We start from the raw sequence: 278170 nt of genomic DNA, 5'->3' as shown, positions 1-278170 counted from the left end.
TCTTTTTAATCCAAACTTGCTCTGAGAGCAAGCATCTCGTCCTGTTTACTAAACATGTTTTTAGTTTATTAATCTAGAAACCCTGTCTTCAGCAATACGGGTTGTCCAGAGTGTTCAAGAAACAGTATACTCATCCAGCCTTTTTCAAGCTTCTTTCTGCACTCAAACAAAGAACAAAAAAGTTTGTTTAAAGTATATCGGGGCCTTAAAAGATGTGGGCAATATAGTAATAAAACTAGCAACCAGTTAAAATTGAAAAAGTTGACTCATGGCAACTGCGTAAAGAAAGTGTAAAAAGAGTTGTATCTCAAGGCTACAAGTCCATCTCCAGAGATCTTAATGTTCCTGTGTCACTGTGCACAATATGAGAAATGAGAAATTACAGCAAAGCTGATCTGCAGAGACTTTTGGGACTTAGAGGCCAGTGTCAGAAAGCTGTGTCTCCACCAGTGGTAATGGACTTCAAACAGGACAATGGCCGCAAAACACACTTAAAAACACTCACAAATGCTTACAAACAAAGAGCTGGAGAGTTCTGAAATGGCCAGCAGTCAGTTCAGATCTAAATCCCCATAGAACATGTGGAGAGATCTCAAAACATTTGGGAGAAGGTGTCCTTCAAATCTGAATGACCTGGAGCAGTTTGCAAAAGAAGAAGAGATGTAAGAAACTCATTCATGGTTACAGGAAGCTATTGATTTCAGTTATTTTTTCAGCTACTGGGTACTTGTGTGTGTGTGTGTGTTTGTGTGTGTGTGTGTGTGTGTGTGTGTGTGTTGTTCCAATGCAAACAAAATAAATAAATAAACATATATGTACCAAACATTTGCAACTACAACACTTTTCTGTAAGAGAAGAATTGTCTTTTCTAAATTGCAATGGTGCCATGAGCCATGACTGTATGTGTGTATATATACATACTCATTTTTTAGTAATCAAATACAGATTTAGTTTTGATGAGGGCACCAGCATCTGTCAAAAATTTTGCCAGTTCAGTCACTTTCTTTCTATTCTTTTTTATTCACGCAGCATCGTCAGCCTTAATCAATCGTCTATATTAGCAAATGCTTACAAACTTAGATAATCCTGAACCCCTAATGCTCGTTCCTGACTAAACATCACCTCAACATTGTAGTGCCGTCCCTTGCCAGTACTCGCCACGTGAAGCGTCTCCCTGCAGATGAGACTCAGTGTGGGAGGCGCTCTGTCATGCTGATGTGATGCGCTTTTAATTCACTGTAAAAGATTCGTTTCACGCATGCAGCCTTATCCTCTCTCCACAGACGCAAAAGCTTCACTGCTTTCATCAAAACACCTTTTTAATGTTTCTCTACATTCTTTCATTTATGACTTCGTTATGTTCCATTTCTAAGGGCTTGATATGATTCGTCTTTTTGGTGCAGCAGGTGAACAAGAGATGAACTTCTGTTTGTTATGCAAAGATGTAAATGAATTAACAAGGGAGCGGGCAGCTAGAAATAAGATACTATAGAAGAGGAGTTTGACAGATGACAGCTTTCAGTTTGTGAGCATTGCATTTTATGGAATTCATAAAAGAAGAGAAGAAAGCTTTGCAGTTGGTAGACGTGTAACCCTTCCTAGTCTTTTGATGAAAGCTTAAACGCAACTCTTTCTATATTCCTCACAGTCCCTCAAAGCAAGTCCCCAAACATCAGCTGAACAAGGCTGTGCAAACAAGACACAGGAGAGGTTAGGTTTATGTAATCAGTGATCACAGCAGAGATACATTAATCTCCACCTTCAAAACCTTCCGATATATCAAAGCAACCCCCTTTTTGCTCCAACCCAGCAAACCTATGAGTGGCAACCAGCATTTTTGCAGACATAAATGGATAAGACCACATTCACTTTCACAATTACTATGTAATATTAATGACATTCACATACTATATGGTTAGAGGCTACGATTAGTGTTTGGCATGGGTTACTTGCATGTAATTATACATGATTAATTGTTATTACAGTGGTAAGTACACATAATGTGTGTGCAGCATTTAGCTAGGACGGAATGAGAAGTCGAGAACCTTCAAATAACAGTGGTTATTAATCCAAACACACACAGGAAGCAGGAAACATGGGTGACATTTAACAACAGACAGGAAACAAAGGGACAGAACAAAAATAAATGCACAAGATAATAAAGGGGAAGACAAGACACACCTTTGCCACTTATTTGATGTACTAAATAGTATTTGATCTACCAAATTACTTTCATCATAACAAATGTGCAATTACACATTATTGCACATTCATTTATTTTGAGTATATTCTGCACAATACTTTAAATTATGAATAGGATGTTATTATGAAGTTACACAAAGATGTACCCACAATTCCTACTTCTTTAAGTGGGTCCAAGGAATATTATTTACAGAATATGTACTCTTAAAAAAAGCTTAATTCATTTTCTCATTGACTCACATCTTCATCATCATTTTCAAGATTGAAAAACACATTTTCGATTAAGCCTTGTTTGTGTGAATAAAAACCAGACCGGACAACAATATTCCTGCCATGGCATACAGCGCGAAGAGTAGCTCTGAGGTACTGCGTATGTGCGTCAGATGTGAGCTGTGTGTGTCATCTGAGAGAGAGTTTTTAGATCTTTTCATGCACCAGAGCTGCTCACGTCAGCTGTGTGAAACTGAATAAGCATGATCAAAGTTCCACTCTTTACTTAGTCATAAATGCTGCTTTCATTTCACATGAGCTGACCTTTGCTAAATCTGCTGAGAGTGAGGATTCTTGATAAATCATTTTAAGCTGTCCCTGCAGAAAGCTGTGTGGAGAGTCTCAGAATCCACTCCACCTCCCCAGCTCCAATTGTCTAGAGCTGCTAGGGGGATTTATGCATGCCGATCCATGCGCTTGTACATCTTATCTTACATCATGTCTGTGATTCTGTACCTTCCTTACGGCAGTGTGCAAATAGATATACCCCCACCATAAGACCAAATACATTAACACTGTCATGTCAATAACATGCTAAAAACTATTTGATAGTTTGTTAGCACAAAATAAAAATGTCTTCCAGCCACGCTACACAAGATATTATGATGCACATTTGATGAGTAATGCAATTATTATTTTTTTCTCATTTCTTTATTCCTTTAACTCAGAATCCAGCTGCAAAAGAAGCTCCAGGATTCTATGTTTTCTGTAGGACAAAGTAAACAGCAGGTGATGAATGTGATAAGGAGGTCTGTAAGTATTGATTTGTGTGGTCTGCCCAGTTTTTAGAATGCATTAGTCTTGAAGAACCTGGTAATCATCTTGTTTTTTGATGTGGTATTTCACTTTTGAAATATTTTGAGACATACATATATGATTATGTGCCATTGATCAGTGAGCTGAATCTAAGAGTCCTTCTAGCTATAGATTAATACTTTTTGCTTTCCATTTCCATTTTAGTGACTAATTCTGGCCCTTTTCTATAACTTCCCCACCTCTTTGCTCAACCCCTCTCATTTCTGGGCATTGCTTTCCCACTCCCATACTAACAAGCGCAAGCTATGTTATGATACAGTACACTCAAAACTGTTTGAGCAGTGGAGACAACAAAGCTCACGGAGTTGTAGTATGTCACCCGATTGCATCAGGACGGAGACTGAAAGACCACCCCCTTCAGCCCATCGTGGTTCTCAATATACCAGAAGTATTGAAAAAAGAAATAAATCTTCAAAATCAGCAGTCCTCGATGTAACGGCCTGGTAGGGACATATTTTTAAAGGAGAGGAAATTACTAGTAGCAATCACTTTGTTTTTTGCAGAATAAAGTTATTTAACTTGCATGATAAGTTTAATTTTTTTTTTTGATCAGCATTTCACAATAACACTCGTTTTACTATATTTGGATCAATGGAGATTTAACCTTGTTGAGTAATATGATTAAACCTGATTGGTTTAAAAAAAAAACTGTGACTACGCTTGAGTTGTATATTTCTGCGGAGATGTATGAGCAGCTCAGTGCTGAATAGCAGCACATGAAACACACTTTGGGCCAAATCTATCATCAGCTCGCGCCCATGTAACCTTTTTCTTTGAGTATCCAATATAGTAGTGCAGACGCTGTGGTGAAGAATTAGACTGAAATGCCGTAGAATTTTTGCACCTGATCTTATTTCTTTATTATTTCTATGTTGGCTACTACAGTAATTTGCGCTTGTGTTGGGTATGTGCATGCTGGTCGGAGTGTGTAACAAGATATTGTGTCTGTGAAAATTCCATGTTAATCTCTGCTGTTTTGAATTGGCCCTAAGAGTGTTTATTATTTAATAAAACAATTATTTCCAGTCAGTTAAACCTAATAATTGTTCAAGGCCCATTCCAGACAAGATTCTAGTAATGTATTAATAAAAATGATGAAATAAAAAGGAAAACACAAATAATGGAAAGAAGAGGAACAAGTGAATAAAACCAATGAAGAAGAGCAGGAGAGAACTACAACCAATTCTGCCTGAGAATCTCTGCACACCTACAAAATGAGTCTGAGACCACAGCAAAAGTCAAATGGATATATTAAGAAGAGAGTTTTATTCAGCAGGCTGACTGTGAACAGTTGAATATAGTCTGCAGACCCAGAGCGCCACTGGAAAATTCATATAATGACTGTAAGTAATTACCATAAACTCTTGGCAAATCTCTTGTATGTGGTCTCACCAAGTGCTTGATGGATGCTCACGATGATTTCGGTTTATTGAACACTACTTTTCATGGAAAGAATTATAAAAAAAAAAATGTTTATGATTTGTGATGCTGTGGTCCTTAACAAGCATTGCGGTGTTTTTAATAATGAGGCAACAATATGCAGGATGCAGGTTCATGCCTGTGGTTGCAACACTCATGTTGAGATGCAATTAAATACAGCCAGGCTAATTTAAATATTTTTCAAGGTGAAGGAATACAATATTTCTCTCGGTTGCTATCAAACAACGTGCCTTTTTGAAAGTTTAAAAAGGTCCCACTTAAATTCAAGAGTGACTAGGTTCATATGGTCTGTTTACTTTAAATTAAACTTCTCTCAGTTTTACTGTAATTCTTCAGGCAGAGTGAATTTTCGGAAATGAAAACAAATGGACACACATAACTTCTGATGCAATTTTACGTGCGCGCCTGCCAATGTAGACGCAGATACACACACATCAAAGAGCCGGGAGTTATGGCAGAACTAGAACAAAGCCTCTAATGATAAGCTGCACGTTCATTAACACAATGAAAACTCCATATCATTTTTTGATAGTTCTGGCTCAACAGCCTCAGGGACATGGTGGCAAAACAGCATTTCCATCTACAAACTTTTTAGCAGTACAAAACGCGTGACGCTCACACAGCACAGCAGCTGATGCTTATGGCAGTGAGTTTATGAAAAAGGAAAACCTAGCATTCATGCAGAAGATGGCAAAGTCAGAAATGTGAGTTATTGTGCACTTTTCAACAAGAACTGTAAAATGCAACATGGATAGACAGAAAAAATAATCAAGGGCGAAGTGTAATAAAGCGGTAAAACAGCTGAGGATACTAAAACAGTAAATTACATAAAAGCATCGGATGGGAGAGGAAATAGATTTAAAAATGAATATATAAAGCTGCAGGCACAGAAAGAAGGTAATTTCAAGTTGATGCACTGTACAGTAACATGGAATCTGTTTTAGCCTCCATAGACTCTGCAATACATGAATGGAGGCATCTGAACTACATTTAAAATATATTTTTTAGAAAATGAAAACAAAAGTTTCATATTTTTTCTATTCAAATTATGAAAACATACAGATTATGAATAATACAGGGTATCACAGCAGTGTCACATTTAACTTCCACAATGCGCTAAAACAATCTAAATGCAAATATCAATCAATCCAGTATGGCAGAAAAAAATCAAGACACAAAATTAATTAAAAAATTTATATTTTGTATTGGGAAAAGAGACAACACTAAGCACACTATACGATTAATAGAATTACATTTTACAAGAAAATATTTAAGTTTTTCTTCTTCAAAAATGCCATGTTTCATTCAATGAGTCAGATTCCTGTTTTCTTTGTACTTAGTTGTGACCTTGCCTAGCAATTTGTAAAAGTAAAATGATTTTTTTGCCTGTGTACTAGGATTACCTCTTGACACAGTTTGGCTGAGTCACAAGGTATATTTAAAGTTTCTGGCAACAAGCTTCTTGAGAGATGTAATAAACACAGTCTTGTCAGAATGTAGAATTGCACATGAATCATGCGTGGTTGGTCTTTAGAAAATCTTGACAAATAACTTATACTGTATGTTCAGCCTGAGAATGTTTCATAAGATAGTAAACTCCCTTCTTGGTCATTAGGAGAAAGGCTTACAACCTAAAAACATCAGCTAGTTCCAGAGATCTTAAGAGATGCAAATTTGTCAACATTTCATTCCAAGATGTAGGTCCCTGTTGCTTTTTTCCTTTAGCTAAAGTGGGATGTAAAACGAAATTTAAATGCCCAGAAGCTGCATCTGAGGCTTTCAAAAGCTTTCAAAAGATTTACAAGTGCTTCAATTTCTTAAGAATCCAGACCCTTCATTACCATATGTTGAACAGAAATAGGCTATGAGTCAAGTATTGAAAGAATGTAATCCCAAAATTCTGAAAATCCAGTTAAAGCCCTCTAGCTTTTTATTGAGAAACACTAACCTCCTACCTGAAAGAACTATAAGCTGTTGCTGATAAATGTGGTTCTGCAGATATGGAAGCACAATGCCAATTTCTAAGACCTGGGAGAAAACAAAAACATGACATCAAGCCACTTAAATGAAGGAACACTTTAACCAAAATGCCTTTACTCTTCATGTTATTCCAAACCTGTATCACTTTCCTTCTTGTGAGTATAAATGGTTGTTTCTTTGAAGCAAATGAAATTGAATGAGAACCAAGTTTCAAAACCAGCCTTCACTTTCTAATAAGTTCAACTCAATCTTCTAGACTGCCACTGGGACAAGATCATGGAAACTAATTAGTCCTCTGCACAAATCTGATTCAGCTGCAGCTCAGATTTAAGCCAGCTGAGAGAAGAGAAAGAAACACTATTTTGATACACTATTTGCCCATTTTATACTAAAAAGCTGCTTGCTGACACAATCTCCCATTGTAAAAAGTGGTATATAAATTGACGGTGACTTGGCTTAACTTGACATTGAACCTATTCAAAATACTATTGTTTGTGTTGCATATGTAATTCTACCCAACTCTTGCAGTTTGCAGTTTGTCTGAGTATTTTGAACTACATGCTATTACAGAGGTCAGTAAATGATACAAATCACAAGTGTTGAATAAAAGACTGATGTAAGCAAAAATAAAAACATGTCAATTTCCCTTGTTGCTTCAAGTTGTAGGCCCGCATTTCTTTCAGAAATCTCAAAAGCCAAGCCACTAAATCAGAATACATACTGACACATGCTGCCTCCAGGTATATATATTTATCATTCATAGCCATAGTAAACTTATTCCGTGAAATTGAATTTCATCCAATATTTCTTTGTGCAAACTATACATCACTGCTTCCTTTAATCCAATAAGGCAAGTATTACAATGCTTACACACACTCTCCTTATTAATAGATTGTTGTAGTGCTTTGTGTAAACCAATTTACCAACAAAACCCATATAAGAGACACTGCTCTCAGTACTGCATTAAAATAATGAGGATGGTTTAGGCATTCTAGAGTGAGGCTTGAGCTACTGCAGATAAATGAAAATCCATTTCGAATAGAATAATGAGTATATTATATTTTATATATCAAATATATATATATATATATATATATATATATTATATGTATATATATATATATATATATATATATATATATATATATATATATATAATTTTTTATAATTTTTTTTTCTTTCTCCAAAAGCACATTGCACACATAACAAACTGTCAGTTGTTAAAGAAAGTTTGTCACTGTTATTATATTAGTTCAAAGGGTGATTTAAAAAAAGAAAAGAACAGAAGGACACAGTCAGACAATCAAAGGAAACTGCTAATTTAAGTCAGAGTAGCATTACAACCGCACTTTCAAACAAATAATAATCAAATGTGGAATTATTCAAAATGGCAGATATGTAAAAGCATTGAAATTACATACATAATTGATTTTTTTTAAACATGTTTATGCTTTTTAAATGAAATGGTTACAAGTCACAGTGTTTTGATCAAGAAAATGAACAAGTTTTATTAATGAATGCTTTCCAAGAAGTAATTAAACACTTTTAAATCTGAAATTATTCATTTCACTATTTTTATTATTTATTTATTTTTAAATGACTGCAATTGCTTTAACTTTAATTATTCTTTTGATTCGAACGAGAGAAATAATTTAGCTTAGTCGAAGCTTTAAAAGTTTTTTTTTTTTTTTGAAAGAGAAAATCTCTTGCACGCTTTTTAATTGTATCTTGACTAATTTTACCGAAGACGCTAATGCAAATGATGCATCAAAAAAATGTGTACTAATTCGTTCTAATTAGCAACGCTTAATTGACGAGGTTGAGTTGAATTTTGCCCGGCTGATATCATTTTTATGCTCGGCTTTCATGAAGAAACGCTGTGAATACAAGCGCGGGTTCCGTGAGAGAGCTTCACACATGTTTCCTAAAGCTCAAAGCTACAAAGCTACTTTGCCATTCCACTGTGTTTAATTTGCCTTTTCAGTATGCCAGTCAGTGGGTGGCTGAGCCTTAGAAAAGAGAGTAAATTCACTGCTTCCTGTGAAGTTTCCCAATACATATTATAAATTCTGGATTCATGCTTGCTAATTAACTGATTTAGAGTTCACATGTTCATGTGATCTATATGGGAATGTGAGAAAACATAGACCCATTTGTCTTAATGAAAGCACCTCGGTGCCGTTAAGTTTTCAAGGGAACTTAACGCTTGAACGAAGCCAAGGAAACCTTTGCTACTTCCCTCTCGGGAATACACAAATTTGGTGTGTTGGAGGATATTGTAAAGAAGTATCAGAAGTTAATGTAGGTCCATAGCAGTGGTAACTTAGCACATGTTCTTTTGGACGCGGTTGTGTTAACAATTCTGCAAAAACTGATATTATGTACCATACTGCAGCATTTTGTATGTTCACAGTTTCCACTGAACCCAGGCTTTCTGCATTCACGATTCTAGCAATTCCAATATCATGGGCTTGACTCTCAGTGCTTGAGCCAAATACTTTCTGCAACGCTGTCTTCATTTGTCTCGACATAGAGGTCCAACTCAACTCACAGCAGAGTTGAAGTCCATCCTCTCATACTTTGATGCTGAACACAGGAATCTATGCTTGATCTAAACTTTGAGCTCTTCAAAAGATGTCTAAAAATTTGTCAATTCATTTTAAAATCAAATATGTAAAATAAGGGCAAGGTACACAGAATGTTTGGTAAGTCTTGACAGGATTATGACAAAGATGGGGTGCTTTTCTTTAAAATGGCCCTTTAATTTGGTTCATCTGACAGCATTGTGATTAATATTTAATATTTAATGGCTGTGACACACCCTGCGGAGAAAATCTGAAACTGAAACCTCACACTTTCACTTTGGAAAACAAAAGCCTCTCATTGACTCTGCTGCGCCGATTTGTGCTAGTAATTAATCTGTAGAAATCTCACCGCACTCGTGAACTTTTATTTATTGGTGTTACGATGTTCACCAAAAATAGAACTGGATGAATTGCTCTAATATTTTGGATTAGAGAAATATTTAATGAAGTTTCATTTGTTTAAAGTTAATGTAAAAGACACGCTGGCTTCATACACACTGCTAAATACTGCTGGCATTCCTCTAATGAGCTCTTTTTCACATTCAGTTTTGTACGTAGAGTTTATTGTTTATGTGACAAACCACAGTTCTGAAAAAAAAAACATAGGTAGCAAAAACACAATTCTCATTACATCCACGTATTGTGTACAGAATCGAACTGAACATCTAGTTGTTAATGCAGTGATGCCACTCTTTAGAGCACTGACAGTTCATCTGAGATGCTGGGTAGAAAATCACAGAAACAGAGGTGCGTGTCTTGACTGTGTAGCAATGGTGCTTCCATCAGCCGTCTGATTTAAGGGCTGGCAATCTATCCATTACCATGGAAAAGTGCAAGCAGTTTTAAATATAGTATCTAACAAGCACATAGTTCGTTTTTTTAAGGAAGGTCTGCGCAAACACACAATATCATAAGATATGGTAAAATATATGATGATAGCAATGACAAGTTCTGTATATTTTTGTTCTATATGGATTGCATTTGCAGGTTTATGCCTGCACATATCTTAATACGTGCCCATTTCTTAACACAAAGTCTGAGTTAAAGAAAGAAAGCTCAAGAAAAAGTGAAAAATGAGGAAAAGAAAGGGAAAGCAAACTTTTGAACTTTCAAAGCTGAGCAAATTGTTTAGAAATGGGAACACAACATCAGTTACAGTATATTTCTTAAAAGTTCCTTAAAAGCAACAAAAATACAGTTAAATGCGGTCTGCCCTGGGTTTTTGCTCAGGTGGAACCAAACCATTGCAGAAAGATTATATGGAGGGGGAATATCTGTAATTATCATTTGAAAAGGGCAGGGACACTTTTAGTAAAATGCCTATAACTCTTGAATGGAATGAGATATAGAAAATGCCTCAAGTTTTTCAGAAAGCATGGCCGTAATTGGCCAACAAATTATGAGCACCTGTTAGATAAGGTAAAGGAGGTCATTCTGAACAATTTCATCTCATTTCAAAAGCATCATATTTCTTTAATGAATAACTATATGGCAAAAAAAAGGTTTTTTGATTAATGATTAAGTCAATTTAGGCTTGCTAAATAATATGTCATGTCTTTTTCTGGTCCCACTTAATTTTAAGTAGCCCTAATACTGGTATACTTACTTAGCTGTTCGTTCAGGGCAGGGCCGAAGGAGATCAGTCGCTGATCTGTGAGTGCGCACCAGACCCGAGCGCCATACTTGATTGAGCTTTTCTGCATCTTGTGTTTGAATGCTTTAAACTCTTTTGAATGTTTAAATTTGCAAGGCTTAAAAATTATAAGCAGTGGCCCATCAACTGTAAAGTATATGAGTGACTTTTAGACTGGCCTCAGCCAGTTGGTTGAAATCAGCAGGACCCCTGTAATCGACACCACCTTTCACCCCACTAGCGACCATTCAGTGGGTTGTTACATATCTGAAGTCCTCGCAAACATTAGATCCTATACTTAGACTGCGGTTACATACTACATACATATACAGTTACTATGTAAGTACCCAGATATTAAAAGACGATTGATATAAAGTGATAGCTTTTTCCTTACACACTTAAAATCCTGAACTGCTTGAACCCCGGTAATGCAGCTTGCGGCTATATTGTATTTCAGTTTCTTCAACAGTCTAATAACAGGTTTTTTGAAGCGAAATGTTAAATGTGTGAAGTTGTCCATTATTTTTACCAACAAGTGGTTCTTGCTCAAACCAGGCAAATGCAGCAATTGTTTTGTTGCTCTGCTGGGCGCTTTCTCCAGAGGCAGATGGGACAAATGTGCACGGTTAATTGCAAAGAGAAACACTTGTTCCTGCTTCAGAACGTATCGTCATTGTCATCGATCGCGGCTGATTTTTTGGCTGGCAGCGGTGCCGTTAAATTTCCAGTGCACGTTTTCGCTCTCACTTTCACACTCACTCATGTTCGTGATCTTTAACCAAAAACCAAAGACCAAAAAGCGAAACAAATTAGCTCAGTGCTTGAGAACAGAACTCTTTTTGGTCGGCTCGCTGTCAGTGCAGCTAGTCCCAGAAAAAAGAAACTGACATGAAGGCAACAACATTTTATCATATTCCTATCCATTTTAAATGTTTAAAAGTAGAAGATTGCTTCACACTTGAAGTGGCTGGCTGAGGGTAATGGCATATGACAGGCTTCAGCAGCTGCCTGATTCTTATCTTTAGCTGAAGACACTGTAAGCAAATTAGTTTTAATGCAATCTACATTCTTTGCCTCTCTGCTTTCTTTCCTAGTTCCATCCATTTTTTTCTGCGTAGTTAGATGGCAGATCATAATAACCTCATAGGGGTTTCTTTCATCTGTGCTACAGAACTGCAAAGGCCTCTGAATGAGAAACTTTGCGTCTTTGACATATAATAAGCCTTATCATCTAATCTCCTCCACCCTTTTATCCTTTTTTAGAACTTTATGTATTTATAATATAGCTAGTGTGATCACGTCTCCGCAGATGATCTAGAACATGGAAAAAATCTTGTTTTTAATCAGCCAATGATGGTCTATGCAATGACTATCTTGGTCTCACTCTTCTGCTGTCTATCTGCGCTCCAAAATTAAGTCAGATTTTGGAGAGTTGGCATTCCAGAGCTGCCGCTGGATCGGAGTCTCTGCTTTTTAACACCCTCCTATAGGTTATTCGTGTGAGTCAGTGAGGCCAGAGCAGCACCTGGTGTGGTTTCATCACAAGGCAGAAAATTGCTACCTTAGAGGCTTGCAGGGGGTGGTACATGCTGTACTCATCACATCCCAGTGCTCGAAAACGTTAATTTAATTTAGTAACAACAAAATATGCACACTTTAAATACATCATTATTGACCTCTGTTTGTTTGTTTGTTTTTAATGCTGGTGCTCAGCCTTCAATGGGTTTCTGTAAATGTAATGTAAATTTTTAATAATAAGGAAATAGAGCATTTTTCTGCACTTCAGTGCACAACCTCAACCAGTGGAAAATCAACCAGCCGTAGAAAGCAGTAAAGTAAAAACTTTTTGGGATTAAATCCCCTGTCTATTTATTGCAAGCATTACAACAAAGGCAGACTGTAGCAGTTTTATCAAGCTTTGATATATGTGTATACTCTAAAAAACTTAAAACTATGATGTGATGTTTAGGTGGAAGATTTTTACACTTACATCGTGTAAAAAAATAAAACTATTGAAAATCAATGTACCACTGTCCTGCTAATAATAATACTGCTAATAGCTTTATAATAATAATATTAATAATATGAAGATCTGATTAATCTATATTTAGCACTGTGACAAATACAATCGAGTAATGGTTTCTCAAATATGTGAACCAGCTAAAAATGTAATGAGTATTTATTTTATTTGTTTTATTTATTTTTAAGCAATAATAGCTTATGTTATTTTATGGTGTCCTTGTTACAAATGTGTGCTAACTATTATAATAACAATAGAATTAAGCTTATATATCTTTGCATGCAAGTAACTTTAACTCCAAATCCATATTGTCCATATGATGCAGGTGCATAAAGTTACTTAATTTTACCATTACATTACTTAGTACTCAATGTCTAATTTCACTGTAATAAGGAAACTTGAAAATAAAAGTGTAAACTAAGTTATACAACTTATTATTACATTTGATTACTTTTCCAGATTTGTAATGTTTTCAACAATTGAATCACTTTCGAACATGTAAGGCAAGCAGGCTTAACTCTTACAGTGATAGTCTTCCAAGACTTGATTAATGTCCAGACTTTTCATATTTTTTAAACATTATACTTCATCTCTGACAACACAATAATCACAAATCTGACTTACTCTGTAGAGATCATTCTGAGGTTTAGCCACAGCTTTAAAACCATAACAAGACATAGGTTTAGCTGCTATGTTGTTTTTGGCTGTCTTGTTACACTTTCATCTTGTTGCTTAGGAACGAGGAAGCACCAAGTATGAACTTTAACGGGGTCTTCTAATAAACTCCAACAGACTACAGCATAGCTTTCAAACTCTCGAACACAGGGATATGAAGACATCTAGACAAGTGGCAGCGGACATACAGGACGCTGGAAACATACAGGGTTTTTTATAGGCAAAAAAATGAGGGGCTTAACTGGACAATTAATACACACCTGGAACTTCCCATCTAACCACGAATGATAAAACATGAATAGGAAACCAAATATGGTACAAAGCATGTGGGAAGGCTAAAACACAGGACTTCAAGGAGTCACAAGTCCGAAAAGTCATGGAGAGAAAACAAAAAATAAATAAATGAAAAAATAAAAGTGCAATAGGAAAGAAGAATAATTAAATAAGGTGTAGCACAATGTCAGCAAAAGCTTCTGGTTCAAAATCATTGTTGTGTGAGCAAGACGCTTCTGTGTAAAATAGTTTTAGTTCGCTTAGATAGTGCCAGATTGTACATGCTATTCTTGGGATGTTGGTGTTTTGTTTTTGTTGCTCAATTACTGATTAATACAATCAGGTGTCTGACAGGGTGGAAATCTGATGTGTCATGTCCAAGTTGCAAAGCTGACTAAGGTTCATATCTAAAGCTGGTAGATGTTCCTGCGTGTATCTGGATCAGGATTTCTGCTCCAAAGCTGGATCACTCACTCTCGAGCTTTCAGCCTGGAGCACAATTCCCTATCAAAGTAAGAACCAGAGTCCCACCTAAAAATCTCAATAATGATCAAGGCTTGGCTGTTTATCTGTCAAGATCCTGAAACGTGAAAACATCAGTCAAAAAGCTTTAGTCAGGTATTATTTGCCCAAAAAGGAGAAGCTGCCTGTGATATGTTTTAGAAATTAGATTTGATTTACAATTTTTGTCAAATGATGGTTTATCCACAGTGTCAAATTTAATCTTCTTTAACCCACACTGAAGCCAAGGTTACATAATGGAGAGGAAGTGAAGAAATCGTAGAGCCATTTTTATTTTTTTTGGCTTTGTCATAATTATGTGACAATTCATATTCGGTCATGCATCAGGTGATGACGGTGTCTTTTTACACTGATAATAGCATTACCAGCTAATGATTCTAATCTTCTGAATGGCAACGTGTACAGTATGTATTCTTACCATTCTTGAAATTTATAATGGCGGAATGCAGCTGCCAGATGGATTTTGTAATGATGTTGAGATTAGTTGGTTAAAAAGTAATAAAAAGGTTAAAATATTGTGCGGCCAATGTAATACATATAGCTATAGGCTTTATAAGCAAGATAGTGAGATTAATTCCTTTCCACAACTCACTGCCAAGCAGTTCTGCAGTGAGACACAAATAAAGCCATACTAAAAGACACATGAACAAATGAGTAATTATTTCGGTATTGGGACCTTCATTCATTGAATCATTTGAAGAGTTACTCATTTAAACAAAAATATCTAATTCTAGTGATATAGAATACCAAACACTGAAGAAATGTAGTTAAATAGAATATGCTTTATTTGTGGCATTATTAAAATCCACAGAAAAAAAATATTGTTGCCAGATATTGTGTAACTATGTGACTTACTGCCCAAGCCAAGCCTAGCAAAATGATCAGTCTGTACAAAATTATTACCTGTAAGCATATTCAAGCTTATTTATTTATAAAGCACATTAAAAACAGGCCACCAGATTGACTACATGCTACACTGCCAGATTTCAAAAATCAATCATAAACACATACAGCTAAAATAAATATAAACATTCTAAAGACAGAGTAACAATCAAGACCACAATACTCAGGGTAATAGAAATGGAATATTAGAAGGCCAGATCAAACAGGTGAATGTTTAAAAGTGACTTAAAAATGGATAAAGAAGGTGCCACGCTGATCTCAAGCTGGCAGGGAAACCCATAACTGAGGTTTAACCATCCAAAAAAGCTCAATCCCTCTGCGAATAATCAGGACTGGAGAGGAACTAAAGGAGATTCTTATCACTGGATCTTAGGCTTCTAGCGAGGAGTATAGAAATGCAACAGCTCAGAGAGAGATACAGGAACTAGGGGGGGCTAGTTATGAAAGATTTATACACTCCAGTAAAATAACTTTAAAATTGATTCTAAATTACAAATAGGGAGCCAATGGAGGGCCTTCAATTTAGAGGTGATGTGGTCACATTTGTGACTATTGAAGAGTAATTTCTCTTAATAGGTAAATAATTCTGGGTATCGCCAGCATAGAAATGAAAGACACCCCACATGCCTTCTTAGAATGGAACCCAGGAAAGCATATATAGGGTAAGATGAGGATAGGAAGTTACAACATCTGACAAAAAAAATTTGTCAGATAAAAATGACTGAAACAACTTAAGAACCTACCTTTTAAGCCCATGTCTGACTCCTAATCTAGGGATGTCAAAATAGAGTGCTCCACAGTCTCTCGTTATGCTAACTGGCAAATCTAAAAGAACCAGGTCCACAGAATCGCCAGAGTCAGTAGCTAAACAGATATTTAACACTCTGTGAAGGGGCCGTTTCAGTACTATTTATTATTTTATTAGTAGTAGTAGTAGTATTATTGCATTTTAGAAATCACCATGACCATGATTTAGCTAAAAAGAAAGAAAGAAAGAAAAATAAATAAATCATATGTAGAATAGACTGAGAGTAAGTGAATTAACAGCAATCTTCTCAAAGCAACGATAATCCTCTCAATGTTTATCTGTTATGATATCTCAGCCAGTTAAACGTCACAATAATGAAATAATTGGTGGAAAAAATCAGGCTCAGGAAATATATGCTTATTTTTTCTCTCCATTTAATATTACTATCCTTCTAGAATTTGAAATCGATTTAGTCCATGTTTACTTCTTTTGTGCTCTGCAGTCAAGTCTAGAATGACCACGAGGACGAGTGAATTAGGATATGATTATTTTATTTTAGTGAACTAATCCTCAAATAGTTCAGGAAGACTGTGGTCTTTGTGACCTGCAATGTGCACCAATGCTGTATTTATTAGATAAAATGCAGTATCAGCAATGCAATCGGAAGACTAGTCTGCACCAGAAAAATATTTCACTTGTTCTGGCTTTATAGGTGTTCTCTTCCATCTTGCTGCTGCAACAAATTACTAAGCTTATTGAATATTTTCTGCTGCTTTTTCCTCGCCATTACCACAATTTCAGTGGGCAGAACTCAGTAGGGAAGATGTTTTGCATGTTTGAAGAATAAAAATTAGAGTTCTAAGAGATCGAGAAAAAAACAGAAAGTGAGAAAATAAAACTCTGTGTTCTTTCCACAAAGTGGAAAAAACGGACTAGGTTTTCTAGTGAATGTTCTGAGCATTCTATCTGGGAAAGCGCCACACGGGCTATTTGTAATCCGGCCTGAGGTTAGAAAATGGAAGGGCTTTCAAACATTCACGTTCTTCTCCCATCATGCTGATGCATAAATAAAAGATATTGTTTTTATGTTTATACAGAACTACCATAAGATAAGTCTCCAGAAGGACTTTTCAGCAAACTTATGGGCTAGCTTTGAGGTCTGTTCGGTGGTCTCTTGACAAGATGAGAGCAGAAACATGTAAGGAAAACAGAAAGAAACAAAGAGGCAAAAACATAAAGAAGTAGTGTCTTTGGATGTATAATTTATTGAATATACCTGTTCCTTTGCCTAGATGTGCTTTAAGAATTAATATCAAAGCCACGTAACCTATGGAAGATGACAGGTGATGCTCTATCGTGGCGAGAAGAGGCCTTTCCATTTATTAAAAGACCCTTACCAGCAAAGGTGCAACGTCAGACTTTCATCCTAAGTAAAAAGCATGGCAAAAATTTAGAATCTCAGTGAAATACAAATGCTGAAGGTTCAGAGATCTCATCCATTTAAAAGCTCACTGAGACAATATCAGAGTTATTGCCTTATCTGAAACTATGTTTACAAAAATAATAAATGTATAGGAACAGGATATTGATGAATATAGAGACATTTTCAATGGAAGTAAAATAGAGCCTGTCCTCCAACGACAAAAAAAAAAAAAGTACCTATAGGTCTATTTTATGTTATTTTATGTAAAAAATAATGACAGCGTGATCATGTATCTGTCAAATGCATGTTTATTTAAACGCATTGTGAAGGCTTTCTACATCGATCTCATGGTAATTAGGTACATACAATAGATGTAATTAATACTAATGATCAAATCTATTCTAATTCCTAAACCTACCCATTAGTGCAAATAATTCTTTATAGTACATATACATTTTATGAGCATGTTCAAAAGTACAGCGAGCATTTGACAGCTGATCCTTATAATCACTCCTCTAATACTTTGATGTGCAGCTCTGCTTAAAGTTGAACACAACTATAGATCATACCCGATCACAACCCTCTCACCTTCTTGTGTCGAATGTACAACTATAATCAACACCTCATCGTTGGGCTTTGATTGGTCGAGATTACAACCTTGAGATTTGGCACAAGAAAGAGCAGGATAATGTGGCGACAATGTACTTTCTAGAGTCTAACAAGCGGGTAGAGTTTTGTTTGTTTTTATCGTTCTCTTTTCCAGTGTGCAAACATTGTAATGTTTGTTTTAAAAGGTGAGGGTGTTACGTGACAAATGTTTGATGCAGTTTCAAGAGGGTTTTTCTTTAACAGCCAGTATGTGCATTTATGTTTTACTCTAATCAGCCAAATCACTAGGGGATGTATATATACTGTATATTACCATGCTACCAACTGAGCTACACGAAGCCTGAATTACAGATATTACGTATTTCAAAATAAAAAGGGTTTAGACAAACAATGGAGTCCTATACAGGAGTATTTGTTGGAGGACAGGTTGTTTAAAAATATTTAATGTCAAACATTATAGTAATAGATGGAAGTTAAACGGGTAAAGCATGGAAGCTGATTGTATTGCAGCATATGGCATATGCATACTTCATGAGCTTTTATTGGGACATTTTAGCATTGCTTTACATTGTATAATGTCAACGGATTTGACATCATTTGTAGACAGTAACAACATATAAGTTTAAAGGGATAGCCCGCATTATTACAATTCTGGTAAAATTCCAGTCACCTGTAAAATTCCACCCCAAGTTCAAAACCTGCATTTGCTTCTTCTTCTTCAGAATATTTTTTGAAGGATGTCAAACAGCTTCTGGTCCTCATTGACTTATTTTATCTCCCCATATGAAAGTCAATGGGGACCAGCAACTGCTTGGTCAGCTACATTCTTGACCATATATTATGTTCCACAGAAGAAAGAAACAAATCTTAAAGGTGAGTTAATGATAAGTGACTGAATTTTCACTCTCATCTCTTTAAATGTCTTACTAGTAATCAAAATTTTGCTACAGATTCTGTTAATTCAGCTCTCTATTGACCACAATACATCCTTCAAACCCCTGACTCCTCTAAGGTATCTGTCTGTGTAATAAGTGAATTTGTAACTCACTTCATTAAAATGTATTAACTAACGTTAAAAGAGCCTGCATTTTAAGAATCTAACAACTAACAACAGCAAATATATATATATATATATATATATATATATATATATATATATATATATATATATATATATATATATATATATATATGCATGAATGTATGCATTCAACAAAGTGACAGTAAATAAGGAAATAGTGAAGATAAAAATTTTTCATAAAATAATGAGCAGCACAACTGTTTTCAACATTAACAATTAACAACATTAACAGACACATTTCTTAAGAACCAAATCAGAATAGTAGATTTATAAACAGATAATTTCACAACATACATTATTTATACTGCATTTTATCAAATAAATACAGCATTGGTGTTTAGCACATTGCCAATCGAAGAAAACCTTTGAACGGTGGGAGTATTTAAAGTAGGTCTCACAAGAAGTATGCAGGTCTGCCTACTCACACGCATTTATCGTCGCTGGGCAATTGACAAAATCCTTGCGCTCTCACACATCCATTACCTAACGCAGTAAATGTCCCTGCCAAATTCAATATTTACTTTCTGCTGTGTTTGTTGTTAGGGTAATAAAACAACAGCAGTAATAACCCTTACAGCGTTCGCCTATGTCCGAATGTTATAGATGGCCAATCAAATCAAAGAAGGGCGGGCTTTACTGTTTCAGCGCCACACACATGTGAATCTGTACTAGACCAGATCCGTCGCGACCCGATCCGGCAAAACACCCGCAATAAATCTAGCCTATTACATCAGGTAGGCAAAATTATTTTACTTCTCATGTAGCACAAACAATCAAACCAACATTAGGCATTCTAGGTTTTTGCTTTGCAGAAAAACACACACATGAGATTATAATTAACAACATGATAATTAACAGAAAACAAAATTATGAGAAAGTGCATCTTTTCTGTAAACAATACAAAACCTTTGCCTCCAATTTGGCTTTCGGTTAAAAAGAGCATCGGTTAAATCACATCACACACATTCTTATGTTTTTTAAAATAAATAATAAACATTCAAAAATGAGCCTTTACCGTTAAATGCGATTGACTTTATCATTCATTCCAGTTGTGATTTATGCGCTGTACTTCACGGAAAAGTGATCAAGACAGCACAGTTAAGGCAATATCATGATTACGGTTTAAAGTCATCTAACCATCATAAAATATAGGCTATATTTTATAGCTTCCTAGAAAACTCCTATAAATGGCTGTATTTAGTTAATGTTAAAAAAAAAAAAAAAAACCTCACTCAAGCTGAAATCAAAAGTTGGCAGCCCTGAGTATATCATACTTAGAGAAAGATGTCCACAGCAGTTTCACGCATATCAACAATAGTTCCAGCAGACAGGGAAAATATGAAATCTATTCACGCACAGGAGCTCTCCAAAACATGGTCAGGTACTGATAAGCCACCTACCAGGGGTTAGCAACCCGCCATTGACATGCACAGCAAGTAATTGTGAGAGGGAAAAGAAAACTGTATACTTTTTATTTAGCTGTTCAGTATAGAATTGATTTACCCCACACCTGTCTTCCTATTTCAGTAATCCTTCTACATAGCTACAAGCGTCTTGTTTCATTTAGTTATGATATCAACATGAATCCAAACACTGTAAATGTTATATATATATATATTTTTTTTGACAGTGTCAGAAAGGGGGAAAAAATATGGCGTGACCCACTGTGCAGTGCAAATCAATTTGGCCAGCTCTGTACTTTCAGTGGGTCCACTTTGTGACAATTCCAGGGGTTGAACGCTTGATAGCTCACAGTTCGCTCTATTTTATTTGTTGCTTTTAGCTTTTCACAACAGCACTTGTTTCAATTACCACTATCAATAATGTTTTCAAAAACAGCATACACTGTCCCTCTTTTCTGGGAAATTGAGGTATTAATGGTCTTTGGACACTAAACTGTTATAGAAGGTGTTCTAATATCGCCTACACAGTGTTCTTTGTCATTACTTTGGTTGTGTAGTTTCTTCTGTTACCCCTTAATCCAAATGTATGCTGCTTTTTGTTATGTATCATATATCAAGCAGCGTGGAGTTTTGTATTGTAATGGGCTGCCAAATAATTTGTATGGATTTTGTATTGTGTTATATGATGCATTGTTTCACCACCCTCATTTGTCTGTGTGCTGCTTTTGTCTCTGCATCCACAATCTAACCTGGACCACAGTAATGCACTATAACACAGCAGGTGTTCCAGCTCCATTAACTGTCATTAACACTTGTTTAAATGCTCAACGTGCGTGAAGCAAGCATTTGTTGTTGTGTGAGTTGATGAGGATGTGGTTTAAATCAAATGTTTACGGTGTTTCGAAAGGTGTGTCAGCATCCTAAAAGAATCAACGTGCGCCACAGTGTTTAGCAAAACACACACGCCACAAACCAATCACTGTTTTCTCTCTGGTGTTTGGTCGAACTCCTCTCTCAGTGGTTGATCTAATTGCCAAGATGAAATGCATCAATTTCCAGCAGGAATTGAAAAAGCAGCTTTAAATCTTTTCATGCATTCTCCAATCCCGCCTCCCTCTAAAAGCTTCTAAAGTCTGTGTGTTTGGGAAATATTAAGGATGCGTTTCAATGTAATACAAAAGTTCAAGGCTTTGTGGAGATTAGTTTCTTTGAGGATTAATTGAGAACTCAATCTAAAAAAGAAAAAAAGCATCATTGGGTTAGAGTTGTTTAATTCAGCTGTGTCTATATACGAGTATATATACTTTTTATATATAAATATATATTTTTTGAAGCGGCAAAAAGCAGTTTCTTATGAGGTACAAAAGGAGTATTTCTTAAATGAGTACATCTTCCAGTTTCTAAGGAAATTATTTGAAACATTTAATTCTTTTTATTCTCCTGAAGCAGTTTTATTAGCATCTATCATCAACAGAGAAAAACAAAATGGCTACTACATTATTTTTTCTTTTCATTCAAGATTTTGTGTCCCAGTGATATATCATAATCCTTAAATGTGACTCTTGCATATGCACATAATTGGACACTGGATGAGATTAGTGAATCAGGCCCAGTTTACAGAGCATTTTAGAGGTCAGAAATTGAGACGTTTGAAAAAGCTACATGTCTACCGTATGAAAATGAATCTACTTTATATCTGCATGAATGGTCATGTGACATACGTTTTCGATTGTGTATTGCAAATGGATATCGTTTCTGAAATGCATCTGAATTGTAAACAGGGATTGTTTAAAATGCTGTTTTAAAAAAATGTGTTTCAAGTTCATGGATCTTCTGTAAAATTGGGCTATTTTAACACTGCTTCGTAGGATATTTTTCATGTCTGTGGGATGAAGCAACCCCTGGAATATGACTTTTTATCAAGTGAAACCCTAGTTTCGAACCTCCCTAGCAACCCTGGGCCAATCCCTTCTAAGTGAGCCGTCATCAATAAGTAACCAACTGAACAAATTTTCTCTAGAAGTATTTGTTATAACAAATGTACTTTAGAAACACGTGACAGCAGACGAAGAAAACTAATGTTAAAAAGTCAAGTGTTAGAGTTATCTCCACAATCGTGACTCAAACTTTGTTAATTGCAGTAAAACATCAACAACTAAACCTCTGTTAATTAGCGGTAAGAAGTTTTATATGTGAGAAATAAAGTCAGACTGGTTTGTAATAAACGAAGATGCCGAGATCTAAAGAGATCTGTTTTAAGTTCTTCTGTTGTCGTGGGTTACCACTGTGTTACCACTGTGCTTCATCTTTTTTCCTGCCTGTTGTTCTTTCCCCAAAACATTTAAGAAAAAAAAAGAGAATGAATTAATTGTGCAGTTTTTGTTTTGCAGCCTCTCCTGCCAGTCAATGAGCTAATCTTTAAGTAATCGTTCATCACTTTTTTCTGTCTGTAAAATATTCTTTTATAGGAACATTTGTTATTACACAATTTATATGCAAGTCAAGGGGCAACAACTTTTATCATGCTATTTTTTGCATAATTCACTGTTTTCTATAAAATATTATTGTAGAATTCATAATCAGGAAAAACAATTATCCTGTGTTGAAATTGAGCCAGTATATATTAATTAGCATTAAAATCTGTGTTTACAAAATTAATGGTCATAAATAACTTTCCTTTTTTTATAATTGTGAACCCTGGAGTAACAGAGTCAATCCATTTGCATTCAAAATACTTAGTGAAAGATTTATGTTGGTGAATTGCTATTTAGACAATTTGTGACAATGTCTGCAAGCATATTACAACCCAACACCCATCTATATAGATAGATAGATAGATAGATAGATAGATAGATATCAGGATACTGTATATGCTTTAGTGCATGAAATAATTTAAGTTACAGATTAAAATGATATTTAGTGAGGGACTACTATTGACTATAATAACAGCTTAGCAAAAATATTATTCTGGGTATTGAACAGATAGTAGAGTAGTCTACGTGTTGAGAGAGTCGTTTTAATTTCAACTTAATTCACTGTATAACTTATATGCTGCGATATGAAAAATAGGGTAGGAACTGTAGTGAGCTATATTACAAGTATATCTGTAATGAAGGGTTCTTTAGCAGGTACCCCTTTGTTTCACTAACCTAAAGCAACTTTATATTTAAATAATTAAAATTACTGTGCCATTTAAGATTAATTCAGGTTCCATGGTACAGGATATTCTGTGATGAACAAAGGTTTTGTGGTCCTGACAGTAGTGTGTCCAAATTGGTCCACATACTGTTGAAACTGGTCCACAGTGTGCTATCAAAATGGCTGCGAGAGTCAAACTCACAGTGTGTTATCCAGTGGCTCATGCAGTGCTTTACAGCAGGACATAGATAATTGGTCCATGTTACATGGTTCACTTGTGTAGTACAGTCTGACAGTTTGTCTCCCCTTATTTAAGTGCAGAATGGGAAACGTCGACACAATCATGCACATCCTGATTTGGGTGAGTGTTCGGCATATTTGGAATAACATAATCCAAAAATCTAGCCTTGACCATATCCCTACAGCTAAACCTAACCTTAACCTTGCGTAATCCCTAAAATCAGAGGCAATTATTAGCACGATCTCATGGCGAGTCGTACATATTTTATAATTCATAAGTATTGGTACCCTAACATGAAAAAAAAAGTATAACTGGTATCTAATTTGGCTGTTTATTTAAATAAATGAAAAAGCATATGATATTGTATTTGATCATTTTTTTCTCAAATATACAGTAAAACAGTAATATTGTGCAATACGTTTTGAGTTTATAATTGATAAAATGTGACAGCAAAGCCACATTTTCAGCAGCCATTACTTCACTCTTTAGTGTCATAAGAACTTCAGAAATCATTTTAATATGCATATACGGACATTTAATAGGCTAAGAAAATTTAAGGCACACAAAGCAAAGGGATTTGCACTGTATATCAATCTTGCATGAAAAATTCCAAACAAGCACTGAGTGATTATAAAAACAAGATATCATCTCTGCTCTGTGCTTTAATGCATAAAACAGTCTTAAACCTCTGACAGTTTAAAGAGACACGAGGCAGTAATATTGTATGAACACTATAATTCTGTCTGAGAAGAAAAATAAGAACTACGAGAAGAAAGGAACATAATTATAAAAAAAGTTTTTATTGCCCTATCCTCACATTGCCTGCTGCAGCTTGCTACAGTCAAATAGCTATGAATAGCCGCGAGGCCTAAAAGCACTCAAAGCTATTCCCATAAGCAATTCTCCATCAAAAAGTTTTGTTCCAAATCTCCTTTCAACGCATGTACAAAATCACACCATTTTGCCACTGATTGGCTATTGTAAATAAGTAAACAACATTTGAAATGAACCTCAGGTTCTCTTTTTTACTGTATTATTCCTTTTTTTTTTTACGTATCTTTCAGTCTCATAGGAAACAGTCGCTGCGGCAAGGACAGAATTGGGACAAATAGCAAACTACAAACACCTGCATCTGCACAATGCGCCTCTCTCTCTTTCTCTCTCCCGAGCGCCTGAAATGTTTCGACATGCACCTGACGGCACACGCTTCTGTGAAGTGCCCGTTCTCCAAATCCAACATCTTGCGCGTCCTCTGTTGACACCTTTTAGTGGCCGCCGTACATCAGCGAAGGTGCTGCGATAGCCGTGGCAGCGAGGATGCTAAGGGAGGTGGATTTGCATATGAAACGGCAGGATGCAGATGATCGCTTTCTGGGAGCCCAGACCTCGCTGCCAAAGGAGCAAAAGAAGGGTTGTTGGGAGGGCTGCTGAGCCGCACGCCAGGCGAGTTGGGTATTTACACTTCAAACAGCATCATCTCAAAGAGGAGAGAGGCGAGGAAGAAAAATAGAGAGAGACATGAGTTGAAAGAGAGTTAGGGAAAGCCTTTCTTTTGGATCGTATTCAGGCAGTTGGTCCTAACAAAACACTCGCTATGTGCAAAACTTTCCCTTTGTTTTACTTGGCAGCGACGATGACTCTATTTTCCTCCCGTCTGCTGTCTCTGAGCTTGCGGAGCTTGTCACCACTTGTTAGACTAAATACCTCCATTACGGTTGTCAGCGGAGCTTTTTGAATGGTGTGGGAGATGTGTAGCAGTGGCGCATCACATCTTGACATAGTCTTTGGACGGCTGGGCTTGCATTACGATCTTCTAGAATCGGAGACCTCTGTCCTGTTTAACCGCTGCAAAAATAAACTCCACGCGCACGCCGCGTTTCAGTTCTGCGCATGAATGGATTTTGCTGTGCATGGAATTGGCAGACCTCTCTTAGGTAGTGTTTGCCTCCTGTTTAGTTCCTAAGCTGTGCTGATGAATGCGAAGCTCTGGCTTTCTTCCCAGACTGCGAAAGTCAGGGTCATTTCAGCCCATCGGCGCTACGCATGGGCGGCTCTGCATCAGCAGTGAGGGGTCAGCTCCGACAGATGCTAAATGGAGAGCTGAGGAACAGAGTCACAAGGCCAGGAACAAACAAAATCCCATGAAATATGGCAGAGCCAGGCGAAGCTGTTAGCGCTTTACCAAATATGTAATTAATCTGCGTGTGTCCTTGATTGTGTAGCTTTAAATGCTGGATGCACCCAATTAAACACACTTCCTTATTTAGTAGTAGGCAAAAAACAATAGAATGTCTGAATTCAATGTGTTCATAAAATATTGGATAAAAAGTAACTACAGTCCTGCAAGACATTTTGGTGCAGAGGACATTTTACTTATACAACTGAAGTTGGTGAATAATGAGAAAAATCTAACTAGGTCTAAACATTCATGTTTGAAATTATTCAACTCCAAAAAATTAAAAACTGGTCTTTTTTTATTGTTTTAACCACCAAAACACTCTGCTGGGGTTGATTAGAAGATTGTGTGACATCGCTAATGTAATATTGGCCCATTCCTCGCATGAAAAAGCTTTCAGATCGCTGCTAGTCATTGGGTTTTCATATTGCGAATGCTTTCTTCAAATTCTTTTTTTTTTCAATGAAAATTAAATCTGGAGAATTGAATGTGCTGCACGATACATTTTGACTCTTGTTTGTAGATATTTAGGAAACATGTCAGGCCTCAGAGAAAAAAAAAAATGAGTAGAAGCCTTGTCTCCTATGAGAAAAAAATATTATAATAGGTGTCACAGAATAAAAATGTTTGATTAATTTATTATTTTGTTTAACCTTTGTGTTATACCATTGTGTTTGTCTAATATTTGCTTGACTTTATCAGCATTTTAATCCATCGTGTCATTGAACCAAGGTTCACTTAAAGTGGGAACTAAATGTCTTCTCAGGCTTAAAATATACAGTCACAAAGAATTGTCCAGTACACAGAATCTGTGTAAGCAACACTTGGTCAGTGAGTGTAGTTTGGCTCCTCCTCAATGCATTCTAATATAAATGTTGTCATATGTCTTCCACACATTCCACACAGTTTTTCTACATAATGCTGTTTTATAGGAGCTGAATCATAGACAACGGGTTAAGTAAAAATATCAATATGCAATAGCCCATAAATATAGCAAAATGCTCCTCTTTATATTTTTTTCTACCTGACTGTTGAGCTTATGGACACTGAATGGTTATTCTGAGGTAGCTGTATTATTACATTGCAGTGTTTACAAGCTTGGCCTACACATTTTCCGCAGTTTGTAACACTAAACGAGCTTTTACATGAGACATTTCAGTAAGTCGTATGTAGTATCTCTTAAAAATAATAGTTGATCTTTTGATGTTCATTATGTACTATGGTAAGAGAAACATATTATGGGTTTACTTGAACTGAGGTCCCATTAAAGAGTGCCAGTTTATTGTTCGAATTTTATTATGAATTTGATATTTTAAAGCTGATACTTTGTTTATTAAGAAGTGACAAAGCACGAAGCTTTTCGCAATTACTGGACGGCAAGTGCATTTCAAATAATATGAAGTTCAAGACAAGCCATATTAGTAATAATTAAACAAGTATTCTTAACAATACTGCCAATATCCAAAGAGCAGTCGACATTATCCGTTGAAGTTTGTCCAAGTTGTGCTGCTTTTGTGCACATTTGCTCGCACTTCTCTTCTTGCACTGCACAAATAAGCTGCATTTAGCAGGTGTGCTTCAGCGCTGCTGTGCGGGCCGAGATGAGGGCTCTTTGAAACGTTCTTTCCCCACTAAATCTTTGATGTGCATCGCCTCCGTTTAATACGTGATCATAATAAAAGATGTGATCACAAAACATTCAAGGAAAAAGACCGGAATTTAATCATACTACACCTTTAATCTGTATGATACTGCCCCCTTTTAAGTTGATGGAATACACAGTGTATTGCTGTCAAGGAGTCATGTTATATTTACATAGCTGTTTCTCTGAAAATGGGATTCTACTGTAAAACATGTGTTCGGGTCAGTACCCATTTCAACTGCTAGCTGTCAATCTACTGCACCTTTAACAGACCACTCAAGTATTAATTAATGACCAATCCATAAACCAAGCATATGGATTTGTACTTTGGGATGATTGTCTTCAGTCTTTGCACCAAAGTCATCACCATTCTTAGCTAAAATTGCCTGATACTTCAAAGAATCCATGATGTCCTTCATACGGTTGTGATTCTCTCTTCCTGTAAAACAGCCCCATAACAAGACTGGTTCACCTCCATGTTTGCCCTGGACATGGTGTTCTTCTGCTCATAGCGTAGCCTTTTCTAAACTAGACGTTCCGCTTATTCATGGGTCAAAATCTTCCTAGTTGTGTCACATCACTTCATGTTCACGTTTTAACATGTTCAAGTCAGGATTTTATGTTTTTCTTCCCTCTTTTTATCTGGTAATCTTTCAAGTCTTTGGCAGTGCATTGTAGATCGGTCCTCGGTTGCTGTCATAAAACATTTTATGATATTGTGCTCTAAGGTTTTTTGGTACAGCACATTTTAAGCTAGGGAAAAAGGCTACCTGCTGTGTTTCTAGGAATTTTAAATTACTTGGAAATATTCATGTAGACTTTCTAAAGTAATAAAACGATTTGGCCGCACTCCATATTAGGTGGCATTTACTACTATGTACTTACATAAAATATAAGTAAAATGTAGTTATTGTGTTCATATTGGTTTTACAAAACCCTTTGGCTGCTTTTGAGGTGGGATATGTCAATCAATCAATCACTTTATACTACTAACTATACAGATTGTATCAAAGAACTAAACATTATCAAATACAAGAATAGAGTTATATTGTTGTATAATGATGAGATGGTGTAAGGTTAGAGACCGGTCTGGTGCTATGGGTAGGTTTAAGAGTGTGCATAAGGGATGGTCCAACAATGTATTTTTTTTAATATATAAGTACACTGTAAAAACATGTGTGTACACAATACGTGCATCGTGTCAAATTATAAATTTAAATTTAAGCACTCTAGCTTCTCTATAACTTTTAGCCTGTTGACTTGTTATATTTGCTATTACAGTTCAGTAGCTCAAGATAATTCTGTTTTCTAATAGAGTTTCTAAAGGTTTAATAGTGTTTTAAGACTTTTGCATTAACTATACCATTCAGTGACTAAAAACAGCAATGTTGAATAGGGGTTTTAAAATTATGACAGCAATATCATTAAGCATGTTCAATCATGTCTTATAACTCTTATAAGCTTGACATTATAAACTTAAAAAATGACATTATCATATTTAATATGTCAGTAATATTCTGTATTGTATTGCAGTAAAGCAACACAACTGGTGCTAGAAAGTCACAAAACAATAACAACATGATAAATGCAGTATTTTTAACCATCATCATGACCTATGTATGTGGTTTCGGACACAGCAACAGTTTATTAGTATGGGGCAATACGTTAGGTACTTTAGGGTTAAATAAGGAGCAAAGGTTTACATTTTGAAAGTTTTTTTTGTAATAAGAGAGATAATACAATCAAATGATGATACTAGAATTATGCTAGACAATAATTTATAAAATTAATGTTGTTTTTCACAATAATTTTAAATGTAAAACATTTTTTGTATCATCCAAAAGCTTGTTTTGTGGCAATTTTCAGGACTGTGTCCATTATTAGTATCACCTATTATTTCAATCAAATGTTGTTGTTGTTGTTGTTTTGTATGAATAGCTATTCAAATGACCTCGTCAAGAGTGCCCATCTCTCATTTCCGTAAGTAGTCAGATTTTCATTAAATTAGTAAAACACATAAAATGAAACTAAATAATCATAAGGCAAACATTTCTACAGTGTATAAATGATTTATAAAGCCTCAGTGAGGACTGTACGCATAAGGCCTTGCACTGCAGCTCCGTCCTGTACGCCGGCACAGAAAACATAAACGGATAGGTTAACAAACAAAAATAATTGAATAAATACATGACTGTGTGTGATTTATGTCTATGAAACGAAGCGGAGCAGCTGTAAATGTTTCATTGCAATGACAGCACGTTCCTTAGTGGATGACAAGCATTTATCGATTTTCATGTTTGCCACTAAAGTATTTATGCCTCTTGTACTCTCCAGTTAATGGAAACCGCCTGACGCCTCTAGTCCTTGGAGACTACCACAGAGAGAGGAGCGGGGGGACAGCGAAGGGTTCGGAGGAGTTCTACAAGCCTGAGCGAATGACCCCCTCTGTGCGGAGGTTGTAGGAAAGGTGGAGGCTATTGGCTGTGGTGTGTAGAAACACAATAGAGGAATGAGTCACCATTAGGGTCTCCGGCCTCCTTCGCGATGACTGCTACTCAAGTAATGAAAAGTGACTTGGGAGGTAATGCATTGTGTCAGCAGTGAAGGGTTCAGCTCCCAGTGGCAATGGTGTTGTTGGTGGGATTTGACTGCTTGGCTAACCTCCCTAGTACCAGCGAAATCTTCCTCCAAACTCAGCTCAACAAACTTTTTTAAGATTGGAGGAAGAAATGAGATGGCTTTTAAAGTAAAAGCCCTAAGGAAAATTGTATTATCCAGACATAGCAAACCTGCGAGCCAGCAATTTCGGCTAAGAAGAACCTCATGAACACACTTTTGTTTCTTGATGGACCGATAAAAAACTTGACTTCCAGATGTTGTATAGCAGTTTGGCATTACTGTTATTTAGTCTTATGATTTTAGCAAGCATTTGGAAGTGTCTGTATTGCACAATTGTTGGCATACAGTAAGAAGAGTAACAGGTTTAACACTTTTTGATTTAATGTATGAAATTCAGTGGCTAGGTGGAAAATTTGATATGATTTTAAAACATTTATCCACTACAAATGAATGCTGTAGCATATATTTCTAACACTCTCGATGTAATTAATTCAACTAATTTACAATGTGCTGAATTGATAACTTATTAATGCAGTCTCATTTTTTTGTCAATCATTTCTGTACAAATTATATAGCATGAATTCATGAGCAGACAATGTGATACCACATGATACATACATTACATTTTCAATCATTAAGGCACTATTTTAATTTAAAATTGGTGTGTGTGTGTGTGTATAAGGCCACCTAATATAAAGTGTATGGAATGATCATTATTTTGATCAAGAGCTTTATAAATGTAAGTTCATACATTGGAACAGGAAGCTCAACGTGTTGGTGCGTCTCCAGAAACTAATTTGGAAAGCACTGAGCTAAGTGGTTAAAATGCCATGTGCAACAACTCTCTTACAACCATCTGCCTACTTTAGAGACCTAAAAATGAACGTGGATAGGTTGGACAGCAACTTCTATGTCCATACCATAAGCGCAGTCTGGTTGAAAAAAAAAGGATTTGAGCTGTTCATGCTGTCATAAGAAAATCAGATATGAGTCACATTTGGAAAAAATGTTAGCCTGCAGCGTGAATTAGAAATACTATGCAAAATTTCGGAACAAAAAGCTTTAGAAATGTTAAACAATACATTTCAGTTTGGCAACATTTTCATGCAAATCAAAATGAATAAAATCCATACAGCTTTGTGTAAAAATAACACATTAACTACCTATAAAAACAGGTAGTGATCTCCTCCATGTTAAATTACACTGTTATTCTAAAGGCAGATTTATTCTTTCAAAAACAATGAAAATTAGATTAATCTTGATTTTTAAAATTAGTTGTTTTTTTATCTAATTTTTGTATGTGAGGTTATTTGCGTACAGGTGACAGATTTTTGATTTGAATTTGTTTATTTAAAAGTAGACACAGATAGGCTACGTGAAAGACTGAACCTCACTTTCATTGGGGATACATAATCAGTTAACATTAGTTTTTGATTTGAATTTGTTTAATTAAAAGTAGACACTAAACTTTCAAATACGAGAAAGACTGTACCTTGCTTTCATATGGATTTCATAATCAGAAAACATTAAATGTTTAATTAGAATTATTTAATTTAAAGTAGACACCTAAAGCTTTCTATATACGTATTTATCATGTCTATAAACCAATTTTTAGATTTGTATGATTTTAGTCTTATTTGTATGGTTTCTCTGTGAATCAGGAATAACTGAAAGTGACCGCCCCGGCGCACAAAGGGTTAAAGACGTTGCATTAAATTTTATCTTTAGACTTTAAATTTAGATTTCAAATTCAGTATCGGTTTTAGAAGTGTTTAAATAATTTGCGGTATGTATGTAATTAAATGACATAAAAATCAACAGTAATCCCTTACTTAAATTTTTCAGTGAACGAATAATTTAATCACAGTAGTGCGTTACTTAGTAAAGCATTACACCCAACACTTCCTGTGCTTACAGTTTTAACACATTTCTATGCAACAAACCTCTAATCAAACCCTCTTACAGTGTTATATTGGCTGACCAGTATATCAGCAGTCTCTAATTGATTGAAACAAGTGTTGATCCTCAGAAAATGCGATAGTCCAGAGCCCAACAGATACGCACTACAATACAAATGAGACCAATTAGCAAAACAGATTGCAATCCATGATTAGATATTGTGCTCTTAAACACCTAGACAACGCTAGAAAAGTACAGGCAGCTCAAACCACTTAAGTAGTAACACCCTCGTGGAATCTCAGTAACATGAAAAAGCTCACATCTGGGCTGGGGCTAATCTTAGCGAAGGAAAAATAAACTTTCGCACGGCTACAGTAAAATGTAATAGATATCCTGTTATTTTTTGTCAGGAACGAGTGATGCGAGGTAATACTGTTACACATTATTATTGTTAATAATTAATCTACCTTATATTACATGATACACTTACTAAAGCGTGTACCACGACATGTTCTTCCGACAAGCTGATTGTAAAAGATTTAAATGTTTTATATAACGCAATTTCAACTGCTTATGCATAATGCAAGCCTCTAGAGTGGATTCTTTGCATAGCATGACTTTGGAGCTGTTACGGAATTATGGCTAAAACCAGTTTTGGAATCAGTTTTTAGACCAAATTCAACTTTTTGTTGGACGCAATAACTCCAGCGGATCAGTACATTTATGCAGTGCAGACGGATAAACAGGTGTTTAGGAAAGTGCTGTGGTGGCGTTTGTTCTTATTTATCTTTTTGACAGAAAAGAAAAGTGTCAGGGATATCAGTTAGGCTTGGAAACCACTGAAGGGTTTTGACTTTTAATGGAAAAAAATAAAAACGTGTTATTCCACAGTTGTGATCTTTGACAGATCCTCTTTCTATGTTTCAGTAACTCCTTCTAAAACTACTGGGGTGTTTGTCTGATAACTGCAGGAATGGCTAATGAACAGAAAGCTAATCTTGTGACACAACGTTCATTTTGTTTTGTAGCAGTGAACAGCAGGCTGTCTTAGCCACTGAGGTGCCCTGCCTTTTCTAGAGCACGTAATCCCTGAGGCGAAAAGAGCCTTTGGGGTATTTGAATGTTTTAATTTCCATATATATTTAATTTTGCCGTCTGACACACTTTTCCTTTCTCTGTTTCGTGACTCACCAATAAGCATTCCACAAAGAAATTCCAAATATAAGTTAGCTACATACAGAAGTCACTCTGTGGCATTCTGGCCTTACAAGAACTCTGTAACCTAGTTTTTGCGAATGCAAATACAATCGTGGTCTGTATATAGTTCAAGACTTAAATGAGGACTTAGACGATCAAAAGACAGGCCTAATGCCTCTGTTCTGGTATACTGTATGGCTTTGAGAAGAAGCAAAGCAAATGATTTAGTAAAAAGCCACTGAAAAGACACTGAATTGCATTGAACAGCAGCTGGACAGAGAGCTATTTTTTCATTTTTTTTAATGTTTTGAACACCGTGAACTCTGAGTTTGCATGTGTACTAAGCCTAATGATGAAAATAAAAATAGCACAGATACAACGCCTAAACGTGTTCTGCATTTTTTCTTTCGCTGTTGTGTGAAATGATTTCACGAATAGTACCACGCTGGTTTTGCAATGCGCAGGGTGTCCTGGTCATTTTGGCTTTAGGAATTTATTGAATACACCGGACAAGAGCTGACCTCAGGCGAGGGCAGAACTGCATACAGATATGTGGGTTGGTTGGCTGATCAAAAATAATGACCTCAAGAGGAACGCTATAATGAGAAGGAACACTTTTCCCTATCGGAACATGCCACGCATGGCTGAACTCATTCATATGCCGCCCAGTCTTGTAAGACACAGAGTTCCTCTGCAGAAGCAAATCCAACAAACAGGAAGTTACACGAGACTAGAAGAGAATCTCAAGGACACCTCAGCGCAAGTACTGGAGGTGTTGCTAATCTCTGTCTGTTTTATACTACAGAGGATGAAATAAAATATATATGTTCCGATGATACCGTTCACCTTACAACATGAATACAAAATGGAAGGGATAAATACAAATCTAAATTCAGTAGCTAAAATGCAACTAAATATACAATAGATCGCAGGGAAAATACATACTGATAAAATCAATACACTTTGTCACTCTGGATGGAAGTGTCTACTAAATGAATAAATGTATGAAATGCAAAATTTGCTTTCCCTGAAGGAAATACCAGTGCTTGTAAAAGAATATTGCCATGAAACCAGACCTATTTACCTACTACACTGAGCATGGTACACAATACAAAGGTTTTGTTTACATAATAAATGTGTGCACTGTATATATTTTATATAAATACACATACAGTACACATTTGGAAAGTATATACATTAATATACATATTATGTAAACTAAAAAGTATACATACATATATATATATATATATATATATATATATATATATATATATATATATATATATATATATGTATAATATTGTACTGAATGCACATTAAGGGACTCAAGCTGAATTATTTGGATAAACTTGCAGAAAAAAAAGAATAATTTTGGCTTGTTAGCACTGTAGCAACAAATTACTGCCAAGATTCAATAGTTAAGCTTTAACCTGCGCATTAACTGCACTCAAAGCAAAAGGTCTTTGCTGCATAGTGTTGTGTAGATCAGATTCAGTGTCACAAGGTTCAAGAGTTGAGTAACATCTTCTCTGAATATGAGAATGTTGCCTTTGGCAAACTCACCCAACGACATGAGGGTGCTCGGTGGTGAGGAGAGCAAGCGGTGGCTTGTCCCTCTCGATGAGCCAGACAGTGTACCGTCCACTCTGCCCGGGGTGCAAAAGCACTGTGATATCCAGACCACAGGGCCGATGGGTGGTACGTGAGCCAAGGGCTCAGAACCCATGGCCCCGTCAGAGCTGAGCCATTCACTGTGAGAAATCGCCCTGGAGAAACAAACAAAGAGAAAGATACATTTATGCCAAAGAGCAAAAGACTTCAAAATCTGCACTGTTCCAACACATATTCTTCAGATTTTTTTTGTTTTTGAAACTGAGTTCTCAGCTATGTTGAAGTATATATTTTGATGACTTTCTTAGAATTAGACTTCTACTTAACATGAACATTTTTAACTAATGCGATAATCTATTTTTCTAAGTAATGCACTTATTGTATAACGTAAAAAGTAAGTTTAACATTTTTTTACTCATTTTACCTTTTCATGTTTTAAAAGTACAACTTCTAAAATAAAGTTTAAAAGAAAGTAGAAGTTAAAAGTACCTAAAATCGAGTCAGACACATGAAATTCATTAGGATAAAGAATATAGACGCAACATGCTGATGCAATACATGGTTTGAGTCTTTTTAAAATCGGAGCAATCTGAGACATTAAGATTTCTGAAATTCTAACGACACTGCTGGGGACATTTTTCTCAGGAGAAAAATCTGAGATGCATTTAATGAATTAGATATGTAGCTCAAACTTATTTGGCTAAAGGCATTTTTTTATTATTATTATTTATGTATTATTTTATTTTATTTTTTCTGGTTGGTCTAGCAACGATTAGGCAATGAAGTGACAAGCTTCTTAAAGAGGCTTCTTAAAGAGGCAAGGCTTTCTTTTATACGGATGTCCTCTTTGCGATTTCTCCCATGCATTTTTAACAAGTGGCCTGTTTCCTCTTCATGCCATCTCTGTACATGTCTCAAAGTCTGCGGGTATCTGGATTGTAAGAGTATGTGTGAAAGTGAAATTCGCAGATCCGTGGCCCAGGCAGCCGACAGTGAGCCCATGTAGAGCCAAAATAGATGAGTGAGGGGGGAAAATGACAACACACCAGAGGAAAACGAAATAAATAATGAAAGAGAGGAGAGAAATCAAAGCTCTGTCTGTGGGCTTTGATTTAGAGTCCTCCCTCTCAACAGCCTCATTCAGCTCCCTCAATCAGGAAATTTTCCACAGGGCCAGAGCACGGAAAAAGACAAAAGAGACCTTCTTTTGATAGAAAAGGAATGAAAACAACATCAGGAAAAAAATACAATAAAATATGAGGAAAAATGTCCCGGAATGTAGCATTTTCATTATTCACAGAGTTATCTGTATCCAGCAAAGATTGGTTATAGCATCATATTTTTGGGTGTTGCAGCTTTCCAGAGAAACTAAGAGAAATTTCTAGACGTCACTTAAGGGATGAAAAAATAAAAATAAATAGTGCTCTAAATATTAAAGATTAATTAATACATGAAAAGCATTCCATATACATTCAGATTTTTTTATAAATTATACATAAATGCACAAAACTGTTGCATAATTTTCTGTAATTATTTTTTTAAAATAAATTTTACATTAATTAAATATTTCATTAAAGTCTAGGCTAAATGGCTTTCACAAGCCCTTGATTGTTCAGATTTCTTTAGGCATATCTTAAACATGTTGTGCATTTGCAAAGAGGTAAGTAATAATAGAGAGCCTGTTTCTATAACTGACTACAGCACACTTGAGGCTTTGATTTCTGTTAAAAAGTGTATTATTAAACAGATTTGTTCTCTCTTTTTTAACAGTTTTTTAAAATTCAATGAAGTGTATCAAGTTTAAATATGGTCACAGCAGGGGTTGTGCTAACTTCTTCTCACTTAGAAAATCAACTAAGCATGTAATTTGACTAAGGCTTCCTTAACTTTTGAATACCACTTTAGCCCTCGCTGAAAGCAGAACAAAACCAAACACTTGCTGCTCACTGACTGACAGCGATTTTCAATGCCTCACTTGAAATTCTTAGTGTTTTGTGCTTTGAAGAAGTTTATGGATCAAATTTTGGCCTGTAGGCATGTATTTTGGCCAGCAGTTGTGGCTGGTGTAGAAAATAAAACTGCATTTTCCTAAAACACATTCAACTGTTCTTATGTAGCATACAAAAGTCATGTTTTAAAATCCCCAGCTACAATGAATCAACATGAAATATTATACGGTAGGTGGTGTTCTGAGTTTCAGGACACAGTATCAATTGACCTATTGACACATAAAATAACATTTTGGTGGTTTCTAGTGTAGAGCATCAAAGCGCATCAGAATTTAAAATACTATCAGAACGCTGAAACACAAGGAGCCGCAATTTCACGAAGAGGCCCAGGACAAAACAACAGGATGTTGTAAATAAGACCGTAGGGTCAGGCAGCCTGAAGCAAGCATATCCAACCAACTCTTTCACAGACCTTCTTGCAAAATTAACACAAAGGATTGCTTATTGATAATCCCAATTTAGGAAGGAGATGCATGACCATCATATGTACACCCATGATAGAACTCACAAGCTAATGGCTTCACTGGGTGGTTCCCAATCAATACTTAGTCAAATGTACCACATTCTTGATAGGGTTGTAATGATAAATTGATGAATCTAATGCAATTCTCCATTGAATCGATTCTGAGCTTCATTTTAATAGCAGATGGCATCACATATTTTAAAAACAGTTTCAGTTCCTTATACGCACAGCACTTAAACTAATCATTCATAAAGTTAAAAAAGGTTTAAAACAATGTTGGGTTGTGTTTACATTAATCCTGCATCATAAAAGCATAAAAGTCAAGTCAGTCATACGCACAAGCGGTCTTCTTCATAAGCATGTGAGTGTGCAGTTAAAATCACTTTTTATGTTCTTTGAAAGCCATTCCAGCATTCTTCGGCCTGCATTCTCACTTCTACAACCACAGTGAGAAGAAAACCCACCTAGTGTCGTTACTTTTATTTCTTTGCTTTAGTTTTCTTTTCTTTCTGTGGGTGTTTCATGTAAGTTAAGTTTTGCCTGCCTGAGTCTCTGACTGCACTCGCATCAAAACTTTAATCGGTCCACAACTTCAGCCAACACCCAACCATTAACTTCCAAGACTTCAATGGCTGCTGACCTTCAGGCCAAGCAGCAACATCGGAAAACCCCTTTCTGCAATGAGGACAACAAAGGGAATCCCGTAACACAAATGCAACACAAGTAAAAACCTCCAGATTCATGCTGAACTGGTGAATTTAATATAAATTTTAACCTCATTGAATAACCCAGTCCAAGGCTTAAATAAGTGAGTGATGGTTGTTCAGGTCTATATTGCAATAATCTTAGGATTTCTCTTGAATCTTTTTCCTCCTTTTCTATCTTCATGCAACTTGTATAAATGTCTGAGTGTGCGTGTTTATGTGTTAGATTAATTTATATGTCTTCGATTTATCCAATAAAGTCGTATTTATCTTGAAAAGTCAAGTATCTTGTGTTTTGTGCTTAATGTAATGTCTTAAACTGCTGATGCAAATGTGCAAATAGTGTTTTACATTTTAATCCAGTGCAGAGTATGTGGCTCATTCTCTGTGAATCGCTGACCGACTCAGTGATCAGCCATAAAACTGATTCTGTTCAAATTCCCTATATAATCTTAAATGATATGTTTTACGCTCATTTGTTACACTAAAAAGTTTCATATTCTTACACTTTTATATTCTCTCAATTTTATTTTCAAAATGCCGCTGTTATGGGTTATGAAAGGTTTATATTTTGGTGTTTACATTTATACAATGTCAGAAAAAACAAAAAGACATTTTAACTGTCTTATAATTATGTCATTTATTTTTAAATGACTCTCAAACAATACCCCTCCTTTGCTTGATGCTAATCCATGGTAATTGGTCTCATTGGTCTCTTTTCATGCCTGTAATGCCTCATAACACAGCATTTATGAAGAGTACGTTTATGAAGTTTCAATCTAATCACTAAACACAGTTTGTCAAAAACAAACAAAAAAACTATATTATCCATTTTCAAGGCATCACGCTCACATTTAATTGCAGAAGCTGTCAATCACTTTTTAGTAGCGGCGCTGCCTGGAGGAACCGATAGTTGTATTACTATCAAAATACCATGAGAGCAATTATAAAGACAATTATGGAACGAACGTTATGATTGTAACTGACCACCAGAGGCAGTGCTTCACACTGGATGTTATCTCATTGCAAATCTACAGATCAAGTCTAACATAAACAAAGTCCCTCGTAACCAGGTTATGTCAGGGTCCTCCCCTATTTACTCCTTGACTTCTTGCAGACTGTCCCAGTGGAATCTTCTCACCCCGACTGTGAGTGACAGAAAGCTCTGTCTCATAGAACCACTGTTACATTCATAACTCACATTTTATTTCATTCTTTCTGACCACCAGAGGCAGTGCTGACTTATAACCACAAGGTCCTGTTTACCTCTTAGAAGTTGAAGTCCATTTCCTTCTTGTGAATAGAACTTGGAGGATTGAATACTGCCAGCTGAATTGCCTAATTTGTAAACAGGGCAGAAAGCCTCTTGGGGATAAATGCTGGGTTCGGCCACAACTTTACTACCAAACCATCTGCATTCCAGTGCCACAGGTTGAAATAACTGATAATGTGTCGAGCTTACTCACATGTTTAGCTGACGTAATGACTAAGATAAAAGCTTCAAGTTAAAAGCCTCTTCAAGTCACTGTGCTCCAAAGGTTCAGATGGAGGTAATGTAAGAGACTTCAAGACAAGGCTCAAGTCCCATGAGGGTATGTCAATGTTTAGAGGAGTCACTGCACACCTCTAAGGAATTGAGTAACCAAGTCATGAGATTCCAATGGCTGCCCATCTATTTGTACATGATGTGCTGAAATTGCAGCTACATAAACTTTGACGGTAGAAGCTGCCTGATTATCCTCCAGCAGAGATTGTGAATACCATAACACCAAGGGGACCGGACATACTTCCAGGGAATCTCTTTGCATTCTACACCAGTCAAAGAAGAATTTACCTACCTGTAAGCATAAGCACATGTGGAGGTAGGGGTCCTAGAATTCATTATAGCCTACTGAACATCATGATCACAAACTTTCATAATCTTTTTTAAGAGGCCAAACACAGAGCTGCAAACTGTGACCTCCCAACTGGTGGAGGAGATCCTTCCTCCTGGGAAGGCTCCACGGCAATAGTCTGTGATGTCCCTGAAGGACCCTGTGAACAGTTGATAAAATTAGTGGAACTGGGGGAAAGGCATACAGTAACTGATCTGGCCAGTCGTGGACTAGAGCTTAGAGCTTCCTGACCCAGAGGACTGGATTCATTTTCAAGTGAAAACCAGAGGAGCCACTGGGTCGACATTGCTCTGCCAAATGGCTGCCATATAATTTACACCACCTCTAAGTTGAGACTGCGGTATGACAAAAATCTGCCGCACATTTTTTTTTTACGCCCGGGATGTGCATGCCATTGATACTTACAAACCAAAGAAAAGTCCATGTCAACAGTTCCTGTGATTTTGAAAAGACTGGCCGGATCTTGTACCCCTGGATGTGTTTCGCTGGCAGTAACACCACTCGCAGATCCAAGGTGTTTATATGCTGCCCTTTTTTGCTGGGAATCCCATTGTCCGAGTGTGAGTCCCGAATCACACATATGAACTTCACCAACTGAGTTGGAGCTAACTGGCTCTTGCTTAAAAGCATAGCCAGGCCCAGCCGGGCAATATGGGAGAGCAGCTGTGTGATTTCCACCACTGCCTGCTTCCCGGAGTGAGAGCAAAGTAGCCAGTCATGCAGGTACAGAAATACCTGAACACTGCTGCCACACACCTGGTGAAGACTTGTGGCGATAGAGACAGACTACATGGGAGTATTCTGAACTGATTGTGTCTTGATTCTGGAAAGCGGAGAAATGGCCTGTGCTGTGGTGTCTGTACTTGTTTAAGTTATTACTTAATCAAAACAACCCAACTGTAGTTTGATCAATATTACTTGGAACAAAAAAAAAAAAAAAAAAAAAAAAAAAAATATATATATATATATATATATATATATATATATATATATATATAATTATTTTAGGAATTTCTTAAATGTTTCAGTACTGTGGAATAAAGGAAGGAAGGAAGGCTTCAGTGACTACAGAACAGATTAAAGCTTTTGGTGGCTCTTCAATTTTTCAATTAAAGTGTGACTCTTAAATGTAATATTAGGAACTTTCAAAGTGTGATATGTATTGTGTGATAATGAAACACTTTTTTACAAATGTGACGGTCATTAGCTAAATACAAGGATATATATATATATATATATATATATATATATATATATATATATATATATATATATATATATATATATATATATATATATATATATATTTAAACTGTTCTTTCTTTCCACAGGATTTTCTTTAGGACTCAATGGCTCAGCTCACACACCCGCAGCAGTGAATCAGTCTCAGTTCAGTGCACACATCTGGAGTATGGAGGGCATGTATGACGCAGTTGAATGCTTTTCAATTTTTTTATTGAACGTGCACCCATCGCCGCCTTGCAGATCAAGTTAAAAACAGCAGTGAAGAGACATGTAGCTATATGATTCATTATATGAAGACATGCCATTTTAATAACTTAATGGCATGCAGTACATTTTCATAAGAGTTAATTTAATATCAGAGGTACACTGTGTTAAAACTGCGTAATGCATCCTAGGTCTCTGCGTTACAAATCATTAATTGCACCATTTGATTTACTGAAAACAAATTAATGAATTTGTTTGTTCCATCTTGTTCCATTCATTCATTCAACATGTATTTTTAAAACAATTGTTTGTTTATGAACCTTTAAGTCATAAACAAACAATTGAAATACATTTCAAGTCATAATCATTCTAAATAATATTACAAATTCTTAACTTTAGATTTTGATGTTTTCTTGAACAATAAATAAATACATAAGTGACAAATCGTGAAATTGTCAACAAATGTCAAAAGATACTGTTAAAAATATACACCTGATATCACAGTAGTGTGATTTTAGTGGTAGAAAAATGTACAAAGACATTTCAATAAAAAGTGGAATTAGATTAAACATTATTCATGCATAGCTAATCAAAATACATTCCTATAAATTCTTTGCATATCATAGTTTCTTACTGTAAACTTGCACATAATGAACTTACAAGGCTCTGAGACATGCACAATGTACAAGTATTTTGTACTTCCTACATAATAGTGCTTTTGGGAAACATACCAGAGAGAAACCTGGTACAACTTTAGCCTTATCAAAGATTTTACTAAGTGCTTTGGGAAACTCTGCCCACGTCTTTAAACCAGTAACTAGTTTAAATCCACAAAAGTGGAAGTTTTATGGTTCTGGAATACAGAGCAGTGCTTAGACCTACATTTACTTTTCACTGACTTCTGGGAGGTTAACCAAACCAAGAGCAAGATGTGAAAAACATACAAAATCCAAAGATGGAGATGAACTGAAACACTGTCAGTGAAGTGAAGCCGCTGGATATAGAGCGCATGGTCAAAGCCCGTAACCCAGGTCCATTTGCATGATTCAAAATACTCTCAAGACGGTCTGCTACTCAGAACAGCGGTAATTCTAGCACATTTCTGCAGCCTACACACACTTTGAGCCACTGGGTTAAACATGAAAGAGCTCTAAAACTGATGAGGACAGACCATTAATGTATTTGAGGGGGGAAAAAATGCAAAGTGTTTGAAAAAGCTATTCACTCTGAGCTTCAAATGATGATGGTTATAGAACTCGGTCTGTGACGTTACTTTTCAACACACTTGGACGCACCTTAGTGACAAATTCATATTTATCACAGGTTAGAGACAAAACAATTTACTATTGCTCTCAACAACATCACAGAGAGAACTAGCTTCTTAAATGTTGGCTACACAGCAGGGAAAAACATTCTGCGTTCTTAGAAATTCAAACAACAGAAACGTTTATTTCACTGAATACCAACCCGAGTCACTTTTCTTCAATCCTGGTGAACAGCAGGGAAACCAGTAAACAATTTTAATATATTATGTCTCCCAAAATCTTTACAAAAACAATTTGTTTCTCTTTATTTATTTATCTTTTGCAATTTTACCTTTTTAGTTGGCAGATTACAATATAATAATGATGTTAAATAGCAATTGTTTATATTATTATAATTTTCAACTACCGACGTCATTTAAATATAATAGTGTCAGTACACTGTGGCCACGTACACACTGTAAAGTTTCAAAAATGATAATCACATTTTAATATGGGAGTTAATCCTATAAAATTACAATTTTGCCTGCGTACTCTTGAAAGCGTAATGACTGACATGATGCTAGCCGTAGCAGCATTCTGGCAACCGACATTCTTGTTATCTGCTATTTTTACCCAAAGTAATTGTACAGCAACCAAAGAGTCATTATGTTCAGTGATAAACTAAACCACCATCAACAGAGTTTATGTTCAGAAGGCTACTTCCCAGCTCAGAAACTTGAAGTGTTGCTATGACTTTAGGTTTGTTGATTGGTCCTGGCTTGGCTCACAACTATTAAAGTACAGCTATGAGTTAATAAAGCAATCAGGTGCAGGTCACAGTATTCGTGTATTTGACTTGTGTTTATTTATTTAAAGATCTGGCAACGCAAATGAGTCAAAATACACACTGCATAAAACAGGTTTTGGGAAAATCTTCGCACTTGTCATTCCCATAAAATACTAAATGGTAAATACTAAACTGCATTTAGCTGCGTTATGTACGTGGCCTGTTGGTTTTAGTGTAATACATTGATAAATATAATAGTCAGTGATTTGCAGGACTCATGACTGCCGTCAGAAAAAATAAACATGATGTAACAAACAAATCAATGATCAACTAACATAGGCTTCTGAAGATCTTATCAACCAGCAGTAAGTGAACATGACGACGGTAAAGGCAACGATCTGGCGTTGCTCATTGCTTAATAAGACAACACGGTGCTCTCTCAGCAACATGAGCACCTGTTTGTTTGATTCATTCTTTCTTTTCTTTGTTTTGACATTTCCTCAACCGACACCAGAACTTTGATCTCCTCTCAGCTCTCTGATGCCACAAAAAGGCCATACGGAGAAGAACAAAGTGCAGCAGAGATGTTACAAAAACACAAGCCGCCCTAAAAATCCTCAAAAAAGTTCTGTCGAAAGACTACACACTCTCATATATCTTCTCTTTAAAACCAACAAGGTGCATGCATATAATAGTATGACCTTATGTTTGGAAAATAAATAAATCAAGAATAATACAGCTTAAAAAAATAGGTTTGCATCTGTTAACCTGACTAAAAATAGTTTCATATAAGGTGCTCAATTTATATCGAAGTTCATTTTGCTTATAAAGTATTGTATTGAATAGTTTATATAGCATGGAATTGTATCACACATACTGTGATGATAGTATGAAATGAATTAAAAATACAAAAATAAGGCACCCAAGTTGAGATTGATTGATTGGTAGGTTGAACGTTTCTTATGAGAGAGGAAAATGTTACCTTTGTTGTTCAGATCTCTAGGATGCCATCAAAGACATATTCATTTCTAAAAATTAAAAGACAGCTATTGTTGACAGATACTGCTGCTTGAAGCGTTTCTGTTTTTACCACATCAAAGATGAGGTCTCAAATTCAATTAGCTGTATTAATGCATTCTGTCTTTAGATAATTTGTGGAAACGCGACACCAAAAAAGAAAAAACAAATAAAATCATAATTAAGTCAGATGCCAATCTGTTTCCATTGTCTACAGCAGATTAATACAAATTAATACAATTATTTCTGGGGATTTTTAATGTAGCATCTGTTTCAAGTCCATAGCAACATTGTGAGTACATCACATCAATCAATTTCAAATTTCTAAAAAAATAAAATAAAATAATAATAATAAAATATATATTTGAAGCCCATACGAATCCAGATCTCGCCCCACTGGGTGTGATTGACAGCGACCAGAACTGTTGTCAGCGATTTGATGTTTCACAGCAGGACTACCCAGAATCCACTGCAACACTAGTGTTGATCAATGAAAAGTGTTTTATTTATTTGCTTTATGATCACAGCCTCCTTGCAATTCTCCTCTCACTCAAACAAACAAACAAACAAACAAACAAACAAAACACACACACACACACATAAACGCATATAAACTAAATCAGACGCATGGCAAGAAAATATAGTGAAGTGATATACTGAACAACAGAGCTTTGATGATTTAATGTCTATAGAATTGCAGCTTACTGTGGGTTTACTTGAACCCAGAACACAGGTTCAAAAAATTAACATTTTATCAACTATAGTATAGTTTATATACTTTTTCTTTGTCACGTTTTTCTGTTTTGTCATGAATGAATGCATTGATGGATAGATTATTGAATGAATATTTTTTTTTTAAAATATATATATATATAATGTGTGTATATGTATATGTATATATATATATATATATATATATATATATATATATATATATATATATATATATATATATATATTTTTTTTTTTTTTTTTTCCTCTCATGTGACATCTAGTTGTCACTCTCAACTCTCTTAATTAACTTTAACAATTATTTAATTTAGTAATAATTGATTATAATTAATCGCTGCCCTCCACAACTACATTTTCTCAAAAAGTAAATTTGTTCCATTTCCTTTCAACGTTTCGATAATGAAAGCAGAAATAATGTGCGATAAATTGATTCCACATCTCCCACAAAAAGCGCCACCAATCAGCGGCCACCGAAAAAGCTTTATTAAAATTCTTTATCTCTGATAATCTAATTGTTCCCTCTCCTTTGTCTCTACATTCCCAATATAGTTATTACCATAATTGCCTTGTAAAATGTTATTTCATAGAACGCGTTCAGACAAAACCCGCAATACTTTTGCATAAAGCAAATCATTCAAAGGTCACGAAGAATGTCAGAATTGTAAAAGAGCGAAAAGTAAAAGGTCAAGAAAACACACTGCATCAAAAGGACAGGGGGAAAAGGTTTGAAAATTCAATGGTATATCATGAACAAAAATTAATGATATGTATGCTGTGTAAAGCAGATTTAAACTAAATACATAGAAATGAAAAATTTTGAAAAGATTTATCTTGGTGGACCACCTTTTCATCAATAATTGGAAAATAAAATACCATATAGCAACCATTATTTTAATTTTTACTTACTTACCTATTTCATTGTTTATTTATTTTTCCAGTTGCAGTTGTAGAAAGAAAAGGAAAAAAACAGAAAGAAAGAAAATAAAAATAAATAAAAATCTGTGGGCCCCCACCCCATTTCTTGGATGAGAAATAAAATCAATAAGTAATATGCCTTCTCGGTTAGATTTCTGTGACATTATACAATGATGGGGATTTCAGAGAAGGGCCAAAGTTGTGCTCCACATTGATCGCAGTAAGAAATTGAGAATAAAGACCTTTCTTTGACTAAATGACTGTGGATGAAAAATTTACTTTATTAAAATATTGTGTTTAATGTTCTGCTCCTTTGCCCAGGCGTCTTTTGTCTTTTCGGTTGCTGGTCAATGTGATTTATAGAAGTTCAATGAGAAACAAAGGCAAAAATGAACCGAGTCATGCAAGAGAAAATTATCCAGGCTCCATTTGCAGAATGAAATTGACTTCGGGAAAATCGGATCGTGTACAAAAAATATCAATGAGTTGACTGAATGAGCGTGCACTTGTGTGCGTTTTTGGCAGGTTGTCAAAGATGAGTGTAAATTGTCACAGCGGGTGTAATAAAGAACATGAAAGTGGTGGTGACAGGTAGTGCTGACCCAAACCGCTTTGATAAACAGGCAGAAAGAGACCTGATGGCGGTGAAATTATATAAACAAATCACTGGCTGTCTTTGTAGAGGAGACAAAAAGGAATTAATCCATAAATTAGCGAGACCCTCTCCGCACAAACACCTTTGGCCTCTGTTAGTTTCCGGCAGTGACGGATCTGGAGCCAGCTGAAAGTCCTGTTTAGGCCATTTATCCAGCGACAGAAGCACAGAGCTACAAAAGAAATATGACTGGAGAGCTGCACCCCTCCTGAGTGCCGTTATTACCTGATTAGGTTACATTAAAAGCACGTAATAACTCCATTTGTGTCAAAAAAAAAAAGACCCAACTTCTCTATTCCGCTTTCCCTATTAGAGATTATTTTACAAATGCTCCATCCAGGGAGTTGAGAAGCGAAGGAATAATAAAAAGATGGAGTGCTGGAGCTTAGAAAACAGTACGAACTAACAAATTCACCAGTTTTGAATCAAAAGCTTTCGCCTTTGCTAATATGACACAAGCTAATGTTGTTTACACAATACGTCCGCCGCTGTGATTTGGCTGTAGGCGAAAATGACAATATGAGCGATTTATTGGAATATATTTATATTAAAACACGGATCATAAATAGGCATCCAAATAATGACATTTGAATGTCACAGTGATGCGCGGGAGGATATTACATGATGAGATTAAGTTTTAGAAAGCTTAAAAGACTGATAGACGTATGGCATAAGGTTAACGGGCAGAAGTTTCAATGAACGAATGCAGGAATGAATGAATGAGGCCAAATGAAAGAAGTCTTATGGGGTAATGAAATGATACTAAAGTTAATTTTTTATGCTTGTTCATTTGTTTAATTGGTTATTTAATGAATGAAATTTTAAACAAACAAACAACCAAATAAATAAATACATACCTACAGATTTTATATATCTCACCTTTTATTATTTACTTCTTTCTAGGAAATAATCAAAACATATAACGATGGCACAAGATTGTTTTAAAAGATTTTCCTTCTTTATCCTTTTTCTTTATCATATACGCCTTACTTACACATACTGTATTATTATCCACATATTATAAGAATATGACAACTAACATCTGACACTCTTTATAAAGAACTAATAAAGAACCTTGTTCTTGTTTTACCGCTTGATACTCTTGAGTGTCTGTTATGTTTACCATTTTACATTCACAGTTACATTTCTTCATTTAGCAGATGCTTTTATCCAAAGCAACTTACAACTGAGGGATAGAGCGAGTGGTTCATCATAAAGAGGCAAATAAACCCAAAGAAGTGCTTGTAATACAAATTCGAGACGCAGTTCAGATGAGTTCAAGCTAGACAGAGAGGAGGGATTTTTTTATTTTTTTAGATCGCTGTCAAATGTTGACAAAGAAGATGAGTTTTAAGCCGTTGCTTAAAAAAGACCCTCTGCAGTGAAATCAAGTTTTAATGGGGTTTAAATGTCTACCTGGTGTTTTAATGTGCTTAAAGATAAACCATGTGCAAATCCATCTGTCAACACCATTGCAGAGTATTTTCTCCTTAAAATTGTCCTTTTTAAAAAAAAAAAAAAAAAATCACCCGTTTCCTGCTGTCACAAACATTTACCCAATCCCATTCTAGGCTTTTTTATATTCTCATATCTGAGACTGGTTAAAGGTTTCTATTCACATTTTTGTGGTTTTGATTAATTGAATCAATTTCGTGGCCAATCTGAGGAGTTTAAGCCAGTCGGAATCCACTCACCACTCAAATGTTCTCAGCCTGGTTCAGTGTTGAGTTCTGCATGTCCAAAATACAGATGAATAAATACAAGTGAACTAGACACGATGTAAATAAGATATTCTTAGTGTACTGCAAGAGCTTTAGTGATTGTAATGGAACTTTGGGACTCTAAAATGAGTGACATCTTTTCAGTGATTATAAGGCGAGTGCTCTTTGCATGCTTTCTACACTGTAATTTGAATACATTCACTCAAGGATTCATTCTCAAAACTCCCATGGAATGACACAGCGATAACCGATAATCTATCGCTGCCACTGCCATTGCGTAGTTTTTACTATACATCTACTAACTGAGAGTAAGTGGAGCAGATCTGAGCTGGTGTGAATGAGTGGAGGTGGGGGCTAATTTGCATATTCATAAATCCGCATATACTCAATGAGGTGTGGGTGCAGAGTGTATCCTTAGTTTAAGGCCGGCTCTCATTTTGGATTCTATTACATCTTTAGAAACGCTTCAGATGTACTTTGCGCATTCGCGTTGTTCTATACGGTGACTGAGTTCGCTGATACTAATATTATAGAACACAGCATGCAGGTATGTCTCTAAATTGAGTGTTTATGTTTTGCGTAAATGTCAAATTAGAAGAGCTAAATAGCAGTTTTTGTGTCGAAGTGCATATCAGGCGTGTTCGACTCAGCAGGGCACTGCGGAAATCTTGAAGTATGGTCTTCGACTGATTGGAAACCATTATCGCCACATTCAGTCATGCTCAACAAGTTTCCCACTTGATTACACATGCCAGTTTCCCGTAGGCACAGCTGCGCACACACAAACGCACTTAAACGCAGACTATGGTGATTTTAAGACACGGTTACCGACAGCTTACGTCCATGCCGGCCAGATGTGCAATATTCAAATAAGCGAACAGATTAATTAGGGTGGTGTTTATCATTCCCCATCCCTCCTTCATAGCTCCAGCTCCCTCCTCCGAGGCTGCGGCAGACGCCTCGCCATCCCGCATAACAACGGCGGATTTAATTAGCCAGCTGACTGAGCCAGAAGTTTAATTATTCACCAGTGCAGCGAGAGGCTATGAGGAGACAGATGAACCACTCTTAAGTGGAGCCAGTCGCCCACCCTTAGAAATACATTGCTAATGGTGCAGACCAGGGGTCGTCTTCGCTTGCAGATGCTCCAAAGCCACAAAGCTGTGTGGCCAATGAGGCTGGCGGGAGGAGAAACTGTGACCTTTCAGCCTCTTGCCGCAGTGCTATATTTCTTCTCTTTCTTGCAAACGTTCTAAAAGCTCAGTTACAGCCACTTTGAGTCTTATGTAGTTTAAAGACAAAACAGGGTAACATCTCACGAAATCGGTCGGGGATCCAATATGGCCTAGTCTTATTTCATAATCAAAGGGAAGTAATTGGAATGAACGTAGCATTAATTTAAAGTGCACTTCTGCATTGGTAAAGTGTAGAAAATAGAAATCGAAACCTGTTTTATTAAGTTAGTCTAAAAGCAAATACAACAACAACAATAATAATGATAACAACAACAACAAAAACAACAATAATAATAATAATAATAATAATAATAATAATAATAATAATAATAATAATAATAATAATAATAATAGTCAGTGGGGACCTGTAAATAAATAAATAAATAAATAAATAAATAAATAAATAAATAAATAAATGGGGAAATCAAATGGGGATGTATTATTATTTTTTTTAAATAAACAAATAAATAAATAAATAAGCCAATTTAAACACATCTGAGCTGAATGAATTATTTCATATAATTGTGTGTAAAGTGATTTAAGTGATTCTATTTTAGTAACACAAACACTGCACTGCTTATGTGTACAGGCTTCTCAGTACCACTCTGAAAGATATGTCCTTGATTCAGCACTGACAGCTCCTCTGCTGCTCTTTCATATAATGAACACTCTGCTGTTTCAGGAAAACAGCTCCATAATGAACAAGTTATGATGATCCTGAGAGCATTAGTAGCAGTATTATCCAGCTCCAGACCCCATTATCTCCAAGTTATAGATCCTGGAGCCATAGACTTATTGAATGACAGATCATTAATATAGTATTTTTATGTTTGCGAATACATAAATGTACATATATACTGCACACTGTGTATAAATGATGATGGATTTTTTTTTCTTTCTAACAAATATATTTTTAAATTACTGATCGCTCACAGTTCAGCCATCTTATATACTTAATTTTTAAAACAACAGTTTTTATATGTTTTTAAATATTTAAACGGTTTATTATATCTAAAACATTTAACATCAGCAACAGTGATAATAATATGTATAAAACTTCAAAGACAATATGTAAACGCCAGCACTTTTTAATTGCTATGGACTTTGAAGTGCTGTGATCTATAATTTTACTCCATTAAACGTAGAAAATCTGAAACTAAAATCTCCAGTCGATTCAAGGAGAAGAGGAGCGAGACAAATGCAGCTGATAAACCATAGGACACCCAAGGGACACGCTACTATTCACGCCTCAAAATTGTCAAGTGGAAGTAAACAGTAGCTCTGAGAAATGATTCTAGGATGCCGGGCCCAATTCTCTTCCTGGAGTCCTCCCTATTTTACATGCACATGAACAGAAACAAAGATTCAACAACGCATGTATCATGTGCCCTTATAATCGAGCACACAGATCATGCAATAGGTTAGCTGGAGACAGACAAATGATAGCTTATATTGAGCGCTTTTCTAGTAGATAACATGAAAATACTGGCAGGGTTTGATCGGTTCTTAACAACCCAGCAACACCCGAGGGACAAATGCCTCAGCCCAGTCATTTCTCAACAAAAGGAAAAGGATGCTCATTTATTTGAATTACCATCGGCTTCAATGCAAGGAGCTTAACCATGGGGTTATAAGCAAATGTGTAATGCAAACGAGCAGCGCCATCCTGATATAGACAAGAAAAACTGAGAAGAATGAGAAATAGTTTAACATAGGAGGGTTAAAGGAAAGACCCTGTCCCTTAAACAGGCATAAAGTACCATTAAAACTTTCTTTTTGTTTGTTTGTTTGTTTCTCTCTTGTCCTCTAACTACATTTCTTAGATTCAAAAAGTTGATCTAATACTAAGTTAATAATGTCGGAAAAAACATAAATAAATAATAATAATAAAAAAATATATATATATATATATATATATATATATATATATATATATATATATATATATATATATATATATATATATATTGCATAAAAATAATGTTTTGGAATAAAAAAACACAATAATAATAACAATAATAATATAATTGTTATTATTATTAAACTGACAAATTAAGAATGACATGCTATTCAGTATTGGAAGGGTTATTAACAGATTTTATTGGTAGGGATGTCTATTGAAAGTGTCGTCTATTCAGCTGTTTATGTATTTTGCATATTTACTTACTGCATTTTACTTGCACTGTTCATTAATAACATTAGCAAAATTGATTGGATGAGTCGCTTTAAAAGTTGATGTAAAAGCTGTTGATATATGCACACATCTTTTAAACTCTATGCTTATGAAAGTTGCTATTTTGCTTGCCTTAATTAAACAACATTGAAGTAAAAATTAAGGAATAGGTGACAAAAAGCTATGCTATACATATGAAGAGCTTAGATGCAACAGCCTTTTCATGTGTAGGTTCAGTAATTTTCTCTAATGGCAATGCGTATGTGCTTCTCTGTGCAATTAAAGTGAAATAACTGAACATAAATATAGGTGTCTATTAAAACGCTTTTGCACCTGAACTCTTTATATACTGTTCATACACTTCATGGCTGAAGGGGTTGCAGGGACTTATAGAGTTTGTCTTGCCTAGCAACACCCTTTAGCCGAAACAAATAGAATGCAACCTATTGTACGTTATTTCTTAAATATACAACCCTTGACCATCAAAACACCACAGGCAAGTGCAGAACACTGTATTCAGAAAAAAAACAAGTAAATCCTAAAGCTAGATCTGACTTGCAGGGTGAGATATCAACCAGGATCATGACACGCTTTTTGGCAGCCGGCTGTTATATAGCCCAAACTGTACAAGTGAAACTCTGGTAAACAAAACAGCATAAAAAGCAGAAAATGTCTGGTCTTATTTTCGAAGTAAAATGCTGTGGGCTCTATCAAAAGTTGATTTCCCATCATTCTCTAGTACATCTGAGGTAATAATGGTGCTATCCATGTCGATCGTAATTATACCCACTGAACAGAGTCCACAATCTCCTGCTCCTCCTTTACTGACACGGAAGATAGAAAAATCAGCATCTCATCTCTCAGAGACGATGATCATGTTTGGAATAACAGTCAGTCAGTCCCTGTTACAATTAGCAGCTCTATCAAGGGCTATAAAAGTACACCAAAAATGACAATGAACAAAAGAGTATGGGGAAACTCAATAGTCTCTGCATGCAATCTTATGCAACCCCTTGCTAAAATATTTTCTTTTGACAAAACCTATGGCAAATCACAGGTATCAATAAAATTATTGGGTTGTTTTGATTGATTGATAATAATGTGATTTAATAATAATAATAATAATAATAATAATAATAATAATAATAATATTATTATTATTATATTATTATTATTATTATTATTATCATTATTATTATTATTATTATTATTATTATTATTATTATTATTATTATTATTAATAATAATGGTGGTAATAATAATATTATTATTATTATTATTATTATTATTATTATTATTATTATTATTATTATTATTATTATTATTATTATTATATTTATTTGGCAAAAGCAGATAACTCCACATTTATTTATTTTTTATAAAATAAATAAATAAAACAGGTTTAATCTTTGTAATCTCCTCAGATGAAAATGATGCCTGACAAAGGTTGTTGTTGATGCTGTTGTGTTCATAGACTGTAATGGCTGTGATTAGATATAAATACACAGAGCTTTTCCCTCACCATTGTTAACGCTCTGCTTTTGCAAGATTCCGTGAAAACATTTCAGCTTTTATTTTCCTTTTACGCCGTGAAGAAGATTCACAGGTTCATCAAGTTCATCAAAATGGTCCGTCCTCGATCACTTTTAGTCAGCTTTGACCAAACTCCTCTCAGCTAGCACGTCTTTTCAAAGTGAAAGTAGCCTTGTCACCCGACCCAATACAGTGAGCTGATTTGCTAAAACTGACTTGTCGACATCTGTTCAAAACAACAAGGGTGCTTGTGGGTTTCTAGAGTAAAACGTGAACTCGCAATGGCTTGAAAGTGGATAACGCGGCTTTTTTGACAAAACGTGTTTAGGGTTCAGATTGCTCTATATGTGGAGAACAATGCATGGAAATCAGGATCCATATCTGTTTAACGCAATAACTTGTATTAATCTGGAAGTGTTGATTTGTCATATAAGTTTGCCTATGTTTTTTTTGGACATTTTTGGCAGCAGTTTAGAGATTAAATCTGTTTTATTTGATACAGATGAAAGTAAATTTGAAACAACAAACAATTGTTTGCCACAAAATGTAATAAAATATTTATGCTCTTACGTTTTAAAAAGGCATATTTAGACTTTCACTAAACCTAACCAATAGCAAAAAGCAAACATTACATACAAAACAAATTTGCCTAAGCAACCATATTATTCTGCCTTGATTTAAAGAGTCTGAGCTCTTTTAACATATGTCTTGTTACACAAGACTCAAATTAAATATGTCAGAAAAGCCATACGTGTTGAGATATGTGGTGCAAATGTCAAAGTTCATTAGTTTACAAATCATGCAATATGGTTAAATTCATAAATAGCATTGTGTAAACAATTACACAAAAGTGAGTTTTTTTTAACCTTTATGAATATGCTTTTATAATCAGAAAGTATGTGAAAATTAATTAAAGTTTATTCTCAGGTGGGAATTGCAGTGAATGCGAAAACTACTACATTTTTACAGTTTTGCAAAAAAAAAAAGTAAAAATCTTATATAGAGGTCAGTAGGAGACTATAGCAACAAAAAAATCAGTCCCATTTGCTCCAACAGTAAAAGAAAAAGTACTGTATTCAAATTCCTGCAACCTTCCAAAAAGATTAGGGATGGATTAAAGGCAGTTAAAAAAGAGAATGATGCCAAACTGTCAATCACTCTCTCAGAAACTACAATATAAAATATGGTTGATCTGAATGTACATTAACCTTTTAAAAAAATGGAAATATAAAGTAAAACCGTATAGATTTATGAAGCTAATTATTGTGGAAAGGTGTCATTGCATTCAGTGAAAAAGGTCCAAATCAACAGCGTGTTAAGAATTCTGTGCACTTCCTGTCACTCTGACGCATGCTTATTAGACTAGCTCATTAGACTTTGGAGCACAGTTGTGTCCTGTCACTGTCAAAGGGATACAATGTAAACTGTGGGCGACATCATTGCTTTAATGGATAGACTTGTTAGTTTCTGTATATTCATTTTGCATATGTATGCATACTTTGATACCCAGTAAAAGACAACAAGATTGCATCATGCAGTTGAGTCACAATATGCTCACATTCAACTTTTGAACTTCTTAACTTCAGGGTCTTGTGGCTCAAAACGGATCAAATGCAGATCGCCTCCACAAGTTTTTGGTATATAGAGTTTTTTTTTTTCTGTCCCTATCCAATACATGCTGTATTTTTTGTCAGTGTCAATCCATTCCTTATTGTCTTCGTCTCACGGTGTCTCATTCAATATTTCTGCCATTAATATCTCATATTGGTATTCCTTGGTATTCCTCTCTGGTCTCAGCACTTGAATATATCTGTCGTGGCCCTTGCTATGACTGTCTTTGAAGAAGCTTAAAGAAAAAGCCCTCACTGATATCTCCCAGATTTCTTTCTTCTCACGCCAAGAGCTACTCTCTGTGCTGCTGGCACTCGATATATTATTTCAAAGTCTGAAGCAACGCAATCATAAACCACAGATAAAAGTACTGTGTTGTGGCACTCATACACACACAAGCATCTACACTTGCAAAGACGGAGATGTAAAACCTGAGAGTTGGTCCTATGGGCCTTCAGTGATGGCCAGAAAGACGAGAAGTACTGAGAGAGCCCGGTGACCTTAGGGATGTTGAACAAAAACTAATTTAATGGTGTTGAAGTTTAAACAAATATTTGGTAATACTGAGATAATCAAACACACTGAACTGCAATTAGTTATTTCCTTTCAATGTGTAGTGTTTAATAGTAATTGTGTTAGAAATTATTTGAAACTTTTTTTTTTTTCTGATTAAAATGGATAACCCTTTAATTTGTGACAGCTAAATTCATAGCATTTTATGAATCCAAAATACACACAAATAATATTTTTCTAATTATTTTGATAATTTGACAAAAAATGACATGTTGACTGGAAGTAATAGCATTTGATGAGATGCAACTGGCATAAAGGGACAAAAATCTGTCATTATTTTTCTCACCTTCGTGTGATTACAACCCCTTATGCTGTTTTTGTTCTGCGATGCAACACAAAAGATGCTTTTTCCAGCTTGATTCATAATGATCATGTTTGTTCAAATCACAATAAAAGCCCATTAAACCAAAAAATTTAATCAAGATGTATACATCTTGACAGAAATGTCCTTAAAAGTCATTCCTAAGCATAAAGAGGCCGCCAAGGACATCCATTTCACATAGTCAGTGAAGAATTTTACTGATTGCTATGAAAACACCAAACATAAAACTAGGCCAGATATTACAATCCATACTCCAAGCCTTCACTAAACCACCCCCACGGTTCATGCGATTTGGTTCACCCACATGTCCTGCAGTCATTCTTCATTATCTCCGTTGACCTCATCAGATCTCCAGCTAAGCATCATCCTTCTTAAGAGTCTGAAACACTTCACCCTTTCCCCCATTGAGCCAGATGATGCTCTGATAGATCCAGATGGCAGCAACTCTTCTTTTCCATGTCTTTTCACAGACATCCTTAAGCAGTAAAGCAAATAATGGCGAGAGATTGTATTATCAGGATAAATTCAACCTTGGCGTATATTGGTCTCAATGGAAATACAAACAGAAGCAAGACTTTCGACCTGAATCCCTTCAGCTCCTCCCCAGCAGCACTGAAAGCTTGTGCACGAACAGAAGGAGATTTGTAGAGTAATTACTGTCGGAGCTGAATTCCTTCATTCTCCTCACACCATCAAAGCCCTTGACTCAATTAACCAGCGTAAGCGGATCTCCTGAAGAGGGAAATTTGCCCAGGCGCCACCTTTTGAAGTGCAAAAATCGAGCAAAGCGAGCAGAGCTCGGCATAGCCAGATTTGTCGGCTTTAGCATCAAGAGTGCAACAGAGAGTGGTGCTCTTGCTCTGAAAATTGCAAGAACTGAAAGCAAAGGTACTAAATTATCTACCCAGAACCTTCAGAAAATACAAGTAAGCACAGGTGTTGAGAAGAGCGTGCTTTTTGTTATCGTATTTAACATGTGCAAACTTCTACTTCTGAGAACTTTCAGCTCAGAACTCTCACTTCATAGCTCCTGAGGTAAGGACGGTGTCAAGCAAAGTGCTGCCAGGAATAGGGAAATAAACGCTATGTTTCGGTTTCTGCTCAATGTGGAGGCTGCATATCAAGATAAGGCATGATAATTATGGCAGGAATCACCCAGGACAATTCACGGATGCATGCGGTTCGATAGCGTCGCTCACGGCAATCAACTGAGAGTTTCGGGGCAGCATTATCTGAGAGACACAGGCTTTTTGTCCCTTTTTTCCCAAGTTGGTGCCAGTTGTCTGATTACCAAATAAAGCCAGTTAGACCCTTCTGGATCCAACAGTTCTTCTACACTTGCAGGCAATCATATTGCAGTTATGGCTCCAAGTACCTGAAATCTAACAGATGTCCCAAAGCATGAGACACAATAATCTCTGTACACTCTGTGATTTGAAAGTTTTGCATGGCTGCCTTTTTGGATGGATTCTGACTGAAAGGTGAATAGAAACAGAAAGAAAACAACAAAACAAAAAAACTTGTTTTTAGTTTCATGGCTTCAACAAAATGAAAGGATTCGTATATGAAATTGATTGTGTCTGTGGGGTTTTACGTACAGATGAAAGATTCTACTTCTGAGTAGGAATGTCATAATGACAGCTTTAGCTGGACGATATATTATTGCATAAAAATCGTGATAAACTATATCATTCATTTTAAGACAATTTAATCCCACTGATATAATTGTAAGGTAATAACATTATAGTGGAGGTACATCATCATTTATTGAAAGAAACAAGGATGAAAAATCTGCTGCAATATATTCCTTAAAAATGCTTCAATAAATTGTATTACTGTTAACACGTTACAATAAGTTTCATAGTTAACATTAATCAGCAATTATTAACATGAACTAAGAATGGGCAATGTGTATACTACTTTAATTAATATTAGTTAATGTTAATTTTATTATTACTGCATTATTAAAATGAAAAGTTTGTTTGTTAAAGGGTCAGTTCACAGAAAACAGCCTTCAAAGCATCCTAGGTGTATGTGGCTTTCTTCTTTCAGATTAATTCCAATCAGGGTATATTAAAATTGTCCTGGCATTTTAAACCATTAACATTGCAGTAGGCGATGCGAACAAACAGACATGTAAACACAATAGACAATATCAAGGTAAGCAAAATCACGAAAGCTATGTTCATTTATCCTACGCTAATGCGAATGCTAATGCGTGACAGGTTCACTTCTGCAAGAACAAATTGGGTCTAAAATTAATATGAATAATTTGAGTTAATATAAATATTTCCAACTTTGACACCAATGACCCATATATTAAAATCCTAATTTCGCTTCAGTAATACTGCTCTGCCAAGTCTGCTTGTTCTGCCAATTAAATTTTTACCTCCAAATAAAATACAAGAGCTGATAAACAAACAAAGAGCACATTGTAGCACATTGAAGGCGTAATATATGTAATACATTTCACAGGTTCATGGGGAATGGGAAGCACACAATGAATGCAAAGTCTATGACAGCAGGAGCTGTTTATCATATTTTTCTTTCAGTATGAAAATCTCTGAGAGAAAGAAAATTACAATGATCCATATATAAACAAAAATAAAATATATGTATCTCAGACCCAAGAGGGAACGTAAATCCTTCCTTTAGTGGTGGCAACATGCTGTCCCTAAAGACCAACAGAGGAGCTTAAACTGAATGTGAGGTGGAAATTTGTACTCAGTTCTCCTCTTCTGTGATCCAGATTGACATTTCTGTGTTGTTGCCGCTGTCCTGGCACAGAAAAAAAGAAGCTAATGTTCTCAGGAGCAGCTTTGCTCTAGCTCTCTGTGCAATTATAGTAAAGTGAGGTTCAGTTGTGGTGTCAGTTATGAGTCTTTGCACTAAAACCTCACACACAAGACACATGTAACAAGCTATATATAAATGAGGACATACAATAGAAGTGTATTGTTTAAATAATTATTTATAAATAATGAATAATTTGGCATGTTTGAATGAAGCCAGTTTTAGCTAGTTTTGGACCCAATTTCTATATATATATATATATATATATATATTTGTTTTGCAAAATGTCGAGTTGAAAATATAATATTAATAAATATAACAATTATTTTGTTATATTCTTCTTCTATTGCTCACACTCTCTTTCATCCAGAACCTTGTTACATTGCCCATTTCTGTCTGATTGCCTTCTGATGGTTGAATGTAGGTGAATAGTGTATGAGAGATAGAAAGACGGTGAAAAGAGTCTTCTTCACCTTATATAAGATTTAAAGGTCAGTGGTTTTCGTTTGATGTGGGCATAGAAGATAGCAGCAAATGAACAGAATTCTGTGAGGAATACACTGCACGAGCTGCCTTGTTTGACTAAATATTATCCTTTTCTGCATATTTGATATTTAGCATGATTTACATGTACCTTCGACATGTTGCAAGGATGTTGTGGGTGGTTGCAAGAGCGTTATCGGTGCATTTAAATATGGCTGGTTTGGATTTCTGTGTTTTTTGGATGGTTGCTAGCAAATGGAGAAACAATTGTTTGTTTGTTTTTGGTATGAGATGCAATTTATTGCATCACTGAATGTTATTTTGGTTGTGTTAGTTATTTCTTGCATATTAAAACTGCAGCTTATGAAAACAGTAAAACTCACTATTGCTTGATTCAATTGGCCAACTGAAATATATTGATATTTTATGCAGATCACCTCAGCAAATAATGCCATAAACTTTTGTCATACTAACAACAGGGAGCAGTGCGCCATGGAGTGCAGCTTGTCTATTCTGGTTACCCAGGCTCTATCGAGACACTGCTCTGTTTTAGCATCCCAACTCAGCAATATTGACTCAACCAGTGGAGTGGATTCTTTTTTCTAAGCACTAGCAAATGGAGGGAATGTTCAAGAAACCTGTTTGTTAGGTGACACAGAACTTACTCACTTAACCTTTTACAATCACCGCAAATTATGCAAACATTTGTCTAGTGTGTTAAATTGGCCTGAAAACAGAAGATTACACAATCTTTGGTTCCATTAGAGTTCAGTGTGTCCCATATGGTCTCAAAGCGCAAGGATACTCCCTCTCTCGATTCCCTTCTATTTTACTAGAGCTCTCTCTCTCTATCTCTATCTCACATGTGCTCGGCTGGGCTTGAGCAGTGGGAACTGATGCAGAGGATGAGTAATAGTTGCTGATAATCAACAGAGCGTCTGGCTCTATCAGCTCATTTGAAGCTAATGCCATTTGCCGAGATGCATAGCAATGCGGGCTGATGAAATTAGCCTTTCAGCTCTGAGCTAAAGCAGCATGCCTTAAACAAGCCCAACTGGATTACCGTGGAACAGTCTCATGCTGACAACCCCATCAGTACACGCCAAGACCTACCGCCAGAGCCTGGAGAGGAACATCACACTGCTCTGGGTTTTCCTGTGAGTTGCTATGGCATGAAATCTTGGCTGGCCAAATGGGTGTCCCAAAAGAACTTTTACCAACTTAAACCAGATGGTGTACTGGTTTAAGATGGAGGTTCAGCTGCATGGTTTAACTGGTCAGCCAAATGATCTTTCCTTCTTTTCTTGATCCAGGTGGAAAGTACCTTTAAAACCAACAAAGTATAGATTTTATGTAGCGTAGACCTCTTTCAGTTCTGGGCTTGTTGTTTTCTGTTTTTCAGACTGTATTTCTACAGCTTGAAGGTAAGTTATTACGGATTTATGAAGCGCGCAGAAGCGAGAGGAGAAAAAAACAAAACAAAGTGCATGTCATTAAAAGCACAAAAATAGGACATGCAAAGAGAAATGTGGGAGGATTGTATTAAGTGTCTCTAATACCTATGTACTTACATAGCAACTAGACGTGTACGCAAGTATGAACTGGTACATAGTATCTACAGCTCTAATGTTTGTGTAGCTACACACATGTAACAACCCACTGAATGCTATGTGTCAGTACAAATGTGTAATAGGACTAAACTTTCTTTACTTTTTGTAAAGAAATTGCTATATTAAGTAAAAAGTTTATGTGGACAATTCCTGAGTAGCTACCATGTAAGTACACTGGTATTACAGTGGTGCACCAACTCCTTCCACTTTACATATCTCTAAACCTACCCATCTCCACCCCCTGGATCACTCACTGTTTCAATTACTTTACAAAAATGCATTATTTGCTACAGGAGGCCCCCCTGGAGCCACGTGAGGCACATTTTATTACGGATGCACATGAACAAAAAACACCTGCCTAACCCCACTCTAACATTTGGAAGAGGCAGGATCATTTTTAATATAACTCTGATAACTCTGAAAGAAGAAAGTCAAATACACCTAGGACGCTTTGAGGGCGAGTAAATCATGGGCTAATTTAAATTTTTGGGTGGACTAAACCGTTAATCTTACAAATGATGTTTCTTGCACAGTCCAGGTATATAACTCCATTGTCAGAAACCACTTGTATTAATTTTATCATTTTAATACATTTTCACATATATCTTGAAAGGCCCCTGGATTAACTTTAAAAGTGTCTTTGTATATTGTATTTGTCTTTGTGTGTACATTCATATCTGTGTTTTGATGCTTCAGTAAATATGTATGGGCTACATGTTATTTTTTGTGTGTAAGTAATGAGAAATATAAAAACAGAACGGGCGACACAGCAAATTCATAGCCCAGATGTTCAGAATACATTTGTGCCAATGTCACTGGGTGCCCAGCCAAAACAAACACACACACACACACACACACACACACACACACACACACACACACACAAACAAACACACACACCAATCTGTGTTAATGGGCATACAAATGACTGACAAATTAGCATTTACAAGCATGAGCAACAAATGGGTAACAAATGATTACAATTATAGAAAAGTGGCTAAAGGCTAAATTCGTGTGTAGTTTGCTTTGTTTTCCAAATGGTTTGTCTGTCAGTAATAGCAAGCAGATAAATGCATCACGGGTTAACAGCCATTTATTGATGTTAAAATAAAGGCTCCCATGGTGTGGAGTTGACGCTACCTTTTAAGTAAACAGACATGGAGGATATTGTGAAATCGAATTGTAGAGGATAGATACTGTTCAGCTGTGATGATATAAACACACACTTTCCTGACATTACAGCCCAGCAGGAAGACAAAATAAAAAGATAAAGGCCTCTTCCTTCCTTTCCACATGCAGAACCTCAGTACATGTATTTGATTTAACATTATATGCCACGGAAATCATACTCGCATTCATAAGTCCTCGATGAAAGATCACTAACCAATCTCTACAAAGAAAACCTTTCACACATCATTCCCATGGAATAAAAAAAAAACACTTAGCCAATCATTTTCAATGGAAGTCTTTCCGAGCAAGAAAAGAAGTGTGAAATGACCCCCCTTAAGCATTTCTTAAACCTGGGAAAAAGGACTCATCCGTTTCTTTAATTCTCCGTCAATGGAAGACTTATCTTTTGCAATAGGGCCTGTATTAAGTTGTAATTATTTAATGTAACAAATTGATGGAAGTCTATGCAAGGCATCTGGGGGATCGTTTTATAACACAGATTCAGATAGAGGAAGCAAAAGAAGCTAGCAGCTTAAGGCATTTTACTCCGGATGCTTATTATGGCGATTTATTTCAAACATTTATCAATGAGATTATCCTGAAGTGAAAAACAATACGAGGGAAATAAATCAGGAATCACGGATAAGAACAGTGTGATTAATGTGTGTACACTAAATAGGGCAGATTCAGAAAGAAAGGTTTACATAATTGTACGATTTAAATTGAGTGTGCACATCCTCGCAGAAATGATAATTATAACTGAATTTTCTGAGAGCGCTAACTTGTCATCTTGTAATTCCTGTTATCAAAACACTTTAAATAATGCAAAATTATTATTTATTTATTTCTACTCCGCCACCTAAATAAACCCAAACTAAATGACAAACGCTGCAATTAGAAGCAGTTTAGTGAAACCTGCAAAATTATGCATTGAACAACTGAAAATGAAACACTGTTGTCTTCCGATGGTTACCTGTTACATGTTTTGTATTGGCTGAGAAGTGGTTAGGTTTAGCAAATGGTATCTTTTTATATATGTAAAATCCGTTCTACTTTCTACAGGTGCATGCACATAATTAAAAGCATACTATGTTTTACTTTAACCACTTTAAATACAGGTGGACACTTTTAGTAAGCAAAATCATGATAATAAAAGACGATAATGCAAGAAAAGCAGTGGAATTCTTAGCTCACCGATTAAATATCTTAACTGTTACACATAGGTTTTTTGATGCCGGAAATATTAATGTCTGCAGCAGATGTCACTTTGCATATTTTTCAATAAATAGTAAATAAGACAAGTGCGTGTTTAAAATTCACACTTCACTGAATCTCAGCAGAATGCTGTTTTGTAAGATAACATGTTTTTAGCTTTTGAAACAAATAAAATCCACAGAGAATTATAATTATCATAATTTTCTTCAGTTTAGTTTAATTTCAAACTAGGGAGAATTGCTTTACTCTCTTATCATGCATGACAACTGACCATGTATCGCAGATGTCCTGGCTCATAAATATTCCTTCTCACAACCTTTTCCTACTCCTATACCATTCTCCTCCTCCTCTCTGACACCCATGGGCACTGTCTCGCGCAACACAGTGTTGTGCAGAATTGCTGGCATCGTTATTGCTTTTGGGAACAGACCACTTTAATGGAGAAGAAGTTGTGTACGCCACTGTCACAAAAAAAAAAAAAGTAAAGAAAATGTGATTGTCGCTTCCATGTTTCCACTGAACCTGAAGCCTGCACATCCAACCTTAGATTAATTAGTCTAAATTAACAATTTAAACACAGATGAACGGAGGAGTGATTGTGTTAAAGTAACAGATTGCTCTGCACAAGATAAATTAGATTTATGCAGATAAGATACATTTATAACACAGCTATGTGTGCAATTTTAGTCATTGCATTTATCTTTTTTTTTTTTTCGGGTTAACGTGATGTGCAAAAATACATACATAATGTTGTAACAGTATTATTATTATTATTATTATTTTAAAATAGCTAAATATGCTGAGCATAACATGCAGTTCAGTTGTTTCACTACAGTAAGCTGGGATAGCAGAGTTTTATATTGGGGGTATATACACATATACACATATACTTCACCTTTAGGTCTGGCCTGAATAAAGAATGGCAAATCACTTTTTCTTCAAATAAATGTCTCTGAACCCGAAACAAAAATGAAAGCGTTTGATACTGACATTTAAACAGCCAGCTGAAAATGCCACTGAGAGCTACATAAGATTTTTATTTATTAATTTATTTAATCACAACCACGTACTTAAAAAAAAAATTAAGCTTACTAAGCTTGGCATCTTTTCTGGTGTTTACTGAAACCCCATCTGAGGCAATCCCAGAATCCAGACAGTTACCTCAGAAAGGAAAAACACTGGGGCATTAGTCATAACCAAGACTAGACAATCTATTTTATCTGTCTCTTTCCATCTTGCTCACACAAATCAGGTTACTCCAGATTCCCTCCAATGCCGCTCTTTTATAGATCATCTCTGCATTGAAAAATGAGGCTTCTGCTCGCTACTGTCTCACCGCTGTGTTAATGACTTCCTGAAGAGGAAAGATTGCTCCCAATCAAACCTGCTTCACCAATGGATCATCCTGCAGGGCTGGAACATCCCCATTATGAGTGATCTTTAGCCCAATCCTGTCTTAGCTAGGGAAAAAAAAGCATTCTGATGACAAACAGAAGGGCATGTTCAGTGATTTGCTAACGGGATAGAAGGTCGATAAATCCCCATTGTAAGAGGAAATAACAGAGAAGGGTTTTCAAAGATACGCCAGTTTAAATACGATACAGTGTTCTTTTTCTGTTTAGATATTTTTTAAGTTGTTGTTGTTCATTATTTTTTTTTTTTTTTTTTTTTTTATTTTATTCTGGCCATACCGTGTTAATACAAACTATTACCATGTAAATATGTCCCTGTAAAAATAAATTTAAATAAATACTGTACGCTTGAAGCAAACACAAGGCCATGGGTATGAGTCTCAGAAAACATACATGCTAATACATTCTACAACTTTTGATATGGATAATGACTTAGCTCCATGTTTTTACAATCTAATATCAGCACACTATCACGGTACTGTTATAATGCTTTCATAGTGCAGTTTGTCTTTCTCCTACACATTTCTCACCTGCTTCATCTAAACACAGTTCACCATTAGCAGTTTGACTTTTTGCTCCTCCAGGAATTAAACAACAAACTGTAAAAAGTCAAAGTGATCCCAAGAAGTCTGCTCAAACGTCCAAGGGTCCAACTGTATGTCTTATAAGATATTTTTGTATTATTTTTATTGTTATAGTTCACCTAAATAAATCAATAACTACGATAGATATAGATCTAGAAAAAACTGTTGCAAGGACTCCTTTTGAAGCTTAGCTTTAGTTGATTACGTCACGCTAAAATTTCTCCTTTTGTATTAATGGAAGCGTAAATGTCTTGCAGGTTGACGGGACATACAGTAAGAGTGAGAAGCTTGAAAACAGTGTGAAAACATTGACATTAATGCCGGGCGATCGGGATTCAAATCAAGCAATGATACGATAGAATACAGAGACCCGGATGTCTTTTAGTTGCTTCTCACCTTTTAGAGTCTGGACAAGCAAAATCGAACAACTCCATAGTTGAGAAAAAATGAGAATTCAGAATGAAAATGCCATGACATTCTGCAGGGTCAGAAATGAAGGGTTAAAATGGCAGTCTAGTGGTATAGTGCAGTTTTTCAGCACCTCTGTTGTGAGGGACATCCCAGCGTTTGATCCTGTGGGATTAGCTGTGAGCCGGTGTGATCTGGATTTAGTCTAAGTCACTGCAGAGGAGAAGCTGGTTCACCATGGGAATCTATAAAACCACAGACCCTTTAGCTGCGGTGTGAAATTGGCAATCCTGTGTGTTTGTTTTAATGGTGGATCAACTAACATTTAAAGCAATTACAGAATCAATACACTTAACGCTAAAGTAGTTGGAGTTTATTGGCACAACATGACCAAAAAAAAAAAAATATGACCAGGCTGTGTAATTATTGGGTATAATATGTGTTGGGGAAAGTTACTTTTAAAAGTAATGCATTACAATATTTAAACTTTTTAAAAATTTTTAATAGAAAAAGTTATTCTTTTCCAAATGTAAAAGCCCTTTCACATCAAAAAGATAAAAGATTACGCCTGAGGCAGAAGAAAATGTAAATGAATTTCTGTACAGTAGATCTATCTGAGGACAGTTTCAAACAAACTGCACGAAGAATATAGTGCAGGAGAAGAAAGTTTAACGCTATTCAGCAAAAATGCAAACAAATGTGTAATTTTTTTGCTTGATTGTATGGTCAAATTTGATCATCAAAGGTCAGTAGCAAATAAATTGATTAATACAATTAAATATATATATATTTGTCTTGTTTAACGTTTAATTGTTGCAAGTTTGCTGCAAGATTGTGTAATGTTCTGAGTTTGAATTTGACAGTTTTTATTCATTTTGAGGAAAACTGAATATACAAATGAATGTACTAATATATATTTTCCAGGTGAGATGAGTAAATGCATATTCAAATTTAATCTTGAAGCACATTAAGCATAATGCTCACACAACAAGGCAACTTAAAAGAATTGTGAGATGCAAACGCAAGCAGTTTTGCATTTGTTTCTGTCCAGTCCGCTTGTTTTATCTCATTTTACCACAGCTGTCGTTGTATTTTTTTGTCTGGCAGTGGCATCAAGTATGCGTTAAAAATGTCTCCACTGCATACTGTAGATGTGGGCGCCCAACATCACAACAAGATGATATTTTAAGCTCCTTGTGTCGCCGAATCCGTGCAGTTTTGAACTGGCCACCTCCAGTTTCCACTCTGTTTTCTTAGTAATGTGATGTCTGTATCGAGCACTCAAACTTGCATGGAGCCAGTTTTGTCCTTTTGACCTCTCTAAAAAAAGCCATAATGATTTTTCACAGCTTTAAAATCATATTTTTTCCTGTCTCATCGATGAAAACAGAAATAAGTGCTGACCTTTTTTTTTTTCATAACAGCGCCCAGGTGAATTTTAACAGTTAGAACACAAATGCATTAATAAAATTCATAAATGCATCCATTATGCTTATCCAACTTTCTCAACCACGGTTACTCTCACTTGCAAATATCTTAAGCCTACTTTATATTCAACAAAACAAATTCATTTGAAAAGCACAAGGACGGAAGGCTTGCATTGAGATATGACAAATGCAAGTTCATCAGTCCATTTAGTGTTCGGCTGCATATTTTAAATGTCAAGTTTGCATCTCTTGCTCTAATCACAAATATTTGTTCCTATTTTTAAAGAGTCCACTGACAGCGATTTGTAGGCCTATTTTTTAATAGTGTCATTTATATACAACTAAGAAAGCTAAGTCTATACTAAAACATTTAAGCAGTTACATTCGCTTAGCTAATTCAAGTATTAGCACGGCAACACCAACAAACGTATCGATCCATTTTACTTGTTTGGTGTTTCCATCCATAATTAATTTAATTAATTTTTATTTTCATGCCAATTTCTGAGCTTTAAGTAGTGCTGGTTCAGAAATTAGGCATTTAATAATGATAAACAACGTGTATTGCAACAGATTAGCATTTGTGCTGATCCACTGAATAAAGAGGAAAATAACAACAACAAACACAGTATAGATTACAAGATCTCTGCAAATATTTGCATTGCAGAGCACTTGAGTGGAATACAATCCATCACCTCTAATGGACCAAACATCACAATGATGCTGTTCTGATTTGTAATCAGAGGAGAATTCCTTTACAATGTTTGGAGACAATGGCTGAGGAATTTAAATTGTTCTTGTTCGCGCAGAGCCATCTTTAATGTCTTATTAATTACTAAACCATGCGATGGGATGTGTTATCAACTGCAATAAATTGATTAAAGTACATAATGGGTTTGGGGAAAATGTGCTGCTTTCTATACTTTAATTAAAACCTACCAGCATGCTTTGTTTTCTGAACACAGTATATGGGAATGCTTATTTATTTATTTAATTATTATTATTATTATTTTTTTTTTTTTGGAGAAAGAATATTAATAAGATGAATATCAAAAAGATGTTTTAGCCATTAGTGTAAATACATTCATATAATCCCATCAGAAACAATATTGAAAATCTATGTATTTACAGTTCAAAACCAACATTGTCTCCCGCTCAATAGAATAAGTATTTAAAGAACTAGGGATATTTTAATTGAACACAGTTCTACCATTGTGTAATTGCCCAGGGTGAATATCTAATTCAGTTCAAAGTTGTTGACAAGGTTTTAAATGAGGGCACATACATGTTCTCTATTATTTAACTCCTATCAAGGGTAAAATTATAATTGCAGGAGATGCCAGTTCTAAGAAAGAAATTGCTTCGGGAACCTGTAATTAAAGTGTAATATCAAACAGCATCAAGCCAGTAATAATTTTAAAAGACCTAAAAAAATCGTAATTTTACGAGAACAAAGTTCTGCTCTATACCGTATGTTTGCTCGATCCTTATGGGTAGCAGTTACTATGCGTGAGCACAAGTTCAGCTTCAAACGTAAAAAAAAAAAAAGAGTCGACATCACACTGCAATGTTTTGTTTCAACAATGAGCCTGGCTACAAGGTGAGAAGCAATAAAAAGCAACCTAAAGATAATCAACATGTTTTATGAACAGCATAACGATTTCCACAAAAATAAGTGTTGGGATCTCAAATGATAGTCAGAGTTTATAGGACATGCCATTGCAAACATTTGCCCAATTTATCTACAAGTACACACACACTACATTTAATCTCTCAACCTGCGGTTGGCTCATGAGAACGGCGCAAAGTGCATCTTAAACCCATTCTTACCATCAGAATGAACAGTCTCATTAAATTTTATCGACCAAGACATCAGCAATTGGTTTTCATTTTCAACCTTGCAATAATAATTACTATCTGCAGCAATGGCCATTGTAGCAATAGCCCCAGTGGTGTTTAATTAATTGATTTATCTTGGGTCACTTCTCAACAATATCAATATATTCTTCTATTGGCTGAGCCATTAGATATAATAAAAAGCGTGACATGGGGCAATCGAGTGAAGCACTCGCCCAGACTCTCTCTGCTTATCCGCTCATAATCACGCCCTCCATCATTTTATTAGCCTTTGATGCGATAGCTTATAGCATCCTTTCTCGCTCAGACCTTACCAGAGTCTGGATTCTGGATACCCTAAAATCAAGTTTTAATGCCACTGGATTACCGAAGGAATAGGTGGCCTCTTCTATTTTCTTTCTTTCTTTTCATACTTCCTTCCATTTTTCTGTTTTGAATAAATATAAACAAATAGAAGTACATTATTATATATTCAATATTGAAATTTGTTAGGTATAGTAATATAAAACGTTACATAATATAGAATTCAATTATAAATATGGTAAATCCTGACACTTTTAGCTATAATATAATATAATATTACATTATATTAAGTGGAAAATGAGGCTTGGATTTCTTCTCTGAATAAGATCTACTTTAAATTTCATTAAAGAAAGAAATGCACAATATGGGAGTTGGATTTTTTGGGTGAATTGCTGCTTGAAGTACTATCAAGACAGTTAGACAGTTTTTTTTTTTTTTTTTAATAAGTAGAGGTATGGGTTTTCATTCCAAATTTTCTCTAGACGCGATAATTCCATGAAACTGCAGGAAAAAAAAACCCCCAAGTCAGAACGTTTCCCTGTGCATCTCATTTCCACTAATTCCAAATCCTTCATTTGTCTAGGGCCAATTCAGCAGGAAATATGACTCTGCCAGTAATTATACCGTTCTTCAAAGGCAGAGTAATCAAATAGTTCATACTGACGCATGGTAAGCAGTTGAACCATGTGTGGGTGAGAGCCGGAAGAGGCTTAGAGAACACAAAATCATCTCATTTTGTCTCAGGAAACGGCAACAAGTTGTGCTGAAATGAAACATGATCCCTGCAAGCTGGCTTAAGAGTGACATCCACTTGGTGCATGACATCTGGCATCTTGATTTGCCCCAACGCCAAGGGAAAAAGGAAGAAAAGTTACATGAAGGGTGAGAGCCATGAATGAATGAATATAATATCAAACGGATTGCTTTGAGCAGAAGGTTCAAAGTGGCTGGAGTAAACTCAAAGAATGGAGACTTTAATTACCCATCCCCAAGAAAAAAAAAAAAAAAATGATTGACGAGCTGTGCAAGACATATGTGACCCGTATGCTAAATTGAGTTAGAATGCACAGTCTAATTCTGAGCTACGGGCAAAAGAAGTTAAAAATGTCAGTTTTGGTCAAATTTCACGTTTTCACAAACTCCCACTGCTCCAAATATTATTAAGCATCTAAAATGATCTTAATTTTTCACGCTTTCCCATTAGAGTACCTTTTTATCTCCGCTGCTTTTGGATGACTGCCGTGATCCTAACCACAATTTGTAGGTCTATTGTTGCAATGCAGGCATTATTTGTGAATATTCATAACGAATTCTTGATGATATGAGTCCACACCAGCGAAATCTGATTTTCAACCGGCGTTGCCGATAACGATGTTAATCTAAACGTTAAAAGAAAAGAAGCAATCACTCTGTGCCTTTTTGATTGGAGTGCTGTTTATTTGCATCTTGGTGATATTCCCTTTGCAATCTTGAAAAACTTGAACTCGATCAACTCTGGTAGACTCTTACTGCCTTTAAATGGCTGTTGAACTTTTTATTTATTTATTTGCCAGAACAGGTCACATTTTTTCTGCATTCAGTTAAATATTAGCATGAGGTCATGCACTGTTACTTAGTGCTTTGTTGGGTCAGTGGTAGGGGCAGTCTCATAGAAATGCTAAAATGTAACAATACAAATTCATACAGGACGTGGTAAAAGGATTTGAAATGACTGTGCTCCAATTAAACTTGGTATTTTGGTTCAAATTAATCTCTTTACTTTGATTAAAGCTATAGCTGACAGATACTTCCTGCAGCTACAAGATGCATGAAAGCCTTTGCAACAAAGACAAGGTATAAAAAAATAGCAAGAAAAAGTATAAAAAAGCAAGAAAGCCAAGGCACAAGAAAATACAATTCAATTTAGATAACCTTATAGACAGTGGATTTTTTTTCTTAAATACTCATTTTAAATATTTTCTCTCAGCATAATTTAATTGATCTAAGTCAAGTAAAATATTTTTTTTTCCTAAAGAAAATCCAGCATACTGTATGCTGGTTAGGGTATGCTTGAAGCATGGCTGCTGGATGAGATGGTCTAGGCTGGTCCTAAGATGGTTTTGAGCAGGAGCTAGTGGCTTAGACCAGCATATGACCAGGACAGCTCAAATCAGCAGCCATGCCTCAAACATTTACTTTTTCAACAGGGTTCGCAAAGCTCTTCAGTCCCTGCTGTAATGTATACTACCTTTCTAAAAGTAATTTTTCATGTCTGCATATGATTAAATATGGTGCTGGTACATTAAGTGTGAGAAATGCAATACTAGTACTGGCATTTTCTATAGTAATTAAGCTGAAACAGTATAGCAACATATAGGATTGCAGCCATTGTCAACCTAAGAAGCGCTATTTTAACCTCCAAATGCCAAAAGACAAACACTTGTTAAACACTAGTAATTGGTCTCTCTTTTAAGTGGAAAAGTCCATACAGAAACAGAATAATGTTTATTCCTTTCAGTCGGTCATCTTAGCTCACGCCGATGACTGACGAATTGGGATCTCGCGCTTCGAGAGACCAATCTACTTCTGAGGTATCTAAACAAGCCACCTGAAGATTGGCATGCGCTACTTCAGAATTCAGCCGCCGCTGATCACAGCGCGTGTATAAATAAGCAGCGGGTGCAGCGTATATTCAGCTACCGAGCCGAAAGGTGACTGTTCCGCCTCCAAAGACGATCTACGAGTGTTGGAGTACGGCGTTTCAGCGGAGGTCGTTTTCCTGCGTCGAGTGGTCGCCAATCAGGCTGGGTACTACTCCCCTCTGTTTGTGTGCAAAACGGCTATCCCCTGCTAAGCCGCGAGCACTGCAAGAAATATCTGCGGGTGCGTCTTTAAAGACGACGTTGGCGTCTGGCAAACTGATGTCTTGGAAGACAGCGTGGTCTTGCTTCAGACCATGAGCACCCGTGTGTTTCTGGACGCGGGTTGTTACCTGTGTTAGGTGGATGGTCAATCGTTCCCGTGCTCGGGGCTTAGCACGCCTGAGGTGGCGGTTGTGGATGAACTATTTCGCGGGAGATGGTCATCCGAGTGATGGGCGGGCTCTGTCGTCTTGAAAAAAGGAGGCGGAGCTTGTGTTTGCTCGACTTCTGGTTCTCATTCTGGCTGCAGACAGGTGGGCTCCCATTGCCAGACACAAAGCTTAAACTCTGCAACCAGTGGAGCTGCAAAGGGCGGCAGTTCACCTCACGTGGGGGTATCAGCTGTAATTCTTGGGCTCCTGATGATCAGGGGGTCAATCGCTGCATCGGAAGGTGAGCCAGACATTTCTGAAGTGAAGATCCGTTGCTCGCGCTCACCAGGTTGAAATGTACTGGATGATCTGAAAATGGTGGCTATAAGCCACCAGGCCGTCGCAGGTGATCGGATCAAGTGGAAACCTCCACTGCTTCCCCGGCCCTCGAGGCTGGGACGATTGGTATTTAAGGCCATACTGGCCCCCTGTGGGCCCCACCCTGGCACCTTCTTCCCGGAAGTGCAAGGAGGAGCTTACTGGGATGTGGAAAGCACCTTTCACTGCTGTGAAACTGCCCCAGTGGCTCCTCCTTCACCACTCCTGGAGAGTGGCACAGCCAGGAGTTACGGTGACCGCCTCTGCGGAGCGGTCAGGCTGGGATGCCAGCTGTGTCCCACGCCGCTCCGCTTTAGTGCGGTGATCCTGTGCCTCCCGGCCTGCAGGTACTGGCTGCTCTGAACGCAGTGCCCAGTGCCTGTGAGCAAGCTGCGCCTGCAGTACACGCTTTGGGCGCTTGTTGCAGGTCTACTAGCCAAGGCACTGGAAGGATCGCCAGGTGGCTCATAGAATTCTGAAGTTCTGGAAAGAACTCTGTATCGATGGACCTCGCGCCACGAGCGACGGGTCACAACGCGGTCTCTGAAGCCAGCATGGCCACTACGGTGGTCCAGAACGCCGATCTGTAGCTGTGTCTGGTCGCATATGCGCGAGGTAGATGGCAGGACGCCTTGAATGCCCCATGTCCCAGACCGCCACTTCTGGCGACGCAGTGGAGAACTTTGCCTAGCAGTTCTCCGCTGCCCAGAAGCAGACTGCGTAAGAAATATCCTGCCTCGCGCAGCCGCCAAGCGCTTCACCCAGCCGCCGACGCCCACTTCAGCCAGCCTGCCGCCGAGGGTGCCTCTGCTGCCGCCACCGCCTTCCTGCGGCAGCCAACGCGAGCAGCCCATCTAGGCAGCACTGGAGCTGGCAGCAGGGCAGCCACCAGGCCTGTCCAGGCTCCTGCCAAACCTGGAGGAAAGCGCAGGTGCAAGAGGCCTCAGATCCGGGATGGAGGGAGCTGCCTGGGCCGTGGCAGAGAATGTTGCTGCTACCTAAAACCTCGACAAGGGCGGTTTCTCTGTTCCTGGGTCTCAGGAGATGGTAGGAGCTGAGCGGGCCAGTTCCGCGCCACCACTTTCTCCTGGGCCAATATGCAGCAGTGGGAAGACTGGGACGAACCAACAGCCTACCCGCCTCTCACTTCTGCGGGATGCAGGTAAGAGCTGCACACTGTGACCCCGCTCGACCGCCACGACGCCCCGAAAGCCGTCCCTTGCACTCTCTCGCTGCCCCATCGCCTGCACGCCGGGTGGTTCCGCTGAGCCGCTAGTTCGGTCTCTGGATGCCTGGTTGAATCCCCAGGCTATCCCGTGCTCTCAAGAACCCTTCGACTTCGCCATATGATTCAGTTCCATCCGGCGCCTCCCAAGTTCAGTGTGGGATCCGCTATAGGCCCAGTGAACAATGCGTGTGCCCTGTCTTGTGGGCTGAGACTGCTGTCCTTCTAGTGAAGGTGAATGGCGAAAGCCGCCCCTCCAGCCGAGCAGTGAGGTCGGCCACAGTCCATACTCTGGCAGTGCCAGCGCGGGTTATGACCAATCTTGGATCTGTGAGTCCTGGAATCGCACTCTGCTCAGGATGTTGACACAGAAACGCTTTATTCAGTGCGTCCGTCTCAGGATTGGTTGCAGCTTATCGACTCGAAGGACACGTGATTTTCGCAGGTGTCGTATTCTTCCATGCCACAGGCCATTCCTGAGGTTGGCGCTCAAGGTCGCAGCATATCAGTACAAGCCCACTCCTTCGCCTTCCTACGCCACGCCTTCATGGTCATGAAGCAGCCCTTGCTCCACTGGAGAGAGTAAGGCGCTCGTGATTCTCAACCAACTGGACATCAGCCAGTCCCGGCTCAGCTGTGCGAACACAGGATCTGGTGCTACAGCACCTCAGCAGTTGGGGGTTTCAGGTCAACCAGGAGAAGAGCAAACTCTGCCCAACGAGGATCTCTTTTCTTGGGATGGGAGCTGGATTCATCGATCAGATGGCACACCCTACAGAGGAGCGTACACCCGTGTTGAACTGCTTCAATATGTTCAAGAGTTAGGATGGCGGTCCTAATTGAAATATTTTCTAGAGGCTCCTGGGGCATATGGCAGCCATGCCACAGTGATGCGCTGGGACTAATCCATATGACCGCTTCAACATTGGCTACACGATCAGTCCCGAGGTGGGCGGGCAAAGTGGCACTCACCGGTTCAAATAACACCGGCCTAAGCCGCAACCTTCACTCCCGTGGTCAGACTCTGTTCCTTCGGGCCGGAGTGCCCTGGAGAAGGTCCCCAGGTATGCTGTGGTTTCACGGATGCCTCTACCACCGGCTGAGGGGCCACGTGATAACGGGCATGCAGTGCCAGCTGACGTGGCTCTCAAACTGCAATGGCACATCAACTGCCTAAAGCTGCTGGCAGTACATCTCGCCCCTAGGCAGTCTCGTAGAACTGCCTTTCGAGGCCAGCATGTACTGTCTCAGACACATAACATACTGACCGCTATGTGACATCAACCAACAAGGTGGTTCACGCTCCCGGCTGTGATGTCGCGAACTAGTCACTCACTTCCTCCTCTGGCGGAGTCGGAAGTTCTGAGGTCGCTTCCGCCATTCACATTCCAGGAGGTGCAACCAGGCAGCCGACGAGCTGTCGCTTGTTGCACTACCCGGAGAATGGACCCATCCCCGGCGTTCAGCGATTGAACGCCCAGCCACCAGGTAGACCGTTTGCCCTCCAGAGACTTCCATTGCCCACTGGCACACAGCCGAAGGCGTGGGCCTTGTGGGCATGTATTTCTCAGTGAGCCTTCTTGCACAGACACTGTGCAAGGTCAGGAGGACTAGAGCAGGTCTTGCTAGTAGCACCCTACTGGTGTGAAGACTTGGTTCCCAGAACTTGTGCTCCTCGCGACAGCCCTCCTTTGGCCGATCCTCTGAGGAAGGATCTTCTGACCAGGAGATGGGGCACTTTGAGCACCCGCGCCCAGACCTCTGGAAACTCCAAGTGTCTGGTCCCTGGATGGGATGCGGAGGTTTCAGGTGACTCACCTCAAGAGGCAGAACATACCATTTCTTCTCGGCAGAGTGCCGCTCCACGAGACAGGCCTATGCCTTGCTAGAGCCTGAAAACTGTTTGCAGTGGTGTCTTCCCAGGTGAAGACTTCGAACTGCCCTATCAGTCGTGCTTATCTTCTGCAGCAAGGGGTTGGAGCGCGACGGCTGTCTCCCTCCACCCCAAAGTCTACGTGGCTGCAATCGCTGCAAATCATGACCCCAGATGGGAGGTCTGTGGGTAAGCATGGCTGATTATCAGGTTCTGAGGGAAGCCAGGAGGTTGACCTCCACGGCTCCCAACAGTACCTTGGGACCTGGGTTCAGAAAAGCTGACAGCACTGCAGTAGGCCCAAGGTTGAACCCTTGCCAGCAGCTAAAGTAAAGTTCTTTATCTATGGCCATTGTTCTGCTCGCATTGGCCTCCATCAAGAGGGGTAGGGACCTGCAGGCTTTTCTCGGGTCACTTTATTCGCGGCCTACAGTTTGGGCTCGCGATTCCCAGGTACCACTGAGGCCACGGCCCGGTTACGCACCTGGGCGTTCCCACTACCCCTTCAGAGACCAGGTGGTGAACCTTCCGGCGCTGCCCTGAGGAGGCAGACCGGCCTGACGTTGCTTGTCCTGGGCCCGAGCACCGATGCTACGCTGACCGGACACAAAGCTTCAGGACCAGTCCAGCTCTCGCTTGTCAGCAGAGGCCGGCAGAAGGAGTGCCGCCTCCAAGCAGAGGATGGCTCACTGGATAGTGACGCGCCATTACCCCAGCATACCAAGCACAGGGCATGCCCTGCCCCTTCAGGTTGCGGGCACACTTAGCAAGTGTTGCATCGTCCTGGGCGGTGGCTCGTGCACCGCTGACAGATCAGAGCTGCGGGCTGGGCTTACCCCAACACGCATTAAGCAGATTCTATAGCTCATGGTGGAACCGGCATCCCTCCTGCTCTCACCTCAAACTGGTGGTGGAAGCACTGAGAGGCCCGGTTTCGGTCGCTTGTTAACCGGGCTCCAGAGCGCTCCATACAGTAGACTCCTGTCGAGCTCCTCCATTCCCCGCAGCCAGATGCTGGCGGAGCATCCGGCGCCAGGCCCTCTCGATGAATCCGTGAGAACCGTGAGGGCTGGGAGCTATGTAGCACCAAGAGGACTTATGTGTATTTCCACGGCATAGCCTTAGAGCCCCCGTGTTTCCCGGCAGATCTTCTGCCCGCCTAAGAGGGTTCAATCACCTCCAATTTTCCATATGCAAACTGAAATACTGTCCATGCGCATCTGCCCAGACCTCCTACGGGAAGGTTGACTTCCGCGACGCCCCTGTTCACTAGAACGTGGACGCTTCCCAGCGTTCCAGTCTTACGAATGGGTAGTGTTGGCGCAAAACAAAGTAGCTGGCTTCTGTGGTTGAGCCCCGCCTACGCCCGGGAGCAGACTGAGGGGTCAGGTCTCTCTACAGATTACTGGAAGAGGCAGCGCTCCATGGCGCTTTGGTAGGGATTCCAATTGGCCGGTCATCCGGACGCGGATTCTCGGAGTGACCGACTGAAAGGGGAACGCCTCGGTTACGTATGTAACCTCGGCCTCGAAGAAGGGAACGAGACGCCACGCCCCGCCGCCACGGTGTTGCACCTTCTGCCGAAGGGGCCGGGTCACTAGCCTGGCTCCTCAGCGAAACCTGAATACGCGCTGCACCCGCTGTTTATTTATACACGCGCTGTGATCAGCGGCAGCTGGATGCGAGAGCGCGCATGCCAATCTTCAATTGGCTTGTTTAGATACACTGGCGCAGATTGGTCTCTCAAGCGAGATCCCAATTCGCCGTCATCCGACGACGCCTCCGCTCTCTTCAGGGAACGAGGTTGGCATACGTGAACTTCTAGACGTTTTAAATACCGCTGTTCAGCATATCCACTCTCATGAAATATAAAAACGAAACTAACCAGGTTCAGCTACTGCCAACAAAAACGATTCATGTGGTCTCAGCACTTATCGATTACATAAAAATTATAGTGGATTGGAAATTTGGTGAATGTAGTTTAATTTTTTAAATTGCTGCTCCCATTCATTGTAAACATGAACGCCTGAGCGATTACCCAAACCTGGAATTCTAGGAGATGTTTGGAAATGAAACATTTGTAATGGGCGTGTTACAGGGCAGTAGTTCATGATGGTTTATACATTTGATTTTCATACCAAATGCACAAATTATGCTTTTTTTAAATTATGCCACTCTTCTGGGTAGCTTCTTGTAAAATCTGGGTAAGTGCAAGACTAGTTGAGAAGCATTCTGAATCATAGTTTGAGCACGCTGGGCTTTACATATTGAGGACATTAACCTCACTAAAGCTGCATGATGCCATCTGGAGAGACAAATTAAACAGTAAACAAATTACAATGATGAGCAGGTGGATGATTACTCGTGAAATCCTCTGAAGAGACAAGTGCCGTGAAAAGTCAGTAACAGGCATTGGTTTGACCACAATGGAGTTTCATTTACCCCAGTGGCTGTCCGCCAAAAATCGAAAAGATAATTAGGGACAGATTTAATATTCCCACTACATGTAAATACCCATTAATAATACACATCCTCACAAATACACTGACTATGACAACGCTAAAAGACCTGGTGCACCGTATGCACACTCAATTGACAAAAGTGCAGATGGTGTTTAACTACATCACAGTGAAATATTAGATAATGAGATCTTATTTTTCTTCTTTGAAAATGTACGCTGTAGCTGTAATTAGGCTTATTGTTATATTTATCTTCCTGTGTATGCAGTAGCCATTGCAAGATATGCAGGCAGACATCTTTGTCAAACTATTTGAAAGTAAGTCATTTACTCACCGACTATGCAATACGCTTACTGTTCTCTGGGAGATAATCTGAATGACAGAGGTACAGCTTTAAACTGACTGCCTTTTATGTTAAGAACTGAAGGGATGAATACTGTTATGCAACCAATAAAGTTTAATCTAACACTTTATTTGTAATGCTCATGCTGGGCTTCAGGCAAGTTCAAAGAACTTATCAGGCGAAAAGAGGCATTGATTTCACAGTAAAACGTAAGTGTTATATACAATTTAAAAGAAAAAAGGAACCTGCAATTGTTGCCTTACAGAGCAAATCTCCCTACATGATATGACCTATAAAATAATTCTCGTTTGGTTTGAAGGGGTCAAGTGTATTTAGTGTTGATTCAGTGACGCGAAACAATATTTTGACCGGTTATTTTAACTATTATCATTCTTTAGTTACTTATTTTCCCCTTAGTACTAGAATAAAACACTTCCGCTATTTCATTGCTGAATAAAATTATCTAATACCCCAAGGAGTAAAACACATGCATTTTGAGTCTATGTTGAATTTAAGGTCTAGCTTGTATTCTAGCTAATTGTATTATCCATAGCAAAAATAAATAAAATGATAAATAAAATTACTCACACGTGCAAACTTAAAAAGCTACAAATATGAAGTAAAAATAATGTGGCATGGTATAATTATGGTATGCGAATAGTGTTATATGGATTTATATTATTCTCCGATAATAAATGCAATAAAGCACAGTTTTTACATCCACTTCAAGGCATTTCTAATAAAAGCAATAGCATGGCATTTTGTTTTTTTAGCAGTAATGATATATGCATTGTGTTGTTTTAAAGGAACTGTCTGTTAGAAAATAATGTAATGGTACATTAGCGGATGCATGTTAAAAAAGCATTAGAGGCAATATATTACATTCACTACAAGTGCTTTTGAAGAGTATAATATAGCCAGCATTTACTTGCTGGCATAAAAACACTAATGTAAGCCTGTAATAAGAGGACTAATGCAATGCATATATGTGCATGAAATGTTTATGTACATAACTAGCAGGCTGAATGCAACATTACATGGCTAGTAGCTATGTTGAGAACTACACATAATACTGATGTCAACATTTTAACCTTTATAAATAAATAAAATACATACGTGTATATACATAGACACCACACGTGACACTCATACATGCATACATAAATATAAGGAATTATATGAAATATCAATAAATAAGACAAATTAATTAGTAAATGAAATAGTAAAATAAATGTTTGAAAAATTTCAACCCTATCACCCTACTAAATTACCACTTAAATAAAAAAACAAACCTCTTAAAGTGACTTTAGTCTCAAAAGCATTTCCCATCTGTGAATAGCAGTTTTAAGATTTTAAATGACTGCAAAAGTGTTGCATTGAAGTTAAGGGCTCTTTTGAAGAATCAACATGCAAGCATCATTCTGGGAACATCATCAATATTTTGTGGATCACCTAGGAAACAGTAATTTTAAATAAACTAGTATGCTGAATCAAGCTTTGGAAAAGATCAAAGCAAAACTGACTTTAGATCTAGTCTTCTAAATGAGCACAGAGTGAATTTTTATTGTAATGTACTTTGGAGACAGCAGTAGCATGAATAGTTCATGAAGCTTGCAACCGAATGGAAAACAAAAATTTTGATGACTAAGCTACTGAAGGAAGATGGATTCATTTGACCAAAAACACACATTTGGGCTTAAATGCTAAGCACTATGCCCAAATATTTGTTGGCTTAGCATATTACACTGTGAGCACCATCACAACATTGAAAATGGCGGTGGTTGTATCATAGGTCAGCATTTCTCTGCAGAAGCAACTGGAAAAAAAACCCAAGATAGGAGGAAAATGGATGAAGTTAAGTACAGAGAAATCCTGCAAGAAAACGTGCTGCAATCTGCAAGAGCACTGGGGTTTGGGAAATAATTAATCTTCCAAATAGACAGTTCACAAACCATACAAAAATAGCCATGCTGGAGAGGCTTTAAAACTTAAAACTTATATAAAAAAAGGTTAATTTGCTAGAGTAGGTAGTAGTCAAGGCCAGGCTTCAGTTTGACTGAGCATCTGTGGAATAACTTTAAAATTGTTGTTTATCAATGGTCTACATCCAATTTGATGGAGCGAAGAAAAAAGGCTGGGAAAAAGCACTTGAAGCTTGAACATATTGTGATTTTATTTATTTATTTATTAACATTATTCCAACTCTATTTGTTTGATAGTATATTAAATATTATAATGTAATAGACAAGCAAATCGAATAATTACTTGCAAGATCTAGTCATTTAAAACACTATAATGCAATAGATGACATGCTTTATTTGTGCTATAATCAGGTAAATCTTGTTATTTTTATCTTATTGTTCAACATTATCTACAAGATCTATGTTTTTATGTATGTATTTGTATGTATTCACATGTAATGGGCATACTATGCATATACTATGAATAATCTTACCAATTATATATTTTTTTAATAAATGCCCAAAGGATGTATAGGCACCTACACCAACGCACTACCATGGCAATTTGTAACTATGTTGTATGGTATGTGTCAATTTCATTCATATTACTATCTGCAGAATCATAAAAAGAACATTCAAATGAAAGTTGTGTAGATGTGGATAAAAAAAAATAAATAATAAAAAAAACATTCCCATCCACGCACTTTAAAGAACATCACAAAGCTGCATTCAACACGCAACTAACAGCAACATGGCCTCTTTTCAACAGAGCAAAGATGTCAGGCTATGTTTCCATGGTTACAGTGAGCAGGAGTTCTGCAGAACATGTGCTTGTCTGCTCTACCTGGCTAGCCAATCCAGTAGAGAGAGAAAACCTACAGACACACCACACAGAGTCTGAGGGAAGAATTATCAAAAGCTTTTTGAAGCACTGCTTTGAAATCCACAGATACATACGTACATTGCAGGGCAGAACAACGTTTGAACAAATATCAGATTGTAAAGAAGTTCTCAGGGAGACAAGACACGCAAGGCATGTATTAGGAAAGTTGAGTGCATCTTGGATCTTCAACAATGTCTGAAAAGACTTTCTTTTACTATTTTAAAATGAAAAAAAAAAAAATGCAGTCTTGATACATTTAGGTTCACAATGTATACTATTACCTGTATAAATATGCTTTTCTTTTGAACTGAGTAAAACTTTTTGCTGCAGCAAATGAAAATCTTGTGATAGTTTTCAAAAGCAATATGCATACGTAAGTCAACAAGGCTTCACATTTTGGTTTAAGTGTGACCAAATTTATTTGAAACAAAGCAATAGTACTAGTAGTGTTGAGATTTTATATTGGAATCAGTAGTCTTGGACGCTTTTAGGAGGTTCCATTGCCATTAGCTTGAACATGTACAGTGAAGATTGAACACTGAACTCAAACTTTAATGGAATATTCTTAGCCTGGTTAATAATAGATATTTATGTGAAATTAGTGTCTTTTCAAACTAATAACAAAAGCGTATCTCTTTTCAGACATTGCGAATGTTCTAAAGAGCTCCAAAGCGCCTTGACAGTTAGTCACTAGTGCATTACAACATAGCTAATGAAGCGATATATCAACACAGTATTCCCAACTGTAAGTTAAATCAAGCTCTACATACGTAACTGTACAAAGTTTAACAGCATTCTACTATAAAAAACAAAACAGATACCACTGGAACAATAAACAAGCTTTCATTAGTTTAGTACAGTTTAGTAGCATGTTTATGTTAAGTGTGATGTAGATTAAAATGCTATAAAAGTAGCAGTAGCAGTAGCAGTAGCAGTTGGCATGCATGTTACAAACCAGAAATAGCACCATAAAAAGATACTTGGGCAACCTTATTCCAAATCCTTTGAAACCATATGGGAAAGCTTTTTACAGATAATTGTCTATTGGCTAATTGCCTTCTCCTTTTTCTGACTATTGTGAAGGTGAACTGTTCTCTTATATAACAAAACCTCCTTATTGCTTCGTACTGTATTCCATGAGTCAGACCCACACATAGTATACAGTAGACTGTAAAGGTCATTTGTTCCAGCTGTCAACAGCAGTCGAGGGCTCCACAGGTGAAGAGGTTGATTAGGTTCAGCAGAGGGAGCCAGATCCCTGGGCACTGCTCATCTCTGACTGGTGCATTCTCATCCCACACATAAGTAAATGACTGAATAAACAGATGAATAAATAAACATGTTTAGTGGAACTTCAATTAGCTGCATGTTTGATTATGCGCGCTGCTGCTGAAACTTCTGGAATGCAATATAAGACGTTAGCAGCAGAACCATATTACAAAGCTAGAGCCGAGCTGTGCACTGCTATTCAATGCATAAAATATTCAAATTTGCCTGGAAATGATGATTTATATTTTTGGTGTGGGCGAAGGTCAGAGGGAACCGCTTGGTAGCATTTGGATTTGTTCTCCAGAAAGAAAATTGCTCTGCAAACTCTCCTCTTTTTTCTCTATCTGATGTTTTAATGCAGATATTAGAGGGGCCCTCAAGGGTTTTAGAGGGCTGACTAAGTGCCTCAGCATTGCCTCAAGTCAAAAGAGCACGACCCATGACTCTATGATGTTCAGCAGCTGATATAGCACTGGGGCCCCAGGGGCCTCAATGGCCTTAGGGGCCCACAAAATGGTTCAATACACTCATCCAAAGCTAAACAACCCATCCACCATGTGTCTTGAATGTTCTAGTGAAGTGGTATGGCTAGGCACTAGTGGCCCTCAATGGCCTCAGTACACTTCCTTGAATCGACAGAGCCCTCCCCCAGAGCCATGTCAACCTTATCACTAGATTTACCTTTTTTTTGTCATTGATCAAGTATAGGCAACAACTATCATACTATCAGATAATGTAAGATTTATTTTTATGAGGTGAAGAAATATATTATAACGTGACCACACAATGCAAGATTTCTGGGAAACTAGAGTGATAGGTGACCACAGATGCTCTATGTTTGTTCATCAGTCTAACTAGTGTAGACATAAACCTACAGTTCTCCAAAAACAAACTGAGCTTCACTATCTGAGGTTGATTAAGCAGAAAATCCAGGGCGCATGAAACAAAAAGGCCACGATGTTCATGTTGTGTTGGGTGAAGTGAAGGTCAGACTGTCTACGGGAGACAGTAGGTCCAGAGGCTGGGCGTCTTTCATCTTTGTGGTACCCCTGGCAATGTCATACTGTACTTTGGAGAGAGCATATGGTGCTGGTTTCTCTTGTCAAAACAACACTAGATGTTTTCATCCAAGAGTGTGTTGTTTTTAATGGTTGTGTATCACTGCCCTTTTTATCACCTCGTTTGTTTTTTGCCTGACACATAAGATCCTTAAAGCAGGTAAACAACCATTAGTTCTACCCATGGAAAGCGGTTTAAGCCCTCAATCCCACGGCTAGGTTGGATCTTCATGGACACCATTAATAAACACGGTGCATACTCAGAGACCAACACATTTCAACCCTACAATGTTGCTGGCATTTCTGGAATCACAAAGAGCCACGGTTTGCTTCAAAAGCACTTCAGCTTGTGCAAACAAATCAATTGAGCCACAGTGGAAGTAGAGGATTCAACTCTTTTTTTCCCTTATAAAGCTGATGTTTTCTGGACTCTGCGTGCATGATTGAAAAATCAATGCTCAATCATATTTGTCGTAACCTATATGTGAGCATTTATAGCTTGACAAAATACAATCTTTTAGATTAGAAATGAAGCCAAAGTCCTTATTTTGCAAAATACTTCAGCAGAGCCAATAGCCAATAGGCCCCCTTACTTTTAAATAGGCCCTGTTACTTTTAAAAACTTCATAAAGGTGATATGTGTGTTTTTGTAAAGACAGTTTTTCCTTGTCCAGCTGAATGTGCTGAAAGTAAGCCATTTGTAGGTTCATGACATGTGTTTGAGAACCTTGACTAGAGGTCTGTCTCTTGAAAATTAAATGTAACTAACTCAAAAACCAAAATCGGTTTTGAGTTGACAGAATCAAACAAATCCAATCAAGTTTAGTTCGGGTTCAGTTCTTTTGCAAGTACAGGGTTTGATCCTAAGTTTATGATGAACTCTTTGATTTACTTATTTGCTGAAGTGCAACAGATCATTATGCAAGGCACAGAAACGACACACTTTGTCTTTAACAATTTGTCCACAGGCTGGAATTTAACCAAGCTTTGAGGTAACGGTTTGTTTTCTTCTGTTGAGTATCTATGCAAATTTGCCCATCTCAGCAGCGATCTGTACCAGTTCCGCTCTCCACCACCTGTTCTCTGGGCACGCTGCATGAAAACTCCCTGAGTACATAGAATCCTAAAGCTGCTGTGGAATTAATGTCCTCTGATCATCCCAGGTTTTGACCGCTCCAGTTTGCTATTCAAATAATGAAATAATGAGCCCTATATTCCTATCATTAATGGTGTTAAGCACGCTAATGGGGTAAGCGTCAACCCCACGTGAATTTGTGCCAGTTTTCTGTATACACTCACAGACCGTATACACTTACGCAATCTTATTCCCTGGGATCCCAAGGTAGCCATTTATAATGCCTGTTCAAAAATATATTCAGCATTTCCAACCTGTTCTCATAAAAAATTTGTACCTCTGTGCAGTTTTTGTGCAACACCGTTTTATATACCTTACTGAAAAAAGAGAAATGTCCACTGAATGGTGCTAAAACACAAGTTCAATGGCACATTTTTATTACATTGACATAGGAAGGTTTTGCTGTGTTTTTATTACACTGCTTTAGTTACATATCGCAACGGTTCAGAATTCAAATATTCGAGGGCAATAGCTAAAAGTTAATGTTCTGTCATGTTGGAAATATGCCCTACACCAAATCCAACCCTTAAACCTATCCTAAACTGATATTAAAAGCATACATTGATGCAACCATTTCATTTCAACTGCCTTTTACGCAGATTTCAACTGTTTTACTTAGGATTTGAACCAGAGCTTTCTATCACCTAAGTGCAACGTCATATCACGTAAGCTACCGAGTAAACCTTCCATCTATGAAAACCCACAGACATGAAGCTGGCTATGTGTGATGCTAACATTCAAAAGCACCAGTTTTCAAATCTCCCAGGTAATTCAGATTGTTTTGAAGCCATAGCATGATATTCCTCAAGTACTCGTGGTGAAAATTGCACTTCATTAATCGAAACTCTGGAATAATAGGTGTCAGAGTTTTACTGCCTCTAATGCTCATTTCTTTTTGAAACTTACTGGTACGCGTTTCATGGCTCGCTAAAAGTGCACACGGTATGTTAATGCCATAAGACCAGTCAGAACATGTCCGTGTATAGATAATCACAATCTTACTGGTTATTTCTTGCGGCATGTGGTTTGTGGCTAAGCCATCTTGTGCAAGCTAACTATTAGTGGCATGTTGAGCTAGTATACTATCTTGTTATTAGGTGTTGTTATTAGGATTGTTAATCAGGCACAAAATAGGGAACCTATTGCAGCTAATTTAGCAACACTCCAAGGTTCAAACAGGATCCAAACCAGAGATTGATTGCTCCCCCTACCCCTGCTGGATTCTATTCACACCTGTATTTTTTGGGGTCAGAACCACAATACGTTTTCATTATCAAAGCTGCAGCTGTTTTCCCTGGTTGCTAGTTAACAATGATGGAAGGGAAGGCAGAAAAAAGGATAGTGTTCTTCACTTTTGTACTTTGTGTTTTGAACATTTTGCTTTTATTTAGGCAAAATCGGTGTCAAACAAACAACAAGAATGCAAGGGTTGAAAGCCCCTGACAAAAGGCTGTGCACTGTAGGGACTTTTTAAGGTTATTTTACGCACTTCTAAGATTAGCAAATTGTTTTTTTTTGGTTTACAGGAACTCTCCATAGGCATAATGGTTTTTATACTGTACAAACCTTATGTACTATTGTCCTACACCTAACCTTTATATGAAACTTTGTGCATTTTTAGATTTTCAAAATAAACACCATTTAGTATGCTTTTTTAAGCCTAACTGGATCATAGGCACTGTCCTCATAAACCAGCTTTATCATACTCATGTCAATAAACAAATATTTGTCCATGTGAACCAAAAAAATAAATTATTCAATAATTAAAAAAATAAAACTAGTACACTCATATATATATATAATTAAAAAAAAAAAACTTTGAGGATATTTTCATTCCAGGCTCTTTTCTAAAAGCACAGAAATTTAAATTGCATGATTTATGATTTGATTTCTTTCTGGATCATCTAATACAGAAAATGGAACATCCAGTACATTAAAAAAAGAAATAAAACAATGGATTTACAAAAAACTGTGTATCTTATATTTTATGAATAGGAACCATATCAAATTCTTTATTGAGCCATAACAAAACCAGACAAATAAATTCAGTGCTCTTCAAATATATCTGACTTCCTCTCAGCTAGAGTGACCTTACCTTAGTTTGCCTCATTACGCTGACCTCCCAAAAACCCACCCTCTTCCCCGGTGACAGCCATGCACGACAACAAGTCTCCAAAGAATACAAGTGCACCAGCCAATAGAAAGGTAAATAGCCCTGGCATTTCATGCTCTGCATTCATCAAACTTTTCATCCTCTATTTCCCTCCATATATAAACCCATACGCCCGAGGACATATGGAGAGGAGGTGAGCACAATCATTCACTAGAAGTCCATTGCTTGGAAAGCAGTGAAAGAGGGCAGGAATGATTTGGCCTGTATGTTTTCATTTCCTTTCCAACCAAGTGCATCGAAGCTTTTCCTGCTCGTATTGAAAGGCTGCGTGTCTCGAAATATCTATATACCCCTTTATCTTTTTCAAGAACATAGTAGCACAAATAAATTACCCCTTGTCAGGTAAAGTGATTACTCACAGTGATAAAAAGGTTTATTCAATTAGGACCAATTTTACCTTTTATAATATGAACTCCATTGAAACAAAGTTGTCCAACAGTCGATTCACTGTTCTTTTGAATTCAAGTTATGAATATGCCGTACCTATATCTCTGTTTTGTCTCATTTCACAAGTACTTTTCTGGCTGCTTGGTTTTATTACTTTCTTTTTGAAACCTGGACATCATTCTGCAGTTTACAAGTGTTTTGTTTACAAAGAGAGACTTCCCTTCTGTACTGGGATATCTGTTTTGCAAAGCATGATTATGATCATTTTATAATATGTTGGATTCCTGCTGTGCAGTTGTATGTGTGAAAAGAACAAGAGAACACACAGAGCCTAGCAGCGAGTGATTGAACAGCATGTGGAACTGCTGCATTTGTCTTTCAAGTGCATGAGGTGCGCCTGAAGAGTTCGTAATTTCCCAACCTTCTCTGCAACCTGACTATCAAATGAGGCTTTCTAAACTCCCCCCCCCCACACACTTCTCTTCCCCTTCAATCTCACTTTCGTTCTGTCTGTTACATATAATTTCCATTCTGCCTCTTTTCAACTCTAACTATTCCTCCCTGAGAAAAGATGAAATTGTTATTCACTTGGCGAAGTTCTTCATTCTGTTTGCTGTTTGCACAACCGCATCCACATTTCATCAGATAAATGTATATGGTTTAAAGCTAGTGTGTTAGAGGTCTGCAAAAGCTTTGATGGTAAACATTTTTCATCTCCTTGTTGTGGAGATGAAAGGTTTAATGAATGCCTCAGCAAACCTATTTTTCCCCTATAACTTCCCATAATTGATCTTAATGCGCTCATAATCATAATTGTGTAGGAATTAAAAAAATACCTCGAATATAGCTTTGGGTAAAGGTGGCGGTTCTCATTTAAATTTGCTTTACTACACTATTATAAGATTCAAATTGTGCAGTCAGTACTATATGGAGCTATTTCTAATAATTTGCAACCAGTATAGTCAGACTAATTAATTCTTTTTAAATGTGTTAATGTTCTTGACTTGAATAAAACCAATTAATTTATGTTACCGTATGAATTACATTGTTTCATTGAGAAAGCATCTTTTACACTGAAAAAAACAAAAGCTCTTTACCTTCCTCCCACCCCTGAGAGCTTGCTTTTGTCTTTGCCATCGTCTGGTCTTTCGCCCAGGAGTCCTCTGCTGATGTTAAACTCCAGGCGAACTCAGGATAATATCCAGCAGGCCCACGGTCACATGACTTTCCCTTTGAAGAGCAATCTGAAAGAGAACAATGATTTTTCTAACATTTGCATATACAAAGAAACCACATTGTTCATTAGTTAACAGAACAGCATTTATTTTTTTAAGACATTTTAAGGCGATTCTATGGACATTTTTGGTCCTGTATATTAAATTGCTGTCTTACACACTTTTCAAACTCCTTTAACTGCTGGTAAATTGTTCTTCGGACATGGTCAGACTGATATGCTGACATTAAAAACTAAACAGCAGTTTGACCAGGCTAAGAAACCATCTTAAACCAGATGAGACCAGCAAGTCAGATTAGGCTGATTTAAAAAGGGATTTTCACACACACAAAAAAAGTGACAGAGAACAAGTCATGCGTACAGTACACTGCAGTTTCCAACGAATGTTGCAATTAAAATGGCTGAGAATTCCATAGCTTTTCTACAAAAATTAAAATTTCAGACCCTCATTATTATTTTTTCTTCTTTTTTCTGCCATGGCACATAATTGTGAAGTAATACATTTAGACATTTGCAGTACATAACCAGCTTCATTTATATGGCTTTTCTGAAGTTGTAACTTTGCTTATTAGCTCACCTGATGCTATTGTTTTTAGTATTGATGCATGCTGTTTTTCAACACTCTTTTTGTGACTTTTTGCTGAATCATCCTGAAAAACTTCCATCAAAAGGTTTCCATCACATTTTGACATTTCATGCATTCTATGGTGTCTCTCTAATGCTAATTTTAAAGGTAGCCTTTTCATAATTTATGGAAAATATACTAAACATAAATGTTTGGCCTGCTGTGATCTTCTTGTTCTCACTGAGAACCTAAAGTGTAGCATGTAAAGCAAAAGCAAACGTATGTTTAGAAAAGGCAATGTCTACATTGCACTATGATTAGCTCATTACCCTGTCAGTGTGATAATGCCCGCCAATCATGTTCTCTTCATAACCGTGATTGGCTGATTATTCTGTCAAGGATGATTACCACCTATCTTGCTTGCAACAGGTCAGAAAATCAGCTTGAATAGGTCAAAAGGGACCACTTGTAAAACACTTGCATCCAAACCAAATGAACATGAAACGATGATCTGTGAGTGATTAAATTAAGGTGCGCTTTTGGTTCTTACTGACAATTTATTCCAAAAGAATGTGCCCACTGCTAACGCTGTTATAATGAGACTTTGATTTGTACTGATTTTAGTTAACATTACATAACATACTTTATGTAAGTTATCAGTGAATTTTAATTGTGGTTTATATTCTCATTTTTTACCTGGAGCGTATCTAATTTGGTGCACAGAAACATTTTAATCATAATTCTGTTAACTTTCTGACATGACAATACAGTGAAATGAATTAACTTCAGAAGCAGCTGCAGTGTATTACATACTGTGACTGTTTGACATGCGAGTTTATAGACTGATGGCAGGTTTCGTCTTCGTTGGTGGTTTCCAATTAGAACGCATTGTTAAAGGTTAAAGAAGATTGTGTTGAGGTCACTGATCAAATGTGTTTTCAAAAGACACATGATCACAGTTGTGGCAAATTGTGTAGCTAAAAATAATGAGAATCAGTTAAGGCGCAATTGACATGTTTTAACAAAGATACTTATAGTTAGTAGAATGTCTAGAGTGGACTATCAAAATAAAGTGTAACCAATGCTTTTATCTAAGTGACTTACAAATGAGGAGTAATCAAAGCAACAAAAGAGCAAAGTGCTGCGAAAAGTCCAAATTTTCCGTTAGTCTAATGACAGACAGACATTGATTGATTCCCTTTAGAAACTTAACCTGCATCAAAACGCTTTGGGAACGTCTTGGGTTTTGCATTCGGCCTGGCACTCTAACCCCTCACTTTCATGAAGTGTGTGGATACTGCTCTGGCACTACTGTTACTCCAGGGCATCTGCGTACTCAATTGGCGAGATGATATTCTCGCCCACATGAGCGAGCTAGGTTTGAGACTGAAAGCCAAGAAAAGTAAAGTGCGCTTTCTCCATTACAGAGGATCGCTTATCTGGGCATGGTGTGTGGATTCTGTCTCCTGATCGGATCAAATGGATCCTCACTCACAGATCCATATGATCCGAGCAGGAGACAGACCGGTCTTCTGCTCGGATCAAAAAGTCGGTCACAGTTTCAATAACTGCTGAGTCTGATGGCAGTTGCCTCCAACATGATACCTTTTGTCCTCCTAACCCTATCAGTCCCATCATACTACATGCCTTCCATCCTCCTTCCACCCAGACCAGCAGAAGCTTAATTTAAAGGAAAATAAGTAGATGAATAGAATAGAATAGAATAGAATAGAATAGAATAGAATAGAATAGAATAGGGTAACACTTCATAACAACTTCACTCTATGAATCATTAGGTAAGCATTAGTAAATAGTCAGTTCAACCTTTATAAAGCATTGTCCCAACATTAATATTCATTTTGAGTATGTTATAAATGCTTTCTACTTGATTTATAAGCATATCTTTTACAAGGGAGATTTAAAGGTGTGGTTATGTTTAATAGAAAAAATAAAAAAATAAAAAATCAGCGAACACAACACATATGGATACAGAATAAAAAGATGCAAAAAAATTATTTGTACAACTGCACACTTTTTAATTTTTTATCTTTTATTTGTCAAACGTACTGTTGTGCAGTGGAATTTTGGGCATCATTAAAAAAAATGCATGTTCTGTATCCCTCTGTCTTTTGTTTAACTTTCCTTTTTGGAAGATAAATGAGATTTAAATCTCCTTTGTAAATGTTTTACAATGTATAAATAGACATCAATTTAGATGAGCTCACGAAAACAGATGGCTGGCAATTGCCTTAATCATGTAGTACAGCAAGAATGTGTGTTATTAAAGTATTTAATGAAAATAAAAAGAGTAAAAAGTAGCATTTATGTTTTGGAAATGTACAGTACTTTAGTAATAGAAGTATCAATATAGTAAAATACACACATCCTTTAACAATATTAATTATTATGTTACCAAATAACTGTTTATTCTTTCCTCGGTTATTTTCACACAGTATAACTAACTACTTATGCATAAGTAGCATAAGTAGCATAAGAAGCCTGGTAAAAAATAAATAAAGAAATAGAAAATTGTGGGACATAAAAGCTGAAGAAATACCCCTATACGAAAGCCTTATCTAAAAGAGGCCGGAAAATATAATAAATGTAAACTCAGCTAGTTTTTAGAGTCTTAAATTGAAGTTGGAGCTTAAGCATACGCAAGAGAGTGATGCTGGGTAAAAGTAGATAAAGTGACAAAGTTTTAATTTAATAATGATTTGTCCAAGTACATTTGCATACCTTATCTCATAAGCTTATCGTGTAGCTCCGTAACGCTAATAATTTTAACACCGCTATTCACATAAAAGTGAATGTCAGAAGCCATTCTTCGAACTTTAACATAACTGATGTTCACAGCTAGTTCTCACACTTTTCTTGAGGTATTTCATGTATTCTTGTATTCGTTTATTCTGCTAGAATTGCTTCCAAACCATTCCAACTGTGTTCCCACCGCACGTTCGTCTAGCATTCACTGGAGTGTTAAAAGCACCGATGGGACCAGGTTGTTTATCAGAGGACTGCTGGTTGAAGCTCCAGGCGACGTACAAATATGCACATTTTCCGTTCTTTAGCCCGGTGTGTGAGTGTACTTCCTCGGTGCAGTACTTGGGGCTTCCACTGCTAATAAAGGCAGATCTCAGAGGAAAATTATGTTGCCCAAAGGTTGCTCTTTCAAAGCCCTGACTTAATGGAGTCCTTTGTTACGTTTCATTCAGGAAGTATGCACCTTCTCTGTGTTAAAATAACTTTTTTTGTGCCAGTTTAATGTGCTAAGACAACTGCAAGCGGCAGTAAGCAGACTTATGTAAATGCAAGGCGGGCTTATGTTTTGTTGGTTTATTTGGAATTTTATTTTCACCATAACCATTTACAAACATACATTTTAAAATGAAAACGCATAGTACAATTTACACAATTTGTTCTTAGCATCCGATGCGAGTTTGGTTTAATTTAGATTACAATAATAGATTATACAATAGATGATAGACTTACAAAAATAAAATTAAAACAAATAAATAAATGGTTCAAATAATAAAATGTATGTATGTACATCTATGTATAAAATGATCAATTATCATAGCAATGTCAAAACATTTCAGTTCACTGTAGTTTATTTGAAAGTAGCATCCTCTGTTTAGCAATCAAGTTTTAAAATATGCTGCATTAGAGCTTGTTAATATTTTATGACCTAACACTGGTGAATGTGCCAGATTTTAGAGAACACTTCTGAGCTTTCTTTCCACTTTGTGATTATCAACCACAATTGCTAAGATGGTGAATCGTTTGTTAAAACCCCTAGTGTTAATGCCTTTTTTTCTGACAGCAAATATTGCTTCACCAACTTCAGCAAGTGTAACTTTAAAAACTGCTACAAGAATATATATTGTAAATGTGTTTTTGACTGTATGCACTGACTGTATGATTTTTAAACCCATCTTTTAACATCGGGGACAATCGAAGGACTGGTGCATAACTATTACAAACATCAATAATGAAAAAGGTAACTATGTTTATATGAGACTGTATGATAACTGAGACAAAATAATAAGGATCATGAACCCTGAATGCTATTTTTTAAGTTGACATATACGTCACAGGACAAAATAATAACATTGTTTAGTGAATCTGTTTTATAAATGTAATACAGGCTTTGCAGTAGTTGTTACTAAAGAGAGTGCAGATTATATATTGAACCTGACAGCAAACCCAGAACTCGTATGTGAACACAGCAAAATGTTCTTGTCAATTTATTTTACATGCGAAGAGAGTGTTTACATTTTTTTAAAGGCACATCAGCAAAAACAACATGTTTCACGAGTGTCAGAAAGAGCACAGCTGTGCAAAATCTGCTTGGTTGGCAGTTCCCAAACTAAGATGGATCATTGTAAGTGATCAATCTAGATCAGCCAAGATATAAGTGGCCCACAAATAGCACTTCAAATTAGAGACTCAACTCACATTTGATTCTTATAGAGTTCGACAAGTATAAAAAGCGGGTGTTTGTGGCTATATAGCACCTATCGTTCTATGCATCCTTCTGAAGAAGGGTAGACATTTTTCTTTTTTACTAAACTCTTTGAAATGCAGTTTGAGATTGCTTTTGTTGTGAAGGTTACATCCAAAGTTGGCTTACAATTTAATAGTGCTGGGCAGTATACCGGTTCATACCGAATACCTTTATGATATGAAATTTTAAAATACCGCAGTCCCTACGTATGTCATTTAAACAACGTTCATCATTCAAAACAGTTTAAGAGGGGTCTTTTTCACCATTGCACTGTGGTTAGGAACTGCTGTATGTATTACTAAGCACGAAAGATCTAAAACTGAAGCTGTAGAATATGAACCCTCCCACGTTTCACAAGCACAAGCGCCAGACCGTTCAGACTATTTTAGCGGCTTTTTCTTAGAATATGCTACTGACAAACCTAGACTTTTTAAAATAAACCTTAGCTGTTTTAGTTACTCATACTCAGACGCAGACAGTGCGCTACGTGAGAGACAAAAAGCATGGTTGAGACACAAAAGATACATGTTGATTTTATCAGAAGATGCCGCGATTGTAAATGAGAGTGGCTCCTGGAGAATATATATTAATGCATTGTGTTTAGGCACTCATTGTGACAGTATGGTATAAGTCAATCCACTGCAGTATTTCCTCTCTCATTGAGTAGAAAATGTGGGTAACACACGGTCATGCATGAAAAAAAAAACATTGTATACCACATAACCGGCATCATCTTGAAAAATACAGTGATAATTTTTTGATCATACCGCCCAGTGCTACTCTTAAATGCAGTTTCTCCACCCTACTTGTTCCAAATGAGGCAGAGAGAAATGATTCAACAAAGCCTGCGACAAGTTCTGGATGTGTCACACGGTTCCTGCACCACCACAGTGGCAATCTAAGGGAGAATTGATGACTTACCAGATGGCCAAGGACACAGATTTTATTGGCCATTTATCCTCATTTAGACCCCTCACTTATCTAATGTCTTAATTCCCTGAATGTGTGATCATATCCCCTTTGACACTCATTGAAGTAACACTTAGAGTCGATCAGTCACAATGACCCTGAAAATGGTTGAAATTAAACTCTTAAAATATGTGGTTTCAACTATTGGTTTCCTTGAGCTTTGTTTCAGCTCACCTATTTACATCAAACAGCATCACTACTTTTTTTTTTAAATCTGGACTGGTTCAAAGATGTTCTTTTAAATGAACTGAATTTGCAATTCTTATAGATACTAAAAAATCATTTGCTACCTGTCACAAAGCATTTGCAGAGATTTCCTTGATGTTACATACAGTAGGTAAGCCGGTTTGTGTGGTATAAACCTTTTATAGCGCTTCTGAAAAGGCTCTTTTATTTCAGGAGAGCTTTACATGGTTGCAAAGCATTCTGTAAAATCCTTATCCTGACAATGTGACCCATTTGTTATGTATAACGGTGCTTATTAGAGACTTAGAGACTATTATGCAGAACATTTTAGCTCTGACAAGATTCAATGCACTGTTTAAATGATTAAAAGACCTTTTTCAAGGGACAAAGGGGTCCTCTAGTTTTAAATGGCTGCTACTAAATCTACTTATTTCAGAACATTTTGTTACATTTTTATATATTTACATTTTTAGTATTTGTATATAACTTGATTACATTTACAGTGCTATGGTTTTGGAATACAACTTCTGTAATTGCAGCAGACGGAAATTCTTAGCATTGGTTAAACAGCTTTATAATGAAATTGGCCAACTTTGTAGCGCACATGCATATTTTCATTTCTCTCATGGCCTCTCAAGTTACCGAGAAGGACATTTAGACGATTGCACCATAAAAACTGCAAATGGCATGGTTTGGAATTACTCAAGAACTTTTGCCACAGCTGAGCTCTCTGGTCTCCACACAACAGATAGTCAGACGGGTTTGCCTGTAAATGCTTTCAACTGTGAGCGTTTACAGCCCATAAATTCGTTCATTCAAAATGGTCAATTATTCCCCTAGCTCTTTATATCCCACTCAGATGGGGCACAAGATCATAAAGGACTTGGATTGAGGGAGGTGTGTTGAATGACCAATATGTGTGCCAAGAGAGCATACTCTATATCTGCAGACCGGCATCTCTGCCCCCATACTAAAACAGAAATCACTCCCCGCAGTTGTCTCAGATGGCATACCCATGGACCACATATATTCACTAATATTTGATCCGTATTGCCCAGAAAATGCCAAGCGCTGTCTGTAATCACCAGTTCTAGACCGATTGGCTAGCCTAAAAGTGCTAGTCATATGGTCAAAAATTTTAATGACAGCTCTGTTCTAAATATTTAACGCTGAAAAAAATATGTTTGGCTATTGTATATATGTACTCAAAGTCTTTCACTGAAAGCATTTTACTATGTTTTTTATGCAATTTTGCCCACAGCTGTTTATAGTGCCATTATTTTCTTGAAAACTAAATGGGTCTTAGCCATAGAGTGGACATGAAAGGCTGCCTTAAAGGGAATGTTACCTGAAAATGAAGTCCTCAAGTAGTTCCATACCTTAATGAATGTCTTTGACCTGCTGAACACAAAGGGAATAATACAAAAAAATGGGAGAAACAGTGTTTCTGGGGCACCTTTGACTTCCAAAGCATTTTTCTTCAGACTATGGAAGTCAATGGTGACCCAAAACGGCCAGGCTACAAACTCTTCTTCTTCAAAATATCTTCCTTTTTGTTCGGCAGAACAAGAAATTCATACACATTTGGAACTACTCAAGTAAACGATGACGGAATTTTCATTTTTGGGTGAACTTTAAGCCAAGGTCAAAAATTAAATACATGTCTTGTAAATTCACAGATAAAATAAAATTTGAAATAAAATTTGTCATCATTAGTCCATGTCGCTACAAGGTGTTTATGATTCTCCGTCTATCACAGTTGTGATTGCTATCTCATTGAAAAATGATTGAACACATTTGCATGCATAGAGGAAACACACGGAAAGGAATTTGCGGCTGATAACACTGGGAAGAGAAAAGGCACAATACAACTATAACTGGCAAGGCTAAATTGCTTCAGCAGGGGATAAATTATGTGGCTGATTCATTCTAGGTGTTGCAGTTAGCTCATTGTAGATGCACCGTTTGATTTGCTTTTGGTGGCGGGAAGACCTATAAAAAGAGTGTGCATTCAGTTAATGAGGCTGTAATGTCAGAGTGACCCCAGCCTCCTTTATCACACGAACTGAGATTGAGAGCTAGGTACCACATGGAGGTTAGCTAAAACACTGCCAGGTGGCCTCTCGAATACAAATGACCACTTACAGCAGGTCAACAAAAAACTAAAGCATTGAACTGCTTTTTCTAATATTTGAATATAGTTATATTCTCCAATTCTAACAAGTGAAATTCTGATATTTTCAGTTATTATTTAAAAAGTTTTAAAATTGCAAAATGGATAATGTGGTCATAATATGCATTATAATGCATATGCATAATAAACATTGTATGTAAGAATTCTCCACTTGCATTTTTTATATGATATATATGATATACAAGACACCTAAAAAAACTAAAGACTAAAAAATAAATAAATACTATAACTATTCAATTTTATTCTATTTTACATTTACCTAAAACATGACATACAAACATCACAGCAATGTCTTTATACAGAACGATCAATCAGTTTATTTTCGGCATTATTTTTGATATATTCACAGCGGCTGAATATTTATGCCTCCGTTTGACCGCTTTATGGCCTGTGTACACCTCATGTCTCCTATCGCCCTGTCAGATACCCTGAGGAGGACCAGGCAGGTGAATGCATGAGTCATGAATCAGTGTTGACAGATGGAGGAGACACTGAATGATATGGACAGGCTAAATATAATTAAACAAAGCGTGCAGACAGCGGCATTGCCAAAAAATATATTAATCTTCAACTCAACCATTCTTGTTTTTCTGCCTTAGTATAGACCTCTGAAGGAAATCAATCTAACTTTCATTTCATTTCAGATGGATTCTTTTGCTAAATGTAGCATGCATAGTCTGCTACTTCAATGGGCAGCAGGAGACAGCATGATGGGTTTTGAAAGGGTATCTGAAAGGTGTGGACAGGATCCTAGGACTTGCGTCTTGCACCATCAATTTTTACTATCTCACATTCCAGCATATTATGACAGTGGGCCCAGAGGATCTATTAGCAAAATGTACAGATGAGTGCCAGCTGCACTGGGTCCAGATACAGAATATGAGTCTGTAAATGTTAGGAGAGTTATTTAAAACAGCATTATACAAGACAGGGTCTATATTATATGACAGAGTTTGCTAACGTGAACTGGCTGATTTTATAAGAACACGTAAAAACCATAAAAAAAAAGAAAATCTAACAAAAAACATTACATTAATTTACATAAGATGCTATATTGCAAATATAATTAATGTGGACTGATAAAAGTAAATATGCATACACAGCTATGAAATTCTAGCTCCGCTACCAGTTGCTACAGGAACACAATATTGTATTCCGAAGATATCACTAACCGTTTGTGTCTTTTCATCCTTAGCTGTTTGTTGTCGTGTAAAAGAATGCTACCTCAACCTGGCTTGAGGAGGAGAGGTGTGTTATTCGTTTTAGTGATCAGGATAATAGGAGGCACCTCAGGACACATCAAAGAACCAGAATATCTAGAATAACTATGATGCTAGCAACCACCCAGAACACCTCAGCAAACATCGATAGCTTTGTTCCTGCAGCCACCCAGAGCACCTGGCCGTATGCACAATTTCTGCATTAATTATCATATCAAGTCACAACTGACTGTAAATAGCACTGTGTTGCAATGTTACATTGTTGAGAGGGGAAAACATGAGCGTATAAGTCACATTTTATAATTATATTTATATTTTTTATATATATATTTAATAAGGACTGAATAAGGCGGTTTTGGAGAGATCGATTGATGAAACAAGAGCCAGTCAGCTAAAAATGGATGGAAAAAAATAAAGTGTGTTTTACTGAGTCCTGACCCTAAGCTAAAACAGATGGCACAAGCTAAAAAGAGCTGTGCTATTAACACAGACCCAGATTACTGATAAACCGGAAGATATTTTTGTTCTGGAATTGTCCAAAATTGGTCAAAACTCTTATAAGCGTCTAAGAAAAACGAGGTCTGGATCTAATTCTGAAGACACTGAAGGATCAACCGTCCAGTACAAATTTTGTCACAGCTTTGTCCTGTTATTGTGCTGTACACACTTTCTAAGAATTCATTTATAAATGAATGTTTTGATGATTGTACCTCTAAATCTAAAACATCTGCTTATATGTGACTATAACTACGGACCGCAGGTGAGCTAAAATGCACTTTTGTTTTATGTTATTCACAGCCTTCTCTCCACCGGACAAAAGGCACTAGTCTCCTGGCATACATAGATACCAGCTGTGCCAGGGGCTTGTTTTGGCAGAAAACCATGGCAAAACAAAAGAGAGTATTAGTCCTGGTGTCATGGCCGTGGAGTGGCAGATCAATCTCGATTTGGAGTGCTGGGTGTTTTGGGTGATGGCAGCATTCAGCTCTCTGCCACACTTTCACTAGGTGTAATACACACCAGCATGGAACTGATGCTTTGGAAACATTGCAGTCTATCGTTTTGCCAGTGGTGGTGCATGCGATTCATCTTTGTCGAGGGCAACTGCTTCTCCTTGTTCGTCTGCTTGAAAGCATGGGCTCAGCTAAGCCAACATGTCTGATTCTCCCAACGGCTCTATTTGAATTAATTTGCAAATTTTTATAGCCAGGAGAAGATTGGAGTTTTGCGCACCCCATTACGGTTGTGGCCATGTTGTGCTCAGCTATCTGGGTCGAGCTGTAGAGATTGAGATGATTTTTTTGAACAGCACCGAAACTGGAAGCAGTGACATCGCTGTGACATCAGAGCAGCACCCTGTTCATTTGTAAACTCAAGAGCGAGCGGCTGCTTTGCTTCACAGATTAGATCAAAGCTGGCAATGTCAGGCTCCATAAACTGATATGCATGACTTGCGTACCCTCGGGAGGCTTTCTTTTTTTGTAAATATCGGAGGCATGACGTTACTAAAACATGCTTTTTGCATTTTTTGCAAATGTAACGGAATTAAGAAGGACAGCCGTTTCAAAAAGTTTCTGGAATCCAAAGGCTATGTGTCGACAATTTTTTTTCTTTTTTTTTTTAGCATTTTTTTCCAAGTGATAAAGAATGTTCAACTTTGAATAAAAACGCAACGGTCATCACTGTCAGCTTTTATTCAGTCATCCAATCACAGTGAGGGAGGGGTGGGGAAAATACCACACCGACCAATCATCACATCCTACCTGTACTACAACTGAACAACAATGGAGAAGCTAATATTGCTTGTGTGGTCGAGTATTCATGTTTGTATGAGATAGGATTTCTGGACTACTGCGAATACTGATATGGAAAAAAAATAAAATTGCAACATTTGCAATGTGCTTGCTAAATTAATTCCAAATTGTCTCTTGAATGTCTTGAATACGCTTATGTTTGATTCATAGAATGGGTGTAAGAACAAAAAATGCACAAAAAATGGCACTCTTTCAGAGGCCAATCAATGAATCGCAAATGTTCATGAACTTACGCACAAATTAACGGTTTCAGCTTTCTGACTTGTAAAAGACTCCTAATTAATATCATTAACATCAAAAATGTTGCTCATCATCATAATTTAGAGCAGCGAGCTGCAAGAACAGCGTACATGTTTTTAAAACCTGCAATACTTCGACAATAAACTATAACTATGCACGCGTTTGCTCAGACCATGATGTGACGCTAGGAAATTTTCAGTTTTTATAAATATAAAAGCGTTGTCGTGGATTTAAACATGCGCACACTCTGGAATCTAATATGTGTGTGCGCATGTTTTACAAATGAGGCCTCTTAAAGAACTTCTGTTGTCATACGGCAAAATTATGAGTCTCTGATCGCCTTGTATAACATGTTTATAGACAATAATAAACGTTCGTTTGCAATCAATCTTGGCATCCAACAAAGATCTGGCAGCGTTCAAAAATGATCTCTTACTGTTTGTGTTCGCAGAAGAACAAAAAGAAATGTGCCTGGTACTGAATGAAAAACTCTGCATCATGTTATGCTTGATAGATTCAAGTCATTAATAACAATTTGTTTATTGTTTTTTTAAATTACTTTTGCCTGTATGGTAATCGGTTTCTTTATATTTTGGACTGCTGGCTTTAACTTGTCCAATCCGGTCTGCAACTGACTGTCAACAAATAATGGCTAAATGTTTTAGCTTCAGTTTATCGTTCAGTCATGCCACATATCTGTCTTGTTCATCTTCTTGAGATCGCATTGTACAATCTGTCAGGGTAATTTTTTAAAGCAAAAAAAACGGGGTTTAGCGGGCTTTACTCCTACTCTAAAAATCCAGACCACCCCACTGTCTGAATCATGTCAATGGACGGCGGACATTGTCAGCTTTCTGGCGCCAAACATAAATCAAGGAGAGCATGGCCAGTGGAGGGACACTAATTACCCAGGCTGAAAGGGCTCAAGCTACAGCCACTCCAGCTTCAATCTCCACATGTCAATCATCCTGAATTGGACACGAAACGAGAATGAGATTTGAGGGCTGTGGCGGAAGGGAAGAAGTGTTGCATAAACAGTCGTTTGTGACAGCTCTTGGCAACGGCACAGCTAAATTATGGCAGACAGTCTGACCTCTGACATAAACTGTGGTTCTTCTGAGACTTTCATTGTTGTCTGAGCCCTATGGGATAACTGACAAGACCATTCACTGCTTCTCCCTGATATGAACAAGGCCCCAAAGAGTTTTATTGAAGCTCTCACAGGTGATATGTGGATTTAGATTCATTCACCCACGGAAACAAATGTGCAAACTCATTTTTAACGGTTCCCCAGCTGTTGCTTATCATATTCTATTACCATAATATTAAAAATGTCCTACTTAGTATATTATTCTTTATAATTTTTTACTGCTAGAATCTGACAAAATTCATAGTGTAACAGGACTAAAACACACACACACACACACACACACACACACACACACATATATATATATATATATATATATATATATATATATATATATATATATATATATATATATATATATATACTCGAAGTCCCGTTGATTAATAATAGTTGGGATTGACAAATATGAGTGCTTCATGACATCTACCCAAAAATAAATCTAATCCATCTTTCAAACAACATGCCCTGTGTGTCCGAAGGCAGGAAAACACCCTGAATGAATGACCAGTCCATTGGCCAGACATAAACTGCATTGTTTTTTTTGTTGTTGTTGTTGTTGTTGTTTTTTTATGACCTTCCCTACATTTAGTTGACTTGCATGTACGTCATTGCTTGTATTGCATGAGTGAACACTGCTGCGTACCACGCGGTGTGTTGAATTGACAAGTACTTGATCAGTTGGAATAAAAAAGTTACTAATTGCATTAGCTTATTTCTTTATGGATCACTTTGTTTTACTTTTTACTGCCTGAGCTGAGCTAGCAAAAATCCCAAGAGTTATCATTTTGGCAACTGTAAAGGCCTTTTTACACCAAAAGTGAAACAATTAAGCCTCCCACTGAAGGAAGTGCCTTTGCACCTCACTCCTAGTTTCTCTTAACACTTGGACAGGAGAGGCATAAGGTGTATAAGTGGAAAAACAAGATAACTTGTGTTACTTATTAGAAAAAGTAACTCAAACTAACTCAAAAGTAACTCACTCACAATGTTCCCCCAACACTGTTTATTTAATTTCCTTATAAATTAAAACCATTAAATCCCATATACGTAGATCATTTTAAAGCCCTACATGGATATTTACTATTTATTTTAATTTTATTTTATTGTGCATTCTAGTCTTAAAAGGGTAAGTTGTTCATGTAGTTGACTTTAATATCTATAATATCCATATCTGACCCATGACATTTGTTGCATCTGGTTGATCTAGTTAAATAATATGGTTACCTGAATAAAACTCAACATGTCCTCCAACCAATACGTCTATATAGATCATTGGCAAAAATCTTTGAAATACAAACCATCAAAGCATATGCTACAATTGCGCCGCCCCTTACACTATTTTATCTGTATTGTAATTAGTACCTTGAGTAGCTCAGTCTGTAGAGCATTGCACCATGTGATGAAATGTGATCGTGTGTGTAGGTTTGAAACACGGACGCACATGGTTGTAAATGCATTATACGATTTTGCACATTTTTTTGTAACAGGTAGGTTTAGGTAAGGAGTTATGTTTGTTCGTTCATACGAATTACACCCATTAAAATCAGTTGTTTTTTTTTTAATCAGTGAGATCAGCTGCATTTAAACAATACACGCATTTTGAGTGGCAGATATTTCTTAACGTAAAAACATAAATATAGGTTGTATAAGGTACTTGCACAAACACCAATAAAACCAGTTAATTCAGATGTTTCCAAAATTTTTGCCTACCTGACAGCATTTTATATATGTAATTTGTTTATATATTTTTATGTAGAATAGATTTTTTATTTAAACATTTGTACTTTTCATTTTATGTATACTTATTACGTTCCTGCACATTGTATCGTAATATAATATCCCCATGAGATTTATTTTATTTTTTTTAACTTATACTGCTTCCCTTCAAGGCTGACATCTACACGGCTTAAAAATATGATCTTATAATGCAGCACGAGGTAATCGTTTATTGTAGATTACACTTTGGAACATTCTCAACAGCAATGCACTTAACCAAGATATAAAAGCATTGAATGCATCTTAACTGTAGATTCTGAATGCATTGAGTGCACAAGGCTGATAGAGTTTCTGGGCTATCTTCTTTAAAACATCCTTTTAGATGTGGCTTGTTACATCATTTGTAATCCTTACAGCTTGATGCTTACTGCAAGTTCAAGACCAGGCAGTCAAAAGCTATGAGAGCGTGTGTGGAATGAGAAACGGATGTTTATGCACACTGACAACCAACTGCCTACACGCATCACATCCTGAAACGGTCTGCCTTTGTCTCTGAGGTCAAGAAGCTTTATGATACTGATGCCGGGCGACTTACCTGAAGTTGATACAGGATCCTCAGGGAAAGTTAGCTCGTCCTCTGCTATCCAAGAAAAGTTCCAATATTTGGGGGCGGCGGTGGGGTTTCCTGAGTTCGTGGATGAGGACCGTTCTGCAAACAAAAGTAGAGTTTGCCGTCAAGGGCCTTTGCTGATATTCTGCAGTGTCAGAAAAAAATATGACTGAAGAAGTTAAGCTTTATGTGATAGAGGCATTATCTAATTTGTGGAACATTTCAGACTCTCTCTGGGGTTACTGTTTCTCCAAGGGCAGTTTTCTCTAAAACTCCCACATAAGAAAATTGAGAGCTTAAAAGAACAATTTTGCCTAGCAGAAAATACAATACTAAACTCTAAGGTGACGAAAACAGTTTAAAAAGGTTAAACACACAGACACTGATGCATTCCAAATAAAGATTTTAAATCCAAAATTCTTAGTTGTGACATGCTTTTAAATCTGAATTGCAGTATTTAATGCACAGAATGCTCTCTTTCACAAAATGGTCTGCGTTTCACATATGTGCTCTGCCTTAATTAGTTTTACTTAGTTGTTTGCTTATTTCAATCATCCTTCGTTGCACACCTGCAAAGATATTCCTGACACAGATCATTTGTGTATGGAGCACTGCTTGTCTAAGCTAATTTGGGGATCAAGAACCACTGTGGGTTTATACACTATTTATATCAACACAAATACACATTTTATATTCTGCATTTAGTTTTTGTAACTTTTTGTGCATTTATTTTCTGCATTATATTGTAGCTCTACCCCTTTGTCCGTGGAAGCAAATATGGAGTCCCGTGGATCAGCAACATTGTAACTGAGATAAAAAAAAATATATATTCTATATGTATCTTTATTGGCTATAAGTAAATGTTTTTTTTTTTTTTTTTTTTTTTTTCAAATGTTATGGTTTACTATTGAATGCTTTTATTTAAATCTTTGTAACTTATATGTCCCATCTATCGCAGCATAGTCATTTGGATACAATCTTTATTCCATACTGGTAATTAAATCAGCATTATCACTCATGGAGCAACATATAATGTTGAATTTAGCAAATGATTAAGATTGAAGGGTGTCATATGCTCCATTAAGTATCATATTCAGATTAATAGAGCAAAAAGCTTGGCAAAAAATTCACAATATGAATCAGAAGTGGCTTAGATTACTTGAATAATTGGACTTTATTACCAAGGTTAGGTATCAGGGAATTTCATTTGAGTATAATTAAAATGAAAACTATTACTGAATTGCATTTTGAATTTAAGAAAATGTATTTTAGCCTTTGGACCTTTAGATTACGCAGTGTTAACAGATTTCAGGATATTGACTTCAAATACTTTTGAAGACAGTTTGTCCATTTCAAATGCTGGAGCATTATCATTTTTATAATTCTAATTTTCTATTAAATAATTAAAAACAAATAAATACATAAACTGAATACATACACTTATACATATTGCATATAAACATGAATACATCTGATATATTAGCCAATGTCGGAAGCAACGTTGAGATTTTGTCTCAGTACAAGCAGCATGCAAATCATAAATAACTTAAATTAGACCAGCAACAATGTACAAAAACACCTTCTAAACTTTCTGAACTTTTGCATCGCTCTACTGGACAAAAACAGTGGACCAAAAAAAACAAAAGCAAGCTGGACAGGTTTCTTTGAGTGTGCTTTACCTTGATTATTCGCTATACTTTCCTAACCAGGCAAATTAATAAGAAGCTAAATTGGAGAGGGAATAAAGGGAGTCTGTTTTGCACTATAGGCTATAGAACTGCTGGTGGGTTGAGATCTGTCACGGATCATTCTAACCTTTGTGGGTAGTAATGAAAAGTGTGCTTTGCCCAATACTTTATAAGGCCTCAGAGGAGCGCAAGTGCACATATAGTCTTTAATCATTCCAAATGAGCATTAAGAGAGAATCAATAGTAAACAGAAAACAACTTTCATGAGTTGTTATTGAAGTGCAGTTGGAGATCAGAGCTTAAGACCACTAGTGTATTCAAGGGACCATCAATGGGAAACATGGCCTATAGCTCAGGGCACTGACTGTTTGTTTCAAAACAGCTTCCTCCTCACACACTTAGGCTGTTATACTTCACATCAACTGACTCTTCACTAAACTTTATACTCACTATGATATATTGCATTTGAATATTATGTGACATCTATAAATGCTGTACTTATGGTAAAAATTTATTTTGACCTTGAATCTCTTCACTGTATGTCTTGCAATGGTTACCAACCGCAAAGCATTTTTGAGTTTAATAAACTTAGAGCCACATAGTTGTCATCTCTTTTCTCAGACTCACGCTTTTCCACTTTCATACAGTCTAATAATACCTATTAAGGCCGTTTCACACTGAGCATGATGCAAAAAAGTGAGACGAATCACTGGCGAACATTGCTTTCCTACGTTGCATTGCATTTCTGACATTTGCACTAATGGCCATTCAAGAACTCAAGTTTCGAAGTATTGTTTTACTCCCTTAATAATAATGGAAAGAAATTATTAGCATATATTTTATTTTTTAAAAATGTGAATGTAAAAAAAATAACTTGGTCTCACTCCCAAATATTGCCGCTTGTCCAGGATCCTTTCCCGTCAGTTTTCAACGCCTATTGGTACGCCTTTAGCATGATGATCCAGCTCCATTAACATGCTCACATCTCATTCAAAATTATAATCTTGTACCGTAGAATGACGCAATCCGTCAAGAGATATACAAGAGCCAATAGCATTTCACAACAGCATGACGTGATCGGACGCCGATCACATTTTACAACAAAAGCTGACATAGGGCTCCTATGTCTTTACATTTACATTATAATTTTAAAACTAGAAACATTTTTGCAACAAAAACCCATCAATCTGCTTCAGAGGACATGTGATAAAAATTAGTTTCACATTGTAGCACTTGCGGACATACCTGATTTACGAACCTTCAAAATAATGGCCATTATCCACTAGCATTACCAAGCTTGGAAGAGCCAGGATAAATTTTTTAAAAACTCAGGCTGCGTTCATCTAAAAGAAGAAAGTCATATAATCCTATGATGCCCTGGGGGTGAGTAGTTTATGGTGTAATTTTCATTTTTGGGTGAAATACTCCTTAAATGATGTATAAATCTTGGTTTAAAAAAATAACCCTTATGACTGGTTTTGTGGTCTAGAGTCACATACCCATGCATGCACGGCTTTACGGTGCAATTCACAAAGCTTTCAACACATTTGCAAGAGCATTTTGCATTTGAGCCATATTCCTTAAGTACCGTGCTTAAAATACATCCTGCCTGTGGTCAAAAGATGCTTCCCATTCATTATGTGACTGCCCATGGCTTGTTACTCCTCTGTCTTTGAGAACTCATGAGCTCTCCATCATTTGATCAATGAGGCTCAGCTTTAGCTCTGCACCCACTCACCCCTCATCTCTCGTCATCCACCAGCGCTCCAATCTCAGGCCTGCTCGACCACAACATTCTTTTTTTCCAAATAAATAAATAAACACACACACGCTTGATAAGAAGCACAACCCGGGTGAAGTAAAAGACATGTTTGATACGACATGATGTAGTGCTGTTCTCGTGGGTTTTGTTTGGCGGCAGTGCGGTGATCCTGAAATAAATTCAATTACCTGTAAAGGGCCGTTGGGGGAGTTGCACAGGAGGCCTCCTCTCTTATCGGATCGTCTTAAATATCAGACCACAGGACACGGTGATATGACTGGGCAGTTAAGAGGTCAAAAAAAAAACAAAAAAAACGACGACTTCAAACACTAAGAAATGACTAAGAAAATTCTATCAGAATTTACTCACCCTCGTGTCATTCTGAACCCAATTATTTGATTTCTACAAAAAAGAGAGTGATGTAAGGTGATTATAGCCGGTGGTATTTTAATCTTCAATTAAGGCAGAATTAAACGAATTAACTTACGAAACGTGAAAAAACTAAATTATATTTAGTCTGAAGCAGACCAAAAGTCATCATAAACATTCAACCTAATGAAATCAGCTTATTTTTATGTATGCTTGACTTCATAAGCCAAATACAGATGAACAAAATGCCATTGCATGAGGAATAGAAGCTTCTGAAGGGCAGTACTAAACAAATATATATATAGGGCTCGACATGAATGCTTGAATGCTTCATTAAACACCAGGCAAGTAACTCAATTAAAACATCAATAAGCAAAGATACCTTTGCAAACGCCAAAACGCAAGTATTATTCTTATTTTCTTACATTTTAAATAAGTAAGTGGCGAATAGTGGATATAGCTAGGCTACTGTATATAATGCATATACTGAAAGTATAAAGTTGCGCTGCCTTTCCAGGAGAAATCAAAACACGCAACACAAGAAAAGTCAGCTTCCTGAGATAAAATAAATAAATAAATAATCTAAACGGAAAGATTTTACATTTAAAATAAAGTTATTTAGACAACCTCACGCAACCTTTCCACCGTTACAACTGTAAATAGTTCAATAAACAGTTCACTAAGCAAGTACAGTGATAACAAGTCACTTGCATTTTAGGCGGAACCACAATGCATCTCATGGCAATCTTTTGAACGAATCAGACGAATCAAAGTTTCATTAGCCCATGCATAAACAACTGATGAATCTGCTGTTTGAAAGAATCACTTGAATGAGCGACTCAATGACTCGCTCATCAAAAGCTCATTACTAGCACATACAGCTGCATTACTATGTTGAAAAAGTATATATATATTAGAAGTGTACAAGTAGCTGTGTAACAGACTAAGCCTGTTACATATGTGTAACAGTATAGACATCTACATAATTACAAACTGCAATTGCATGCTGTTCCATAAGTAACATAATTACTCTCTATCGTGACACCTTAAAATAACGTGTGGCCAATTCTAGCAGTTAGTTAAAATCAAGCAGCAAAATATTAAAATATGAAGGACAAGACCCAGTCCTTTAATCTCAGTGTTTCGGACGGGCACTTGAGTGAAGCTGTAGTATTTCACACATAATATCAGATTCCGAACCGCAATGTTAATCGCACCTATGTGTCCTTCAGACATGACTGTCACAGAAAATGAGGAAGGCGAAAAATAGGAGAAAATTGATGGAAATTAGAGCAGAGCCTGTTATGACAAGCCGTGAATTCTGAATGGGTTCACACAAACCCCCGTGACCCATTTTTTTCTGCCCATCATTCCTATAGCAGCAGAGCATAGATATCACAGCAGCTGTCTCCGTTTGTATTAATTAAGATTGGATGTGGATACATACATTAAGGCTCTTATAAATTGATTACCCGTCCATTCCTGGCGGGTCATTAAATTCCCGTCAAAGCCTAAGACTAAAGAAAAGGAGGAAAAGAAAGAAGAAAAAGAAAAATGTCAGGGGCTGAATTAAACACTGATGCTGCCACAGAGGCGCATTGATTTCTTTCAGGAGCCTGACTGAACTTCCTCTGCATTCTGCACACGTGGATCCAGAGTCACCTGACCTCCGCGCGCGCACCTGATTACAGACATGCACTCCTTCATTTCAGTCAGACCTATCAGCGGGGTTATGGATCACTGGAGTCTGAGAATTGAGAGCTGGCCCTTATCAATTCACTTCCTATGATCAATGCATTGCTTCAAGTGCTCCCATATGAACAGGCTAAGCTACAGGAAATCCAATTAAACGAGCGTGATTAATTACCAAGCTAATCTCAATGGTAATAACTTGATAGGGAATATACAGTGGCTTTATCCAAAAGGTTACAGAACTGTTTGGAAGAGGCAACCTAAAGCTAAGCTTGTCACATTTCATGTTGCAAGTTTCTGACAAGATCATAGCTAATTTAGAAAGAACCAGCTATTACAGTATGCACATACTCTTAGGGTCGGTTCTGTTTCTTTTTTAACGCAAAGCGTTGGACGGTTTTTATAGTTAACTAAAGCTAAATCAAATAGAAAATGTAATACTCATTAGCAGAAAATTAAATTACAAAAAAGAAAAAAAAATAATAATAAAAACATTTTATTTTAACTAGTTGCAACATTTTTGATTGTCGGTTAGTTTGTTAATGCACTAAAAGAATTACAACTAAATCAAAAAAATGAATAAAATCAGCAGTGATTTCTCAAATATGTGTGCATTCAAGCTTAACTATTTTTTTAACATGTAACTCACATCATAACTTGTTTTGCTTGAAAGTCTTTCCTGATGGCTTTAACTTTGCAATAGGTCATAATCTGTATTTATTTTAGGTTTGTTTATTCAGAATGTCATGTCCAAAATTAACACTCGACTTTTTGCCAACTGCAAGCATAATTTGGCTTTGGAGAGCAAATAATAGGCCAGTTGGATTGCAGCCCCTTAAAACGGAAGACCATTCATCTGATGCATGTTTCACACAAAACTGAAAAACAGTTTCTCAGTTTATAAAAATATAATCTGATTGTTTGGCTTCACACAACGCCCGGGGTTAAGGACATATGGGTGACACGAAATCTTTGAATGAGTTCTATATATGTATTTCTAATAAAAGATAAAAGTAATTATTTTCAGAGTAATTATTATTTCAGATGTATAATGTTAATCTTGCATAATCACATAAGTTATATTTGCTTTTTATCTGTTTGGCTTCAGTTTGACCCCATAAAAACACACTGTGCAAAAATACTGTAAAACAGATTAAAGTCGACAGCTGGCAGCAGTAAATTTCTACTGTGTGTACAGATGTGGGAAAATCTTGATGAAAAAATCATGCATTTATTAATGTTTAATATCCAGGGTCACGGTTATGCAACATTTTTCATGAACGGGAGCTGAAATGTATTCACGTATTTTGTTTATAATCAGTAATCATAAGATTAGGAAAAGTCATGAAGCTTCAATCTGATTCTTTTGACGCAAAATGTATTTCTAGAAATTGCAAAATGACCTTAAGGTCTCTCAGAGAGAGGGTTATGAATTGCGTGTAAGCTTTCAGGAATTAAATTGGTGAAGTTGGTGAAGTGATTTACAAAGTCTGTATTAAATGATTTGTTACTCCTTTTTTTTCTTTGTCTTCTTTTTTTCCCTGCCATGTATCAAGTTGGTCACAAATGTCAGTTTGCTTAATGCAAGATAGCAGGGTCACCTTTACCCATCATAAAATGCGATCTGGCTTATGATTACTGCCGCAGAAATGCAATACTGCTTTACCAAAATGGTAGCTGTTACCATTTTTTCTATGTATATGGTGGAGGTACAATACTATCTCTGTTTTTTCCATCCAAGCATCCATCTGTCCATTCAAACCACTCAACAATATCTCTGCAGTCTTTGTGGAGGAACCCTAACCAGGGAAATCTACACTAAGCTGTTTGAGGTGTGGGAATGATTTATGTGTGACAGCGATGTTATTGCTTTCTGTGATAGTAATAGTGCTTGAAGACATTTTGACAACACCAACAAATTCAAAGGCTGGCCTTGAACCTCTGAACTTATGAACCCAGGTGACAAGTATTTTATACTGTAAATCCCATAAAGTTCTTCAATAATCAACCCTGGCTTATTAAACTAAAACATGCCTGTAGAAATATTTTCTTTGCCAAATATTAACTGTTTGCATCTTTGCAACACCTTCAAAGTTAAATGTCCAGTAAATTGCACTAAAATGCACTAAAAGAGTGTTCAGTTTTATGAATGCCGTGATGTTTTATTATTATTATTATGTTGGTTGTTGTATATATTGCAGCAGCTTCCTAAAGAAATGTCTGGTGAGTGTCACTAAATGTTTCTTGTTTAAAAATAACCACACTAAATGTAACTAATAAACGCAATTAAAGAAACTACTTTATGGCATTTTAGCTTGCTTTTACACTTATTTCTATGCATTTATTTGAGTCACCTGACTCAATATCCCCATTGTAATGCTTTGTTGTACCGGGTGAGCTACTAAACATGTTTACCATATTAAGAAAGCCATAAGTTTAGAGCTAGATTTGCAATGCAAACAAAAATGTATTAGGTTATAATTCATGCACATTGGTTAAAGCACCACAGAACCATATGTACCATAATTTGTCTTGCAATAATTTGTGTTAGCATTTTAACGGATCTAGTGTTCATTTCATCTGGAAAATGCATTGAATTGTATGATCTTTCAGAAATATGAAGAATTAAATTTTAATACTATTTCAAAATATTGTAGTTCTTACTCTAAGTGTAATTGAAAACAAATAATCAAATGCAGAGGCATATAAAAAAAAAAAAAAATATGTTAATTTGTCCAAAAATTTGAATGGGCTTATAATTTTCCAATAAGCCTATGTTGTGGGTAACTATCAAAAACCTAAAAATTATAAATAAATAAAATTCTGTATTAATTATATTAATAAATCAAGTATTATATGCAGGCCTATCAGCAGTTATATTATCTGGTGCACAGTGATTATAAACTGTTTGCAAAAGGAATACATTACAAAATAAATTGAGAGGAGCTTATTTGATTATATCAATTTCATGGTTCTCTGATCATTGTGATGTTTAAAAAAATGTGTCATAAATGGTGACTGTGACTAATACGGTAGCTTTGGGGGACACAAAAGAAGAATGTTTGCGGATCAAACAAAAGTCGACAACACAACCAATTAACCCACAAAGTCTGTTGTCAACTTCTGTTTGCTCTACAAATGCTGTTGTATTGCAGCCTCAAGGGCCACTGTAATCTAATTAGTGTCAGCAAAGAATGAACGTAAAAAAAAAGAAGCGATGAGATTGACCCACATTTGAGATTGAGAAAACACCTTGTTTAGATTTTTTGGAAAGCTTATTATCGCAAGCAATCACATAAATTGTCCAAAATGGCTTCTCCGCGAGCAGCCATTCATCTCCATTCCCTCTGAAGTTGAGGAAGTCATTGAAGGCATGGACACACCATTGATCAGCAAAGCTAATGAGGCGATCTATTCCTTAAATCATTGCTTGCTTGTGAAGTGGCTTAGATTTTGTGCAAATAAGCTAACCATGGCCATCAATTCATTTTGAGAACATCTGTCCTAATGTTCCACTCCAGCAGTTTACCCAACAGGCATTAGAGCAGTGAGGATCAAAAACATCTACCTCATCATTCAGATACTCAAAAGGTTTGACAGCTTAATGACTCCACAGTGGAGCTCATCTGTGACTATAATGATGTAGCTGGCAATGAGGTGCGAATAACTCTAAGGGGGATGCTGGGTTGATGTTGAGCGTGTACACAGATGATGATGATGATGATGATGATGATGATGAGTATGATGATGACAATGATGATGATGATGTTGGAAGTGGTGCACGACAATGTGATGAAATGGCGATGATGGGGTATGGGCATCTACGTGGCATGACCACCCTGAAAAAGAAAACAAAAATGATAATTAGCTCACAATTAGATGTTGCGAACTTAGGACAGACTGGTGGCGAAACGCTCTCCTACACTCTCAGAAATAAAGATACAAAAGCTGTCACTGGGGCAGTAGCTTTTCAAAAGGTACACTTTTGCTCCTTTCAGGTTCAAATATATACACTTCAAGTACTAATATGTACTTTTAAGGTATCACCAAAATGAATCCTTTAGGTACAAATATGTGCCTAAAGTGCCCCAGTGACAGCTTTTGTACCTTTATTTCTGAGAGTGTAGTGAGTGACATTTTTCCATGCGCCCATGTGGCATACCTTCAGCATGCAGAAAACACTTTGTTTGTGTTGTGTCTAGAGTAAACAGTCAAACATGTCAATATTTTTATTTTTAAAGACAGTTGGATTTTAGTAAATTTATTGAATTATTAGATTTTCGGATCACACTTTTGCACAGTTGTGCAGATGAACACCAGGGGCCTCGTTTATGATTAAATGAAAATGTTGCACAGAAACCATCCTAAATTTGATCTTAAATCTGATTCATAGGATGAATATACGAACAGAACTGCGCATACGCATCTCTTCCAGATCTGAAATCGTTGAATTGCAAATTATCTTAAACTTTAGCGCAGATGAATGGTTTCAGCTCTCTGCATGTAAACGACTTTAATATCATTAAAACATAAAATAGCCCCGATCATCATAATTTAGAGCGGCGAGCTGTGAGAACAGGTTACATTTTCCAAAATCCGCAATACTTAAACTGTGCTAATTATAGGAACAATCGCAATTGTATGCCTCTGAATTCAGTCTCTACAGGTCCTACTGCCTATTGCAAATAAAAGACCGGATCTTACCAATGAAACCAGTCGTCCAGAAGTCTGGGAGTGGTTTATTTACCTCTGAATGGTGAAAAGACAGCAGCAATAATGCAGTCCTTTACTACTGTAAAATATGATTATACGGCTGGGAGAACTAACATACTGAGGCGAACATCGTACACACTCCCTGCACTCCTGCAGATGTTATTGCTTGTACTGAAAAGCACAAACTGTATTTTTAATGAGGGGCATCTAAAACGAATTAATGAAAATACGAGGACCTGGTATTTAATGCATTTTATGATTGAGCGCATTTGGCTATGGCAAAGTAATTTCTTATCTAAATGCAAATTAGTAACACTGGGAATTCATGTCTTGTAAATATTTCAGTTTTCACAACATTTCAATTAGACCGATGTTTTGTTTTATTCCCTTCCCTTTAGAGTTATTTAAAAGACCATGCAAGAAATCACTCTGAATTATGTAGAATAAAAGCCCAAAAGTTCAATGTCAGAGTATTTTAAACTTATTTTGATGCGTTTAATGCGCATCATTAATGCACCTTCCCATGAGATGACGTGACATCTGTGCATTTGGGAAGAAAACTGTAGAGAAGCCAGAGCTTTAAAGAGCCTTATTGTGTCTCATTAAACCTTACGTTATGACTTATGGTCTAAATTTAAATGTAATGGGTCTTTTTTTCGTTTTTTTTTATTCTGCAGAGGCAAAAGGCACTTTTATTTTAGAGCATTGGTTCTGCTTCAGAACCCAAACTACACATTGCAAATGGCCACCAAACAATTCTTCTTGTTTATAGAGCAAAAGCGATGGGAAAAAAAAAAACCTTCCTTAAAGGGTTATGATATTTCTTGAGATTTTGATGTATAAGTCATTGTACCATTAAAACAGTTTTATAGTTCGAAAATAGTTTATAGTTTGAAAAATAAAAACAAAAACATGTGATCTAGCTCTGAAAAAGTCCCGTTTAGATGTTGTAGGATCTGTGATATTAAATGGGATATTAGATTTGCTTTTTTCTGTCTGTAGAGCAATTTAAATCCTCGCACCTGGATGCAAAACACACACACTTTTAATCTCTCGCATACATTGCATTTAAGCTAAAGAAAGAGTAATATAATGTTTGCTTAGACCATCTGTTTTGAATAGCATTTTTGTATTCTTCAGAAAGAGCTCAGGAGTGATTGGTTAAATTTAATGCTGACCCAGTTTATGTTGGAAGATAATATGTTCGTTCAGAACATTTGACTGCAGACTGTTTGCAATAAGGAGTTTGCAAAGAAACTTTTAAAATAAGAATCCGCCAACTGCATTGGATTTGAAAGCAGCTACTGCACACAACAAACCATAAGTGAACAGTTTCGTAATTCCTTGTCTGTATATGATGGTTTTATATGGATGTTTTCAAAACACTTGCTCACATACAAAATCAAAGACACACTGATTCTTTTTTCTTATGCAATTTTGAATTATGGCTCACCAGTTAAAAACCACTCTTTTAGAATCCCACATAACCTATTTATGATGTTGACTATATGAACTGAACCAAAAGAGATCACCCTGGCCTGGGGACCAAATCATCCATTTTCCAACCAAGTATCATTGAGATGGGGAAGTGTATTTGGCATTCAGAATACCGTGGCACAAACATGATCCATCAATAAAATACCCTCACTATATGAAAGTGGATGTGATTTAGCGCTACGCCTCCCTGCTCCTGTCATAATCGCAGTTAATGCAATACAGGCCCAGCTTTTAAAAAGTGAAATGACCCTCTATAAATCTGAACTGCAGCTTTGACCTCCTCCTCTCCATTTCTCCGTCTGTCGCTTTCATTCTCATTGTACAACAGTGAATATTAAATCATGCCTATCAACTTTCGGTAACCTTTCTTCTGCATACCTGCTGTCATTTTCATCAAAAAATGTTTGTAAAAAAATTGCGGTTGAACTCTAGAACTTTTTCATTCATTCCCTATGGCTATTCTTTAAAACCCCGGGTAAGGTATCATGTTTGCAGACTTAAACTTGAATAGGGAATATGTGGGGTTAAATACAACTTGATGCCAATGTGAACGGCAGTTGCAACCCCTTTTACTTCAGTAATATGATATTTCCGTGTGAAATCAAAATTCAATGAGTGAAAATGTAGGGCGGGAATCTTTTGAATTGCAAAACAGTGGGTGTTTCAAACCAGAATGGAGCCAGACCTTGTGTGAGTTTGCTGAAACAATACTTAAATTGCTATTTGTCTATTGGTTAACATCATCCTGTAGCCTACAGTGCCTACAATGATATCAGCACACAAAGAAAGTCATTCCAGAGCAAGATGCAAATTACATTTTAGCGAACGTTTACAAAGCCAAACACTTTTTTTGCGGTTTGAATGATTACAAAGCCAAACATGCAGCGATGAATCATTCCCGTTAAGTTTTGATTTTATTTTGACTTCAAGCTCCATCAAACTAATGCCAAAGACGCTGTGAATTCCACTTAAATTATTTTGATTTGTCCTCCCGTTTGTAAAAAGGCATGTAAAAAACGCTTGCAATGAAAGCCTAAAAGGTTTTTGTAATGTGCTGTAATTAAATGAGTAAAATATGATTTTTTTTTTCATGCTCCTTCCAAAGGAAATTATCAACATATTATTATTATTATTATTATTATTATTATTATTATTATTATTATTATTAAAAAGAAAATATATATATTAATTATTTTTAAAAGAACTGTCCTTGTTCAACAGACACAACCAGAAATTAATTGCTCTAGAAAGATAAATAGCACCTCCAAATTAAAATTTACATTTCATTTTACTGAAAGAGAAATGTATGAATATATTTTTTTTTATGGAAATGAATTGTTAGAAACATTTGGTACAATTGCCACATAGTTGTTCTTTAAAAGCACAAATGGAAAGATAGTTTAGATTTTTCTTTCTTTCTTTCTTTCTTTCTTTCTTTCTTTCTTTTTTTTTTTCTTTCTTTCTTATTTGTGGTACAGTAATCAGTGCGTGTAGAGGCAATTTGTTCACAAGTTGGAATATTCTTTAAATGAGTTGCTGATGTGACACAAGAGTTCATTTCAGCCAGTCATGCCATGAATCATTTACAAGGTTAACAACATGGCATTCCCAGACTACTGAAAACATGTCATGTGAAACCATTAAGTGCAAGATATATCACATACTCCCCACACCAAGCACTAATTGGCCGGTCCATTCGCCGGATGCATCAGATACAAGGCGTCTCAGAAGAAATGACATTTGTGCAGTTTTTCCGTTAGAGGTCTAAATCTCACATTCACACCTTTGACTAGTCTGACAGTCAGACAGTCTTTAGCTCTCAAGTGGCCATTAGCAGCTCTAGAGAAAGCATGGCCATTATACATACCTCCCATAAATACATCTATTTTTGTCAGAGACATGCACGCTTCACAATGCTCAAGCATTAGCATTACTTACATCATATGGAATCTTAAAACCTTTTCCATGAGGTCAACATTGCATGACTGAATTCACTATATTAGAAGTAGATGCTTGAACTTTCTTTTGAAAGAGAATAAGCTGAAGAGTAGATGAAAACCATGATGGAAATGAGTGTCTCAAATAATAAAGCTAAGTTTGTCATAATGAAAGACATCCAGAGGTAGATTTTACTGCTCATTAGATGCTCACAGCTCTCAGATGTTTCATATAGTTATTACTTCATCTTATATGAAGTTCTCAGTTCATTTAGCCACCAGATATATCTAAAAAAAAACACAAAAAGCAAAAATGAGAAACAATGAGAGATTGTTGTTTACTAATAACTCATTTCGGGTTGTAGTCCAAGGTCAAAACAAAAAATGACACTTTTTTTTTTTTTTTTTTTTTTTTTTTTTTTACAATTCGTCCAGCATAGCTGTAAACTGGGTCAAATTCACACTAGCACACGATAAATCACAGGTCAAAAGTCACAAGTCGTTTGTTATTTGACAGAGCATGTGTGACAGATGGCATTAGTGAAAGCATTTCACTTTATCATGTAGAGGATGTCATGCAATTTTAGGATAAAAGCCCGATGTTGAATTGCATTTCATCTGCATTAAAGTCTAAAATGCATGATCTTCAACTGCATTAAACAATAGTGCGCATAACAGTTCAGGTTCACTCTTTCAGTCCCTAAACACATCCGCCCACTTTATCAGCTGATGTCTGCATCCTGAAAAACTATCCTGCTCATCTAGCTGCCAAATCTGCAGGGATGCAATGGACAGATATTAATTGAAACCCTGCCAAGGCAATCTTGCCCTATCTTCTCACCGGAGACGCCTTCATCACCGCGAGCTGACACAAATCACCTAGACCAGGCTCGGGAGTACAAGACGGTCTCTTCAGTCAAAGCAGACGGCCTTGTTTATGATCTCATATGCGTTGAGGTCAAAGATCAACCAACGTGCCAGTCAAACTTCTTGGAGATATAATAGCGCGTTCACCACTGCAAAAAAACTGTGTTTTATCTCTGCCTGAGCAAAGAAAGATAGACAGAGGTGGAGAAATACTGTATGTACTCAGAGAAGGGTTGAAGGGAATGACAGTGGGTTGCATACTAGCGCTTTTAATGGTGCAGTTACTGTCAAACACCATAAAGGCAGCTACGACGACTCTTCTGGGGCCACATCACAGAGAATAGAATCTCTACAATACCCTTTTCCAAGGGTAATGCCTGAGGCGATCAATACCGAAGGTGTTGGCAGTTAGACTTGGATACTGGCTAACGCTCAACCAGCAAGTCGAACGGCGATCTACCGCAATGCCTTATCATCAATCTTAAAAAAGATTGACTACTGTGTTCGGTCAAACACGGCAGTCGTTAGAGAACCACGCTGCTTCTTGTTCACGTAAGGACAGATGTGTTTGACTGAACCATTTGTGATTCTGACATTACTTTTTCCTTTTTTTTCTTTTCCATTCTCCCCCATAAACTTACAACCCAGGCTTAAAAAAACAAAAAAGTTTTCTAATGCAAAAGTATCAATTTTTAAAAAAATATACATTTACTTAAGAAGCAAAATTATTTAAGATATTATAAATTAGAAATAGAAATATAAAATATGGGGTAGTAACAAAATATTTAATTTATTTGTTTAATTTATTTATTTTTTTCTTTTATTGTAAAGGAATATAACTAAATATATCTAGGTCCAATAATGTGTAGATATGTGTAGTAGAAAACGAGATGAAAAGTATTTTTGCAGTGATAAAGGTAAGCTTTTACCTACAGTTTAGAACAAACAAAAAAATACAATATACTTATATAATATACATTTACAGCTGAAATATGATGATTGCATATTTTAATGCGGTGCCTTGCACAATGATATATTATGACCCCAAATCACTTACAGCGCATGATTTGGAAACAAATACATTTTGATGTTGATATAACCAGCTCTGTACGTCTAGTTTTTCTGTAGTACACTTACTTGGAAGCTCATCTGATAAAGCATTACACTAGCACGGCAAAGCACTTTCTTTTTCTTCTTTGTTCTTTCTTTTCTTTCTTTTTCTTTGTTTCTTTCTTTCTTTTTTAATTCTCATATACGCTTTTGTTTACCCGTCCGTTTTTATGTAGGCTTTGGTGTAGGTGGTGAGCTATTTTGAAATGTGATAGAACATTAACCTTTTGGCACTATTTACCAGACATTTCCCTTTAAAGGTGCCACAAAACATAGAAGAAGTAACATCATATAATTTTCCAGAAATGTCACCACAAGCCTAGCTTGAAAACGTCACATATTTTCCATGTGTTCAAATGGAAGAAGGGAATGCTGCAAAGTGAGCGTAGGAGTTGTTTTATCTCAGTGATTGAGTGGCAGAAGCGTGGGACATTAGGTCCTCAAATGATGCTATTTCCATGACAGGCTGGGCCATTTATGGGCAAATCTAGCAAACAGACTGACTGGTCTCCAAGGTAACAGTTAGAAACCCTGTATACAAGTAAGGATCAAAGGGCTATGATACCTGTATGCGCGTCAAAGGTAATTTTACAAAGGCTTCAGACTCAATGACGGGGTCTTTCACATCCTGTTATGTATAAAGACTGATGGTGCAATCAGATTCTATGGGTACCAAAGTGAGAGTGAAGAGAAGTAATCACGAATGCTGGTACAGCAATTTGTCCAAGAGCTCTGACTGCTAAATCAAATGAATCACCATAGGTGACAATCCCCTGTCAAAATCAGCCTTTAAGTTTAGTGTATGCAGTGTCCTAGACTGGGGAAGCAGGACCTGATTCGCACAAGCAGAGGGGGATGGGCTTGATAAAAAAACGGACATCTATGTATTATTATACTGCACCAAAGAGCTCAATTCAAAATAATATAGCTTTGTTGTGCAATGAGATGCACATTAAAGCAAAGATTTCGATTCCACTTCATATTAAGTGTCCCTAATACCTGTGTAGTTGCATGTAATTGGAAGTAATTGGAATGGGGTCATCTGTGTTGAGATGGGAAGGTTTAGGGCTGGAAATGGGATCCATTGGGTGTACACGGGTACATTTATGGATATGTAAAGTGGGAGGAGTTGGATCTGGAGTTAATGGAGTTGGAGCACCACTGTCATACCAGTGTACTTGGGAAATGTAGTGAGCTAAGCTAACGGTTACTCTTCAGTAAATTAAGCTCCGTGGGAAATGTAGCAAGCTAAGCTACAGTAAAGTAGTTTATTATATCTAAGCTATTTTTTCATAATTTTTATATTGAACCAACGTCATAACAAGTCAATGCTCTCTCAGTGATCAATAAAACTGCCAGTCAAGCAGATAGACAAGCATAATAGTTCAGGTTAATTGTTTATTCAACAAAACTAATTTGGCAACAAAAATCAGTATACAGGGCTCAATTATTACACTTCATATTGTTAACAAATTATCATTAATTAACATATTAACATATTATCATTAACTAACATGAACTAAAATTAACAAATTAATACATACTGTATTAATGATTAATAATGTATTGTCCAATGTTCACTCATGTTAGTTAATACATTAATCAAATCTTATTGTGTAGTCTTACCATATAAATGTATAGGCCTAGAGACAGGCTATGTTTTATTTACAAGATTGCCTAAATTATTATGCCGTTAACATTTCAACAAAATCAAGTTGAAAGCTCTTGGTCAGCAAATGTTTTTTTTTCCCGTCATAGCGGCCACATCACATTGCACGTGCATCGCATTTATGTTTTCGAGAACTTGCAGGTTATACAGTTTTCTGTCGCTACGCAGCCATTCGGTTTTGTTTTTTTTTGTCATTTGGCCATAATATCATATTATAAAAGATGCCCCGCGTTCGCTTTTTGACTGTGACTCGACAATGATAGACTAAGGCACTCTTCTCTGTTCCTTATAAATCAACAACAACAAAAAAAACACATTAGCCTTTAAAAACATTGTGCTTCTTGAGTAAAGAAAATATTGTAACAGTAAACAGTTCTTTATTTACCGTCAGACAGACCAACAAACCGAGATGCTCTAAATTACGTACAGCACTTCATTGACGAGAGATGGGATGGAAAATTAGGTTTGACTGACAGTTTGAGGAGCCATTGGCATTAAGAGGTTTTAACGGTGGTGGTATCATTTACTGATCCTAGATCATTGATTCTTAGCTGTTATATTTCTGATATGAGCTCAAGTTTCAGAAAACAATGAAGCTACCACCACACTATTGAGAAATGCAATTAAACTATTAGCGCCATTACTTCAAGAGACGCTACTGCGCAACACTGGTAACTCCTCAGGAACTGTGTACACTTAAAGTGCAATGTTATTATTATGTTTGGGATGTTTTCTTGAATGATTGATTAATTTATTGATTCATCTGTTCATTGTTCTAAAAAAAAACTGTTCAAATTGAGCTATATTCACAATAGTACCTACTGGTTTGTGCAGGACTATTTAGGAACATGCTATCTTGGATGATGCCCCTTGTTTCTGAGAAACGGTCAGTCAGCAAATGTAGTTTCTTCCAATATATGGAGTGTTTTGTTTTTGCCATGTCCCAAATGCAATAAAAATGTGAGCGCATAATTGAAGAGAGTGCAGCAATTCTGAAGTCGCGCCAAACGACCTCTAACAAACTTTAGTTGTGTCGGCAAGACAAATGGTCATAAAATTGAACCATTTAGTTGCAGTCTGGAGTCCTAGTACATGCGTGTGTGTTTTTTTTTTTGTTGCCACTTAGGACAGCTTGAAGATGTAGTAACTGCTTTTGTCAAAATTGAACTGCCAAATTCACGCTTGTGTCACCTGCTCTTTCACTCCTTTATGCTCTTTATCATCTCTCCACTGTTACTCTACTTTTCAGTTTGTTTTTCCAGTGAGCTTAGCCTCCGTCATACAGTTGTTTTTATAGCTGTCTCCATCCTTACATCTTTCACTCTCTAAAGTCCCGTTTTATGTCTCTCTCTCTCTCTGTCTACTCTCAGCTCGGTGGCAGTAAAACCTTTTAGGCCTCACTTCGCTTTGCCCTTCACTTTTGCCTTCATGAACTCCCTACATCGAGACGTTTTCCTCAAAAGAGTCCCGCTAAAGCGTTTTCATGTTTACTTTGTGACAAATTTGGAAACCATTCAAGCCCTTCAGCAAACGCAAGTAAGAGACGTCAAAGACATCAATAATACTACCTGCTAAGTTTAGTTTTTAACCTGAAGATACGCAGGAGAAAAATATGCTGTTTTTGTTTTGACAGTGATCCCTCCTTTCGGTGCCTGAACTTGTACATAGACTCTCTGTACATAGACTCTCTCACTCAATGTGGATACAAATTCATTATAAATAAATCAAAGTACAATAGAAGTATCTATAGATATTCATTATGCAAATATCTGCTAGCAGCTAAAGTGATTCTCTTTTTTCTTTACTTCCTCATCATTCTCAGGTAGAGAAAGTGCAAGTATCTAGAAAGAACGGAGCAGGGCATAAGCTCATTTATAATTTTGCCGCGATGGAAGCTAAAATGCCACCTAAGCACCAGCACTCCAGTGATTAAGGTGATATTGACGGCTGAATTAATTCCTGATTGCCCAGCATGAGGCTGTCTCTGGATTCAGGGCTTATAAACGCAAGCAATTCATTTTAAAGATTTTTTTTTTTTTCTCAGTCCTCTCCAACCATTTCAAGTTTCAGTTCAAATTTCCCTTTTTCGTCACTCTTCCATGAACAGGTAATTGTCTTTAGCATGTGGAAAGGTAACTGATTTTAAGAATTTACATTTTATTGATTTCAAGGTCACCTGCCAGAATGGATGACACCTGCAATTATGGTCTGGCATAGACAGAAACAGAGGCAATGAAAAAGTCCTTTTGGGTAGCAGAGATCAAAGTTGGCCATTGCTGTACAATGGTAATTGAAAAACAGGACACATTGTAGCTGTAAGCCTGCTGTTAATGCTGGAGAGCAAGAGTGTCAGTTGGCATCAGTCAAAGACTGTCAGGCGGCTGATGCAAACGCGAGGTATCACATTGTTTGCTGCTATAACTGACAGCTCACAAAGCAATGTCAGGGCCCCTGAGGACTGCAGCTCAACATGATGCAACGCTCCTGGTGGCCAACAGAGCAAAATCAAGATGGCCGGAGAATGGTATAGACCTATATAGTCTGTTTTTTCTATACAGTGTTTGACCTGCAGCAGAAACATCAGTGTTCTTTACCACTTGTTCCTGCCAAAAGCTGCTTACATAAGTAGTATAATCAATAGATTGTTTACTTCTGTAAGTGCAACTTGATATCATATAAATTATGGTTTCTCACACTGAGACTTTATGTCTTCCAATTGGCTTTCCTTTTTGCAATTGCAAGTTGATACCTTAATATTTGACAATATCTCACAGCTGACTTTGTTTCTTCTAATTGCATCATTGCATCTCACACTTGTTTCTTGTAATTGTCGCTTTTTCGCTCTGTAACTTTATGGGTGTATTCACACCAGGAGTGTCCGCTAGTTCACTTGACTCGCTTTGGTCCGGACTGAATACACTGTTTATTTTAATTTTTTTTTTATTTGATGCAGTTTGCTTTTACACTGTCTTTTTTGCAAGTGGATCAGAAATTGTAAATGAAACCACACGTGTGCTAAGTTCATCCATCAGAAATCTCAAAAACAAGAAAACATCATGGAGAGTTCATATAGTGCAATTGTTATTGTTGTTATTGTTACCTACTAACGCGGAGAGACCACGCTCCTATACGTGGCGTAGTCCTTACATTGGCGCTGTGCAGAAAATGGACTAACGTTAGGTAAAAAGAAATTGAAAGTAAACTTAACTAAAACAGAGTGTATAGGAAAGCGATCGCAGGCTTTTACGTGTGTCGTTTTGGCTAGCAAGTATAGCGAACACAACTGTTTCAATCGAACCAAACAAGGCAGGTGTGAATACACCCTATATCTGTAACATCCAGCCAGCAGAGGGAGCCCTCTCCCGATTACTGACTCGAGCCGCTCCCTCTATCACTACTTCCGGGTTAGGGCTATTTAACCGTAGAGCACCAGGTGCTCTATGCGAAGTATTGCCAGCCTGTCTGCCTTACTGAGCGTTTACCCATTGTACTATTGATTACTATTGTGTATGACCATTGCTTGCTTTATCGACTCACGGCTTCACGGATCTTCCTTGTTTGTTACGGTAACCGATCTCTATCGAACTTTGTTATCGACCTTTGCCTTCTTTCGACTTTGCCCACGGATACCCCTTTGTGTATGTTTGCCTTCCGGACTGATATTACTGTTGCCAACCCTTACTTGCTTTTGACCATCCTCATCTGTGTGTGTGTTTCCAATAAACATCTGCAAATGGAATCACAATCGGCTTCCGCCGCCTCCTTACAATATCTCACAATGTGAATTTACATTTTGCAATTGCAACTTTAAATTAAATTTCCCATTTGTTATTTCTTGCAATTATGACTTAACATTTTCAACTGTTTACTGTAATTCAGAATTTCACTGTATTTCTTAATTGCGACTTTATATCTCACAATATGCTCTTATTACAATTTAGACAGTGAAGAGATTGGTAGTCCACAGGCCATCTAAAGCTTACAATAGCTCATACAGGTGCACACAAAATTGAGGGAAATCGCCATGTAAATAAAAGCAGACAGTACAGTACTTGTGATGATCTTTGATGGCTATTTGATGCCTGTCATAACAGAGTGAGAATTATCCCTCCGCTGGGCCATTCAACAGGTGTGTAAATTGCCTTGTGTCCCGAGAGAGCATACTGGATCTGATTGCTCAGTCAGTGTACATAATTGAAGCCTTTTGCTACCATGTGTTAGGTGCCACATAACAAGGATTTGAGGCAATGGTGGGTAATGAATGCACTTCAAGGGTCCACGCAGACAGCTTGCTTCTCTCTCTCTCTCATCACCGAGCTTGTTGAGGTCTATGATGCACCTGATTCCAATTTCCCAGATTTTCCAGACCACAGGACTCAAACCAAAATAGACGACAGTAAGACTTCCATTTCAGTTGTTGCAAGTACATGAGTAGTAGTAGTAGTAGTTATTGTTGTTCTTTATTTGTCCCTTTACAGAGCAATCTATGCTGTATCAAACCACAAACATACAAGTATTATATAAAAAAAAAACACAACTATGACAAAACTATGACGAAACTGTGGCATTTACCATATTTTTTTATATACTATTAAAATTCCATGGTGCACCTTTTTCTTTATGTTTTAAATGAGTATTTACATTCAAGACCGCATATGAAACAATGGACCTAGAAGCTTTAACAGTCCTCTACTTGGGACCTCTATATCGCCTGCCTGAAGGAAGTGGCTCAAATTCTAAATACAAAATGTGAGAGGTATTAAGTATTACATATTCTATCACTACTACACTGTGCTTTTCAAATAATTGATTTCAATCAAATGTATTTAGGTTTATAATGGCTTTGGTTCTCGTATTATTCATGAATACGATTGCAGTTTGCAAGTATAGCTGAAAATTCTTTCATTTACGTCAGCGACCTTCGCAATAATCCTCTGTTCTGTTACATTTAAGTGAAAATCGCTGCCCCATTTTTAAGAGTTTAAGTTAAGTAAAAATACAGCTGGAATCTTAACTAACCTTTTCTTACTACAAAAATGTTGTTGTTGACTAAGACGAAGTCAAGATTATCTGCAGGGTACCTCTCCATTTTCTGATTTTAATTTATTTCAATGTTTTCTGCTTATTAGCTGCACATTAATTCCGTTGGTTTCATGTTGATTTAAATGTTGTTTTTTAGCGTTTTAGGCCAATTTTAGTGTCATCAAACCGAATTTTAATTCTGAAAAGTCTGCCCTTTACAGCAGAGGTGTTTTGATTAATGTTTAATTAGTCCACTAAATTAAATACTTATAAATTGTTATGTTTTCCTTGATCAAAAAAAGCTGGATGTTAGGTGCATCTTTTGTATCACTCATCACATCTGCCATGCAAACAAAACGTGCAGCTTGCTGAACCTGACTGGTTTTGAACTTATCTCGCTTTGTTTTATGTATTAATCCATGTTTCTTTGTCAAATCTATGTATAAATAACACGGAACGGTTATTTCTACAGACAGCCATGCTGATATTATGCAGCATGAATCTCACAGCACTGCAAAATCTTGACTGGTTGTCACATTTCTACCATTCTGCAATATGTTCCAACATACTGCCCTGGTTAGTGCTGGCCAAGCCAAAGGACTCCAACAGCTACACAAGATGACCAAGAAATTTATAATAAGCCCAGTGGGGAAAACTGCACATTGTATTTTTTTCAGCAGAAAGATTACACAAAAAGTATATATGCACTCCAAAATCTCTGCATTTTTAATTGTCCTAATAAAAATGTTTTTAAGCTAAGGCAGTATGCTGTGTGATTTAATACACAGTGTATCTTGAGTACAAAAGGTTTCTCATTTCTTTTACATCAGCTTTTATATCCAAAAGCTCTGTGACACACACTCACAATTCCTTCCTTGCATGACAGACCTTGAACTCGGATTTGCAAGGCACAAATCTAGCCAAGCTGCGCTGTGGATCGATGTCTCACTATAACCCTCTTGTTCTTGCTTCTGCCTTTTTGGACCCCAAGGAGAGCCAGAGCCTCTTGTAAATATATGGAAAGAGAGGCTTGTAAATATACAGCTTGCACGGAGAAAAAGAAAGTAAATACAGTAGGTGCACTGAACAAATGACCTACAACCTTACAGCTTCAATACGAGTTTGGGAATGTTTTCAAGCTGCATTGTAAGTAATTTATTTCAAACAGACAAAAGGAAAGCCCTTTTTAGCCTTATCTGTTACTGTGGCGCTGTAAAGCTCCTTTCTCACATTTCTTTGATCTCGAAACCTCTTGAAAATATCCAAAGTTCAGTAGTTGTGGTCATGATTAAAATACCACACAACATCTAAAAGCAGTCAGTTGGACTGAGAGAAAGAAACCAAGAGGGAGAGAGAAAATAGGCTTTTTGTTCTTCTAAGACAACTTTGAAGAACTTGTTGATGTCTCATGATGACCTTAAGAAGGTCAAATTGAGACAAAGGGATTTCCTTGATCTATTAAAAATGTCCCCACTTAAGGTCTGCAACAGATTTTAGAAATTAAATTGAACCATTACTGAAGAATGAAGCCTGTCTGCTGAGGCTCGATTGCTCCTGTCTGCTGAGAGGTTGGTTTGTTTGTAGCTGCGTGTAGCTTCGCGTTTCAATTTATCACCTCTTCTCTAACGATCAAATATAATTTAACTGTGTACATATCGTTGATACTATTAAATTAATCTAACTAATTAGACTGCTGTTAGTTCGTTCGCTTTAATCTAAAACTCGGCGGTGAGTTAGTACTCGTTAGCCGATTCACTTCGCTCCCACCGCGCGTTTCGCGCCGATTGTGGGCTTTTTTCCCCGCTCCTGTTCATTTGTTCCTCGCGCTCGTTCGCTCCATTTTCACAAGCTCATCAAAACAAGAGTGGTAAGTGAATCCTTACGGTGAGTAAATGGCTTCTCCCTGCATCGTCACTTGCACTGTCTGTCACATGTATAGCTTGTCCTTCTCTGTTAGCGATCAGGGATTCACGTGTGATAAATGCAGGGAAATAGCTAGGCTGACAGAGAAGGTTTTAGAATTAGAGACACGTATCCAAACTTTAATTGAGGACAGTAAGAATGCGAGGGCTGTAGATACTGCTTTGGATGCGACTAGTACAGTGAATCATGTACATTGTTCGGTTCCAGCTTCAGAGCCCCTGCAGCAGGGCAATTGGGTGACCGTGAGGCGGGCTAGTCGCGGGTCAAAACACCGCTCTTCCGTTCCGATCAGAACATCAAACAGGTTCTCCCCACTCAGTGACGCACCCACTGAGAAACCTGATCAAAGTGCCCTAGTAATTGGCGATTCTATTGTACGGAACGTGAAAATAGAGACACCAGCCACCATAGTCCAATGCTTACCGGGAGCCAGAGCGTCTGACATCTTGTCAAATTTAAAAGTGCTGGCTAATGCTAAACGTAAATTTCGTAAGATTGTTATTCACGTCGGCGCTAATGATGTTCGACTTCGCCAGTCGGAGATCACTAAAAATAATATTAAAGAGGTGTGTGAATTTGCAAGCACGATGTCGGACAATGTAATCTGCTCTGGTCCCCTCCCTGCTTACCGGAGTGATGAGATTCACAGCAGATTGCTGGGTCTCAATGGCTGGATGTCTAAGTGGTGCCCGCAGAACAACATAGGCTTTATAGACAATTGGATGAGTTTCTGGGGCAGACCTGACCTGTTGAAAAGAGATGGTCTTCACCCCTCTTGGGGTGGTGCCGCTCTTCTATCTAGAAATATGGCATATAGTCTTATAGCTCCAACATGACCAACTAGTGCCCAGGTCAGGAAGCAGACAGACCGGCTAAACCGACCGTCTGCTAGCTGCCTCACGTCACAGAAGGCAGTTAATTCTCAGCACATAGAGACTCTTTCACCTAGATATCACACTATAGAGACTGTGTCTGTTCCCGAATTAGAATATGCAGAGAACGTCCAAACCTAATCAAAAGCAATAATTTAATTAATGTCCAACAAATTAAAACTACCTATAATTCAAATAAGCAAACGATAAAACTTGGCTCGCTAAATATTAGATCACTTTCCACAAAAGCACTTTATGTATATGATTTGATCAATGATCAGAAGCTAGATTTGCTTTGTTTGACAGAAACCTGGCTAAAACCAGATGATTATATTACTCTAAATGAATCTACCCCAAAATTATTTCTATAAAAATGAGCCACGTTTAAAAGGTAGAGGGGAGGTGTTGCTACAATTTATAACAATATTCTTAGTACTTCTCAGAGGGCAGGCTTTAAATATAACTCATTTGAAGTTTTGGTGCTGCATATAACATTATCTACAGAATCATGTGCTAGTGATAAATCTTCTGTCATGTTTGTACTGGCTACTGTATACAGGCCACCAGGACACAGCACAGATTTCATTAAAGAATTTGCTGATTTTCTAACTGAGTTAGTACTGGCCGCAGATAAAGTCTTAATTGTTGGCGATTTTAATATCCATGTTGATAATGAAAAAGACTCATTAGGATCAGCTTTCTTAGACATTTTAAACTCCATTGGGGTTAGACAACACGTCTCTGGACCTACTCATTGTCAAAATCATACTCTAGATCTAATACTGTCACATGGAATAGATGTTAAAATGGTTGAAGTACTGCAGCAAAGTGATGACATTTCAGATCACTATCTAGTCTTGTGTGAACTCTGTATAGTTAAACCTGTAAACTCTGCACCTTATTACAAGTATGGTAGAACCATCACTTCCACCACAAAAGAAAGCTTTCTAAATAACCTTCCTGACTTATCTCAATTCCTTAGTTCATCCAATACGATGCAAAAACTTGATGATGTAACAGAAACTATGCACTCTCTTTTTCTAGCACTTTAGATACAGTTGCTCCTTTGCACTTAAAAAGATAAAAGAAAACAATCTGACTCCATGGTATAATGACAACACACGCACCCTAAAGAGAGCAGCCCGGAAAATGGAGCGCAGGTGGAGAAAAACCAAATTAGAAGTATTTCGTATTGCCTGGCGGGAGAGTATGCTGTCATACAGAAAAGCATTAAAAATAGCAAGATCTGATTATTTTTCATCCCTTTTAGAAGAAAACAAACACAACCCCGGTATTTATTCAGTACAGTGACTAAATTAACAAAAAATAAAGCATCAGCAGGTGCTAATATGCCCCAAGAGTATAGCTGCAATGAGTTCATGAATTTCTTTACTTCTAAGATTGATACCATCAGAGATAAAATTGTAACTATGCAGCCGTCAACTACAGTTTCACATCAGATAATGAGCTTTAGATCCCCTAAGGAAAAATTACACTCTTTCTCTATTATAGGAGAAGAAGACTTGTACAAACTTGTTAAATCATCTAAACCAGCAACATGTATGTTAGACCCTATTCCATCTAAACTATTAAAAGATCTGCTTCCAGAAGTCATAGATCCTATTTTGAACATTATTAATTCATCATTGTCATTAGGATATGTTCCCAAAACCTTTAAACTGGCTGTAGTTAAACCTCTCATTAAGAAACCACATCTTGATCCCAAAGACTTAGTAAATTACAGACCAATCTCTAATCTCCCTTTTCTGTCAAAGATACTAGAAAGGTAGTATCCTCACAACTGTATTCCTTTTTAGAAAAAAATGGTGTCTGTGAGGATTTCCAATCAGGTTTTAGACCGTACCATAGTACTGAGACTGCTCTCATTAGAGTTACTAATGACCTGCTTCTATCATCTGATCGTGGTTTTATCTCGTTATTAGTGCTATTAGATCTTAGCGCAGCATTCGATACTATCGATCACAACATTCTCTTGGATAGACTAGAAAACTATGTTGGCATTAGAGGAAGCGCCTTAGCATGGTTTACATCATATCTATCTGACCGCTATCAGTTTGTGGCATTAAATGAGGAGGTATCATATCGATCAAAAGTGAAATATGGAGTTCCTCAAGGCTCAGTGCTAGGACCGTTACTTTTCAACCTTTACATGTTACCTCTGGGAGATATTATCAGGAGTCATGGTGTTAGCTTTCACTGCTATGCTGATGATACTCAGCTCTATATTTCAGCGCAGCCTGGTGATACACACCAAATTGAGAATCTAACAGAATGCATAGTCGATATAAAAAGCTGGATGATGAGTAACTTCTTAATGTTAAATTCTGAAAAAACAGAGGTGCTAATAATTGGACCTAAAAACCCCACATATAATAATCTAGAACACAGCCTATCACTTGATGGCTGCTCTGTTAATTCTTCATCATCAGTCAGGAACCTAGGTGTGCTGTTTGACCGCAATCTTTCCTTTGAAAATCATGTTTCTAGCATCTGTAAAACTGCGTTTTTCCATCTTAAAAATATATCTAAATTACGACCTATGCTTTCAACCTCTAATGCAGAAATATTAATTCATGCGTTTATGACCTCAAGGTTAGATTATTGCAATGCTTTATTGGGTGGTTGTTCTGCACGCTTAATAAACAAACTTCAGCTAGTCCAAAACGCAGCAGCCAGAGTCCTTACTAGAACTAGGAAGTATGATCACATTAGCCCAGTTCTGTCAACACTGCACTGGCTCCTATCAAACATCGAATAGATTTTAAAATCCTATTAATTACCTATAAAGCCCTGAATGGTTTAGCTCCTCAATACTTGAGCGAGCTCTTATCACATTATAGTCCTGCACGTCCGCTGCGTTCTCAAAACTCTGGCCATTTGATAATACCTAGAATATCAAAATCAACTGCGGGCGGCAGATCATTTTCCTATCTAGCACCTAAACTCTGGAACAATCTCCTAACTCTGTTCGGGAAGCAGACACACTCTGCCAGTTTAAATCTAGATTAAAGACACATCTTTTAACTTAGCCTACACATAACACACCAACACACCTTTTATTATTCAAATCCGTTAAAGGATTTTTAGGCTGCATTACTTAGATTTGCTGGAACCGGGAACACTACTCCTAAAATACGATGTACTTGTGACATCGTAAAAGAATGGCATCTACGCTAATATTAGTCCTGTTTCTTTCTCAATCTGTTTTCACAGTTTGTATCCAGACTAGATGGTGGATCAGCACCCAGAGATTATGTTCATCAGAGACCAGAAAACCTAGATGCGCCCGTCGACAGATCACCAGATCCTGATGCACACACACACACGCACACACTAAGTCATTTACACTACCTGACACAGCTGCGTTTAAAATTGAACTGGAGGTTAAGTGCTGGGCGTCCGGTCAGAGGAGAACTGACCCCAACTGAGTCTGGTTTCTCCCAAGGTTTTTTTTTCTCCATTCTATATGCATGGGGTTTTGTTTCCTTGCCGCTGTCGCCTCTGGCTTGCTTGGTTGGGGACACTTAACTTCTAGTGACTATCGTTGAATTGACTACAGAGACCGTCTCTGCATTTAATAAGAAATTGGTCACTCTCGTCACTATATATCCCTGTCATTATACTGTACAGTGCTTTGATGCAACCTGTGTTGTTAAAAGCGCTATATAAATAAAAATGATTGATTGATTGATTGATTGAAGAATTGTATGAAATCCATTATTTGAACATTGGGTGTAACTATCACTTACAGCCAAATTTCACAGTGCATCGCCTCCTCTAGTGCACCAATTCTCTACTCCATTGTCTATTTTCTAGTGCCTTATCCATGATATTCAATAAGGAACTCAGAAAATGTCCACTTATGTTCTAGGAGTGGTGTTGTATTATGATACTACGATCATGTATTTGCTAAAAAGCCTAATGCGTTCACCTTTTTTCAGCTTACCAGATGGTTTTATTCAAATCACTTTGTTTTGAGCAATCACTTCGAAATTACAACAGAAGAGAAACGGTAATGGGGTTACAGAAAAAATAAAGAGTAATCGCCGGGAAAAAGTAATCTGACACTGCTCAGCGACAGCTGTGAATAAAAAGAGAAAATGTGAATACATATCCTGAGGGCAATGGAAGTTAAAGACGCTAACCAACTCATTCCAAAAGCAATCAAATTATATTTCAATTAATTAATTAATTAATCAACCAATCGCATATGCATTAAGAAAAGAAATAATAATAATAACAATAAATCAAATAAATCATGTTATTTGTGGTAACTGAACATGCTTTACCTAGAGTCACTTCACAAGTTCATTTAATCTACATATCAATAAAAATAATCTAGTCACTGGCAGATGTAATCAAGCTGCGTTGAGTGTAGAATTTTTAATGAAAGTGGTAACGCCATTCTGTCTGTTATTTGATGGATTTATTGATTTTTCCCTGCATATGTAAAAGGAGAATGTATTTGATTTACAGTATCTACGTTTTAGAGCTCAAAATGTCCTCCTCAGTCCAACAAGACCATTTTGCAGACAAGCCAATAACAGCTTAGATATTAAAAAGAGGATAGATACTTATTGTGAAGCAGCAAATGCACAAGACACATTAATGCAGTTGATATTATAAGATACGAGGAAGGCCTATTAGAAGTTGTGCTGATCCTAACGCAGGAGTAAAACCTGCAGCTCTGCATAACTCTCCAAAATTTTCGGAAATGAAGGGATGAAATGTATTTTTAGACAGCTCATGATCACTTCATGTTTATGCAACAGTTTATGTGGCACATATCAGAGCAGAGGTTTTTGTGAGCTGTTCACAACGCAGTGAAATGTAATTGAAGGACGGGCAGCACCAATTATATTACAACTGACAACAAAATCAGCAAAAACTCGTTTTAAATACGATAAGGCTAGCCAATCATGACAGGGGTCATTTACATAATCTTGACTAAATGGGCAGATGACCTTAATTTATGACTTTTTTCAGTAATGACACATAGCAGCATCATGCTGTATGTCACAGTCAATCTGTCATTATTCTTTAAGCTTCTCGCAGAAAGTAATATTATGTCTAAATGACTTTCATACAACTCATATTGAATTCCAATGGTGCTCTTTAAATTATAAATCTTAAATGCATGTCTATTTCAATCAAGTAAGTAAATAATTATTAAGAAAATGAATGAATGAATGAAAAACCCTTCTTAGATGTGTTCGGCCCTGGCCTATAAAATTAATTACACTAGTGCAAGTCTAACAGTGCAAGGTGATGCAACATTTTATTTACTTTTGATCTTAATTCAAAATGTCACAGAGGGGAATGTTAAGCTGCGTACTCAACTGGATCTCTGTAAACTACGATTAATTTTTAACGTCCAATAAATGCTCAGGAAACCACATGGCTGCCTTCTATTCTTTAAAATTTGCTCCATCTGTTCCGGATGATGAGAAAAGGTACTGTTGGTTCATAACATTTTTTTTAATGGAAGCTAAATCTTAATTTATTTAAAAAATTGACATTTTACAGAGGTTGCATTAATGCAAAAATATGTAGCGTTCAAAAGAAAATTTTGAAACTGATGTCAAATTATATAATTTGTCTGGGTTGACAATTATCAAAGATAACCTCCAGTCAAAAATGGAAATCACTAGAAAACTCATTTAAAATGTTGAAAGTTCATTAAAGTTTTAAATATTTAATGTTTATGAAGTTTTAAATCTTCTAACATACAGTGCACTTTCTGACATGGCCTACTGAGCACATGAATATAAAAAGAAATAGATGCTAATTAGTTGTTAACAACAAAATCTTCCTGGCAGTAATGCTGAGACGGTTTAGTTAGTTCCATATATATTAATATCTGCCCGGCTCATCATAGTGTGCTTTTTTTTTTTTTTTTTCTCTGTTTAATATGACTGTAGCTATTGCTGGGGTGCTGTTTGCAGAGGATGAGCAAAAATATTGCTTGCAGTTTTATCTCCATCACAAGGAAAATTGCATTTATTTCCAGTACACCCTCAAAAAGTGTTTTCGATAATGATATAAACTGTTTACCAAGCTTTACAACATACTGTGGCATTTGCAGCGTTTTAGTTTATTGTCTATTCTCTGACGTAGTTCAGTAAGACTTCAACCCCCCCTAGATTTCTGTTTATGAACACACAAGAAGAATAGTGTGTTTGTTCTAGAAGTGCCGCTGCATGATGATGGCACTGGTTATTCCTTAACCATTCACATTCATTTAGCAGGTGGTTTTATTCAAATCGCTCTTTGTGCAATCATTTCAAAATTACAGCAGAACAGAAACTGTAATAGAATTATGGCAAAATAAAGAGTAAAGCCCAAGAAAAAGTAATCTGACAATACCCAGCAACAGCTGTGGAAGAAATGAGAAAATGTGAACACACAACCCAAAGGCAATGAAAGTAACAGACGCTCATGGTGATAAATTCTCAAAAGGAAAGTTACAGAATTTACATTGCAACATGTTCCATTTTTGAGCAGATCAGTAAGTAAATGTTTCCGTGACTCATTTATAAAAACAATAATTTGTTAAGTTGTTGTATTTGATCAAACCGAGTAAGCAAATAATTTGAGACTCTGCTGTTAAAAAAAAGACGCTGCTTCTCTCACTGTTTATTCAGTGTTTTTGAACAATCAGTTAGGTAAGAGATTCAATAACTCGTTTATAAACTCATTGTTTATTGTCTCCCCTGAGTAAAACATTGTTTTAATGAATTTTTTGAGTGAATGACTCATAAAAATAGTCACTAAGCATCCCCCAGTGCTTGAATTTTTGCATCAGCAAACCTAAAATGCTGATCAGATTCAAGTTACAGAATGATCTAAATGCATATACTGCATATATTGGTAAAACAACTACATTAATTTATGCCTGCAAACTATAGTATTTTGTCAGAACACACTTTTGAAAGGTTGTCCGAGGGTTGTTCCCCCCCTATAATTGCAGAATATACAAGGAAAGTCTATGTGCCAAAGTTAACCAGGGCTACATTTGGAGATGTCTTACAGCAGGAGTTCCTCCAGCCAATCCCTGCTTAATTTTTAAAGGCGCAGTCACCCCAGTTCCCCAAACTTCTGTCTCACCATCCACATACCATATGGATGACCGTATGATGAACGGATGTTTAAACTCCCTCAGAGACTCGCTTACCAGTGGTGAGTCATCTTTACGCATATCTTTCATCCCACTAGTTTATCCACAGATGCACACTTATCGCTTTTGGCCTGATACCGCAAACAAGAAGTTACACTCAAGGGGTTTATATGCCTCATGTACTCGTTGGTTGTAGTTGGATGCAGTCTGGTCACAACCAGCCAATTAGGTGTTGGCACAGAGGTGGGATGTGTACCTGTTTACCTCTCTGAGGAGGTGAAATAGCTGTAATTATACAAACACATACAGTAATGAAAATAATAGAGCCCCTGGGAAGCTCATGGATGCCTTGCTGTTTGCCAGGGGGGCATGAGAGTAAATTAGGAAGTAGGTAGATGATGGTGCTTTCAAAGTTTGTTAAGAGCAATGATCCGCAAACGCTACATTAAGAAGCCCACAGATTATTTGCTGGTAACAACTTTTAACTATCACACAGTTGATGGTGCAATTCTGATTAATTTGGAGTGATTTTTATATTACAATGCCACTCAGCATTGCATTAATATTCTTGTCATCATGTTGAAACTCAACTTTATTTGTTCCATGGGACAAAATATGACTTTTCCAAGAAACCACTGGTTATTTTGATAAGTACAATGAAAGCAAAATGGAAACAGGGTTGACATGCTTCAAAATGGCTAAAAAAAATATGACTGTACAATTCACTGAACATTTTCGAATTTGAACTGTTGTTATGAGTAATTCAGTTTGGTCTGAAAGATGCATTCATCTATACGTGTATGATTCATCTCCTTTATGAATGGCACCTTGATCTGCCTACAGTGTTACACAGCCCACAGAAGTACAAGATTCAAGCATTTCCTGCACCTCTATTCAACAGGGACACCTCAATAAGTCAAAGATAAAATGAAAAGAGTGCATACAGTGTAACAGTAGCAAGAAAATGTAATTATTGACAATAATTCATTGTTTAAAGATGTAGCCTACTACTTTGTGATTTTAATTGAACGTTCTTTGTTTGTTTAAATAAACAACAGCAACGATTTTCAACTTTGGCATTGGAGATCCTTGTAATTTTCTAGTAATCCTGAAGACCTTGATTGGCTTTTGCAGGTGTGTTTGATTATACAGCGGGGACTAAACTCTGCAGAAAATAACCCCTGAACTACAGTACGAAGCAAATTACTGTTTATTATCTTTTTGCTATAAAATTAATTCAATTAAGATGATTCAATAACAGAAATAGCACAGATTGGCAGCTACAATGGTTTTCTAAAATTAAGGTTGCAATCCATAACTTTGTGTGTTCGAAATGTATAAAAGTAATTTACTCGTCATGAGTCTATTGTGTGGGAGCAAAGGAGAATGAAGATTAAGGAGATATATGTCTTTAATGATTCAAAACATGGGAACACGGGAAGACAAGCAGGGCAAGCAGGAACACACAGTTAGCACATACAAAAGACGGAATGACATCAACACGGGCAAAGGAAACCATGAACAGACACCACTACACAATATATGCACAAAATAACAAGGATATCTGAAGGGATACAGGTGAATGAAATGACAAATCAACAAGATGGAGAAACTGGGTCACGGTGAGCACATGGGGAGCAAAACACAACAAAACAACAACACAAGTCTGACAATAATAAGTGAGTACATCATGAATCTATTTTCCAAACCTTGTTTTCGGCTTATCCTGAATCAGTATGGTACAGCTATAATACATTTTCAGACTGGTAGTAGTGGAACCGCTGCAGAGTAGCCCAGAACTTTTGATTTGTCATGGACATAAACATGCACTTTCAGTGTTCTTCTACAAGATGGACTCAAGTCATGAGTGCCAAAAATCATGAACTGCAGCTTTGATTAATTAATTCCCATTTTTTAGCATTTCATTAAAACTTTCTGAAGTTACCTATAGTCAGTAGTATGTCCAATTTCAAAAATACTGGCAGATATGAAGCAAACAGTTTACCAATGCTGCAATGACTGTGTAGGGGATCGGAGTGAATCAGACACTTTAAGATCTGATCACACAAAAGAACACGTATTGATAACACTAACTCGGGAAGGAGATTGTAAATTTTGGGGCAAGTAACCAAAACACAGCACATCATGAGCATCACATGGGTACAATGATTAAAGTCTCACAACCAATTTGTACATATATTACGAGTTGGCGAATCTGTGGCTAATTCAGTGAGTGAGGTTGTTCAGATTCATATGATTTAGCCACAAATTTTGTACTATTAGGTTTAGGGACGGGGGTTATACGAATTGGCAACTAGTAAAATCTAGAAATGATTTAGCAAAAATCATATGAATTTGTACGAGTGAGGTCACAGAACTGCTCTTACGTTTGCAAACTGGCACAGAAACTGCCTTTTTCATGCATATACACGCTCAGAGTTATCTTAACAGAACTTCAATCACTTACATGAATAACTGCATATTATATTGTAGCATCTACTTAAGGTCTAGATGTTCGTTTGGACGTTTTAACCTTTTTACATTTGCATATAAATTACAGATCTGGACCTCATTCTATATTTTTGTGGGTGTTAAATTGCCCAAGGTTCCCCCCATTATCACAAAGATGCTAAACCGATTGGCTCTCTAGTCTCTACATCAAAACTCTAAAAACATTCCAACAAGGAGTAACAGACCCCCGTGCCTGTCACCTATGGATTGACTAGAGACGTGGTCTGGCCACACAATTGCAATACACATCACGCACACACATAAGGACATTTTCTTTATTTTAGCCCATGTTTACACTTTATGAATGTATCTCATATATGTTTGTGTCCCTTTATCTCATTAGCCAACTCTTTATTTGCTTTAGTTAGACTCTAAATGCCCATATTGATATCTGTGAGTGTATCTCTACTTTAATATCTTCTAGAGGGTTGTTTCTTGGTATCAAAATTATTGCCTCTTTATTCCCCAAATGATGATTTACCCTATATCATAAAGTGCATCACACAATTTTCACTGTGCTTTGGGTTAAAGCTGCTCCAACTTTCCAGACCGGTAATAAAGATGTCAATAGGCCATAAACGCAAAATAAGAAACTCTCACGCTCAATAACCAATGCAAGTAACTTTTATAACTATTTGGATGCGTGTTTAAGTCTGAACCCCTTTTAAGGTGAATTTTGATTCTTTGATGGTTCTCACTAGGTTGTGGTTAATTGATGTGAAATATACTGCCACTCTTTTGCTTCTCTCTCTCTCTCTCTCTCTCTCTCTCTCTCTCTTTCTCTCTCTCTCTCTCTTTTCTTTATTTTCCTTCATCCTATGTATATGTTTTGTTCAATTTGTGGTATGTTTTCTATAGCCTCATTTATTAAATCCCTTATATCCACAATTGATTGTCTTTGGATGCTGCTCACAATTTGAAGTCACTGAATGTTGATCCTTGCTACATGCTAGATTACTGCTAGTCCTGCAGAGCAGGAAAGCTATTCTTCCCTGGCCAGGAAAATAACCTTTCTTAGAATTGATAAATAATTATATTGTCTGCTTGTTGGATGAACAGATCAAATAATTGTAACGTTAATTCTGCTACAGTTAATTCTAAGATTTAATCTAAATATTTATTATAAATATCCCCATTTTTGAGATAATTCATTCCAACCCAAACACATTTATCTACCATGAGCTAATGTTTGGTATGTGTGTGTTTAACTGTCTTAATTTGCTGATCTTGTTACTGTGCTAATTAATAGTATTTTCATTATATTTTGGATTTTGAACAACCAGCTCACAACTTGTTCAGTGAATCACTAAAGCAACGATTCTGTTCAAATTCCTCATAAAATATAAAAATACAGTCCACATATATATTCTTTTTTTTTTTCTTTTGCAAGGGGTCCCCCTGAGGGGACATATTCTGGACCTGTTTTGCATATTCATGTGTATAGCAGGTCATAAATCCACAAGAACTATGTATGCACGCTTGGTTTGGTGTTGATTAACAATACACAAACCTAAGCTGATGAATAGCTTCAAAAGACTTTGTATAGTGCTATATGGTCCCATATATGATCATATGGGCGAGTTTATGGTTTTCATGGTGCTTTTAAATTCTCTTTGAAGCTTGAAAGTCCAAGTCCTTAGCACTGAATCATATCCTATGCATAGTCCTATGCAAAACACGGGTTTAGAGCAATGGACAATTTTGTATCCTTTAATATTAAATGTACACAAACGAATTACAATTTTGCCATAATTTAATGTTTCAGTGTCTCCCTCGGTGCTCAAATGTCATCAAAGGTTCTAGCTGTCAGGAAAGGGCATGTAACAACAAGTAAACATGGGAATGGTCACCGCAGCAAACGCTTTGAGATCTCTCCCCCAGCCTAAACGTCAAACCTCTACCGCTCCAGTTTTCCATCCAATGGCGACGTGTCTTCTTGTGTTTCTCTTTTTGTGCTCAGCGCCTTAAAAGGTGGGCAAAGGGGTTCCTGAAAGGCTAAGTCTTGGTTTCCATAATTGCTCTCATTTTTAGTGGACCGTTGCCCAGGGAACAGGTGCTTAACGCTTAGAGGCATTTTGGCCAGTGTAGACAGGAGCGAGGAGATTCCCCGGACTCTAATAGCCTGCTGTTGTGTCAAACAGCCCTGCGGGGTGAGTGATGATGCGCTAAAGATTTCCTGGCAAGGTGATCGAACTGGCATCCTCTTTATTTGTCAACAAGAAACAGAAAGAAGATCTTTGAAGTGACGCTGTCCCCTCAGCTCAGCCGTATGGAAACCTGCTGTTTTGAAGCAATCTTAAGCCATTTGTTTTGGCTGAGAGATTGTACCTCCGAGGCAATGATTACGCTTTGTAAATAGTCGTTTATAAAGTCAGACTTTGAAGGAGAAGTAGGTTAATTGGCTTGTTTAGAAGCTCAAAAACAGGGCAGGAACATGGAATTGGAACCTTTAGCCATCTGGCCTCATCTTCGCTAACCACTTGCCCAAAATGACATCCACACTCAACACGACTCTTTTCAGAGGCAAATCTGTTTTCTTTGTATTGGCAGAATCCTTTCTGGCCTCAGCATTATTAGTTGCTGTCTGCCCCAATTTTTTCAAGGGAAAATAGCTTTTGATGTTTGCACAGGCACAAATCTAATATTACATTCAAAGTGACAAGAACTGGTATCGGAAGTGAGGAATTGCATATTTACAGGCAGACAAAAACAGGACAATTATAATGAATTACTTCTTCTGGGTTAAACGGGCTTGAGACTCTCAAGCCTGACTTTATCCAAAGAGTTAGATCTATTTGAGCGCATATTATTGCGGGAATGGTGCCACCTTATTAAGTTCTCTACAAATGTGCCTCGGCAATTACAATAGCTGCATTGAAAAACAGCTTTGCATGTTAAAAAACTTTCAGGTGGAAATTTTATGCGCATTGGCAGTCAGCACGTTAAACACCAATTAGTTTTGTTTATGTGAAATTGATGTTGGAATTCCAAACTTTTGATTAGTAAAAGTACAACGTCAGATCTCAGAGCTGATTTATTCGCCACCTGGAGTAAGCAGTAGAGTACTGGAGAGTAAATTCATGAATGCACAGCTATGTATTTTATTATTTTTTTTTTATTTATCTTTTCTAAATAGTGTAATGCTTTCAAAAACAGCTTCTTTAATAGCAAGACTTTTTCTAACAAGTAGCAGAGCGGCGTGACCAATTGCTACATTACTGTTTTTAATGTCACATTGTTTGGGCACGCAGATTTACAGCCGAGTGAGCTGAGGAAATAATCACATGCTTTCTTAAGCACACTTTCCCTGATTTGTGAATCGGTCTCTTTTTTTCTCGCATGAGGTATACAGTGTTGTTTATTTTGATGAAGTCAAACAAGACAGAATTCACCAATTCTCACAGTCTGTCACACTTTTCACAGTTTTTTGCTTTTTCTAACTAAATATGTAGTTGTCAAGAGGAAATATCAACAGCTGTGCTACTTGTCATGCATTTTTCTTTTGTTTGATGAATAGAACATTGAACATAACAGCATTGATTTTAAATCTTTATAAATTATAATTACAATTTAAAAAATTGTACTTATAATTGCAATTAAATAATAATTATTATATAATTTATTATTATTATTATTATGTTGAATAATGCAAACAGTTGTACTGTCACTTTTGCATATATATATCGTATGTGTAACATTTATGCATTTAATATTCAAGCTATTAAATGAAATACATTTCTTTAAAGGAGCAAGTGGCTGGTGTTCAAACACACAGTCACTCAAACAAGTTTCAAGCCATTATACGTTCATTAATTTTCTGTCACAGGCGATATAAAAAGATCTCAAATGATGTTTCATTAAGTAACAGCTGTGTTGCTCCCGAAAATCTTTAGAACAAATAAAAATAGATATAAATAACATTGTTGATTATTTAAAGTAAGAGCAAAGCTTTGGTCTCATACTTTCATCTCAAAATAATCTGACGGATAAAAATATTTGAGACCATTTTGAGATGTCTTCAGAATTTAGACCCTGTCAAACACAGTTTGTCACATCTCTAGACATTACGCATTATTATGGTCTTTTTGATCTTTTTTTAATCTCATAGTTAAGAAACATTTGACGTACTAAAATTAATTAAATCTCTTTCGTTCCCGTGGACCCTTACGGAACTTTTGCAAAGTTTGTTGGTTATTAATACATTAGCTACAGGAATGCAGATGCATGGCTATTTCTAGATTAAACAATAATAACAACTAAGCAATACCGAGCACAGCAGCGGCACTTGTTCCTGGAAAGGCGTGAACATTTCTCTTCAGATGTATCGTCGTGTTAGCTCACTGATTTCAGTAATTAATCTAGTTATGGTGGTGTTCGGTTGATGGCCGTGTTCTTTGGAAGATACATTTACAGTATATCATTTTAATCAGTTTTGTCTAATGCAATTCTGAGAAAGGGTAGTGTGCAAATGTTAGTGTGAATAGCTCTTTCAGTTCTCGGCGTGGACATTATAAACAGTAACCTCAAATACTACTCAGTGGCATGTTGTGTAGGAATGTTCAATAGAGGGGGCAAAGCAGGTTAATTGCAAACCAAATGACTGCAAGCTAGTTTCTGTCTTCAGTGTAATTTACTAGTTATTTTCCTCTTGTAGAGTAATCGCCAAGCCCGCGTGGTTGAAAGGGTAGACGTTTCTTCAATCTACTGATCTGTCACTCAAAAAGATGTTTGTGCTATTAACTTCTGGTGTTGTTACTTGTGTACAGCAAAATACCTAATTATGTTTAATGTAAGGATCCTGATGTGATTTCAGACAGATTTTCATTTGTTTTGAGTAATATGGCGTCGATTAATGCTAAAATACTCAAGCATTAAACAGTGAATCAATCAAATTAATTATTATTATTATTATTGTTATTATTAGTAGTAGTAGTAGTAGTAATACTATGCTAAAAAATTAATTAGTTTAAATTAAAAAAAAAATGACTGTACTTTAATAGAAATTGTGATTTATTTTATTTTATTTTATTATATTTGAAGCCATCCACAAAACAATCACAACAACAACAGCAACAAAAAATACATGCATAAATAAGGTTGCGTTTGCTGTAGTGGTTCCATCCAGTTATCCTGTCCTTCTACATATTGTATCATTTAATTTATTCCATTTATTACATTAAACTTACATTAAAAGCTAGCAGTGAACTCAGTGAGGTCCATTTCAAACGAGGTACGGCGAATACGAGACGCAGTGAAGCAATAACAGATTCACTGTGAACAGTCGCTGCTTAAGACTTCACAAGCAACCCACCTAAACATGCATTTAGAGAAACGAGTGCAGGGATCCGAAAAATTGGTGTCACTTTTCACTCAGAAATAGCCGACCATCTAACTGTTATTCAAACACGTGCAATAAAAAACAGTGCCATTTCCTTTAGCGCCACTGTAACGGCAGCTGTGATAAATCTAACCATCTCACCTTACCTCCCCCCCACCTAAAGGAGACACCTCCAGACCTTCCTGCATCTGTTGAAGGTTTTTTTGTCATGAGAGATTTAGTCTCTGCTTTCCGTGCTAACACAAGTTTTCACCCATTCGTCACCCTGTGCCTTATCTCTGGCTATTTCAATGTTCAGTGGGATCTTTCCACAGCACAGATAATTCCAGGAAATGGCAGCCATCCCGTAATATGACTGGGATTGGGGACGATAGATTTCACATCGGTGAAGGACACAGCCGGGCTGCTTTTTTTCGCCCCCATTTATGGGTTTTGTAATTTAGAGAGCCGCACTGTTACTGATCGCATTGTGATGTAGCTCCTTCAAGGGCAAAGGGATGCATTGCATCAAAGTTTGCCACCGGGCAACTATAGGCTGAAACAGAATAGATATCGGAGATAAATATGCAATTCTACGCTTGAAGCTCAAACTAAATGATAATTACAAATACACTAAAAACTGATAAAGTGTCATACAAGAACCTCCAACAAGCCAGCAGTTGAAGGTATACAAGTATGGAAAAGGATATTGCCATGCTGCTCAGAAGCTGATATAAGAAGCAAATGATTAATAATTAATTATTATTCATTAATAAAGCAACAAGTCAATGCTAACTCATGTACTGTGTGATTATTGGAAAATATGCCATTTATACATGATGCACATAATAATTGGTAACAAGATAACATTTTTGCTGTTAACAAACCATTAACTACAACTTTTGTCTCAATAAACCACCAATTTGCTGCATATTAATAGTTTGTAGTGCAGTTGTTATGTTTAGGTATTGCGCGAAATATGGCCATGCATAATAAGTGCTTCATAAGTATTAATAAACAACCACTATGTAAGCTAGATAATAGCAAGAACTGGTTCCTATACTAACATTTTATTTTATGGTTACACCTATTTGCTTATTAGCATGCATATTACTAGAATATTAGCCATTTATTTAACGCTAATTAAACACATTATTATACATGACCTTATTCTACATCCCTAAACCTAATACGTAAACTTAACAATTACCTTACTAACTATTAATAAGCAGCAAATTAAGAAAGTATCCGGGTTGTTAGGTGTTAACAAGAGTTACTGAATAATCTTGTATGATACACGCAGTAATATCCTTAGATTTTTTTTCCAAAGTAGAATTAAACTGATCGTTTCATTACAACACCTGGATAATTTAAGCATTCAAATGGGCAGAAAACATTTTTCAATTGTAGAACATTTCAATAAATAAGCAGGTGTTCGCTGTTGTTTTCCCGTATCTCTCGACGGAGACCCAGAGACAAACTTAGACATTTTTTTTCCCAAATCTTGTCTTCTGATTTCCAATCTGTTTATCTCTTCAGTTGTGAACATTTACCAACCCCCAACCCCCACCCCCAACACTCATCTCGGTGATTGAGACTATATTGTGTAATTTGATGCCAAATTAAAGTCTCTCACAAGCTTGCGATGAACGTCTCCGAGGCAACCGTGTGCATGTAGGAAAAAAAAAAGAAAAAAAAAAAAAGAAGGCACTTCAGCTGACAAACCTTCTTCCAGATGCAAAGGTCTCTGTGGCACATATAAACAAAGGGCCGACATCATTTGTTACAATAAAATGGCGCTGCAAAATCCTGCATTTACGAAAATGTCTGTCTAATAATGCCATGCAGTTTGCATTAATGTAATTGTAAATTAGAGTTGTCACTCTCATGTGTGATTATTATTATTATTTATTTATTTCTACCAAATGCAAGAAAGAAAGAATGCATCAATTAGAAAATAAATGTTAATAACAAACCCAGACAGAGGATACATAAATAACTAATTAAAAGCGAAAAGTGTCACCATTATTATTATTATTTTAGTTTTGTTATTTTAGTTTAAAATATGTATTAATATAGTAGGATGTGTTTGGGCAACTTGTAGGATGACAATAACAACATATGTAATTTAATACGGTATAATTAGTGGTGCAGTTCATTAAACCTTCGGCTTTAATACATTTTTATACCTGATTGCTTGATTAAAATGTTATTTTATGTAGCAAATTCATTAAGTCAACTATCTGTCATATAAATCACCATTACTGTCCTGTATAGCTATAGCACATAACAGATAAAATCATTTAATTACACCTTTCAGCGTGTTTAATCGCGAAAACTCCTCGTCCTGATTACAGTTGAAACGCCGTAATTGATTAAACGTTACTGAAAGAAGCGCTGTCCATAATTTCCTCTTCAGATCTCCAGAACAGATGAGCAGATGTCCATTCTGAGTACCACATGCTAATGTCATGTTTCTCTTTCCTTTTTTTTTTTCATAATGAGCAAGAAAACGCATGAATGCAAATATTCCCACCTCGCAATTAATTGATTCTCTGCTCGTTTCCTGTCTGATGCCGCGGCGTTATGGTATAATTAGACAGAAAGAGGATCGGCTCTGACGAGAGCTTTATTAACGTGCGAGGGAGTGATGGCGACGCATCTTTTGGCCACTGAAGAAAATGAGATGAAAATCGTTCTAGCCTGGGGGGAGCTGCAGGAGGGTCGCTCCGTGCTGGGTGGGCAGTGGAAGAGCAAAGCTGGCAAGCCGGTCTCACTACATCCATCTCCTCCTGTCCCGTGGGTCCCCTAACCCCAGGCATTGTTTTAATCACCACAGAGGTATCTCCTTATCCTTATTCCTGTGGTTTTTCCCACCTGACTCCTGCCTCCGTCCCGTGTCACGCATTGTTCGGCTTTTTGTTTAAATTTGTGAGCATTTTTGCATTTATCCCTTGCTGCCTCTGTTATCTCTACTTCGTTCCCTCTGCTCAACTTGAGACACGAGGCGTCCCAGCAGAATGCCAGTTTAAATGCCATCTGAGAGCAGAGTGTCGTGCCTTCTGTCAGATGGCATGTATTATTCAGAGAGAGAAAAAAGGCAGGCCTGGCCTGCTCACACACTTAGCCAACTCTTATGCCTTAATTTTTTTGTAAACCACATCTCCTACATCTGTTTTGATGTGACATAAAATATTAATTTAAGTAAAAAAATAAATAAAAATTCAGTCCTGGAATTTTACTTTAAAATACAATTTTTTACAGCTATAGCAGTTTAGTTGTCTTTTACTGAATGAATGAATCATAAAAAGCTGTTGTTATTAAATTTGTTTTACTCTATATTCTGCTTTCAATAATTAAAACAAAAATTGCGATAAATTACTATAAAAATGGTAGGTTTTTTTTACAAATTAATATAAAATTTTAAAACACTGATTATTATTATTATTACCACTTATGAAAAAACATTTTTAAAATAAATGACTTTACAAGAAAATTATATTTTGCCTGTATATGTGTGTCTATACTCCTCATTGTGTTTATTTATACGTTTCACATATTATTATTATTAACTTTAAATTATATGGTTTTTAAGCAATTCATTTGCGTCTTTGCAAACTCCTGGTAACACTTAGTGGTGCAGTGTAGTGTAATAAATTTCTCATATCTTGTCTCTGAATAAATTGCCTTTGGCGAGCAGCATGCATTCTTTACATCTCTTGCAATGCTTCAACAGAAAATGTTGCTCTCTGTGAAATGTTATGGTGGTCAATCAATAACTCCGTACCTAGCAGTGGTAAATGGTTACCATTAGTACTCACCGTGGTACTCGCTTTAATGACACAAGCTAGACAGGTTCAGAATCTAAAGGTGAAAAGAAACCAGTGAAATGGATCTTGGATTCGGACGTGTAAAAAACTTTAAAAACTGTCTAAAGCCACTGTTTTATGTATAGATGTGATGTGATATAATGCCAAAAACATTGATGTAGTTTTGCGATTCAAGTCAGAAATCACAATTCAGTGTTTTGCATTTAAATTGCTCTTATATGCCACTACGAAAAAAGCTATTTGGATGCTTCACAATGCGCTAATATCGTAGTACAGACACAGAAATGCAGAAGATCAGAACACTAACGAGAAACTTGAAGAAAAAGGCAAGATGGCTTTAGTAGTATCTCGAAATGAAACTTTTTTCTTGCTCATCTTATATATAATGGCAGCTTCTTCTGGGAGCTGGTGTGAGGTTGTCTGAAGGCTGAGTGGAATGGATTCGGTTCTTACAGACGACCGCGTTCCTTATTGATCTCCTCTAAATGTTAGAAAGAAATAGAAAAATTTAAGTCGAGGAGAACTAGAAAAAATTGAAGAAAGATCGAAACAGAGAAGAGAAATTATTAAGTGAGTTAACTACTGGGATGGCCTATATCTTGTTGAAGTTCTTATTGTGTTAGAGGGGCTGGGACTTCTCATCAATGCCCTACAAACAAAACTGGGCAAACCACACTCTTAAGATTATTCCACAGACCACAGAGCACAGCAATAGCAGCACCAAGGTCGCGGGTTTGATTTTCAGGGAACACATATTGATTCAAATGAATGGCTTGAATGCACTGAAAGTTGCTTTGGATAAAAGCATCTGTGTAATGCACATTTAATAATGGAATAACATCCATTTCCCAAAGTCGCATGTGGATATGAAGCGGCAGTGTACTGTAACTTGAATTATTACTATGAATGAATTATTGCAAAAGCAACCAAGTTCAATGTTTAAAAATGTTTATCACAGTAATAATTGATTGATTTAATTTCTAGAACTTTATTTTAAGGCGTCCTTGTTACAATGTAATTATGCTGAATTAAGCAGTATTAAGTACTGAGTAATATTAATTGACTACATGTAGGGTCATAATTAGCTGTTATTATAATGGTAAGTATATGTAATGTGTGTAAATAAAGTGTTTAAATAAAAAGTGTTATTTTGCATTGTGTCTGGGGAACTGGGTGAAAAGAAGAAATATATGTTCAGGTGGTATTTATAAACTTGCGTTTGGTTTGAGGCTGAAAACAGAATCCTGAGAAGGTCATTAAATACTACATCTAGCAAAAGTATACCTTAACAAAATCTGCAGGTAGATGCTGTAGATAAGCCTTTCTATTTGGAGAATAAAAAAACGAAGGGGAAGATGGGAAAGAATGGAAGATCAGGCAAACAAGGTGAAGGTCAAGCTAGCAATATGAGCAGAAGAGCAGAAATTGGCTTCTTGGCACAAATGTCTAAAATCCTGTTACTGCTTGGGCTAGTCAATCCTCCTTATTGATTTGTTAGTGCCATTGTACGGTTTTAGAGCGAAAAGTGCAGGACTCACTCAGTACGAATAAAAGAAACGGGTGAAGAAAAAATAAAACAGCGCTGCCATGGTTTCAAGTGAATTCAGAGAGACTTAGAAAGACCTGCTTGCGTCTCAAAAATATATGATTGTTACAAGGCCATCACGGGGCTTTAGGAATAATAAAACACAATAGAAATAAGTTTCAGAAATAATAAAGCACACAAAACATAATTTATTTAAAGATAACAGAAACATTCATTTGAAATGCAGCTGTCATCTCTGGCATGCTACATTGTTATCAACTACACACAACTACAAATAATATGTAATTATTTAGAAAATCTTTTAAATATCTAATTTAAAAAGCATATTTGTAGATTTAGTACTCTGTGTGTTCATTTTATGTGTTTTTGGGAAAAAAAAAACATTTACAAGAAGAGATGATTGAATGATTGACTGACTGAATCAATAATTCAATCAATACTGACCTAAACGGTAACATTTTCTCATGTTTTAAGATAGGACATTGACACATAATATACATAATATCCTTTCGGGAAATAAACAACTATGTCACTCTTTTAAGCTTAATTTAATTTAATTTAAGGAAACTAATAACTATTGTTTTACCTTATTTAGTTCATGCCCATCATGAGAGTTGTTGAATAAACAAACATGAATAAACAAAAAAACAATCAATGTATGCATAAGTGCATTTTTAACGTAGCTCGGTATAAATTATTAGAAACAAGAATTTCCTAATGTTTACAATTAGAATGAATACAGATGGATAAAATTAACCATCCTTCACAGACAACGTGTTACATTTGGAAGTTTGTCCCACTACATAAATTACATATGTTAATGTGTTTCAGAATTGCAATTCATTTTTAAATGTCGTCGTTTTTTTGTTTTTTTTTTTCATTGAAAGCAAAGTGATTTTGAATGAGAACTACTTCCAGTGGGAGACTCGGTCACCCTCGTCCAGTCTGAGAGGTCCACCCCTCCGGGCAAATGTCCCATTGGCACATTACACATGCCGGAGGATGTGGAATGAAAAAGGATGCGAGAACCAGTGAAGAGCTGTGGAAGCTTAAACAAAGAGGCTCTTTCTTGAATTGGGAAGTTCCTGCCATTTTCACCCCGCAATTTCATTGAATATCACACAGTGAAAACACCTGGAGATATGAGGCAATTTTCCTCTCCAAAGACCATTCTGTGTTCTTAAGCATGGCCATTACTGCTCAGAATTTTGAGTTTAATCATAAAAGGCATCCAGGAGCAATGAAATTGGTGTGAAATTAACAATAAGCCCTTAATTATCGCATCTCAGAAGTGAAGTCAAATCTTGATAGAGACTGCTTTACGTTTGGCAAGTGCACTTCCTGTTCCCACCACCCAAGGCAACCTTAAATTCCATTATTAATTATTTGAATTTTGGCACAGTCGTAAAGTTCAGGCACACTGGATTGATTTAATCTTCTTGTCCACGCTCATGCCAACACGATTAAGATGGAGACGATAATACAGCCATCTCTCTCAGAAATTAACTAATTAGGAAAAACAGCAATGGCACAGACATGCCTATTATAGGGGATAAGCAAGGGATAAGGGGAATATCCAACATGTCTATTCCAGCTCAGAGTCCACTGGGTTCAGAGAAAATTACAACTTCCCACTGTACCTCCAAGTCTCTGAAGATATAGAGTGTACATCACCTCTTACATCCCCGAAATTCAGCTCTGACCTGCAGATTCTGAACCTCGGTGGGGAACCGCAGCAGCCCCATGCGGCCCGCTCCTGCTACAATGAACAACAGATAACATCTGCACTCGACTGCCAGGACCAGACAGATGGTGAACAAGGGAACAGTGGGCGGGTGGAAGTGGGGGGAGAGGAAGAAACTGTAGCACACGATTCAGGTTTACAGGGCCGACTGCCTTTCCAAGCGAAACAGTTTTACCTGACGCAAGAGAGACCCATCAAACTTATCAGCAGTGCTTTTCATGTCATCAGCTAACAGCAGGAGTGAGGAATATCTTGATTTCAGAGAGAAAACACGATCGGTGCCAATAGCTGCTCATCTAGATTATGTGGTTTAAAAAGAGATTCCACAAGAGCTGAAAGCAAAGCCATCTGAATAGCAATGTAGAAGACATTTAAAAACTAAAGGAACGTTTCAATAGATGATTCTCAGAAAAGTTAATTCAGATCAAATGTGATCTGTATAGGAATGAGAAACTGGCAAAGGACATTTTCTGGGAAGTAGGATAAAACAATCTTTATTACAGGTAAAAAACTTTAAATCCCCCTTTCAGAATCTGCTAAATGTTAATTATTTTATATCAAGAGCCAACTTAATAACAAAAAGTTTGAGCAGGAATGGGGATTTTTCTTATTTTATCTAAATATGTGCCTTTCAAAGGAAACAGAAGATACTTTTATGTTTCCCAAAGGACAAAATAACTTACATTTACCCTGATCATCAAATTTCAGAAGTTTTCTCTTAATAAATGGTTGTTTTTTGTTTTTTTTCCCTTCGGGAGCATCGGGAGTCCCTCTGTTGTCCTCAGTGTTAAAAGATGGATATCAAAGACATACAGTCATTGTTTGAAAGGGTTCAAATACACAAAAATGCTGGAAAAACAAATATTTTGTAGAATCTGTAGGACTTTGTTCAGGACAAACAAGAGACTCATGAACAACTGTAACTAAACAAAAACAGACAGTGTATCATTCAGGTAACAACACAGTTTTGGATGTAATTTGATGCAAACAGAATTAAGTGGATGAAAACTTTTGAACAGGGCCAATTTTATAAATTCAAGTAATTCAGCTAATGCTGGTTGGGTATGTTTTGAAGCTGGGATGCTGGTTTATGCTTAGACCAAAAGATCAGCATAAACTAGCTTGAACCAGCATCCCAGCTTCAATACACACCTAACCAGCATGTGCAGTTTTTTTTTTCTCAACAGGGATATCGTTCCCACTTTATTTTATTAATATGGTTGTTAGGTAGTTGTTAAGTTAAGATTCAATGAAACCTGGCAAGTTTTTATTATGTTGATATAAGGTCATAAGGCTGTGTTTTTAACATGTTGCTTCAGGATTCAGGAGGTTCGGGATTCAAATATCAGGGGACTGTTGCTAAAAGTTAATGCTCTAACGCTGTTGGAATATGCCCTGCACCAAACCCAAATCAAAACCTGCCAGATTGTTTTAACAAATTCAAAATTGAAAAATGCTTTTGTTGATGCGACCCTGCCATTTTAACTTCCTTATATGCAGTTTTGAACTGCTTGTCGAATGGCAAGTTACACAAGATTTGAATCGCAGCTTCTCACCTCTCATGTACATCTCTTTTATGAAAACCCACAGATATGAAGCTTGATATGTGTGATGCTTTTGTGGTTTGGTTAGGTAGGTGCTGACTGAGCCCGTCTCCTTTCGAGCTCTCTTTAACTGAACTGGGTTTGGTTGAATTGCATTATATATGAAAACATAAAAACATTTAAAGCGCATAAATATCAAATACTTAACACAACAACGATTACCACACACACAGACACAAAGTTGACCAATCAAGCTTTCTGTAATCTAGCTGGTACAACATCCTTATTGCTGAGAAAAAAGCGAGCTGTGAGACCAAAATCACAGCTAAAGCAGAACTACTGAACTCTTCTCGGGGGGCTTTGCTACGCCAAGTGGAAAATAAAGTAATGAAAGAATAAATAAACAAATAAACAAACAAAAGCCTTTCTTAGCAGCATGGTTTTAAACTGAACAAAAGTAGAATCAAAAACCAAACCCGGGGGAATCTTGCTCCAGTAATGAGGTTACAGTTCTAAGCGGTCTCTACCCAAGTGGTCGACACAAAGTCAAAACTCACCCACTTCACAGTCTTTCCTCCAAGAAGCACATACCCCCTTGAGAGAGCATTGTTTTAGCACAGGGCTGTTTTTTTATACCACAATCTGTTTAATATGCATAAACATGCGCCTAATTGTTTGGGATAATTGTCCCACATATTCTTAATCGCTCAACCTGTTAGCATGTTCTGTTTGTATGTAGGAGGCATGCTTTTGATTTCCCTGAAGAGTGTAAACACTGTGGCTCTGAATGCTTTTAATGCCGTTCTGTTTGGTTAGACCTAGAACGTATATGACATCTCAAAATTTCTAGAGAGGGCTGTCTGTTAGAATTCTTGCTGCATAAGTAAAACCGTCATACTGTAGAGTGCATGTTTAGAAATAAAGTGTTCAATATTTATTTTTTGGAGTTAAATAAGTGCATCTGAAATGTACTTAATATGTTTGTAATTTCTCATGTAAATATACTATACATGGTATAGAATAGTGCATATGTACACTCATTGAAAACCTGTGTGGTCACAATCATTGTTTTGTTTTTGTTTTTTTTGTTTAACATTTGTAATTGTTGGCTTCCGTGCTGCATAAATAAGAAAATGTCGCTTTAAAGTTTGGATCAATGCATTTTTTCATCCACTGTACTTGTTGCCGTCAAGAGCTTTTTTGATCTGTGTTTGGTGAGTGTCAGTGGGGTCGGGTAAACCCCGGAGCATTTCCAAACCTGCACTTTCCCTGCAGCAATATATGTAAGACTACTTTAACTGGATATATTTCAAGGAAAAATTCTGCAGCTGTATTCTAATATGTTATAAATAAATACTGATTTAAACTGAGTAAATCAATAAGCAAATAAATGATACGGTTAATAAACTATTTAGGAACCCCAACTTTTACTGATATCTCAGCTATAAAAAACTCACAATCCATTATGTATGTTATTAGATCAGTGTCACCAGCCGAAAACTTAAATTTATATTTTTATCTAACAAGGATGTGTTAAATTGTTCTAAGAACATGAAAAGGCTAGTTTGTTATAACCTGGTCTTGTGGCAAAAATGTACCTGGAGGCATTTTTTGCGAGACGCAAAACACTGTACATACCAATATATCATTGCAGTTTAAAAAAGAAATGAACACCGGAAAAAACATTTAAAATATATATATATAATATATGTTTACAGAGCACCAAATCTTCATATGTGACCCTGGACCACAAAACTAGTCATAAGGATTATTTTTATTTTTTTTAATTGAGATTTATACATCATCTGAAAGCTGAATAAAAAGGTTTTCTATTGATGTTTTGTTAGGATATGACAATATTTAGCCGATATACAACCATTTGAATACCTAGAATCTGAGGGTGCAAAAAACAATAAACTAAATGTGTCCAAATGAGGTTTTTAGTAATGCATATTACTAATCAAAAACTAGGTTTTAATATATTTACGGTAGGAAATTTACTAAATCATAGAACATGATCTTTACTAAATATCCTAATGATTTTTGGCATACAAGAAAAATCAATTTTGACCCATAAAATATTTTTGGTTATTGCTACAAATATACCCAAGTGACTTGGTTTTGTTTTTTGTTCAGCTTCGACTAAACAGAAATTTTGACCATCGATATCTACTACTGACATAAACACTTGCAAAACTAGTTGGCCACGTACTGGTGGGCGTTGAAAACTCATAACTCCTTATAACAAGATTGAACAAATTTCATTTCAGCCAATTCTCAATCAAAATACAATTTAATCAAAACCAGCCCAAATGGGTGGGAATATGTCCCATCTGGCAATGCTGCTGACAGATGAATTCAGCATGCTTGTCACTGTGCATTTGACTTATGTATTCGTTATGAGCGAGTCACTGTGCTACGATATCATTAACCAAGGCATTGGCTGTTCTATGAGGCACAGGTCTGGCACAGACGACAATGGTCTATTAAATGCCAGTTAACTAACATGGTCTAGCATCCACGTAATGATGCAAAGTCACAAACTGCTTAACCCAGCTGGTAATTCTCATATTCTTGATCATAATTTGCTTAGCAGTACTGCATTCCATTCAAATGTTTACTTTCAAATGATACTGACAATTAAGATGTGTTTGGGTAGCGCAGATGGTTTTGAATGGCCTCTGCCATCTCATGCATTGATGTTTCTGCCTCTTGAAATGTGACTGACACTACAACTAATTCATATGTCAGATTTGTTAACCTCAATGCATTATGACGTCATGTATGACCACCCAGATTAAGCAGTAAGTTACATGAATTCATGTAAACGTGACTGAAATACTGTGAAAATAAACCTTTGAAAAACAGCAGGAGTGACACATGGAATCAAATTACTGGAGTGTGCCTTTATTTCGCTAAACCGATAGAAATCAAATTACTTGCTGCATTACTTCACAAGTTTAGTAGTCTAAGCTGTGTTTGGTTAAAGCTAGTGTTTTTCTGGTTGTTTTCTTGCCAAGCGTAGTTAACTAATGAAGATGTGCGCTAATTTTATTAGTTCTGCCTCTGTATTGCACATTGCCATGAGAAAAATGTGGCATTGTGCCCTTGAAAAAGCTTGTAATGCATCACTGACCTTGGAAAATGGATATATTCTGTTTGACTCAAGCCCTGATCTGACTCAAGCCCTGTTACGCTTGAAATTAACATTAACATGCATAACTTATCAGGCCATCTGATAATACAGTAAATGATCAGCAAATAACCTACCATTAACGTGCAGCTCTAGCAGCCACCACACACGATATGATCATATGGATTCTAAGATGCAAGGTCTTGCTATAAAATCTCATCACCATCCAGTCCAGTAAGTGATCATGCTGTAGGCGTTATTAACATTTGCTGAGGGAGGCAGCAATTTTTTGGGGGTGCCATGCCGCTGCACTCGAGTATAATAAAACGCCCACTGCATTCCTCTCGCTCAACCATTCTACCCGTCCCTCTCATTGAAAATGAACTGTGACCTAGCGGCTAAGTCTAAGCAGCTCCCCCGTTCTATACTTGGCTGCCCCCCTCACTTCAGCTGCTATCAGTATGTGCCACAGAAACAGGATAAGCGGCCTACCTCTTTATCTGCTAGAAGCCAGGACAGGTCAACTTAGTCAAATCACAAAATAAAATGGGCCACATCTGCTTAAATGTATCCATTGATAGAAAAGTTGTAGTTTTAATTGCTTTATTAAAATGTTATAAAAGTTTCATGCAGTTTTAAAACTTTCTTGCCTTAAGAACACATCATAAACTGTAATATCCTAAACAGTTGAAGGAAATGTATAATAAATAAATAATAATACAAAATAAACAGCTTTACAGTTTAAATAATGCATAACTTTATACAGAAAAACATAAGTGCTTTTTACATCTTGCTTTTACAGTTAATTCTCTATAAATGTAATATAATCTTACACACACATACACACACACTGGTTATCGCAATACCATAATATTTCTAATGATACTATACAAGCTGAAGTTTGTGCTAATTCATAATTAAAAAGCCTAGAATTAACAGACTTTTCATAGAAACGGAGATGTAAATGACAACATGTGGCACCAAGTCCTAATGACTGACTCACTGAATCATTAATTTAACTGATTCATTCAGAAATGAATCAAACGGCTGTTTTTATGAATGGTTCAGTGAATCATTGATTTTCCAATTTTATTCAGAAACGAAGCAAATAGCACCCATATCTCTTGTGAGCAAAATATAAAGACACACAATTGATTGATAATGATAAAATCACATTATAAGAATACGATTGATGAGAATTTTGATTAATTATAGCAAAGATGATTCTATAAACTAAACATTACACCTGAGCTAGAATTGGCCAGCTTATACAGTATATAAAGGTTTTTTAGTCTTATAACATCCGTTTACATAATGCAGTGACATCACCTGTGATTTGAATTTCAGCATCTCGATATTACTGTGCAACCCTCACACCCACATATATCTGCGGTAATCATCGCAATTTTACCACAAATGCTATTGCTTTAGAAATATAGCAATAAATAAGCCACTTACTTAACCACATTTTGAGGTAAAAAGAAATCAATGATCATTGTTTCCTTGTGCATTCCAGACAACAAAGAAGGACAGCATTCATTTCACTTTAATTGTCCCTATTATGCCATTTTTAAGGTTCCAAATACGGCTTTTGGATTCTCCTACAACAGGGGCAATGCCAAAAATGCTAGTTCTCTCAAAATATGCATTTATTAATTCACCCTCTCTAAAACTCTGCTCACGGTGAATCTACTCATCTCTCATTGGACAGATGGACCGGTCTGTTGTGATTGGTCTACTGAGTACGGCGCATGTCAGAAACGATACGCCCAATGCACTAGCTCTATATTCTATACACTTGATAGAAAATATAAACATTAATTACTAATCATATTTACAGTGCGTGATTCAGTGGAGCCAGCTGGTTCAAATAAACTGGGTAAATGAGATATCTTTCAAGAGCAAGCATTCTGTTAAACTCCGAGTTGAGAAGCAGTGTTCAGTAAAATTATGTGGGCAAGGTCAAGTTGTTCGCAACCAGCCAACGTACAGACGGGAATTATGCAAATGTCTAGCCGTCACGGAAGTGGGATTCGGACCACTGACAGCTTGTTTAGATCACCTTTGCATATTATTTACATTCACATATGGGTCAAAGACGTTAAGACATCTGCATCCAAAGAAATTCACAAAAGGGATTTTATGTCTATAGAAAGCGCGTAAAGTGTAAGTAAATTTTCAAATTTCGTTGAAATAATGTAATAACTGTAATAATGTTATAATGTAATTGTCATTCAGTGTAACACAATAATTATGTAAAAAATTGAACTACAAACTAAAGCACTTGTTTTTTTCATCTTTGACCCATATACATATACAGCTACATTATAAACTGATTAAAGGCAATGTTGGAAATAGCATATTAGGGGCACTTTAAGAGAGAGAGAAAGAGAGAGTCCTAAAATTATTAAAACGTTTAATGTGCATGTGTAAATGACAACCTGTCTCTGCTAACTACTTGCGATCGGACCACCCAAAGCGGATGTTAATAAGAGGTGTGCACAAGGCTTAAGAGCTTCCTTTATGTCTCGTATGAAGGGCTGTTTAGATCAGTAGCAGGGACAAAAAAAGAATGCTGTTTCTGAGAGCACCATGCTGTCAAAGGAGTGGAAAACACAGTGTTTGGGGGGTGCAGGGTGCTTCTCAGAGGTAGGTCTCAATTGCCGCCTCCAAACACTGATTAAAGATAGAGATCACAGCAGGATGGGGAAGTAGAAAGAGCTACATCAAACAACCTTAGTGGTGTGAAACAGGTATGTGCCACTTTCTCTCACTTCTTGTCTCACAAACACACTCTCTTAAGCTTTTATCAGCAAGATGAACACAGATGTGGGCTTTGGGCAAGCCACTTTAATTCCTTATTCCTGGTTTAATGAGTTGCAAAGAATTATGCTTGGAAAACGTCCCTATTTCTATAATACGAACTGGGGCTAAGCAACTCCTTCGTCTTCCCCTCCCTGCGTTTCCTGCAACTGGATCCACATAAGCCCCATGGCTTGATCAAAGCAAAACTCTACAAAAAGAGGGTTATGGATCAGAAAGGATACGTTTAGTAGAGCTCAACATCTGCGGACTGTCAAAGCAGTAGTTGGTGCTCTGACAGGCGCCTCATGCTATGACATCAAACCTCCAAAAGAGCCCAGAAAAGAGGGAATTTAAAAGAAGGCCATTTTATGTATGCACGTATATTTTAAGCACTTCAAACATGCTTGTGTAAATGTGTGAGGCTGTGGGCTCATGTACGAATGTACCTACATCACACCAATGATCAATATAACTAAACAGTCCATAGAACCAAACCAAATGTTTTTTAGATCCAAACAGATCCGATCAATGTTTTTATCAATTGTATTTCTTTCTGGGACAATAAAAAGCTGTGGCATACAATCTTTATTGTTATTAAGTATATAATATTATGTTATGTCATGTATGTATGTATTATCTAATGCATATAGGCAGAGCTCGAGACGCTTTAATTAGTTATGAATATAAAATGTTTAATGAATAAATAATCAATAAAAATAATAATTGCACTGATAAATAAATGACTTTCCTTTGTATTTAAAATGTATTAAAATAGAATACCATAATTTGCCAATATTTGTTATAATAGTGACATTAATAGATTGTAACACTTTATTTTAGGGTGTCCTTGTGTACTCACTATTACAATAACAAAACATTATGCATAATTGAATGCAGATAACCCTAAACCAAAGCAAAATTTGAATCTTAACCCTAGTCTTACAATAAGTGCATGTAATTAATTAATATTACTCAGTACTTAAATGTATAATTGCACTGTAACAAGGGCGCCTTAAAATAAGGTGTAACCTAGATATTGTTTTCGAATACTTTATAGTTGTTTTTTTTTGTTTGTTTGTTAGTTTATTTGAGGTCACCTTTGTATTATGAATTTCAAATAAAGCTTTTCTGCTTTCAGTTTTCTGTGTTTGGCTCGAATCTGCATCATAGTCTGCAGAGATAATTTTTGTTACCTGTTTAATTTCACAATAGAAGAGGAACTGAAAATGCTCTGCAAATCACAGTCATTTCAGCCCATGTAAGAGTAATATCCAATCAAATGTAAACATTTCATAAGCATAATGTGTAATAAAATCATGCTGTTCGCAAATATAGCCTATTCATTCCTACGGGCTGTTCCACGAACCTTGTCTCAGCTTGCAACAGTAACCAAGGGTCAACTGCATTTAGCCATTGAACTGCAACTTCCATTTTTGTCCATGATTTCCACCCAGCTGTGCCTTTCCGCATAAATTTTCTTTCGACCCAAACATAATTTCACAAATGAAACCGTGTTAGCTTGGTCTAAATTATCAATTTGCCCAGTGCACTGTCTGATGTGCTGCGTAACATTAAGATATGGTTTTTTAGCTCGGACAATAGACTTGGCTGCTGACTGCGAACGAAGTGATTACACTAATGCGATGCAATGAACTGTGGAGTCCATGATTCCAGTGCGCGGATAATAATATAGTTTTGACTGACAGCGCAGTGCTTAATGGTGAGATTTGTACAGGACGGTGGAGTCCTTAAATAATTTATCGCGGAGGGCAATGAGGCAGGAGGATATGGCGCACAGCTTTGAGCGGCATGGTTTTTACCCGAGCAAGGTCAGCATTCAGCAGAGATGTAAACGGCAGTGTTACCGATGCATACAATAGATGTGACAGACCTCATAATGTCCTCCGAACAAAGTCGACATGTATAGAATGTATAGTGGAACGAGGAACATTAAATAATAGAGTTATGTTATTTTTTTGGGCCAAACTGTGTTGGGAGAATTTGTGTAGTGGCGTCGCCACTCAGGATCATTCACTCGTCTGTTGTTTGACTGCTGTTTTGTTATATTTGAATATCTTTTATGATTTAGAATACAAAATAAGATGTGATTGTATACAACAGACTAGGGCCACCACCTAATATTTGTTAATATCCATTAACGGATGAGAAGAGCCTTGGTCAACCAAAATTTTAATAGTTGCTTGAAGTAAAAAAAAATCCACAGGAAGTGATGATGTCACGCAGTCTATGACGGATGCGTCCATCGGGCAGTACATCCAAATGCTCACCTATCAACCTCAAATATGGCTAATTATCATAAATATGTAAGTAGCAAAAACTTTACACGGCCACTCCAAAGACCAGAATTGCAGAATTCTGTCTGTATTTGTCTGCGTATCTATCTATCTATCCATTTATCTATCTAGTCTGTCTCTCTAGTCTGTAACTATTTCCATTTTATAAGCATGCCGTGTTCTCAAATTTTGCTGTTCTCAGAAATATTCTATTAATTCATGAGGTATGTTTTGTCCCTCAATAACCAAAGGTCAGCTGCATTCAGCCATTCATCTGCAATGACCTTTTGAACGGTTGTAGCCTACTAGTTAAACAACAGGGCTGGCAACTAGAAATTAATAGTTTGAAACACCTCAAAAGGGTCATTTATGTACTCTTATCATTGTAGCATAAATAAAGGGGTCTGTCTGTGCTGTACTCTAAGTGCCCTGGATAAGTGTCAGCCAAAAGATTTAGTAACATAGTTATCAGTCTCTTCCTTAAAAAATGAGTATCTTATACAGATAATGTCATATGTGTCAACATATCAACAATGGTGTGGTCTGCACATGCATGTATTTTATCTTTGAAAAAATAAGAAGCGGTCTGTCTATGTTCATTATGTTATCCAGCAAACTGCAGCTGGAGAGCTGCTTAGAAAATCCTCTTGAGTATACAGAAGCAGCAAAAGAATCAATAACCTTTTCATTGAGACAATAAAAAAATCACTGTGCGTTTGCTTGACTGTCAACATTTTGGTTGGGCACAAATTGTACAAAGCGACCTACTGCGTTCATTTTCTTCCCTGAAGAACTTTCAAAATGTCACTTACAGCCCCTTAGCCCCTTACTTTTAAAAGAGTGGTTTTTGCCCTTTCTTTAAAGGTGAAGTGTGTCTGTGCCACCATTGTTACCAAACTGAATTGCAAAAGTAATTTTGAATCTATATTCAAACAGTTTTCATAAACTCTTGTAGTCAGTCAGGTAAATTGGTGCCACCTCAGACACAGAGACACTGATAGAGGCAAAATTGTTTTGTCAGGCTTCTCAAACAAACATAACCATAATACAGAACACAGCATCATACCCCACCACCAACACACACACACATGGCTAATTTATAATTGTTTCTGCGCGTTAAGATGGAAGAAGGAAAATTATTTTCTACATAAAAGAAATTACACACTTCACCTTTAAATTTTAGAGTAGATAATGCTGCTGCTACTTTCTTCTCCTTGGTATTGTATTTCATCTGGTTTGAAAGGACGCTGTCCACGAGTCTTTGTAAACATAATTAGACTAAGATCAAATATAACAGTGAAAATCTGTTTCCAAGGAGATGTTAATTAGGAATAATGGCAGATAGACTCACATCTCCAATTATAAGCGCATTGAGGTAGCTTTCTCTGTCTTAAGTGTTCTGCACTTAATGGCATGTAATTAGTCAGCTCCTAACTAGCCCTTAATTAATTTGGAAAACATTACAGTAATTAGCACCTTGTTGTCCTTTTGTCCACGAATGATCGGCAAATTTTACCTCTTGCCCCATTCTTTGGTATAGACGTTCTCATTTATTTACCAGTTTAAATGGACAATTCACCCAAAAATGTTGATCTAAATGTGCGCTGTCATTGGTATCATAGAATACGTGAAAAAGGTTGAAGTTAAGTTAAAACAATATAGCAAACATAACGAATATTCAAAATTTCAAAAGGTTTGGAACATGAAATAACAATTCATTATAGAATTTTCATTTCTGAGCTATTTATCATATCCTTTATCACGCTCCATAAATGTCTTATCTTCTCAAGAAATTACTAATGTGCCCTTCTCTAACAGTGATCTTGCCCTAAAGTCCCTGATTTAGACTGCATTAGAAACCAGGGGATGGTTGGACTAACTGAAATCGAGTGTGGTGTGGCCAATTACTAATTTTGGTACAATGCAATTTGGACAATTTAAAAAACACACAGTCCAGTTACGGAAGTCTTGTAAGGCTTCACCTTAAATCACTGAACTATTTATTCCCGACTGGAAGAGAGAAAGACGGAAAGAGTGAAAGGGGGAGAAGGAATCTGCTAATCTCTATCAGCACTAGGGCACACTGAACCATGTCAGGGCAGTCAGCAGCAGGCTGAAACTATCTGGGGAGATCATTTAGTAAGAAACTTGAAGGCTAAAGCAGTAGCATCTGCTGGCTGTTGATAAAGGGTCATTTTGGGGATCGAATCCCTATCCATAACTGCCACATCCTGGTCTGTAACCTAACTACTAACCATGCGATTAGCCAAAAATAGAGACTGGAACAAGCCAAGAAATATCTATAACCAAAACAACTCTTGATATTTTCTGATTTGACGCTGGCACAGAATGACAGAAAGAAACTGAAACTATTTAAAATTAACCAAATATTTAAGAAAAAAACAATAATTTCATAAGGTGGTCATGTATATACGATTTCAGATTAATTTAGACAATTCTGTCATGTTGGAAATATGCCCTACATCAAATCCAACCGTAAACCTCCCCAATAGTGTTAACAAAAGCAAAACTGATATCAAAAGGCATGACAACCGCTTTGTCGCTTTATTAATTGAAACTCTGCAAATCTGTTTGAAAAGGAATCAAATATGTCCGACTTCTACTGCCTCTGGCTTTCATTTCTGTTTGAAAATAGCACTGATGTACTTATTGGAAGGTATAAACATATTTAAGGGTTGAATAAATGATTCTCGTGTTAGAGATATGCACAGTAAGGTGCTCCATGCAAATGCAAAAAAAAAAAACAGGAAAACACACTACCTAAATAAAATCATGAAAGTAGGCCAGATACCGTTTGTTAATCTCTCATTTAATTAGAGATTAGAGAGAGCTTATTGTCCGTCAGACAACATGTGCAAGGAATCCCAACTGGATTTCGTAGCTAAGACGTAAGCATTTGGACCAGTGGCATCTGCTTGCCAACAAAAACACGCTGTCTTTAGATTGTGTGGACTCTGAAGTTTCTCTCTCTCTCTCTCTCTATAATTGATGAATGAACAGTGATCTGTTACAGGAAGATTTTTAGGCTGAGATAGCCAAAGTGTAATGTTAATGAATGAACGAAGAAACGATTGTAGCATAATTATTACCTAATAATTACAGTGTAATTACAAAGTAATTACAATAACAATTTCACTCGGCTTGAGACTGTGATTCTGTGTGTGCTTTTTGGTTGACATGTTGAGGGAGGGGTTAAATGAAAAACTGTTTTGAATTTGTTACATTTGTGACACTTATAAGCATTGCTTTCAAGTGTCTGTGAAAGTCAATGCGAGTACAAGAACAGCTTCAGGCTTCTGGTCGCCTTTGAAGTCTTGCATTCTGGTATTTGAATAAATGCAGAAAATTGTACCTTTTATTTGTAAAAAAATAAATAATAATAATAATAATAATAATAATATTCAGAGGTTTCTAGTCAGTGGTTAATCATTTTCAAAGCATGAAATTCACAATTTCCAAAAACAAAAAAAATGCTTCTATTAAATGATTTTTAAAAGTATTCACCTTTAATATATAAAAACAAATATTTGATATTGTCTTGTGCAGCATTAAATCTTTAAAACAGTTTGTACTTTTATTAATCAAATTGCTTATGCTTTATCAACCAAGGATGAATTCCCTTAATAACATAATGAATATATTGCGCGATAAGGTCTTGTCTCTTTGGCACAACCAGGTGGCTCATGTTAATAACTCAAACCACTTCAAAATAAAGGCCACTGAATGAACAGAGCACACACACTGTTAATTAAACTCGCTCCTGTGAGATTTAGTCATTTACATCAATTTGCTTCCTCATAAGTCACTGTCATGCTGCTGTTTGTACACATCATTTAATATGCTGCTTCCTGCCTTAAACCAGTCAATTAATCTACTAGGGTGGAGATGAAGATAATCTAGAGATCACAGAACAGTCTTTTCTGCAGCCACATTCATTTTGAACGGCAGTGAACGCTCCCTTATTTATTTATTTATTTATTTATTTTTTCCTTATTCATATAGCAATAAGTGCAGCTCTGGCAGTGGCAAGATTACGTTCCTACTGAAAAACCTAATTACAAGCCTGTCAATCATCTCACCTATGTGATTACACTAGCATTTGTGTTTATCACGCAGGGTGCATCTGGGAATAATTTACTACTCTAAAATAGATATACTAAATGGTGATTGACTAAACCACTGCAGTGATGCTGCAGACATTCATTCGTTTGGTGTTGGAGGGTTCAAAGCCATTTTAAGATTCCTTCCTTTCTTTCTGACATCAATCTAGTGATTGTGACTGTTGTTAACGTTCAGACTGAAATGTTTTTTGTTTTATTTCACTGGATCTATGCATAGCTATGATGGCACAGTATACCTTTGTTTGCCCATTATATTTCAAGATTATATCTTACACCTTTAGGAAAAAGAAAGACATGGATTATTTGGTATTCTCGGACAGTAGTTTTTGTTTTGTTTTTTTCTTTTTTACAGACTGAAACCACAGCAGAGATTAATACCTGACTTTGTGAGAAAAGATTATCGTATCATTTGTATCTCTTGGGTCATTCTTGGTAAGTGGTTCATTAGTTAGCATTAGTCTTTTGAATATTTGATAATAATCACAAGAGTTGATGAAATGATTACACTAGAAATACAAATAAAATATTGGGATCATTCATTCATTCAATCATCCATTCATTCATTCATTTATTTATTTATCAACATCTGCTCAAGTAAGTTTAAAAAATTATTAATTTAATTGTAAAATTAACAGATAACAGACTGCTAATTATTATGATATCCATCATGAAGTGTACATTTTTCATGTTATCTAATATATTGTGACATTATAATATATTATGGTATTATAATGATATATATATATATATATATATATATATATATATATATATATATAGGTTTAGCTTTTTTTATATTCCTTATACCCTTGGTTATATATAGCCCTTATAACCTAACAATGACTAGTAAGAAAACATACTGCATCCACCAAAACAGTGCTGTGGCCTCTTAAAAATACAGGAAGATGCTAAATTTCCTTCCTAAGTAAACATTATAATGCGGTGCATAAATCAGCATCAATTTAACAATACTGCATGACAACTTACATTGACAAGTATAAGCACGTCTTGCCAACTTAGATTAATGCAAAAGACCACAAATGAGAAAGAAACCCTGCAACTACTCACAACCTTTGCATCAGTTTTGCGCAGACAATATTCCCTCAAATATTCATCCGAAAGCATATGAGTTTAGTTGTCATTGTTTTCTATGATTAACTGTACAATAATCAACTGTGAGCTGTATGAAAAGTGTTTAAAATTTTGTTTTATATAGTGTGATCTTAAAGTTAAATATACTAAAGTTTATAAAATAAAGGTAAATACTATTTTAAATATTTAATGACATAAATTAAATATAACGCTACTGAATATTGCATCGGTGCTATTTTCAAAAGTGGTGCATTTTCAAAACTCCAATCTCACATATCTAAACAAATCATCAAAAATGCACTTTTTTCATACTGTACACCGTTCATCCGTAGTAACTGCCTTTCAACAGTCTATTCCTATCAAAAATTTTTAAATGCATCTTTTCATCATTTCATCTCTTCATCTGTGTGTGGTTTGCCATTTTCCATACCAATTATGGATTCTTGTCACAGTATCATAAGTAAGATGTAAATGTGTAAAAAGAGTTTTGAAAAACCACCAAAGTGAGTACCAGTGTAAAAAAAAAAAATACATGAATTTAATAATAATAATAACAATAATACTAATGAAATACAATAAAATAAAAAGTGTAAACAAATGTAAAAAACTGCGATTGGCTCTTTGTCTTGTGACCGATCGCGTCATGCTGTTGTGAAATGCTATTGGCTCTTGTATTTCTCGTGATCAGTTGCATCCTTCTGTGGGACAGGAGTATCTTTCTGAATGAGATGTGAGCGTGTTAATGGAGCGGGAACATTTTCAGTCAGAAAAACCTTGTGTATTACACTCTTCTTCTCATAAGACATTGTATGGCTTTAGAAGGACTTGGAATACAACAATTGAAACAATTGACCTTCACATCGAAAAATGGGGTAAAGGGGTACCCTGTGCATCAAAAAGTGGCGCCAAAGGGTCCTGACCAAGCAGCAATATGTGACAACTTAGGAGTGAGAATGTGTTGACTTGGCAACTGCAGCACACACCTATAATAAACAGATCGTTATTGGTGTAGATGCTAATGCGGTTATCAGCATAGCTACTATTCTTGCTGTAAACAGGTCTTTACTCTGCTTCCTTGAGCGTCTTTCACTCACTCGATCAAGCCACACAGCCAAAGGAGAAAAAAAAAAAATCACAATAAAATAAATGGCTTTCATTCTCCAGAAAACTCAATCAGATCTGCAAGAGATAAAGACCTCAGAGACACTAAGGCACAAGGTATGGATATTAACGAGCGTTCCAGAGGAACGATGAGTTCATCCTGGGCTTTGCTTGGCAGCCCAAGCGTGACGTTGTAATGTATTTGATTACCTCAGTGGGACTGTTGCTCTCATTCAGTTCGATGTTGAACACATGCTATGTACACAATGAGCAAACTAACGTATTAAGAGCAACAAAACCGCATCACAGCAGATGGTACAAAAAGATAACCCTCTCTGTATGTTAACAAACAACAACCCATGTGGTCCAAACACCCATAATACTGTGCCTCAGGCAGATGAATGGAGGATAAGCCTTACTTGAGTCTTTTGGGATGTCAGTAGTGCCGTGTTTTGATGGTTTGATGCAGCAACAAGTGCTGACAGAATTCACTATACACACACACACACACTTCAAGTACTATAATAGTGAGCAGAGGTCACCTGATGTCTCTGTCTCTCTATGGGTTATATATCCTTAGGGTGGAACCATGAGAGTTATATCCCACATGCCCAGCAGTTTGTTTAATTACTGTCTTATATTACAAGAAGGTAGTTCAGGTGAAAGATTTATAGGTACGCTTTGCCGTTTTTGGGGCAGACAAACCCTGTGGTTAGGAGACAGGAATAGCCGTCAAGAGTCATGTTCTCATAGAAATAGTGTCATGTTCTTCTGCTGCTTGGAACTCATGCTACTTCTGTGATACAATAAATGGAGCAATTCATATGAATTAAAGATAAACAAGATGAACAATACGGTGATACTTTATTTTAAGGTCTAATTATCACTAACTAGCATGCATACTACTAACATATTGGCTGTTTATTAGTACTTTTTCTGAATGACCCCATTTCTAAACTTACTGTACTCTAAACTGCACCTTACGAATTATTAATAAACTTCAAATGAAGAGTTTGTTGAGGCGGAAGTCATAGTTCAGTAGGTAATAGTGATAATTGGATCTTGAAATAAAGTGGGACCAACACATTTTTTTAAATTTGGAATAAAATGATTCGTTCTATATAAAAACAGGAAAATGCAGTAACAGCGAATATATGTTGTCTGCAAAAGCTTTGATGAAATGATCAGTTAGTGAGCTTATACCATAGCTCTCGCATATCGTTTGCATTCAGTAGTTGGAAAATATGCTGTACATAATAATAATAACAACAATAATAATAACAGTAACAACTATTTTATTTATTTAGCTCTTTGCTCACCAAGGCTGTGTTTAGGTCAAAACGCAGTAAAAGCACTAACATTGTGAAATATCATTACAATCATCACTCCAGTATTCAGTGTCACATGATCCTTCGCAAATCATTCTAATATGCTGATTTTCAGCCTTGGTGAGCGTAAGCAACTTGACACTTGACAACAGAACTCATTGAATTAAATATGTTGGGTTTTTTTAAGTGAAAAAGTGTTTTTCTGTGAAGCATGATGCCGTAATCTTTGTTTTGTTTTCTACTGAATTACTTTAATTCATTTTGAATGACTTGACTGAATATAAAATGTATATAAAATCGACCAGTTCAGAAGTCAACATGCGAATCTACAAAACAGTAATGATAATCCGTTTTAAGTACAGGAACAAATTCATTTTGACATCACAAGACAAGTTACTAAAATGAGAATAAAAGCAACAAAAAACATAAAACTGTCAAACAATGAAATTATATTAATTATTCATTCCCCAGCGCAACTAAAACACAAAATGTTATTTATCATCGTATAAAAATATTATTAGTTATTAATAAAAACACACGCAATTAAATCTATTTCTGTATTCATTTAGCAGGAGGTTTTCCTTGTCAGTTTGGCAGTAGCTTCTCCTAACAGAATTAGAGGGAGATAAACATCTCTGGTAATTCAGAGACTTTAAGGTACACTGCCATCGTGTTGTTTCCACATCTGATGACATCTTAATTAAATGCCAAGTGACATGTGAGACAACAAGAGATAATCAAGATGAGACCAATTTACCCACGTCAACTGTAGTTACATATCCGGTGATAATGAAACCTTTCTCGATAAAAGCTCAGACAAACATCCTCAAGCATGTTATCTTCCTTTATCAATTTTGCATGTGGTCAAGTCACCAATTAACGAGTCAAATGCAGGGTTGTTTTCCACAGCAATTACCAGGCCGACAACAACAACAAAAAAAAAAAAAAAAAAATTGGTGGTTGAGGTCACGGAAGTGATTATGCGAATGTGTTGATTGGATATCTTATGCATGGAGACATCATAATGAGCTGGCACGAACAAACAAGAGAGGTGCACTTTAAAGCATAATTCTAGGACTCTAAATCCATTCCGACAGGTATTTCAGACAAACTCATCCAGACAGGAATTGGTATTTCTGCTCCTGCTCCTGGTTGGCATATCTATCCAGCAGGACGGTTCCTGCACTTTAACGCCCCAGTGATTCGGTTAATGGGAGCTTTAGCGTTCAGATGTTAGCTAAGACGAGAAGAGCCGCTGACCATGCTAATGTAAAGCGGTCTGTATGTAGTTATGATCTGCTAATCCTCTCCAGTTCCAAGGTTATGATCAGAAAAATCTGTGGATTTGAACTGAGCCGCTAATCTTTTTGTTATTATACAGATAATTCTAAAAAAGAACACCTGTGTTTTGCACTGATATGTCATGCAGCCTTTCTTCAGATTCCCGAAAATGCATTATCTTGCAATATCACAGCCGAGGGGTATTGTTAAAAAATTAAAAAGTGCCGTTTTTAATTTAGGACAGTTTCTTCAACTTCGGGGATTTTTAGGTCTCAGGGGTTGATTTTTATTAAACAGATTTCAACATTTTTATTTCATGAAGGTCACTTTAAAATGGTCTTGAAAACTTTTACATACTGTCTTTGTCTTTCTATCTATCTATCTATCTATCTATCTATCTATCTATCTATCTATCTATCTATCTATCTATCTTCTTTCTGTCTGTCTGTCTGTCTGTCTGTCCGTCTGTATGTGTCTCATTTATTTACTCATTTATTTATTTTGTAAAATAAACAAGTACATAAAACATCACACATTTAATGCTCCTTTCTAAATAAATAGATTTATTGTGACTACTAAAGTCCTTAAACTGCACACTCAGCGACATATGCACTTCTGCCCAGATTCCACAAAGTGTTTTTGACTGTGCCCACATAAAACATCATCCCTCAGTCCTTGTAATGCGATGATTGGTACAAAGATGGCCAGGCTGGCAGGAAGTTGAAAGGAGAGTCTGAGAGCAAGACGGAGAGAAGGGTAGAGCCAGATGAGGGCCTTCACACAAGCTTTTCTAATCCCTTGTGGTCAAGGATCCATTCAGCCTCAGCTCCTCACCTCAAATGAGATCTCCAGGGAGGAGAGCAGCCCGGATCAGAAAAGCCCCTCTGAGCCTTCTGGGACTCGTTTCCTCCTCCCGTACCTTCATCTCATGGAACTCGCTGGATGGAGTGCATCTGTTCTGCTTGTTTTTGGGGCATGGAAGGTGGCAGAGAGGACAGAGGGTTTAGAAGCGAAACTTAAAAATGCGGGATAAAGCAAGCAATCCATCTTCCATTTGCCAAGGTAAAGATGGCAGTAAGATGATTGCACGGAAGAGTGAGTAAGAGGGACGGCGAACTAATCCAGCGCCATCTATTAAATCTGACACTTCTCTTAACAAGATTTGACAAGCTTTCGGGAGAGAAAGATAACCTCGGCTCGTCAGTGAAGGAGAAAATGGGAGGAAATATTCAGAAATGCCGAAGCGTCCTTTGCTGGCTCTCAGAGCGTGGCTACGGTCGAGCATTACCTTTCGAGATACATGTGTTTGCAGTCCTGAATCTCTGTGCAACCGAACCATGCTCCTTGCTGTTCTAATGCCCAGAGGCCCTTTAGCACATCCTGCGAAACGAGATCACAAATGAGACAACTAATGAGCACAAGAGGCACAGCAGCATCTTGTTAGCAAAGACGCTCCTTACTCAGACATCTACTCGCCTAGGTCTGAAAAATACAAACATAACAACACACATACACGTCCTAGTTAGACCCAACACTCCAGCTGTTCTGACTCACTCCTCTGTTGCTATATCACAGCCACGTGTGAACCGAGCTTCCTGTCCTTGATTCGTCTCATCGCGCCTTGCCTGGCGAGCTTGAGAATAATTTTGCCTGGCGTACGGTTTGTGGTCTGCCACTTGGAAAAGATCCTTATCCAATCTGAAGTGAATGGCAGCTGCCCCCGGTGAGGGTCTGACCACACAATAAAGTCATTAGTAGCCCTGCTAAAGTACACAATTTCTTGACAAAGAGCAAATACAAGTATTGACAAACATGAGGGATAGGGACAATTGATTGACTTAGACGCTGGTGTTGGGGGAATCATTCTGAATTCTAGACTTTATTTACCTCCATCAGTTGTCAAACACAACCTAATTTTAGAGACCCGGTACATAGAGGGATTGCTTAAGCTTGAAGGGTATTGAAGCACACTGTTTGGTACACAAACCTGAAAAAAAATCAATTCTTTTCAAGAGTGAAAACAGGCCGTGTATCGGAAAAGGGTTGGAAAGTTGTGGCAAAACCAACAGAGCCGAAGCAACAGTATGTAATATTTGATGTAAAAAAAGTCTGTGTAGCATCACTGTTCGGGTGAGATTTCAAAAGGCACCTTTGGATTGTTGATAAAGAAAAGGAAATAAATACAGTTTCAAAATGTTCTCTTTTTTTTTTGCAAATAAATACATAAATATTGTCAAGAAGTTAACAAAAAGAATAACATTATTGTTAATAGTGATGATAATAATAATAATAATAATGTAATAAATAAAACATTTAATATATAATTAATGGATTTTATGCATACCAAAAATGTCCTGATTACTAAGAAATAGGACGTTGTTACTGATTAAAGGTTTGGCTTTGCAAAAGGCATATTTCTCCATTAACAGCCATTTATAGTTGGATAGTGTAATGTGCCAAAATAGATATTTCTGATAGATTTTCTTTGTTTCAGAAAATTTTGCTAAATTCTTATTTTTTAAAAGGAATATCCATTCTTCCCTGTATGCAACGTTTTACATCAGTGCTCAGGACTGCATGCATTCTTATGATGCCATCAGCCAGTCATCATTGTCATGAAGTCAATTTCATGTAGTTCACCATTTCACTTGGTCGCATGCCATTTAGAGCACAGATACTTTCGGGGGAGGATAAAAGCTGCAAAATTAAATGCCCTTGATCAAAGATAGCCCATTTCAAATGCATGATTTTGGGGTCCTGCATCAGCTGAGGAACTGCCATTGAGATACGATTGCTAACTCATCACTTTTTCCAGATATTATTATACATGTACTTGGCCCAACCTTCGAAGAACCACCTTGTGAACATCAGCACGGCAAATTCACCCACCCCAGCCCATCCTACTTCTATTACCATAAATTCAATGGCTGTGAAAAGATTTGTGCCAGCCATAGAGTAATGCTGATGCAGATGGTGTTCTTAAGAATGCCATTATAATCTCTGCAGTACAATATCTTTTGGTTTTTCTGCGCACTCCGCAGCATTTTGCCTGGCTTTTTATGCCAAGTGAGTGTGCGTTATTCATTAGAAGCATAAATCTCAGATATTTAATTACGATGTTTGTTTAAGCTTTAGCCAGGTCTCCGGCCTTCTCACGAGGGAAACATGTAATTATTCTCTGCTTCCCTACTTAACAAAAGCTTTCATTTTAACGCCTGCCAAACCACTGAAGCCTAATTCAAAATGACACAATGATCCCGTATACAAAATCATCACAAAGAATAACTAATGATCTGAAGCAGAGAATAAGCCACCTGATTTGACAACATATCACTTATGTGGGCTTGTCAATGGCATTCAGTTGCAGAGGTGTTGGGAATTAAATCAGCTGAAAGATGCTTGACTTAAACACTGGTCGTGATGATGGTCTAGTCTCCAGTCTGCTCAATTTCTTTTTCTTTTTTTATACTATTATATTTTTAGTGGTGGTGCTTTAACTGCCATGCTAACATTGTACATTACTTTAGTTGTTAGTCATTTTTGCAAATCTCAAAAAACATGCATAGACGAGCTAAAATGACAAACTATAGGAAGTAAAGTGGCAACAGTTTTTAAGCATAAATTATGATTACATTATCAGTTCATAATCTTTGTCTGACTCCAAGCTCAATTCTCGTCTCGACCTCAGAAAACTTTTACCATTCTGCATAATTTTAACAGTTAATAACAGTTAATAATAATAATAACAGTTTGTAATTTATGGCTTTTGTGACATAGTAAACTTGCTTAGTAGCTCACCTGGTACAGCATTGCACTTGGTATACAGGGGTGCATCTCCCCCCCAAAAAAAAATATTGTTGGCTAATTATGGTTGATAGTTCTATTGAACTTTATCGGCAATGACGAAACTTGCACGAGTTACGAAAAGAGAGCTTTAAAACCTGTATAGAAGTAAGCTAAAATGACGTGTTTACTTGAGCAAAATAATTTTCAACTTACGTTTGCTCTCACATTTCATCTTGTTAACACAGCTGGTTAGTTTTTAGGTAGGGTTTAGTGTTGTGAAACATGCAATAAGCAATGAAATATCATTTTGCAGAAATGTCACCACAGGCACATACTTCCAGTGAGCGTGGGTTGAATCTGCAAGGTAAAAGGCTGTCAAGTTACAAAATATAAATAAATAAATATATATATATATATATATAACTATATACTGTTAAAGTGTTTTTGAAGGTATCTTATGTAAAAGCCCTTCAGCAATGCATTTAAAAAACGTGAAAAACCTGAAAGCTGACATTTTTAAGATCGATTAGTTAGCTCATTCATATTTCACAATTAAGAGACAAAGCTAAAGGCGAGTTTTTACAGCAGTCCCTATTCTAGGTGTGTTACGACAGGGAAAGCCTCAGTGTGTGTCCTGAATGAGTTATGGGACTGATCGGGTCTACCGGGTTTTAAAAAAAAAGGCAATCATCATAAACAGAAGGATCAGAGGATCAGAGACAATATAGATTTTGTACGTAGTTCATGCATGTACTTTGACCATTTTGAATCTGATCGAAATGAAGCAGTCTAGTCAGTGAAGGAGATTCCTTTACGGACACAGACATATCTCTGGTTATGTCATAGATCGATAACCCGTTGAAAATATGAATATGAGTATGTTTGTGTGTGCGTGCATGCATGATCTATATAGAGTACATGTGTATATATAGGCATATATAAATGTATGTAGCCTAAATGTGCGTGTGTGTTTAAACATATGTATGTGTGTGTGTGTGTGTGTGTGTGTGTGTGTGTGTGTGTGTGTGTGTGTGTGTGTGTGTTTGTCAGTTCTGTTTATTGAATCCAATTTCAATTACTCACATAATGATTTACAGGTGAAAGAATACAATATCTGAATATTATATTTTTGCAGTACTTTGATAAAAATGTAGTACTTTTATAAAAATGCCATTTTCTCAGTATTTTTTTTTTGTCCAAGAGGATTCTCATGAAACCTCTCTTCATTCAAATGGAGATAAAACATTTAACGCATAAAGATAAAATAAAATGTTTTTTGTTTTGATTATTCATTTGTTAAATAAGCACAGGCTTGGCTCTTTATTTTGGTACATAATATGTTTATATAGGCTTATCAGAAAATAGTCTGAAGGCCACGATCAATAAAAACAATGGCGGTGGCTGGCAAATAAGTGGTAACACTTTATTTCGATGCTCTCTTGTGAATATTATGTTAGCAATAACTAACTTTGCATCTATGCGTCAACTAATTTTCATTAGAGTATAAGTAGAATGTCTGATTATTATCTGCTAACTCTATTGTGATGATCTCCTAACAGACATTCTACTGACTACAGGTAATTGTTTAAGAACATGTCAACTTATTCTAACCCTAACCCTACCAGTCTACTAATACTCTACTAACACTCCAATGAAAGTTAGGCTGACATGCAGGTTCAAAGTTACTTACTGTCAACAGAATGTTCATAAGGGACCATCAAAATAAAGTGAAACCAAAAATGTTGGCGGGGAACGAGTTAACAACACATTGTTGAACTCTTCCAAATGAAACATACCTGATTCGACTCATTAGCAGAATATCTGATACCTAAAATAAATTGGTCAGATATGGGAGTCATTGCAAATATGTACAGTTGGTGTGCAGGAATGAGAAATACTGCTTTAGGCAACCCAACGCTTAGTTGTACACGGTTCTTCTGCACATCCCTAGCTTGAAGTGCTACTAGAGAATAAACATTGTCCACGCTATATATTATTGATGTATTTAATATTTTAACAATATACACTGGTTTCACACCAGTGTATTGCATAAGTTCTGTAACAGTTATCTGGTAAACTTATGCAGCTCGTGTCTAAAAATATATATTTGGTGCTTTAGGCTGATATGCTGACTTTCTCTGCTAACCTAAGATGGCTGTCATTCAGAAACTATTTCTAAAAAATAGTTCTGACTATGATTGAGCTTGACTGTTGCAGGACGGGAAGCGTCACAACATGCAAGCAATGATCTTCAGTAACATGGCTTAATATCACTGACAACACAGCACGCTCTGATCATAGTAGACATTTTTAGAGACGTGTCACCTATTTCACTTATATTTCACTTTTTGCATCCGACAGCAAGTCTAAAGAGCAGTGTAACGCATTACTTCTCATCCTTTGAAAAGTCAAACAAACTGAAAATCTACAGTACAAAAACAGCTGAAGTAGAAACGAAAGGTACCCAAAGTCAAGAGAGACAAACTGCCCTACGGCCCAAGGGCTGGATCATTAAAACAGACACTGGCTGAGGAATGTAGTTATGCAAAGCGAGAAAGAACACAGTACACAGCAATATAGAATGCAAGTGAGAGAGGGCGTTGAAATAGTTGGGGGAGGGGCTGATTTGGTTTTAATTGGCCTTTTGTTTTTCATCAGTTCTGGAGTTGAAGTTTGATCTTTGATGGTTGCTAGAAGCTCAAAAGGGTGCTTGCTCGTTTCAATATTGTGAGGAATAGAAATATGTCATGTCAAATCAAATCAAAAATAAAATAAAATAATTTTTGCTTATTCGCCAGAGGGGTGAAAATAACACAAGTAATGTATGCAAGGAAAAGCATCCAGCGAGCATGACATGAATTTCATCATCTGATTTAATGTAGCTATGCATACTATGTAGGTGACAACACTGTCCAGGGCCCCTGTTTCACAGCAGAAGACTAAAGACTTGAAAACATCTTAAAAAAATATTTCTGTGGTTTGTATCTCGCTGTGTTGTGTTTGTTTAACTATTCTCTTTGGAAGATAAATGAGCTTTTACATCTCTTTTGTAAATGCTTTACAAGGTATAAATAGTCCTCACTTTAGATGGGCTCACAAAAAACAGATGGCTGACAACTGCTAAATGCTTTTTAACTACCTGACTTAAAGGTGCTGTATGTAGGATTTTGACTCTGCTAAAGCATAAAAATGCCACGGTATGTTTGCAGATATTTAAGAAACATGCTAAGTTAACACGCTACAGTCTGTTATTCTCCTTTGAAAATGCGCATTCCGGCCCGGAATGACGGCTTCTGTTTTGGTCTATGAAACCTGCCCACTGCAAGTTTACCAACCGCATTTCGGAACCATGGGTTGCCAGTTGGCAGAAAAAAGAGCGTATTTCATTTCAGTCATGGAAGCCTGAGCAGGAGGTGTCAAGTCTGAGCAGGAGGGGTCAGGTAGAAAAAATAATCTCCAATATTATGAATTTTGACTGCAATAGCTAGTTCAACCACTACATGTCAATCCTATATACAGCACTTTTAATCATGAATTACAGCAGAAATAGTGTGCTCATTTATTAACACACTGAGGAGCTATTATCATGTGTCTAAATAAAGATTTAATAATCTACATTTAAATAATTGACTTTCTAAATTATTATTATTAAACACTGACAACTCCTAGGTCTGTAAATAATGTAGTAATTCTTAAATGATACACTGATCTTGAATAAAGTATGAAAATACAATGTCTTATAATGATAGATAGGTTTAGTTGAAAATGCATTATAACTGATTTGTACATATCTGGTGCATTGTTCCTGCTTTTTCAACTTTTTTTTTGGTTTGACAGACAGACCGACAGACATAAATAAATATACTAATTATTATAATTAATTAGATCAAACTTGGCTTTAATGTATTCAGTAGTGTGGCGTGTTTGAATTCCGCATCTGTAGCTGTGGGGTATCGATGTTAGACTACTTTAATAAGACAGGTAATGATGAAGAAATGTAACTTTAATAAGTTCATTGGTGATACTAACTGAAGACGTTAATTACATCCAATCCCAAGTGCACACACATAATGATGGTAAAAAGCAGATGCGGGCTGCGAGGGATGGTGTTAATTAGGTTCAACATTTCTTTTTCCAAATGCTGAGGAATTGTAATTCTTGCACCATGGCTCAGCAGTGACAAGACTAATTGCAAAAGTGAAGCAGTTTTCCTGTTGTAAATGAGAGAGTTGGGTAATGGCGCCGCGGAGGCAGTGTAAACAGTCTGTGAGGCGAAAAATGTTGCTGAGATCTCGGCTGTAGCAGTCTTAGCACATTTGAAGGTTACGGTAATGAGCGCATGATTGGGAATGACAGGAGTGAGACAGACACGAGTGCAAAACATACTGAACCACAACAAATGGTGGCAAATCGGTTTAACATATGCATGAACCGAGCTAGCATAACAGAACGCCTAGACAGCTTAGCCGAGTATGTGTACATTATAGATACTTTGCTTTTGACACACGTTTGAATAACTTGACCTTGACGTGGAGAGAATTTAGGAGGTGAGAGGCAGTGTAGCCGCTCTCGCTACGAACACACACGCGCAATCCCACAATGCTCCAGCTTAGCCTTTGTTCCCGTCTCTCCATTAAGCTCGGTACTCATTCTCATGTGAACTTTGCACACTGCATAACATTTAAAATGCTTTTTAAATCTGTTACCACTCCACAGAGGCATAAATCCAGCTGTAGAGGAAGATTCTCGGTACACTGCTTGCACAGAGTCCCCAGCTGGGGCTTGATCTATGATTAGGTGTAGGCAAGAGAAAGTACAAGATTACATTTCAAAAATAAAGGCTTATGTCATAACAAAGGTTTTACAAATTCACCGGAAGGTAATAGGAATGATTAATAAGTCGGAGAAGACCCGGATCTTTTTGCAATCGGCTATCACAGAAGTACTTGTGCTGACTCTTGTCTGTGCAATGTGGCATATTCAAATATGCGCATACCTCCATAAAAAGTGTTTTATTTATTGTTTTTGCTATAACTTTCATGTGCTGTATTTACAAGTTACATGTGTTTATTATAGTAATCATAGTAAATTTTCTGTAATTACCCCTAAACATGTACATTCTCAGTAATTATTGTGTAATACACTGTAACAACTGCATATTAAGATTTACATTTTTTATTTTTTTGATGACATACACATCACGTGCATCTCAAGGCTGTTAAGTACATTCTGCAGATTACTCATTATATCTGACATTTATCTCATGAGCAATTTGCTTGAAGCAAACGCTTCTTTTTTAGTATGCAGCCCTAACTAAAGTGAAGGCAAACCCTGAAAAATGAGCTCCGCTGATCAATGCACCTCTCTCAGAGTTTGACTACATTTCGATTTAGTGTCTCCCTCTGGAAGCATCACGGAACAACCTTGATAGAGGCATGGCTACCTCAGCAAGGTCTCTCCTATTGCAGATCTGTCACTGAAAAGGCAGACCAGAGCATGAGCCTAAGACAGTTAAAAAAGAAACCTGACTGCTCGCTGCTTACTGTCAGAGCAAAAGCAAATAAACAGTCAGAATTGTCAGAATGTTCTCATTAACCACACAGTCATTTGAATCCACATCATTATGAAGTGATTTGTCAGTATTAAAAACAAATAAATAAAAATGGGGAGAAAATAAATAAATAAAAATATGGAGAACAGATTGACAGTTTAATTAGATTGCTTCGGTTCTACTTTTGTACAGACTTTAACAACTACAAACATACAAAAGTAAATAAATACATGTACCTATGAATTCATAAAGTCAACATAACAATACTTTTACATTCTTGGTAACATTTGAAGACAAACAAGTACTGTAGACTGTAAGACTGTAGAATAACTAGACAAAGTTGATATTTAACATATTTTTTTATTTTCTTATTTTGAGGGGGGAAAAAATTATTAGAAAAATAATGCACACACAGTGTGTAACACTCTGCTTTGTGTGTGTCATGGCATCACAACAATATTACCCAGAGTCAATTATTTCTTACATAATAAAATTGGCAAAATTAAAATAATTATTGCTGGCAAATTAAATAATTATTTAATGAAAAAGCAACACTTTAATTTAGAGACCAATTTTAACTATTTTCTTATTAACGTGTTAATTACTAGCATATTGGCTTTTTATCTCTACTTATAAAGCACATATTAATGCCTTATTCTGCATTACCACATTTTATTAAAATATGTAGTTGAACATAGATCTTATATGTATATATATATATATATATATATATATATATATGTGTGTGTGTGTGTGTGTGTGTGTGTGTGTTGTACAAATCACTACTAGATGTCATTAGATGTTGGGATTGTATTATTTAGGTTATGAAATATGTACATAACAGGAATGTGCATTCATCATTATTTTACTGAATAATCTGTTGTCACTGAAGAAAGTAAAGCAATTGATATTCAGACCTTTAGAGTGAGTGCATCGGGAGCAGGACTTTTTCTGTCAGATTGCGTGTGCCAAAACTGTTAGCATGAATCAGTCTAAGATCAGGTCAAAGCTCAGTTTTTAACACCTCATACCTCCTGCCCTTTTTCCTCCTCCGCGTCCTTGGCAAACGCAATGAGATGTGCATAACCTAATTTCAATACTGAATCTAATTTCTCAATGTATGGCGGCATTCTGTACATAAACAAAACAGAGTCTATATCTGTCCTTTGACATAACATCCTTTCAGAATTACACAAAGCGAAAATAGGCAAAGGTTGTTTAGTAAGCTATCGGTTGACAGAATTATCCTTTATAAAATTAATTCTTCTGGCTCGAAAATTTAATTGGATAATCTATGTTCAAACCATCTTAAAAGAGCTGATACATGTATGTCAATTGAATTAATGCACTGTATAGCTGCTGTTGCCTGGCAACTGTAAATGGGTAAATGGCACAACAGTAGAAAAAAATTATAATAATAATAATAATAATAATAACAATTACATTAGTTACTCTCCCCACATTGTATAGAGGCTTTGGATTCTTGGCATAAAAGGTTCTGTTGTGATGCTATATGAATGGAACTGTGCTTTAATGGTATTTTGTAATGCTTTATCTTGGGTTAAACTGTATTCAACCTTCCTAACCTGTTGAGCTCACCTTTTATCACTCATCGTACATTTCTTCACTCCCTTTCCTGAAACCTTATCAGATTCTCCTCTCAAAAGGGGAGACTAAATTATCGGTCAGACGTTTTGCTGTTCTCTCACCCCATGAAATCTCTGGGGATTCTTGGTTGAACAGACAAATGATACGAAATGGGTGGAGTAGAAAAAGATGACTTCATTGAGTGATTTTATCGACGATCTTAGGCTCTCGAGCCCTAATAGAAAAGTAAACAACAGTAAAGAACAACGCTGCAAAGGGCAGTTCAATAAAGTGGCGTGAAGCCTCATAAAACCTATCCATTCAGTGTTATCTCTAGTGAAGCTCTTTTCCTCTTGCCAATTTTTTTTTTTGTGAGAGACGGGGAAATATTTGCATTAGCTGGTGGTGCAGATTGCATTGCATCATCAACCCAGCGACTGGCTTGTTTTGACCTAGCAGATGGGTCACTGCTCAGAATACTGGGTTAAACATTTAACTCAATTGTTGGTGGAAAACAACTCAATCACTGGGTTTGTCCATATGTTACAGAGTGCTGGGTTGTCCTTAACCCAGCATTTTTTAGAATTAACTATTATAACTACAGCCATAAGTTATTTTGCGATGACACATGCATCAAGAGATTATGTTTCTTATTACAGCTATATGATGCTTGCATATAAAATTTCATCACAAATGCTGGGTTAAATACAAACCAGCACTGGGTAAGATATTGACAAACCTAGCAATTGGGTTGTTTTGATCTAGCCTAGCGGTTGGATTACTGTCCAGAAGGTTGGGTTAACCCAACTTTTGGTTGAAAACAACCCAGTTTGAGTTTAGGTGCTGCAGATGGAATATCAGGTTCTTCTTGCTTCTTCTTAAACTCTGTGAATTCTTAAAGTTTCCCACGCTTTCACAGAAAACTGTCAATACTAATTAAGAAATATACATGTGAGTCTGAAAGACAATTAGCAGAGAGTAATTAAGGGTTGCTGGAAGTGTTTTTAATTGCACTTCTAACTCTACAGATCACGTTATATATCCTCACAAAGCTTCTTTTGCATCACTATTAAAGTATGTAGCAAATCTTTGCTCTTAAGATTTTTTTTATATAACTTTAAAAGGCGCATGGGTTCAAGGATTATGATCAGACAAATATAGCTTTTTAATATAATATATGCATTTTTGAAATATATAAATTAAGTGGAATTTTCATAGTTGACCATTTACGCTTCACAGATTTTTGTAATTCCAATCTGTTTCTCATTGTTACTGTTCTCAAATATTTTGCTATGCAAAGTCACCTGAGCACACCCAACTGGGCAAGCACCTGGCCAACAGCTGGCAAACACCCCACATGCAGCTCAGCAAATCAAATTTGAATTATCTGAAATATCATTTGATCTTTCAGCAGAAGTCTAAATCAGATTGGACTGATTGGAGAATAATACAACCTGGCACATCAATAAACTCTTAAGAAGTATTTTAGAAATATTTCTGTAACTACACATATGTAACAAGCCATTGAATGGCGTGTAGCGAACTTTTTTCACTTCACCAAGTACTTGTATAGCAGCAATTATATACCTAAATTGGTCAAATTGTAAAAAGTTTTGTTATTGTGGTATAATATTGCATTGCAAAGCCCTTTTTCTGCTTTTAAGGTGGGATATGGGTAAAGTTAGGGACAGTTTTGGTGGTATGGTTAGGTTTAAGGGTGGCTTCAAGTGTAAGGGATTGTTCAGTTTTTTGGTTAAATATGTGTACTTTTAAATTGTAAAAAAAAAAAAAGTATATTAAATACCCACTCAGTGTTTGTAACCTAAATTAATCGGATGACTAAAATTGATCTCTGAATACCTGAAGTCCATGGACTTTTTGCCACTCATTAGGGCTTTTCACACTGCACTTAACCCCCGGGTCAACATCATTCCAAACAACATTTTTGGCCCTAGGTAAAGACACCTTTTACATCTTTAATTTTACCCGGGGTTATGAAATCCCGCTCCTGAGCAAGTTTTGTTCAGTGTGAAATGAAGCGGTGCTTGCTTGTTTCTGCTGGAGGCTTGTCAACAGACAGACAACCAGAAACTGAGCAGCGAGGCCCGTGCTAAGTCAGTAACAGAAAATTCACATTGTGTAAACAGCGGCCGATGAGAGAAAAGTAAGAAATAACAACACACCTAAAAGAAATTGAAAGAAATATTCGCATACTTTGCTCCTTATGTTCTTGTTGGTTTGTGTTCTTGGTTTGTCATGTCACGCCTAAAAATGCGTGGAAATCACTAGGCGCACCACTTTCTCTTTCTTTCCAAAGTGCTCTATGCTTGCATTCCTGTGGCGTCTGGCGTTGCTAAGCAACCATGACCTGCGCTCTCCATGAAGACATGGAAGTTTCTGCAAAGAATAAATGGATTTCCAGCACTAACCGCTTGCAGTAGCCCTGCTACTAAATTCATTTTATTAATGACTATCCCTGTTCCTCCATCTTGGCTGAGCTAAAGACCTACAAGGAAAAACTTTTTTTTCAATAACCAGCAAGATACATGAAAAGCCACGTGTATAAACATCTATTAATGAATACCCAGGATTAACATTTAATCTCAGGTTTAGTATGAGCAGTGTGAAATGTGATCACAGATAACCCAGGATTCTGTTTATCCAGGGTTTAGGATAACCCAGGGTTAACAATCGCAAGTGTGAAAAGCCCCGCATTCAAAGTATTAATAGCACTATGTTCCTCAAAAAATCTCATTTGCTTAAATATCTAACTCTACGCATTAGCAACTCAAATATAACGCTTGTCTTAAATGTCCCTGACAGCACAAGCTTCACTTTTTTTTTTAATACTTTGCATCCGTTCAGTTAAGATGCGTAACTTAGGGTTCTAACGTCAACTTATGCTTTTCATTTCTAAATATGTGGAAAATGGAAATATTCCAGTAGTGACACACAGTAAGCTTCACGACAATTGTGTTTTTCTCTCAAGGTAATGAAGGAGAATCTATCTTGTTTATTAGACTTTTCTGCCTACAGGGTTAGAATGCCCTTCCTAGGGTTGGAATGTGGTGAATGAAGACACATAATGAGCAGGCGTTGCTGATAGCAGGTAATGCGCCTGGGGTTCAGAGTTCTGTCTAAGTATACAAGAGCTTATCTCTGAATATTTCAGAGAGCTTTAATGCTGTTTGGGACAGTTTGGTGTAGCACAGCAGATTCAAATCACACAGATGTCTTTATTAGTTTTCGATGTGTTCTCTTTGCATAAGCAATGTTGCTCACTTGCTTAAAAAGATTTGACTGAACATTATTCATTACAAGAAGTGTTTTATTAATATATATAATTAATCATACATTTGTTCTGAAGTTAATCTCAACTAATAATAAAGTTTTTAAATATACTTTTAAATTGCAAAATATCACATTATACCTATGCCCTTCAGCAAGCAGGAAATACACAGAAATTGAATTCAAGTTATCGAATTATAAATTAAATATGGATCATTAAAGCTCAAAAACCTGTAGATTTTTCCAGTTTATTTCTTTTCTTTTTTTCTCTCTCTGTCTTGTTCTTTGATTTACGGACATCACTGCAGCTGGGTTATTAGGTTATTTAGCTGCTCTTGCCGGACATGCATGCTAGTAGTATGAAATAATACAGGCTGCAAAACATGCCATCGCATTTGTGCATGCAATTGAAAAGCATGTGCTACAAGCACAGTATAAAGGCTGACAGGACAAATTTTTTTACTGACAAATAGCATGATAAAATCTCATCTGACTCAAGTTCACAGTTGTTCTACTGAAGTTCCTCATCATCTGTACCATTTCTACACACATTGAGTATGGGATTGATGTTTTCTGGAGATTTTCTGAAGGTTATGTACCTCGTTACACTGACCATTTGTTGAAAAAGAAGAGAAAAAAATGTAAAAGACTTCAGGGACCTTTTTCGAAGGTTATTCATGGAAAGTGCTTTCTAGATTCCCTTAACCTTTAGTATTGTTGGGTACGTAGTAGGGCCAGCCAGTGCTTTTCAAGGAAGCACAGAGTGGCGTATTACAGGAAATTACAGTAAGTACTAAAATCTATTGTTTGTGTGTGTGTGTGTGTGTGTGTGTGTGTGTGTGTGTGTGTGTGTGTGTGTGTCTTTAATGTTACCTCCTAAAAACTGCTTTTCAAACTACCACCAAACAATAATTGCTCAAACTCGAATGAAATGAAAATACACAAGAGACAACATTACTAACGTCAAACTATGTTGATAAAATCACTCAATGAACTATGCCTTACAAGTAATGAGTGATTTCCTTAAACTGTCTATTTCCGAGCACTTAAAGCGCCACAATCATGTATATCACTATATTAGTTACTAGCTGTTTATTGCAAAGTCTTAGGCCACTAATATGTACACAGTACAATGGAAGCTGGGTTGGTTGTGCACCACGACACAGAAATATAAGTACACATACTAATGAGTAATTACTAACATTCAAGACGAAAAAAGGTCAATTACGTGGCTTTACTCTTCCCACACACCAGATGCACAGATAATTATCAAAGATAGAGTTGTAAACTAAAATATTTCTAACAGCATATTAGCAAGATGTTTCAACACAATAGGGATGCGGTGAACAGCTAAATATGAGACTTATGAATGAGCCTGAATAATAAAAACACAAACTCTCTGTCACCTGTGTATGCCGTTGTGCGTTCTGTTTAACCATATGTCACATCATAAAGTCATCAATCTGTTTGGAGCAAGTTTACAAAATTAAATTCTCACTTTAAGTTTATCTAACTATAGAATTTGTGCTATAGACATGCATTAATATATAACACATTTGAGAATGGCATGTGCAACTTTGTGTTAATTAGTTTTCTTTTTGTTTATTTTGCCACAAGATACAAGCAATATAAACAACCTAATTAATTAATAAAAAAAAGCCATGGGTTTACTGTAAAAGCCATATGTATGGTTCAGAATAGGACATAAACTCAGGAATGGGCTCTTTTGACCTAGGGCAATAGCAAAACCCTGAAACCACCATAATATATTTCTTCAGTTTTCTTCAGACAAGCACCAGTCACCATTAATTTAGTTGTGGTTAATATTACCCTCACCCACAGCATGTTCTCTATCTATTTTCATACCAGTGTCAATATGGGAAACACATTATTAATATATTATGCCTCATGGCCTGTCTTTTTATTGAGGAGACCACTTTTTTGTAGGTCATGGTATGAAAAACAGAAAGTTTGTTGACAAAGTTTGCAGAATGATTTAAATAAAAATTCCTCCTCTACATATGCCAGAAAAGGATTTAACCAGAGGCAGATTGATTTAGTAATCATGTTCCCATTGGCATACTGTATATCTCATATCTCAGAGTTCCGTAACAGAAGCATTGTGATGAATAGGGTACGTATGACACCCCTTCTCGGTATAAGCAAACCATTCTGTCCATCTTCAAAATATTTGACTGCAATTGGATTGATCTCCTGACCTTTCCACTTAATGCAATTGACAGTCGAGATCAAAGAGCAGGAAAATCACATTAGCTAAACTGAGCTCGGAGTGCTCCTTGAACTGGTTGTCAAAGACGTGAGACTAAGTATAAATGCTTCTTTGTGAACTATACATTATTTCACAGAGCCGCTGTTCTAATCGAGGCTTGAACTATCTTCATTTCCAGTGTATAAAAAGCAGCATGAAACAGAGGTGTTGAGGCACCTGAAAAGATATGTCTTAGCAATTGGAATGTGTTTGAACCATTTCTCATCTCTATGTCAAGAAAGTGCAGAAAGTGCAAATCAAGCCAGGTTTCCGTTCTGATGGTCTGGAACATTCATAATCAAGAGTGACTAATCAGAGAGCTGTGTTGCTGACCTCCAGACATAATTTCTACTGCTTCAGTGATAAGAGATAGAAATTGTAAAGATCATCTGTCAAACATGTAACTCGGAAATAGTCTATGTTCACAGTTTTTTTTTCCCCCAATGTAAGTGCATCTAGATTTAATGGTGTTCCATCTAAGGCATTGACATGTGGTTGCTACAGTTTTTATGTGTGCTCCTAGCTTTATGTGATTTCTGGGTTCTTCAAGGTGGTTTCTAGTGTAACACTAGAGTTCTAGGTCATTTTAAGATTTTAAGATTCAGGTAAAGTAAAACCTTTGGGCCCCCCTTAAATGGGAATTAGGATTAATTAAGATAATTTATATATAATATGCATAATACACACTGTCCACAAGTCCTCAGTGAAATATAATTTATATTGATAGTGCAAAGTGTATGGAATGAATAACACGGCATAAACTACTTTAGGTTAATAGTTTTGCATAATCCAAACAATAGAAACAGTGATGACTGCTTTAGTGAGAATTGTTAACTATTCATCAGTATATTATTCACAAAAGGAGAGGGGAGAGGAGAGGAGAGAAATTGGATTGAACAGCTTTAATACAGGATTATTGCCAAAAAATTATAAGAAGATTCTGCATTAGCTTATGCATCTAATAAATTCCACTAATCTTTTCTGACAATATGTGTTCGGTGATAATCAGTGGAATCAGGAGCAGAGATTGGACTTGCTAGAAGCTGAATAATTGTGTCAAAGGTTTAGAAGAGTCTGATACGCTATTTTTTCACAGTCCTATCCAAAAAAAAAAAAAAACAAAAAAACAAAAATATGCCATATGCTCTCACTGTTTGTTAGTTGTTATTATTGTATTTCCGGCAGAAGGTCAGATGGTTTGTTTGTCACTAAGTAACTATAACAAGTTGGAATTTCAGAAAATAATGAAATATCCTTGTAATATTTTTCATATAGGGTCTAAGCTTGTGTCTACTAATTGCAACTACAAAGCTTGTGTGAGCTGAAATCTCTTGAGAAAATCTCAGTCATCAGTTGCAATGCAGACACATAATGAGAGATCCTGACCTGTAATTTGGCACGCAAGAAAAGATTGGTTTGCTATTGTTGTGTTTTGGAAGCTTCTGGGTAACCGCATGTCTTGTTCTGAGATACCCAGCGCTAAAATCAATTTCTAACCGAAGTGCTTCTCAATTTCTAAGACTACAGGAGAGTCAAAGTCAAAGAACTGGAACTGTGGTCACGCAGCTGCTAAAGATATGCCATATCTGTTACCGGTGCATCATCGCAAGGTTGATAATTGCATTTCAAGGCCTTCCTTACAAAAACAGATTTGCGGGGGATTAACGGACTTGTCCCAGCTCACATAGCCAACCTGTGATTAAAAGAGGATCGGACTACGTGGCTCCGTTCCCACAGAGTAATCAAGTGAGTCCCTGGATGCAGTAGTTTGCTATTCAGTCTCGCACCATGGAATCCCTAAGAGAAGCATATTACCCTAGTGGCATTCAATTAAATTTTCCTCTCTTGATTCTGTCAAGGTAACTTGTTTTTTTTTCGTTTTTTTGTCAAATTGAGGCATTAAAGTGTTCGACTGTTAGCGAAAAGTCTTTAGTGAAGTGGTTGATTTCCCAGCAGCATTTGTTTAGTTCTGCCACGCTGGAGTAGACCTGCTGTTGGTGAGATGAACTCGCAGAACTAATTGAAAAGTTTTCTACAGCAATTAGGGATTTAGAGGTGCAACAAAAGTGCTGAGCACATTCTTATTGTTGTATTAAGGTAAAATAGGAAATGACAGGACATGACTTATATACCTTTACACACAACACGAATGGGGGATGTCCAGCTTGGTTGTAAAATTAAATATTAACTTCATGCTAATATAAACACAACAAAGTAACTGTTAGCCCTTCACTTTAGTTTAATCCCTTTTGCATCTCAGGGCTAGTCCAAATTTGGTCCAAAAGTTTGATGCCAGGGAAGCCCACAGTCACTCCCCAGCTGGCCAGTGGGATGCCAGGAGGAACAAGAGTCCAAACCATGGCTCCTCTTCAAAGCTTACATTTGTCACTTTAAAAGACAGGGAAAGAGAGTGGGAGATTAGAGAGTGGGAGAATAAGGGATAGCTGGCAGGAGTCTGTCTATAGGAAGATGTGTAGACCATCTCCGGAGGACAGAGCTAAACACTGCAGGCTGTTCCTGCACACAATCCGTATCCCGCCTAAAATATTCCTGCCTGCTCATGAGCTCAGCATGTTGGCCCAGCATTCACAGGCTTTGGGCTTTATCCCCTGCCTTACGCAACAGTCTCTCCTATGCCACCCACTGCAGAGGGACTTTGACCTTAAAGATTAACAAATACGGGACACTTGAGATCTGAAACTTGGCAGTAGGTGGCAAGCAAGAAGTTCAGTTACATTACATGAATGAATTGAATGAATGAATAAAAATGGGAGCTGTTTCAGAAACCTGACAAGCAGAGCCAGGTGGTACTTTGCAGGTTTGATATGTTAGCAGGGAACTTGAACAATGTTGTTCAAGGGGTGACTGACAGTACATGGACCAGTTATGGACAAAGTAATGACAAAAACCAGACCCAAACCTTTTCATTTTCAACCTGGTCTCGTAAAAATTCATACCTCTGTGCACTTTTTGTGCAACACTATTTTTACATGCCTTGCTGCAAGTTTCAGTCACAGTGTCAAAAAACATTAGTCACGCTAAAACACAGGTTCAATACATGAACCCTAGCATTTTTTTTCACATTAATATAGGTACGTATTGCTGTGTTTTTACTGTCTTAAATATCTGGTGACTGACGTTAAAAATGAATTCTCTACCATGCAAGTATGCCTACACCAAATTCAACCCTAAACTGATAATGTTAACAAAAAAAAATCATTTTAACTTTTGTCGAACAAAGACCCACAGATATGAAGCTAAATATGTGTGATCATTCAAAAGCATCAGTTTTCAAATCTCCCAGCATATTAATATTGTTTTGAAGTCAAATTATATTCTTTAAGTAACTGAGCAGAAATTATGCTTTATTAATCAAAACTCAATCAAAAATTTGAGTAAAAATTATAAAAGGTGTCGGAGGTTTCAGGTACTTAATACTTAAGTCTGCTGACTTCAGTACTACACAGTGTTACTTTACACTGTTGATCCAATTTGGTTGTACTCTCGCAAGTAATAGACCAAGCTCACCTGGCTCAAATCAGGCATCTCTCATCATTTATGACAAACTGCTTCCTTGCAGTCAGCCTGACAGTGGACTTTCTTTCCTATTACTGTTTATCATAGACTTCTAGGGAGATGAATTGCAAAGCAGGGTGCCTTATTTGTCACATCAGTCTCCATAAGTGAAGCAGAGACTATTTGGCGGGTGCGAGATTTGATTTACCAGGTGATAGCAGCTGGAAACACCGCAAATCTAACATGGCCTCCGTCTGTCTTGTTGGCAGCTAAGAAAATTCACCCCGCAATGGGAAGGTCTGCTAATTAAACGGCAGCAGATAAGGACACACTGACACTGCCACTATATTCAGAGCACTGTTTCTATCTACACATCTCCAGACAGCAATATCACAACAGAAGACTCATCAGTCATATCAGCTGCCTGGACCAGGCTGAAGTTTGTACCTGAAATGAAGGATATGTGGCTTTGATGGTAAGAGGCCGAAGACAATTGGAACAGACAATGAAAGGTAAAAGAAAGAAGAAATGCAAGAGGGCGATAGCTTCAAGAGATTATTTCTAGTGGACTCACAGAAAGGGTAGCATTATCTCTACTGGTGTGTTAGAAGGTCAACGCAGAGGTGTCCAATCTTGCTCCTGGAGGGCCACTGTCCTGCAGAGTTTAATTCTAACACTAAAAAAAACCCTGAACCAGTCAATCAAGGTCTTCAGAATGATTGGAAACTTCCAGACAGATGTGTCTTTAGGACATTGGCCCCAGGGGGGAGGATTGGATACTGTTCAAAGGCACAGCCAACAAGCAGAGGTTTTGTCATTTTGTTCTTGTGTTAAAATGAATGCCCTCTTTAAGTTTTGAGAGGTTTCCTGAGTGGTTGATGTGGTTATTAGCAATCACAGAAAGTGACAGCAACAATGTTCATGTAGCTTTCAGACATACTTAAATCAATTGCTTTTCTACTTTGCTGATCTACTACTGACAACTAGTTCATTCGATCACTTGAAAGTTTAGCAAGAGTGATTTCCCTCAAGCTGTTATGTTAAAAAGTATGTTAAAATTGAAATTAATGTGGATTCTTTTACATGTATAACTCTGATTATATTATTTACAATTTAGTTCTGACTTTAACATGAGCCTGTACTCTAAAACAGACCTTTTCTCTGAATACACCATATACGATTTATCATAGATGACCTCACAGCCAACATATCAGTACAGAATGCACCCAAGACTGATCCAAAAGTTATGCCCACAGTCAAAGGTGAAAGTTATTAAAATATTTATTGATGCTGAAGATCTTCAGAGGATGTGAGAGAACAGACGTGAAGACTCATTCATGCTTGGCACTCATTTGTTTGCCAGATTGGAGTCGACTATCACTGTCTGGCAAACGGTGAGGGTTTAAGACTTTGGGCATGCTGCCGATCTCGGCCCCAAATGCCTGCTGAGCCTTCTGATTTAAATCTACAGGAAGTCTATGATCTTCACCCTTTTTTGTGTTATTTATTTGAAGACTCCCACAAACATACATATGATAACGGACATAATGGCATACCCCTCCACCACATGCATTCATTTACACAAATTATTTCACATATTCCCTCCTTTGCATCTGTTTATACAGTAAAGTCATGCTGGAGAATTCACCGTCCTATTTCAAATGCAATTGCTCACTCAATAATGTACTCTGGGACTGTGAGAGCGTAGGTGAACGCTGCCATCTGTGTTTGTGCACCTAAGGCTACGTAATGGTCAGGTTGGCACTGTTCCACCCAGATTGACAGACTGTCCTCCCAGTAAAAGCTGCTGGAATTCACCAATTATTGTCACAAAATAATTATAGATCATATATACATTATCATCATATTCATATTTAAAGCATGGTGTTATATCATTTATATATCATTTATCATATATCATTTTTTTTGCAAGACACAATAAATGGATATCAGTGGTGCATTCTGTTTTTAAATTCAAAGATGATATTCAGTAGATACAGGGGCTGGGCAATATAACATGAACCCCTGGGTTTTCATGTGACTTTAATATAGCTCCTAAACTTTATAGAATAGATTAATTTTGGATTAGTCCAATGCAATGCTGTCTATCACAACATCAGTTAGTTGTATCAGTGATGTTGAACAAGGGAATTTGCTTCTCAATCTTTTTTGTTTGTTTGTTTTTTCTAAAACTGCTCAGAGTGGTTATATAATATGCAACTCACTTGATTCATCTGCCCAGGGCAAATGTTTGTCTTAGTACTCCAACTTTCCAGGTTTTATGGTCAGGGCACCATCTTTCTTGCATTTACTATTGGTGTCTGTAATTAAAGTTTTAACAGTTACACCTCTTTCGGGATTGTTGACTTTGTGAAGTTCTCTTTTTTGTGTGTGTGGAAACTGGGTATTCAACACGTGTGTGTGTGTGTGTGTGTGTGTGTGTGTGTGTGTGTGTGTGTGTGTGTTTATATGTGGTCCATGTCCATCACTGCCTGGTTTGTGGGGAAGTAACAGAATGCTTTCTCTATATGTAACATTTAATAATAGCATTGATAATAGCTTTCAAATTAACATTCATATATGAATAAATTAATGACTAAAATATATATATATATATATATATATATATATATATATATATATATATATATATATATATATATATATATATATATGTTTGATTTAATACATTTCATGTCTTGAGGGTTAAATCCAGAAAATCTGTCCGAGAAAGGGAAGTCATGCTATTTAGCTGTGAACATAGCATAGGCTAGTAGTAACCAGCAATACTAGTATCATCAGAAAGGTTGACAGTACATTATAGTTTGAAACAGAGGCAATCAGAACTGTACAGACAAGCACATATAGGACTTTTGATTATAGTCATTTAAAACCCTAGAGATAATTTCATTAAATTAGTCAACTGCATGATTAAATCATCCGTATCAGGTAATTATTAAAACAATCTTGTCATTGGAATATGTTCGTTTTGGCATGTGCAAAATGTGTTATATTCATTGCATGCACATGGTCCATGCATAAATAATGCACAGAAAATCCATTTCCATGCACAGGTGGCCCACTAAAGCATTTAGGGTGAGACACACACACACACACACATTAGCATATACTAGCACACAAGCCCAGAGAAACACGGACTCCACAACATGTGCATTCCCATCTACCTCCACGATTCTCCTCATTTCATCTGTCTCAAGCTCTATTTACAGTAATGGATGATCCAGCATCTAGACGTCTTCCAGTGGGAAAAGAGAAAAGGATGTATGTGAGCGAGAGAATGAAATGTAGTGAAACAGAGAGTTAGAGACAACACAGTATTCTCTCTGTCTCCCCCTGCCTTTTCCCATTATATTACATTCACTACTTATGGAACACACACATACTCAAACATACACCCACACCCAAACACCTCTCACCTGGGTGTTAGAAAGTGTAAATGTGAGAGCACATCTGCTGCTGGAGTACACATTAGCTTCTTGGAGAGATACGTGGCATACGGAGCTCTCATACCTGGCAATAGCTTCTTCGCTAGCAGGTGGCAAACAGGTGGACCAGCCAAAACACACATCACCAAACAGGTGTGTTCGCGCAAGCGCATCATATATCAAACGATGGCCAAGTATATGTCCAAAACTAAAATCGGACAACTAAAACAACTAAAGACAACAATAGCAACTTTCAGCTCTAAATTCGTCAAAATCATCCTTTGTATATTTGATTCTTTTAGGGCATTACGAAGAGACACAAGAGCCTCGAATCAGAATTTGAACTCGGATCACCCAAAACGCTGCTGTGCCTCTTGACAGAGAGCTGCCCACAAGGCTATTCATAGTTTTTCGGTCACGTGACTGGTGCGGAGACCTGGAGGGCTAAACATCCATAGAACTGCAGCACAGGCCCGTCAGTTTTCCCTTTGTTTTAAGCCACGAATGCATATCGCTTTTCAAAAGATGTGAACAAACTGCGTGTTTTGTCCACCGGTGATCCATATCAGCAGCAACTGCCGCAGTGTTTACAGTCGCTAAAAACAATGTGTTCTAAAAAAAGATGAAATTAAAATATTAAATCCAACGCAGTATATGTATTGCTGATGCAAGCAGATGAGCCCAGAATATGAACGCAGCATGCTAAATTGCATGTTAAGTGTTTTCTTTAGAAGGGTTTTCTATCAAAAACTGCTTAAACTTGGCTCATGGTTTTCATATTTTGGGTTCATCTTTTGCCTGTACAAAATATGTTTTTAATACTATGTATACTGTATTTGATTTTATAAAATCACCGTCCTAATGCTACATTAAGCATTTTCTATATCATGTTTTTCTACCGGAAAAAGCTTAATGTTCAAGTTAGCATCTGATTGCCTCTATATGCATCATCAATAAGGTGATTTCTGAATTTAGTATCTCAGATTTGGTGCATTATTACTTACAGTCCGGGTCAGGATTATTGGCACTGTTGATAAATAAGTCTGTGAAAATAAATTGACATCATTTATCCTTTTTATATGTAATTTCAAAATAAATAAATAAAAATCCCCACAGGCCACAATTATTGCCCCCACACCCCTTTCAATACTTCTTCTGCTCTCCATTTGTCAAGATAATAGCTATTGTTTCCCTTTATTTTGATAACACATTCTGTTGACTGTAAGTAACGTTGCACCTACATATCTACTAACTGATATTAGAGTGTAAGTAGAGTATTAATAGGCTGGTAGTGTTAGGGTTAGGATAAGTTACTTATGAGAATGTCTGTTGGGAGACCATCGCAATAAGTTAGCAGATGTTAATCAGACATTTTATTAATATTCTAATGAGAGCTAGTTGACTTGTATGTGCAAAGTTGCTTATTGTCAACAGACTGTTCAAAAGGGACGATAAAAAAAAATAATAATAATGTTACCGAACTAAATCTATCCACATCTTTCAAATACCAAACTCCATGCTGTTGCACTCTCCTCTTCAGTTCACGCCACTAATTTACTGTATGGTTAGGGTCAGGGAACTTGGATGAACCTTAATTTCGTGCACATTTTTGTGCTGATGTTGATATTTTAGATCACTGTTGTGATGGAGAATCCAACCAGAGCCCATTATAAGATTTCTAGCAACAACAGTCACAGTGTTTTTTTTATCTAAAAGTAACTGTGTAAAATAGATGGCACATAATAGATGGCTATTGGCTATACAGTAAACTTACGAGACCGGTGATATTTGTCACAACTGAATTAACTATCCAGACTAAACACCAGAGCTAACAGTATGTGCATCCTCCATTTGTATTCAGCATTCACTTATGCACAAGAGCTGTCTGGCTTGCGAATAAGATGACAGGCTCCAACAGTCATTCTCTCTCTCTCTCTCTCTCTCTCTCTCTCTTTCTGTCTCACTCTATCTCTCCTCAGGTCCCCTTGACTAGAGGCAGAAAGACAGAAAAGGCTGCAGAGAGATAGAAGCTGCCACTTGACACATCGCAAATTCTGAGGCCATCTCACTGATGAAAATTCATTTCAACCGTCTTGATGTTTTTGCCTAAGAGACCAAAAGTATTTTCAATCTTAATCTCTGTAAAATGGTATCGAAAAAGACTGAAAGAACATAAGGGCGAAAAGCGATTATTGTTATGTATAATACACAGCATGAGCAAATGAATGCAGACACCTGGATGCTGCACTTATATCCTGCTACAACAGCTTCCACCCTTCTGGAATGACTTTCCTCTAGATGTGGAAAGTTCTGCTGGCATTTACATCACATTCAGACACAAAAGCATCAATCAAAGCTTTTGGACCTAAAACGTATTGATTTAACATTCACAACATTCTTTTCTTAGATCCATGGCTTTAGAAAATATAGATAGTGTAGTGTTGAATGAACTTTCTTGACAGACAGAAATGAAAGGCTCGATGAATATATAAATATAAAAAGTAGAACATTACCTTTGTGGAATGTCATGATGTGCATTTTCATCTGAGGGTCTAATCAATAGAGAACACTTTGATATATGCGCTTTTAGTAAACGTGTAGCCTGAAAATAATGCAGTACTTTATAATGAAGTAAAATTGAACTCTTTTGCTAAATTAAGAGCCTGTGCTATTTGTTTTGTATATTGACCTTGGTGTGGGGAAATATGTAAAACCATTACAAATTTTTTTAATAAATCAGCTTTAATGTAGCATATCTATAAAAAAAAAAAAAAACCTCATTAACTCCCAACCCTTTTCTACTAATACTATGAATATTATGGGAACCTGTTTATTCAAGATTTAAAAAAGACAGAGATGAACAACTAGATATGATTATTGTACATACTTTGACTATGTTTTAAAAACACAGTGTCTTAAGAAAAAACCTGCCTGTGGTGACATTTATATATATATATGGCCTGGTGGCCAATCTTCATTGATTTCACATTCCACCAGTAAGAGCAGAGTGTGAAGGTTTAATTAGCAGAGTAATAGCTTAAAATATTGCAAAGCACACTACATTATGAGTGACACATCAGAGTTCAAAAGAGGACAAATTGTTGGTGCACATCTTGCTGGCGCATCTGTGACCCAGACAGCAAGTCTTTGTGATGTATCAAGAGCCACGGTATCCAGGGTAAAGTAAGCATACCACCAAGAAGGATGAGCCACATCCAACAGGAGCAACTGTGGACACAAGAGGAAGCTGTCTGAAAGGGATGTCCGAGCGCTAACCCGGATTGTATCCAAAAAACATAAAACCACAGCTGTCCAAATCGCTGCAGAATTAAATGTGCACCTCAACTCTCCTGTTTCCACCAAAACTGTCCGTCAGGAGCTCCACAGGGTCAATATACATGGACGGGCTGCTATAGCCAAACCTGTGGTCACTCATGCCAATGCCAATCGCCAATACTACACCATACTAATGAATTATTGTGATCTAAAACCAGGCGTTTCAGTTTCATTGTTTCAAACGCGTTTGCTTAGGCAACCATGCCATTCCAGCTTCTGTCCAGATTTTGAGCTCTTTTATCACCAGAGTTTCACAGGATTCGTACCTAAGTTCTCTACAACAGTGCAATGCAATGCTTTACCAGGTGAACTACAGAGCAAGTTTACTTGACACCTGTTTGTATGTGATGCAAACATAAAAATGTGTTATTTCACAAATCATGCACTATGGTGAGAGTGTTTTGGGTCATAAAATAGTATTGTGAAAGGAACCATGCAAACATCTTGATCAATCGAGCTGACCCTGTAATCATAATTTGCATAAAGGAAATAAAAAGTAGCTGTTTTTTTACCGCCACCAGTGTTTATTTCAGCTGGAAACCGCAGTTCACAAACTGCTTACCGTTACCTATAAAAATACATGCTGATTTGTTGTTCTGAACGTGACTTTCAGCAAACAAAGGTAAACACCAATTATAGACATTTCTGTGTTGGAAGTGAGGACAAAAGTCCTTGTCAGTTCTGGTCTATAAATGCTTCACAAAATTGTGTGTGGTGCACTTTCTGATGCCCAGACACTTTTTTCGAACTTTCAGACAGAAAATCAATTTTGGTTCACTGATTAAAGGTTGGATAAAAGACAAACAGCTTATTGAAAGTCACTGAGCTATTTGGCCACATTTGACTGAAAATGTTTGTTTAAGGAGACTGTAAAGCTATATGACAGGAGTTATTCACTTGCTAATAATAGATTTAGCCGAAGCACACCTGTTAGTTAGTTAGAAGAGGGTGTCTGCATACATTGAGTGTTTAGAGTATAATTATATCCAGTTTACTACGGTAACAAAGATAAAGTTTCCCTCGCATTCTTGTGGTGCAATTAATTCTGTGTGTCCTTGGCCGTACTAATTAAAAGTCGACGGTCCAGCTTGATAAAGTGAGCAGACATATAAAGATGTTGACAGCCAATCAATAGTAAAAGACAAAAGTGGCATTAACATTATCTATTGTGGCGCATTAACCTCATTTGTCATGTGACTAGAACAGTGCACTGCCAAGGGTGACCGGTTAGCACGACCCCATTAGCCTCTGCTGGTACATGTCATAACTACACCATCTGGTACTAAAAACCATCTTTTTCAATTGGGGGCGATTCAAAATCAGTTGTATATGCTGACAGAAAAAAAAAAACAGGATATTAATATTGCCCTGATGTCATTTTACTAGTTTAACTGGGTCCCATGAACCAAGATTTCAAACAATATTCTTCAGAGGGGTCCTGTGCCAGCTGAGCAATGGTCATTGAGATGAAAGGGAAGCCTAATATGCTAATTTCACCATGTTGTCTTGCAAAACAGCTTTCTTTCTTTGTGTCTCTATCTGTCTCTCTCTCTCTTTTTCCCCTCTCAAGCACTGGGCCAATGTTTTTGATACGGCTGTGATCTGGCATCATGGGTAACGCTGATAAGAACTGGACCTCTATCAGAGCGTAATTAACACTATCTCAGTGCCAGGAGGGCTTGAAAATATGGCGGCCATTTTAATGACTTCTAAATATAAAAGGCATCAGCTCAATCCATGTCAGCACAGGGTTTTATTTTTCTCCTACTGCTTCTCATGAATTATTCACTCTGGGGTGTGTTTGATTCATTTCTTTATCTGTGAAGGCAGTAATGAGGCTTTATTGTGTGTATGCAGTGGACAGTGGTCGAACTTGGTATTGATCTTTTCTTCTGAGACTCTGCATTTGTCTTTCACAAACTCTCAAGGCACTCACAAGGCCATTTCAAGGATAGGAAAAAAATTACAATAAAAAAATGATGTCCTGGTGTCTGTAGCTGCCATAACATCGCTATATAGACACTACAGTGTTTTCATCAATTATTTACTTAATTATTTTGTTTGCTTGTTTGTTTGTTTGTCTAGTACAAATGTCCCAACAGCACAGAATATAAAAATATTTCCACCTAAATGGAATTTCACGTAATTTTAGTTAGCTAAGGCTTTTTTTAAAAAGCATTTCATGTTATACAATTGTTTTATTATCATTATTATTATTTATTTTATTTTTTGCATGGATAATATTACAGCCTAATACATGGTGTATATAAATAATATGTATAATAATAAAAAAAATTACTATTTGTTTAATGTTCATTGTGTTGAAACAGATCTATATGGTCTATATGTTTATGATGCATTTTCGTATTTTAAGATTTAAAAAAAACAAAAAAGCAAGATGTATTTATGCTGATGTTTGTATGCGATTGAGGACAAATTGTTTTGAAACTAACAGCACAACTCCCCACATGAATCATTTATGCCCATAGCATAAACAGTTCAAAATGAGGCCAAACTTTAATACTTCTGTTTAGAGAATACCTACAGGTACATATAAGCATGAGCAGTAATATTGGCACTCAAGGGCATCGCTAGAGGGAAGAAAGGTGGGACTGATTCCCAGGATTCCTACCAATTTTCTGTGAAAACACATTTAAGCATGACACTCGGCACTCCTAGAAATAAAATCAAATGTGTATAAATCCATTTTAAGTAACTTAATTTTCAGCCTACAGGCTTTTAAATTTGTTTAGGGATATAGGTGGAGTGTGTGTATTAGGACGGCTTCATAAATCAGTAGTCAAACAAGGATATAATCATTACTCACACAGCATTTTTGGATTGTTTTATGATCTAATAAGAAATGAGGTCCGCTGTCATATGATATTTCTCATCTGCAAAAGAGCTCAGAATCGTATCGACAGCTTAAACCATAAAACATTCCATGATACCGCTGTAATGCATTTATATAAAGTGACAATCACAAAGCGATACAATTTTTTTTCAGTAAGAACAAACCATTAATTCATTTTTTTTTCTTAGGGCTATAATTGATGAGATATACGAGACCTCTTGGTTTCCCGTGCCAGGGTTTCCGCCAACCTGACCAATCACGTCGCATAACGGTGACACATTCACCTGACAATATGGCATTGGCAGTGATTAGCAGTCACCGCTAGCGTCCTCTAGGGCAATATATCCAGAACCTCATTGGAATATTCATTGGACTACAAAATCGATGGGCGACTTGTGAAATATGGCGTGATATAGCTGTGTCCCGAATGTATTTCCAGTATGCGTTTTTTGCCTAATTAGAGGCACAGATATGTTTTCTCCTTTCACCCACTGCCTGCCGTTTCCAGTGCAGGGAGCCTACGGTAAAGGCAACAAAGCTAATTGCATTAGCATCAGTTTATCGCTTCGGCAAAAGACAGCTGTGCACCACTGTGACGTATCGCATTAGCGCTACATGCAAGCATGCGCAAAAAATATGTAATGTGCAAAAAAAAGTGTCTTCTGAGTAGTATGTGTTGTGTCTTGTTTTGTTTTGCGTGTGGGGGTGTTTTTGTGTTTGTCACATGTCTTTTTTTTTCTTCCTGGTAATGTGCTGTCATGTTGTGCATACACCTGAAGAAAGGGGAGACAAATGCGTGGTTATGTAAGCGCTGGGATATAAATAGTGCTCGTGCATAGAATGCTAGTAAATGAACTCAAAGGTTCTTTTTTGCACAGTGTGCTCAAATACACATCCTTACACACATCGTGACCCACGTGCGTCTAAGAAGCGGCTCAAGATAAATTGCGTAGACTTAAGACTGACTGTGCTTTCCTGTCATCAAGGGAACTGCAGGTGGGAATTCAAATATAAAGGCGGCCTCTAGACGGTAGGTATATCTTACCCATCTCTTTTCTCTGTTATAAACCCCTCGCTGGGTAAATGCCAAAAGTTGAAAATAGATCAGATCAACGGCCTCACGCTGAGTTGCAACTGTCTTTCGAGGGTGCAACAATTTCCCATGATGCTCCTCTGTTTCTGCCTCGGAGGGAGGCACGAGAAAGGCGTTGTGAGAGGCAAGACCTCTTAACCTCATGGAGGATCTGGCCATCATTTTGATGCCAAATGCATTCCGGTTGCCCACGAAATGTGGACAAAATGAGTGAGCCTGCACTCGCTGTGCATCTCTGTCCAGAACAAATGTTCTTGGGTTGATCCGATAGATAGAGCTAACACAATATTTTAAAATCGGTTAACTGTGCTTAAGAGCCTAAACCGATCTGAGAGTCCAAAGAATGACATTCCAAACTTACAGCTTTTTATTTCTCTCTGTGGAATTTGGTTTCGCACAATACTCATGCTGCTCTTTTATACAATGTAAGCACACTGGCTGGGCTGTCAGAAAAAAGAAAAAGTATATTTTAAGTCTTCTAAAGCTATTTGAGATACCCATGTGAAGAACAGACCTACATTTATGTCGTTATTCAAAACTCGCCTTGTCTATTCAGCAAGATTTTTCTCTAGCCCTTAAAACAGTTTTAATCCAATTAGGTGACTGGAACCAGCAGTGCCCTGTGATATGTTAAATGTCAATTAAATTTTTGTTGATGTTAGCAATAGTAGTAGTAGTAATACATACATCCGCATATGCAGAGAATATAATATAGACAAAATAAAATCCCACTTAAGTGTACTAATGGACTTCAAAAGTTCATGACTGTTTCTTAACCCAATATACAGTAAACTTTGCAAATGTGAAATTAAAAGTTTTACCTTAAAGAAGATTTGAAATGTTTTTAAGTGTTTTAATAATTTTGCTGTAAAGTTCGCTTTATTTTCTACTACGTTTAACTGTAGTGTGTTATTTCATATTGCATGGAAAGTTAATACTGTATATTTTAAATGTGCTGGATCACAGCTTCATCGCAGCTAGAAACAGTAATAGAAATTAAATTTAAAAAATTATAATCGCTTGCCAGTACATTTGACAGTCCACTTTGAGCGTCACTAAAGTGGGTCAAAAAAAGCACTCTTCAACTAACTGCATTTAATATCATTTCAAAGTCTAATAAATTTCATTTTCATAATCGTGCTCAATTTCATCATTCAGATTTTTTACACAAAGGTTGAAACATTTATGTCTGGAAGTCTCTGCCTGTTCTTCGCCTCTACTGGAGACGACTTTTTGTGGCCACTGAGGGGCCCCGCTCTGAGCTCCAAAATGCTTTTAATAGGACAGACGCTCCTTCAAAGGTCATAGCTCATAAAAATGCCAGCAGGATTGTGTCTGTCTATTCCAGCTGAAATGTCAGGGAAACCTCTGATCAAGGCACCTTTCCCTCGGTTGTGTCTGTTATTTTCAAAGGAGACTCGAAATCAAGGCAGGGAATTCAGAATGATTCCCCAACACACTCATATACGCTAGATGTGTACTTTTGCAGAACAAAATACGGCTGCTTGTATGTACAAACAATCACATTGCAGGCTGTTTTCAGTGGGTTGCTAGGCTTTTCTGACTGGTTGCTAGGGCCCAGGTCTCTATGATATCCTGATCCCTAGATATGAGGGATCTTCTTCTGCACTGTCAATCTAGGAGATTTTGTGCACCTTTTTATCATCCACCTTGCATAAGTCTGATCGCTTAGAAAAGTAAAAGTACAACAAACCACACTCTTTTTCAATCGTACCACACGTTAAAGTAAAGATAAGGGTTGTTCGAATCTCTAACTTAAAGAGTTTTTGGCTATAGCTTTTAAAGGCTACACTACCGTTGAAATTCAGCTCTATAGTGCAGACTTGTACAGTTACCAATGTGGCACACACAACAACAATCGTTTCATTAATAGTTATAGTTTGTATTTTTGGTAAAATGATTCTAGACCAACAGTTAAAGTCAGTCTTTATCCCATAGCAATGATTTGAAACAGTAAGAAGTGAGATTATTCCTCTGTGAATCGTCTGCATATGACTTGAGGTTAATATCGGTGCTATGATATATTGGAGGCATAAGGGTGAATAAACCTAATTTGCGACTGTAAATTAGAAAACCGTTTTGCAAGATCAAATACGATTGCTAATGCAGGGATTTTGTGTACATTTTGGTTAGAATACAGTCAGGGAAGATTACAATACTGCTTAATTGACACCCTCGGGCCCCCCTGGCAATGTCTTAGCTAAAATTATAGGTCAAGTTATTGCCAGAACAAATTGCTTGAAAGTATTCCTGATAAAAAAATACAAAAAACAAATAACACTATTTAAGACAGCTCGTTATGTTCACCCATCATCATTTGTAGCTGTAAAAACCAGCGCCGATGAAAATGAACAACTTATGCGCTGATGTTATTTTACTTTAAATTATCCAAGCATAGTAGACATAACAAATGAACTAAAAAAATATTGCATGAAAGCAGGCAACTGTCAGCACAGAGCTTCAGGCTAACAAAGAAGGGACTAATAAATAAAATAAATAAAACTACTGGGAACATGAACGCATATGTCATGAACATATGTTAGCTGTTATGGGCTGTTCTAAATACAGTACGTAAGCATGTGATTTTTTTCAATACATTAGCCAAATACTTAATACATTAACCATATGGTTAGAGGCATCATGCATGTTTATGTTGCACTATTGAAACAAACGAGTTGATAAAAAATTATGTTTTAGAAAATAGATTCTTAAATGTGAAAGAAAATAGTTCATATATTGATGATATCCAAATGAAGCAACCTAAAGAAAAACAGAAATGTATCAATATCACTTCCTCTAAATAAGTAAAAAATAGATTATTTTTCTGACAAGGCAAGGTTAGTGCAGGCTATAAAATATTAAGGCTCCCCAAAGGCATATCGCATGTATTATTTATTAAAGAAAAATATGTTTTTTTATGGAAAACATTCTTTTTTACTATCACCTTGTGTGTGCGCAAATAAATAAACATATGTATGTGCTGTTAAACGATTAATTGTGATATTTTTGTGATAATTATTGGTATATCGATTATGTGTGTGTGTGTGTGTGTGTGTGTGTGTGTATATATATATATTTTGTGGCTAAATTTGACCAGCTTGGTGGCCAGTCTTCATTGATTGCACATTGCACCAGTAAGAGCAGAGTGTGAAGGTTTAATTAGCAGAGTAATAGCACAGTTTTGCTTAAAATATTGCAAAGCACACAACATTATGGGTGACACATCAGAGTTCAAAAGAGGATAAATTGTTGGTGCACATCTTGCTGGCGCATCTGTGACCCAGACAGCAAGTCTTTGTGACGTATCAAGAGCCACGGTATCCTGGGTAAAGTAAGCATACCACCAAGAAGGATGAGCCACATCCAACAGAATTTTTCTTAACATAAAATATAATTGATTGAATTTAGAAATTCTGTATGTGTGTGTATTTATGTATGCATAATAAAAATCCACAGTTCACAAAACTACTTTACTGCGTAACCGCAGTATTATAATATAAGCAAATATAAGCATATTAATTAATTAATATAAATACGGGCAAACTGTCATTTTGAAAAGTGTGGTTATACCACTTGACATTTTTACAGTCATTCAACAATAACGGCACACTAATAATGGTACACTTTTTAAGCCTAATTGCATTTCGTCACTTGCGCTTAACACCAAAAAAAAAGTTCCGCTGCAGGCAAAAGTGGTCGTGTTGCGATAGCCTGTAGTGTTTTAAAATATACTCCTTGTGAAAATAACACTGTCACGTGTTGACAACATAGTATCTGAGAGGAAGCGCTCTTGCTGCGAGTCCTATCAAAGTGTAAGTGCCTTCCATCTCAATGTATGCATCATCAGCCCACCACCAGGTGTTAGCTTCCCACGAGCAGCGGCTGTCAATAAACATCCCCCTTTGTAAAATGGCACATCTCAGCCAAAAGGCGCTGAGTGAAAATGCAGCAAGTGCATTTCTCTGGCTCGGTGCATTTGCATATCTCTTTGGCAGCTGCGTATTGTTTTTGGCGGAGGAATCAATACCGGTGCGAGTCGCCAGTATAACTCAATTCTGTATTCGAATAAACATGCAGCCTTGGAATGTGATGATGCATGAAGGAAAGGAGGGGTTGGCGCTTCCATATACAGGCAATTGCTGCTGAGACCCATTCTGTCCATGTTCATGAAGCATGTCTTTGGTTTTGTTGTTGTTTGCCCGTGCTTCTCGGAGTCTCTGGTGTCTGAAAGCTATAGTCTGGTTGACCTTTGAAATATTGTTACGTCTGACTCTGTTTTCTGCCAGGCATTCAACAGAACGTACGAGGCTGCTCGCGCGCTAAGAGGAGAGGGCTGAATCAATAGTTGTACTCCATCCATTTGCATGGCTCAGATGTCCTTCTGTCGTCTTCCAGAGGAGAAAATGCTTCCGTGTGCTCGTCTAAAAGCAGCAAATGCAAGCCGTATTCAAGACATTGACTCATGGCTCTGTAAGATGTTACTTAAGGTGTTTTGAAATAAGGCAGACGTTGGCATGGGGGCGGAAGTATCACGGGCAGATGGTTGCGAACTGCAAGGTCGTCTACAGGTCTGCACTGACATTTGGGAGGCTTTAAGAAAAGGGCTCTTTTTAGTTCCAAAAAATCAACGCAGTTGGAACAAAGTTAAAAGTAAAAAATGTTGTTTCGTATCTCAAGAATGACTTTTTGATTATACATGTTATACACCTATCTATCTATCTACACCTTGGTTTTTGGCTGTTGAAATCATACATAACCTAAACTGTAAACTTAACATTAAGTAATTTAATTTAATTTAAGGTTATATGACATTTACCTTGATTTTTAAGGTGGCTTAATGCGATTTAATTTACCTTACTTTTTTTTTTCTCCATTCCACTGTCCACGTTTCATCCACAACAGTTCATAATTTTGTGATGTTTTCATAATCTACAACTTAAAGACTTTATTTGGTGTGAGAAAAAATAGATATGAATAAGTATGAAAATAAAAGTATGTTGACAATGCAAAATGTTTCCAAGCCAGTTGCTGGTAAAGTTAGTCACAGTGAGCATATTTTTTCAAAAATCAGGTATTTTTATTTTCACAATCTGAAATCTTCAAGTCGACAGAGTCAGCGATTCAATTCTGAGCAAACTCAATGTAACGTTTAATGAAGGTTCCAAAGGAAAATCACCTAGCAATAATACATATTAGGTTTTTTCTTAATAATAATTACTATATTAATAATCACAATATATCAGTAAATCAAGAGAGAAACAAATAATGGATAGTTTTTTTTTCTATTTCAAATCTAATCTACAGCGTTCAAGTAAAGAAACAATCGTAAAATCCTTTTATTGTGTTCATTACAAATAAATTGCCTGCAAAAGCAGTTCAATCAGAAGCAGTGATCTATCCTTTTACTGTTGGCTGAACATTAATGAGACAGACAGTCTTTATTAAGACCTGCTGTACAGCACGGATCTAATATAATGTTACACATCAGATGTTTTTTCCTCAGCAGTTCCTCAACCGTTCACTTGAGACGCGGCAGATTAAGTATGCGTGAACACTTAAATACTGTAACTCTGTGTGTATTCGTAGATTTATTGGGATCGCAATTTTGTGAGCTCCACAAATGACTGAGAAAACAGAGAAAAGTTATTCTTCTAATAGATCATTTTAATTTTAAAAAGAACATTTTTTGATGTTTAAAAAAATTGTTTTTGTGAAAACCTCAATATTTTTCACAGTTTTTGTCTAAGGCTCAAAATTATTATTCCAACTCATTTTGCCGTCACAGGTCACATATATTCAAATATTAAATAAATAAACAAATGAATAAATAAATTAGAGCTGTCAAATGATTAACGGCATTCAAAATATGGCAATATATATATATATATATATATATATATATATATATATATATATATATATATATATATATATATATATATATATACTGTATGTGTGCTGTATGTGTGTGTATGTATATATACATAATAAATGTACACATTATACACAAATGTATTACGCAAAAAAAAAAACTTTTATTTTGGATGTGATTAATCATTTGACAGCACTACAATATATATTTTGCATGAGATACTGTATGCTAATTTTAATAAAAAATCAGCCCCTGGACCATAAAAGTGCTTGTAGTTTCACAGAAGGATAAGCCAGCTCATATGGGCCAAAGTAAATAAAACTAACCAAATCGAATGTAACATTGGCTCAGGTTTTCATTATGCACTTTTTAATGAATGCAATTAGCCATTTACCATAGCAACATGTTTACAGGCACTTGGGAGTTTCCGAGCGTGATTACGCTGCACTCTATATATGCCATGATTTAATATGCACTAGTATGCATATTAAATCATGACTAGCTTCTTTTCCAGTCTCTGAAGTGAATACCTCGAGCACAGCTTCAGTGCATCGCTCACCTGCATCTGTTGACTTGGGTGCTATATTTCCAGCTCATTAAACCTGTTTACTTAATGACTAGCGTCCTTGTGGAGGAACAACAACAACAACAACAGTATGTTACTCACCTGTTTTTTCATGAAAGCATTTTCTGGCCTTGTTGCTCATTACGAACTGTCGCTGATTCTTTATAGCGCGAGTGTGTGAACTCACTCGCAAAATAAACTGTTATTATAAAACATCGCCAGCAGCCATATGATGCGTATTTGCTCGCAAGCCGCTAAAGCAACAAAGTACTATGGTTCACGCACTCACAAAGCCAAGTGCTGGTTAAATCAAGTTTATGGTTTACTATAAAAATAACATCCTTTACGTAATAATAACGCATTACGCGCGCTGACTGGCATTTGCGCACAGTGCGGTATTACCGTTTTCTTTAAAATGTTACATGCCGGTAGCCTGGTGTAGAAATCACTTAAAACGTTAACGTATTTCAGAACAGAAAAAAAGACGACGTGCCTTTTAATTTAACACTACGTCACCTGCAGCATGACATCACCGCTGGTGGGCGGGGCTTGTCTCATTACACACGGAGATTCGCGTTACGCCACGGGTCGTTTCGCTATGAAGAGATTGTTCTGTGAAAAAAGCGATTGATTTGAGGCCTGGTGCAGTGGAGTCGGTGCCCGTGTCACCGAAGTGGTCTGCTCATGTATAATTATACTAATCGAATGCAAAACACTCTACGAATATGCAAATGTTCCCAGTGATTACTGAGGTCACGACAAAGTGTATGACCTCCTAAAAGACTGTCAAAATAAATGTGCCGCTTCCCTTGAAGGCAAGATGCAAATAGAAAGATGGTCCGAGGTCTTTATGAGATCTTAGCTCATTTCTTTATGTTTTTCTGATATGGTATACGGCTGTCAGTTATTTAGAATGGCAGAAAAACGATGAATAAAACATATTTTTGAACACTTTAAATCAACATGTCAGTCAACTGTGACATGACATGACACATATAATACAAGGAAATAAACTGTGCCTGCACATTAATGTCATATAATAGTACGTGAGATTTTATTCCGCCTAAAGTTACCCATAAGAATTAAATAAAAAAAATTAAGAATATTTTTTTTTTTAATATGGATGGACAAAAATACATAGTGAGTAATTAACAACAAATTACTAAAGTAGGACAACATTTACATTTCTAAATGTATTATATACTGCAGATGAACATTAAAATGTAATTGATTATGAATAAAGTTCCTTAAAATGTTTAATTGATCATCATTAAAATGCTCTGTATTTCCTTAGGAATTTATGGTTAAACTTTATTTTTTTTGATATCCATTTTAGACATTCTACTAATCATAACTACTAATTATCATTAATTTGCAACTAGATGTCTATTAACTCTCAGTAGACTGTTAGGGTACATTTAGAGTTATTGATTTAGTTATAATTTAATTTTAAAAAATGAAGTGCGCCATCAAAATAAAGTGTTACCAAATGTATTCTGCTATTGGGCAATAGGAGTTTTGTAAAAAGAAGAAAAATAAGAAATATAATTGAATTAATGAATAAAAAAATACACAGTACTCCTCAGTAATTTCGAGTTTATAATTTGGATACATGTCAAAATAAATTTTCAGAAGTTTAACTTATCAGTTGTTTAGTTATTTAATAATTACAATAATAAAACCGATTTCTTTATTAGATTTTTTTTCTGAAATCAAAACAAGAGAAAATACAAAAAACGCCCCCCAAAATAAGTCATGTTTTCATCCAATTAACACAATCACACAGTTATTACCTCAAGGCATGAAAACCTGAAATCAGATAAAACACATTTCTCCATATCAACACGCAGTTTCCACACAGCAGCATTTCTGAATAAATAAGCAGGGCCACAGGTGAGTTTGTGCTTTGAAAAAAAAATGAACTTAGGAAGAGATGGAAAGCAGGGGGGAGGGAGACAGAGCCTAAGATGAATTTTTTTTTTTTTTTTTTTTTTTTTTTCGATTGGATATGCTCTGCGACTGAATCATTACACCAAGGCATCAATTTTTTCGTGTTAATGTGCAAGAAATATAAACATAAACATATACCATTTCTGGCATATCACATATACCGTAAGAGTGCTTTACCGCTCTTTTTCAAATGATATTACTTCCAAAATATTCTGTGCTTAATTTTTTTTTCTCTAACTATATATGTATATATGTATATTTAATATATAAGCAATTATGTAATTTTTAAATATATACATGTATACGACTATAATACACACACATCGGATGCTGATTAAAATAAATGAATACATAAATACTTTTTTGACCTTTGCAATACAGCGTTTCCATCACTGTCTAAAATATATGCCTCTCCGATTTCGACTCCGTTACTCTAATTTTATAAAGACCTCAATCACAAATTATTTGCTAGCGTAGAGTAACTATTTTCAGTAGAATTCCTAAGGGAAGTCAGTTCACTCTGCAATACTGGCAATGCCCCCAGGGACCGTAAGTACAGCTCCACTGTACTCGAATCAGGGTCTTGCAATTTACGGTCTTGATTTGCCTCTACCCGCCGCGCTTAAAGGAACAGTTTGCCCTGATGTTGTCCCAAAACCTGTGTGGCTTTCTTCTGCGAAACATTTTCTTATGAATTCGCATTACAATTGCGTCGACCATTAAGTTCCACTTTATGCACAAAATTAAATAAAAATACAAAACAGACACTTCTCAGAATAGCATCTTTTATGTTCCACGCAAGAGAGAAAATCTTACGCGTTTGAAAATCTAAAGTGCTATTTTTGTATTCTCTCTGTTGCGGACCAAATCTTGATTAACTTTCAAATAATTCATCACCTATTGTAAATTACATCATTTTTTTCCCATTAAGTTTCTCTTACGTAAATAATGAAAAAGAAATATCCCATTGATCATGCTTCTAAAACTTAAATATTCGTCTTCCAGCTCGTCGGAGCTTTTTCTGGTACGGGATCTAATAATATTTGGGAGTTTGACCCGCGGTTGGACGGCATCTGATTACCGATTCAGACACCGCAGTGTTACAAAATGACAGCAGACAGAGGGATGAGCCTCATTCACGTCTGACTGGAGACGAAAGAAATGAATAGCGCTTCGGTGATCAAACGTTCATTTCGTCGCTTTATTCAATAACGATTTTCAGATTCTGGCTCAGTGAAACTGTAATTTTGTTTTTGACACGGAAAAATTAAAACGTGAATACGAACTGAAAAATGGGATAACTGATTTTTACTAGAAAAAAAAAGAGAGACGGATGGCTTAATACACGGATAATATGATTCATTTTGCACTTCGTTTTTACAAACATTTGCCTGATCAGAATAATATCAGAAAATCACTCGAGCTCTAAATAGTTAGTGTGTGGGTGAACTGTGCAAATGATTCAGACTGAATCACTAACTGATTCGGTAACCCGAGTGACATTTAAAAAATAAATAAATAAATATTGTAAAAAATATAACAATGTAGTGCTCATCAACACACACAAAAGTTTAACTACTGATAAAAATGTTGTCATTTGTTGTCCATTCTCATGTTTTTGGGGTTTTTTTTCTATACGCAAGACTTTGGTATCAAGACCAGTTGTCTCTATTAACTAGTTGTTTAGTAGCGCGCCCATTAATAACATATTGGTTGTTCGTCAGTATTAGAAAACATGACCGTGTGTTATGCATGACCATATTGTCCATCCCTAACCCTACCCCATACCTAAATTTAACAACCTCCTTACCAACTATTAATAACCAGCAAACTATTTTGTTAACCAAAAAAAGGCAAATGATGAGTTAACAGCATTTCCACAGCCACCACTTGCTGCATCTCGAACAAGATTATGCAAAACATATTGTTAGATTAGAAACCATGAACTGTGGCATCATTCTAATTGTGCTAATGTGCTCTTTAATTCAGAACTCCTTCAGCAAATTGACTTGTTAAGATAAGATGTCTGTCTGTTTTTAGCTGAAGAACTCTCATTATAATGTGGAGAGAGGTTTTTGGAGCCAGGCTCAAGGTAACGCTTGCGAAAAAGAGAGAAAGCGGCGAGAAATAGAGAGAATCAATGGAAGGTGTCTAATCCAGTACTGCTGAAAATCACGTACTTGCAACTTCCTATTTGAGTAAGTACGTTAGGTAATGGCTGCTTAGTTTTCCAGAGGCTGGATTTATAGTGTTCTATATGTGTCCAAGTTACTTCTGACTCAGTCAATATAATGAGATAGATGGTGGTAGGAGGGTCATTTCTTCCTCAATGGGGTAAATCTGGTCATAAAATAGCCTCATAAATCAAAGTTAAGAGGATATAAAATTGATGCATTATTTGAATGCGCTAACTGCTTAATTAGGTGTAGATGTTTGTGAATGGGACAATATGACTTAAGTCACAATTGCGCATTTTTATAAAAGTGCATTCACGACCCACTTTCACCATGTGACAGATATTGAAATAAAACAAACAGCAAAATAAAAGGTGACATTCGGCACCGCAATCAAAGACCGAAAGGAAGGATATTTTATATTAAGATTTTAAATGAAAGTATGGAAGCCCAGTTCCACCACTGAAACTTTTTAATCTCTGAAACTTTTTTCTCAGAATTGCATGATGCAAGCTCTCAATACTGACTTTTTCCTTGTGATTGTGACTTCATATCTCGCAATTCTGACTTATTAGCTCGTGAGTGTGAGTTTACGTCTCACAATTCAGAGAAAAATTGCATTTGTATTATGCAGTTCTGAGAAAAAAGGTAATAATACTATTTTTTTTCAGGAGCGGAAACCGCTTCCATACAAATCACAGCACGCATAAATAGCATTTATATATATTAGAATAAAATTAATAGTTCAGGACAAAACAATCAAGCTAAATGTCACTGACCCACCAGGAATACGTATTAAGAAAATAGGGTCCATTTGGATTTCATTTGGACTGTAATTACTGTGCGCTGAACAGAATGAACGGCTATCCAGCTTCAAGACGATGAATGAGTCACGCAATCCCTTACCCGGGAAAAAGAAGCTAAAAAGGACATGGATGTAGCAGAACACGCTCGGTGACATCCTTGAACTTATTCACAGAAGAATCAGCATATTATTCATGAGAAAGAAGGTCATTGTAATGATCGATGGACAAGCTGAAGTAAATCTAATGCAGGTGGGGTTGCTTTGTCTCCTAACCTTCATTTCTGTCATTAAACGTTTTCAGCGCTCGACGGAATCTGGGATGGAGAGACAGGAAGAAAGACAAAAAAAAACTTTAAGGATGTGCTTACACTTTTCAGCTCGCAACTGGGAATAATCGCATTCGCTACGAAAAAGATGAAATACACAATTTTGCTCAAAAAAAAATGTATACGGTCAAACAAAGACTGCTCGCCAAAAAGAAAAAGGGATTCTGCCACACTGACTCTGTATAGTTCAGAAAGACGCCGCAGAATTGAGTTGATTTCTCAAGGTTCAAGGAGGTTCAGAAAGGACAAAAGGACTATTTATCGCATTGCAGCTAACTCAACTTCCTCTTCCACCGAGCGGGCTATGAGCACCTGCTGTGAGCAATGCATAACAAAAAGCAACAGAGAGGTGATCAGAGAGAAGGTACGGCCGGCTTAGCTGTAAACACAGTCAGCAGACACTTTCTAGCTAACAAACAGGTGCACTGATGACTTTCGTAATGACCAAACTGACTCAGTCTTAGCCGAGAAACTGAGGCCCTGGCACCCCACAGCTATTAAAATATTAAAATCACACTGCGCAGTCGACGTCATACTGGAACATTAGCGGCACACAGCCAACGTCCCTGCCTGCCAGCAAAAACAGATATTTATGCAATGAACACAAGAATAGTCAAGGGGCAGCCACAATAATTGTTCTACTTTTCCTTTGCCTGAGGTCGGGATGGATTTTGGGAGAATGGGATTTATTAATACTTTGGAGTCATGTACACATGACATCTATCTTTGCGTTTCTTTTATTTATTATTTTATTGTATTTTATTCCCCCCCCCCCTCCATGGTTTAGCACATATTCCTTTGATACATTGGATGAATTAATTAGGACTCCGGGGAATAAATGTTCAATTTATTTCATTAAAATACAGAGGCAGACGTTTTGCCAACTTCGCCACCTTAATTAACGGGATTTTTTTGAAAGGGTAAAATAAATAAATAAAAGCCATACTGACACAAATAAAGCGTCGACATTAACATGCTCACATTTGCTAACCTAGTGCAGTGTCTCTCAACAACTGTTCCTGGAGGCACATCAAAAGCACACATTTTCCAACTTTCTAATCAAACACACCTGATTAAACTCGACTCGACTCTAAGTCCTGGAATGGATGGGTGAGATAAGACAGACATCCAAAATGTGCGTTGATGGTGCCTCCAGGTTGGCGGTTTAAAAGAAAACTAATGAATGTAGTACATGTAACACTGCATTTGAAGTCTTTCAAGTAAAAAAATTATAGGGAAAAGTCCTTATTATATATATATATATATATATATATATATATATATATATATATATATATATATATATATATATATATATATATAAAGATAAAGATACTTTTATTTGCATGTATTGGTAAAATTAAAATTATTATATTATTATATAAGTAAATAAGATTTATTCAAGCAGTATTTTTTTTAGAAAAAACAAAAATTCCTGACTTTTTTCTGACCAAAAATAAATAAACAAAAGACTCGTACAAATTCAAAATCTTCCCCCAAAATAAGTCATAAATTAAAACCATCATATTGTATAATTTCACGACAGTGAAGTTCCCGTCAGCTTTCACACGTCAAATTCCCTTCACATCTGTGTATTAATGCCAATGGCAATCCTGGTTTGTCAACATAGTGAAGCCTAGGGGTATCTGTAACGTTTTACTAGTGATTAGCAAAAACTTGGCAGGTTTTTGATCCCTTAAGTGTGAGAATGCGTTGCAACTTTTTCTAATTCATTTTGGAGCACTATAAATCTCTATGCACTTTAATTGCATTAAGCAGAACTGCTCGGAAAACTCTCCTTTGTTTTTCATGGAAGAAAGAATATAATATGAAATTGGAACTGCGTTAGAAAATGGCTTAAAAAATGAACAAAGCTTAAAGTACCACTTCTTATGAGACAGTACTTGGCTAACGCTGGGTTAGTTACTTTTGTTCTGTTATGAATATACTGTAGGTGCCTTTCAGTATCACATTCACGATCATCTTGCTGTACTGAATAAAATGATCACCCATTGTGATACTGCTTTTAACACAACGGTTCCATAAACAAGTGGGTAATACTGAATAGCTTATATCTAAGGCTAAGATTGCAACTGCATACTTTTCTCTGCTGCAAAAGTAGTTCAAAAAGTCGAAATATCAGGTTTTACTTGCTGCCAAGGAACACACAGCCGGAAAATCAATTTTACGATTGTAATGCTAATAAAAAAATGAGTCACAAACAGCTTTTTTTATGCGTGCTTAATAAGCACTCATATCGTAGTAAACGCATTTGAGTGTTATTTAGAATCATTATAATATAAGAAGTAGCTGTGTAGAATACAGTGTAGGTGGATCTTAATGAGTTTCAGGGTCAGTGCTGCAACACTGCAAGGAGGCTGAAAGAAAGCAAATGTCATAACCTTACCTAATAAATACAGCTCTCACATCAGAGATAATGATTATGTGTCAGGTCAGGAGAGAGGAGGTGCATATATACCTGAGCGTACGTGTCCGGCGGTGATGGCAACCATACAACAAAGTTATATATTTATGCCAGATGCAGTGCTTCTGTATAAGTTACTTTGGAAGATGGAGGTTGGAGGAGTGGTATGGACAAGCATAATGCGCCTCTAGAGCCAGTTTATGACCTCTTAGCACTGATTGGCTTATTGCATATGGCAGGTAATTTATGTAACTCCTGAGAAAATGGCCAAGAATGTTTTCTAATGCCCCCTCAAGCAATATTTTACAGTAGACATGAGCCATAAGGGACCTTGGACATTATTAGCCCTGTAATGGCAGACAGTTGGGATGTTATTGTCACATGAGTGCACAGCACAGCAGTTGTTTGGAATTTTTTTTTTTTTTTTTTTTTTTTGTGCCCGGATTGCCTGGACACATTTTATAAGTGCTTTCCAAGCCCTTGTAAACTCCGCGGAGCGACCACTCATATATCTTGATTTTCAGGCCTTTTGACATTTGGCCATAAACAAGTTGCCTATGCATCTTTTTAAACATTCGCTTTAAATCTAAGCAGCTAACCTTTTACCGTGCGTCTGTTATCTGCAGAGTTAATTGCGATCATGTTAGTCCGTTATTTTTCATTTTTAGCACATTAAGTTGACATTATCTTTGTCATCCCCTTTGTGATTGAATCTATTGTAATTAAGCTCCAGCAGAACAACAATGGCGCTTTGCTGGCGTAACCGCTGATGAATCGTATCTCCCAATCGAAATATCTTAATATCTAAATATCCCCCTTCTGTTATTTGCAGTCTTGCTGTTTTCTCAATTGGCAGATACTCGGGCTATTGTGCAGCATGTGGTGTCTCGTTTTCTTTTGAGCAAGAACGGATACGTGTCTGTGGATGTGAATCCCACCCTAGCTAGCCCACATTTCTCCCTCTCATTCATCATGCAGGTCATTCTCTCAAATCCCTGGCTGTCAGGAGACCTGACGGTGGCTTCATTCCCCGAGGAGCTATTGACCCACCTTGATGGGTGCCTTCAGATGAAACCTTTGCTGTTTATTCAAATCGTGCTGCTCTTTAGAAGGCCTAGCGATTGATCAATATGCAGATCTCCTTATGAATGTGCTGGCTTTAAGTACCTGAAACCTTGAACCAACCATGGCATCCCTTTCCAGGGATTGGCGATAAGCTCATCCAGGCTTTCCTGGTGATCATTGTCCAAACATAGTTTTAATAATACAACTTGGTGCATTTAACAATGAAGAATTCAAACAGTAGGGTTACTTTTTAAAAAAAAATAGGTACAATACCAATTTTCACACTTCAGTTCTTGACAATGATGTTCTGCCATTCAGCTCATTTCAGCAGTTCACAAGGTCCGCGCAATAAATTTAACATTTAATGGTCTAAAAAGGCATCCTTGAATGAAAATGAAAATGTTGAGCATTGATTATGGAAGTATTATCATTACCGCCTAGTAGTATTTCCAGTGTGTTACCTGGTTATGTGATGATTTTTTGTTTCTTTGTTTACCAATCAGTAAAATGTACCAATCATGCACTATATTGTAAAAGTATCCTGAGCACATAATAGAATTGTCAAAAGAATCATGTGGAAGTCTTTTTAATTTGTGTGAAAATATATAAAGGCTGTTGATTTGTTGTTTACTGCTACTGGGGGTAATTTCAGTTAATTCAGTTATTTCAGTCAATTGTATATACTGTATATAATGTTTGATTCCATTATATTCATATATACTGTACCTGTAAGGACAGCCTATGCATCAGCCTAAACGAAGGCTGATTTGTGCCTCTAAATTCCGTGTTAAGATGTACAGCCACACCAGGTCAAGCCCTGTATCTCTGCCATATTCATGGCTGATGTTGAAGGTCTATCACAAGATCAAATGGTTAGACGGCGGCGGCAGTGGGACACAGTCTCTGTGGGCATAGACGGGTCTGTCCATCTCAAACCAATATCATGAAGCAAATGTCATTGAAGCATTTGAAATTGTCCCAGTTGCTGAGTTATGTATGCATTGCTTTGGGCCACTGCGAGATGAAAGATATCACTTGCTTAGATTCAAAGCATAAAAAAGCTCAATAAAAAAGTCTGGCTTATTATTATGCGATGAGGCTGGCATGATTGTCTTATTGCAAAACTGCACCGCAGAATGCAAAAATTTTTATTCGTATTTTCATTGGGCAGGAAAGACAGCGAGGAGAAAACTTTATTAATGTTCCAACACACAAGCAAATACTCGCAGAGCCATTTTCTCTCCCTCTTTCAGGAGTGATTCAGGTAGGAATGGTAAATGCCAACAGATTTGAAGCATTTTTGTACCGCACAGTCAAGCAGTTACAATGTGGCAATCACTCACCCTGCGATCACAGCCAGACTTGCTTCTGTATTGTGCTGAATTTTTTATCAACAATATGTTGTCAGTCACAATACTTGATGCAACACATTCATTTGGTTGCGTTAGTCGACAATTTATTTTATAAAAGCTGCTGTTATTAGCTACAGAGTGAAAAATCAATACAAAATATGCAGGTTTGTACACTGTTCAAAGCACTGAGCCACAAAAATGTCTTATAGAATGATTCTCTGACAACTCTGTTATTGTGGAAAAATACTGATGGTTACTGTTACCGATTGTGAATTTTTTTCAATATCTCAAAGCTACCATTTTCTGAAACGCGAAAAAAATAATTAGTTCTTGTCTTTTTGATTGCTTTCTCTTCTTTTCTTCGGTATTTCAAGCAAATGCTGATTTGGTACAAAAGAAAGCATATTTCCTATCCTTATACATGCATTTTTTTTTTCAGTGAAGGGAATCATTTTCAGGCCTTCCTATTTCCGGGTAAATAATTTGTGGGTTTTCCCTCTTCCTCTCAGAGTAACTGCCAAGCTTGATCACAGTAAATGCCAACCAAGTACTTTGTCACATCCATAATTGTAATCATATACTCAGAACTATAATTATGTTCAAATGCATGAAAGCCAGTGTTTATCCCTAAAATACACCGTATTGAGATTGCCTATCATGTGTGTTCTGACAAACATTCATTCCTAGTCTGACTCCCGGCGAACAACTGAAACTCCTCATCGCTCCATACAGTTGACATCGCTCCATGTAGAAGCACTTAATGAATAACTGTTTTAGAGATTTCTTTGCTTAAGCTTTTTTTTTTTTTTTTTGGTCAATCATCTCCAGTGGCTTCGTAGTAAAGTTTCCACTGACTGTGCACTTCCGAATTTCACATGCAGTAGGTCATACAAATAATGTTCACCTGGCATGTTATTAACAGTAAGCGCTCAAAGATCCCACTTGTTGGATCTCTGGGGATTTGGTTTTGTTATAGTTGCTCCTAATAAAAAGTCATTCAGCACTACAATGAGCAGTAATTGAGTTTGACGACCAAATTTCAGCATTCTGCAGCACTCATGCTGCTAAGCAGAAATTATTGCCTTTCTTTTTACCTCTGCTGTCCTGGGAGATTTTGTTTGCTCCTTAACACCACAAAGGCCTTCTTAAAGCATTCTTTTAAAGCATTTCACTTTGAAAGCTTTTTCACAGCCTGGCCTGAGGACCCGTCCTCGTCGACACGGCGGCTGGAAGTTGTACAGGGCCTCGCTCATTCTTTCTGACAGAATGGCCTGGCAAATGGAGAAGTGTCTCCCCTCGGCCCAGGGCACACGCATAAAGAGCGTGATTGGGGGAAAATGGTTGCCACGTCTTTTTCCAGCAAAGGCAATAAAGTCAATACAATCAATCTCTAATGGCCTTCCCCTGTGATGGTCTCTGTTTAATCAGAGTAAGAGCGCAAGGTAGCCTCCCTGCTTGGCTGCCGCCATTAATTTTGCTTCTCCCATCCGTTTGTTTGTTTTTTATTGCTTCTCCAGCGGGCGGGTGACATTCATCAGCCGTCTGATTGAGCCCTGCTCAATACTAAAGCAGTAAAGCCGGGGGAGATGGATGACTAGCGGCCCGCTTCATCACCACTCAAGGCAAGCCAAGCGCATCTCCAACGGGGGCCCTCGGTCGTCCACATCCTGACCCACATTTATTGCGAGCTATAGCAGAGCTCCAATGGGCCGAAGACGTTGAAGACCTCTTGATCTCCCCTCCTAATCCTGTCCTGAAGTGCTTACTCATGAGTGATGGTGCAGACCCTTCAACCTGAAGCCTGCGATAGACCCTCGGGTACCTAGGTTTGGCTCTGCGGGCAGGAGAGAGCCATCAAGCGGCCACAAGTGAGAGCAAATGGGTAGATCAAAGAAGCTGACAGGCTGCCAGCTCTTGAAGAGCTGTTTCCTTCACTCATTAGCCACAGTCCTCCTCTTCACAGCTTGCCAAAGACTGGACTCAGCTCTGTCCACTGGGTGCATCAGCTATGCAGTCCAAAGCTGTTTGGATGAAAAATCCTGGCTATTAAAGAAATAGATCACTGCAGTGTTTTAATTCTGTCATCAAGTACATACCACTTTTCTTCCATGGAACACAAAAAGTTTTTAAAGAATATCCAGTCAATTTTCCCATATAACGGAGGGGGAAAAAATTATGATTTTTGGCTCAACAGGATTTATTTAAGTTGTACAATAACTGTGTCTGGAAGTGACTTCTGAATCTGAGTAATTTCTGAATCTCAAGCTGAATCTCAAAGAATTACACATGGACAAATCATTCAGACCAGTATTGTGATCTTGAATTCATATGATTCTAAGGAATTGTTTAAAATCAAACATCAATACTCCACTATAATCACAAAGGAGTCAATGAGAGACTGTTGATGGCATAAAGCATATATGAGTCATATTGGCAATTTCATGGCATTTTATGATATCAATGATATGATATTTTATGATATGGATCAAGTAATGTCAGAATTTTGTTATGGAACCGGGGGTGTCAAAATCTAAAATCTTAAATCTAAAATCTATAAATCTATAAATCTAAAAATCTAAAAATCTTAGTCATTAATTTTAATTATACTCTTGGACTGGATCATTGAATCATTGAGTTGAACTTGAGAACTAGATCAGTGGAATTCACAAACAAATCATTTAGACCAGTTTTGCTATGTGAATCAAATGAATCTTTGGAATTGAATCTTTGGAATTATTAGGCTCAGATTATTTATCGAGAGTCAGGCATCATTACTTCTCTACTCTCATAAAGGTGTCAGAGAGAGTTATGGCAGTTATGGCAAATCTTGTGAATTATATTATGGTACTTTATGGAGTTTTGGTCATTTTTAACATTACCGCTCAGTTCTTGCTTACTTCATCATATGTAAAAAAAAAAGTGGCTTTGATATTGTTTTAAATCACCTTTTGTGTCTGACACAATGTCATGGGGTTGATTAAATAATGATAGCAAAAAGGGCTTGCAAAACCCAAAAGGATAAAATGTATCTCAAATAGAATATATAACAAGTCTGAATGGTGCAATAACTTTCGTGCAAGGAGTCATATGTCATCGGTTTTAGAAAAAATGTCAAATGTCATGGAGAGTGATCAAATGATGACAGATGACAGTTTATTTTGGGGTGAAATTTTAATACTTCACCTCCTGTCAAAAAGAATATGCCAAAGCTAAAAATCCTAATCCTCAGTTTGAAAAAACATTGATATATTTTAGATTTTCAGGTTTCCATTTGAACCACTTTTAAACCCTACTGTTTCTTCTTAGTATTCTGAAATTATATATATATATATATATATATATATATATATATATATATATATATATATATATATATATATATATATATATATGAATCAAACAGCTGGATTTTCTATGTCTATGGCCTTTAAGGCATAAACAAAATAGTGTTTTGCAGGTCAATATGAAATGCACAAAAGCATTTGCTGCCCCTAAACCTTGACAACTTAATGCAACATTTTAAATGCAAACTGATCCTGTCTTGGAGCCTGAGGATCTGGCATGTCATTTATTTCGTGCTAGAGAGCCAAGCACAAAATAGAGCTAATTTAGCTACTTGGATTTAAGTTTCAGTCAGAGAGAAGCATATTTATTTCTTTTTTTATTCCAGGATTCATGACACTAAATCCCTGTGGAATGACAGCAAAAAAAGACAGACTAAATCGAGGAAGAAAAACAGATGTTTAAATTAATGTTAGAATCTTTCTGTCAGAGCTTTTTACGAATCTGTCATGTATGTCATAAAGGGCATTTTGTCGAACAGCATTCGCGAGTTCTGCTTCAGTCAGATGACATTTAAGAAATTTATTGTTCATGTTAATGTTAAAAATAAACGAAACTTTGAACAAATACCAAGACCGTTGCCAAGCAAAACTCCAGCATTCTGTCCTGTCTCCTCGCCATTGCCCCGTTCACTTCCACACTTACAAAATGGCCATTGGCGAACGTTTGAAAAAGAAAAATGAGCAAAAGCTCTGGGGTGAAAGCCAAGTCTGTGGTCTTTCAAGGAAGGTCAGCTTAATGTCATTGAGCTGGGAGTTATCCAGTGTGATCGGTTACACTCACTTGCCTCTGCACTGATGTGTCAGCTCACAGTGCTTCGGATCACCTAGAACAGATGAACTGGGTTGATGTAAATGACTCTGAATCCCAGCCAAGTCTTTGTGGTGTTAGTGGCGATAGCTCCTACACAACAACCAGTATCGCTTAAGAACCAAGTCACTCAGCGTTTTTTTATTGGTAACACCCCTAGGCGGCTATTTGCTGTCATGCAAGAGCAGCTCCTGAATGGGAAAAGCCTTACAACTCTAAAACTGTAGGTCGAGACATTATAATGGTTCCTTAATAATCTGAAACAAACCGTTTGAAAAGATTTTTTTAATCATGCAAAATTGAAAATAAATAAATAAAAATAAGAAGAAGAATCGGCTGTCTTTCAATTCATGAGTTAGAATTTAAGTTTAATTACTGTTAAAGGTTCCTAAAGGTCGCTCTTTATGAAACCACCGGCGCCTGTATATATTATAAGTACTGAGGTATTTACAATGTTGCAATACAAAGAATGAGGCCCTAAAAAACTCCGACCACAACACTTACAAACAAAGCTTACAAATAAAGTATAACACTTTACAATAATGTTCATTAGTTAACAGCAACAGTTAACATGAACTAAGAATGAACAATACTCCTACAGCATTAATTAATCTTAGTTCATGTTAATTTAAGCATTTACAAATGCTTGATTAAAATCACAAGTTGTGTTTGTTAACATTAGATAATGCACTGTGAACTGACATGAATAAACAATCACCAACTGTATTTTATTATTAAATAATGCGATAGTGCGATAAAATTCACCTTATTGTGAAGTGTTACCAAATAAACATATAAAACATATTCTTCCATGTTTCATTTTATTTTTTTGTAAATATCATGCCAGACTCTCTTGGTCAATGCAAACTTTTCAACCTGAAATTCTTGATGTCTTGCATATATGATCTACCTCATGTTAAAGATGAATTAAGAGTGATTGTTTCCCATTTGCTTTTGGTTTTGTTAATACCACTGCACATAGCGGAAAGGGTAATGTGAATAGTGTTAAATACGGAGGAAAACTAAGTATAATACAATGGTATGAATGATGTTAAAAACATCATTTTATCTATTACAACGTGACAAATTACAACGACTGGGATATGTTTTATGGGGTTGATAAGATCCTTGAGATATCAGTTGCAGGTTAGCACTTTTTTTCTTTCAGTATGCCACACAAAGCAGTTTACTGAGCCACAGTCTGTAATGTCTATAAAGTCTATTCAAAGGGGGATTTAACATATGTTAAATCCCCCTTTGAATAGACATTATAGACAATACAGCCTGTGTCGCAGCAAACCGCTTATTGACTTTCTTATAAATTTGAATTCTAATTCTGCATCACGTTTATAACTTCAGCTCAAATTCAGGAATTTAATTAGTATTCTCAATTCTGAATGGCACACAACTCAGGGCGTCTGGCTGTGTTAAGTAAGAGTGAGACTGCTAAATTTAGTAGTGTGCTTTCTCTCGTTCGCATACGCATGAGTGGTCCATCTCCTCCGCTTCTAATATATCTGGTTGCGGTAAAGCATAAATATGGGATGCAAAAAGACTGAAATTGTCTCGCGTTTGTTTTGCCATTACCTGTGCGGTAGTACAGCCACCTGAAGTCTGTAAGATGACGCAAGAAAAAAAAAAAAAGAAAAAGAAAGCAATTTGTCTTTGAACTCTTCCCCAAATCCCAAACCAAAATGAGATTCTAGAAGACAAGAGTGGTAGCAAATAAACAGACGCCTGTTATGATTGATGTTGCCTGTGTCACATGCAAAGTATGTAGTCTTCCTCAGCAGTCCATATTTCAGATGGAATAATCTGTGCTCTCAAGTGTACAGCACAAGCCTACTTGCTCTGAATTTTAACCGCCCATCCAAGAAGTTCTGACTTTGTCAAACTTTGATGCCGGGCTTTCTTTCTCCTTCGAACTCTCTCTTTTTTTTTCCATTCACTCTGCTTTTCATCCACTGCTCTGAAGCTCTGAAGATAAGCTCTCCATAAGAAGAGGTATCAGAGCACGGGACGGTTAGGAGTGGTACTCGGCATTCAATCCTGGTGACCTGTCTCGACAGAAGCTCTCTGGCTCTCACCGAGCGGCTCCACACCGCTGAGCACGTAGATGTGTGGTGTGCCTTGGTGTGAGCTGAGGTGATAAGCCCCAGGCTCCATCTTGCTTAGGCAGAACCCCCTTTTCAGCATGAGACTCGGCCTGCATCCACTCGGTCATGAGTGCTGATGGTTTCTACGAAGCGTGGCGGTAGATGATGTGAAAATTGTCTCCTGCTGCGTTCCACGCCTACAGGCATTATTTGACGGTGCATTACTTCACATCCTATTAAAGGATTATTTCGCAGAAAAATTAAAAATATTTACTAAAGCTCGTGCCATCAAAGTAAATAGGTTATTTATTGTAAAGTGCATACTCTCAAAAAAAAATTGGGTTTATGTGATTTAATCGTGTACATTGGTCTCACATGATTCAAACATAACAAACGTAATTTGTGAACAAAATAAGTACTTTAAAAATTAAGTTATATGCTTCCTTGTTAGTGAGGAATAGCACATGTTAAATGCTAAGCTTGTTGTCATTTATTTACCCTCGAGTGGTTCTAAACCTGTATGAATGTTAGCTGTTGAACATAAAGTAACTTATTTTAAAGAATGCTGGTACTCAAAGAGCTGCTGCCACTGACTTCCATAGTATGGCAACAAAGTAATACTTTGAAAGCCAATAGCTTCCATCAACTCTTTTTTTTATTTCTTACTCTCGGGTCTTTAGCAAACCTGGGCATCATTCAGAACTCTCTCCATCATGCATTTTTAAAGTTTGACATCAACCTTTGTACTAGCACTCGGTCTAGTCATGATAAGCTGGTAAGAATGATAAGAATCTCAAGGTGGCAGTGTTTGAAACACAATGAAGATGTGATGTTTCACGCATTGTAACCACAGTTAAATCTTTAAAAGGTTAACAAAAAGATCAGAAAAATATTCAAGTTATATATATTCTACATGTTATTTAGTGCTTTCTTCCAGTTATTTGAGCTTGGGCTGTATTCCCCATACAATGACAAAACCACCATACTACCATAATATGATGCAATGATGGAGAAATTAGCTAACTAGCTAGTCACAACTATTTCATAAACCCTATTAGCTTTGCCTTAAAACTAACAAGATGCTTACAGAACTGCAATAAGGACATTATGCAGATATCAGAGTAACGATAGCTGTTAATTATCTGGTCGGAGATAAATTTAACATCACATTATTAATGCAAATAACACCCACAACAGACATTTTGGGGCCATTTTTGTTCTTTGGGTGTTATGTTTTGTTTTATTTTTACAAATGTCATTGATTCAGTTGTGGCTTACCTCTTGCGTCACACTCTGCTCGCTGTTCGTTTTGCGAATATTAATTGGAACTGCGGTTTAACCGATGTATTGAAAATCTCAGACACAAAATAATGATTCGTTCGTGGATTGATATTTCTTTTATTATTCATGAAGGTGGAACGGGGAGCTGGAGCAGATGGCGAGAGTTTTAGCAAATAACTAACATTTAGGTCTGTTCCGCACGCAGTGTTCTTGAACGGTTTCAGAAGACTTGACATATTGTTCATGAATAGCGTGGACTGCTTTTACGGTTGTCGTTCTGGAGCTTGATAGCTTGAATGGCTTAATAATAACACGAGAATGAGTAAATAATGACCTTGCGTGTTTTCTCCTTTTGCAATCTCTTTGCTGTATCCTGAGGTTGTGACAGGAGCTGAGAACGGTATTAATGAGAGGGAAGGATTGTGGCCTCTGCAGGTTACATGGGGGTTTATTTTACAAATGAACAGCACGAGAGCTAATCAACACGATGTTAAATGTGGCGACGCACAGAGGGGCCAGCCGTTTGTAAGGGTTAACAGCTGTGTGTCAAACCAACAGCATTCAGCAACATACCTCACTCTCTTGACAGTTAATCAGAATGCAGGTTCTTGGTCTTAATGCCGCGCACTGATCCAACCCACATTTCTTTACATTTCTCTGAGCCCTAACCCAGAGCCGTACTCTAATGATGTACTCATTCACTGTCAGCATTGTGAAGGGGACTTAGCACTCTCCTTGACTGTTAGCAGATTCAGAAGGATAGTAGACCCAGAAATTGAAATTCCGTCATCATCTACTCAACCTCTGATCTTTTTAATACTTAGTCTGAAAAGACTAAAAAGCAAAAGTAATAAAAGTAAAAATAAATAAATAAATGATTGAAAATAAACCAAGAGTGGCATATTCTATTGCAGAAATCAACAAAAACAATACTTTTAAATAATGGCATTTTTTATAGCTGATTAAAAATCGTATATTAAAATATTACTAGTACTTTAAACTTGTCATGTGATAATTTTTTACCATTGTACTTATACAAAAAAGAATGATAATTTTCTCGTTATTTCTATAAATGCTCAGAATTCTAGGATTCACTGATTTACTTTGTTGCATCACCATAAAATGTAACAATGCGTCAAATACAAATTGGCATTTGTATCGTGATGTATCATTTGAAAAATATTTTCATTGGTAAAAATGTATTTATTTATGTATATATATATATACAATTAGTATCATTAGTAGATGCAGTATACTTTTGTTATTAATCTGTATCATGTAGATTATTGTAGATTGTAGATCATGTGGATTGTTGTATTTAATGTAAATTTCTTCTCTCTAAACTGTTTCTCAAGCATGTTGTCTCATCACCACTGATGAATATGAATATGACATACAGTATCACAACACTATGGAGACCGAGGCATTAGAAGGCACTTAAGTTAATTTGGAATTTGCTGTCTTTCTGAACCAAAGAAATAAAATTGCAACATACTGAATTGCATAGCATCATATATCTATATATATATCTCAATACCAACAACACAGCTGTACACTGCACCTAACGTTTTAGATTTAATTGATGTGTACAGCATTCAAGCTATTTTTTTGTTTGTTTTATGGCTATGCCACACAATACTTTTAGAGTAATTAAATTGAAGCTAGTCACTGATTTTGGAATGACATGAGGGTGATTACATTATAAAAGAACTTTCATTTTTGGGTGAACTAATTTCGCAGCGTAAATTACGAGCTGAAATTGTACACGCATACATCCGAACTCACAAATAAATATAAGAGCCTGACAAAAGGACCGTGATTTCTTGCGCCTGTCAAGACAATGAGAAAATTCCAACTGTAAATTCATCAAAGGAAAAAAAAAAATAAATAAAAATACAGACTAAGAAGCAAGGCGAATCAGTGCATAATCCTTTGGCGTCGTATGCACTACATCCTGAACTTGGCTGTAATGTTGTATGCTAAAAGAAGCCACTTGGCCCACTCCAAGCATACAAATCAATTACTTACACACACATCTCAGCAATAACTGAAGCCAAACAGATATGAAATAACAGCTTGTTCCATTCCCATTCAGAGTCAGACTCGTATCTCTTCTGGATTAGAATTGCGCTGGCAGTTGATATCCTGTGGTGGATGTCATTTTCTCGCAGATTCGCCTTAAGTCAGCACTAATTCTTTATCTTTCTGTCTTTTCTCTTCACATCTCACAACTCCATACTCGTCCTCTCATATTGAGGGTTGAGCTGACTCAGAAGTTGTCAGGAAAGATACCCACTCAACATGCCCATCACAGAAATGAGTTTAAGCGTGACTGTTTCAAACATCTAGAGGTCTGCTACTCAACCTTTGCCTGATGGACCCAACAAGTTGTCTGGTTTCGGGCTAGATTTGAGTTCGCATCAGTTGCGATGCTGTAACATGTTTTACCTTTACTTCTTGACATATACGCTGTAAAATGTGGTAACTTGCGGCTTTAAACTTAAATTTAATGCACACAGAGTGTTTTGAAATGAGAATAAATCGGTGCATTCATTCGGATTCAGTGATGTTATATAATTGACATCACATTTTTGATGACTCGAACACAACCAAGATGTTTTTAGGTTACTATTTTATTTTTTCTATTATTTATTTATTTATCTATCTTAAGATTTCAGTCATATTTGAGTTTAGGTCAAATTCAATCCTAAAGTCTGACACCGTCATTTGCCTCGGATCACTTTGCCAGATTTTGGGGGATTCATTTATAGATATTAATGTCAATCAACAATTACTGTTGTCTAAAGAGTCCTGAAGCTGTCTTTTTGCTTCAGCTCTATCTAAAGCAGCACACATCAAAGTATTGGACTCGTCTTCTCTTTCTCTAAAATTCTTGAAGGCTGAAATTCAATAACTGAACGTGTTGCATCATCTTCCAAGCTACCGAACTTGCTTCCGAGTTTGCAATTGCAGTTTTCTCAATTTTTAATAACCCTCTTAGTGAACCTACATACAATATTACCTACGAAATTACTTGACAAGTGCGGCTTTCATTCCTGAGCTGACATATTTTTTATTAAAAAAATAAGTTTGGACGAAAAAAACGAAACAGCAATGAACTCGCTGCTTTGCTGCTTGCATGTGTATACCTAAAACTACATTTTGTTAACATAATAGTGTGTTTTAGAGTATAAAAAGACTGAGTGTTGCACTGTGATTGGTCGAGTTCTCAAAACTCTTAAAGTCAGATTCTAAATTTCTCAGTCATAGAGTTTGCGAACCTTTAATAATGTTAGGACATGTTATGAATCTTTACATTCATACAAATTTCAGAGATGGAGTTTCAGAGTCGCGTCTTTTTAGGTTATTTATTCTGAAGTAGGTCTTAGTGCAGCGCTTGCCTCTGGCATTCTGTAAACTCTGTGACACTTCATCCACAGCCTGTAAACCTCACGCAGCTCTTTAATGGCTCGAAGTCTCACTTTGTTCAAAAAAATGTTGCTTTAACAAGTTTTCGTGAGGTTTGTCAGTTCTAATAACAACTTTGAGGATGATTGCAAGTTACATCACTATGACCAACCAATCAGAATTAACCTCAAGGCTAAATTCCTTTGAAATTGAAGTGGACATACGGAGAAGAGTGCAGAACATTCAAGGAATGGTTGAAACTTTGCTTCATTTAATAGTATGGAAATGCCTGCCTGCTGGTAGTATAATCTCATTAAAAACATCGCATTAAAAATAAATAATAAATAAAATAAATAGTGTGATGATACCAGAGGGCTATTGGATAACTGGATAAGTCTCAGTATCACTAACTTAACTATTCCATCATATGTCTATATGCTGATGGACATATACGATATATTTCTATCAATAGGCAGTATCATTTTACATGATTTGCATTTGCTTGATGGATAACAATTAAAATACATAATGGAACGTGCCAAGACAAGAAAGGACTTTATTAAGAAGTTGTGGTAAACACAATACGAAGCAGTTTAGTTGTTGCCAAGCAACATGACAATGTTTTGCATTAAAATAGAAAGTAACACTTTATCATTCAACTCATGTGAATCATAAAAACATAAATGTGAGCTTATTGCCGCTACACGTTCTGGTTAGTCCAAGTGTGTTTTAAAATATAATTTTTTATGTTTTTGTTTGTTTGTTTTTCACTGGAATGTTAAAATATGAAGATGTTTCTGCATTAACTTATTCCTAAATTATCACTGATTTGTTGATAGATGGTTAATGATAAATGATCTCTTAGTATCCATTCAATCAATTTCTGAATATTTCTTTTTGTTTGTTTGTCTATATATATATACATTACCATCGATCTATTTTTGTATTTGATACTGTTCAGTGCTTTGATACAAACTGTATTCTTAAAAGCGATATAAAAATAAAAAGTGATTGATTGATTGATTGATTGATTGATTAATTGATTAATGTTGCAAGATTTTGGTCACAGCACCAATCAAACGCTTTGATTTTTACATATCTACGTTGTCTCGTTAAAGTTTTTGTTGTAGAGACACTATCATAAATTATTTCCATTTTCTTGCCACTTGTCAAGTTTTCCATTAATGAGGAGGATATCAAATTAGCCACTGCTAAAACCTCCCACCAGCGGTTAACGTTACAGTGAGAATGCTATTATTGTCAGAAAAAAAAAAATGTCATCCAACCTTTACTGGAGTTTTGCTAATTATAATTCTAGTTTATGAAATGGAGGCCTTTAAAAGAGCATGCATAATTAACGAAAAATTGCCTAAAACTGGGTATGCCTGATGTGATGTATATAGGAAGTGTAACAGATGCACATAATCACCTCGTCTTATGTAAGAGCACTGTATTAGTCAGTGAGGTCATATTATGTTGAGTGATACTTGATTGCACTCTGCATTTCAATGAGAAGTGTGCTGATACCTACTTATAATGTAGCAACATTGCACTAGAGGCTCTAAAAATCACTGTGGTAAATCAAATGCTATGTTCTTCTGCACACATGTACACGCTCTCTCAGGTAGTTGCTTAATAATAATACAAAAAAAAATCACAAAGAAGGATTTGACTCAGTATGCTTCTTCTTTTTTTTTTCTTTTGCTGAACAAAGATGCCCGTGCAACTCGTGCACAAAGCAATTAAATCAAAAAACTCATGGGTTTGGGTGAATATATGTAACATTTATAACTCGAGGATTAGGGAATATGAGAATGCATTAGCCACCGAGCACGAGAACAATGCTAAATCCAGCTTTCATTCACTGAACCCCAGAGAAACACCGAAACTATTTGAAGCTATCAAAGATGTCTTGTAATAATTCCTGCAAAAAAAATGAATAATGAATTATACTGTCTTCTGTTAATTACAATAATTAAATGTTTAATCTTCATTCAAACATCTATTAATTGTTATTTTCTTGTATGTGGTCAAGGTAGAGAGTTTCTAATAGAACACTGTAGTAATGATGTATTTTTGTAGGCCATCTCAGGAAGTGGACATCGCCCTGGTTCTTTTGACAACAACCAATAGGAACGTTCCATTTTGGTTATAATTATAATGGGACCAATCCACTATTAGCTAGTTGCTTATTAGCATGCATATTACTTGCATACTTATAAAGCACATATCTTCCTGAACCGGAGGTTCGCGATTTTACAGCCATAATGCGACATATTTCTGAAAACGAATATTAAATGAGGAAAATAGAGGGTGTGGCTTGTTTTTGTATCGCAAACTGATTCGAAATAGGGGCGTGGTTAAGGATGTCATGCTCATGTCAACAGAGAAGGCCTGGCATGTTAGAGGGAAGGAGCATTTTCAGATTTGGATTATTTTTTTGTTGTGTGTGGACTAATTAATTGTTTATCACAAAAATAGGAATGCGAGCTTGCAAAATAAATATAGCCAGTTTTTAAGCTATATGGAGGTTTTCTATTAATAATTTAATGCACAGCCTGTTATTATCATGCAAATAAGAACGTGATAAGAAATTATAAATATTTTTAATGATTGTGACGGATTTAAATTTGACTTTCCATGATCCGTGACTGACAGAAGAGCAGCAGGGAACTAAATCTTTAATAAGACTCAAATTGACACAGGCAGAGCGATTTTTTTTTTTTTTTTTTTTTTTTTCAATCAAGTAGGGTACAGATTTTCAAAAGTTTCAGTCGGTTCTAATTTGATTTTTGGATCCTGTGAACATAGGCACCGAAAAACATTTCAGATATAAATAGATGTAATCCATTCAGAAATTTTGTCTAGTTTTGTTTAGTAGTAAAGTGCCGCTACATATCCGCATATTTATGCAGGATTCAAAAAATATATGTGAATTGTATGTATGGAAGATAAAGCACACTTTCCAAAATCATCCTCAGTATTTAATTCTAAAAGGGAAAATCTGGATAAAACATGATGTTTGGTCAGCTAATGTTAACTATCTATTAATCAAAGCATAAAACATAATTTCCCCTATTTGTGTCTGCGAGGCATCGGTTACAAATTTCTCTGTCAGTAGACTATTGGTAAGCTTCCACAATTCTGATTTGGTTATGAAAATCCTTATTCGATGACACCGCTACAAAGTTGTATTTAGTAGTTAGCCAATTTGACAATAATCTTCACAAATGAACTCACATCTTATTTTTTTAAGAATAAATAAGCTAATAATAGGCTATAAACAAAACTAAATCAGTCACATGACTTCAGTGTTACATCACTAAGCTTCCAACAGCCTTTTCAGTCATAAAAAACACTGTCCCTGAAAGTTTGAGTAAGAAAAGTTTGCAAATGTCATCGGAAACACCAAGAGGTTATATAGTCAGTTTGTGAGTAAATGAGTTTGCATGTTCACCACGATAATGAGACGTTTAGCCACGCGTTAGCCCTTTGAAAAAAAAAAACAAGTACAAGCTTTTTAATAATCACAAAAAATATAATTCACCATCACAGAAATCCATTGACTTTGGGATAATAGAACCTGGAAGTGTTTCTGTATTTGTCCTTTATGCTCAGTACAGTAGGGTAAAGTTAAAACCCCAGAAGTTCCACTGACTGTGCATGCTGAAGCTATATACATTTTGCCATCAGTGAAGACCATTTGCAGATGGCCCTTCAGAGTGAACCAGTGCACATTAGCATTGGAGATAGATGGTGGCAGGTTAGAAGGGCAGCTCATTAAGATGCATTGATTTTTATCTATCTGCATGGCTAGCTGAGCCAAACATTAAAGTCCTTCAAGATGGATCTTTTTAAATTGAAAGCAACTATAACTGAATTTTTACACAGACTCAGGGTCCCCCTTGGGAACAGAATGGAAATTTGGTCACTAAAGAAAAACGTAAACATCAGAAGGAAAAAATAAACGGTTAACTTGTCTATAAATGCATGACTATAAATGTAGTCACGCAAAATGTTTGTTTTGGCTGTTTTGAGTGTCTTCAAGTTGAAAGAACCTATTCGCACTTCGGTTTAGTGATCACAAGGATGGTGTGTGAAATCAAATAAGTTAAAAATGGTAGCTGTGGGCATTAGCAATCATTTAGCTTGCGCTGAATGGTGACTTGGTCTCCATCGATACACCTTGCACTATGATGCTTAAAGGGCTAACTTTCTTTGGTAGCCTTGGGAAGTGTCTGAGATCCTCATCCTTAAATTAGCTCTACGCAATTTTGTTGTGGACAAACTTATTTTTAATGAAAACTACGTTTATAGTACAACCACAGTGTCCATGATAGTCTAACACTGTCCCGCATACTTTGGACTTTCGATTTCAAGATCAATTTCATGTAAGTGTCAGCACTTGATAGTGTTTTTAAGATAAGCTCAGGCATTTCTTGGCAGATATCTGAATATATTTACAGATTGTTTGTCAGTCCACCTGACGTTAAATCGATCCCCTAACACCATCTCATGTTTCATTTTAAGTCAAGAGCCACATTTTCTTTTGTTAATTTCACTCATTCAAAGTGTCTTCAAGCTTTCAGACAGCCTGTCTCTTTCAATCTCCGATCAAAAAACTGCCAAAATGTAAGATTTATCAATTTGAATTGCATATAAAAGTTAGATTACACCATTTAAACATAAAATGATTAAATTTATATAACGCATGATGATCAGTCATACATAAATGAAACAGACAAGAAACGGATAACATGTATGCCCTCAAGAAATAATGGCATAGTTCATTATTAACTATATTTATCTATTGTATTTGACTCAAATTGTGGCATTTATTTTACACCCAAAATGGAAAAAGAATAAACTGAGTGGATTTACCATATTGAACCACATTGACGCATTGACTGGAAGGAGAAACAATGTCCTTTTTGTAAACAGATGTGCCACCGGTTCACTGATTATAAAATACATTAATAATGAACCCATGTGCCATTTGACTCCATATTGATTTTCCCATGAGTGTCTGATTGATACAAGCTTGAAAAGTCAAGAGCCAATTGATTCCCGCTTACTTCCATGCACTATCCTCTCATTAGAGGATGCCTGGATGCTCCACGCACCTCGAGATCTTACATCAAGGGGTTCTACCTGGTGAGGCGGCACTCTTGACACACGTACGCCGCCTCCAAACGTAAAGCCTTTGATTGCACTGGATTTCAGCGACTCCCTTTAAACCACAAACCAAAGGCTTCCTGCATGCAACATCAGGTTTCAAGCAACCTTGTGAAACGACTTCAACCAAATCCGAAAACAACATATAATGTGAGTAAGGCTCCTGTGAGAACACTAACCATGCTTCAAAGCAAAATCTGCATTAAATCTGTGTGGGTGAGCAGGTGTGCACGAAGACGCACCAAAATGTCTGAGGCATTGAAATCTGTGCCTTTCATGTTATTTTGATGAATATAAATCTGATTTTGGAGCAGACAAAATGTTGGCTTAAGCTTAACAAAGAAGTCCTCAGACAAATTTGAGAATCTCAAAAACAAAGTCTCAAATATATAACCTTATAGCCACAGACTTCTATACAAAGTGAATATGCTAATCTCCTAAATTGCTGTTTTGCTGTAATCTGCATAATTAGCACTGTTAGCTCAATTGATGTTGACATTGAGGGAAATAAAAACACACTGACAAAAATTGCATTCTCCTGATTGTTTTCATCAAGGCTCCGTTTCCTCTGTAAGTCTTTCATATGCAGAGATAATAGGCTTATGTTTCTCAAACAAATCCTGGAACGCGCGTCCTAAGCCATTCACGATGCTCAATGCACAAAAGTCAAGGCAGCCTCTGAAATACTGGCCAAAATAAGGCTAAAGCCAAAATGTGGTGTTGAGCTGCTAGCTACTGCACTCTAGTCCTGTGACATTTTTTTAAACAAGCATAAAGTCCCCGATGCCTACTCATAATCATGAAAAACAGTCATAATGTTGTTTTTCGTGAGCATTTTCAGCTTCCGAACGCTAAAAATGGCCCTGATGTCTAACAGTGAGTAGCGTGGTCATTCCGACATTTTTAGAAATTCATAATGAGAGCTATTTGCAGCTTAGTGTAATCATTTTCCATTTTAGACTGGGACAGAAGTTTCGATCTGTCAAAATGCATTTGATTTGACAAAAACAGAAGCTTTTATTTTTACGTGTCTCATAACTGATGGAAGCTTCTGTCGAGTGATTTTTTGCATCTCTAGCCACCAAAAAGGTTGCGCATTTTTCAAGCAGACAAGTTGTCCAACCCCAAAAACAGACCGATGGATGATACGCTATTTTACCGTGTCTAGCCGCACAGACAAACAGAGCAATGTTGAAAGTGCCACAGAAACACAGTGTTTAGGCTCTCTAGGGAAATCAATCTATGAGAATGGCTTACTTATAGTTGTCTCTGCACATTAAACTTGAAATGGAGAAAGTGTTCTACCCTCCAAAAAAAAATTACAGACATAAACATTGTTGAAACAGATTAGAGAATACTTTCCTGACTGTGTACTTTCCAGTTTCAGAGATAAACTGTTCCAAGCAGGTGAATTATTGATCTTCTCAACTCAAAGGAGGAAAGCGCGCTGTTTAAAAGAGGTTTACCAACAGGGGGCCGAAAAGATCTAGAACACCCAGTAAGAATATTTTACTGAGTAAAGAATAAGGTGTAGGTTTAGTTCTCATTTGTTCAGCCTCATTTCAATCTGAATGCATATTATATTATTGCTTTTAAACGTCAGAGCTTTTTCTTTTCAATTCAGGGGAAGGTGATTTACACAACATGAAAAAACACAAACACAAAAAAACAGCTGTGGTGACTGTAAACGTTCATTATATGACCAAATTATGTCTATTACTACTATTATGAATATTAACCTATGCTCATCGGAAAGCGTACCTCGATTGATTTACTAAATAAAATATGAAACCATGATTTAATTCTAGTAACGGTAAAACAATTTTTATTCTTCATCACTTCAAAACATACCCCGTTTCACAGACAAGGCTTAAGCCTAGTCCATTACTAAAATGTAAGTCTTACCCATAAACTTACATTGATTCGCGTTTAAAACATGACAGTGCCTTTGTTTTGTCTCAAGAGTAAACTTGATCAGTAGCGCACCTGGTTTAGGGCGTTTAGTGTAGGTTGAATGTTTTTTTTTTTTCTTCTCAAATGCAGGATTTTAGCACCGCATTTCATTCACAAAGTACCGTGATACATACAACAACCAGTTTTTGGACAAATCAAGCACGCATTTAGTGCCGTTCACTTTGAAAGCGTGCGGCATAAAGTAATCATGCAAAAAAAATATCATCACAGGCACATTTTCCCACTGAGCATGAGTTGAAATATTACTATTTGTTCCTTATCAAACACCACAGAAGAAAGCTGAAGAACACGAAATCGTGTGCTTGTGAAGAGGAAATTTTGATTGTAATGAAGAATGCTGAGAGCAGCAGAGGACAGCCAATGTCACAAAGCACCAGGCCTGGGGAGAGAGAGAAATCTTAATGACTTTTCCGACCCTCGGATGAGAAAGTCCCAGCGGCCTCAGGGAGTCTTGAAGGATTAGGCTGCCCACTCCGCAAAAGACAACAAGCCTTTGATACTCTTGTAACAGATTATTTGATGTTCCGTGGATCGTAATTCCTTCTGTTCAAGATTTTTTACTCTCGAACAGGAAACGGCGATCTGATTCGCATTCAGATGTCGCACGCGCACATTTCTGTACGTTCGGAGGCTAAAAGACACCGCAATGCACAATATCAGTGCGCTGACATCATCTACGATGCAGAGCCTTTCAACTTTAGAGAGGCGCGTGTTTTTTTAAGAGCCCTGTAAAGAAGGATTTGGGACTGAGGCTGCTGGAGCTTCTGAGAGGGCATCGCCTCAGGTGACAAAGTTCAATGCTCAGACTCATTTACAAGTAAATGACCTTTTTAATGGCAAATTTACTTATAAATGAAATCTAGAAGGAACTAATGAAAGCCATTTGCACGAACTGAATTATCATCAGAGCTCGACAAGTTCGAAACATGAGTGAAACAATGCCAACGTGTTTTAAAATCAAACCTAATGAACAGGAGCGCATTAACTGCGCTAAATTATTGATGACACGTATTCTTGTTAAAATTATTATTAATACACATGAATTTGATTCGTCGAAAAACCACGTGTAAATATGTTTTAGCGTCTAAACAAAAAAAAAAGAAAGGCATTGAAATTAAGCATTACATTATGGCACTGTGTGGGTGTTATGAAAAAAACCTGAAAAATATTGTGATATCAAAGAAAAAGCAAGCTTATCTCTTTTTGGGCATGATTATAGTTCTAGTAATTTCATAAATAACTCAAGTGGCACTCAAGTCTCTGAAGCTATCTTTGCTGTAATCAAAGTATGATTGGTATAAAAAAAATAAATTCTAGGCTGTCTATAATGATAATTTATTTATGCACCACTTAAAATGCACAAAAGGTCACTGCGCTCATGTGGAAAACAGCGGAGCGGTAGAAAAAAATACCACGATTTCATTGATCCGCTCCTTAAAAAGGACATATTTGACAGGGAGGGTTGATGGTGGGTGGCTATAGAATATTTATCACATTTCTGAATGAGCGAAGAATCAACCAGCCTTGAATAGCATCTTTCACTGATGAAGGGTTTCGGAGCCCTTTCAAATCACAATATGTGGGCTGCGCCGGAAACTTCAATCCAGCTAAAGCAACTGCATAAAAACCAGCAAAAAAAAACTTATTTTGTCAGGAGCGCCGCGAAAATGTCTCTCAAAGAATTGAGAGAGCTTTGAAAGAAGATGAACAAGAAATGTGCAAAAAAAAAAGAACGTTTCGCGATCGTAGCCTGCGTTTCGCAGGTGTACAGAATGAGACATACGCACTTTTTAGGTAATTATGCTGAGCTAACCACACAAAAGTGACGCTGGAAAGTACTGTTTACAGTATACGGTACAGTACGGTGCAAGCAAATGTCATCAAAACTGCAAAAGCTGTGAGAAAAAAATAAATAAATAATGAAAACGTCCCAAAAGTAAAACAACCACAACAGAAACCGAGGCGATCAGTGGCCCATTGATTTGGAGCGCAAGCCTATATTTTTGAACCTGTACAGCATGCTGCAAAAAAGCCTACACAGTTCTTATTGATTGTTTGCAAAAAACTATGCGCTTTATAGTTTTGGGGAGTCGCTAAGAACATGTTTTAGGCAGAGCCCTCTCCCAGATCATTTGGGGGGGTATCATTTGCCGATAAGGATAGTTCAAACGTCACTGCAAAGCGATAATCAGAAAAAGTTGCTAATGCCAAGTAATTACTGAAAGCTCCTTCCGTGGCCACTGCAGTGGGGTTAAAGCCGAGGATCTCACCGTTAAATCAGGATGAGAAAATCCACATTTTTGCCAGTTTTGAATTTTTTGAGGAGTGGGGGAAGTCGTAAAATGTTTATTTTATTTTATTTATTTTTTTTTGCATCTGTCAGCTTATGCAATTTCGAGAAAAGTGTCCCTTGTTGTGCATGCTGCGATGCTGTTTAGTCTTTGCTGGTGTTGCAGTGCCACCCTTTTGAGCAGCCAATGAACTGCCAAGACTGATAATATTACAGCAGTGCAAAAGGGCAGGTGACAAGCCTCGTATCCAAAACACAGTGGAAAACTTTTTTTTGCTATGCACATGTCCATGTTGTATATATTGCATTTAAAATATAATGCAAAATATCCCCAGCAGGATTATTATCATCAGCTTTATTAGCAATAATCTTACTGTATTATACGACTCTATATATATATATATATATATATATATATATATATATATATATATATATATATATATATATATATATATATATATATCGCATATGTTCGCTGCAAACCAAACACTTAAGTTGAAATCTTACCACTCGAGGCTATGTATAGAAAGAGGCGAGCGTCCGCGGATCTGATGGCGGCAGAGTACTTTTCCTCTTTCCCCGGGACCTGCACTTTCCGCTCGGGCATGATTCGGACCCTGAGCCGGCCTCCCTCCGCCCCCAGCCACCACTCCAAAATCCGCGTTAGGTCCATTTCCAGGAACACAACCGGCGCGTCCTCGTACACATGCAGCCCTCCACATCCAGTTTTAACCATTTCCTCGCCCACCTCCACCACGACTTGATTGGACTTTCGACTGGCGGTGGTCAAACCCAAATTCAAAACTTTAGGCACGGGCCGCTTCTGTCGATACGGGAGCTGTCCGGTGCTGGATCTGTTGACGTTCATCGCTGCCAACTTTACATCGAGCAAACCGGCGATGGTTTTTTGCAAAGGAACGCAGCGCATGAGCAAGTTGGCGCGCACCGTGTAGCATCCGTTAAACGACAGACAGTCTCCGTTAAGCGGGCGCTTTATAAACATGGCCAAGTAGTAACGCAACAGCGACGGGACGGCGAAATCCACCGACAGCGTCTTCCGTTTGATCCGAGAGGTGGAGGTCTGGTTGGAGTCCTTTCTGTCGGTGCCGTTGATGAACGCGGACGTGGGAAAAGTAGCAAGTGCGTCCGCGGTTCTCTGAGAAGCGCACTGCAGCCCGGGTAGAAATACCGCAGACCAAAGGAAAAAGTAGAGTATCCGTGCGGTCATGATTTAGCCTGAAAAGATCCCGTTTTCTGTTGATTCTGCTTTCACTCCCTCACTCTCTCCAAACGGGGTGCTGAATCAGAAAAGGAACGGAGAGCTAGTCGAGTCTACATTTCTTCTCCTTGTGCATTAAGATGTGTTCGCTTCTGTCAAAGCTCTTGAGGTTGCCGTTTAATTCCCTCATATTAAAGACGAGTCATCCAAAAATATTTCCTTGGCAGGGTCATTAACCAGCACGCACACACACACACACAAAAAAGATTCGCCTCTCGCGGAGCTTCTTGGTATGCCTAACAAGTTCTCCAGGGCTGCTCAAAGGCTCCTTGTATCCGCATGCGATACCTCGAGCAGAGGCGCAGAATCCTCTTTTTTTTTAAATATCCTCAACAGTCGTATAAGAACAGATCCTCACACGTTCAGCGCGTGCACTTTTCGACAAGCCAACATATTTACGCGACAAACTGCGCGCGCCGAAATCAAACACAGCGCCGCGTTTTCTGCCGATCGCAAGCAAAAAGTTTATTTTTAATGTACGCTACCCAAGGATACTTTTCGAATTTTTTTGGACGCGGTCTGTCTAAATCGAGCGGGTCTTACCTGCGCGGCCAGTCAAAACGAGGGAGCCTTTTCCGAGCGAGCTGCTCATTTGAGGCTGCGAATGCCGCGTGTGCGCGAGCCCACTGTGCGCGTGCCACCACGGCGCTCCGCTTTTTTTTTTTTTTTTTTTCTTTCAGGTTTTGAGAAACTCACTTCTGCATCTCTTTATGACGTCACCAGCAGCAGGTCGTTAGAGTGACGCGTTTTGAGCCTCTTAAAACTACCGCGATTGGAGTCGACGCTCGCCGAAATGACCGAGATGACACCTCCGTATGGCGGCATTGCGCCGTAATTAGTTTTTAATGAATATCTGTGTGTGACGAGCATCGCCGCCCAATAATTTAGCTGCTCGGAGAATCATTCACAGCCTCTGTATTTATGTCGTTCCACGTCACGAAGCGATTGGATCGAGAGCACATGCATCAAAACGCAGACACACTTTTTATTTAGAGAGAGAGATTAGATTAGAGTATATGCTGCTAATTACACTATTACATCAGTTACAGTATGGGTTTCTAAAATTTTAACAGTTTTACCACAGTCCTAAAATACGCCAATGCCATCCTTAAATACCACAGAGAAGGTAGCTTGAACAAAGCAATAAAACATTTAAATAAATCACTTTTACGGGACTATAAAAGGAACTGGGATTTCATCCGCGTTTTATAAGAAATGAATGACGAAATGAGGGAATATAAATAGACTATTTAATGTTTTGAACTTATCTAGATAGATAGATAGATAGATAGATAGATAGATAGATAGATAGATAGATAGATAGATAGATAGATAGATAGATAGATAGATAGATAGATAGATAGATAGATAGATAGATAGATAGATAGATAGATGGATGGATAGATCATCAAGTTTTGCAAAAACCTGTGGAGTTCATACCAGTGAATAGTTTCAAAAGAGAGGCAATACCAAATAGATTCATAGATAGCCTATATAAATATATAAATAATTTATTTATTATTAGTTACAAAAAAAAAGATAATGCAAAATAGAACCACTCAGAAGACTTTAACATTTAAAATTAGATATCTAATTTAAACGCATGCATTTATGTCATTTCTAATTACCGAACGCACTACACCGCAATAATGTCTGTCAACGTTATTAAAGACGGTTATGAAATCATTATTAAGCGTGTGCCGATCTTCTTTTCCTCCGCTAGATGGGAGTATGGCGCACTTTTTGCTCTGATCCTTGCCATCGTGACAAACTCATTAAGGCTCTCATAGCGCAGGGATTTTAACAGGCCGCCATACGGGTTATCATTCCCGGAAATAGAGTGACTAATTGCGAGCCGTATTTTAATTGTTGTGGTATGAAAGAGACGTCCGTTTAATGGTAAGGTTGTTTAATTAAGACAAGGTTACCGTGAGTATTGCTTTGCTGAAATCAGATTTGACATCTAGAGCTGGGATTTCCGGCGACGTTATGTAAGCCGGTGCATCAAAATATGATGACGACAGTGCCATGGCAGATTCAGGAAAGTTGTACAGTCTTGGTTTAACTTTAAGGATGAAATCTGTCTTTAAGAAATAAGTCTTTCAAAATTCTAATGATGCTTAAAAGCCAAAGCGTGGCATTCTTATATATGCCGGATCGACTTCATAATTCATCTTAAAATGTAAATATAATGAACTCTCTAAGGACAGTTCATAGGAAAAGAGGCAGCAGTGTTTGTTTTGTGAATGAATCTTTTTTTTTTTTTTTTTTCCAAACGAAGCTTGCTTTGAATAACATCAGAAGAGTGTGTGAGTCATATGGAGTGTTTTTTCTTCTTCTTCTTCTTCTTCTTTACACTTTTAAGTGCTTCTGATTCCCTTTGATGCTTGATAGTCATTATTCGAAATATCTTCCTCCGTTCGGCAGGAGAATTTAAAGCTCGCTTGTTTAAGGATGACACGAGTGCATGCGAATAAATTTATTTTATTAATATTTATTTCTCGGACTATTTCTCGAATCGCTTTTTATTGTGCTTACGTCTATGCGCTCATTAAAATGTTTCTTGGAAATGATTAATTATTAAAACGCTATCTTTAAGAAGTCTTCTCTTTTCTTTTTTTTTTTTTTTTTGAGTTGCAAGCAAGGCCGTCACTTACGTAACAATACACAAACAGTTCGGGGATAAACTATCTTACTGCACTTGCTTGGTCAAGTTTTCTTGTGGTGAGAACAAATGAGCGCGGCGGCAATAATCTTACGTTGCAATGCAGTGTAACCAAATGATATCTCATTTCATCATATCCTGACATATTTCAATGTTCGTCTCAGTGGTTCATTGGCTCCTATTACTCGCAACATGTTCATTCCTGGGATGTTTAAGACTATGAGGGCTAACGCTTGCTCCTTGATTTAACACCTGTTTGTGTGTGTGTGTGTGTGTGTGTGTGTGTGTGTGAATATATGGACAGTTTTTCAATCAGTTTGCTACACATTACCAAGCTGAGTTACACGAGCTTTCCATAAGCATACAGAATGCTTTATGACCCAGCCCGGGGCCTCTTCCGTGTTTTAGTATCTATCTTACTGAAGCAGAGGAGCTGTTGAATCCGAACTAAGCATCTGTGCTGTGCAAGGAAACACTTTCTTTTTTGTACTAGCCTCTCCGGACCTACATCCACGGAAAATAAAGTTGGGCTGTTTTATTCATATGTAGGGGGCCAGTGATAACAGATAGCGTGGTGCAGAGCGGGATGAATCGGGCTTCATTAATATTCGACACATCATTCACAGTAAATCGGAGCCTCTACACTGTACTCTGAATGAATGTACAAGCCTTTGAAATAGACAGCGCAGTTTCATTTCATGCAGTAATGAAAAGAACAGTGCACGGCGAATTCTTCACAATGTTCTTATTAATGGGCAAAAGAGTTGGAATAAAACGCGCAAATGGCTGAAAACCGCCTCGCCGATGAAATGGCCAAATCTTCTGAATGCGCCGCAGCTGTTCAAGGAATTCAAAAGAGAAAAATTTTAATCAAAATAGTTGTCAATTATGAAAAACCACAAGCACAAAGTCTCCAAAATGCTATAAATGAACATCTACAGTACAAGACTGCATGGAATATTAAAGACATCACTGAATATGTGAAGACCCCATGAAATTTCAAAATTCCAGTTTTGCGCTTTATAACTTTAAGGGGACGGTTCGTTCGAAAACTAAAACGCGTTTTTGTCCATCAGTGGAACGCATCGCTAAAGTTATCTTGCGAGATTCTGTCTAAACTGTTTCTTTGCCAATAAAATAAGCCGAGAATCAGGTTTTAACGATGAGACTTACACTTTTGTTGCATTATGAGTTTTGGGGGCAAATTATATTATTATATCTGTTTTTTTATACGTTTGCTTGTGTTTTACGAAGCGTGACGGTCCTTGGTTCTTATATGCATCCGTTTTAATGAAAAGAGCAAAGCTGAAAAATCTTTAAAGTATCTAATTCTGTGTTCGCAATGAAAAGGCCGTATGGATGATATGATGGTGCATTTTTGGTTAAACTGTTCCTTTAATGTCTCACAGTTGCTGATGTTTTCGTAAATGCGAAATGTGCAAGTGGTACAGCAGCAATTCGCTTGTATGCTGCTGCTTAGGTTTCTGTAGCATTACATTAGTAACACTCCATTTGAATGAGCTATGCAGGCTGGAGCGCCTCAGAATGCAAAGCGCCTTCGGGTGTATCTGTTTTTGGGATCTTGTGTGCTCCTTGTAGTAAAAAAGATTTGTTTTATCAATGGCTCCTCTTGCAGTCCCCCAAAACTCAAGAGTACTGTAGGTTGGAGGTGTTGTGATAAATTGCAGCAAAATATGCACTTACAAAAGGCTCCCCCCTAGCACTCTATCATATCTGGAGAAGCCATAAATCAGGCTAGTTGCCAGTGTTCCACTTACAATGCGATCTAGGTTCTCCCCGTTCTGGCCACCTCTCAACTGTAGCACCTGAGGATGTTTGATTACCACAAAGTAAAAAGTTTTCCCTTTGAACCACCCAGTTTCTTTATTGGTCCGCACTTGTTGAGGGGATTGAAAAGCAGTCCGATGCTGCACTGCTCGTGTCATACATTTTGCATAGGCTATGGGACGGCTCGATGCATCCCTATTCCCAATGCACACCATTTTTCTCTTTGTTTGATGAATACAATGCAAACTACAGTTGAAATCAAAAAACTGTTGAAAAAAAGACAGGCCTTTTATAAAACCACAGAGGGTGCATGAGCTGTCTTCGACTGACTTTGTGGAAATGGGGCAATAATCTTTTCTGTCAGGCACGCAGAGTGTCAAAATTAATTCTGACCTGGCAAGGAAGCCGTTGGCCCGGGGGTGGTTTATTCAATTCTACACCTTGGTTTCTAGATGCTTCTAGAAACACTGTTCCAAAACCAAAAAATAGAAACAGTTTTGCTGCCCAATTTCTGCATAGGCCAAAAGAGGAATCCTAAACGTGAGGTAACATACCAATGCTTGACATCGAAAGTCATTTCAAGAGGAATTGTTGTGTTCAAGAGTTCTGCATAAGGACGAAAACGTCTTCTTTTCTCATTTTCGAGACTTAAATTTGACTTGGTTTGAAAGCGACTGCTGCTTTATATATTACTAGTGGTCGTGCATTCCTGAACATGGTGAATAACATCTAGATCTGGGACAAACAAGCATGCACTCTTAGGTCACCAAAACTGAAAATGTGGGTATTGGGTAAAAAAAAAAAAACTATAAAAACAGACTACGGATTCTTTATGAATTTACATTACCATTTATTCATTTAGCAGAAACTTTTATCCAAAGCAACTTGCAAATGAGGAATTCATCTTAAGGAGGCAAAAACAAGAGAAGTGCTAGCAATACAAAATTTCAAACATTGTTTCAGGGCTGTATTTCCCAAAAGCATACTTAGCTAATTATAGATGCGAGTTCCACTCGGCTGTATTGGTAACAACGAAACTTGTGGCCATAGTTGCTTTTGGGAAATACGCCCCAGAAATAATGAAGAAATAGAAGATTTTATTTTCTTCCCTCTCCGCAGGATGCAGTAAACTGGTCACAGAAAAGTTTTTTTCTACTTCTTCTTATTTATGAATGTTCTTAAGGATTTGACTGTTGGGAGGATTAGAAAGATCATTTTACCATCGAGGAACAGTGAATGAAAGTGGTCTGGAATTAGTGCCTAGTTCCATGCAGTTACTGTGAAATCATTTGTTTGACGTATGAAAGTAAAGCTGTGTGTCATCATTGTAAGAGAACCCATTTCGCTCTACAGTGGGTTCCGTGTTTTGTATATGGAGCACAGGAGGGGTCCAAGAACTTACCCCTGAGAAATGCCTGTGGACAGACGCTTGAAAGATCTACAGTACCTCTGAGGGAGATTCGAACCATCAAAGTGAAGTTCAATTAATGCCCAATGATGAGATGGTGGATTGAAGGATCTGATGGTCTACAGAGTTAAAGTTTATAGATCTAGCACAATGGCTGCTTTTACACTTAATGCACAAATCCAATCTTTTGACCATATCCGATTGTTTTGGCCCATCTGTTTACATTAACTTCAGACATGACTATGATATCTATGTTTACATGAATTTCCACCCAGAATGATTGCTTTACTAACATATATGCACCTGGCCATGCTATTAAAATTATTTATATAGAATTCACATCGAGAGGCCGTTATTATTCCCCAGCGTGGACAGCTGTCATGGAATTTATCTACAGCTCATGGTAAAGTTCTTTTTAAAAATAGCTCTGTGAGATTGTATGAATTTGAATGGATAAGAGAGAGAGAGAACACACGAGTAAGTAACCTACAAAAACAGCAACGTTATCATCTTGGCGAAAAATATAATGTAGATTTAACCATATACAGCAAAGCTATTGTTTTTATAATACGATGGGGCATTGGTTGAAAACCAGCTTCTGAATGTTGCGCAATTTCTTAAATAAAAAGTTCCCACCTCAATAAAATGCTATAAAGCATGCAGGTAAGCTAGTCTTTTTTTAAGTACATTGCTTAAAATGCTGTCTTCATAGGCAGCTCACTTGTATGCGGTATACTCCCTTCATAAGTAAATTATATGGAAGGACTTGCGCAGCTTGTTAAAGAAGCAGATGAGTTTCTCACTCATGTGGTTTTACAAGCTGCCTGTTCAGCAAAGATGGAATACGAGCCACCTTCATTGAAATCAATTATCATTTTTATCTTTTCCCAAAGAGCTTGAGGTGACACGTCTGAGAAACATTGCGCTGTGAATTGAGTTTGGGACATCGCCTTCCCTCCAGATGTGCAAGTCACAGAGCCCCACAACCACACTTCATCACTCAGATGAAAGAGCTGAGAATCATATTCAGTTTAATAATGACAAGATTTGATGTGATATGCGTCCCTCCCAAAAGCATGTGAAGTTAGGCAAGTTATTACAAATTGAGTCAAGCACAAGAGAATTGGAAACAACTCTCAAAATGACTGACTTCAATTTAAATGGGTTTGGAATTTTCTTCATTTGGCAAAAAAAAAACGGGTTTGAATTTTACCGTTTGAATAACGATTAGGTTATGGCAGGACTGGTTTAGAAAGCAAAATATCACTTCAGGGCAGAGAATGTTTGTTCCAATATATTCATGATGTAGATTTCATCATGATCTTTGAGTTTGGTGAGCTTAATATCGTGAGAGATAACAGCAGGTATTATAAACAGAACATCAAAGTCCAGCTTATTTAACTGATATTACAATACGTTAGCATGCTGATATATAGATATGTAAATATGGGATTCTGAGCCTAGTTCTTTTTCAACCGGAAAAGGCAAGTATTAAACTTACAGTATGTTTTCATATAGCACAACATCAAACTGTTTCATTTCAAAAGCACACCTGTAGCTCATGCAGTAGAACATGGTCTGAATGCAGTGTAAATCACTATGGATAAAAGCATCTTCGAAAACAATTTTCAGGCCATTTATTCCAGAGAAAGGAAGATAAACACTAGAATAAAGGACAAACATACAATTTTAAAATAATATTTCATCCCAAAATGAAAATTCTGTCATCATTTTTTTCACTCTCTTGCCATTACAATCATTTAGGGCTTTCTATCTTCTGTGGAGCACAAAAAAAGATGGGGTCCATTGGGTGATGTTTTAAACTCTGTTGACTTTTATTGTAAGGACAAAAACAGCTGACAGTCATCAAAATGTTTTGTTTGCGTTCCAGGGAAGAAATGTGTACAGGTTTGGAACAATATAGTGGTAAATTTTTATTTTTTATGTGAATTGCCTCTTTTTATGGCAAAAATCTACCCAGGTTTAATGGCACATAGGCAAGGGGTCACCCCATAAACACCACACCAAACACAGGTGCCTTCATCATTCACCTCAGCAAATAAAAGCAGATCTGTTCTGGTCCTATAATGCCCTGGTACAGCCCATTAGATGTCTGCACAGGCATGGAGAATGGGGCAGAGTGAAGAGACCTCAATTAGTTTCCTGTTGACCTATGATCGCTATATGACGACCCTTCATATGAGACCAGCAGAATTACACCATGGCTGGATTTCAGAATGATGTGTTCTCAAGCATCGCTGGCCAATTCAATTTCCTATATGGATTACCAAGACAAATGCTAGCATGCGGGATTTTTCACACCTGTGTTATCGATGAGATCCGTGACCGATATACTGAAAGAAAATCAAAGGGAAGGCAAGCATTAGATATCTGATGTCTGCATGTGTGTCTGAGTGTGACTACTGCGTGTGTGTGTGTTAGCGGCATATCATCAGGGATGATGTTAAAACATTGTTAAGATTGACTCAACGGTTTTCAAATAGCTGTCAATGTTTTATACATACTTGTACATAATTTGTACTTTTAACATTTATTTTGACAAAGTCATTTTAGGCTTCCAGGATAGATATTTTTTGGCTTTGATATACAATCGTATTTTATTCTGCGATTATCACTCTCCTCAGCTGAGATTCAAACCAGTTTCCATCTTAGTCATAATCTAGCTCTGCCTGTTTTCTCGTTGCCTCTTTGGACTCTGTTTGCACGCTGCCCAGATCATCGCTCTCAAAAAAAAAAACCACAAATCTCTGTGAATTAAGTAAATTAGCCAAATTTGCTTAAATTATAGGTTGAAAAAATAAGCGCCCTTGATTAAATGCGAGGGATTTGTCATTCTATTATGTCATTTTCTTAATATACTGCTCTGACCTTTTCATGTCAAGTTCACTACAAATTTTAACACGCTCCCATGCCAATAAAAGATTTATAAAAAAGAGACTTTGTTTAATCAACTGGAATGTACAAGAAAAGTGTGTTTAATACCAGATGGTGTTGTTATAGTGCTCTGACCCTTCTTGGCATTGACTGTTCAAGTTCACAACAAATTGTCACATCTGTCATTTTTAACTACCGTAAGATGACCTTCTGGAGTGCCCTGTATTGTTAGACTTGCCTGTACAAATCCCCCACGGACACTTAGTAGTTTTAAGGTCATGAGAAATACTTGTCCTTTGCTGGATGTTCACCTTGGCAGAATATAGAAAATCACTGTCATCTTGAAAAAGCAACAAACAGTGCTGGGAATGAGAAGGCGATAGCATCTTCTGTTTGAAGAAATTCCATACATGTGTGAATTTATGACATCATTGATAAAGCGACCCTTCAGCATTCGCAAATCCCTTTAAATGAACCTCACTTCCCCCCGATTTTTTTTCTGTGAGGAGCATGAATTTCTCACTGCTCTACTCGCCTAGAAACGGCAAAGCATTTTGGATGCTGTTAGATCCAAAATGATTGATTTGGTCTCATGAGACGAGAGCATGGATTCCCAAAAGTCTTCATTTATATAATGTGGGCCTCAGACAAGGCTAAATGCGTTTCTTGGGCTTTTGCTACAGTAAGAGCTTCATGTGTAGTGAAACGGTAGCTTTTCACATAACTTTTGCCAGCACAGAGACACTTGCTTGGCTTTTTCCTGCTCTTTTCTAAGCAAAAATCAGTCATCAGGAGATGGAAGCTTCAAGTAAAGGCCTGATTGATTCTAAGACCTTGATTCTAAGTCCATTCTTTTGAAATAAATAAAGAACTACATCTTCAAGTAACACTAATATGTACTGTAATGACCCCGAACTAAGACTTTGTTTAATCAATTAAAATGAAAGAAGGATGTTTTTCCCAGATGGTGTTGTTATGACATCTGAAGAAAGGGATGATAGGGTCATATCATACTAACAAACTAAACCATGACCACTTGGGTTCAGAAAGTACTTGGGTTCAATTCTAGTCTTGAACACAAACAGACAACACACACACAATTCCTGCACTATGCTTGTAATGCCACTTCTCCTCATGCACAAAATTGTTTTGCAGTTTAAATTACACAGAGCCACCAAAAATTGTATGCAAATCTCATTTGGAAAATGCCGAGCCACTTATTTGTATGAATAAGCGCTGCTTTCTTTCTTCTTTTCCACTCAGGCTTTAAATCCATTTGTAGCTTCATGGCATCCTCATTCTCTGCTTCCCGATAAGCAATGGTATGAGGCTTATAGTTTACAAACGGACAGTAATACAGAAAGCCAGTGTCTGTGTCGTGTGTATGAGGGTTTGCTATTCAATATCTGTCTTATGTTGCGGTCCTCTGATCTCCAAATAGCAACAAGAGTAAAGCTCTTCTAACAAGAGACGCACAGTAAACATCGCTATCAATACAGCTGAGACGTCTGAAATGAAATGGCCCTTATTTCATGACCTTGTTTCAGCTTGTGTCACCAGATGAGACCGCGCTAAAAATAATCTCCCGGTTCTTGTTTTTCCATTTAAACTCTGTTCCTCCACACTTTTATTTAGCCAAGTAGAGCATGTTTCTCAATTAGAATTCGTTGCTGGTTCTGGAACAACATTCTTTGGCAATCGCAGGCCTGAAGTCACATTTTGTGATGTAACCTCACAGTTTTAAGAACATTGCAAATAACTGGAACAATGTATAAGTGCTCACATTAAACAAAACTGTTAAACTTTATTTTCTAATTGTGTCTACAGTTCATCTTTATGTGCCTTATTCAAGCCAAACAAGGTTTTATCAAGGTTTTGTCTTAGCTGACAGAACTTACGACCATAGTTGGCTAAAGATTCTTTCTGGAAAGCTCAACTGTCTGGCCGTATTTTGAAAATGATTATATTGAATCACACCCAATTTTAGTGTCCTGTGCATTCTGTACTCCCAACATCCTGTCTTAATCCAACAAAACAACAAGTTTTGATTAGCTACTATGTACTTACGTCAAAAAAGTGTAATAAATGTACTTATTGTATTCATTTTGTATTGCAAAATATTTCTGCTGCTATTGAGGTGGGATACGGGTAAGGCTACAGATAGGTTAGGTGGTAAAGGTTTAACGGTGGGTTAGGGTTTAAGGGATGGGTCAACAGTGTAATTCTAACTATGAGCTCAGAAATTATTTGTAATTATATTGGTATTTAAATATATACATAAGTACAATGTAAAAACATGTATGTACAAAATGATTAATTCAAATGTAAGTTTAGTAATTAAGGCCACCTAATATAAAGTGGGTAAAGTTTTTGTCTACGCTACACCAACTAGCTTTACCAACACTGAAAATTACTGGACCGAAGAACCACTTCTGATTTGACTGGTGGTATTGGAACTTGAAACCATTGGCTGTAGATGCTTTCAGGAAAGCAACATCACTGGCTCTATTTTTTTGATTGATCACGTTGCATCACATAAAATGTTTATTGTATGGACAAAATGTTCTATATATCCAATATCCTGCTCTTATTGTGTCAGTTTGGGCATCAGTTATGGTTATTTTATAGTCCTGTTCCACGTACTGTGCACAATATTCACTGATCATAGTGAGCAACAGCTTGGTAGTACTTACCTTGAACCTACCCTATGGTAGTTATATTATATTATATTTAATATAATATATTAATATATACTTATATTATCCAACATTTTATTAGGTACGTACATTGTAAGTGTACACAAGTGTACTGTAAAATACAACCAGCACAACCATGCTTGTTTTTTTTCTTTAAATTCAGAATTTTATTTTATAACATTTTTGGGTTGTATTAGCCCTTATTTTAAACGTAAATGCATAAGAACGACAGCAAAGGAAATGGTTTTCAACAAACAAACTTCAATTTCAGTCGGTTGCTCACATAAAGACTTGACAACAGACTGAAATACAAACATAACTTATAAACCTCTCCTTGATTGGTTCAGAGAATATTGCGCCAATCTTGATGAACTACATTAATCCTGTTTCCCCTGCTGTTCTGTGTTTATGTAACACCAGTCACTGCGAAAAGATAGGGTTAAATCAAGGTCACTCATATTTGCAGAAGAGGAAACATGATGAAATACAAAGCCAATTCAAGCTCAGTCAGTCACTGAACGAAACAATGAAGAACTGTTATGCTGGTCTTAATGCTTTCGAAATACAGAGCACTCCGCTGTCTCTGATGCGTTTCAATCCGTGCTCACATTAGATGCATTAGAGATAATGCATCTATTACCTCAATAAAAAACATCTGAATTCCAACACACATGGGATGACCAATCAAATAAAGCCCACGCACGAACCCAGACGCAAGCCGGTGACTGTTATGGGCATTAAGGGAAGATGAATGCTGAAGGGGGTAATACAGTGACTAAGATGGCAGTAATAGGTTAAGTTCTGCTCTGCGGAGGAAGCAGTTTTGGCATTTAGGTTAGCTAATTGTCACCCTCCACATTAAATCTGCATCTCTTCCCTCCAAAAGCTTTTCTAATATTCGTTTTTGTTACTGTTCTTTATTATAAAGGCTTGGTTTTCGTCACAAGTGTGCTCAGTCTTTATCTGCTTGCTTTATTCCTCTGTCACTGTGGCTGTGATTTCAAGGACTCCTGGGAGATGGACTGTGGGGGTGGCGTGTACATATATGTTCTTTATGCACATGCAACAGTACGTACTTATTATAGCAATTACCATAACTAGGTAACCTGCTCCTAAACCAAACCCTGTCCCATATGTAGTTATCATATTTTACCAATACTTTTTTTTGGTAGGTACTCTGTAAGTACACTGTAAGTGCACATTCCGAGTGTATGTAACTATTATGTGTGTATTTTATTCATAAACCAAAGTTCAGCTATTCTGTTTAATAGTCATTTATTATTTTTGAATTGTCAGAAGCGTGGGAAACACTGCAGGTACCATAATGCTTGGTGGAGATGTGGAAATGTAGGCAATACCTTTAATGCCTTTAAGTCTTTTAAACATAAGCCTAACCCTAACCCTGAACTTGACAGAAAGCAGTGATTTCTACACCAAACAAATATTCTCTCATTTAGTTTTATTAAAAAGGATGTGATGTAGTCTACAAAGTTTATTTTCTGTACGCTCTCAGAAATAAAATGTATCACTTTGGTGGTACTTTTACAAAAGGTACACTTTTGTACTAATTCGTTTTAAATATGTACACTTTAAGTACTAATATGTACCTTTAAGGTACTAAAATCGACATTAAAATGTTTTCCATAACAAACATATGACCCAGGAACACATAGAGCTCATGTAAGGTACATACAGCTTTTGTACCATTATTTCTAAAAGAGTATTTGTTTCTAGAATAATGATCTAAAAATGTAGACGTTATATTGTGCCAACTAGTCCTGCATGATTCCCTGGAAAAACTGGGAAACCCAACTGAAATTAATCGCTGTGATCTGCCAGAGAAAGGCTTATCTTTATTTTGGGATATTTATTAGCACATATTTATGCAATTCATATGAGTCCTAGGCACACGTCTCAGAATGCTCACTGTTCCATAGCAACCAGAACTTCTAACAGCAGATGCGGTGATGCGCTGACTTCACAGATCGGCAATTGGCTATTCGATTTAGAAGGCGGGGCTTCTTGTGATTGATGGGCCATTTTTAGCATTGCATTTTTCCCCATTCAAAACTATACAAGTGACACGTCTTGGGTGTTCTATAGTCTTTGCTTACTGTCAACATAATAAACATCAAAATAAAGTGTTACCCATTTCTGATTTCACATTTATATTTATTTTCTTCCTTTTTTAATTAACTGCGACAGCCTAAATAACAAATCCTGTATTTGTTTTGGGTCCTCGGATCTGCTTCTATCACGTTTTTCTTCTCCTACCTGCAATGCAAATCAGATGGGCAAACAGGAAGTAGGGACAAAAGAAAGAAAGATGAAGCAGAATATGGGAGGGGGTTATTTATTTCATTTCTTTTCACCTACTGGAGCTGAGTCACCCTTGATCGTGCAATACTTCTGCCAGATATTCATTCCCCTCAGGCCACATCATAATCCCATTTCCTCCTGTCCTGGTACTTCATCTTTCTCACTTAATGTAAGTCATATGGTTTTATTGCTGGGAGCCCCCCTACTCTCCAGCCCACTCTCTCACTCCTAATGGGTTCCAACATTGATCTCCCAACTAGTTTGTTTGGTGTTTGTTGTTTGCTAGCTTTCTAGAGATTTTAGATACGCGTTGTACAATGGGGGAACAACTTTTGCTGAAGAACAACTAGGCTGGCATAAAAAGAGAAAATTTGGAACTGTACTTTTTTGCTCGCGCTACATATATATGTATGTATACGTATTACGGCCGTGCAAGCCATAATTCATTCTGGCACTCACACTTACATTCTCTTTTCACAAACACGCATTCTCCTTACACACGCATACATTTTTACTCTCACACACATACATTCTTCTTACACACACTTAGATTTCTATTCTCACACACATGCATTCTCCTTACACATACATATTCTTTTTTTTACTTATACATATTTCTACCTCTTTTTTTTTTTTTTTTTGGTGTCCATTACTTGCTTTGAACAGGAAGTCAGTCACATACCAGGAAATACGTGTGCAATATTTGCTCACAGTTTCCCTCGCAATTTTACAGTGACGCTATTCACAATATATAATATATAAGTCTTTTTTTAAGCAGTTTTCTTTTTAAGAACTTTTAGGAGTGAGCAGCAATAAACATGGCATTAGACAAATTGTAATCATTTGCAGGAATGTATTCTTTTGAGGACGATGATGTGTTCGCATTCAAATCCTTTGTGGATTTCTGTCAGCCTGAATTTAGTTTTTGAAAATTCAAGAAACAGAGTAGTGCATCAGTGTCTTTTTATGAAGGTCATTCATCCCTAAGATGACTCTTATTTATTGGAGAGGCCTAGATCTATAACAGAAGTACTATAGAGTCACTTCTGTTATTTTATGTGGCCCAGGTCTGGTCCAGACACTTTAATGCAAATCTGGCTGAGACTGGGCTTGGTTCCTGGGCCAGATATGGCTAAATGTAATTCAGCAGTCAAACACAAATATATCCAGTTTAATTGATTAAAATAGCTTTAATTTAAGCATTAGCACACTTTTTAAACCACAGACACACACACACACACACACACACACACACACACACACATATATATATATATATATATATATATATATATATATATATATATATATATATGTCACAATTCAGTACAGTTCTCGTCAAATGTTTACAGGGCACTCAAGTCAATAATATTGCTGAATATTAGGAGCCTTCAACTAAGTAGGACAAACGGTAACCGTGAGAAGGAACCCAAACAACCCAATTATTGTTACATGAATGTGTTATTATTCCAGGCTTCATCACAAGTCAGATTGCGGATTTATATCCACGATATTTTATCCTACTTCTTCTGCTTGAAGAAAAATTATTTCAGTAGAATGAATGCAAAAAGCGTGTCTGCAGAAGGGTTGTCTGGTTCCTGTAGTATTTTGCTGAGAATCTGTGCTGTGGCCATCAGTGAGATCTTCACAGGGACCTGTCAACTAGTTGACATGGTCTGCGCTGACGGCGGTCAGGGATGTGCTATGGTCATACTTTCACCAGATCCAGGTTCACTGTCTGGTCTGTATACCGACTGGATCAGCTGATTACAATAACCTAGGCATAAGGGTGAGACAGAATACATGCAAATATATGCTGGTACTGATGTTTTTCTAGTTCTTTCGAATTAACCAGTACATAAGATATTATGGAAAGTGTTGTCAAGTGCTGTGTGTGAGGACAATGTTTGTGCGTGAAAGGAGAATGTATGTGTGTGAGAGTAGAAATGCATGTGCGTGTAAGGAGAACGTAAGCGTGTGAAAGCAAAAGAGTATGTAAGTGTGTAAGAGTGCCAGAATGAATTATGGCACGCACGGCCCCTCATACATATTTATATTTTGCATTTTAAGTACATGTAACACACAATATGTATATATTTACATTAATCTCTTAATTGTGTTTTCTCCAAACCCAACCCAAAACCAAAAGTGAAGAAATTTGTCGACGCAGCCGTGCTATTTTAACTTCTTTATGGAAATTTTAGCTGTTCGGCAAGTGCAATGAGTTACAGAGGAAAGCTGTTGAGTTATAAACGCATGCGTTTGAAGCTCTGGATATATAGCAGTGTTCAAATGTCACAGCATGTTAAAATTGGTTTGAATTAAAAACAATATTCCTCAAGTAATTATACATAACGAAGCTTTATTAATTGAAAGTGGACCTGCAATTCATACTTTGTGTGAAAAGGGATAAAAGTTTCATTGCCTCTATAGTGTTCAGTTCTAATGGAAACTGCAGGGATTCGTATAAATAAGTAGCTATTTTTTTGGGAGTTTTGGCAGAAATGTAGGTAGAGGAACATATTTCCAATCAGCCTAGTTTGGACATGAACCTAAATTTTTGTGATGTTAACTTAAAATTTGAAGCATAACTTATTTAGGCATGTGGCTTTTATTATTGATGGCAATTTTAACTTACAAATATGTAGTATTAAGCATTAAGTTTAATTATATAGCAATATGGTAGATCAGGGCTGTCCAAACTCGGTCCTGGAAGACTGATGTCCTGCAGAGTTTAGTTGGAGCTGAACTCTGCGGGACACCGGCCCTTCACGACCCGAGTTTTGACAGCCCTGCAAAATCCGCCTTGATCTAACCTTTGGTGCACAACTCTCACGGAGCGTCATGTTCCTCTCTCAGACACGTACTCAACCTCACTATTCTCTTTTCCATTAAGATCCCTAAATGCAACCAAATGTGCCCCCTTTCTGATGCATCCATTCATATGCAGGAGAAGCTCTAAGCAACTGGTCAAACGTACAGCATATGCACCATATTATTGAAAGCAGAAGTAAGCTATTTGTCGTACAAGACCTCAGATTCATTAACCTCTTCGGGTAAATAACAAAGTTCGGTAAATGGTACAACAATTTGCTCTACAAACAAGTGTTTTGATCTCAATGTTAATAAATTAATTATGATGATAAATAGCACAACAGATTGATTTGTACAGCCAAAATAACTGTTCAAAATCAACTGTTTTTACTAATTAACAGTTTAACCCTTGTGATTGTAGTACTATATTTGCTTGATTACACCTTCTAATCACATCGTCACACGAGCTTGCCTAAAACAGCTTTCCTAAGGAAATAGCTTTAAAATGCTGTCTCTTAGTTGCTTATTATAAAATATCATAATACCTTTTTAAATAATAAAGCAACATTAGCCAATGGTTGATTCATCATTACATATTTTTTTTTGCATCAACAATCAGTGTTGTTTCTAAAGAGATTGCATAAATGCTTAAAGGCATTCTGGAGTTTTATGTATTAGGGAACCCTTGATGAATCAAACATCCATTTAAGCAAAATAACAGATATTACAATAGCACTAAAAGGACAGTGTGCGTAACTGAGAGTCTGGGATTTCTCTCTGCAGACTACAAAACCACAAACAAGTGAAGGTCCACTGCTGAATAGATTTTAGCATTTAAATTGGTTTAGCATGTCCATACGAAAGGCCATCACAGGGTCTTGGTACAACACAATATGAAAATTCCTAAAAGTTCCTAACTAAACGAACCTTTTGTAGATATATAATCAACTGAAACATGCATTGTAGTTAGCTTTATATTATTTGCCATTAGTAATTAACCTTAAAACCCCCTAAAGATCACAATGCACTTTTAATGCAATCTATCCAGCAGCAATTACAGAAATGCTCTCTTTTTATTGAGATGACATAAAATAAGAAATGCACATTACTGGCGTTGCTTGAAATATGAATGGCAATTTCACAATATTTTGTGTGATTATTTTGGAAACAATCTTGTGATCGAACAGCCAACAGCCATAAATATTGTGATTTGGAATGGTTTATGAGAAGAGGAAGGATAGTAAACATATTCACACTTGATTTCTCTTCCAGGCATCATCATTAGAAAGACAAGCTATTTCTAGCTGCATGTCCACAGGAAAGTGATATTGCTCTAAGCGGTGCTCGAAGTTGGCTGGTACTACCTGGTTTGGTTTCTGTACCATTTTGTTCACAGTAGCGGGGATATTTTGGTCTCATACTCTCTGTCCCTGCCCTAATTGCTCTCACTAGACTAGGATTGTTAGCTACACTAGCCAATTCACAAGCTTGCATGTAAATGCAATCAGAAATAATAAAATATGCTAATTTGGTGTGCTGTCTGGGGAAGGGCTTCGAGAATTTTGGCCCAATCCCAGACAAAAGTGAGGTGATGATAGAGGCTGTGGAGCTGTCTCAAGACAGACGCGAGGGAAAACTATACCAGCCTCTTCATGCACTCATTGGACTGTCTGAATGTGTTTCTCTCAAACTTCATGTATTTAACAATTAGCATTAAATTTGGTCATTTATTTGTGTCCAGAAACATCTGGATAGCTATGAATGGTCCATTTGACGTACATGTTTAACCACAAATCACACTTGATGTTTAGGGCAATTGACCCAAAGTGATAGTGACAGCTCCACCAAACTCATCTCATCAACCCCCTGCAGTTCTTCTCCTGTTAACCAGCAAGATCCCAAAGGTTCATCTCTTTCGATCAGTCGACCCTACCAAAATACGCAAGCTGCGCAGGGCCCCCCGAAACACCAGGGGGCACCCCTGCCCTCAATTATGATTTAATTTTAGTTTAGTTTTGACTTTAATTTGGCCGCTTTCCACGAATGCAATTCATGACGGAGTGATCCATGGTCTAAAAGCGGTATTGCATTTCACTTTACAAACACTTCATCAACCACTGCTTCCACTTCCACTCATGGTGAGTCTTATTCAGTGTTCTCAAAAGCCACTTAGTCCATTCACTATGCCAAAGAATTAATGACGTTGTTGGGTTTTTTTTTCCTGGCTTTCTTCTTAAGAGCAGTGTTGGGGAAAGTTGCTTTCAAAAAGTGACATTAAAATATTGCACTGCTCCTTAAAAAAGTAACTAATTACATTACTTTTTTGTAGAAAATAATCTGCGAGTTACTTTTTAAATCTAGGCAGGGCTTGCTTGTTTGTTTTTAATATGAAACAGTTCTTCTTTTACAAGTGTAGAAGCCCTTTCACACCAAAATGAAATGAATAAGCCTCAGGGTGAAGGAAATGTAAATTCATGTCTGTGCAGTACAGTGCACAGCTCAAACAAACTGCATGAAGAATATGACAAGAAGGAGAAGAAAGTTTTAGCAAAAACAAAAATAAAACACACGTGTAATTTTTTTATTAGTATGGATGAATTAGATTATTGAAGGTCAGTAGCAAAGTCTCTTTATTGCTGCACTGGGATCTGCCCACCCTGGCATTTCTCAAACCTTCTTGTTCCTCCATAAATGCTTCTGTTGGCCCCTGAAGTTGATTGTTTTGTCTTTTCCCTACTGTGCCTGGTCTACTGGCAAACTCCTGCAACTGGCCATGCTTCGTTGTCTACGGTCATATAAGTGGATTTCATCACCGACTTGCCTTTCTCCAGTGGCCAATGTTGTGGCGGTTGATTGGTTTTCCAAAGCAGGTTCTATCATGCTTACACTAGAGTCTCCCCTTCCGTCTGTACCCTGCCCTCTGCCCAGTCTTTCAATCACCGCTATCTGCAAGCAATAGACATTTAACCAAAGATTGCGTATATAACATACTCATTCCCTCAGTCAGGTGTCTCCCTTTTGGAATACAAATTATTTTCTCTACATGATGTTTACTTGTGTTAGCCTTTACGTTCAGGCATCCACAGCCTCCGTCAGACTCTGTACTTATCATTTAACACGTCTTCAACAAATTTCCTGTTGGGTTCATCCTCTTTCTGCATGTGTCAGCTCCTATCCATGAAAAAACAATGCTGTGTATAAGGTAAACTATTGAAATAAAGTGCTACCAAAATGTGAATATGTACACACAGCCTGATTTTCTGCAGGTTTAAATTATATTTCATTACGTTTCTTTTAACCATATTATGAATGACTCATTGCATTGTGTTGGGTTTTAGGGTTGAAGCAAACATCCATAAACTAATTGGAAAAGGTACTGGTGAATTTTGTCAAGACATATTATTTTTTTGGTGACTGTTTATATTGATATTCACCTTTAGAGGTCCCGTTGACATCAAGCAGTTTCGTGACTACAATATAAGTCAACATTACACCAGGGGTGTCCAGACCTGTTCCTGGAGTGCCATTGTCCAGCAAAGCTTACCTTCAACCCCAATTAAACTTACATGAACAGCTAATCAAGGTCTTACTAGGCATACAAAAAAAACTTACAAGAGTCAAGTTGGAGTTAAACTGCAAAACAGTGTTTGGACACCCTTCTTTACCATATTAGTAGACTGTAATATATCATCTAACACTTTATTTTAAACAGATATTGAACTGCAGTGGTTTCCACTTTCCTTAAAAACCATTCGGTGTTGGGGGCCTCCAGGAACATGGTTGGGAACCACTGTTCTAGTGACTTTGTAGCTTCACATAGTAACATGTAAAATGGGTAGTAAACTTTTACTACCCCTAACCGTATCTACTAATACTTACTGTAATTAATATGCTAATGGAAGATAGCTGACATATGGTAGCAAAGTTTTTATACAGATGAAGGTGATTGTCAAAATAAAGTATATATTTTTTAAATATTGCAGTTTAATGCATAGTTTACTTGTTCTAGCTTTAATACCCAAATGAACTCGTCTTAGTTTTCGTCTTATTTGCTCCTACTCATAATTTTATTCATGTCTTTAATTTGACCATTTTTAAACAGGTTTCCACCGAGCCAGTTCTTATTGCTATGCAAAGTGTCAAACAGAAGCCCTACAGCAGCAGCAAATCAAAATCATTTCCATTTTTTCATTGTAAACACGGAAAGGTTGATTTGGATGAGAATAAAGTTAACCGAAATGATGCAACCCTGGTGTTTTCCAAAACACAGTTCAGTTCGTGATTCACTTAAGAATTTCCTCCTGGGCGGATTAAAATCGAAAAACATTTCCAATAGGACAGCAATAAAATCAAAGCCTAGCTCTTGTAAAAGCAGAAATTACCTCACATGGCTTTATTACAAGTACTGTCCAAATTGAGCTTTTAGCACCAGGCTTATGTGCCAGCTAGCAAAACTCAAAAAAATTGGGGGAAGAGTATTAAATAAACATTGCAAAATGATTTACAAAGATTTGTGATCTTGCGAGTCAAATAACTGTGCCAATTTTCACTGCCATTGGGGCTTTTATAGGATTGCGGTCTCATTTGCTGAATCGTCCTGTTTAGTAAATCTAGGGTGACTATAAGAGCCATTTTCCCAGAATGCGTCCTTGCCAGGATTTCTGTATTGTTTTGATTCAAAGTATCTCGAGAGCATTTTGAAAACATAAGGAACCGATGTCATACACAGATTGATCTGCATGCAAAAAAGCCAAAACCTAGATAGATTTTAGGCAATATAGAAATGGTGGCCAGGTTGTGTCCTGGGAAAATGGCTCTTATGGTAAAGCTAGTAAATCTGGCCCTTGGATCTCTCTCTCTCTCTCTCTCTCTCTCTCTCTCCTTGAAACTATGAAATATTATATAAAATTAAGCACAGTCTCTATTTGCTCTGCTTTTAATTTAGTTTCCGTCAAGTAGAAAAGAAATCAAATTTTCGTTTTTTTATGCAGAAAAAACTATAAAAATTTTTAGCTGTATAAAAGAACACGGTTACAATTTTAATTAAAGTTTCTCTTTATTATTTTGAGTTTTAATTCAGCTTTGCTTCTTTCATAACATTTACGACTGCTTAATTGGTCTCATTAACGGTGACTATTGCATGCTGGTACCGGTTAACGCCTGGTCTGACAAACATCTATTTAAAATAGCGCTTCACAAATTGCTGCTAACATACACACACTTACACACACCAGCCGTTCTGAGATAATAAGTCTGCAGTAATGAATCAGTCTGCTCTATTTCTACTCACTACTGCGTGCCTGTTGTTATTAGCCATGAGGCTTTAAGAACAGAGAGACATTTAATAATTCTTGTGATGCTGCACTAAAAGCACTATTTTTAAGAGTACAGAGTCAGTTTTATAGTGGAGTTTTTCATTCCTTTTACTTGAGGAAAAGTGGTGGAGCTCTCTTATGTCCTTTGGTATTGGTTCTGACTTTGTCGGCCAACAATTTGGAGGTTTAAAGAGAGGCTGACTCTAGTTTGAGTTTTGTAGCGCGCACACACACACAAATGCATCTCAGCACTGTATGCGCCGCTTGCTGAGAAGATGAAAAATGCAGCCTTGATTTTTATGTCAAATTAGGCTTGGGCATGAAAGGGCAGAAGAAAGAGAGAGATAGAGATAGAGAGAGAGATGGAGAAAGATAAAATGCAAGAAGCGAGAAAGTGTGAATAAGTGTCCTGCAAGGCAAGCAACTGGACAGGGTCAAGGCTCCTCATCTTGTTATTTTGTCAAAACGGGTAAAAAATGAAAAGACAGTAAGCAAGCGCACCACAGAGAACTATCAAAATGCAACGAGGTCACCCGAATTTATTTTATGAAAATGAATTTCCAACCGTGGCACTCTCGTCCATTCATTATGTTCTCCCTCACACAGTAAATCAGACACTCTGAGCCACTTTCTATTAAAATTCACAAAGACCTACTTGCGTTTCGCACTGCAATCATATTCAATCAATTCTCCAACCAAGAAATGTCTCTCTTAAGTAAACCACTTGAGCAGTGTAATTATAATATTTCTTCTAATTTTGGGGTGTTGGTCAGCTGGACGATGGTTTTTAAATTGTATAATAACTATTAGTTGGGAGCGAATGCATTTCTAAATGTTTGTTTTATTTTAATATTTAAAGCGCAGTTTCTTTATGACGTTATACTTAAACACTCAAAGTGTTTAAGTATAAAGACATTATTATTGTCTGTGCTGAAGAGGATAATTTATTTAAATTTATTTAAGTTATTAAACCCATAGCTGCACCCCATACGCTTTGAGATTTTTTGGAGCCAAGTTGAATGTTTATTATAATTAATCACGATTGATTTATGCAAAATAAAAGTTTACATTTGCGTAATATATGTGTGTTCTGTATATATAAACACACACAGTATGCAATTTGAATTATTATACAAATAAAATATATACAAAGCATATATAAACAACATATTTTCATTTATGTGTATTTATATACACATAAATCTACATAGCACAAATACATATAGGCAAACATAAAAACTTTTATTTTGGATGCAATTAATCATTGGACAGCACTATGTGTGTGTGTGTGTGTGTGTGTGTGTGTGTGTGTGTGTGTGTGTGTGTGTGTCCAAAGCAAAGCAACTTATACTGAAGCTATACGTTTTATCATGTAATGTATTCCTTGGGAATCCAACACATGACAATTATCTGCCCGTGGAATAGTACTATAGTAGAATATATGGGTGATATAATGTAAAGAGTTCATGGTCTGAGTGATTCAATTCTCTTTAATGTTTCATAATACTGCTGTGAAGGTGACTCCACAGAACATTCACATTTTGGAATAAAATACTTGCCAAATTACTGACACTTCAGCATTCAGCTTCAACGTTGGCACACTGAAATATTTTAGTGGTATTTTTAGACATTTAAAATGCAAACCCTCACTAAGAACACTTACTGAAAGATATTTTGAGTCTACTAATAAGGTCAATGAGACAGTCATCTAGGGTCTCAAAAGTACTTTTGTAAGTAATGTCTCCTTAATTTACAACTATATTGCTTTTACAGCCTTATATAAGACAGTATGGCATGAAAAACGATGATACACAATGCTTAAAGACATCTGTGATGTGGAAAAAAACAGTAAACCTTTACTTAATAAAGTCAAATTAATTTAATTTATGGAATAATAATAAAAAAAATGCTCTGTTACCTTAGATAAAAATGCCACTGTTCATCGGTCCACACAGGTCCATTAAATAATATTAACAGATTCAACTTTTTAATTTTAATAATGAATTAGTAAATGCTAAAATTAATATTAACCGATTTACTTTATTTGCTGTTGTAAATATATATTTTTTTAATTATATAATTAATCATAACTAATGCACTGTCTTTAACTTAACAAATAGAACCATAAAGCACAGCTTTAATAACATATTTACTTATAAGCCATTTGCCTGAATTGCGTCTTAGAATTATTTTCATTTGAGGTCTTTTCACAGCAAATATATACAGTAACACGTCTGATGAATATTTAATCAAATAATCAGCATATGATGTAATCAATTTCATATTTATGCAATTGAAATAAGAAAACTGGCTTAGGTGGAGCAGCCATTTGCGTTAGCACTTCACTTTTCTCATCAGTCTTATGGTATAAAATATTCATCTGCCGTCTGCAGCCTAAGCTGGTCAGAATTTGCCCCACTCCATCTGATTGAGCGGAAAGAGGGGTTTTGTGAGAGACAAAGAGAGCAAAAGCGATAGTAAAAAATCGCCTGGTGTCTAGGAAGTAATTTATTGATTCATAGGACCTTTTAATTTAATTTTTAACATCTTATTCAAACCGTGATGTATCGGGACTAGCTCCAGTTAGCCATTGTAAGACCACTGAATGGAAGTCACAAATAGAAATGGAAGTAATCTCTGCTGTTCTCTCTGATTCGTTTTTTTTTTTTTTTTTTTTTTTTCGTCTTCAGTTAAAACAGAGGCGGCGTGATTGGAACTGTGCTATTTATTTTACCTTGTGAATCATTTATTAAAATGTGATCAAATCTTTTTTTTTTTTAGAAGCCAATGAGCAATTTCACAATGCTTTATGTTTAGGCTAGATGGAGCTGATTTATTCATGTGCAAATACTAATTGCGGTATATGGAATTATGGTAAAAGAGTAAAAGAGAAGTGGCAATGAAAAGTTCTTTGAAGATGGAAAGATTAAATAAAACAGGCTTTGAATTAATTATACAAAAATTTTTGCTGTGTAATTGAATCTAGTATCATTTTACATTCTGTTTAATGTAGGATTTACATGAGATCACTATAAAATATTAACTTTTACCCCATGCTCTCCAGAGTTATATATGATGTAGACGTAAGATCTATGATTTAATTAAGGTGACTGTAAGAAGAATAAGAGCAAAGTTAACAACAGTTTCTAAGCCTTAAGACATTATACACCGGCGAGTTTTTAAATTATAAAGATCTGGGCTGTGTTTCTCGATAACGATTGTTATAACGTTCATCGTTGTTTCGTTGTGTGTTTTCCCAAAAATATATAGTTCAGTCATGAACATAGTGATGCTCTATAGAGTTAAATGGCGTGGTACAAGCCGATTGGCTCATGCCGTATATGCAGCCAATGAGCTTACTGCCTTGTATTTAAATTGAAACCCTCCTCCTTCCCAAACCCCACTTGTTTAGATCTGCTACCGTTTATTACATATGCAATTTGTGCACTATGTCTTATACTTATGGCAGTCGAAAGTTCATGTATTTGTTTGCAGCAGCAGCAATAATCCACAACTAGCGCTAACCTGCAGCAACAGCAATTCGGCAGCAGCGTATCAGATCTATTCCGGTTCCAAAAAATTAACATTGTCATATTCATTACCGTGCTAAAATCTTCTGAGAGTTGTCATGATTGAGGTGCACTTAACACAATTGCCCGTAACCCTGCTTTAAGTGCTATTTAGGAGCCGCTATCCGTTCGTCAAGGGCAGAAATGTCCGTTTATAGAATACATGGCTGGTTTTCCCGCACGTTAGCAAGTCATTAACAGGTTTTTACCAGTCAATGAAGCATATTTCCTACAGTACATTATTCTGTTGTTGTTGTTGTTTGGGCAGCATTTTTACACCTACTAATCTACAACGATCACATTACACAAAACTGAAATTGCACTTCAAAATAAATACAGCTCACAATATTTTTTGAGAGCCCTCCAAAATTTCATAAATCACATTTTCAGGGGAACCCACGTCTTTATTAAGGGGAGCCGAGCTCGTACCTTATAAGATGTGTATTTCTGTTTTTTGCCCTTTTAGTTATTTCTTTATAGAGTAATAAAGTGCACAATAACGTAGCTTTAATTATAATAACATTGCACTCGAATAGAGTTAAATGTGTAATCTGTCGATTGTCCTGCAGGGGACTTCATAATTATGTCTTCTTATGATGAACGTAGGGCTTATCGATTACTCCAGAGCATTCGTAGTTACGATGCTTTTGGGAAACAGACCTTAATATTAAGATCAGTCATGCGAACCTTTTAGGCTTACAGTGATTTGGGGAAACAAGATATTTAAAATCTTTTATAATGTAATTTGAAGAAAAGTAGCAAAACTATTTCAGCGTGATTTATTCATGCTAGAAACAGTACCAAAAGGGATTTGATGGGGGAATGTCTTTGTCCTTCCCTCTGGACTTGTAAACTTCCCTGACTTCCACTTCCATTAATAAAATTAGCAGCAGAAAAAAAAAATGCCGTGACATTTCGTCCCGATGTTTTCAGGTCACCTATGCCCTTTTTTGACCTGCATTTTATGAGTTCTGATACCAAGCATGCCAGAAATCTCCAAGTGGGTGGATCTCGATGAAATAGGTGAACCTTTCTTCTTTATCAAATTTACTTTTAAAAAGCCACTCAAAGTTATTTGGGACTATAAACTACCATACTACTCTTTGTATTTGTGCCGTAAAGGTATGTGATAAGGCTTGCTTAGTTGGGGACACTTAATTTCTAGCGATTATTGAGACCTTCTCAATTCTCAAATTGTTCAATATATACATTACCATCACTCTAGTCTCCTACTTGATACTGTTCAGTGCTTTGATACAATCCGTATTGTTAAAAGCACTATATATAAACGAAGTGATTGATCGATATGATGAACAATAGCACTGGTGCATGATTTATAATTTTGCCATGTCCTTGTTAATTGTGTACTTTTCAAGTTAGCTTACTCATTATCCGAAGTCGTCTCAATAGACCGCTCTAGACATTTTACTAACAGCGAGTAACTTTGCTACTACATGTCAACTAGCAATCATTAGACTGTTAGTAGACCGTCTGCTTAATATCTTCTAATACTTTATTTCGACAGGTCCACGACACACAATACACTGACTATGAGAAACCTTGCAAGTATAGCCTACATCGACTTATTCTACTAACACTAAACCTACCCTAACAGTCTACGCCGGCAGTTAGTAGACATGTAGTTGCGAATGAATGAGAATTAGTTGGCATGGAGTTGACACGCGGTTACAAAGTAGTTAGTAGTAGTGTGCTTAAAGTAGGCTATTCAAATTCTGGCACTTTAGTCATTTGTGGAAGTGTTGAAACACGGGTAACGCAGAGTTAGTTTTGGTTCTTAGGTAAGTGTTTTTCTTGGGTAATTGTCACAAACACTGCACGCGCAGTTTCCTGTACGCCACTCTGATAAGAAAGCATCTGCCAGCCACATAAAATGGGTGCCGGCACCCTCTGGAATAATGCTAATCTAGTCCCAGGAGAATTGAACTGACATTGTAAACGGCACAGAAATAATAGTGGATAGCGAACTCTATAATGAAATGTTTCCCACTGTCTTTCACAAGCAGAGGAAACATATGCTCAAAAGCACAAATCAGAGCTTATATTAAATTGTGTTTCCTGTGAAGATGCTTTGCTCTGAGCGCGCCACACTGCCAAGATGCCGTTTTCTTTTTTACAGTGCTCTGAGGTGCATTAGCTGTAATTGATCTGCGCGTTGCCAAGTTCCTTGATCTCTCTTCAGACCTCCGAACGGCATCTGTTTCAACCTTCCCTTCATTTTCCCTATTACCGGAGAAAATTACACCACTGGCACTTGGCTTTGAGTAAAGCCACGGTTATAAGCACCAGGAGAAGCACAACGAGTCTTAGAAATATAAAAAGAATACATCATCGCATAAGTTCTGAAAGAAAGAAGGTATGAGCTAATGTGATAAAGAGTGTGTTTGAAGTGGGTGGGTGATGTGATGCAGTGTGGGACACGGCATGAAAGCCCTTTGTTTATACTAAGAACTTGCGTTTGTTTTTCATTTATATAATGATAAAAGCACCTCATGTTTCCCTTCGCGTGCTCTTAAACTCATTAATATTATATATCTTTATTTTTTCGTTTTTTTACCCAACTGCAAGCACCGTGGTATTGAAAACAACCATATCTGCGAAAACACTTTTAAAAATAAGTCCTTATATAACTCCCAGCATTATGCAATACTGATTTTTAATATGGTTTAAACAGCCCCTTTTCATTTGAGTAAAAAAAAAAAAAAAGATTCTGGGTCACTAATGACGTTTGTGACATTTACCACGTTAACCCTCTCGTTCGAATGGTCAGACTTTTTTGTTTTTATTAATGCGCAAGGTGATCTTTGTAACATTTCTTAACCATTATGGGACATCATAGATCATCAGGTTTTGCACGTCGGTGGCCATAACATAGAAACATCCTAATTCCAAACTTATTATTTTAGTAACCATGGTGATTACAGTAGTGAACTTTAAAAAATCATTTAGCCCACATGAAATTATGATCTTTATGCGTTCCATTAGGGTTTCGCATCCGAAGAACACGGTTCTCATTATTGCTATGTGTTATAGTGTAGTAACGGCTAAATCTAAAGAAATGATCTATGAGATTACATTTTTTATTCAACTTTTAAATCACTGATAATGGGAAGAAAATACTAATGGAATAAAATGGGATGAGCCACTTACAATGCACCAGCATAAATTCCTGTTTGAATATAAATATAGTTAATAATACTAAATGAGGTAAGACTTTATAATAACCTTCATTAATAAATCGTTAACGGTTTATTAGTTCATATATATTCACACGTGTATTGTTTTGATAAACGCTAAGCATTTCATTGACTATTTGTTTACTTCCCTCCTGTTGATGCATGACTCAAGGAATATCGTGTTGAGGCGAAAAAAACACGTCTTACACCCGAATTACAATGTGTAATATGTCCAAACTTACAAAAAATACAAAAAAAAGATTGTAAATATTTATAAACATTTACAAATGATAAATAGCTGCCGCTTTATATTCGGTACTGAAAAAACAAGTCTACACAAACTACATGACCTTCACAGACTGTTCTGAATTGTTTGTGAAGTGCTTAATATTTGTAAACATAAAGATGAGCATAAGCTAAAGTGTGAACTGAATTTTAATCAAAAAACATTCAAAAGAATATAAACAAATACTGTATTTCTGTTCAAATCGTTTGTAGATTTTTCAAACGCATTGAAAGTTTAATGACATTTGTAAACATTGGCTAATGACCTGTTAAGCATTATATGATGTTTGTTAATGATTTATTAATTAATCACTGTAAACCATCTGTCAAAATCATTTGAAGATTAAAATCATATGAAGTAAAACTTTAATTTAGTGCACTATTATGTATATAGAATATAGTAAACACACACATGCAGTTTATATTTAAAAATTATTTACATGTATATATTTATATTCATATAATTTAGATTATATAAAAATATAGTTAGGCATTACTTAATTTTCCTGAATATAATATAATACAATTTTTGTATTCATATATGCATAATACATACATATGGCAAACACACATATATTATGTGAAATATATATATATATATATATATATATATATATATATATATATATATATATATATATATGAATGTGATTTAGTAATCATTTGAAAGCACAAATTTAATTACATTTATAAGCATTTCAATTTACGTTAAATAATGATCTGGTAATTTTTACAAAGCTCAACAAGCACATTATCTTATTATAGTTGTCTCATCATTATCTGCTAGTAATGATTAGTTAAACATTATATAATAATGTTATAAATAATATAATAAATCATATTTTTAGACTGGGTGGATAACCAGGTTCGTGTGCGTCTGGAAGAAACTGCAGCAGGATGCACTATGGGAAGAAGGCAGGCTGGCAGAGGCAGTGTTATGCTCTGGGCAATTTTCTCCTGGGAAGTAGATGTTACTTTGACACGCACCACCTACCTAAAATTGTTGCAGACTACGCATAGACCCTTTTCAGTGGTGTTCTTATGGCAGCGGCCACTTTCTGCAGGAATAGTGCACAGTGCAACACAGCAAAAAAAACTGTTCAGAACTGGTTCAGCACAAATTGAACTCAAGGTGCTTGGCTTCCAAATTCTGTGGAATCTATGGGATGTGCTGGACCAACAAATCTGATCCCTGGGGACCGATCCTTGTGATCTGCTGCTAATATACTGGTGGCAGATACCTCAGGACGCCTTGTGGCCATGCCTCAATGCATCAGAGCGAGCGGGACCTTAGGCAAGTGGTTTTAAAGTCGTGGATGCATTTTAAGATAAAAATCTATCATTTTAGGCAGTTCTGACTTGGCTTATACACTACAGCATAAACTTTTATCTATTTGTTGGTACTTAAAGATTGGTCTTTAAAGTTGAACTATCGCAGCGTAGAGGGACTCTCAGAATCAGCATCACCAGCTGCTAATGAAGAATGATTCAAAACACTATTATTGAATTTCAGTGTTAATGTTCCAATACGCCAACTTAGAAATATGTGGAGGAAGCACATTGATTCTCCCACATTTCACAGTTCACTCTCTGGTTCTCCCATCACCTGCTGATGTATTATATAGGAAGTGACTCTCTCATGACCTGTGTTCAATGACAAACAGCTAAGCTATGCATTCAATAGCCCATTCGGTAAGCGAGAGTGATATTCACACAAGCTTCATCTGCACTTGTTTTGTTTGAAGATATGTCATTATTCATTGGTGCCAGCGGTCAAACGAAAGGCCAAATGAAAGCATGATTAGATTGCTTTGCGTTTTCATTATCATGAGATCAATGGGTTTTCTCTTTGTCTTACCGAGTGCACTACAACGACAGACTAAATTGGTTCCCATAAAGGTTATTGGAGGTCCATGATTGTTTGGTAGCTTTATTCATTTGTTTGCTTTTACGTAATATTTATTTTATCAGAGTATAGCTGCCGTGGCGACACATTTCAATTAGTTTGTAAGATATGTCCTTCATAAATTTGCATGAAAACATTTAATCACAAAGATTTTTAAAGCGTCTGAAACTCTGCGGAAGATGAGTTGAGCTGAGGTCAAACTGTTTGTTTTCTACGCCATTGGGTCACGGCCATATGTGTTCATTTCAAAAGGCAATGGTCCAAAATATAGTTCTAAGCTTCAGCAAATTGTCATTATCGCTGAGATTGAACCAGTCATTCACATTACTGTACAAACTCTAGGGTACGCTATATCTGCTATCTTTTAGTGGTGGCATTTTCCATCTCTGTATAGATTAAGCTGAGGTGTAGACTGAGACTGAGCTGGACTGTTGACATGATAAATGATTCATTGGCAGATTTGCAAATTCTATTACTTTCCTCTAACCCAAACCTAACCTTAAACCTACCCCTTGCAGAAAACATGTCTGCATTGTAATAGTGTAAAAATAAAAGTAAAAAAAAAAAAAAACAGTGATTCAGAAAGCTTTGTAACGCTTAAAAGAGGTTTTAAGGTCCAAAATTGTTAGGAGTACGGACAACGATTTTAAGAGGCTTAAGAGTTTCTATAGCATTGAAGAAAATGGACAGTGCATGAAGAGGGAGAAGAATGGGATTGTGTTTGAGATCTTATTAAAGACAATCTAACATCTCCGACATCGCACAGAAATGCCTTAGCGCCAAAATGGAAGTAAATCGTTACATTAACATATTTGACAACTGGGAAAATGCAACTATGCAGCAGCGATGATGGTTCTGTCACAGCCTTCCACAAGTGATGACACAAAAAAATACAGCACTTTCAGAACCTTATTATGTCGCTGTTAATTTCCTATCAAACATGTTAAGTACGGCAACTCGGGAACTAAACAATAAAGAATAGCCCAGATAACTTTGGCAAACATTATATTAAAATTACTGGAAAAACATTTATAACTTTTAGAACATTTTTTTCCTCAAACACAATACACCAAAATACATATATGAGCCATTGAATTATGACCACGTATCTAATATCACCTTAAGACCTACTTTATCCCACAAATCAGCACCTGCATGGCAAGGCATTCTTTAGACAAGACGGTGATAGGCCTTCTCAAAAGCACGTCCTGCAGTTCCTGCACATTTTGTAGTGGTAATGGTGCTGGTGCTGTAGCGCAAATACACTTTTCGATTGAGTTTGTGTCAGGTGAATTTGGAGGCCAAGGCATAAACAGAAATTCACAGTTATTCCGGTAGTGTGGCATGGTACATTATCTAGCTGTTAATGGCCATCCCAGTGAGCACAGTTGGCATGAATGGGTGCACTTGGTCCGCAACAATGTTCAGATACCTGACATCTGTCAGTGATTGTGCTATTGGGATAATGGGGCCTAAAGTGCCCCAAGAAAACAGCATAACCAGCCTGTGTCTTCCCAACGGTGCATCCAAGTGCATCCATAGTTTTTGTTAGTAATCGGTGTGTTTGCGCTCGGCTGTCGACGTGATTTGTTAGTCCTGGCCACTTTCTTCCAATCATCCGTCGTTGTCAACAATTCGTGACAGAGCCCGCTCTCCTCGGGCAATAAGTGAGCTATGGATGACACATGGTTGGACAACGGTTCGTCGTTTGGCCATCAGTGCACAACAACACGTGAACAACCTACAATGTTCTTTACAAAGTCAGAGTTCCGAGGCATCAGGCCATTAATTTCATTTCAGTTTGTCCTTTATTTAACTTTAAAAATCATCAACTTTTTACATTCTGACACCGAACTCTGTATCACCAAAAGCTGGCCCTGGGTTGTATATCTGCTGCTCTGTAAACCTGTGGCATTCGCTTTCCAGGTATGTCTGTTACTCTAGGCTAGGAGTGCATATAATTTATGTATGTAATTTACTATCACTCATAAAAAACATAAAAGACATTTGTTCAGGAATAAATTCCATTGGTTTACTGTATATTTTAGTGCATTAGAAATAACAAAAGTTAATTTCAATGCATATATATATATATATATATATATATATATATATATATATATATATATATATATATATATATATATATATATATATATATATATATACATATATACATATACACAGGAACAAATGACTAAAGCACTATTAGCATTGTAACAATTATTATTACCTAACAAGTCACTCCAATTAACAATTTAGTAAGTAATATCACTCAGCTGAAACTGGTAGTTCACAATTAGCTAATCAAAAACTACTCTTTTTTAAATATATATCTTGGAGAACTCCTAAGAACTACTGTATACAGATTCATAATTAATGGGAATTATGCATAATACATAATTCATGCCAAAATTAAGATGATGGTAACCCACAAACAATGACTCAAGAATTACCAAATCCTTCTAAAGGAGCTACTAATTACTTGGTTCAGTATTCTAAAGTGAAAATCATCATAACTCCCTAATATCAGCTGACGTCATTGTAAGCTTTTGAGATGGTTTCGGATTGGAATGACTCAAGTCCTTCCGAAGAAACTACTTTACAAAAACCTCAAAAGTTTAAATGACTTCAGCAATTACTAGACAGTTATCATAATCTTGACTTTAGAATATTGATCCAAATAATGAGTAACTCCATCTGAAGTATTTGGTAATGCTTGAGTCATTACTAGTGGGTTACCCTGACCTTCACTTTAGAATTAATTATATATTATTCATATTAATTATGAACCTGTATACTGTAATTCTTTCTAGTTCTTGGGGAGGAATGAAAAAAAATAGTTACTGATTAGCTAATAGTGAACTACCACATTCGACTAAGTGCTATTACTTACTAATTCATTAATCAGTAATAGTTAAGCGTGTTTACAGTGTTCTTGTGAATTTATTCATTAATGATGGAACTGCATTCTAAAGTGTTACAGACTTTTTTATGCAGGGCCCATTACAAAGAAAAAAAAAAAGTCTTTGCTTTGACTGTGGTATTTATTTACTTTGTATACCGCACAATAAAATTTTAAACATAAACTGTCACCTTTCAATTGTTGATTTATTTAGGAATTCAAGCGAATAAAAGCGACTTGGATTCAGGCGCTTCAAGGTGAAATTAGGTCCTCTTTTTTATTCTCCTTCTTGTTTATAGCTCTTTTTTTTTACAGCCTCAAATGGTAAACGTGTGAGAGAGACGGAAAGAGATAAATGAGGTTTTTAAGTTGACTTATCAAGTGGCAGCAGTCGCTGCAGCAGCTATGACTGAGCTGACCTACCTGTCAGCAGATCAATACCGCACGTCAGAGATGACAGAGAGTACGGCTACACTCAGAAATCTTGTGTTTTCCTATTACATGCAGCGTCCCGTTGACAGCCATTACGCGAACACGAAGGTATGGGAATCCCGCTCGCCTGCAGCCGATGCATCCAAAAACATCCATTCACGGACAGTCACACTCAACCTAACCCGCTCTGACAGGGCCAAGGAGCCGCATGGCAGTAATGCACTGCTGCTGTCTCTAAATGAATCAATTTAACAGGACAAACTGAATGTGTGTTTCACGGGGAGTTCATTAATTCTCTCTGACAGACAATCTCAGATAAAAACACTGCAGCTGCCAATATTTTCTTTCTAAGTGAGGTCAGGCATTTGGGATTGATGTCACGCTGCATTACGTAAGAACGCCGGCGGTGCTTTTAGAAAAAAAAAAATGATCTGGATACCTGCAAGTTGACATGACTAGTTCCTTCCATTGGCCTACTCTGGCTTAGCTACCGGCTAACTTAAATTGTCCATTAAAACCTGATTGCCGCAGGGTTTGAGCACTTTTTTTGTGGGGTTTGGTTGGTCAACGGGCACGATTGCACTGGTTAACTAGTCAGCAGGTGTAAGGTAATGATAAAAACCTATAGAAGTTGAATAAGCTCATTATAAGCATTTAAAAAAAAGAATTTTCTTTTAATGCCTAATTGGCATTATTGTATTTAGTGGTCAAATAATGTACTTTAGAATAGCAAACGCTTATTTATCTATGACTTTTCCCTCGATAAAGTCCTAATTTGCTGCTTATTAGTTAGTAAGGCAGTTGTTAAGTTTAGGTATTGGGTGTAATTAAGGATTTAGAATAAGGTAATGCAGAATATTAATATGTGCTTAGTAGCATACACACTAATAATCAAGTAAGTAAAGAGACCCTACATTAAAGGTTTACCCTAGTTTTAGAACTTTGTCTAGTGCTCTTATAAATGTTTCAGCATGACTTTGTAAATGGTTAACTACTAAAACTGAATGAAATAACATAGTCTCATGGCCAGTGTCTACACATTTAGCATATTTCATTCTGTAACCTGCCCTTAGATATTGGTATGCTATTGTTTTTATAGCATTTATGCAGTTTCATAAAGGTAATATACTCATGATCATTGTTTTTGTCTCACAGAATGTGGTATCCTGTCATCAATAACACCTGTATTCTACTGTATATGTCTTTATTTATTTTGTTTTTATATTATTGTTCAACCATGGTTTGCAACGGTGTGTGAAGAAAAAAAACATGTTATCCCTAGTTTCCTCTACTTCCCCAATAATGAATTACTTAAACCATTAATTCATTAATAAAAAAATAAAAACTCTTTTTTTTGAAGAATTATTTAACATTTCCGATTTCAAAGGAAATGTGAGACTGAAGCAAGTACTCGAGCCAGGACGGATCTTGGATATTAAAAATCTAACATCAGGAGGATAGTTATCATATAAAAATTTTACAAGCCATTATAGATGATGTTAAATACATTAAAGAACTGAGATGCTGAAGCCAAAGGCTGCTGGGGCTTTTTTGCAGACCTCAAATCACATCCTGAATGTTCCCGGCAGTCATTCAACTCTTTGTGGTAAGTATTCCTGTAATGAGCTATCAATGATTTTGTAATATTGTAGAAAAGCTGTTGAAATATCTCTTCTGGCAGTCTCTGGATGACGCTTGCCAAGTATAACATTATTGTTTGTAAGTGCCACTCAAGTGGGACCAGGACAAATTCAGTGTGCGCAATTCAGATGAGAAAATAACTAACACCCCAATCCCCATATGCGTCAGATTGAATATTAATTTACTCTCCGCAAAAGTGCAAGGAGTATTATTTATAGCTAATGGGGCTGAATTGCATGTTTTTCATTAGCCAGTGCAGTGAGTCTCTGTTATTAGTCATACGCTGCATATTTTCTTTCTGGAGGCAATATTGGCAAATGATTTCTCTTTATTATCACTCTAGATTGTATGAATATGACTTCTGACGAATATTATCTCCGCTGAGATCCCTAATTCATTTGTTATATGGGAAGTATATTTCAGTGTGCGTCACTAAACGTAATATACGCTACTGCGGGGATGCAGTAAAACTTTGCAAGCTGTAAGGAGTGGAAAATAGTAGAACTTATTAGCTTTGATCATTAACAGCATATTAATTATCTGACATGACATTCAACGATTTGCTGGAAGGCAATGTTGATAAGTAAAAATCATAGGAGTCATTCACTGTTTATGCATATTTTTGGACATATTATATATATATATATGTATATATGCATATTCTATTCAAACCTCAGTCTAGCCAGGGGCAGTTCTAGACCTTTTTTAGGTGGGCTTCAGCAACCCCTTACACTCCGATAGGCTATCTGAACGATCAGGCCAGTGGTTCTTCCATAAGAAAGTTTATCCTTCTCCCTTGTTTATCGATTCTCAATGTTGTACTCACGCGCTGTGATAGAGCGCTAATGTGCACACACACACAGAGGCAATGCAGGGACAGCTCGCCAGGTCTCATGAAAGTATGTTTCAACGGCACGATTTTCTGTTTCTATTCAGTGTGCTTATGATACGCACCTTCCTTACACCTCTGAACCTAACCATTGCATTTGCGTATAAATAACACATAAAATAGAGACAGAATCGTGCCTTCGAAACGCAGATACAGGTCAAATACACGTCACAATGGCTGTCTTGACAAGACACGCTCGCACGTTCATCGATGAGTTAAGAATCGGTACGTTATGGAATGCTGTCTATGTCAATATAATTTATGGATGTGTGAGTTCAATGGTTAAGTAGAGAAGTCTGATTAAAGGGAATGCGTGATAATCAATTTCTAACCTGATATTTATTTACTGTTATCTGCATTACATTTCATCTGCAAGAATAAGAATATGTGTGATTTTATGAAGATACTTTTGGTCATTAACTTTTAAATGCGTCATTATGCAAACGCATGTGGAGAAATCTTAGCATGAAAGACCGGCAGATCAGTGTGTTACTTCGTTTCTCTCCGGAACAGTAGGAAATGAAACTAAATGAAATGTGAAGGATGTTAACTGTGACCAAAAGATTGACAGAGCAGTTTAAAATGGTGATGGGATGCACATGACTAAGCAACAGAGTAATCCATTAAAGACGCAATTATAACAAAGTAGTATATGTCACAAACCTTGCCTATTACTCTGCTATGCACTTTTTTATTACAAGTACAAGTCTTTTAGTTTCTGCCTAGTACTTTTCTCAATCCAAGGGCTGTTTTTAAACCCCGATGGATGTGTTTCAAATGTATTACCCGCTATATTCTAATACATTGAAGGTTGGGGGGTTATTGCTAGGTCCTCGTGATTTAAGTGATGGAAACAGTTATGCAGGTTGGTAAACCTTTATCGTTTTTTATTTCTGTGTATTAGCGAATTTTATTTCGTTTCGTGTCGAAGCTGGCACTGCATGACTATGAATAAGTGGGACAGCGTCTGCTGTCTCTCAGCAGGATAACTGATTTTGTGTGTGTGTGCATGTGTGTTAGTAATACAGAACATTTGAAAACAAATTGAATCCTCTGAGACCGACTTACGGAGGTGATGTTTTGCCACCCTTTCTATCAGGATATTCTGCTGTTTTTACATTTCTGCTAATTTCTGACTCTCTTTTCGGACTTTTGCAATTTATGTCAGCTTGGCCTTCAATTTAAGATAACATATGAAACCTGAAAGAAAGCTATTTATGGAAATGTGTTGTTTTCTGGTTTTGCTTTTCATAAAGCTCTCTCAAACCATTCGGAGTCCTACAGAATGCATTTTTACACTGCTCGGTACCCACCAACACATTAGTCTAAATTGTGCAAAGTGTGGAACGGTAAAAATCTTGCCTCATATGTGCAGATTTTGTCAGTGACTATAATGAGTGGGAATATTGACCTCAAATATTTTAGGATATGTTATTCCTATTGAGAAATAAATACTAAAATGTATTTGAAATACATTTGTATGTCTATTATTGTAAGTATTATTGTACTTTTACCCCCACTTGCTCTGACTGAACCTAAAATATCAGTCTCCATGTAATTATCAAGGCTCAATATCTGAGGTTTGACAGCACATTAAGACACATGAAAACCAAAGTTAAACAGTGACATCAATCCTGCAGTTATTAGCCATTTACCAAAAACAACAACAACAACAAAAAATGTTCTATTGAAACAAAGCCTGAGTGAACTATTTCTTCAACTCCTGCAAGCACTGAGGTACAGTATCATTTTAACATCCTGTCTGATATTTTGTGCCTCAAACAATAGCTTGGAGCATCATTAATCAGTCCCTTGCTCCCTGACACACAGCAACAGTCTCCCAATAACATACTAGATTCCAGAAACAGCATCTTTACAATCATTTAGTTGGTGGTTTTCTTTTGTCTTTGTATCATAGCAACTGCAAAAGAATGACAAGATATGGCTTTTCGGGATATTTGTTACTCAAAGAACATATTTTTTTCTGTATTAAAAAATAAATAAATAAATGCTTACTAACAAACCCAAAATACCGTGAGTCTTGTAAAGAGAGAAATATTTCTGGTTGAAGACTACAGCTAACTTTAACTCCAAAATAAGAATGCAACATACAAAATCTCTCTCAAACACCTTAGGGTAAAAGTCTACAGGCAACTCATCAGATCAACAGCTGCTGCTCAAGGATATTACCTGAGGAGTGAAAACAACAAGAACCTTTGATTAATCTTGGGAAATCGGATCGAATAAAGAACAGTTTTTGAATGGACTGCCAAATGAATCACAATGCTGCTAAATATCTCAGGAGGGAATGGAATTGTACATTCTGACATCTGAATGGTCCAGCAAGACACAAAAATCTATCAGCAACAAACAATGACAGCCATTTTTAGCCACAGGGCCCACAAGACTGGTTCAGTTATCACAGGAACAGTGCTGGAATGAGGGGAAGCAAGGGACGGGTTTGATGAAACTGTCTGCTCATTAAAGAGAACAGGCATTAATCACCAGTCAGCGGCAACCCACAGGTCCGGAAGTGGTTGGAGCTCAGCGAGGCATTGAGGTGTCCAGGCTCTGATTAGGAAGAAGCCGGATGACGGGAGCGGAGGGGGGTTGTTAAGAGACTGCTTCATTAATTG

The 278170-nt window shown here is 36.8% G+C and overlaps 1 protein-coding gene across 1 annotated transcript; it reads right to left on the bottom strand.

Annotated features, from left to right (window-relative positions):
• Positions 1–35061: 35061 nt before the first annotated feature.
• alk (ALK receptor tyrosine kinase) lies at positions 35062–239654 on the bottom strand (the record flags this gene model as incomplete). The annotated part of the gene is made up of 4 exons (XM_043262393.1): positions 238042–239654; positions 103933–104046; positions 88640–88786; positions 35062–35264 (listed from the first exon to the last, which is right to left on the bottom strand). Coding segments are annotated over exons 1-4 (1185 nt in total), but the record flags the coding sequence as incomplete, so codon positions are not given.
• Positions 239655–278170: the final 38516 nt, after the last annotated feature.

The sequence above is a fragment of the Puntigrus tetrazona genome, chromosome 17 (genome assembly GCF_018831695.1).
Source record: "Puntigrus tetrazona isolate hp1 chromosome 17, ASM1883169v1, whole genome shotgun sequence".
NCBI lineage: Eukaryota > Metazoa > Chordata > Actinopteri > Cypriniformes > Cyprinidae > Puntigrus > Puntigrus tetrazona.
This window is presented reverse-complemented; position numbering and strand designations above follow the sequence as displayed.